The sequence below is a fragment of the Triturus cristatus genome, chromosome 1_2, assembly GCF_964204655.1.
Source record: "Triturus cristatus chromosome 1_2, aTriCri1.1, whole genome shotgun sequence".
In the NCBI taxonomy this organism is placed as follows: Eukaryota; Metazoa; Chordata; class Amphibia; order Caudata; family Salamandridae; genus Triturus; species Triturus cristatus.
In genome coordinates this window covers 1,168,717,879-1,169,006,236 of record NC_140580.1, presented here as the reverse complement: position 1 = coordinate 1,169,006,236, position 288,358 = coordinate 1,168,717,879, and the positions used below count along the sequence as shown (strand labels likewise).

The 288,358-nt window shown below is 50.4% G+C and overlaps 1 protein-coding gene across 3 annotated transcripts; it reads right to left on the bottom strand.

Annotated features, from left to right (window-relative positions):
• Window positions 1–67,680: 67,680 nt before the first annotated feature.
• LOC146868938 (uncharacterized) lies at window positions 67,681–228,903 on the bottom strand. Of its 3 annotated transcripts, none has more exons than XM_085614006.1 (10): window positions 227,864–228,903; window positions 196,692–197,488; window positions 193,013–193,088; window positions 176,708–176,830; window positions 150,464–151,059; window positions 149,402–149,618; window positions 118,218–118,383; window positions 111,462–111,562; window positions 94,437–94,590; window positions 67,681–68,234 (listed from the first exon to the last, which is right to left on the bottom strand). In XM_085614006.1, exons 2-10 carry the CDS (start codon window positions 197,431–197,433, stop codon window positions 68,178–68,180), a joined length of 2,232 nt encoding a protein of 743 aa, XP_085470132.1. In that variant the 5' UTR covers window positions 197,434–197,488; window positions 227,864–228,903; the 3' UTR covers window positions 67,681–68,177. The 3 variants fall into 3 exon arrangements, with proteins under 3 accessions (XP_085470132.1, XP_085470131.1, XP_085470133.1); XM_085614005.1 differs by having other exon boundaries at window positions 94,448–94,590; XM_085614007.1 differs by lacking the exon at window positions 67,681–68,234 and adding an exon at window positions 89,909–92,504.
• Window positions 228,904–288,358: the final 59,455 nt, after the last annotated feature.

The window sequence follows — 288,358 nt, the reverse complement described above, 5'->3', positions numbered from 1 at the left end:
GTATTGCCCAGGGAAGACAGTGACCACAATGCGCTGGAACTGGAATTTGCAAACCCTGGCTTAGTCCCTAAATTGAGACAGAGGGAGTCACTGGAGGCTGGCCTCACACAAAATAGACGTAGAGTAAAGTGGGAGAGATTTATCTCTAACCCAGAGAAGATACCAATGCTCTATGTGAGGGTTGTTCCCATTCTCGAAAAGGTTCACGCACTTAAGGCCTGCGATACAACTCAGAGCGAATATGAACATCTAGGACAGTGCCACAGAGATCTCTCTGAGACAGTATCCGCAATCCTCACTCGTACACCAAAGAGGGTAAATAGCTGCGTTGCTGGACCATCTTGGTACAATAAGACCTGCCGCACTGCCAAATTAAGCTTATTAAATTCTCTTAAATCGGGTATGGGAAAAGAGGTAATTAGAGCCAAGAGAACAGCCTATAATACCCTAACTTGTAATGCAAAAAAAGAATGGGAACAACAAAGATGGGAAACCCTCTCTACATCTCTGGCCAGGGGCGACTCACGCTTATTCTGGCGAACAGTGAATACTGGTTCAATGGAATTGGCTCCTGCATTGGAGCCGAATATCTCATCAAAGTCATGGTCAGACCATTTCCATTCGCTATATCAGCTACCGGACGGGGAACCGGTCACCTCTCATCCTCTTCTGGTTGAAGATCCCATAGTAACGCCTTTGTTTACAGCTAAGGAGGTTAGAGTGGCTATAGTTGGTCTGGCATCAGGTAAGGCTCCTGGCTTGGACGGTCTTCCGGGTGACCTCTTTAAGCAGGAGCCGGATGTCTGGACTCCCTATCTAGTCCTACTGTTTAATTGCATTTTGCGTGGTATGGAGGTTCCTGCTACTTGGCTGGGCGCAGAGATTGTCCCTATTTATAAAAAGGGCTCTCCTCTGCTCCCAGCCAACTACAGACCTATTAGCCTCATAGACGTCCCACAAAAAATTTTTGGTAGACTGATTCTGGACCGACTGCAGGTCTGGATTGAAGACTGCAATATTCTGAGCCCCTTCCAAGCAGGCTTCAGGAGGGGGGTTTCAACGGTGGATCAAATTTTCAGTTTAAACCTTCTCTACTGGAAGTCTGTAACAATTGAGGGGGGCAGTCTATACACCATATTCGTCGACCTGCGAGCGGCATTTGATTTAGTCCCTAGGGACAAACTATGGGCAGTCCTGTCAGCTTTAGGGGCTCCGGTTGACCTGCTTAAAATTTTGAAAAAATTACACCAGAACAACTTTGCAAGGGTAAGGTGTGGTAGAGGAGGCACCCTTTCGGAACCTTTCCCCGTTGACAGGGGGGTTAGACAGGGTTGTGTGCTTGCACCTACCCTTTTCTGCCTCTTTGTCAACGGGGTTTTCAATCACTTAAATGAGATAAGTAATATTGACGCCCCCAGGTTGGCGGGCAGCAGGGTACCAGCAATCATGTTTGCATATGATACCCTGCTGCTCTCCAAATCTCCTATGGGCATACAAAGGGTCCTCGATGGATTTGTTGACTTTTGCAAGTCGCACGGCTTGGAGATCAATACCACAAAAACTAAATATATGATCTTCAACCCGCCCGCCGCAACCCGACCAAGCCCGCGGATAGGGGCTTCTAGTCTTGAGAGGGTATATACCTTTGAATACCTGGGAGTCATTTTTAATCAATCAATGAAGTGGGACTCACACTTGACAAAAGTAAATTTGAAGTTAACCCAGATGACGGGGGCCATCTCTAGGATCTTGAGCGGGCTGAATTATAAACCACTAGGCCCACGCCTGCATATTTATAAAGCTCAGGCTAGGGCGGCCGGATTATATGGGGGTGAAATCTGGGGACATATACCCAAACAGAATCTACAGATTATTGAGAATACCTTCTTGAGGCAGATGACAGCCCTACCACCAAGTACACCATTATTACCCTTAAGATTGGATATGGGCTTAAGACCAATAACGGTGGAACTTGGTCTCAAACCCCTAATGTTCTGGCGCAAACTATGGTGCTCCCCAGAGCTTGAGAATTATAGAATGGAGTTACAAGAGATTCTGCGCCTTATAAGAGCTGACCAAGTACCATGGCTTCTCCACGTCAAACATTCTTGTGAGTTAATAGGAAGACCCGATCTGTGGTCTGACCCAGCTAATGCATGTCGAATGATCTCCCGCAAAACCATTTCTCAGGCCTACTATGAGCACAATCTACGTGTTTCATCCATGAAGGCTAGCGTGGGGTGTTTAACTGAGCATTTTCTGGAATTTAAAGACACATATTACCGGGAATCAGTCCTAGACGATATTGAATCAACGCTAACTAGGAAACTTTACCTACAATGGCGCTATGGCACTTTGCCTCTAGGAGCTCATACTGCCACTTGGTCGCAACCAAATTCAACACCACAATGCCCAGCATGTGGCCACCCATCTGAGTCTGACTTACATATAATTTTCTTTTGCCGAGCCTACCATAGATCAAGGAGATATTGGATCCTTCCACTTATAAAAAATCTGGGCTTTAGGCAGTATATACCAGCCTATAGAATTTTAAAAACTGATCTATCTGCACCCACAGTATTTGCCGTTGCGAAATTTTTAACAGCTATGTGGATAAATCGCTGCATAAAATCTAAACACGGTGATTGAACACTTTTTCCCATTGCTATGCTGTAATTTTTAATTGATGTATTTTAACATGTGGTGCGCAATATGTATTTTATTTTGTATGTTCATCTTACTATATTCTTTTATGGCCCGAGCGGCCGAAATAAAGTTGAAAGTAAGTAAGTAAGTAATAGGCTTAGCAGAACATCAGCAGCAACCAACCAATAATTTGGTGCATGCAAAAATGTATGCATGCATCCTCCATATATGCTTTTTTGAGGACTAAAATAAATGGAAATGCAGACTTAGTGAACGATTGACCCGTCTGGAATAGGTGGGCTAGGTCAGGTGGTACCTCGGTTTAGGATGGTGTTAAATGGTAGCGGCAGTTTCAGTCGATAACCTTTCAAGTATTTGCCCGGCGGTAATCGCCTCTCATACCACTCGATAATTTACCAATAAAAGAGGCAGGCGCCGGAGACTGGAAGGCAGGAAACAAAGTTTTATTCCGTCGGAGCAGAACACATCAGATCAGACAGCAAGGTATCGTCACGAGGTGCTCTAACTGCATCTCTGAGGCCTGGCCTCTTATACACAGGTTTATTGCTTTATTACACATAGTACATTCTTGAGATTCCCTTGATGTATGGGGGAATATCCCCTGAAGCCCCGGTTCAGATCCGATCCCACACATAGATACAGTAGAAGTTCCCACCCCACCCACAGTAGGAGATGGCTATTGCGCAGCAGGGTATTCCGCCAATTCCTGGGGGTGTGTGTGACCGGTCGGGTCTCAGGGAGTAGGGGCTTTGATCTACTGTAATCCCTTTGATGTGGGGTGTTTCCCTTACAGTAGGGGCAATAAACTGCATCCGCAGGGCTAGGTGATGGCCTGGGACCAGTTCAGACAATGGGGCGCAGAGGAAGGGGGTTATCAAAGGAGAGGCATGACCATGTATGGGATGTCGGTCGGATGTGGTTCCGTAGCAGGGTCGCGCAGAAGGAGAGGGTTTATGGCCTGTATGAGAGAGCGGGGGTGGCCAGCGCACGGGGGATGCTCGCAGCGCCAAGGGGAACGCGCTGGCGATTGACAATGAGCGGGGAGAGAGTGGGGTGCCTAAAATGGCGGCCGTGCATTCGCTGTGTGTGGCGCTGGGGAGAGGCAAGATGGCGCAGATAATGTTCAGTTTGCAAGCTAAATTTCCACAGTCCTCCCTTTTAACATATCTCGCCAGCTTGTCTAGTTCGGATTTATCCCCATAATACTACGGACTTCCACCTCATAAAGGGCTTTCATCCGTTCTGTTTCAAAGTTCAAAGTCTTAGGGCAGATGCAGTTCATAAAAAGCGAACATAAAGGTGGCAGACACTGAATCCCCAAACAACATCCACATAGTACCACAATCGGTATTAGGATAAATGAAAACAGCCTCCATCCCCAACTTTTAATAGCGTCCCAAAACCAACTCCCCAGCGACCATTCTTCTTTGCTCTTGATGGACCTCTGTGGACAGTCTGTGGAGGTGTTCAATTGCTTTGTAGACTGAGGGTGAGTTATCTGGTACGTAGGTACAACAGCTGGACCCAATGATGCGGCATGCTCCTCCACGATCTGCCAGAACCACGTCTAGAACGAGGCGGTTCTGAAGGGCCACTAAGCGGACGGCCTGGAGCTCGGCGGTGTTGTTGGCGAGGGCGCCAGCCGTAATGTTCATTGCCGTTTCGACTGCCTGGGTTAAGTGGCGGATGGCACGGCTGTTTGCCATTGGATCCCAGAGTGGAACAAGGCCTTTTACTGCGTCCATGAACTGCGCTCCGGTGGAGTCGGCTTGTACAAGGTCTTTGGCACGTTTCTGTTGGTGATGGTTTGCTGGAGCCACATATGTCGGGGGAAGGACAAAGGCGATGTAGCAGGTGCCTCCCCAACCTTTCGGGAGCCAGGTGTAGGCCTTAGTACCACAGACGAAGTACATATTCGGGGAGGCAACAAAGGAGGGTGGGTCAACTGAGTCCAATGTTCGGGTGATGAGGCAGGAGCTGTGGCCCACCAGCTGTGCCCCCAGGCCTTCGAGGCATACAGATCCAGTGATGTTGATGACGGACAGGGCCACTGTTAGGGTGGCGGCCGTCCGTTTTCGGAGGTAAGAGAAGGTGGGTCTGGCTGGATTGTTGAACACTTGCATTTCAACTCGTTCTTTGGCAGGGATGTCCATGTGAAAGGAAGTGTTCGATCTCAGAGGGCAGAAGAGGGCGAAAGTTCTACCAGTTTTGTTCAGCCAGAACCCATGGTAGAAGTGTGACATGGTTCTGCCGGAAGTGGCATTGTCCTTGTAGCTCTCCTGCAGGAGGATCAGCCAGGCGAGGCAGGAACCATGGACAGAAAAAGGTGAAGGGATGAAAGGGATTGAGTGCCCAGTGGCATGTGGTAGCAATCCACAGATCCAGCAGTTAGTGGCGTTGGTGGCAAGATTGTGTTGGTGGAGCAACTGCACAAAAGAGTTATTCCAGAACTCCTTACGCCTTTCTCGGAGTTGGGGTGAAAGTGAGATCAGATGGTGTTCTTTCGTGGTGGTAGGTTGAACGTTGGTCAGCAATGTCTTATGAGCGGGTGTGTTCTCCTCCATGATCCAGAAGGTGACCATGAGGAGAAGGCAAAAGAGAAGGGTAATGAAAAGTGTAATAGTCTTTAAGCTGTGCATTCGGTCAGTCTTTGGGTTTCTGTAGTGGATCTTCGGACGTCCGGTTGCTTCCATCATCTTCATGTTGGGCGCTTCCATCACCTTCAAGAGACTCGGTAGCGGGCAGAACCACAGACTTTGTTTAGTTTCTCTCCTGGTGGCCTTTGAGGTGGCTAGGCTACTGCTCTGAGATTTCCACTTAGCCTGTGGTCTGCTTAGCCGAAGTTCTCTCCTTTCATCGCAAGTTATACCCTTCTTTGGATGGCACAGTGGGATCGGGATGTTCAATCAATTCAAGTGTCTCTGTATCCGGGCAGCGGCTCAGGGATGGTCGGTCTTTGTCCAGAAGTTCCTCTTGGGCGGTGACGTTGTCCGTGGTTGTCAGGGTCGGTGATACCTTCTTGCAGTGGTGTGCATGCAGCCAATTGCGTTTCCCCTCCACTCGAAGAGCTGTTCGGGTGGTGATCAGGACCTGCAGGGGGCCCGTCCACCGGGGCTCCAGACTCTTGGTGCGCTGGAAGTTACGCACTAAGACGAAGTCACCAGGTTGGATGTCGTGCCCGGGGCCCCTGGAAACATCGGGAATGGCGTGCAGCACCTGCTGATGGATGATAGACAACGTTTTAGTTAGATTGTACAGATAATCAGACATGAGGACGTCCGGGACGTCGTGGATGGATGTCGGTTTTGGTGCAGTCCAAAGGTTCATGGGCCGCCCGAAGACGACCTCGTAGGGGGTTAAGTGGTGTTTGGTGGGGGTGGAACGCATTGATAGCAATGCTAGTGGGAGAGCGTCTGGCCATCTTAGCCCTGTGGTGGCGACTATTTTTGCTATCTTAAGCTTCAATGTGGCATTGTGTCGCTCAACCAGGCCTGCAGATTGGGGATGGAAGACCGCATGGAATTTCTGTTTTACACCCAACCCTTTTAAGATGAGTTGGATAACTTCGGCTACGAAGTGGGGGCCGTTGTCGCTCCACAAAATTCGACAAAGGCCGTATCGGGGGAAGACTTCCTTCAGTAGTACTTTTGCGGTAGTCATAGCAGTGTTGTCATGGGTTGGGTAGGCTTCCACCCACTTGCTGAAGGCACACACAACGACAAGTACATACTTTAAACCTTGGCACCTTTCTAGCTGGACATAGTCCATTTGTAGGACTTCAAAGGGGTGATTGGGGACCCCAAACCCTCCCCGGGGTACAGCAGTTCCTTTCCCAGGGTTGTGTTGGAGGCATACTAGGCATTGTTGGACCAGACGTTTGGCTGAGTCTGGTATTCTGTCGTTGTGCCAGACTTTGGAGATGAGTTCGATCATGGGGGCAGACCCTATGTGTGCGGGGGAGTGTGCCATGGTCAGCATGGGGATCAAGTATGAGTCGGGTAGCAACCATTTGTTCGAGTCTTTAGTTCGCCAACAACCGTCGTCGTCCTTCAATCCCACCCGGGCCCATTCAGTTAATTCGTGTGGTGTGCTGGCTAGTTGGATATCCCTAATTGTTTCCCTAGCATCCTTCCATTTCTCAGTTTGTGACCTGGTCACGTACATACGGGTCGTGGACCTATTCTCGGCTGTGGTTCGGGCAGTGATGTCAGCTAGTGCATTTCCCTGTCCTATAATGTCTGTCACCTTCTTGTGTGCCTGGCATTTGATCACAGCTAACCGTGTGGGGAGGAGGACTGCTTCGGTCAAGGCAGAGACTAGATCTCCATGCAGGATGGGTGTGCCATGAGAAGTCAAGAATCCCCTCTCTTTCCATAAGAGCCCAAAGTGGTGAACTACCCCAAAGGCGTACTGACTGTCTGTGTAAATCAGCGGTCTCCAACCGGTCGATCGCAAGCTACTGGTAGCTCGCCAAGGCCCCGTCAGTAGCTCGCGCTGGTAGCGTCACAATTTAGTAGCCTATTAGCATTGTTATAATATTTCGGCCTTTTTTATGGCGACGTTACCCGCCCTCACCCAAACCAGCTGCTCAAATTGAGTTTAGCTGGGGAGGGGCGGGCCAAAGAGGATTAGGTTGTTCCTCCATTAGCCTCTGCGCAGCCGCCACCTGCCTTTCAAACCCTGGTGGCGCGTTTTTCTTCCTGCGCGTCGAGTGCCGGTGCACAGCAGCAGGCATGGCAGAGCGGGGCGGCCTGTGCTGGAAAGCGTGCAGGTGGCGCAGGCAGTATTAAACTGCTACCGGGCCCTGTGGCGCCTGCCTTGTTCAGCCTGCCACCAGTTCGACCGGAGCAACAGGTAAGCTTAATGAACCCTGCGCAGGCCTGATCAGCTCCACACCCGTAGCGAGCCCCTACCCTGGCCTGTTATTTTTTGTTGAATATTTATATAGCGCGAACTCAACCCGAAGGTATTGGAGCGCTTTACATAGCACCGTATTTACATGATTACACATTCAGGCACGGGGAGATGAAGTGATTTGCCCAGAATCACAGGATGTGGACGCGACCTCGAGGCTCGAACCCTGGTTTCCTGCACCAGAGGCGGCAGCGAGGTGGCTCACTGCAGCCCAGGGACGTTTTAATCTCTGCACGTTTTAACGTTTTTTGTTTTTATTTTACTTAATTTAAGCAGCATTATTTTGTTTTTTCATGTCATTTTTTGTCGCATTTTGGGAGGAAATAGTATTTGAGATGGGTAAAGGAGCGTGCGCTTATTGCTTATGTGAATTATGGGTGAAAACTGGGGATGATTACTTTTTCGTTTTCATGCAATGATTATGAAGCTGAAGTGTTTGCAGTGCACGTAAATAATTTTCAAAGCAGTCTCTTAAATGTTTAAACTTCTAGCTGATCAGGTCACGGGGTTAGAATTACACCTGGTTTTTTGGCGTGTACGTGCTTTAAAATAACGCACAGTAGTGGTTTGAACAAAACGTAATGCTGGCAGCAGGGAATGGAAGTGCACATGATGAGGTTGCCGGTTGCGGCTTTGTAAGTGATTTATGTGTTTATTATACATTTGTTCAGAGATTACGAGGCAAGAAAAGTAACTGTTATCTGAAAAAGAGTGATTTAGTAGCTGGTTGAAAGCGGGACGCAGTAATAGCTGAGAAAACAGTTTTGGGGTTTCCTTTTAATTTAAGCACATGCGAGATTAAGCTGGAGGGATGGGATTAGTTTTTGCTTTTTAGGATTGTTTAAGGATGATTGCCTAAAGAAAAGAATAATGTGTTGAAAGATTAGGGATATATTCTGATCTAGCAGTGCTACAGAAGGGCGCGCAGATGCGTGCCCCCTTGGATACTCATTGCAGTCCAGGGCACATGAAACCATAAAAAAACAGATTAAAACGCTGCCTTGTAATATAGATCCTATCTATGATTCATGATCTTTCTCGTGTTTGAATTGAGCTTCATGTTTGCACACTGCAATAAAACTGAAAACAGTTTGGTTTTCCGCTTCAAGAGCTTAACAATGTTAAATGCAAACCATTAAAATCATATACATACAATTCTTAATTTGCAGAGAAATCCTTCAATTGCATAAAAGAGGATACGTGCTCAAATTACCAGGTTTACCTGAAATGTTATAAAACAGTGTTTCTTATGAGTGTCACTTTCTAAGGCTCACTTAAATAAAACATTAGGCATGCTTGCTGCCGTGTTGACATTCTGTCTCATGGCAGATAATTTGGTGATGCGATGCTTGTCAGAACGTCAAAAAGTGTCCATCACATGGAGGGAAGTTGCATAATGATCCATTATGTACCAAGTGTTCTTGATGCTGGTGGGTGTTCTCTCTGCATCCATTATGTACCAAGTGTGTGTGCTGACAGGGTGTACAATGCACATCATGCAAAAACGTTCCCATTCTCTGCAGTGAGGGTAGCTGGCCAAGTGTGATAATGCACATAACGCAGCTTTGAACAGGGATACTTTTTTTAAATTAGGAAAGTTTTGAATCACAAATAATGTAATTTAAGTAGCACACTAATACAAAGGCTGGAAGAGCAACGTGTAAATGTGTCTTGATAAAAATAAATGTCCATCATCCATTTCCAGAGATGCCAGTGGACACATCACATGGAACTCTCAACCAATCTTGGCTTTCTGCTCAATAGAACATTGCATTGTGGGCCTTGTGTATGTGCTTTTTGGATTGGAATTTTGGGCGCCAAATGTCACAATGCAAAACTTTATCTAAAAGCCTGAACTGTCTGAAGTGTTACAACCGATATTAAGTCACTTGGCTAGGCAGGATATTATTATATTCATGTCAGTACAAATATAAACCTCCTGCCCTCATCAATACACAAACTACACTCAGCGGTTGCGCAGCCAACTGTAGTTCAAACACTGTAGTATCCTTACAACTGGGCGTGGGGGTCTCTCGGAAAAATGCGCGAGTTACTGGGCCTTTAGTAGCTCACGATGAATTTGATTGACCAGAAGTAGCTCTCACTACAGAAAAGGTTGGAGACCCCTGGTGTAAATGTTTGCGGTTGTCCCTGCTGCCAGGATGCAGGCTCGTGTGAGGGCAATTAGTTCCGCCGCTTGCGTGGATCGCTGTGTGATGCGGGCTGTCTCAACAACTGTTCGAGCTGTGGTGACTGCATAGGCAGCTGAGGTGGTACCATCGGGGAGCTTGATGCATGAGCCATCCACCCACAGTTCTCCGTCAGGGTCCGGGAAGGCAGTATCCCGGAGGTCAACCCTACTCTTGGTTTGTTCGTCGGTGAGGGTCACGCAATCATGTATAGGGGATGCATTGGGGTCAGCGTCAGGGAGAGGCAGTAGTGTGGCTGGATTCAGAGTGGTGCATCGTTTTAATGTGATGTGGGGTGCAAGCAGAGTCAGTTCATAACCAGTCAGTCGTGCGCTAGTCAGGTGTTGAGTCTTGGTTTGGTTCAGGAGGGTATCAACAGCATGGGGTACCAATACTGTGAGGGGGTTCGAGAGCACGATCCCCTCACTTTGCCGGATAGAGACAGCAGCGGCGGCTACTGCTCGAAGGCAGGCGGGCAAAGCTCTGGCTACGGGGTCAAGAGTGGCAGAGAAGTAGGCACAAGGGCGTTGCTTAGGGCCTATGGACTGGGTTAGGACAGACAACGCACATCCCTCCCTTTCGTGGGTGTAGAGGAAGAAAGGTTTAGTGTAGTCTGGGGTTCCTAGGACTGGGGCCGAGCAGAGGGCGTCTCGTAATTCTTTGAAGGAGGATTGACATTCGGGTGTCCAGGGGAGGGGGAAGGGGGTATCTTTAGCCAGCAGGGAAAGCAGAGGTTTTACGATAAGACTGAAATTTGGCAACCACTGACGACAAAAGGAGGTGAGGCCCACTAGGGACCGCACTTGCTTCTGAGTTTTGGGAACAGGGGTTTCTAGGATGGTTTGAATTCGGTCAGGGGTAAGTTTCCTCCCGTCTTTGGATAGTAGGTGGCCTAGATACGTTACTTGGGGCTGGCAGAATTGCAATTTCTTTCTGGAGACCTTGTGACCGTTCTCCGCAAGGAAGCGGAGGAGGTGAATGGTGGCTGTGACGGCAAGTGGAGTGGTGTCGGCCGCCAAAAGAATGTCATCGACGTACTGTATCAACGCCACTCCATCGGGTAGTTGGACTGCATCTAGTTGCCTCTTGAGGGCTTGGCTATAAATACTAGGACTCTCTGTGTAGCCTTGGGGTGCCCTGCAGAATCTGTACGAACGGGCTTTTAAAGTGAAGCCGAACAGGTAGCGGCTGTCTGGGTGGATGGGGATGGAAAAGAATGCGTTTTTGAGATCAATAACGGTAAAGATGGTGGCAGTGGATGGAATCAGGGTGAGGATGGTGGTGATGTCTGAGACCACGGGGTACTGGGGTACGACTACTTTGTTAACCTCTCGCAAGTCAACAATGAAACGGTAGGCTTTCTCATCCCCCTCGCCTTGCTTTTTTACAATGGGTAGGATAGGGCTGTTGCAAACATTACTGACTACTTCTTCTACCACTCCTGCCTCGACCAGGGACTCGATGATTTCCACCAATGCCTTCTCGCCTTCGGGTGATATCCGATACTGTGGAAGCTTTGGGAGCACTGCATCCGGTCGGACGGTTATGTGTACCGGGTCGATCACCATGCGCCCTACGTCTGAGTCGGTTTTAGCCCATAGATGTGAAGGTAATGTGTCGAGTAGGGACATATCAGCATCGGTTATAGAGAGCATACGCCGTGTGTGACAGGGTCTGGACAGATCTGGGTTATCGTGTAGGATGACTCGAACTCCGTCTGGGGAGCATCTGATGGTAGCTCGAAAATGTTTTAGCAAATCAAGTCCCATAATAGCATCGGGGGTGTTGGAGGAGAGCAGAAAGGTCGTGTCGGTGGTGTTATCTTCTAAGTCAAAGGGGATTGGTGCTGATAAGGGGTTAGTGGAGGGCGTTCCGTCAAAGCCTATTGAGGTTACGTGTGAGCCAGACAAGGGTGCCCTAGGAATCAGTCGTTTAGATAACGCACTACGTGTCGCCCCAGTATCTACCAGGAATGGAGATTTTGTGCCCAAGACCTTAGCGGTGACGTAAGGACCTTGCTGGTCAACACGGAGTTCGACTGGATCCCTCCCTTGCCCCTGGCGGTCCTATGCGAAGTCATGAGTGCTTTCATAGTCGGACTGCTGACACTGGTTTTGTCGGGGGCGATCAAAGGTGTTTGGTCTGCCTGGCCTGTCGTTGATGGCGTCGTTCGTGTGCCCTCGTCCCTGTCCTCTATTTCTGAGGTCATATGCTGTGTCTCTGGGGTTCCTATTTTTGTTCATTTCCAGAAGGACCGGGCACTGGGATTTCCAGTGTCCAAACCCTCTACAGAACGCACATTGATTCCCATCTAAGTCTCTCCGTCCGTTGTAGGGTGCAGGTGTATGGTCTCTAGGGGGTAGCTTTCTAGGGGCGGTTGGTTGGTAATTCTCTTTTGGGGGTTCCCTTCCTATGGTCACCCCTTGCAACTGTGCTATCATCACCCTCTCCTTTAATTCCTTTTTCTTCTTCTCTGACGCCCTATCGTTCTCGTTCTTCTGGTTTTCGTAGTATTGGGCCATCTGGAGAATTGCTGCGGGTTTGGAGGCTGCCCAACTACTCTCGCTGGTCTGTAGCTTCTGGGAAACTTCTTGTGACAGACCCTTTACATAATTCTGGACAAAGAGGTGGTGTCCGGTTGCGGTGGTCATGTCTTGGCCACTGTAATCGGAAAACACAGTCTCGAATCGGGAGAAGTATTCAGACACATCTTCCTGGGGTTTCTGGCGGCAAGCCGTCACTATCGACCAGTCTACCTTTCTTTCTGGGATTAGAGTCTTCAGCTTTTGTACAATCTTGTCTGGGAGCTCTAAGATGGCTTTCGGGGGTTTCTGTCCTGGTTCTCGCTGTTTATCTATGGTATCGAGTTGTACCCAGGTATATCCGAACGGCTCAGCGTGGTCAACTTTCCGGATTTGTTTCCACACATCAGCCGGCAGGCATAGCCCAAAGAACAAGTCGATATCTGCTAACGTCATTATCGTTGAGCCTAAGGCTGTACCCAATTCCGTGTAGAAGGCAGTCGGGTTCTTTCTTAAGTCGGGTAGAGTCTTTCTAAAAGTCAAAATATCTTGCCGGTCCCACGGCTGATAGACCCAGTTATATACAACCCTTCCCTTTGCATCTTGGTGGTTGATGTCGTCGTGCGTTCCCTGACCCCGTGGGGGGACCCAGTAGGGGGCAGCTTCTTTGATGGGCATCATGGCATCAGCCCTTCCTCCCTGGGGTTTAGTTGCTATGGGGGTTTCTGTTTTGGTGGTCTGTCCATGTTCTTTAAGGTGTCGGTAGACCTCGAGTGTACGAGTGAAGAGGTTCGTTACATCGCCCTCTCTTTCTTCCCCAATGTCCACCTTCCTAGATAGGGCCGCTAAGCCTTCGGGACCTTTATCGTGGTACCTATCCTCATATGCATTCAGGGCGTGATAACAGAGCCGTACGACGAAGTGTCGTCTGCGGCTGTCGGCATACGAGTTATACACGTCTGTTATATACTCCTCACTTTCTTTTCGCTCCACCAGCGTCCCTACTATCTTATCAATTCCTGCTCGTTCATCCTTAGTTAGTCGATTCATTCTGGTGGACTCTTTCTTTCCTATCTCATGGTCATCTAGCGTTGTAGTCGACATTGGGTTCGGTACAAGAGGCTCAGCCGGCGCGGAGGCCGTGAGGGCCGAGGCCCCTGTACTGCTTTCGCTCGTGTTCGGGGGTTGTGGGTGTTGCACTACTGATTGGGAGGGTGCATACGGAGGGGGCATGTAAATGATCGGGGGACCTAACAGTAATTCGTCATTCGTTCGCTGCTTGGAGGACAACTCAGGGTAGAGCAAAGAAGGGGTCCTAACAGCGTACTGGCCTGAGGTTTCGGGCTCCTGTCTTAGTTTAGTTTCCCTTCTCTCCTTTATGTCTTCTTCTAACTTTCTAGCGGCAAGGTGAGCTGCCTTTCGTAATTCCTTTTCTGCTTTTACTTCTTCCCTCTTTTTCCGTTGCGTTGCTTCTTTGCGCCACATGCCTATACTGTCAAGCATAGTAGGCGTCGTCTTATTGCTACGCAGAGCTATTTCTAGCGCTTCTATCTTATGGTCGTCGAAGGATCCCATCAGTGGCCACTGACTCTCGGGGTCCTTCTTTGTATATTTATGCCATAGCTTGGTATAAGCTATGGCGACTAGTCCATATTTAGTGAACATGTCCTTATTAGGGGTGCCTTCCAGTGGAGCCGGATGGTTCACCTCTAATAAGCGGTCCGGGCAGAACCAACTACCAATCAGTGGGGAGAAGATAGGCATGACGGGTTTCAACGGGGACAAAAGTCAGCACTACCTATCTTTTCACTGCTTGCAAAGACTAGACAGAATATCTCTATTCTTCGTTATTTGTAAGCAGAGAATACCTCCAAAGAACCAATATCGAACAACTAGTGTTCGGACAATCAATCAATCAATCAATGGGGAGATAAAGATAGGCACGACGGGTTTCAACGGGGACAAAAGTCTGCGTTACCTACCCTTCACTATTTGCAAAGACTAGACAGAATATTCCTATTCTACGTTATTTGCAAACAGAGAATATCTCAAAAAGCACTATTCTTCAAAACAATCAATGTTCGGACAATCAATCAATGGGGAGATAAAGATAGGCACGACGGGTTTCAACGGGGACAAAAGTCTGCGTTACCTACCCTTCACTATCTGCAAAGGGAGAGAGAGAGTATTTCTACTCCTCCCCGTTTGTAGACAGCGAATATCTCAAAGAGAACAATCAATGAGCAATACTAGTATTCAAACAATCAATCAATTATTTCGCACTTTTGTTGTGTTTCACGACCTTACCCGGACCGCGTGGACAGTTTCTCGTCTTCCGCCTCCAGCGCCCGATCGTCCTCTACTCTCCGTATTTGCCGCGGCACTCCTGATGGTTCCCAGTCAGGACCGTAGATCACTCGAGAGAGGTCTGCTCGGAACCAGTGAAGTTCGGATGATCGGCTGCCAGACGAGGGTCTATTGGGCAGGAGCTCTCCCGATCGTTGCAGTCGTTCACTCTGTCGTCGGGACCTCTCCCACTGGATCCACGTGTCGCTGATGGGCCCCACGTTTGGGACGCCAATTGTTAAATGGTAGCGGCAGTTTCAGTCGATAACCTTTCAAGTATTTGCCCGGCGGTAATCGCCTCTCATACCACTCGATAATTTACCAATAAAAGAGGCAGGCGCCGGAGACTGGAAGGCAGGAAACAAAGTTTTATTCCGTCGGAGCAGAACACATCAGATCAGACAGCAAGGTATCGTCACGAGGTGCTCTAACTGCATCTCTGAGGCCTGGCCTCTTATACACAGGTTTATTGCTTTATTACACATAGTACATTCTTGAGATTCCCTTGATGTATGGGGGAATATCCCCTGAAGCCCCGGTTCAGATCCGATCCCACATATAGATACAGTAGAAGTTCCCACCCCACCCATAGTAGGAGATGGCTATTGCGCAGCAGGGTATTCCGCCAATTCCTGGGGGTGTGTGTGACCGGTCGGGTCTCAGGGAGTAGGGGCTTTGATCTACTGTAATCCCTTTGATGTGGGGTGTTTCCCTTACAGTAGGGGCAATAAACTGCATCCGCAGGGCTAGGTGATGGCCTGGGACCAGTTCAGACAATGGGGCGCAGAGGAAGGGGGTTATCAAAGGAGAGGCATGACCATGTATGGGATGTCGGTCGGATGTGGTTCCGTAGCAGGGTCGCGCAGAAGGAGAGGGTTTATGGCCTGTATGAGAGAGCGGGGGTGGCCAGCGCGCGGGGGATGCTCGCAGCGCCAAGGGGAACGCGCTGGCGATTGACAATGAGCGGGGAGAGAGTGGGGTGCCTAAAATGGCGGCCGTGCATTCGCTGTGTGTGGCGCTGGGGAGAGGCAAGATGGCACAGATAATGTTCAGTTTGCAAGCTAAATTTCCACAGTGGGATTCTGGAATCAGAATGGAACACTGGATTAGGGTTCATAAATAATAACTAGATGGTCTGCGAATCCCGCAATACTACTATTCGATCAGATTAGATAGGTCGATTTTATTGCAATTGTAGTTTCCAAAAATGTTTTTTTGTGCTTTAAAAAAATATTTTATTTGTTTCACACCAATCATCAATGTTTGTCTCTTTCTTTATTATTATATCTTACATGATCAACACCCAGGGGCAAGAAGACGGGGTCAGAGTCGGCGGCAGCAGGACAAGATGCCTCCCAAGGCCAGGACCGCTCCTCTACCGAGTGCTCTGCTGCTGGCCCCAGTAAATCCTCCAGTTGGTAATATTATAATTATATTTCCCTAACTTTTACTGCACCTTATTTTTTCCAAACTATTATTTCCGTTTCCTAATTCTATTTTTTACCAAATCTTCTTCGATCTAGACTATCTGTTTCTAAATTCTTGTTATCCTTGTCTCTAACTTCCTCTGCCCTGACTCTCTGTACTACAATTACTATATTAGTCTGTCTGTAGCTAAGCTTGCCCAGTTGGCCACTCTTTATTTTTATTTAAAAGGTTTTAAAACTTAGATTCGCCAATAGCTCTAGCCACTGAGTCCAGTCCTTTGGGTTGTCCTCTTCTAGTCTTCTTAATCTTGAGGCTTTTTGACAATTCCCACAAACAAAATGCCCAACCAGATATTTTACTATTTTTGATAGGATAGGACATACTGCTACTAGTGTCTACTTTACTCTAGTACCCGATTTGTACTAGTGATGTATATGGCATATGTAATATGTATTTGAACTTTTTTTTCAATCTTGCTTGTGAAAAAGAATAAATAGGGGGAGGTGTACATGACATCTAAAAAATGTGCAGTGTTTTTTCTAGAGGTACCAACCACCAGTGCTGGGGCCAGTGGCGGGGCAGGAAATGCCAGCCAGGAGGGAGCAGTGGATGCGGCAGCTAGCACAGGGGTGGGTGAGCCAGCAGCGGTGGCGGGCGGTGGTAAATTATACTTATATTCCTTACCTATTGCCAATAGTTACACACTTGCTGCAAGGGTGTACACTGTATGTTGAGTAAGACTAAGTTGTTGTGAACAATGGTTGAAGAAGACACCCTTTACTTGGCATTAGAGCAATAGCATTAGTGGCGTGAGTAGTAGTTGAGAAACTAATGGCCTCTTCTAACTGACTTCAACTCAGCTGAGAAAGTTTTATGGAGAAGACTAAGAGTCAAATTGGATGACCTTGATAGAGTGAACGAAAAGGGAAAAAAGGATGGAAGGAGGAAGGACAGGCAAGATGTAATATATATGACTGGCAGAGACGGATATGTGGGATGCATACTTAGGTGGCTGATAGGAATCAGATGCATGGGTGGTTGAAGGATGGGTGGAAGGTGAAAAAAAAGATGCCTGCCTGTGTGGGTGAAAGGATGCATGGGTGGTGGTTTAAGGAAAAATAATAAATGTCTGTTGTTGGTGAAACAAACTACGGTTTGTTGAGAGATTAACAAGAATGATAGCCATGTTTACTTTGAATGGACGGATGCCTGGATGGTATTCATCATAGCATAGGTGGAGACTGTCACTGGATGAAGAGTATTTGAAGAGAATGTAAAAGAAAATAAACCGCACCAGAGTAGCAAAGACAAGGAGAATAGAATGAAGTTGTATTTTTAGAATACTCCCTTGACTCACAATAGTTTACAAGCACAGCATTTATATTGTGTATGTAATGTATGTTGTTGTTATCAAGCGCCTCTCTACGACTCCAAGGCCCACTCCCTACCCATGTTAATTTATTTTCGACTGTGTCAGCCTGCCATGGGTGGCCTGGCCTATCAGCTGCATGATTGGTTACACAATCAATCAAAACAAAGTACCTCATGTGGTCCCATATATAAGCAATGATCATTTGGATCAAATATCATCTGCCTTGTTGTAGTAGTCAGGGCAGGGTGAAAGTGAAATTGTGCAGTTGCCCTTGATGTAACAGAGTATGTCCAGTGCCACCCATTATAAAAAAATAAGATGATTGTGTAGTCATCTTCCCCACCTGCAGACAGTAGTAAATAAAAATAACGTGAGTCTGTAGCACAAGTATGTTTGTCTTGGGCGCAAGCTGACTGAGCTGGCATGCCGGCTACAACAGGGTTACTTAACTTAGCTTAACAAGAGAGAAGAAGAAGACTGGTGTACTCGAGTCTGTAGTGCTAGTATAATGCTTGAAACTCCCACAAATGCTAGAGGCCGAGGAAGTGGGACGATAGATATCACAAATGTTATGTACTGTGCTTGCTAGTGCTACTGTGCCACTATATGTAGAATAAATTTTGTGTTAATGTTATGCTAACAGTATTGGTTACAAACGGACAATAGTCTTTTTTCTTCTTTGATATAGCTACTCCATCCCAACCAAAAAAAGCAAAACCAGACAGGTAGGAGTTGGCAGCCATGGGCAGGCGCCGGAAGCTGGAGGCCATCCGTATGGAATGTCGGCAGCTGGTGGCTCTGGCGGAGCAGGAAGAGGTGGCAGCTGCTGCAGCCTCCTCCAATGCCCCGGCCCCAGCCAGGCCCCTCGAGTGGTACGGCGCCGCTGTCTGGCAGCCACCCGCCACACTTCAGCCAACACTGCTGCCCCCCCCCCGTGGATGCAATTGTTGAGCTTTTAAGCGCCGCATGCTCCTCCGAATGGCACGCCTAGAGGAGCAGGTAAAGGAGGTCCTGGCGATTTACTGGCAACTGCGAGCCCGCCGATAGAGATCTCGTTGGATTGCCCCTTTTTTATTCCTTTTTTTTGTGTTTGGGCATTGGGCGTACGTTGGGGAAAAGTTGGGGTTTATATATTTATGGACAATTTTATTTTTTAATTTAACGGACATTGGTTGGACTCTTTCTTTATCTTTTTGGACATTGGTTGGGGTTAGGGAGGGGATGGGTCAGGTGTTGTGGGATTTTTTACATTAGTTTATTTTGATAGGGGATTAAATTATATCTATACTTAAACTTTACATACCATGTAAATGTTTGGTGGGGGGTTACTCTTTTACATCACATAGTTTCCTTCCTTTGCTGCTGCAGATCTGCAGCCAGTTTTTGATTTAAATAATCTGCTAATTTTGTAACACACGAACAGATGGATGCGGTACCCTCACTGAGTGACTTGTCCTGCTAGTACTGTCAGTCTGTCCTCCTAATCTATGCAGTCTGCAACTGGACTCAAGGGTTTGGGTGTGTGAATTAATGAATTTCCATTATTAATTATGCCTCCCCCAAACTTCTTCTCTTAACTGTGATTGATGTTTAAACTTAGGGACAGCGATGGCTGCATGGTGATGAGGGTTTGGTTTCACAAGATACCATGGTTGTGGTAGTAGTTGTAGACACTGGCAGTAGCATTTACAAAAAAAGAAAATGAGAGTCAGTCGCCTGAGAGAGACTCTGGAAGGAGTAGTAGAGCGAAGTACAGTACAGCACACAAGAAGACTGCCTAACAAGAAATCCTAATAATGATGATTAGCAATGCTAAAGTAAAATAAAACATAATGGTGGTGGGGATAGCCTAGTACAAGTTACAAACTGTAGTTGACTCAAGTCACTCGACACAAGCATAACCTTTAGTGCTGTAAGGAGGAGGATGATGAATATAATCGATGCCGGCAATTAATTATGATGGATTATGTTCCTTTTGAAAACAAATTCACTTGCAAATATACTGAGCATTGGTGGGCAAGCAGTGGAAGATCCTCGCCCTGCCTTGAAATTGAATCGGTTTTGCTTTCACCACATCCGCCCCAGCAAGTGTGTGATCAATTATTGGTGTAAATTTAATTTAGTCACACTTCAATATAAATCTCACAACCCGGGGAAAGAGGTTTAGGGATTGATTAATGGTTGGGAAGGGGTAATTGAGGGAAAGGTTTGACAAAGACAAACACTACACATGGACAACAGCAACTGAACACACACAATCTTGGCAGACTACCATCAAATATCTGTGAGGGAGAAAAAGGAAATGCATGCATGATGATGACTTAATGATGATTAATGATGATAAGTAGGACTTACTAACTAGACTAGTAGACAGTACAGGGCAGCAATATATTATTAATTATTATTATGCAATTTGCCTTGCCTGTCTGCCCTATGAGAGACCCAAATTACATACATTTTATGTTCTGTTGTACTGGGCTTCCTTTTAAAGCTAGCAAAGAAAATATAAAAATAGCTGTAGGGATCAATTATAAGCAAAGAGCAAACATAATAATAACAACACACAGTCGTAATAATTGGAGAGAAAAAATCAACCAAATTATTAAAAGATGATGAATAATACTAAAGTTACTGTATGTTATCCTGATCAAATTGGGGAGTTGCATCTCGGCATTCCTCTTGGTCCTCCCTTTCATGGATGCTGCGTCCGTCAATCTTGGGGGTCACTGCCTGCCTGGCAGATGCGGATTGGTAGGTGAGTGTGAGTTGTTTTTCTCTGTTTAGCACAGAGTAAAGGCCGGCCTGTAAGTGTAGATGGAAAAACAAAAGGGATATTGAAAAATCAAGGAGAAACAAAAGCATAAATTACAGAGGAGTGCAAAAAACACTTTCAGAGGCGACATGGCTAAATCATGCCTACTCTGTTGTCTGTTTCCAGCATTAACCTACAACAACAGCAACAGGTCAGAGCAGGCTCAAGGTGCCCACCCAAAATCCACTTAGCTTAGATTTTGACTGAGACTGAGCCAGAGAGAGCACACATATACAGCAACATAGCATTTTCCAAAGTAAGTAACTAAATCAATGCTTGGCTGTCAGTCATACCACTACTACACTCGTGACTCGACTCCACCACAACACAGACATGTATGTCTGCTGTGGTTGTTGTTCACTTGTTTACCTTTTTATTCCACTTCATGAAACGTCCTGAGCTATCATCTCCAATCCAACTGACTGACTGCGGTGATACTATGTGGGCATCATCATGGTGTTGTCCAACTGAGCCTGTAGTGTACCGAGTGTGTCCAAATTCCATATTCAAAAATGCAAAGGATCAACTCGCAGTAGAAGTACAATTTTGTTATTAAACAACAAGAAAGGAAACATTGACTTGAGTCACTTTTAGTGTGTAAATTAAATACTACATGCACAACAACAACAACACAAACACCAATCACTCAGAGTCAGCGTCCAATGCATGCCATCATTACCTGTTCCTTCTCATCTTAAGTTAAGGGGCAGTCTCTCTCTGCTCAGAAAGGAGGATAGCTAGAGTCATCATGTTCCACTTCTTTTGGAGGGACTTGATGAGGCAACATTTCTTGTACTATTCTCCATCCAATGTCTGGGTGGAGGGAAGTGGATCAATGGATTTAGAGAGAGTCAGGAGGATGGAGCAGGACTCGTATAAGTGGACTTCTTTAATAAATGCACACAGCTGCAACTCCAATATGGCAATAAAAAGAGAAGACTGTGGTGATGGATTTGTTGTGATTCAAACCAGAAAGATAGAGACACACACAAATAATAAAAGTAAATAAGGAAGAAAGAAAGTAACAATTTGAAAGCCTAGTTGTCAGGGAAGTAGAGCTTGTCCTCAAACTCTGGTGGTTCAACCAGAAGTAGGTAACCTAACACACTACTTCCGTCACCTAAGCCGCTGTCCTCATCTTCCTGCTGTGATTCACCTAATTTGTATTCCAGTGGTAAAAAGTGCTGATTCATTTTGATCAAGGTTAATCTCTCCACGTTTTTGGGCAAGAGACTGGTCCTTTTCACTGTTACAATGGCACCAGCAGCACTGACAATACGCTCAGAAGAGACACTTGCAATAGGGCAAGCCAGATAGTTTATCGCCAGCATGCTGAGGGCTGGCCATTGGCGCCTTTTCCCATACCAATGGGTTTTGATCAATGTAGACCTCTGTAGGGTCATCCAGATAGGCCTGGACCATCCGCTCAATGCTTAGGGGTGCTCCGCTTTGCTGGGCCTCTTTTGCCTTTGCATCAGCACTGAACCTAACAAGCCCTTGCTGTAGATACCAATCATGTGCCGATTTTACTGGGGCTGATGATCCTGTTCTTGCTGTTGTTGATAGTGTTGGTGACTGCTGTGAGCCAAACGCACTGCCCTCAGGCTCTGAAGTTGAACTTGACACCAGATGCCCTCCTGCAGCACTTGCTGTGGGTTGGAATAGCAGGCCTTTAATCACCAGCCGTTCTTTTTCCAAGTCACTGGCTACCTCAGCTATCCAAGTTTTGTACTAGGCAACATCGACTTCTGAAAAAGGAATTAATGTCTTTTTGTTCAGTGCTGATTTGTACCGTGGATCCAGAATTGTGGCACAAATGTAATGTTTGTCTGACACAATCTTAGTTTGCACCCATGTATTTTCAGCTAAGCGAAGGACTAAGCTCTCCACCAACTCACATGCTTCCTTTTTTTCCTCTACACCTGCGTACGTTCAGACACCACCCTCAGCTGTCGCTCTAGCATGTGCAGCAATGGTATAGCTTGGCCCATAGTACAGTCCTCCTTGCTGACTTCACCCGTGAAGAGCTAGAAAGGAAGTAGCATCTCTGTCAGGCATTTAACTAGGCCCAATTGGTCCATCTCAACAGTCATGTCTTTCACAGTAGCATCCCCTAGTCTTTGCATGACAGTGTCATTGATTGGTCTGTACTGATCAAACAGACAATCAAGCATGTAATCAGTTGAGTTCCAACGTGTTGGCACCTCCTGGATGAGTGCTAGGACTGGCATTCTATGCTCACGTTGAATGAGCCACAGCTGCTTTCGGGCTTTAAAAGAATGACTGAAATGTGTGCATATTGTTCTGCAGGTGGCCAGTAAGTTGCTGACTCGGTCTTCTTTTTTAAGAAAGTCTTGAACAATGATGTTAAAGCAGTGTGCCAAACACACAAACACAGGACCCTGAAATATCCACGAGTGTGCATGGCCTTAACTACATTACTGCCATTGTCTGTGGCAACAAAACCAATGGTAAGCCCTCTTGAGTGCAGCCATTTAATGACCTTGCTGTTAAACTCTTCCAAAATGTTTGCAGCAGTATGAGATTTCTCCAAGGCGAACATGGATATAGTTGCATGTTTACGAGTGGCATTGAAAATCTCAGCAGTGTCAATAACACCTGCTGCAGATATCTTTTCTCTAACCCCCACAAAAGAGAACCAGTGTGCAGTGATGCACATGTACTCAGTGGCTTGGCAACTGGTCCACATGTCTGTTGTCAGGTGGATATTGTGAGTAGCACTCCGCTGCAAAGCTTGTCCAAGCAATTCCAGAATGTCGTGATGCAGTGCTGGAACAGCAACTCCGGCAAAATAGGACCGGCTGGGAACCTTCCATTTTGGGCAGATGGCTGTAACAAATTCCAGAAAACCCACCCCTTCCACAAAAGAAAAAGGGAGAAGGTCCAATGCTAACATTTTCGCCAGCTTTGCATTGTACAAACGTGCTGTTGGGTGGTTGCATTCGTACTGCCCTCTGACCTAAGCATGCTGAGAATGGTATGCTGGATTTTTTTCCTTTCTGGTGCCGCTGATGCAGGTGACTTCTTGAACCCAGATGTTGATAGGCTCAACGCCCCACTTTTTTTCACTGCGGTACTCTGTTGCCTTGGTGTCTCAGGCTGACTCTTACTACAGTGTCACTGAGATGTTGCTAAGGATGATGATGATGTGGGAGGTAGTGGTACCGCTGCACTGCTGGGGACAGGGCTAGTTTGTGTACCAGAAAAAATGTCTCCCTCTTGTTCACCTTCTACCGCATTCGTATCTTCTTCTACTTCTTAATCCCCACCAACAGCAATGGATGCAGTTTTTTGGCCGCTATGGTGCGCCTCCCACTGGATCAAGTGGTGTTTTTTCAGATGGGTTGTTTGGCCTCCAGTACCATAGTTTGTACCAAGCTTACCCTGACTAACACCTTGTCAACAAATTGAACATATAGCAACGTTCTCCTCCTCACTGCTAACCGAAAAGAAGTCCCAAACTGGGGAGGTAAACTTTCTTGCAATGGTGGATGTGCCACTTGCAATGCCGGATGAACTGGAGGGTGTGCCTGGAATTCGACTCTGTGCAGTACCACTACTACCTACTGAGGTGGTGGTTGTGCTGGATCTAGGTCCCTGCCGGGCATTTGCAAATGCAAACATGGAAGCTGGAGGTGGTGTTGGTGTTACCTGTGTTGGTGGTATCCGTGCCACATCCCTCACAACAATTTGGGATAGGGCAATAATGTTGGTCTCCATCTCCACTGGGGCGGGAGTGATGCTCATGATGACTGGCTCGTCAACATCCTCCTCTTCTACATGTGACTCCATAACTCTAAGGCTTTCTGGAACGTTCCTTTTCCCTAGCCTTATCTCGTGGCGTCTCTCACTCTCAGACTGAGGTGGTGGCTTCCAAGTGGCATCTAGTTCATCAGACGGGGGCTTGAAGAAGAAGTTGATGGACTAACCCTCCGTTTCCTTGCTGGGGATCTGGAAGACAATGGATCTTCTGGAAGAGTGGCTTGCTCTTCTTCTTCCTCTGCAGGAAGCTTGATTTCCTGAACTGCCCCTACTTCGGGAGAAACAACTTCTATTGGGGGGCGGTGGTTGCGGCTGTTGTTGCCCACTTATCTGCTGAGTTTCCTTCTGTGTTGATTGAGTACTACTTTGCGATAAAGATAAGTCGATTTCAACATCACTGCTCGTTGGCATTTTCGCAATTCGACTGGCTGCCTCAGTGACACTCATGGGCTTGGGCCTAGGTTGGTGGGGTGGGCCCACTGATGCGGAGGTGCTGCTCCCAGCTTGCTCCCGGACACCGCTGCTGCAGGCTTAATTTTTTGTTTCCCAAAATAAAATGTTTGGAGGCACACCACTAGTGTTGGTAAGTGCCACTTCCTTCTTTTTGTTCCTTCTTCTCACTGGCAACTTCCTTGGTACTGGAGGACCTGGTAACTTTCTTTGTGGCCATCTTTTTCAGATGTCAGCAGGACGCAGTTGCACAAGTTGCAGAGATGTCTGTGGTCACACGTCATGTGACGTCATGCACAGCAGGACTTCTGTCTGGCAGTACAATGGGTGATAATGATGACACCTCTTCTTAGTTTTTTGTGCCCCTAAAAGCAAAGAAGCCAGAAGAACATCAGTGAAAGGTGGCATTCGTTGTTGTGGTTCAATTACTACAAGTACTAACAAACAAATATAAAATATAACTTAGTGTGTGGTGGTCACACTTGTTAGTGTTATATTATTACATTTTATTAACTCAGTTATTGAAAAAACATAAGTGCAGCTATTTGTGAGACTTTGACAACAAGGGCTTTCATGGTGTACTGTGTACACTTAGAAGGATTTGAAAGAAGAAGAGCAAAAACAAAAATACAAATGGAAGTGGAACCTGTTTGGCATTAATGTACGCATCACGTCAGCTGCAGCTGACAAAGGGGATGGAAGCAGTTAGCCAAAAGGGAATAAAGGAAAGACATGCAGGCCAATATGGCAAAAGCAGCACACTACTAAACTACCACCACAAAATGGCCACCAGCCACATGGTCACTCACAGTCACAACAAGCAGGAGGTCTGGAAAACAATGAACTCAAGCAGGCCAATAATATGGCCAGACAAAGGAGGCATGCTAAACAACACAGCTTTAATGCAAAAATGAAAATCCACAGGGCTAAAAAAGGTTTGCAAGTTACACAACAACCACGCCACACACAAACATCCAACAAATGCACTTATTTAACACACACCAAAAAACTGAAATACCCCCCAAAACACATTTTGCAATTCAATCCAATGCCATCCATGCCCTAAATGATGTTTAAATTCAACACACACCACAGAAACAGTTGTTTCATGCACCCATGAGTTGCTCTGGGCCTACTGGCTGAACGGCCTATTGGCAGACTAGGCCACAAGCTTGCAGGCCTATGGCAAAAGCACACTGGCTGGCCCCACAAAATGTCCGCTAGCCACATGGCCAGGCCACCACCATAACAAGAAAGGGAAGTCAGACAATGCATGCCTATGGCAAAAGCACACTGCCTGGTGGCTTCACAAAATGGCAGCCAGCCACATGGCTAGGACACCACAACAACAAGAAAGGGAAGACAGACAATACAGGCCTATGGCAAAAGCCCACTGCCTGGTGGCTTCACAAAATTGCCGCCAGCCACATGGCCAGGCCACAACAACAAGAAGCATAAGCCAAGAGGAACAAAGGAAAGACATGCAGGCCTATATGGCAAAAGCAGCACACTACTAAACTACCAGCACACAATGGCCACCAGCCACATGGTCATTCACAGTCACAACAAGCAGGAGGCCTGGAAAAGAATTAACTCAAGCAGGCCTATATGGCAAGACAAAGTAGGCATGCTAAACAACACAGCTTTAATGCAAAAATGCAAAAATGAAAATCCACAGGGCTAAAAAAGGTTTGCAAGTTACACAACAACCACACCACACACACAAATCCAACAAAGGCATTTATTTAACATACACCAAAAAAGTGAAATACCACAAAAAAAAAACATTTTGCAATTCAATCCAACTCCATTCATGCCCTAATGATGCTTAAAGTCAACAGACACCACAGAAATAGTTGTTTCATGCACCCATGAATAGCTCTAGGCCTACTGGCTGAAAGGCCGATAGGGGCCAGACTACTGGGCTGGTGAATAAAATAAATATTGCAAATTGATTGCAACAGTTGGAGAAAATGTAGTGAACTTTTCAACATGTTTCCTTTAAAAAAACAAAACGAGTAGAAAAATTACATACAAAGAAAAACAACTAGGCCCCTACTGAAACTGCAGGCCACACACAATAAATTAAAAGAAATCGATGAAAAGTACAAAAAAATGTAGGTGCAATGCCCCAATCAAACTAACAACACCAATTCTCCAACTTACTTGTAAAATCTCAAATCCAAAAGTCCTCAAATCCAATGATATATGATGCATCAATCACAAAGAGTGATCCTTCGAGCTCCAAATCCAAATGAAAAGTGAACAGGACATGGACAAAGCACTGGGAGGAGCCTGATGGACAGGAACAGGAAGTTGGAGACTCTGGGGCACTTGGAACGATGAATGTCAGTTATAGCACCTATGCTCTTTGACCTTTTGAATAGCTCCTTTAAGGCATCTAAGGTCCCTCAACGCTAGAAGCAGGCCACGGTGGTGCCTCTTCTTAAAAATAGTTATTTGGATCCATCTAAGCCTGAACCTTTCAGACCAATATCATTGCTCCCTTTTGTCTCTAAGGCGGCTGAAAAATGGGTCAATTCGCAGCTTTCCATCTTTATTGAAACAAAAGAGCATCTTCTTAGGACTCAGCCGAGCTTTTGCCCCTCTATAGTACAGAGTCGGCATTGCTTCTAGCGTCAGAGTCGATCCGACAAGTGATGGATAGGGTGTGATACAGCAGCAGCCCTGATGTGACACTTGAGTGCAGCTTTCGGCACCGTGTCCCACAACCTTCTGCTTGAACAACTGTGGAGATGCAGTGCTGGGGATACTGCCTTCCAGTGGTTAGCTTCCTTTCTGCAAAATCGATCCTTTCATGTGTCATTAAAACCTTTTCTATCCCAGGTTTTCTCATTGCAGTGGGGGTGCCTCAGCCCTACCGTAATGCAACCTTGAGCCCTACATTATTCAATCTGTGTATGCGCCCCCTGGCTGAGATCGTCGAGCAGTACGGATTCAATGTCATTTCGTACACCGATGATACGCAATTGGTGATCACGCTGTCAGAGAATGAACTGACATTGCTGCACTGCTAAGAGCTAGGCCTGGGCAGTAAACTAAGCTCCGCTCAGTGAGTTTGGAGAGTTTTTCTCACTCTGCGCTCCGCATAGAGCATGGAGTTCTGAAAAACTCTGTAAATAGACGCGGAGCAGAGTTTTTCCTCTCTCGCAGCTCACCAATGCTAAGCTGGTGAGCACAAGCAAGGAACATCCAATGGCAGACCATCTCCTGGTAAGATTTCTCAACGCGGGCAGTCACAGCAGTTCGCTACCGCTCGCGTTGAGAAACCTGCCGCTCGCGTTGACGAAGCTGCCACTCGTGTAGAACATCTACTCGAGTGGCAGAAAGAAGCTGCGCCCTCTTGCACTGCGTGTGGTGCAGTTCGCACTGATTTTACAGTGCGGGACAAATGTCTGGTGCTAAAAATCAGCGCAAGCAGCGCAATTGACCTCACTCAGTCGCTTGTGGAAGTTCATGAAGTGCAGAAGAGTTTATTTGTCACTTTGTGGAGTTCGGCAAAGCCAAACTTCGCAAACTCCACACAGGCCTACTAGGAGCCTGTTTGATGGAGGTGGCTCAATGAATGGACTTCAGATGTCTTAAATTAAATGTTGAAAAAACGGATGTCCTTATCTTGGGAAACCAGCCATCCATTTGGTCCTCTGCCTGGTGGCCAGGCATACTCAGCCCTTTGCCCTCTCCTAAGTCAAAAGTCACGAATCTCAGCATGTGGTTTGATATCAAGCTTTCCTTCGACAGCCAGATCACAGCTCTAGCAGGCAAGTGCTTTGGAATTTTATAAACTCATAGCAAGATTCTTAGATTCCTCCCTGAGGCAGCTAGAAAGTTAGTAGTCCAGGAGTTGGTTATTTCAAGGCTGGACTATTGTAATGTTCTTTATCTGGGAGCTACGCTGTCTCAGTTGATGAGACCTGAGCGGGTACAAAATGCAGCAGCTCATCTGCTATTGCACATCCATGGCGGTCTTCTTTGGGATCTGCTCTTTCAAAATTGCACTGACTACTGCTTGAGAAATGACTTACCTTTGAAGCCATGTGTCACTGCCACAGGATCCTCAGGAATAAGGGTCCCTCTATTTGCACCCTTTTTTAAGCCATTTGTCCCTACTAGAAGGTTAAGATCTGCTGGGTCGCTGCTTGCACCGTCTCTGTTGTTGGAAGGGTGTGGATCGGAGGACGCTCCTGCAGCTTTGTGGGAGCCGAGCGATGGGACTCCCTGCCTCCTCCAGTCAGGCAGGAATCCTCAGGACCACTGACCCGCAAAAACCTAAACACCTGGCTGTTGTGGTCAGCCTGATGGGCCATGTTTTAACTATAGCGTATTTAGCCGGGGGTCTGGGTCACTTTACCGAGCGCTGGGACACTTCGGTGCGAAGTAGACATGTGCTTTATAAGTGATTTTATTATTATTATTATTATTAATAATGCTTTCTCTGCACCTCACTGCTCTGTTTCCGTATCACCTCCCAGTATTTCTCCTCCAACTACTTCACCTCTCTCTAAACCTCCTAGCAACCTTTACTTCGCCTCTCTAGCCTATACCCAAGCTCCCTCCATCTCACGATCACTCCTCTCTATATCTCAAACACATCTCTTTCAACTCATTTCTTTGTCCACCTCACACACTTCTATCACAAATCTCTCACACTATCGCATCTCCACACCACCTATGTCTCTCACACAACCTAACCTCTCAGTGTACCTCACGCCCCTCTGCCACAAATCTCTCACCCTCATGCCCCTCTGCCACAACTCTCTCATCCTCATGCCCCTCTGCCACAACTCTCTCACCCTCACGCCCCTCTACCACAAATCTCTCACCCTCACACCCCTCTACCACAACTCTCTCACCCTCACACCCCTCTACCACAACTCTCTCACCCTCACGTTCCTCTACCACAACTCTCCCACCCTCCCCATACCACAAATCTCTCACCCTCACACCTCTCTACCACAAATCTCTCACCCTCACGCACCTCTACCACAACTCTCTCAACCTCACACCCCTCTACCACAACTCTCTCACCCTCACGCCCCTCTACCACAAATCTCTCACCCTCACGTCCCTCTACCACAACTCTCCCACCCTCCCCATACCACAAATCTCTCACCCTCATGCCTCTCTACCACCAATCTCTCACCCTCACGCCCCTCTACCTCAACTCTCTCACCCTCACACCCCTCTACTACAACTCTCTCACCCTCACGCCCCTCTACCACAAATCTCTCACCCTCACACCCCTCTACCACAACTCTCTCACCCTCACACCCCTCTACCACAAATCTCTCACCCTCACACCCCTCTACCACAACTCTCCCAACCTCACACCCCTCTATCACAAATCTCTCACCCTCACGCCCCTCTGCCACAACTCTCTCACCCTCATGCCCCTCTGCCACAACTCTCTTACCCTCATGCCCCTCTGCCACAACTCTTTCACCCTCACACCCCTCTACCACAACTCTCTCACCCTCACACCCCTCTACCACAACTCTCTCACCCTCACGTTCCTCTACCACAACTCTCCCACCCTCCCTATACCACAAATCTCTCACCCTCACACCTCTCTACCACAAATCTCTCACCCTCACGCACCTCTACCACAACTCTCTCACCCTCACACCCCTCTACCACAACTCTCTCACCCTCACGCCCCTCTACCACAAACCTCTCACCCTCACACCCCTCTACCACAACTCTCCCAACCTCACACCCCTCTGCCACAAATCTCTCACCCTCATGCCCCTCTGCCACAAATCTCTCACCCTCACGCCCCTCTATCACAAATCTCTCACCCTCACACCCCTCTACCACAACTCTCTCACCCTCACGCCCCTCTACCACAAATCTCTCACCCTCACGTCCCTCTACCACAACTCTCCCACCCTCCCCATACCACAAATCTCTCACCCTCACACCTCTCTACCACCAATCTCTCACCTCACGCCCCTCTAGCTCAACTCTCTCACCCTCACACCCCTCTACTACAACTCTCTCACCCTCACACCCCTCTACCACAAATCTCTCACCCTCACACCCCTTTACCACAACTCTCTCACCCTCACACCCCTCTACCACAACTCTCTCACCCTCATGCCCCTCTACCACAAATCTCTCACCCTCACACCCCTCTACCACAACTCTCCCAACCTCACACCCCTCTATCACAAATCTCTCACCCTCACACCCCTCTGCCACAACTCTCTCACCCTCATGCCCCTCTGCCACAACTCTCTCACCCTCATGCCCCTCTGCCACAATTCTCTCACCCTCACACCCCTCTACCACAACTCTCTCACCCTCACACCCCTCTACCACAACTCTCTCACCCTCAAGTTCCTCTACCACAACTCTCCCACCCTCCCCATACCACAAATCTCTCACCCTCACACCTCTCTACCACAAATCTCTCACCCTCACGCACCTCTACCACAACTCTCTCACCCTCACACCCCTCTACCACAACTCTCTCACCCTCACACCCCTCTACCACAAATCTCTCACCCTCACACCCCTCTACCACAACTCTCCCAACCTCACACCCCTCTACCACAAATCTCTCACCCTCATGCCCCTCTGCCACAAATCTCTCACCCTCACGCCCCTCTATCAGAAATCTCTCACCCTCATGCCCCTCTACCACAACTCTCTCACTCTCACACCCCTCTACCACAAGTCAGTCACCCTCACACCCCTCTACCACAAATCTCTCACCCTCATGCCCCTCTACCACAACTCTCACCCTCACGCACATCTACCACAACTCTCTTACCCTCACACCCCTCTACCACAACTGTCTTACCCTCACACCCCTCTTCCACAACTCTCTCACCCTCACACCCCTCTACCACAACTCTCCCACCCTCACGCCCCTCTACCACAAATCTCTCACCCTCATGCCCCCTCTACCACAACTCTCTCAGCCTCACGCCCCTCTACAACTCTCTCACCCTCACGCCCCTCTACCACAACTCTCTCACTCTCACACCCCTCTACCACCAATCTCTTACCCTCACGCCCCTCTACCACAAATCTCTCACCCTCACGCCCCTTTACCACAAATCCCTCCCACTACTGCATCTCCACACCACCTATCTCTCTCACACAACCTAACCTCTCAGTGTACTTACCTTTTTTTGCTACCTCACCTCCACACCAGCCCTTTTCCTTCCACCTCTGTTTCCTCCACTTCCCTCTCCTTTGTCACCATCTCAGCCCTTTCTTGCACTTCTCTTCCTCTCTATTTTCTATCATGACCTTCCCTCTCACTCACTTCTCTATACCTCCTTCTATATTTCAACTAAAGTGCACTCTCTTCCTCTACACCTCTCTTTTTATACGTTTCTCTGCCTCACTTCTCTGACTCAATGTGTAGTGCGGATACTCACTACTATCTCTCTCTGCCTCAGCCTTCCTCTCCACTTCTGTTTCAAACTAATCTTTTTCTCTATCATCTCCATATCTCTGTCATCTCTTTCCCCTAAGTGTTTCATCTTTCTTCCTACACTCCTCATCTCTCTTTCTCTCTTCCTCAGTACTTTCTTTACCTGACCTGTCTTTCTTTACCGTGCTTCTAATTTTACCCCTCCCTACTTCACCACTTTCTCTACCTTGCATCCCTCTTTTCTTTTCTCATAACCTCAGCTCTTTGTCTATGTTTGTCTCATTTCTCTGTTACACTTCCGCTCTTTCACTCATCCCTCATTCTACCGCAGCTCCCTCTTTACTCCTCTGCTTCTCTGCCAGCTCCATCTCTCTACATTTACTTCTACTTATCTGTAGTTCTTCCTCGTTCTCCACTTCCATCTAGAACCCCAGCTCTCTCTGCTCTCTTTCTCTGCTCGCCCATTCTTCTTTCTACCTTCTGTGTCTTCTGGTTACCTCACTTTTCCCTCTTTCCCTTAGGGTTCTCCCCCACCTCCCCATGTCTGTAGTTCGCCTCTTTCTCCACCGCGTCTCCCTCAGTACACTCCTGGCACTTCCTAGTTCTCTTCCTCAGCAGAGCCGGAGGGCAGAGGGTCAGCGCTCATCGAGAGAGGAGAGGAGAAGAGGGTCTCTGCGGAGGAAGGGAACTGAGCAGGACATTGACAGAATGCACCCAATCGAATGGGGAAAACCTCTAGAGTAATGCCCTGAATGTCTCTGCTTCAGTGAGCCTCACAGTTGTGAAGGGGCGTTTCTTTGTGAATGCAGTGTCCGGCAATTAGAGCTCACATTTCAAGTAGTGTGCGCATATGTTATCTATTGATATTATGTACTAGTCTGATCCCCATACACCGTGTCCCCATGCTGTGTCTGTCCTACAATGGGAGGAGCAGGTCCAATAAACACTGAATTCCACGTAAAATACAAGAGGGAACAAGTCGACCTGCAAGTGCGAAAAGAAATGGCTTTATCAATGCTTGTCCAGGCTTTCTCTGGTGCTGTTTGACTTGAGAACTCCGGGCAGCTTGTGCTTTCCAGTGTTTTCAGGCCCCCCTGTTTCTGAAAGTGTAACATATAATTCAATATTATATGACACATTGGGGGCAGGACTTTGATGTATGTGGGGGATAGTTCCAAAGTTGTTTCAAATAAAGGGCCGAAAATATGGCTTATCCCGGACCCTAAAAATCCTTGGGATGATACTGCACTCCCGTTGGCTCTTTGATGTCACTCAGAACCCCTCGGTGAGAACCCCCCCCCCACACCCCCCCCCCCCGTCATTCACAGTCGCCCACATGTATCTTTGTCATCTCACAGAGAGCCAGAAGATGAACCCCAGATTCTGAATCTGGTTATTCTCTGCTACGATGTAGCAACAATGGGAAACAAGGGCTGCTGTGCATGATTACGCCACACCCAGGAATGCCAGGCGGCATTGACAGGGCTTCCAGGGAGCCTGTCTTCATGGCACTGGCTCTCTGCTCTGTTGGACAACAGGGAGCACAGCGTTGTCAAGGAGGGTGAAGGAAAGCACAGAGGGTGGTGTGGGTGGGTGTCAGGATACCAGATTTTATTTTTGTCTATTTAGGTGGAGAGAAGAGAGTGAATACAGAGGGTGGTGAGGGTAGGTGACAGGTTACTAGAAATGTGTTTTTTCGGTCCAGCCTGGGCAGCACATACACTGCTCTGCACAGCATGCTGTATTCAGGTATGGACTAGAAGCTCCGCCCACTCTCCACCCATCTTTTCAATTGGCTCCTGCTTCTGTCCTTTCTAAATGGTTGCTTCTGATTTGTTACTATGCTTGTTAGTCTCACCTTAGTAAGTCTTGTCTGCATTTGTAACCTCCCATGAGGACTGGACTGTTTAGGTCTCGGCTAGCGAAGGCTGCGCTTGCGCAGTCTCGCTCCCGAGATTTAATGACTTGGAAAAGAGGGGCTTGAACCCGCCCCTCTTCTCTCCTCTTCTCCATTGGCTGGCCTCTTAAATGCTGGCCAGCCATTGGAGAAGAGGCTTGTCTCGCAAAACAAGTCCCATCCTTTTCGGATTCGGGGGCGTGTTTTTTCGTTACTTTTCGCTGGGCGTGTTTTTCTCTCCTCCAGCCAATGGCAAGAGGAGAGAAAAAGAAAAACACGCCCCCGAATCCGAAAACACGCCCCCGAATCCGAAAATGCCGCTGCCTTTCTCCGAGGCATTTCTGCTTCACCTCGGAGAAAGGCAGTGGTGTGCTTGTTACATTGGAGGAGGAGACACAGCTCCGCTGCCGTCGTGCCGGACCTCAGCTCAGACCTGTTCCAGTAATCAGGAGAACTCCACGGCACTGCGGCGAGCAGCTTCTCGGGTCGGTCTGGGCACAATTCTGCAAATTCAATGTCCAGGATACCGCTTTCAAACCCTGCCCCCGAAGCTCCCTAAGGTCGCGATCAACTCACGGCAACCATCTGGGAGCAACGGATACCATGGGGAGGAGAGAGAGAGAGGGGGCGTTGTATCCTCAGCTGCACTGGCCCAGTCTGCCGCCTCGAGGGTCCGCGCGGATCGTTCTAGAAATGACACCGCTATCGATGGCCCAAGCAGCGCAGCAACAGGGGGGGAAGTATCCACACCGATGGAGGACGTGTCGTCGTCCCGGAGCAGGTATGGACTCCCTACCTGTTATGCGGCGATGTCGTAGGTGCCCTAGTACCCTACAGGCTACATACTGTGCAGGCAGACACAGGGGATCAGTCCGGTCGGTGAATTTAAACCTCTAGTGTAGGGCCCGAGCCCGGGGCTCAAGTTGATGCGCCAACTGGCCCCCAGGGCTATGCAGCCCGGCATAGTTTCAGACGAGTCCACTGTTATATAGGCCCCTCCCTCAGGCCAGGCCCAGTGTCGCACTGGAGTCTCTCGTGTGTCGGAACTTCGGTCTACGATTCTCCCGGAGCCTCTGAGTTTCTGTGCAGCATTCCGAATATCGGCAGCTAGTACCCTGCTTGTCTGACAGCCATCGGGTCCAGCAGGGACTTTCTGATTTTGCCCAGATCAGTCGCCAGCGACCACCATCTTGCATGTGTGTGTTTTTGTGGGCTGGGGCAATCATGCGGATGGTACATCCGCCTTGCGTAAAGTCACCATGTTAAACGACCTCGCAGTGCTCTTCCGTGTGAAGTTGGTTACCGAGGCTCGTTATTATGCTTAAATCTCTCAAAATGAGCGTTTTAAAAAATCTTTTTGAATTGACATATTGTGCTTTGGTGATTGGCAGTACCGAATTTAGTAGTATTAAAGTAGTAAACACCTCAGTCTCACACATTTCCCCATATCAAGAAAACCCTCGACGGTAGTACTTTATTTTGTGGTGATTTTAAAGGAACCGTCATAGTGGGATTTAATTTTCTTCTCCTTAGACGTGTGGCAGTTGGGCATTTACGTGTTTCGTTATGAGATATTCAATGCCGTTTTAAACCTTTTTTGACGATGGCGGCAATGTTCCGCCTCTCTGAGTTTTTATCTGGTCTGTCCGGTTTGAGGAGCGTGTTTGTAGTCTCCATTTTGGTTACTAGACATTTACAGTTGTAGAAAAATATTATTGTCGGTAGACCAGCAGGCTCACCCCCCGTAAATGGAAATATGTATTTTTGACAGCCCCGTGACCTCCACACGGTCACTATTTTGTCAACGCTGCGCCGACGTCGCCTGAGAAACGCGGCCTACCCGAGGCCTGTACGAAGCTCCGGATCCTCGGACTCGCGTGAGCAGGTCTGCCGGAGGAGGGTTTCGTTTCGAAGCAGGGATTGCCCTCAGCGTTACTACGAGTGTACCGTCTTTCGTAACCGAAATGCCTCTCTGCTTTCGAACCCTGGCGCCATTTGTGACCGAAATTATTATGGAAAATATATTACGTTTTAAATTACTCTTTTTCTGTACAATGTGCATTTTAAATGGGACCCCACCTATCTATACCCGTGTCCTTCATAGGAAGCTATGTTGGTGTCGTTTCTTTATGTAAAGCAATCTTTTTCGATTTATCCGCATTGCTGTTGTCACAATGTCTACCAGGGCTCCTGTAGCAATACGAAAACATATTGCGTTGGTGCTTTGAACTTCACTCTGCAACTGCAGTAATAAAACCGGAGCAGTCCGCAATTAGCATTTCTAATTTTAAATTCAAATATGGTTAACTCCATTTACCAAACCATGTTAAGAGCAGCGTCTGCCCAGTTATTCTAATAAAAACAGGATATATTTTGCTCTCAGATTTAGGATCTGGCTCCCTTCAAATTATACTTCACTTCCTGTTGTAAAAAAAATAATTACTCATGAAATCTTAATCTTCATAGAGCCTGTTGAGGGGTTTGTCAGTTGATCCAGCAAAAAGTAAATATGTGTTAAATTTTGAGGTTACTGTGTGGCTCTATGTGTGTGTGGTGGTGGCTCTGTGTGGGGGTGGCTCTGTGTGTGTGGGGGTGGCTCTGTGTGTGTGGGGGTGGCTCTGTGTGTGGGGGGGGGGTGGCTATGTGTGTGTGTGTGTGGGGGGGGGTGGCTCTGTGTGTGGGTGGCTCTGTGTGTGTGGGGGAGGGTCTGTGTGTGTGTGGGTGGCTCTGTGTGTGGCTCTGTGTGTGTGGGTGGCTTTTTTTGTAGGTGGCTCTATGCGTGGTGGGTCTGTCTGTTTGTGGGTAACTCTGTGTGTGTGTAGGTGGCTCTGTGGGTGGCTCTATTTGTGTGTGGGTTGCTCTATGTGAGTGGCTCTGTGTGGGTGGCTCTGGGTGTGTGGCTCTGTCTGTGGGTGCAAATGCAATAGGTCTCGCATTTGAGAGTGATTAAGCTATTGACATTGTAAATAACAATGCCGTTTCTTTAAATGTTTTAAAAACAAAAACATAAACAAAAAGAATGTCATGAGCAATGCCAATAGCTCTAACTTTAACAATGCCGAGACCATTGCATTGTAAATGCTTGTTACTTATGTTATTACACGGTTTGCTTTATCTAGTCTGTGAGCACTATTTTTTAAAATGTATTTACCCTATTGCAGTCACTACGTGCTTTCCAACTAGGGTGCCCGCTTTGCCTCCAGGTGCCGCAGTACGGTTTCAGCATATCACCCGCTTTTACATTTTATTACAAATAGGGCCAACTTGCACCTTTTCATGTACATTATTTTTTTTATTTGGCAGCGCAGCACATTTTTACTATAGCGTCCAAACACCTTTATTTTCTTCCGAACTTTCCATCTTTTTTAGGTCTTGCGCCTAGCGTTGCAGTGTATAGCACTGCTCGCGCAGAGCGAGACCTCATGTAGGGGCTTCTGAAAGCTGACCACACGCGTGTGGTTTTGTTTTCGTCAGCTGTTATTGGCTTTTGGTTGCGTTTTAAAAAAAAGACTTCACGCCATTGGTGAAAGGCGTGTGCATGTCCCAGCTTCTTTAGGAAGGTAACCGCCCACGTCCCATTAGTGTCTGTTATGCGCAGCAGCGGAATCTGTTTGTAATTATAAACATGTGTTTATAATTAGTGCGCGTTAGCTTTGCTGCCTTGCTCCCTCGCCCAAAGCTCCTCTGTGGTGCGCGCGCACCACTGGTTTCGATTCCGTGCATTTTTGTTTTCTTTCCTCCCCTCCTCACCCCTCATGGGTACACGGGGCTGCCTCCAGACACAGTCCCTTAATCTCCCCTCCGGGCATGGCTGCTTGTCGTTTTTTTACTTTCATAGTGAGCGTATGCGGTTACTATTCGCTTTAAACTATGTATTTGGCTGCTGTTTTCTGGAATTTATGAAAGCGGCAGCTTGGTGAAGAACGGAAACATATCACTGGATTACCAGCGCGCTCCCACTGCCCTGCTCTTCATTTAATTAGGGTCATTTGTACCCGTCTGCCCACCGAGCGTGCAACTGTCTTGACCGAATACTCTCCTCTGCATCAACGGACAAGAGCTGTTTTCCGAGGGTGGGCGCCGCTCACAGGATGTTAACAGATGCGTTTCATCACTGTAGTGCAGCAGTGATTGTTGCAGGGAATAGTTGCAGTGCTGCTGAAGTGGGCAGGACGGTGGTTTATGCGAGGTCATGCTGGCCGTGGTTGGTATTTTCAGCAGTTGCCATAACTCATTTAGATGGACCGCTCAGAGTCTCTCTGAGCTCTGCCCACCACGCAGTATTTCATGCTCATGGGGAATCTGGCATTCAGCCGAAGGAATGCCTTAATAGGCCTTGCGAGATACCTCCTTCACATTTTTCATCACTTGCATTTGCATGACAATGATAAGGTTAGCCGTCCAGCTCCCTGACTGCCTTTAACTGTGAACATCCCTGTTGGAGAAAGTGGCGTGACGCAAAATGATGTGTCCCTCTGCTTAAGAGCTAAACATTGGCCTTGGGCTAGTGACTGGACTCCAATAGCGGTGGGTCCCTCCGCGCTACACCTCTATTTGGAAGCGTAACGTTCCTTGTGGCAGCACTACGCCTCGTCAGGGGCAGTAAGCGCTATACTATCAACATTTTCATGCTTTGTGTCTATTCGAGACGTTTCCCCTTTGTAGAACTAACCAACCGTTAATTTACAGGACTGTTTCCTGGTATCTCGGACTGCAACGTGGGGCTCTTGTGCCACCCTGTATTATATTAATCTCAATCTGTGGTTACTTTTTACCCTCAGTACTACCCACCCCTCTTTTTCTAATGGTTTGATTTTTCTTGGGTATGTTTTTTTTAATGCAGCCACAAACAGTTCCCATTCACTGGAGAACAGTAGGTGCATGACGGTAAACTGCACACTTTGCTCCAAAATGGATATCTTGAAAGCACCCAGACCTTACTATGTGTATTTCGACGTTGCCATCAATTGGTTCACACTGATTTAGTTGCCCAATCCTGTAATCCGAATTCGCCCCTATCCCTCCTTCCATGCCCTAAAAAGAAGGTAGCCATTATGGTATGTTACAGACAGATGAGTGCAAGTGCTTTGAGATTTAGGGGCAGTTAGTTGTATCTGAGCCCAGTGCACCTCTCACCTTAGCAGCCTCTGTCCGGCGCGGCAGCAGTAGGTGGACCTCCGGCTACGCGAACCAGAACAAACAAACACCCAGTGCATATTTAACTTGCTTGCCCAAAAGCCCTGTGTGACTTAATCTCACAAGTCCACGTGTTGCAGTCGTGAGCTTGTTTACCACCCACTGCGTTCCTTGTCTCTTCCCCTTCTTGCACCTAAGAAAGGGGGGGTTTCTAGCAGGTGACGCTCTAGCTGACTGTCAACACCTGACTAGATGTGGCTGCTGTATGTTATAGGCCACCAGTAAATTGTGGTAAGAATTATGATAGATTACTCTGTGCGATAAATAGCCCATCTCTTTCACCTAGTGTCAAAGCAATCTAGTTGCCTCGCAAACCTGCAATCAAGTGAAACAAGCATTTACAATGCAATAGGTCTCACATTTACGAGAGTTTGAGCTATTGACATTGTAAATGACAATGCCTTTTATTTATGTTTTGGTTGTTAAATCACATGTAAAAAGCTTTGTCATTTACAATGCCCATAGCTTAAAGTCTCACAAATGCTAGACCTATTGCATTGCAAATGCTTGTTATATCAGGGCACTGCCTGCTTGCCCCATTAGTCAGGTAAAGGCGGGCCCGTCCCTCCTTTTCCTGTGGTCACTGGTTCCTGTGGAACGTCAGCGCTCTTCCCCGACCCCCAGCACTGGTTCTCCTCCGGCCATGGTTCTGTGAGGGAAAATATGGCGGCGACAGCAGCCATGAGCAGCCTCCCCACACCCACTGCACTGCAGAGCCGCCAACACCCCCATGGGATCAGTCCCCCAACACCACCACCTTGCCTGCATCCGAACCCCTAGGAGCCTCCAGAGCCAGGCCCGGTTCTAGAGGGTGGGCCAGATGGGCCAGGCCCACCCAATGAATACCCTGGCCCACCCACGGCTATTCAGAACTGAAAAACAAGCGTTTTTCACCTTAATGTTTCTCAGGGGCGTGGAGACCCGTGGACTGTCTTTTATCGTTTATTTGAATGATTTACACCATTGACATAGGATGCTTTCAGGCCCAGGGAGAGGTGTGAAGTCAGCAGAGTTTATTAGCTGCCATGATGTACGAATGACCAGCACAGATATCCTGGAAACTGAATAATGATTCTGGGCTTATCGCATCGATTGTTATACTTCAATTTTTTCAAAGTAAAAATACTGCCAAAGTTTTTTAAGAACATGAAAAGCTGTAAAGTGGCTCTGGAGGGCAGCAGAAACATGCCTGCTGCTGCACATGACCAGGAGCGCGCTGCAGTCTTAAAGTTCTGCATCTTAAGGATGTGACAAGCAGCATCCCTCCCCTCCCCCAAAGCCGGAAGCACGTCAAAGAAAGCGAAGTATGCAGCTCTTTGGGTGCTGATTATTGTGATAAAAAGGTCAAATGCGGACAGATGGCACTACCTAAAATGGCAGATTGATTAAATACTTAGTTGTTTTTTGGCCAATACCCACTCACCTCCAGGGCCCACCCATGCGTCCTGGCCCAGAGAAAAAACTCTAGGGCCAGGCCTGCTCCAGACCCAGGGGGTTTCATTTTCGGTCATTTTATTTGGGAACGGATTTTTAACCGGCAGGATATCAGTTCACCCCCTGTAATCTCAGCCACCATGGGAGTCCAGGGCGTCGAGGAATTCATTGAGAAGCGCTGCCCCAGTGCCGTGGTGCCAGGGAAGCTAAAGAAGCTGTCTGGCCCGTGGCATCCCGGTAGGGGGAAGCCAGCAGAGGCCTCCCCAGGCCCCGTTGCGGCTGCTGGTGGATGCCGACAACTGCCCGCACTGGCTCTTCGGCAGCTCCTACACCGACTGGGTGAGCAATGGCCAGTGGAACTACGAGCTAGCCCGCCCCTGCTTCCAGGGTAACATTGAGCTCTGTGTGCTCTTCAGCGGCGCCCTGGAGTAGGGTCGCCCGCACGAGTGGGCCAAGCGGCAGGGCAACAAGCACCAGGCGGTGCAGCAGATCAGCCGCCTGCAAGGGCAGCTGCTGCCCAACATCTGTAGGGCGTGACACACTACATCCGCCTGGTGCTGCTGCGCGTCCGCATCAAGGTAAGCGGAGCCGTGGCCTGCCTGCTCTTCATGTCCAGTTTAGCCTCCTTAGGGCACGTATCCTAGTCTTTTAACTGGCACCCCAACTTTCCACCATCGTGCCCTATTCGTCTGACTCTTTGCATCCCTGCCACTACAGATAACTGGCCTCTCCTCAACGACCCCCATCCCTACTTTCTGTACCTCATAGCATGTGTAATCCAAGCCTCAAAGTACGTCACCATCCCACCTCCGATCTGTCTACCGGCCCTTCCACTATACCATCTCCTCGCAGAGTCACTCCTTTCGTGTCCGACACTCAGGGCTGGACTGGCTGTAGCTGGCACCGGGCGTTTCCCCAATGGGCCACCAGGGTGGGGGCCGTTTTTGTTACCGGAAATATCTGCCCCCTGTAACAAAATCGACCAAAACTGGCCCTTGGAAACAGCTCGGCCGCACCCCCCACACCCCAGGGGGCCGGCCGAGCAGTTGGTCAGGGCCAGTTTCGGTTTCCAGTCCGGCCCAGCCGACACTGCTCCACCGGTCTCTGCCTGTCAGGGCCTCCAGGCCGGGGTGGTCACTGGCTGGTCCCAGAATTCGTGCTGCCTGTTCTCATTACAGATGACTGCAGGGCCATATCCTAACGGTTGAACATTCACAGCTCCAATCTTGCAGGGAGACTGTCTTCAAGCCACACAGGTCTGACGTGACTTCAACTCCTAAGGCTGTGTGTAGGGTGTGCAGGTTCCAAGCACCAGATCATGAAGTAAGTAGGCTGGATGTAGCTTGGCATATTGCAAGCCACCCGAGATGGTGGGTGACCTTTTCTACGCGGCCTCTACTTCGGATTGCCATTAGTTCGCATCTTTAGTACGCAGAAACATTACTTCGCATGGTTTTACCGCGCATGGCAATTACTTCGCAGGCTAACCACATCGTTGTTTTGATTTGGAGGCGCTTCCGTTTCCAAATAACGGCATGCGACTCTGAAGACGCAGGAAGCAGAAGCAGTGGAAGGTGATCCACGAGGAGAGCGAGGTAAGTGGGGCTTTGTGTACGGTTGTGTTTGTGTAGTGTAGAGTAGTGTATTTGGGTGTAGGGTAGTGTCGGGGGTCGTGAAGGGTAGTGTTTGGGAGTAGGGACTGGGCTGGGGTCATGGGAGGGGTGTACAGGGGGTAGTGGTTTACGGTAGTGTTTAGGAGTTTGTGTAGTGTAGGGTAGTGTTTTAGGGTTTAGGGTAGTGTTGGGGTGTCGTGCAGGGTAGTGTAGTGTAGGGAGCGGACTGGGGGAAGGGTGAAGGTCGTGCAGGGGGTAGTGTTTTAGGGTTTAGGGTAGTGGTGTGGTGTTTGTGTAGTGTAGGGTATTGTTTTTGGGGTTAGGGTAGTGTCGGGGGGACATGAAGTGTAGTGTAAGAGTGTAGGGTCCAGGCAGGGGGAAGGGGGAAGGTCGTGTAGGGGTAGTGCATTAGGGTTTAGGGTAGTGTAGTGGTGTTTAAGTAGAGTTAGGTAGTATAGTGTAGTGTAAGCATGATTTGTGTTTAAGTAGTGTAAGGTAGTGTAGTGTAAGCATGATTTTAGTGGAATATCTTTAATTAGCATAAACTATAGTACATTTATAACCATTTGCGTTATAAATGCATGCGCAGTTAAAACTTGCGAAGTAATGGTTTATGCTAAGTAAAAACATCGCACTAAAATCATGCGAAGTAATGGTATGCGAAGTATCGACATACATCCACACGAGATCCAACACCCAAAACAACCAATGTGCAGGCTGTCTGATGTAGAAGACACTGGTGGGGCTTCCAGGCGCCAATCCTCTTCAGAGGCTTCAAAATCTGTTCCTCGGTAATGTTTGTTTCTTTGTGTGATACTGCGAATCTTCTCTGATTCAGCATCAAACTTCCCTTCACGCTAGGGTCTCCTCCGCTCGTCGCCAGTGTTAAAATGAAGGATGATACGTAGAGAGGTCAAGAAGGTAAAGGTGATGGATTTATTCCTCAGGTTACTTCTTCCGTCACAGGTTACAGGGAGATGGTGAGAGTCATCTCCTGCCCACCAGGACCAGCCTCCTCGCTGATCAGCCCTTCCAGTCCAGCGGATCCTCCCTCAAGCACAAACACTCTCAACTTTCCAATGACCTCAGAACTGGCTGAGCAACAAGGCAGAGAACAACAATGGGGAGGATGCATGAACCAACAACTAGATTACAACAGGTGGCGCTGATAAGTGCCGAAGTGCTGGCTCAGCCACCTTCCTCCTGCTGACAAGGCTGCAACCATCTCGGTGATGGTAAACATAGGATGTTAATGGGCGAGAGGCCTGTTAGGAGTGCAAACGCCACAGCTCAGCTTTACACACCGACCCTCCCATCTCTGCCTATCGAGCCAGGGCATCACGCCCCTCCGGACCCTCTCATGGCCATCTTGCCTGCCACCTGTCAAAGGCTGGTCAAACCCCCTGGGCACAACCAGGTATGTTTCTATTGGATTATCACACGTGTCCTCAGACTCCACCCCACCATTGACAGCTTGTCACACCGCCTACATGTCACTCCTTTAGTCCGCTAACTTTCGCATATCCATGCTCTGCTAGTAAAATAGAAACTTGCATAGAGTTTAACTCATCGCTCTCATTGGGTACTCCACTAGCCATGGCCATGCCTCTCAAAGCCAATCTCTCCTCCCTTCAGCGCGCTCGTTCGCGACAGTGTTACCACGAGCACCCTCATGCCTTCTGCAAAGCAGTGTTGTTACTTATGTGAAACTCGCTGTAAAAGTTCAAATATCTAAATGATGTGTGTAAATATTGTATGTTTGTAATGTACAAGGTGCTCTGATCTAGTCGGAGAGTGACGTGGCCACAGTTCATTATTATTTTTGGGTGTGTTAATCTAGTGGGTGTCATGGGGGTAAAACAATACTGCAGCACCTGGGATGTGTTTAGTGAACACAGGGTGGTCCACAGCTTGAAAGGGCACCCTTGATGCTGTGGATGGAGGCGACACCCTGCGGACACTGGCCTGCTCTGTACCACACTCCATATACAGCTGGCCAGCTCAATGTTTCCTTTAACTGTGCTTGTTTTAAGGCATATCTTGCTGTAATGAGGTCTAATCTACCTTTTTACACAAAATGAAAGGGTGGTAATTGACAGCGAAACGATTGAAAACAAAGGCCTGAACCAGTGATTTTGCCCAACTGTACTGAAAATCAATCAGAAAAAAATATAAAAAGTACTTCCCAAAACGCCGCCCCATGGATCCTCCAGCAGGCCATTTGCACGCTGTCCTCACAACTTTGTAGAATCCTTTGCAATCCTGATCCACCGCCATTTTTCATCAGTCAACACAGCAGCATTACCCGACCATGTTTCTTCCAACTTGACTGCTTAACTCTATCAGCTTGTAGGAAGCTGCTGCTGTAGTTTTTTTTTCTCTTTAGTCCAATAGCTTTTATTTATGAGCACTTTGTACTTATGAGCACACTACCTCCAGGCGGGCGGAGCGAGGGGTAGGTCACACGCCAATCTCCGCGTCGGACCCTGTAAGTACCTTAAACCATGATGGCACTGTCTTTATCTTCCAGGTGCATTCACCGGTCTGCCTTGACTTATGTGTTGCAGCTAAAGCCGCAGTTACTACGCGGTTCACTGCCTTGACTTACGGCGCCTCCGTTTTAGCACCAGCCGGGTAAGAAGTATCGCTGCCCTTAGCAGGGCAAAAATATCATCTGGGTGCATGAGTGTCCGATCTTACATGTTGTTGTTGTCTTTCTTGTAATATTACCAGCCACCACTGTGTCACTTGCCTGCTTTGGTATTTGTGGCACATGTCACTAAGGAGCTACGTTAGTGCTCCAAGCTGGTGGTCAAGGGTTCAGCGTACCGAACTGATAGTGAGTTTTCTATGGTTCTTTAGGAAGTACTCACCATGTACAGACCATATACATGCAATATTATCCTGTCTACTCTTTTTTTCCTTCTTTAGATTGAAATGTTGGATCTGAGTAGGGAATGTATCTACAGGTGAGTATGACCTCCTCGTATCCCTAGAGATCACCAGACATGACCTTATCATGTCCAAGCCACACTCCCCGCCCTGGGATCGGGTAGGGACACTTCATTCAGTTGGTCCTGAAGCAACGCCACGGATCCCTCCTGGACCACGCAGGCGTGACACATGTCGACCTTTTGATCACTTACCGAGAGATTGTCCCGTTTCATAGCACTTATGTGACAATCTACATTCGCCCGTGTTTAACCCAGGCAAGGAGACCACTGAATACAATTTAACGGTACCCCATAGATAGTTTTAATACACTTTTCACCACACACACCATTAAATCCCCACACTCATCATTATGGCTGAAAAGAAAAGATCTCTGCTAAAGAGCCCTCTTGTGGGGCCCGTGGGGCGTTGAAGCGCGGGCCCCACGAGGAGCTAAGCCCGATGATGAAGCATGACACCCACATGGGTGCGTGAGGGCTACATCTTCCAATAAAGATCCTTTCACTTTTAATACATTTCATTCAAACTTCTTCAGAGGAACAGCTACCCTCCTTTTGTTTGATATTTGGATTCATGACACCACTTATCACCATTAAAGGTTGAAGTGTTCAGAGCACTATTCAAAGACCCGGAGACATGGTCACCCAATAACTGGCGTCCTTCCTGTTCCATCATGGCCTCCACCTTGGCCTCCTCAGGCCTGGAGAACGTGACCTTCCCTACCCAAGATGGCAGACATGTTGACACCTTACTTCTGGGTCGAGGCTGGCTGACAGTATTTAGGCAGTGCTAGCCATTCCTCCGTGCCCGGACACTGGGAGTCTTGTTGGGGTACTCCACTGTCAGACCAGTTGACACCCCTCTTTGAGCTCGCTTGGTGTTTTAGACCCAGCCTTCGGTTTCCTTGCTATTCTGCTTAAAAGGAGAACTGCTTTCATTCTAAAGTTTCAATCCCAGTTACTTTGGTGAACAGCAGTGGGGGTTTCGAGCAGTTGCAGAGTGTGCAGATATGAGGTGTAGAAGTAAAAGAAATGCCGCCCCACTTGTGAATTATAACATATCATGCTCGGAGCTGCATCTTTAGCGCTGCAGTGCGCCATTATTTTAGCATCCTTTGAAGGAAAGCACTATGACATCATACCTGCTGCGTAAAGGCCATCGAGTGCGTAAACATTATTGGTGTGGTTGCATTTTCATTAACTGTAAGGCTTGCCCAATTTCGAAATATTTCCCACAGTCTGTCTGAACTCAGAAGCCCTGTTTCACAAAAGGCCACTTACATTTCGAGCTGGACTCCTGTCGCACACACCTTGGGGTAGATTTACTAACATTTCATGCAACGCAACTTGCTGCGCTGCATTGGGTGAGAGGAGACATCGGAAATGCCTCATATCTACAAAGACCTGGCTCAGTTCTGCTGCTTCCGTGCACCGCTGCACTGTATGCTGCCGCGCGCCAAGGGACGGACCCTTGCCCCATGATGCACGGGTGCCTATGTTACTAGTAGGATTGTTTAAGTGCAGGAAGGGACGACGTCCTGCATAGAAGCAATCCTGTCAGGTATTTTCCTTTTTCTATGACTGATGTGTGATGTATCATGTATAGCAAAAGAAAGTAACGAGGAGAAATAAAGATATTTCTTCTCATTACACCTGGGTCTGGGAGGCGTACCATTATGACATATTCCCAGGTTTACAACTGATTGAAGGTAAACCAGTGGACCAGTTACAAAGGGGCACCTCATGTCCACCTCTGTAGAACCTGCCTCCAGCAGCTGGAGAATGAAGAGGTCAGGGGGCAGAGGAAGCAGGTATCTGCAGGTAAACCAGTGGACCAGTTACAAAGGGGCACCTCATGTCCACCTCTGTAGAATGAGGAGGTCAGGGGGCAGAGGAAGCAGCTATCTGCAGGTAAACCAGTGGACCAGTTACAAAGGGGCCCCTCATGTCCACCTCTGTAGAATGAGGTGGTCATGGGGCAGAGGGAGCGGCTGTCTGGAGGTTAACCAGTAGACCAGTTACAAAGGGGCACCTCATGTCCACCTCTGTAGAATGAGGCGGTCATGGGGCAGAAGGAGCAGCTGTCTGGAGGTAAACCAGTAAACCAGTGGACCAGTTAAAAAGGGGCACCTCATGTCCACCTCTGTAGAATGAGGCGGTCATGGGGCAGAGGGAGCGGCTGTCTGGAGGTAAACCAGTGGACCAGTTAAAAAGGGGCACCTCGTGTCCACCTCTGTAGAATGAGGCGGTCAGGGGGCAGAAGGAGCGGCTGTCTGGAGGTAAACCAGTGGACCAGTTAAAAAGGGGCATCTCATGTCCATCTCTGTAGGACGAGGCGGTCATGGGGCAGAGGGAGCGACTGTCTGGAGGTAAACCAGTGGACCAGTTAAAAAGGGGCACATCATGTCCACCTCTGTAGAATGAGGCGGTCATGGGGCAGAAGAAGCGGCTGTCTGGAGGTAAACCAGTAGACCAGTTACAAAGGGGCACCTCATGTCCACCTCTGTAGAATGAGGTGGTCATGGGGCAGAGGGAGCGGCTGTCTGGAAGTAAACCAGTAGACCAGTTACAAAGGGGCACCTCATGTCCACCTCTGTAGAATGAGGCGGTCATGGGGCAGAAGGAGTGGCTGTCTGGAGGTAAACCAGTAAACCAGTCGACCAGTTAAAAAGGGGCACCTCATGTCCGCCTCTGTAGAATGAGGTGGTCATGGGGCAGAGGGAGCGGCTGTCTGGCGGTAAACCAATATACCAGTAGACCAGTTACAAAGGGACATCTCATGTCCGCCTCTGTTTCCCTCTCCCTATGTCTAACTATGAGAGTGCACAGATCAGATGGAGCGAGAGTTGCTGCCGAGAAATGACAAGGTCCAGTTGCAACCGGACATGTGTTGTCGATCTGAAGTTAAGTTGTGGGGAGACCCCTGAAACTAGAAACCTTGAACCGGTGTCTGGAGAGCCAGCCCAGAAGACTTGGGCGCGTTTTAAAAAATACTTTTCAGCATGAACATTTCCTGTGACGTAGAATAATCATGGCCAGGGAGCAGAACTATTTCCTGTTTAACTGTATCTTTCCTCAGACATTGTCTTTCTCCAGTACCTTTGGCAGCTTTGCATCTTTCAGTGCCAAAAATGAACGCACTGCTGCCCACCGGAGGCGCTTTTGAGGACAGAACAATTTACTGGAGCTGTAAATACCTCTTTTTACCTAAAGTAACCCCGATTCGTTGGATTGTTATAACCTATGCTCGACATATTACATTGCCTTCCCTTCTTTGCTCTTTTATCATTGGCCCTTTTGCGTTCGCTGTTTTGGTAACTGTAGTGTGGCTTCGCCTAGTCGGAGCCCGCGTTCCACGCACATAGTGCCAATATAGGCCGCCTCACCCCATGAAAAACATAGCATGCACAGTGATAAAATGAACACACGAGACATGTTTGTTGGAAACATTTTGCTGCAGGTTTATTTCATATAGAAATATGCCAATGTGGTGGGTCAAATTACGGGCGATCCAATAGGGGTTTGGCTTCTGCACCCCTATTGTGCTCCTGAAGAGGGTACCCCTATGTACCAGTCAGCCTTCGGATCGCCCTGCAACTCAGCCACAGCTCTGGCTGTGGCAGCCGTAACGTCCAGGCCCCCCCACCAAGGCAGGCAACTTTCTTACTTACAACCTGCTATCTCTAAGGCTTCGCCCAGGTCCAGCAAGACCAGGTCTATGCCCACCTTAGACTGGTGAACACCATCATCCTCCAAATACCCAGTGGCGTTAGAATGTAGGAGTCCATGTCTAATAAAGCCAAAACCCCTCCGCTCCGTGAACTTGTGCCTGGCGCTATTTACCGTTTAACGAGAAAGTTCAATGGCCTCCCCTGACCTGGCCCCATACCAGGCCCTCTGTGGGGTGATCTCTGACCACCATAATTCACATTGCCCAATGTAATTACTAATCTCGCCCATCATGGCCTTCATAGCCTGTAAAAGTGCCCTTCCACCCATGAACGTCAGGTCTTTGCTCCCAAGGTAAATGAGCAAAATGTAGGGGGGGGTCCACCTCCTGTTAGTCTCTGCTGCAGCACCTTGAGCAAGCTGTGCTATTGCATGCCCGGGAACCCCAACCAGGCTATCTGTGTGTGGGTGAACCCATGCCACCAACTCCTGCTTTCTGCCCAGTGCGCCACCCTAGCGATGCCTGATGGTCGATCACCCATACTTCGAAACCTGGCAAAATAAAGAAATGCGCAGTTGCAAACACCATTTAATTTTACATACTCAATACACTCTTGTAAAATCAAGTTCACATAATAACGGACAAATCCCATGGACTGATACTAACACTACAAGATAATGATACCCTTCGATAGCCACTCGGATTTACATTGCGCGCCCCTTTATTTTTCCTTTTGTACCTTTATGGGTGAATGTAGCACTTGTAGCACTGTGACTCCCACCACCCCACCTTCTTTATGCGGTCAGGCGGCAGGCCAGCCTTAAATGCTGAGGTGGCCGCTCCTATCCGGAAGAAATGGCAGGAAAAACGCTTTCCTGGCCCAGAGCTTCCTGACAAATCCAGGCTAGACTTCATGGCCTGCTCAACCTGGAAATTGGTGAGAGGCATGAGATCCGCATGTATTGGGGCGGAAGTAGTCAGAGACCAGTCCCAGAGGGCAGTCCCTCTTGTCACCCTGAGGTTGTAGCATGTTTACTTTCCCCAGCCCAGCCTGGGCAGTTTTGGACCTTCTCACATGAATTCTTAGGGAGTCTCGTATGAGCTGGATGTCCTGTCTGCCTATAACATCCCCAGACCCATCCTTCTTCGATCTGGCCACCAACTCGCTTATTATGAAGGCCCCAAAGAATTCCAAGCTGAATATCGCAGCGAAGAGGCTGTCTTGAAACGCCGAATAAATGGCCCTGTGCACTTCTCTATCATACCCTGTAGCGTGAGGAGTTCAATGGGCGACCTGGAATCCGGTACTCGTGTCTCCCCTCTAGCCCAACCCTTAAGCGCCGCCCTAATAGGGAATGCCTTGGCTGGATCCTGTAGTCCCCTGATTTTGGCATGGTGGCTCACAGTGGCAAGATGGCCAGTGGTCCCGGAGTGGTTCTTGCCCTGGGCCTTGGCCCACAAGACAAATACTTGTGCTCCAGTGTTGTTGCATTCCCACCCCAGGACCCTGCCACCTTGCAGAAAGTGGAGACGCAGGCCTTGTGCCACCTCCTGGTCTCTGGTGCTAGAGATAGTTCGCCCCGTTCCACTAACTGCTATTCCACTGAAGAAGGCGCCAAAGGTGGGTTGGGAAGGGGGTCATCTCCGCTCTCGCTTGCGGTCATTTCTCCCAGAAATGGAGCCACTGAAAACGAGAGAGAGCATCAGCTGCCATGTTCTTGGCCCCTTGGATGTGCCGAGTCCTAAACTCCACATTGCTGTGCAGGCAAGTCCGCACCAATTCTCTCAGTAAGCAGAGCACCATTGGACACTTAGCTGATTGTGCATTTATGGCCAGTACCACTGCCATATTGTCGGTCCAAAACAGAACCCTTCTAGACACCAGGGCCTCTGGCCACAGATGGAGGGCTGCCACTGAGGGGAACAGTTCCAGGACTGTGACGGTAGCTGTGATCTTCTTTTTGCGCCAGGCAGTAGGCCTATCCCTGCACACCACTCGCTCCCCATGCGCCGAAACCTTCCCTGCCTGATGCATCCGTGAACAAGCACAGTTCGGGGAGCCATTGAAATCAGCCAAGAACTAGACCCACATTCTGAGGTCCTGCTTCAGCCCCTTGCTCAGTCTAACTAGGTGGTGTTTCTTTCTTACGTTGGCCGTGGCCATGGCCAGTCTTCTGGCAAAAACCCTCCCCGCTGGGATCACCTCTGACGCAAAATGTAATTTACATAGGATGCTCTGGATGGTGCCCAAGCTTACCTTTTCCTTCCCCAGCATTACCTGGATGTACCTTGCCCACTGGTAATCTAGACACACCCTGCACTGTGTCAAGCTCGATGCTCAGGAATGTCAGGACATGCGCTGGACCCTCGGTTTTCCCTGGTGCCAGAGGGACCCCTAAGTGGCCAGTTAATCCTTGGAAATTCTGCAGTGCCACCCTGCAAACTTGAGTCCCCTCCTCCCCAATGAACAATAAATCATCCAGGTAGTGTGTCACCCCTTTTACACCTTAGGTCTCTTGCAGTGCCCATTGTAAGAACAGCTGAATGCCTTGAAGTAAGCACAAGACACCGCACAACCCATGGGCATGCACCTGTCATAGTAGAACTGTCCATCTAGCTTGAAACCTAGCAGGTGGTGGCTATCAAGGTGGACGGGCAGCAAGCAGAACACCGACTCAATGTCTGCCTCAGCTGACCAGGCTCTTTTTCCCACCCTCCTGACCAATGCCAACTGACACGTCAAATGAGCAATATGACAACGAACAGATTCCCCCCTCCAACCCCTGGTTCACTGAATTCCCCTCGGGGTGTGACAGGGGGTGTACAAATCTAAAGTTCCCTGGCTCTTTCTTAGGGACCAAACCCAGCGGGAAAACAACAAAGCTGTCGAGCGGGGGTGAGGGAATGGCCCTACCACCTTTCCTAATGTCAGTTCTTTCGCGACTTTCTCCTGTACCACTGCTGAAGCCTTCTACAAAACCATTCACCAGCAGTTGTCCATCTTTTGCGTTGGGTTATTGTCTGAGTAGTGGTAGGATATTATGCAAGAGGCCCTTGTCTGCGCGGGCAGTGTCTAGTGAGCTGTCCACATTGTGAGGGATTCCGATGTCTGAGCTGGTGGCCGCTGCATACCAATCTGAGCTATGATGGCCTGGTTAGATAAGGGGGGAGGGTCGATGTTCGCCTGGCGCAACTCAACTGTCCTGCCTCTTGTTGTTTGGCGTGGGGGGCTCACGCGTGCTGTTGCAGGCCGCTGCTAAATGAGGGCCCCACGCTTGTTGCAGCTGTGAGCGAATTTACAGGCTTTACCCCATGAGCAGGACCCAGCGTTAAACAACCTGCAAGTGCCTGTGGGGGAGCTTTTGAACCCCCCTCTGGCCAGCTCCCCCATGCGTGCCTCGAAAGGGCTGCTTGAAGTGGCGTCTCCCAATTGATGATTGCCCATCCTGATTTTTGTTGTGTGATTCCTTCTGCTGCGGGGTAGATTTGCCCATGTGCTCCATCCAGAGCCGGACTTCTTTTTGATCCCAGCCCAGTTCGGGCACATGACCATCTTCTTTCTGAACTCCCTATCATAATTGTACCACCCCATGCCCCCCGACATTAGGGTCTCATTGTGAATGGAATATTGGAGGAGCCGTGGGCTCTGTTCAGGATGTTTTTCCATCACTACAGCTGACAGGATGGAATAAGCCTCTAGCCAGTTTTCTGTTTTTCTCCAGCCATTCTTGATATTTCACCTTCTTGTCTCATCCTTCCCACCCATCTTTCTTGTGTCCATCCCATCCAGACCATGCATAAGTCATGTGAATATATCAACAAATTCCCGTCACCAAATCCCCTCCTTCGCTGCCAATGGGACCTGCCACGCCAGTGAGCAGCGACCAGATACCGCCTGTCCGCTGCCATGGGCGTTACCTTTGGTGGCTCTATCGGTCTATGTGATGGGGTTGTACCTTGTGTATCTACCGGGTGGCCTGCCTCCCTGATCTGTGCTTCAGGTCCCAATTCAACCACCAGTTGGACAAGGGAGGACAAAGAAGTGGGAGGTGGGCTGGTAGGCGCTAGCGAGCTGCTGCTTCCTGTGGAAGTGCCTGTAGCTTGTGTAGCATCCAACTGTCTCTCCACCTGTGTAATTGGTGTTGATGCCTTTTTGAGGGAAACTGTGCCCCGTGTCTGCTCTTCACTGGTCTGACTCCCCCACACATTCACAATTGCATGAGGGCGGGGACCCCAGGCTGGTGAGACGGGATTTGAAGTCCGCCATAAACTCATCATGGTGTCCATCAGTTTACCCATTTTTTCCATGGTCTCTGAGTTTGCTTGTGCTGGGCTAATGGGTGGCAATGCCACGGTCTCTGCCTCACGCTGAATTACCGGTGTTCTAGCCCTTGGCGCGGGGAATTCCTTATTCAGCGGCCTGCAGGCCCTTTTTGGCCTCGAGGGCCAGCGTCCGCGGGGGCGGCTACCCCATGCCGTTTCTGACGAATTCGACCCCTAAATCCGCGGGTTCTCGCACATTCATTAAACCCTCCACCCAATCCAAGCCTTTTGCCTTCCCCATCTGCATGAATGCTGCCCAGTCGGCATCTTGAGATATGCTGGGCTGAGAGTCCCCGACTGTCGCCATCTGTGAAAATAAGGCAGGTGATCCTTGGCTGTCCATACCTCTCCCTCCAATCCTAGCCTCCGGCTTGGCTGGTCCTGCAGGGATAGAGCATTGGGAATGAAAATGGCCCTACACCCCTTTTGGCCGTGGTCATGGGCTGGTCCTATGTTGAATTTCTGCATCCTTTTCCCTAGCTCCTCGTGCCCCCTGCCCTGCGATACCTACTTTCGCGGCGTGAGGCGGCCGTGCTGTGAACCTGGTGTACTGTTCATCTGCACTAATGAATGCGTGACGGTTACTTCGTCAAGCGGAGTTCTGGAGCAATGAAAGGCAAAACATCACAAACTGCAACTCTCAACGTGTGCCCTGGACACACAAAGGCGAACACCTTCTGCTGGCACCCAAAGGAGCCTGCATCCTCATCCACCTGACCCTGCAGGTGCCCTGCTCTTTATCTCAAAGGCAGGCCGGGACCATGGAAGGCCACCCTCCCCGCATTGCGGGACCCGAATTGCTGGAAAGAGGGGAGTCCAAGTCAGGGAGAGGTGTGCCCCGTTCCCGGTGCCTGCCAGGCTGCACTGGGGCAGTGCGTGAGCACTCACCCTGCATTAGGAGGGCCCGGATTGCAGAGGGAGGTAGTCACGAGCCCAGAAGGGGATGCCAAACCCCCGGTGCCCCTACCCCGAGCCTGTGCCACAGCACTGAACATTCGCCCCGCAGACCTCGGGCAGCAGCCGCAACTGTGGCTCAGTGGGGGTGGGGGTAGGGTGAGGGTACACTAGTGTGGGGCACAGCTGACTCACCGCGATGCTACGCAACTCCCAGGAGTTCCGGACCCGTAGAAGGAAATGCGGACCGCGATCTCACGACGACCAGAGGTCGTGGCCTGCTGGACAAAAGCGAAAGGACCAGTGGGCGAGGGCAGGTATAAGTACCTTGCCCCCACCTTCTGCCATGCTGGAAGTGACGCAAAGCCAGTGCCGGACATGGGGACTCCAAGGGGGTCCCCGCCACTAGACCTGATGATATCTGATGTGCCTAATGTGGCACTAGGGCGGCCGCCCTCTTAAGTGGGCACACTGCGTGTGCCACGGGTAGCCCCATAGTACCCCCAGGGGTACCCCGCTGTCCCCCCTCCCCCAAATAGGTTACCCAAATGACACACACAAGACAGTTGGTGTTGGGTAACAATGCTGCAGGTTTATTACATAATTCCAGAATATGTAATGGGTGGGTTATCTTACGGGCGATCCAAGGGCAGGCAACCAACTGGGTCGCCTGCCCGCCTGTTGAGCCGGGCAGCGCGGGAGCGATGCCCGCCGTTGCTGCCCTCCAGGTGATTCTTTCTACGATCACGTGCCGTTGGTAATTCTACTCACGCCCCCCCTCTCGGGGCGGACCATCGCATAGCAAGCCCCCGGTTGTTCAGGCCCACAACCGCCAGCAGGACTAGCGGGGCGCCGACACGGCTTCCGGGACCTCCCTTGAGGCTCCTCGGTTTTGGCTCAGGCCCCCCCTATGGTGCCGCGCAGAGGTACCCTTTGTACCGGCCTGCTTCCAGATCGCCCTGTAACTCCGCCACAGCCCTGGAGGCGGCTCACCGTAGCAGCCAGGGCCCCCCACCAACCCGCTATAGTCTTACCTGCAACCTCTCCTATCTAGGGCTTCCTGCAACTAGCTGGAAGGGAACCATCCTAGCAGAAAGAAGAGTTTGAAATTCTGCCACCTCATGACAGTGTGACAGCGCTAGCGGGACTCAAACCCTGTGAGATCCCTTATGTCCACAGGCCCAAGACTTACCAGTGAGCTATAGCTCCTAGTGTTTTAGATGGCCCCATCTATGTCCCCAAGGGCCAAGACGCTATCCTAACCAGATAGGGTCTGTTGAAATAGAGGACCCGTTGGGCCTGGGGAGATGTGCCAAGAACTATTCGCCCCCCATGCGGGCAGGTTACCCTCTTCACTATTCTGGGCCTGCCCTCTTTGGCTATGAAGGCGAGAAGGGTTTTACTTAACCTTTGGCCAGTCCCCTCTGATTGCTAAACCTGGAGCACAGGAGTGCTCCTGGCTGCCAGCGCGTGACCATGGGCAAGGGGCAACTCTTGCCCTTGCCCACCATCCCTTATTCCTTATGGGAATTATGCCCCTACAGATCCCTCAGTGATGAAACCCCCTAGGTATACCAGCTTCGGGAATCTGTCTGGCTTAAGCATTGCGCGCTGTCAGTAAAGTTCAAGCATTGAGGATTGACTAAGTCCTACTTCTCCCCTCCCATCATGCTCCTCAGTAGGAGGGTGGCGGGGGGGTGCCCCCCCCACAAACCCAGAGCATCCCCAGCGGTGCCAACTTCCTGCTCCGTTGAAGTAGAGATTTAGTGCACCCTGGGCGTGACAAATGTACTATTGACATAATGTCCCCTTGTGTTTGCCCCGCTGACACCCCAGTTATTGGGACAGCAGCACCCTATGTTGGCTGGCAGCACCCCTAGCGTGGTAAACGTGTCCGTAAACCCGGATCCCAGTCTCCCGCAGCTGCAGTACGCGACCAGTGAATCCGGTGGGGGATACCCCCAACCGCAATGGTCCTCTAGACATCCAGAAAAGGCCCTATTTTACCTGGGCCTATCTCCAAATGATGGTGGTTTCACCCAGCTGTAAGGCCAGAGGCCCGCCTATGGAGCCTATTTACTTGTTTTGCTACTCGGCCCCTTTATGGGTAGGCCTCAGAATTAGGGCAACGCGCGTGCTCCCAGGGCACGGAGCTGCTGGAGAGCAGATGCCTGTTACCCACACGCTGATACTTTATCTGTTGCTGACAACAACAACAACGACACACGACCCAAGTCCCCCTTCAGCAAAAAGGTTGGAGACGAGGGACACGTGGTCACGTGTGGTCAGGATCGGACAGCGCGACCCTTGCTGTAAATAGCACTCGACCCGAAGGTATAGCAGCGCTGTGCATGAGCACCATATTTACACCCATATTCGGGCACGGGAGTGAGATCATACGGCGATATTCACTGATTTACCCAGCGTCACACACCCAGCGCGAACTCGATCCGAAGGTATTGGTGCGCAGTTCCTGAGCACCGTATTTACATACATAATCGGGCACGGGGAGATTAAGTGATCTGCCCGGCGTCACAGCGCGACTCGCCCGACGGTATATGGGGCGCAGTCCGTATGCCCCGTATCTACATACGTGTTCGGGCACGGAGTGGGATCATGAGCCGCCAAAACTCGCGACCCTCGGGGGCCCAGGCCCAGCAGCACGCATGCATATCTGGGCATGGGGTGATCAGTGATTTGCCCAGCGTCACAACCACAGCGCGAACTCGATCCGAAGGTAATGGCGCGCAGTTCGTGAGCACCGTATATACATACATCATCGGGCACGTGGATATTAAATTATCTGCCCGGAGTCACAGCGTGACCCGCCCGAAGGTATTGGAGTGCAGTACATGAGCCCCATATTAGCATATCTATTCGGGCACAGTGGATTAGTGATTAGCTCAAACCATAATGCGCGCAAAATTATTAGAGCGCCGGACATGAGCACCGACCAAATTACCCATTCGGGTGCAGGGGGTGTCGTAATGCCCGGAATCACCTGATGCGCGCGAATGTGGGCACGAGCAAATTCTTGTGAATAATACCTGCACTTGTGTCATGTGTCTGAATTATAGGAAGCCAGCCCATACATGTCGCATATTTATCTAGCGTGAACTCGACCCGAAGGTATTGGAGCAAAATCTTGTGCACAATGCCTGCACTTGTATCAAGTGTCTGCCTTATAGGAAGCCAGCAGATACATGTTGCCTATTTGTATAGCGTGAACTCGACGTCAAAGGTCTTGGAGCGCTTTACATGAGCACCGTATTTACATTACACCATGCCGGCACGGGGAGCGTAAGCGATTCGTACCATATAACACGATCCCCGTGCCAAATCACGCGAACACCGCACCAGATTAACCATTGAGGTGCGGGGGGTTTAGTAATGCCTGCAATCGTTGCATATTTATATAGCGCGAATTCGACCGGAAGGTATTGGAGGCCTTTAAATGAGCACCGTGATTACATTACACCTTCAAGCAGGGGGTGCTTAAGAGAATCGTACCATATTACACGCTCCCCGTACCGGATCAAACGAGCACCGCACCAGATTATCCATTGAGGTGCGGGGGGTTTAGTAATGCCCGCAATCGTGTAATTTGAACAATGCATGCACTTGTATCATGTATCTGCCTTATAGGAAGCCAGCAATACATGTTGCATAAATATATAGCGCAAACTCGAACCAAAGGTATTGGAGCGCTTTACATGAGCACCTTATTTACATTACACATTTAAGCACGGGGAGCTTACAAGATTCGTACCAATTATCCATTGAGGTGCGGGGTTCAGTAATGCCCGCAATCGCATAATGCGGACACGACCTCAAGGGGCGGAACCTCACTTCCCTAAACCAGCGTCCAGCTCGCAGTCGTCGGACTACCCCACCTATGCAGGTCACCACGGCTACCACACGCAGCCCACTGCCTGCCACCCCCCGCCCTCAACGGCAGCATAGCCGACGGGAGGGGGGGCGATAACCTTATCCAGGGAGCGCCACAGGGGTTGCACCGCCCGCGATCCGCGGGGACTCAGGCAGCTCCCAGCCTTGCAGTGCTGGTGTATTAGGGCCGTGAACCGACGCTAATCTCCTAACGGCTCCCCCGGCGCAGGGTGTGCGGCTTCTCTGCCGTCGCACCCCCATTCATTTACTTTGCTCGCGATGGCCGCCGCCATTGAGAAGTATGCCCCGCGGGCGAGAGGCCGATGGACACACGATCGATACAGTGTGTAATGAGCGCTCTACCCTACACTGAATCACGCTGCGGCGACGCTTGGGCAGGGGAAGGTTTAGACCTTGCCCGCGAAACCCCCTGAACCCTAGTTCGATGCGGCCGCCAACCTCTATCTCGCTGCGGCCGATGCATGGGCAGGAGGAGGTCTGGAAGGCATTGAAGCGCTTTAACTAGTACAGTGTGTACATTACGCAATCACGCATTCGGTGGCAGCGCATCCATGGCCCAGGACCACGCAGCCCGCCGCATGCCCCCCGCGCCCCCAGCGGCCGCGCACCGGAGGGGGGGGGGCGCAAATGCCTTCTCCCTAAAACAAGCATGAGGAGGCGACCCGGGGGTCGGAATTGCCTTTGCACCTGATAAGGAAAGTGCATCCCCACTTGCCCTTGCTAACCCTGCTATAAAAAAGCGCAAATGGACACCCTTCACTACAACACAACCTCATTTATCAGGCCCAGTTCGCTAACCGGGCACGGGATGTCAGTGTGTGCATCGCCGTGATACCGACCAATCAACCAAGGAGCCATGCGCTGGGGCTCCTCCTGCCAGCTTGCAGGACGTGAACAGACCCACGCAGCCACTGGTGACATCACCGTTGACATCAGAGACACCTACTCGGGGAGAACAGGGTACGCGGCGCAAGGCGTGGGGCGGAGTCAGACCCGCATATGTGGGAGCGCACTGGCTTTGAAGATTTTCGTATTCGGCAGGATCCGAAACTGCGCGGGGAAACCCCAATATATTTCTAGTCTATCGCCTTAACCGCTCGGCCACGACATTAAAACATTAATGCGCACTAACGTATTGGAGCGCCGGACACGAGCGCCGTGCCAAATTCACATTGAGGTGCAGGGGGGTGTCGTAATGTCCGGAATCGTCTAATGCGCGCAAATATGGGCACGAGCGAAATCTTGTGAACAATGCATATGGTGCAGATCAGGGCATATAAATTCTCCCTACTTCCACGGATAGAGTAAATTCACAGTTACACGCACATACACTCACCATACGCTTGGGCCCATTTCACTGACATACACTCAGATTACTCTATCAATGCCAACCATGGAGAAAGAAACCTCTTAAACACCCTGCATCTACAGTAAGGTCGATAAGACCAAATTGACACTGTCTTGAGTCATGATATAAACAATAATAATCACAATAGAGTACTCAATAATTGACAAGAAATAACCACCAACACTGTATTTAAAATAATGGTACTTTATCTAAAATTAGTTCAAAGAAAAATCAATCAAAGCAAAATCATTATTCTCATAGTTACCTATTCTAGCTAAATGTCATAAATAGGTCAGGACAGGTCTCTCAGTAGAAGTCTCCCGAGTCGCCGTCCTCACAGCATCGATCCACACCAACGCAGGTTTGGGAAGAAATGGCCTTAGACCCTCTCTAGGCTAACAATACTTATAGGAAATCTTACAAAATAAAGCAACATAAAATGTTCTGAATATCCGCTGAACCGCTGAGCAGAGCGAGCAGGAAAGGATGTAGCATCGCTACATTTGGAAAAAATCTCCGCTCAGAAAAATCACAAAAATAAAAAGATGGAAGAAGGAAACTCGAGTTTGCAAATGTATCTTTTATAAATGTTCTTCCTCAGAGCCATAGCGAAACCATCACTGTAATCACTAAGTTCATTGTGGCTCTCTTTTCCTCCAAGGTTACTTGGACGATTGCCTGGAGTCGCTGTCATCATGGAAACTCCCAAAACTCCAGCAGAAGCCATAGTCAGGTGACTTTCAACAAGGCCTCTCGTCATCTCGCTTCACTCGAGCACAGGCTGTAAACGGCAGCCATTTTCTCTTAGACCAAAACGTACCATCTTATTTGAAAGAAACACAAACAACGTTACTACATCATCACAATGATTAAACAGTGTTAACCCCACTAATACCCTTATGTGTATGTAATTAACTAGCCATCCGCAACATATTTAAGCATTAGTACACGTTATTTCAAAAGCGTTTTGTGCTTTAAATAAACAGCACTTAGCAACATTCATTTAATTAAACCTGCACATTATTACTAAGCAACATATATGCATTCCCACGTGTAATTTCTCTTGTTAATCGTGTTGGTTAGTCAGAATTTTCACAAAAAACAAATAATTAATGATTACAAATTAGTATTTTAATTCTCGACATATAGACAACTGAAGCTTAAAAACCCGATAAATTTTCAACAGAAAACTCTGCTCCAGCAATCCCCCCTTTGGTGATTCTATCACCAAATAAACAACCCAAAAAATATATATATATTTAGTCCCATTTTAGGAGAAATTGGAAATGTCTTTTTTCTCTTTCACAACACTACACACCAGACTCCCTTTCATCATCCCTCTTCGTTTCCAAGTAAACACTCTCCCTCAATTCTTCTAATTCTATTTCTTGTGGATCTCTTTTTGACCTTTTATTTCTCTTTTCAATATTTCTTTTAATTAATTTCTTTTTCCCTCCCCTGTTTTTACAACACAAACACCCCAATCTTAATAACAATAAAGCAACAATTACACAAGTCAACGGAAACAATATTTTACCTATAATAGTACTACCTATTTTTGCAATAAAATTCTTAACAGCAACTATTTTATTAGCTATTTTAGTCCAGATACTTTCAGCTTCCAGTGGTACTAATTCTTCATGCAAATCAGTAATATTTTTGATATAGACCTTCAGGTCTTTGCTTTCATCAGGAATGTAAGTGCAACAATGTTGAACTTTCAGCATTCCACAGACCCCACCCTCCTTGGCCAATAAAATATCAAGGGCAAGTCGATTTTGCATAGACATGGCACGTACGGCAATCATCTCCGTATTCACCAAAAGAAACCCTCCAGCGGAATTTGTCGATAAGCGATCCACCACTGTTGACAGTTTCCTAATTCCATATGCATTCAAAGAAATTCCCACTGCTGGAATTAAAGCCCCAAAAATATCACCCACAATTTCAGACCAACTTTCTCTCTTAAAACGTGTTAGTAAATTAATATGTTCCACATCCTCTATTCTATCTATATGAAAGATCTTTGGAAAGACCAGGCCCACATAACACGTGCCATACCAATGGTCAGGCAACCTGTAATAAGCCTTGTTCCCACAAACATAATACACTCCTGGGAAAACTGGATCTTCTCCTCCCTTGAAACCCCATCCTGTTGCAATGAAGTATGTATCATGACACTCACTAGTCCCAACAAAATATGTATCATATTGGGATTTCTTTCTTGTAATGCATAGCTTACCCTTCTGTGGTATATCTAGAGCTAAAGTTGGACTAGCCCCATTTCTCAATTCTTTCCCCATCTCAATGTCCCAAATTGTCTCACTCATTTTATATTTCCCTGCCTTTTCATGCATGCTCATTCTCCTTTCCTCCACCATATTTAGGAAAGCCTTCTCCTCTTCTTTCAAACTGCAAGTTAAATTGTTCTTAAAAATGTAATCTAATGTTAATTCTTCTTTTTCAATAAAAATCTCACCAAAAATGTTAGCTTCTTTAGCTGGATTCAGCCCTTTGTTCATAGGCAATTGCCCAAAAATATTATCTTTGTTAGACATCATATAATCTATTTTCCCTAACAAATAAAAAACACTACTCAACACACTACATGAAATTCCATACGTAGCTGGTAAATGGTGATAAGTAACACCCTCTGAAACGGATGCAGGTAACTGCATACATACGTAGCAATCCCTTACTTCCATTGTCTTCACGTATTCATACAACAATTTTGAAAAAACATTACTAGAAAAATCATTAATTGACCTATCTTTATGTATATAAGTATTACTAATTCTAGTTGGAACGAACTTTTGTGAACTTTTCTCTACATTAGTCACATTTTCTGTATGTATCTCAAATGTACCTATTGTAACTCTAAAAGTAACTAATAAAGCTAATACACCCCATAATAGCATTAATAATCCAGTACAGCAGCAGCACATTCTACACCATCTTTTCAAGAAGGCACATCTACTTTGATTATTCTCTATGTTAGCCATTTTACTACTTTGACCGTGTCTTTTGACTCAGCCTCTACTACTCCACCACTGGAATTTCTAAAACTCTGGATTACTTCAAACAATTAATTTTCAGACTTTCTTCTTTTCACTTTTCTCCAAGTGATTTCTTCTGTTCACTCAATTTGGATACTCATCACTCTTCACTTCATCTTCTTCAACATCAAATTGTATTAGATCTCCAACATCATCCTCAGTATCCGATTTTTCTCCAATGTCAGTCAAGATTACTTTCAGGATTTCACCTGTATCTCCCTCAACCACTTCACGTAAGATCTCCTCTGGATTTCCCTGACTTTCTGCCTCTTCACCTTCAGACAGTGCCACGTACGTCCATTCCGGCGACCTATACTTCTGGTTAGGTTTTCTTATCCTTTTGATCTCCTCTGGTTCTTTCGACTCTTTTCGTTTTTCACCTTTTGCTGGATTCTGACTCGATACCTCATTCACTTGTTCAGCTTTCGAGGTATTTGCTCTTGTCAGTCTGTATCTCAGCCTCTTTACTCTGTTGTTCGGCCAAAGATCTCCTCTTACAAACTTTTTTGGTCTTGCTTCTTTATTATTTCTTTCTCCAATCCAAGTTCTCTTTCTCAGAACTCGACCCTCTGATTTCTCATTCTCACTTTCATCCGATTCTGTTTCAAATGCCTCTTGTTCTTCAGCAGTTTTCTTTCGCTCCACAGTCTTTTTCACCACTATTTGAGACTTCCCTATTTCTGTCCCTCCTCGGGTCTCCAACACGCAATCTTCTGGCTGTCTACTTGTCCCTTCACCTAGCTTATCAGGAATGTTCCCTACACCTCCTCGGGGATCTTCCGCAATCTGTCCCTCTCTATCTTCTTCTAACCCTGCTTCTTCAGGTGTAATCTCAAGTGGTTCTTCAACCTCCTCATCTGATTCAGGAGTAGTCTCTGTGGAACTGCTCTTTTCTCTTCTTTCTTCTCCACTGCTTGTTGGAACTTCAGGCTCTCTCACAGAATCTGATCTCCCTTTTGAAACTCTCAATGTTTCTCTTGAAGCTTCTCCTGGAAAGAAAGAATCACCTGACTCTCTTTCTCCTTCAGCTCTTTCAAAATTCTGATTCCTTCTCACTGGTCCTGTTTCTTCATCATCACTGGAATCTGACTCTTCAAAATACTCCTTACCAGTCCCATCTTTTGGGTTTGGAACTCTCAGAGTATGACTTGCATGAACCCAATTTTTCACACCAGCACACTTCACTGCAGTTGTCGTAGTCAGAATAACTTGTCTTGGCCTTCCCCACCTTGGAACCAAGCAATTTCTTCTTCTGTGCACTTTAATCCTCACCCAGTCCCCTGGACTCAGATCATGAGCTTGCTTCTTCTCAAGTGTGGTAGCGTCTTCTCCAACCTGGTGAAACACAGAATGAACTGCGTCAGCCAGGCCTTTACAGTAATCCAAAATCATGTCATCAGTTATTGTCATCAACTTATTGACAGGCACAAATGCATGACGCATTGCACGTCCCATCAAAATCTCGTGTGGACTCAAACCAGTAGTTCTATCTGGAGTAGATCTAATAGTCATTAGCACTAGAGGCAAGACATCAGGCCATTTCATTCCAGTGGCTAAACACATCTTACCAATCCTGTTCTTGATTGTGCCGTTCATCTGCTCCACCACACCAGAAGCCTCTGGTCTGTAAGCACAATGTAACTTCTGCTGTATGCTCAATGCTTCACAAATCAAACTCATGAGCTCATTATAGAAGTGTCCACCTCTATCAGACTCAATCGTTACTGGAAACCCGTACCTAGGAATCAACTCTCTTAACAGTAACTTTGCCACTGTTATTCCATCATTTCTCCTAGTCGGATAGGCCTCCACCCATCTCGAGAACAAACAGACTACCACTAGAACATACCTCAATCTGTTCACTTGTGGCATTTCAATGAAATCAATCTGCATTCTCGTAAAAGGACCACCTTCTCTGCCTATTGTTCCCAGACTCACCACTGTCTTTTTCCCAGTGTTAAATTGCTAGCAAATCAAACATCTTTGACAGATGCTTTCTGCAATCATCCTGAACTTTGCATTGTACCAAGTCTGTTTAAAAGACCTGATCATCGCACCCCTTCCCAAATGTCCCTGGCCATGATACATCCTTGCCATTGTTGACAACATAGAGTTAGGCATGACTGGTCTACCATCTCTATAAACCCAAAGATGATCTGTTTCTCTTGGGGCACAACCTACCTTGATCCAGTCTTTCTTTTCTTCTTTTCCTGCCTCATCCTGCAACTGTTTCACCTCATCCCACGTCTCTAGGACATTAGTAAACATCACAGAACAAAAAGACATTTCCCCTTCTCGTTCCCTATTAATCGAGTGATTATTCTTAGCACAATATTGTGCTATATCGTTCGCGAAGCGATTTCCAAGTGTTACAAAATCATCTCCTTGTCCATGGGCAGCACATTTTACAACTGCTAATTCTTTAGGCAACTGTATCGCCTCAAGTAATTTTCCAATCACTTCAGCATTCTTTATTGGAGTCCCACTCGACGTCAAGAAACCTCTCTGTATCCAAAGCTGGCCAAAATCATGAACTCCAAATCCGTACTGACTATCAGTCATTACAGTCACCCTCAGATCTTTCCCAATTTTGCAAGCTTTCGTCAATGCCACCAATTCAGCAACTTGTGCAGACTTCACTCCTTTCAATGGTGAAGCTTCCATAACTTCTGAAACCTTGCACACTGCATATGCTGCACTTAGCACACCCTCATCATTCCTCAGACATGATCCATCCACAAACAGCACATGATCACTCTCAGGCAATGGAAGATCTCTTATGTCTGGTATCGGTTTTGTACAGTAATCAAGCACATCCAAACAATTGTGATCATCTTCTGTCTTTATACCCACACTTTCATTATCTGGCAATAATGTTGCTGGCTTCACATTCACACATCTCTCCAGAGTCACATTTGATGCTCTCAGAATCACTTTCTCATATTTAGTCAGCCGACTATGTGACATGTACTGAGTTCTGCTTCTCGTCAAAAGAATTGCCACATTATGAGGTACGAATACCCTTACAGGATATCCCATTATGATTCCCTCACTCTGTTCCAGACTTCTGCATGTTGCAGCTACAGATTTCAGACAACCTGGTAAACCCACAGCTACAGGGTCAAGTGTCGATGAGAAGTACGCAATAGGCCTTCTCAGTAATCCATGCTTCTGAATTAACACTGAAAGTGCACATCCATTTCTCTCACTGCAGTCCAACTCAAACTCTTTTTCATAGTCTGGCATACCCAAAGCAGGTGCTTCACACATTCTACTTTTCAATTCCTCAAATGCTGCCATTTGTTCTCCATTCAGTTCCAATGGGTCTTTCACCTCACTTTTTGTCAGCTTAATCAGTGGCTTTGCTATCAGGGAGAAATTACTAATCCACTGACGACAATAGCCCACCATCCCCAGAAACATCCTCACTTCTCTCTGGGTCCTTGGAGCTCTCATTCCCCTGATAATTTTGATCCTGTCATCAGTCACCTTTCTCAGACCCTTTTCAATATTGTGTCCAAGATAATGCACCTCTTTCTTGCAAAATTGCAATTTGGCTGGAGATACCTTTAACCCTCCATCTGCCAGATGATTCAGTAAAGCTATGGTATCTACTTCACAAGCTTCACGTGTCTTTGATGCCACAAGTAGGTCATCAATATACTGCACTAGTACTGAGTTTTCAGGCATGATCAAACTCTCCAATGATTTTTTCAATAACTGATTGAATATCGAAGGACTCTCTGTATATCCCTGTGGGATTCGACACCATGCTAAAATACGCTGGCCAAACCTAAATGCAAAAATCGGCTGGCTGTCATGATGCAATGGAATTGAAAAAAAAGCATGACACAAATCAATCACTGTGTACCACTCAGCATCATGTGGAATCTGATACAAAATCACTGACGGATTTGGCACAATGGGACAACATGCCACCACAATCTTGTTAACTTTTCTCAAATCTTGTACAATCCTGAACTTCCCATTAGGTTTCTTTAACCCCATTATCGGTGAATTACACGGGCTACTCAGTAGTTCTCTCAAAACTCCTTGCTGAATCATTTTCTCAATAATAGGAGTTATTCCTTCAATTATTTCTGGTGTCATTTTGTACTGAGGAATGTTAGGATAAGTAATTCCCTCTTTCACTGAAATTTTCACAGGATCTACATTATTCATCAATCCCACATCTTCTCCAGTAAAATCCCAAACTGTATTTTTCACTGTGTCTCTCAGCTCTTGAGGCAAATCCTCTGGATTAAACACAGCATATGTACCAACCATCTCACTTTCTCTATTATCTAGAGTCATTCGGTACAAAACATCCTCATCTTGTGTTTCAAAAGCTATTCCATCCGGAGTACAAAAAATTGTACAATTCATCTTGCATAGCAGATCCCTGCCTAACAAGTTCACTGGACTAGTGTCACAGACCACAAATCTGTGCATGTCTGAAAATTTCCCTATTTGTACCCTTACTGGTTCAGTAAGACGTGTCTTGATTTGTGTATTGGCTACACCAACTACTTGGATTGCTTCATCCGAGAGAGGAAGATTTCTAATATCTGCTGACCTGACAGTTGATCTCGTCGCACCTGTGTCTACTAAAAAAGTAACACTTTCTTCATTTATTTTCCCATCCACAAATGGTCCTGCCTGGTCTATTTCTAGAGTTGCACCAAGTATGCACTCTTCCTCCTCTCCTCGGCACCGTCAATAATCACCCTCAGACTCACTCCCTTCATTCTTTAACAAATACTGTTGTACCTGGTTAGAACGCCTTGGTTTGTTTACCTGCTCCTCATTGTAGAATCCTGAATCCTGATTGTACTTTTGTGACCCTCTATTCTGCGGCAAGGGCGGTTTTGGCTTTTGGCTCTGCTGTCTCACAACCTTCTGTTGTTGCTGCTGTTGATTATTTCCCTCGTTCTGCACCTGTTGATTTAAGGTTTTACTCTCATTATTCGCTAATGGTGGATTGGTACACTCAGATCTCCAATGTCCCAGTTGGCCACAGTTGTGACATGGGAACTTTTTTTTAGCTTCCTCAAGATTCCCCTTTCCTTTTCCTGCATATCTAGGTCTATTCCCTGCATTATTCCCTGAATTATTTGCCTGTTCCACCAACTGTGCTTCTTGTCTCTCCGCAACCTTCACTTGTGCCCACATTGCCTTTTCTTTCAGCTTTCTCTGTTTTGCTTCAATTTCATCACTGAAGTACTTTGCATGTCTCAGAATCTCATCTATTTTCTTACTCTGCCAGTCCACAACCATGGAGAAAGAAACCTCTTAAACACCCTGCATCTACAGTAAGGTCGATAAGACCAAATTGACACTGTCTTGAGTCATGATATAAACAATAATAATCACAATAGAGTACTCAATAATTGACAAGAAATAACCACCAACACTGTATTTAAAATAATGGTACTTTATCTAAATTAGTTCAAAGAAAAATCAATCAAAGCAAAATCATTATTCTCATAGTTACCTATTCTAGCTAAATGTCATAAATAGGTCAGGACAGGTCTCTCAGTAGAAGTCTCCCGAGTCGCCGTCCTCACAGCATCAATCCTCACCAACGCAGGTTTGGGAAGAAATGGCCTTAGACCCTCTCTAGGCTAACAATACTTATAGGAAATCTTACAAAATAAAGCAACATAAAATGTTTTAGATATCCGCTGAACCGCTGAGCAGAGCGAGCAGGAAAGGATGTAGCATCGCTACATTTGGAAAAAATCTCCGCTCAGAAAAATCACAAAAATAAAAAGACGGAAGAAGGAAACTCGAGTTTGCAAATGTATCTTTTATAAATGTTCTTCCTCAGAGCCATAGCGAAACCATCACTGTAATCACAAAGTTCATTGTGGCTCTCTTTTCCTCCAAGGTTACTTGGACGATTGCCTGGAGTCGCTGTCATCACGGAAACTCTCAAAACTCCAGCAGAAGCCATAGTCAGGTGACTTTCAACAAGGCCTCTCGTCATCTCGCTTCACTCGAGCACAGGCTGTAAACGGCAGCCATTTTCTCTTAGGCCAAAACGTACCATCTTAATTGAAAGAAACACAAACAACGTTACTACATCATCACAATGATTAAACAGTGTTAACCCCACTAATACCCTTATGTGTATGTAATTAACTAGCCATCCGCAACATATTTAAGCATTAGTACACGTTATTTCAAAAGCGTTTTGTGCTTTAAATAAACAGCACTTAGCAACATTCATTTAATTAAACCTGCACATTATTACTAAGCAACATATATGCATTCCCACGTGTAATTTCTCTTGTTAATCGTGTTGGTTAGTCAGAATTTTCACACAAAACAAATAATTAATGATTACAAATTAGTATTTTAATTCTCGACATATAGACAACTGAAGCTTAAAAACCCGATAAATTTTCAACAGAAAACTCTGCTCCAGCACATACACATGTATCATGTATCCGCATTCTTCGGCAGCCAGCAATTACAGCTTGCATCTTTATAGACGGGGCCTCAACAACGCTGACTCATGGTCAAACGGGCTCCTGATACAGGAATCAGGACATCATTACCCACACCTCGCCCATGGCCAGAACCGGAAGATACGGTGCTTTGCTGGACATCCCCACAGTAACTGAAAGACGCAGCAAATTAATTTAAATGGAAATGGTGCCTGCCAGCTGCCGCCTGCATCGCGCTAGAGGCCCAGCCAGGCAGAAAATATCGCGAGGGAGAGGGATGTCTCACGCAGCACGGGAATCGAGCCGCGGAGAACCGCGGTGCGGGCCGCCACCGCGACCCTGGAATCAACCCTGGCGCAGATCCCTATCACAAAGAGGCCTGCAGCCAACAAATCCTGCCCTTTTCTTTGACAAGATGACAGAAGGGTTCTTATTGTGCGTGCTTAAAAAACGCGAAATCGACCCGAAGGTATTGGAGCGCTCTACTGAGGACCTCTCTCCGCAGAGTAGGGGTTATCGCGGAGCGGAGTGGGGTCGGGGGCAGTGGCGCACCGGAGATGGATCAGGAGCAGCGCGGGAGCCGCTGTGCACCTCACTGATTCCTGCCGCGGAGGGGTCTGGGCGCTGTGGGGGCAGTGGCGCACCGGAGACCATGCGCCGGGAGTAGTGTTCGCCTGATGGTGCACGAGCACCGCCCACATAACCTATTCAATTGTAGGGGATGTCGTACTGGCCGGAATCACCGAGGATGGTGGCGTGACCCCACGGCTTGCAGCCCGCGTTCTCGCCATATGGCGGTGATATTAACAAATGCCTGCCATCTGTGTGATAATACGCAAGCGCTGCACTCCCCTTATGGTGCCCCGGCGCACTAATACAGCCGCCCGCTCCCTTCAGCACCAACAAAGACGACGCACGCAATGCCTCTGAGCGGGCGGCCCGCTGCATGCCCCCCCCACGCCCTCAGCGGCAGCGTAGCCGACGGGGGGGGGGGCGATACCCTTTTCATCTAGGCAGCGACCACGCGGCTGGCACCGCCCACGACCCCCGGGGACCCAGGCAGCCCCGTTACCAATCTCACTGCATAATTATATAGCGTGAGCTCGACCCGAAGGTATTGGAGCGCTTTACATGAGTGCCGTATTTACCTTACACATCTAGGCACTGGGCGCTTCGTCCACAAGTACAATATTACAAGATCGAGTGTATTGGAGCAAAACCTGCGAGCAATGCATGCACTGGTATCATGTATCTGCCTATATAGGCAGCACGATTGCCTGTTGGACCCAGGCAGCCCCGTTACCAATCTCATTGCATAATTATATAGCGCGAGCTTGATCCGAAGGTATTGGTGCACTTTACATGAGTGCCGTATTTACCTTACACCTCTAGGCACTGAACGCGTCGTTCACAAGTACAGCAAAACCTGCGAGCAATGCATGCACTGGTATCATGGATCTGCCTATATAGGCAGCCACGATTACCTGTTGCATACTTATGTAACGCGCGATCGACCCGAAGGTATTGGAGCGCTTTACATGAGTGCCCTATTTACGTTATACATCCAGGTACTGGGCGCGTAATTCAAATTACGATAGTACGTGAGCGAGTGAACCAGATAACCCAAGCACCGCCCCCGATTATCCATTGAGGTGCGGGGGGTTTAGACCTGGCCGCAATGCGGACGCGATCCCGCGGGCCGGAACTGATTACCCTAAACTCGCAGGTTACCACGGCTACCCCGTAGCCCCGGTCGCCTCAGCCCCCCACCCCACGACAACGCACGCGCTGCCCACTGCATGCGCCCCCCTCCCGACCCCACCGGCCTCGTAGCCGATGGGAAGGGGCGATAACCTTATATTCCCCTCGGCGCCGCAGATCAGGTGCCGCCCCCCAGACTCGAGGCACGGGGGGGGGCAAATGACTTCACCATAAACCAGGGGGGGGTGCGGGCATTGATCCCGCTGCGAAGCGCGGGGGGGTGAATAATTAGCCCGGGGTGTGGGCATTGATACCGCTGCGAGGCAGGGGGGGTGAACAATTAGCCCGGGATCGCAGGAAGGGAAAATAGCTACAAGGCCGGCCCCATCCAGAGGATTACAGTTAAAAGTGGGAGGGTGCGGGCATTGATCCCGCTACCCTTTCGCGCGATTTATACAAATTTTAGAATGGCGAATACGGGCATCGATCTCGCTACCTCTCGCATGCTAAGCGAGCGCTCGACCATTTGAGCTAAGTATTTGTTATGCTTGCGGTGGCAGGACTCAAACCTCATTCACCGGGCCCAAAGTCGGCTGTTCTTGAGGTTACACCACAGCCTCTCTCGAAAATATAGCCCCAATTATTATTTGTTTTTAATTTCCCTCTTTTGCTTTGCAATTTCTAGAGGTGACGAGGGGTTTAACCTGTTTTGATAGATGGTACTGTGGCTGCCCTGCTCACAATGGCCGCTCCACAACTTTCACCAGTAGCCCTTTCTAATCAGGGACTTGTGGTTTCGCTCTTCCCATTCCCCGCATGCAATGCAACGGTACAACAATATAGAGGAAGAAAACCCGTAACGCGTTAACCCACTGAGCTAGACTACAACGCGCTCAAGTGCTCCCCTGCAGAGAAGCCGGCCCACGGGGAAGCGAATGAACTACTGCAAATACCGCGGTACAACAGGCTCCAGACCCGAGTGACCCGCCCGGTACCCGAGGCCTCCCACCGGGGAGAAATTCTTATTTCTATGTGGACATCGTGGGGCGCCGTGCAGGGTCTTTAGCGCCCCAAACACTCTTGCCCTACGCTCACCTCACAACACGCGGCCCGCCGGCCTCAGCCCTCCGATGTCCACCGCTTTCCCGACGCGCGATCAATGGCGAGGTGGGCGACAAAGAGGTCGCCAGGAGGGTGGGGGAAGGCTAAATAGCCTCCCCCTCACACCAGGGCCAGGAAGTGACACGAATTGCGCGTCACTTCCAGCCAGCCCGAGGAGGGGGGCTCTGGTCTGCGTCCCCGCCCCCCCAGTGGGAGGGGGTGTGGAGGGGTGACCGGTGCCCCGAAGGCACTAAGGCGCCGACCGCCGATTGGCCCCCTGCGGGGGCCGCGGTCAGCGGCATTTCTCTGGGAATGGCCTCGCTGCTGGATCTGAGCTACCAGGAGTGAGTTCCTCCCGCCATCGGGTGCTTGGGCTGTGAGAGCTGTCACAGCTCATGTTAAGAGTAAGCCCCATTGCCTAACTTTACACACCGTCCCCTCCCCAGCCCTTCACATGTTGTCTGTGGTTAAACACTTGTCCCCGATCATCTGCAGATCACACATGTATGCAACATACATGATGCGGCGGCTCATCACTCGCTCATGTAGGTATGATACACACCGTATGGTACTGCAGCAGTGACACACTGTGTGTTGTCTCTTTGTGTTTAAAACTTCTAATAAAAAGTTTCTAAAACTTTCTACTCCGATTTCCTCCAGTCACTGGTCCTGTCATATCTTGTATTGGTGCGTCATGCCAAGCCCTGCGTGCATGCCCTGCCACACACCGCGATGGTGTTTTTCACGACTAAAGTCCGCAGGCAGTGGTGCAACACAAAATGATGGGACCCCTGCAGAATGTGATGAGGGGCCTCTGAGAACTGTATCTCAGAGGTTTTCCTAGGATTAGGGTTGCATCGAAGCCCTGAACTGTGCCCCCTTCACCCCCTACTGCGCTGCAGGGACTGCAGGGGCCTGTGTCACCCCCTGGCCTATCCACATGGAGCCGCTCCATGCGGACAGGGGCGTGACACAGTCCCCTGCAGAGTGGAATGTCCAGTGCAAGTTTTTACGTCTCAGTTTATCACCAAAACGCACCTTTTCGCCAATTTACAAGTCCTGTAGAAGCTGCCTTAAGGCAAGGAGCGCATGCGCGCGTGACTTGCAACAAGAAATCAAGTTCACATCCACAGGGACGGCCCGCGGGAAGGGCTTTCTTAATAATGTCTGCACTGCTGTCACTCTGAGTCTGGCTAGAGAGATCTTCAAGGCTCTACGTGGTTGTTAAAAGGAGGACGACAACACCTTTCACCAACAGTGGAAACCCTTCCAGAAATATATGCAACTAAGGTGAACTCCTGACTTCCTTCGACTGCAACTATTGTAACTTGCGAAACGAACAGGGCACGGATCTGTAAGAATGCTCTTTCATAAATGCATGTTTAGAATATCTGCGGTGAGTCCATACAGTGTCTGCTGTAGTACACACATGAAAAACAAGCATATGAAATGCAATAGGTCTCGCATTTGGGAGAGTTAGAGCTATTGGCATTGTGAATGATAATGTATGTGTTTGCCTTTGGGACCTTGTAAGTGTTTAGCCATGCAGCACATTATCCATAACTTCTGGACCCACCCATAGACAGGGAGGTGCACTGGATACTGGAGCAGACGAAGCGTGCTCAGTGTACTAAGGATGTCACTTTAAAGAGGATGCAATGGCACCAATCCACAGATAGATGTCCCTTCTGAAAGCTGCCAGGGAGACCCTTCGCCACCAGGTGTCCCTTCTGGATTAAGTAAAGCACGCTGCAGTACCACTGCTGGTCCCTAGATGGAGTGTTAAGTGGAACACAGCAACCACAATTCTTTCATATATTTCACCTTTGGATGATGAGAATCAAAAAACATTCATTAAAAGTGGAATAAATGTGAGGCCATCATCTCTCTTCAACACCATCAGCAGCAATATTTACGCTTCTTTTTTGTTAGGGTGCTTCTGTAAGGATGCTACGCAGGAAAACGACCTAGGGGTCAGAAATCACCCCATGGTCTGGTCGAATTATTTATATAATATATGTAAGGAATGTGTTGAGCATTATAAACACAGCCACACTCCTACTGAAGAGAAGTCGGGGTGTTGCAATGTTGAAGCCGTGTCCCTAAACGTCTGTGCCCAGAGTGAGCCTGGGGGGCTGTGAATGGGTAGAACAAACTGAGACTGAGTGCAGCACACTCAACGAGTGTGGCTTAACTGCCTGCTAGTGCCATGCACTGTTCCCTCCTCCGCCCCGGATCTCAAACCGTGGCTCCCGAGGATTGGTGATTGGTTTGCTCGTGGCACCATCTGGACTCTCACCAATCACATTCAGACGGGTAGCCGAACAGCAAACATCCTCTGCAGTTCGCTGGACATCATTGGGCGACTTTAGCCCCAGACACAAAAGAAAGGCTACAAAGGGGTGCGCTATAATGAAATGAAAATTGAAGTATGACTTCCAACTGTGTTGGCCGTATTGAAATGTACAGTAATCTAATAAAACTGAATAATTTATGATATTAAAAAGATAATATAGTGAAGGAGCAGCTAAGATCCAAACGCAGTTAGCATATTTAATATAGGAATAGAAAATACTGAATGGCGACGAGCAGGAAACCATTAAAAAAACGCAGATGCTAAAGCTGAACACACACAGCATGAAAGATATAAGCAGGGTGCTCATGTGCACCAGGAGTCCCACTTGCTACTGTTATCTCAGGAATGCAGGTAGCCAAGTGCTGAGTGTAGGCAAGAAAAACCAAAGTAGTCCTCAGTGCAACACATAAAGATGGAAGGTGTAAGGAGACAGTACTTGGCCAGTGCTCCATGGCGGTAATGCAGAAACACAAAGGGGGGAAAAGAGGAAGGATTGCCAAGTACCAAGCAAGGATTTCTGAAGGACACTGGCGCTAACAAATAAAAAGCAATGCCAAGCAATGGGCGGAGTTTAACTCCACAAACCATTTACAAAAGGTCGCTAAGCCACCTCGCAAGCACTGTCTAGAATCCACCTAAAAACAAAGAGTTTTTAAAGGAATGTTTAATTGTCCGTTCCCAGTCTCTGAACATGTATTTTAAATGTTTCTTGGATGTTTTTGTTTGGCCGTTAATAAAGGCCCACCAGGGTTGAAAAAGACATTCGAGGTACCCTTTTCTTAGCTGAACTCTATGTTTTTTACGGAATTGTCAAATATTTCAACTTTTCACTCAGTCCAGCCTAAAGGTATAGAGGGTGTCTAAGAGACGCAGACTGGGTGTCTCTCCCTAAGCATGTTTGACTAATACCACCCATCCAGTTCTGATCTCCAGGTGACCTTCTTGAGCCTGTATATTCACCACGTGTCAGCATTCCCTGCAGAGTGAACCGGAAGTAATCAACACACGTGCTTTCAAAATGGAGCTTCACATTATTCATGCTTCGGGCGGTAAGGGCGGGGGGGGGCTGCATGTAGGAGAGTAGGATCTGCTTCACATGGGTACCCCCACTTTTTGCTGGTGTTTCACTGTTTTTCGAACTTAATCTGGCTGTGGCCCTGCTAATCAGGACCACAGCCTAGCTGCTTCCTCTCTAAAATGGTTTCCAGGTACATTAGGTACATAACTAATTGGATTCTGGAGTGCCTTATAAGCCCCTAGTATATGGTATACTATGTACCTAGGGCATAGGTACCTCAGAGGCCTAACAGGGGCTGCAGCATGTATTATGCCACCCCTGGGAAGCACTCCAAAATGACACCACAGGTCTGCTACTGCAGCCTAGGTAAGGGTGTGCTTGCACCCCTTACTGTGGTATAGGCTACCTATATCACTACCTTATACAGACACATATAAACCTATAAGCCACTCCTATAGCAGGCCTTGACAATCCTGACGGCAGAGTGCTTGGTTTTATGTGAGAGGGTGCCCAAGCATGAGCTGAGCCCCTCTGCAGCATTCGGAAATACTTCCTTATGGCTGTTCTGTGATACAACCATACCATATACTCTTAAGTGCATTATAACCTCACGGTAAATGCTAACTTTGGGATGGCTGCATCAAAACATGTTGTGTTTGATATCAAACGCTTTAGAGTACTACCCCCCCCCCCCCCCCCCAGTTCTGGCGGCGGGGGTAGCATTCCACCCTTCTAGAGGGAGAGACATGTTCACACTGGCTAAGCCCGGTTAAAACTTTCCAAAGCCCTGGCATCACAAAATGGATGCCACTGCCACAGACACGGGTCAGGCCTCCTGCTGCTGGGGGAAACTCTGGCAGGGGAGGCCTGGACAATAGGTTTCCTGTCACAGGGAGGTGTAACCACCTCCCCAGACAGGCAGATGTGTATTGGGGCAGGGTGGGTGCATTGAGAGAATGCTTTTGAGACACTGCCTGGGGCACACAAGGTGTCCCTGTGCATAGCCCAGTTCAAACCGGTTGCAGGGGCACTCAGCCCCTAGTCTGGTGTGAAACTGGACAAAGGGGAAGCGGTGTAACCACCCCCACCCCAGGTCCACCCATAGGTGGGGCCTTAGAGTTAGTCCATCCCCTAAACTTAGTATAAGTATAGCAATTTAATCCCTAGGACTTTAGATTACCCTGGACGAAACTCTGCAACATATATCCTGGACCTTCGACTTTCTATCACGACTAGAAGACAGAAGAAATCTCCCTTGGGGTCAAGGAGTGACTCCCCTGATTGGCAAGCACCAAAGAAGCAACTGACAGGTCTACAATTCTGAAGCTCCCACCGGACGCCGAAGTCTCTGCATTCCCATAGGTGGATTTCCAGACTTCCCTGAGGCTACCGTGTGCCCACAGCAAAGTTGAGGCCTGTGGCTATCGTGGGTGACGTGGAACCCTGACCCCTGCACACCGTAAACTTTTGCAGCAACACTACCTTCCTGGTCCTCCTCGAAGTTGTGCTTTGGGCTCCGAGTAGCCCCAGCCTTGAGCACCTCCTGCACCGAAGATTGTTGGCCTCCACTCCACGAGTGACCCGTGGGCCAGCTTAAAGTGCGATCGCTCAAGGCTCCTTCGCGATCATTAGCCCATTGGCTACCAGGTCCCCATGAAGGCAACTCCTTTTCTAACTGGGCTTCCCTGGTTGCTCCAGACGTGCCCTGACTTACCCTCTCTGGATGAGTCCCTCAGACCTTGCTGGTCTGCACCACAGTCCTTTCTCTGCATTCCTGTGACTTGCCGTTGCCAAGGCTTGCTGGGTCCTCTCTGGTCGCCGACACCGCAGCACTCGACAGACTTCATGGGACAGCTCGAATCCAGCTCGTGGACTTCGTCGACACTTCCTGGACCTCGTGGCTGAAGAGTCAAGACACCCATCAACTCACCTGAAGCACCCGACATCTGTGGGCATTGGTCCATCCTGCCCTAGGTCACTGGCAAGTGACCCAGACTCTGTCCCCTCTGCTTTCAGGTTCCTTACATCCTAGATCCAGGCTTGGATCTCTCCGGACACTTCTCCTCTTCACGGCAGCAGCAGTTCTTTGCAGGCTTCCATTGAAATCGACGACGCGACCCGACACCAAAAGACACCTATGCACCCGGCTTCCCTGGGTGAGGTAACTCGAGTACTCCGGTGCTCTCATGGATGCCAGCCCTAGAACTTCTTAAGTCCAAAAGGGTTTGGTCCTGACTCGATTAAAAGTGTCCCTAATCTTTAAAATTCCAACGCGACATTGCCCATAGAAGATAATAGGAACCCGCAGTTGTGTTTCCACACTGCATACAGCTCCTGTGGGTCCCCTGTGTCACTACCTTGGGTGGTTCCTTGGGGTCCCGGTGATTCTAGAGGCAATAGGTCTAGTGCCTATTTCAGTCATGGTTCTTATACCACTTTTTTAGTATATGGTTTGGTGCGCCCCTAGGGCCCAAACGTGTATTTGTGCTTTTATTGATGCTTGTTCACTTGTAACTTTAGTACTTCGAACTCCAGTCTCATAGAGAGACTAGAGGGGTGTGTTTAACCTTAAATACATATATTTTGAATATATACCTGGTGTGGTTGTCTTTTCATTTGATCATTCAAGAGATTATAGACTGGTAAAATAAGCTGCTTTACATTCCTTCAAGACTTAGCCTGAAGGCTGCTCTCCATAGCTACCACTAGGATAGCTTTCAATAAAGGTTGTCTTTAACCTATCACCATAAGGGGTTATTTGGACTGATACAGGGTGCCCACTGGAACTAGTGGACAGCATATATCAGGCCACCTTCTCACATTGCTGTGCAGCGTGTGGGATTCCAGCTTGCTATTGTTTTACCAGATAATCTCAATTGAATTGATCAACTGAAAACCACTAAAGGTACCTGGGGTACATATAATATCAAGTTTAGCTACAGTAAGTTCTACTGAACTTAGAGTTGTGTGTCAAGGGATAGCACACCCTTTCTACAACTCAAGAGAGTTTAGTAGGCCACACTAGTGTAGGTAGTGCAATACACCACACCACATTAGTAATGTCTAACCAGGCAGGAACCACTGAGTCCCTACCTGGAACCAGTGAGCCCCTTCCCTATAAATATGAGGATCTCTCCTTTGCTCAGCTTAGGGCCTTATGTACCATTAGGAAGCTGAAGACAGGCAAAAGTCCATCCACCCAGCATCTCATAAAGATACTGAAACTGGATGATATCACAAGTCCTAGTGGGCCTGTAGATGGAGACAGTGTGGGTGGGGCAGCAACTGAGGGTGGGTCCAGGGGTGGAAACTCCCCTGACCCTAACTCTAATGCTGACCAGACTGGTGACAAGGACCAGTCTCTGGTGAACACAGACCATCAGGATGAGGATGAGGATGATGACAACAATGCCACCTCCTTCATTCCTCCAGGTAGGCCTGAACACAGGGCTAGGAGGGATAGATCTCTGTCAAGGGGATCTATCCAGTCTAACTCCTCTATTGGAACCTCTGTTTCTTCTCACAGAGGGAGGGAAACCTCCCAGGAGAGGAGGGAGAGACTGCTGAAGTATGAGCAAGACAAGTTCAACCTCAGAAAGCAGCAGATGGCCTTAGATAGGGAAGCCCTGGAGCTCTACAAAGCTAGTAAAAAGGAGGGACTAGAGTCCCTTGGTGGCAGCAATTTCCCTAGAGATAGGGAGAGGTCTTATGTAGGCCTGGGCGAAGCACTACGCTACGCTCGCGTAGTTTGCGAAGTTCGCGCTACTTCGCGCTACGCGAACTGCACGTAGCACAGTGCGAACACGCGTAGCGTAGTGTTGCGTAGTGCTGCGGTCATTTTTTGCTTGCTCGCGGTCCTCAACGTCAAGTTGGCGACCGCGAGCAAGCAAAATGACATCCTGGCGAGACTTTTTCCTTGTTCGCGATCGCGAGCATGGAAAATAAACCTCCCGGCGAGATTCCCAACGCGAGAAGGTCAGGTTACTCATTGCGAGGGGTCGCGTATGCTCGCGACCGCTCGCGATGAGAAACTACCAGTTCGCGTTGAGAAAGCTGCAGCTCGAGTAAAAATCTACTCGAGCAGCAGAAAACTACAGCTCGCACTGTGCAAGATGCCATTTTCAATGATTGCACAGTGCCGGTTGCTTGTCCGCACTGTGCAATCATTGAAAACAACATCTTGCACAGTGCGAACATGTTACTTCGCAGTTCGCGAAGTGCTACGCGTAGCTCGCGTAGTGCGAACTTCACTTTGCGTAGCTTCGCGAAGTGCTACTTCGCGAACTACGCCCACCCTTATGACCATAGAAACCTAAGTAAGATTGTCCCTCCCTACCAGAGTGGGGGTGGCATCCACAAATGGATAACTGCCTTGGATAGGGCATGTAAAGTACAGAAGCTCCCTCAAGGTCAGTGGGCAGCAATCATATGGCTCTCCTTTGCAGACAAAGGTAGAGACAAGCTCCTCACTGTAAGAGAAGAGGATGCTGATGATTACAAAGTCTTGAAAAGTGCTCTGATAGATAACTACTGAACAATACAGGTTAAAGTTCAGAGATACCCAAAAGGCACAAAATCAATCAGGACTGGGTTGCCTTTGTTGACAGTGCTGCTAAGGCTCTGGAAGGTTGGTTATTGGGCAGGAAAGTGTGTGACTTCAAAGGAGTGTATAATCTGATAACGAGGGAGCAGATTCTTAATAACTGTCAAAATCAGCTGTTGCGCCAGTACCTGGTAGACTCTGATCTGACCTCTCCCAAGAATTGGGAAAAAAGGCAGACAAATGGGTCAGAACCAGGGTGAGGCAGAAAGTACAGAACCAAGGTGGTGACCCTAAGAAGCAAGATTCCAAATATTCTGATAAGGGTGGGACAAGGGTAAAGACCAGAAGTCTTCACAAGGGCCTCAGCAATCTTCTTCGGGGGGTGGGGGGGGGGGGATTTACAGGCTAACAAAGGGAAAGGCCAAAAGAAGCCCTGGTGCAAAATCTGTAAGCAGAAAACTCACTGGACTAGTGACTGCACCAAGGCTGAAGAAAATACTCCAACCACCGCCAATGCCCCTAAGGCACCTGCTCCCCCTAGTGCAGTTACAATTGGTGGTGGGAATACACAGAATAAGGGTGTAGTAGGGTTGACCCTGGGTTCTGAGATGGACTCTGGCCTAGTCAGAGTACCCACTCAGGCTGTGCTTGTCAGTGATGGGGGCATGGATATGTCCCCCTTTGTGAGACCCAGTAACCTGGGCAAATACAGACAGCAGCCTTTAATTAATGGAGTAGAAGCTTGGGCATTCAGGGACACAGGAGAAAGTGTCACAATGGTGACAAAAGATCTTGTGGATCCTGGGCAGATTATACTTGGTGAAATGAACCAAGTGCCCAATGCTAGCAATGTCAGAATATACCATTCTCTGGCAGTTAACTTCTCCTGGGGAGGGGTAACTGGCCTTAAGAAGGTTGTGGTAAGTGCGGACCTACCAGTACAGTGCTTGCTTGGCAATGATCTGGAAACTTCAGCTTGGGCTGAAGTGGAGCTCAGGACACATGCAGAAATGTTAGGGATCGCTGCACATGTCTTTGCTGTGACTAGGTCAAAGGCAAACATGTCAAAAGCTGGACAGGCCCTGGATTCTGGAATAATGGACCAGGTGCTTCACAAGAGGAGGAGCAGTAGGGTTAAGGCAGAGCCTTCCCACCTGTCTCAGGATACTGATCAGTCTCCTCAGGGAGAGATCTTGAGCCTGAAGAAGAAACTGTCCCAGAGGAGCTGAACTTGACCAGGTTGAGTTCTTGGGGACAGGGGGCCCTTCCAGGTCTGATCTGAGCCAGGAGCAGAAAACCTGCCCCTCTCTTGAAACCCTCAGACAGCAAGCTGCTGATGAGGCTGCTGGAAATGCTAGTGGCACCCATAAAGTTTATTGGGATGATGGACTCCTAAACTCAGAGAGTAGAGACCCCAAGCCTGGTGCATCCAGGAGGTTGGTTATACCTCTGAAGTTTAGGGGTTTCCTATTGACACTAGCCCATGATATTCCCCTAGCAGGACACTTAGGCCAGAACAAGACTTGAATTTGAATTTGAATTTGAATTTAAAATTATTTATACAGCGCACGTACACCAGCGGTTTCATGGCGCTACAACTGACAGAGGACTGGGCAAGGGAGCTGGAGCTAAGTAAAAAAAAAAATGAACTGCTAATGAATTAATTGAAGAATTTAGCAAAGAGATTTGCCTTGAGCTGTTTCCGGAAATGCGGGTACAGGGTTGAAGCTCTAAGCTCGAGAGGCAGGGAGTTCCAGAAAATCGGGGCGAGGGTCGCAAATTTCGAGCCTCCCCATTTCTTTCTCCGGAACCATGGGACTGTAAGAAGGGATTGGGTAGATGAACGCAGTTCCCTGGATGGAACATAAGGGATAATCTCAGATGAGATGAAAGCCGGTGCCGTGCCCAGTCGTGCTTGAAAGGTGATGGAAGCAAGCTTAAACTGGACACGAGCACGAACAGGAAGCCAATGTAGGGACTTTAGGAGGGGGGTGATATGGTGGGACTTTGGAAGTTTGAACACCAGGCGCGCCGCCTGGTTTTGGATCTGCTGCCGACGCCGGAGACTATATGCAGGTATACCTGCATATAGGGCGTTGCCATAATCCAGGCGGGATACGACCATGGCCAGGGTGATCAATTTTAAAGCATCAAATGAGAAAAAACGGGACACCTTGCGTATAGTGCGCAGTGAAAGAAAGGAAGAAGAAACCACAGAGCTGACCTGGGAGTGAAGCGTGAGTTGAGAATTGAGCTTAATGCCTAGAGTTTTAACTGAGGTAGAGGGAACAGGTGGGGGACCTAGGGAAGGCGGCCAGAAGAGAGGGGACCAGGGGCTGGATGAACCACCCGTCAACACCAGCTCGGTCTTGTCTGGGTTGAGTTTCAGATGGTTGTGGTTCATCCAGTCCCGGATATGAATCATGATGGTTTGGAAATTAAGAACAGAATCGGGGGAAGAGGAAAGATTGAAGACAAGCTGGAGGTCGTTGGCATAATTAAATACGGCGACCTCCATTTGTTGCAGTGAGAAAATAAGAGGGGAAATATAAAGATTAAATAAAAGGGGGGAAAGGGAGGAGCCTTGGGGGACCCCGCACTGAACATTGCGAAAGTCCGCAGTAAAATCACCCAGGCGAACTGCCTGGGTACGGTCCCTCAGGAAGGAGGATAACCAAACCAACGCAGTGCCCCCGATCACCGCCGCCCTGACACGGGAAAGCAAGATGGAATGATCCACCGTGTCAAAGGCGGCTGAGAGATCGAGGAGGACCAAGGCCTGGGGTTGGTTGGTATCCATTCCCTCCATGAGGTTATCAAGGACCGAGAGAACTACGGACTCTGTAGAGTGTGCGGGGCGGAACCCGGCCTGGCGGGGGGCAAGAGCCCCGTTCTTCTCCACGAAAGAGCTCAGGGCGCAGGTGACGTGGCGCTCGAGTACTTTCGCCAGGAACGGCAGAAGGGAGATGGGGCGAAAATTAGCGGGAACTGAGGGGTCGGTGCCCGTTTTTTTCAAAATGGGGACAATGACTGCGGTTTTAAGTGGGTTAGGTACCACGCCCTGGGAAAGAGAGCTGTTAAGGAGATGAAGCGGGGGGTCTGAACAGCTGGTGAAGATATGACGAAGAATATGAGCCGGGCAGGGATCTAGCGGGGAACCAGATTTGACAAGTGGAATTATGGCAGTCAGAGATTCCTTAGTCAGAGGTGGGAGGGTGGTGAGTTGTCCCTTAGGGGGGGACACTGGGGATCCACAAAAGTAGGGGAAGGAGGGGGGATGATAGCTTTGATGGTGACTATTTTCTGAATGAAAAAGTTATTGAGGGAATGACAGAGTTCCTCAGAAGGGGTGGGCTTAAGAGAGGTTCTGTCCGAAAACGCCAGATTGTGTACAATTGAGAACATTTCCTTCGATTGGTTTTCGGCTGCGAGGATTTTGGAGGAGAAATAGGTGTTTTTTGCCTCCAGGATATCCTTTTTGTATAGGGTCAGAATGTTAATAAACTCCAATCGTAGAGAGGGGCAGTAGTTTCTCCTCCAGGCCCGCTCCGCTCGACGTACCGCCAATTTAGTGGCTTTGAGATCTTCGTTAAACCACTGATTGGCGTCCTTCTCTCGTTTGGTTGAGACCCGTTTCAAGGGGGCGATGGAGTCACAGCCTGAGGAGAGCCATTGTTCAATGGCCGTGACCTGGGAACGGGTGGATAAACCTTGCAGGGAAGGAAGAGAGGTGGTAAGTAGGGAGGATAAACTTTCGGGATCTACTCGTCCCCAGGCACGGACCCAGATGTTTTTGGGGAGTGGGGGCTTGACCGGGGGGTGTATGGGAAGAGCAAAAGAGATCAGGTGATGGTCAGACCATGTACAGGGCGAGATGGTAAGGGACTCTACGGGGCAATTTAGGGACCAAACCTGGTCAAGAATGTGACCTTTGATATGGGTGGGAGAATGAATGTGAGGTATGAAGTTGAGAGAATAAAGGGTATCAGAGAATTCCTTTGAGGATGGGCATTCAGCTGGGTCAGAGGGCCAAAAATTAAAATCACCCAAGAGCAGAATGGAAGAGTTATTAACTGTAACAGTGGCCAGAACTTCCAAAAAGTCAGGGAGAAACAATAAAGGGGATTGAGGGGGGCGATAGATAAGTATGCAGGTGAGAGGGGGCGTGATGGAAGTAGTACGAATAGCTAAATACTCCGTGGTAGCGACATCTGGCAGGGACAGAGTTTGAAAGGGAAGGTCGGTTCGGGCGATGACCGCCACCCCGCCCCCGACTCTACCATTTTGACGGTCTGCACGGAGGGCGTAATATGGAGCTGGTAGGGTGGCCAGTAAGGCAGGGAGGGAGTCATCACAAAACCAAGTTTCCGTTAAAAAAAGAAGGTCAGGGGCATGAAGGTCCAGCAGTACCGAAAGTTCGTGGGCATGGGCTACTGCAGACCGGGTGTTCAAATAGTATGCCGCCAAGGTTTTAGAGGTAGCAGGAAGAACATTACCTCTAGAGGGAAGAGGGAGGGCAAGTTGGGGAAGGGGGATGGCGAGAGGAGCAGGCAGAGACAAGCCAAGAGACGAAATACGAGAGCAGGTAGAGGCTGGTAGCGACCATGGGCCCCGGAGGCAGCGTAATTGGGCGGGGGAATAGATGGTAAGATGAGCAGAGTGACGTGCCCCTAGCCCCGGACAGTCGCGGACGAGCGCAGACGAGCTTGCCTTAAGCGCGCCTTCGGCGCGCCATCGTCGCGCACGCTGCGCTCGTCCGCTGCGCTTCCTGCCAAGGCACATATTTTATATTAGATGGTCCAGGCGTTGGAGGGGGCGTGGCCAACAGAGATGGGCGTGTCTCGTGGCTCACCTCGCCGTCGGGAATGGCGACCAGGAGGTAGGTGTTCGTTGCAGCGTTGGATCCGCTGTTTAGGGAAGAGCGAGGAAGTGCAAAGAGATCAAGTGATTTAAAAGTAACAAAGTATCAAACCAATTTTAAAAATATAGCTTTCGCGCTCCCGGCTTTCCGCCTCAGGAGTCTCTCATCAGTGTCTTGGGACAGAATTGTTCCTCACTTTCATTGGCCACACATGTCTGAAGACACAAAGGAGTTTTGTCGCTCCTGTGTAACCTGCCAAGCCAGTGGCAAAGCAGGTGGCACTACAAAGGCCCCTCCGATACCACTACCTGTGGTGGGGGTTCCCTTTGAGAGGGTTGGGATTGACATTGTTGGTCCCAAGGATCCTCAAACAGCATCTGGGCAAGATGTCTACTGGTAGTAGTGGATCATGCCACCAGGTATCCAGAAGCTATTCCCCTAAGGATCACTACAGCACCTGTAGTGGCAAGAGCTCTCTTGAGTGTGTTCTCAAGAGTAGGTTTTCCAAAGGAGGTAGTATCTGACAGAGATGCAAACGTTATGTTAAGTTACTTAGCTGCAATGTAGAAGGAGTGCGGAGTGAATTACAAATTCATCACACCCTATCACCCACAATGCAATGGTTTAGTTGAAAGGTTCAACAAAACCTTAAAGGGCATGATCAAAGGACTCCCAGAGAAGCTTAGGCGAAAATGGGACCTGCTCTTGCCCTGCCCTTTGTTTGCATATAGGCAGGTGCCTAAGAAGGGGGTTGGCTACAGCCCATTTGAACTTCTGTTTGGTCACCCTGTCAGGGGTCCATTGTGTTTGGTGAAGGAAGGATGGGAGTTACCACTTAAGCCCCCAAAGCAAGACATAGTGGACTATGTACTTGATCTCCACTCCCGGATGGCTGAGTACATGAAAAAGGCAAACAAAAACCTTGAGGCTAGCCAGGAACTGCAAAAAGCCTGGCATGACCAAAAGGCTGTACTGACTGTTTATCAGCCAGGATAGAAAGCATGGGTGTTGGAACCTGTGGCCCCAGCAGCTCTCCAGGGACAAAGTGGAGTGGACCCCACACTATTGTTGAACTGAAAGGGGAGGTTACCTACTTGGTAGACCTTGGAAACCCTAGGAGCCCCCACAGGGTTCTCCATGCCAACAGCCTGAAGTCATATGTGGACAGGGCTGACATGGGCTTGCTCATGGCAATTGATGAGGGAGAGGAGGAAGAGAGTGACCCACTCCCTGACCTCCTCTCACAGAACCCTGATGATGGGTCAGTAGATGGTGTAACCTTGGCAGGCAGCCTCACTGACCAGCAGCAAACTGATTGCAGACAGGTTCTCAATCAGTTCAGACACATGTTTTCACTGACTCCAAGTCAGACTACCTGGTGCACTCATGAAGTGGACACTGGGGTCAGTCTGCCTATTAAAAATAAGATTTATAGGCAACCTGACCATGTCAGGGACTGTATCAGGACAGAAGTCCAGAAAATGTTGGATTTGGGTGTGATTGAACCCTCAGATAGCCCTTGGGCTAGTCCAGTGGTCCTTGTGCCAAAACCTCACACCAGTGGTGGGAAATGAGAGATAAGGTTTTGTGTGGACGACAGGGTTCTCAATGCAGTCGCTAGGACTGATGCCCATCCAATACCAAGGGCAGATGAGCTTATAGATACTTTGGCCTCAGCCAAGTACCTTAGCACATTTGACGTGACAGCTGGCTACTAGCAGATCAGACTAGCTGATGATGCAAAGCCAAAGACAGCATTTTCTACCCCTAGTGGGCACTATCAATTTGTGGTAATGCCCTTTGGTTTGAAGAATGCACCTGCCACTTTCCAAAGGTTGGTGAATACAGTTCTCACAGGCCTGGAAGCCTTTAGTGCAGCATATCTAGATGATATTGCTGTCTTTAGCTCCACCTGGGAGGATCACCTGGTCCACCTAAGGAATGTTTTGGATGCCCTGCAAAAAGCAGGCCTAACTATCAAGGCTACTAAGTGCCAGATAGGGCAGAGTCAGGTTGTGTAAATGGGCCACCTTGTAGGTGGAGGCCAGGTTCAACCATTGCAGAGCAAGAGCCAGACCATAATGGAATGGACTGCTCCAACTACCCAGACTCAGGTGAGAGCCTTCTTAGGCCTGACTGGGTACTATAGGAGATTTTTCAAAGGGTATGGATCAATAGTGACACCCTTGAAAGACTTAAATGCTAAGAAAACGCCCAAAAAGGTTCAGTGGACAGCTAGCTGTCAAAAGGCATTTGATGACCTGAAGCTGGCCATGTGTACTGCTCCCATTCTGCAGAGTCCTGACTACTCCAAAAAGTTCATTGTTCAAACTGATGCATCTTAATTGGGGGTTGGGGCTGTACTGTCACAATTGAATGAAGAAGGTCAGGATCAGCCAGTAGCTTTCATAAGCAGAAGGCTGACCCCTAGCGAGAAACGTTGGTCAGCCATTGAGAGGGAGGCCTTTGCTGTGGTTTGGGCTCTGAAGAAGTTGAGGCCATACTTGTTTGGTAGTCACTTCGTTGTTCAGACAGACCATAAGCCCCTCTTATGGCTAAAACAAATGAAGGGTGAAAACCCCAAACTGCTTAGGTGGTTCATTTCCCTACAGGGGATGGACTTTACAGTGGAACATAGACCTGGGAGTAACCATGCCAATGCAGATGGACTCTCTAGGTATTTCCACTTAGAACATGAAGACTCAACTGGTCAAGGTTAGTTCAAGGTCCCTGCGTTTGCGGGGGGGGGGGTTGTGTAGGAGAGTAGGATCTGCATCACATGGGTACCCCCACTTTTTGCTGGTGTTTCACTGTTTTTCGACCTTTAGTCTGGCTGTGGCCCTGCTAATCAGGACCACAGCCTAGCTGCTTCCTCTCTAAAATAGTTTCCATGTACATTAGGTACATATCTAATTGGATTCTGGAGTGCCTTATAAGCCCCTAGTATATGGTATACTATGTACCTAGGGCATAGGTACCTCAGAGGCCTACCAGGGGTTGCAGAATGTATTATGCCACCCCTGGGAAGCACTCCAAAATGACACCACAGGTCTGCTACTGCAGCCTGGGTAAGGGTGTGCTTGCACCCCTTACTGTGGTATAGGCTACCTATATCCCTACCTTATACAGACACATATAAACCTATAAGCCGCTCCTATAGCAGGCCTTGACAATCCTGAAGACAGAGTGCTTGGTTTTATGTGAGAGGGTGCCCAAGCATGAGCTGAGCCCCTCTGCAGCATTCGGAAATACTTCCTTATGGCTGTTCTGTGATACAGCCATACCATATACTCTTAAGTGCATTATAACCTCGCGGTAAATGCTAACTTTGGGATGCTGCATCAAAACATGTTGTGTTTGGTGTCAAACGCTGTGGAATACTACCCCCCCCCCCCCTGCCAGTCCTGGAGGCGGGGGTAGCATTCCACCCTTCTAGAGGGAGAGACATGTTCACACTGGCTGAGCCCGGTTAAATCTTTCCAAAGCCCCGGCATCACAAAATGGATGCCACTGCCACAGACACGGGTCTGGCCTCCTGCTGCTGGGGGAAACTCCAGCAGGGGAGGCCTGGACAATAGGATTCCTGTCACAGGGAGGTGTAACCACCTCCCCAGACAGGCAGATGTGTATTGGGGCAGGGTGGGTGCATTCAGAGAATGCTTTTGAGACACTGCCTGGGGCACACAAGATGTCCTTGTGCATAGCCCAGTTCAAACCGGTTGCAGGGCACTCAGCCCCTGCTCTGGCATGAAACTGGACAAAGGGGAAGCGGTGTAACCACCCCCACCCCAGGTCCACCCATAGGTGGGGCCTTAGAGTTAGTCCATCCCCTAAACTTAGTATAAGTATAGGAATCCAGTCCCTAGGACTTTAGATTACCCTGGACGAAACTCTGCAACATATATCCTGGACCTTCGTTTTTCTATCACGACTAGAAGACGGAAGAAATCTCCCTTGGGGTCAAGGAGTGACTCCCCAGCTTGGCAGGCACCAAAGAAGCAACTGACCGGTCTGCAATTCTGAAGCTCCCGCCGGACACCGAAGTCTCTGCATCCCCAGAGGTAGATTTCCAGACTTCCTCGAGGCTACCCTGAGTCCACAGCAAAGCTGAGGCCCGTGGCTATCGTGGGTGACGTGAAACTGTGACCCCTGGACACCGTGAACTCTTGCAGCAACACTACCTTCCTGGTCATCCACGAAGTTGTGCTTTGGACTCCGAGTAGCCTCAGTCTTGAGCACCTCCTGCACTGAAGACTGTTGGCCTCCACTCCACATGTGACCCGTGGGCCAGCTTCAAGTGTGCTCGCTCGATGCTCCTTCGCGATCATTAGCCCATTGGCTAGCAGGTCCCCACAAAGGCAACTCCTTTTCTAATTGGGCTTCCCTGGTTGCTCCAGACGTGCCCTGACTTACCTTTACTGGGTGAGTCCCTCAGTCCTTGTTGGTCTGCACCGCAGTCCTTTCTCTGCATTCCTGTGACTTGCTGTTGCCAAGGCTTGTTGGGTCCTTTCTGGTCGCCGACACTGCAGCACTCAACAGACTTCGTGGCACAGCTCGAATCAGGCTCGTGGACTTTGTCGACACCTCCTGGACCTCGAGGCTGAAGAGTCAAGACACCTATCAACTCACCTGAAGCACCCAACATCTGTGGGCATTAGTCCATCCTGCCCTAGGTCACTGGCAAGTGACCCAGACTCTGTCCCCTCTGCTTTCAGGTTCCTTACATCCTAGATCCAGGCTGGGATCTCTCCGGACACTTCTCTTCTTCACGGCAGCAGCAGTTCTTTGCAGGCTTTCATTGAAATCGACGACGCGACCCGACACCAAAAGACACCTATGCACCCGGCTTCCCTGGGTGAGGTAACTCGAGTACTCCGGTGCTCTCGTGGGTGCCAGCCCTAGAACTTCTTAAGTCCAAAAGGGTTTGGTCCTGACTCGATTAGAAGTGTCCATAATCTTTAAAATTCCAACCGCGACATTGCCCATAGAAGATAATAGGAACCCGCGGTTGTGTTTCCACACTGCATACAGCTCCCGTGGGTCCCCTGTGTCACTACCTTCGGTGGTTCCTTGGGGTCCCAGCGATTCTAGAAGCAATAGGCCTAATGCCTATTTCTGTCATGGTTCTTATACCACTTTTTTAGTATATAGTTTGGTGCGCCCCTAGGGCCCAAACGTGTATTTGTGCTTTTACTGATGCTTGATCACTTGTAACTTTAGTACTTCGAACTCCAGTCTCATAAAGAGACTAGAGGGGTGTGTTTAACCTTAAATACATATATTTTGAATATATACCTGGTGTGGTTGTCTTTTCATTTAATCATTCAAGAGATTATAGACTGGTAAAACAAGCTGCTTTACATTCCTTCAAGACTTAGCCTGAAGGCTGCTCTCCATAGCTACCACTAGGATAGCTTTCAATAAAGGTTGTCTTTAACCTATCACCAGAAGGGGTTGTTTGGACTGGTGGAAGGTGCCCACTATAACTAGTGGACAGCATATACCAGGCCACCTTCTCACACTGCAGATACAGCATTATTAAAAACAATCTAGATACTGAATTCTCAAAGAGCCACTTCAAAGGCTAACAGGTCAATCACGCTACTTAATAAGGCTTCCAAAATGTTAAGGTTCATGATCATAAGGTAAGATCTCTTCTTAATTCAATAAAATATTTATTTACAAATACCTCTTCTTAAAAATACATTAACAGCCAATGTATACAGTGATCTATGGACACACTTTGCATAAATCAGAAATGTAATCAGGTTTTCTCGTCTGTGTAGGCCAGCTCTAAGATTATCCATTCTGTAAAAGAAACACTTCTATTGTGAAATATGGTTTGTTTCTGGGAATCACCGACCTCAGCAGCAGAGTTTTTGGGCTGCTTTTGGCCTATATCATGGGAGTGACATGTTGGTGACATGTTGATGCTTTCACTTGCATAGTGAAGCTAGAGAGGGTGTGAGGAAGAGACACAAGACATCATGGGGGTGATATTGTAGGGTGACATGTTCAATGCCTTCACGACTGGTCGGCAGGTGTATGAAGCACAGACAACTCATCATGGGAGTGACATGTTGGTGACATATTGATGCTTTCACTTGCATAGTGAAGGTGGACTGGGTGTGAGGAAGAGACACAAGACATCATGGTGGTGATATTGTAGGGTGACATGTTTAATGCCTTCACGACTGGCCGGCGGGTGTATGAAGCACAGACAACTCATCATGTGGGTGGCATGCTGTGGAGTGACATGTTGATGCCTTCACATGCATAGTGCGATAGATGAGTGTGTGAGTCAGACACAATGCATCAATGGGGAGATATTTTGATGCCTTCACATGCATAGAGTGGCCGGCGAGTGCGTGAGGTGGACAGAAGACATCATGGGGTGATATTAGGGGGTGACATGTCTTCACCCGGTAGGACGGCCAGACAGTGGCGAAGAGAGGGACAATAGACTCATGTCCTTCGGTTTAGTGAGGCCCTGGCCCTTTTATCTACATGTCAGAGGAGGGACTGAGAAGAGAATAGTCTTTGAAAGTCTTCTGTGGTCCAGTTATGCCTTCATAGCATCTACTTCTTCAAGGCGCTTGTCACCCTGGCCTTTTTGTGGCTGTTCATGGCACGGGGTCTCATTCTCCACTGGGTATGATACAGTCGCTGATCCTTTGAGAGACTGGTTCAGCAGCAATGATCTGTCGTGCACCACTGTGGTCCTGAAACTCCCAAGGCGTATGTCCTCCCAGGGACTCATCTGGACAGTCTTTGTACAAGTACATTGGGTCCATTATTCACCCCTTTCTAGCCTGACTCGTTCCACATGTCTCTGGAAAGAGCTGAGGCCTCTCATCTCTCAGGTGGGCAGTTGTGGCTGGAGCTTGAAGCAGGGGTCTTCTCTGTGACCTCCAGAGTTCTGCACTGAGGCTTCCTGTGGGCTCTTCCAAGGTCACTTCCTGACCTCTTCTGTGGGGTGCAGTGAGTGCCCGTAGCTGTGGTGAGGAGTGGCTGATGGGTGCGGTCACTGCTGCCCGCCCTTGGGACAGTCAGTGACACTGGACACTGCTCGCTCTGGGTAGGATCTGGGGGTCTGCAGATATGGCCTCTTCTTTCGGTTCATGCTAGATAAGAGCTGTATATCATGGGTCTCTTTGCTGTGTTCCTGTTCACTGTACACTACCTGGCTTCACGTCTCGGCTCGCGGTAGCCCTCTTCCACGACCACTGGTTCAACCTGGTGCTCCAGCTCTTGAGAGCTCTGGTCCCCCAGCTGCCTGGTTTTCCAGCTTTGATGGCTCTGGTCCCTCAGCCACCTGGTCTTCTAGCTCTTGAGGGCTCTGGTCTCTCAGTCGCCTGGTCCTTCAGTTCTTGAGGGCTCTGGTCCCTCAGCCGCCTGGTCCTCCAGGTCTTGAGGGCTCTGGCCCTCAGCCACCTGGTCTTCTAGCTCTTAAGGGTTCTGATCTCTCAGCTGCCTGATCCTCCTGCTCTTGAGGGCTCTGGTCCCTCAGCCGCCTGGTCCTCCAGGTCTTGAGGGCTCTGGTCCCTCAGCCACCTGGTCGTCCAGGTCTTGAGGGCTCTGGTCCCTCAGCCACCTGGTCTTCCAGCTCCTGAGGGCTCTTGCCCTTCAGCTGCCTGGTGCTCCTGCTCTTGAGGGCTCTGGCCCTTCAGCCGTCTGGTACTCCTGCTCTTGAGGGCTCTGGCCCTTCAGCCACCTGGTACTCCTGCTCTTGAGGGCTCTTGTCCCTCAGCCGCCTGGTCCTTTAGATCTTGAGGACTCTGGTCCCTCAGGCATCTGGTCTCCAGCTCTTGAGGGCTCTGCTCCCTCAACCACCTTGTCATCCATCTCTTGAAGGGCTCTGGTCCTTCAGCCACCTGGTCTTCTAGCTCATGAGGGCTCTGGTCCCTCAGCCGCCTGGTCCTCCAGGTCTTCATGGCTCTGGCCCTTCAGTCGCCTTGTACTCCTGCTCTTGAGGGCTCTGGCCCTTCAGTTGACTTGTACTCCTGCTCTTGAGGGCTCTGGCCCTTCAGTCGCCTTGTACTCCTGCTCTTGAGGGCTCTGGCCCTTCAGCTGCTTTGTACTCCTGCTCTTGAGGGCTCTGGTCCTTCAGCTGCCTGGTCCTCCATGTCTTGAGGGCTCTGGCCCTTCCGCCGCCTGACCCTCTTTTCTGGTTCTCTGTGAGGGGGGCGTGGACTTGTCTGGCCCCCCTCGAAGCTTCCTGCAGTTGCTGGCACTGGTGATGCTGTCCCCTGCGTGGCCTCTCCCTGCAGCATCCTCACCGGCAGGCCTCCTGCAGAAAAAAACAATACCTCCTGTAAGTGCAGACAGCGCCCAGGGCACAGCAGGACAGTGTTCATTGCCGGGTACAGTGTTTCACCCCTCCCTTGCACAGATAACAAGCATGTGCAATGCAATAGGTCTTGCATTACTGAAAGTTTGAGCTATTGGCGTTTCTAATAATAAATAATGCCCTGCCAAAAGGTCGAACGTTCAGTAATACGAATGCAGCAAATGTTTTCTTTTTCTATTTATTCAGAAAGTTTTCAACTGTGTTATGTGTCGTCATTGCACTGGTATAGCGCCTACCACTCCTGATGAAGCGCTGAAGCTCTTTCTGTACATTTCCTGGATGAAAACAGAACACTGGTGTGTCCCTCTCCCTGCATACTGCCTACTGTTCTGATTTCTGCTTAAAAATGGGCTGGGGTTAGACCTAGAATTCAGCTACATTTCAAACAAGCATTGACAAAGTCAACAGCTCTGGCCAATAGGAGGAGTCATGTCACATCACACCGCCCACCACTGCAGATCATCACCAGGAATAGATCACGTGACATCCCACTGCCCACCACTGCAGATCACCATCTCCAAGAGATCAGGTGACATCACACTGTCCACCACTACAGATAACCATCTGGAATTGATCCATAGATCCACTGACATCACACGGTCCACCACTGCTGATTACCATCTAGGAGGGATCATGTGACATCACACTGCCCACCACTGCAGATTGCCAACTGGAATAGATCAAGTGACAGCACTCCACCCACCACTACAGATCACCATCTGGAAGAGATCACGTGACATCACACTGCCCACCACTACAGATTACCATCTGGGAGGGGCACATGGCATCACATTGTCTACCACTGTAGATCACCACCTGGAATAGATTAAGTGACATCACACCACCCACCACTGCAGATCACGATCTGGGAGGGATCACGTGATATCACACCACCCACCACTGCAGACCACCATCCGGAATAGATCAACTGACATCACACTGCCAACCACTGCAGAACACCATCTAGGAAGGATCATGTAGCATCAAACTGCCCACCACTACAGATTACCATCTGGGTGGGGCACATGGCATCACATTGTCTACCACTGTAGATCACCACCTGGAATAGATCAAGTGACATCACACTGCCCACCACTATAGATCACCATCTGAGAGGGACACATGACATCACACTGCCCACCACTGCAGATCACCGTCTAGGTGGGGTCAAGTTACATCACATTGACCCCCACTGCAGATCACTGCATGGAATAGAGCAAGTGACATCACACCACCCACCACTGTAGATCACCATATGGGAGTGGTCACGGGACATCTCAAGGCCCACCACTACAGATCTTCACCTGGAATAGATCATGTGACATCACACAGCCCACCGCTGCAGATCACCACCATCTGGGAGGGGTCATGTGACATCGCACTGCCCTCCACTACAGATCAGTATCTGGGAGAGGTCATATGGCATCACGCCGCCCAGCAACTACAGATCATCATCTGGAATAGATCATGTGACATCACACAGCCCACCGCTTCAGGTCCCCATCTGGGAGGGGTCATGTGACATCACACTGCCCACCGCTTCAGATCCCCATCTGGGAGGGGTCATGTGACATCACACTGGCCACTCCTACAGATCACCATCTGGGAGGGATCCAGTGACGTCACATTGTCCCCCCACTATCAATGACCTTGGATGTCTTACGACTAGGACAGTTGGAGCCCATCAGACCACAGGGGCGATGCGCTCTAGTCTTGCACCCAAGCTGTTGACTGTGGAACCAAAAGACCGGAGCTTTTAGCTTTGTTTTCCACTCGCACACATTTGGTGATCTGTCGTAAACCGCTCTATCCGCCTGGCTCTCAGTTCCATCCTCTGAGAGGCGTATTATGCGCTGTAAGAACAGTTGTTACCTGTGCAGCACCTTTCAGGGTGGTGAAGAGGGCAGCATCTGCCTTCATGAGGTTCTGTTGTCCTGTTTGCTGACTGCGGGGCTCAGTGGTCTCCGCCATGGTGACTTCTGACGTTCTGCATGTCGTAGCGTTATTGGCATCTCCTATGGGCTTCCTGTGAATAGTAGAACACCTTGGATTGAACCACCCATGAAGTACATCCCTGTGAAACCTGAACTTCTGTTAATTGGGTGGGCGGCAATACAAGGGCAGTGCTGAGGTGCCTATGTCTGGCTGGAGCGTGCCTGGAGTTTGACTGGAGTGGCTATCTATCTATCTATCTGTCTATCTGTCTATCTATCTATCTATCTATCTATCTATCTATCTATCTATCTATCTATCTATCTATCTATCTATCTATCTATCTGTCTGTCTGTCTGTCTGTCTGTCTGTCTGTCTGTCTGTCTGTCTGTCTGTCTGTCTGTCTGTCTGTCTGTCTGTCTGTCTGTCTGTCTGTCTGTCTGTCTGTCTGTCTGTCTGTCTGTCTGTCTATCTATCTATCTATCTAGCATTTATAGAGCACATAGCTACCCTTGGGCACCCCAGGGCTAGCAGATTGACACAGACTGACCAGAGAGAGCTAGACAGGGCTGCTGCTGCAAAGCCAGGCCTTTACATTTTTTCGGAAAGGGAGTTCCTTATTGGCTGCGCAAAGTGTAGGGGAGGGAGTTCCAAAGTTTGGCCACATTGTGTCTGAAGGACCGACCTATGATTTTGGCTCTTTTAGGTTCTTGTAGGAACCGCAGCCCGGCGGGCATTGGTGGAACACAAAGTTCTGTTCGGAGTGTAAAGAGAGATCAAGGGTCACGAGATCAGGGGGCCTTTGTCTTGGAGTGCCCTATGAGCCATACAGAGGGCTTTGAGAGAAATTCTCTGGGCTGCTGGTAGCCAGTGGAGGGAGATCAATGCTTGTTGAGTAGACTTGTACCCAGGGATATTAAGCAGAATATGAGCTGTGGAAGTCTGCACCACCTGTCATTTTCTGATTACCATTCATTCATGAATCTTTATTTCGGCAATATTTCAGCCATAAAAGAGCACATAAAATAATATATACAATAAAAATACAGTGATGAAGCAATAACTACAATTTCATAATCAAGTGTAAACCAGGGCTGCTAGCCACTATTAAAATACAGTAGTGCAGCAATAACTACAATTTCATAATCGAGTGTAAACCAGGGCTGCTAGACACTATTTGAAATTATAAAACTCCTTTTGATCCAGATAGCATACAGATACTTCGAGAGTGCAAACACAATATGACATGCAGTATCAGTTTTAAAAATCCTTAATGCATCAGAACATTTCTTGAATCCTAAATTTCTACAGATAGGTACAATCCAATTCTTCCTTGCTCTACTATAGAGAGGACAGAAAAATAGAATATGGCATTCATCCTCATTATTCATACCACAGCCTGGACAATGGGAGGCCCTAGACAGGGACCATTTACTGGTAAGGCACGCTATAGGAAGTGAGCCAAACCTCCATTGTATGTAAAGCTTCCTGGCCATAACAGGGAAAATTACATCCAGATAATCTTCGAATAAGTATACAGATTTAATCTCTAAGAATGATTTTACCATGGTACCATTCTGTGAATCATGCAGCCATACATTAGAGCATCGAGATCTATAGTGCTCTGTAAATAGATTCCCTGAGATCTCACTGCAGGCTGTTACTGGATTCAGCCACATGTCCGCAAGGCCCATTTTCAAGAATTCGTCTTTAATGTAAGAGAGCCATGGAATGTGCACTGCCTTGCCTATACTCAGTATTTTTTGTAATTCAGTTCTGTACTGCAGGAGCTCGGGGGTCAGCCATATCCTCCTCCAAAACCTGAGGGGTTTGATGGCTAGTTCCTCCTGGATGGAAAATATACCCAAATCCCCCATAGTTCCCCACCGTACAATGCTGCCGCTCTAGCCCTCGATTTATAAGTTTCAAGACCAGGGCTAATGGGTTTGTAAGTGGAGGCATTTGTCATTTTTAGTATTCCCCCAGCTATTTGGGTCAATTTGAGTTGTGATTTGGCAAGATGGGGGCCCCAGGAAAGATTTTCACTTAGTGTAACACCTAAGTATTGAAATGTATGAACTCTCTCCAGTGCAACCGAGTCTAGGGTGGGGGGTGGTCTAGTGTGTAGAGAAGGGTTAAAAATCATGTATTTAGTCTTGTCTACATTTATCTGTAGACCATGTTCACAGCAGAAGTTGTTAAAACCTTCCAATATGCGTTGGATCCCCATGGGTGACTTAGATAAAAGCAGGGTGTCGTCAGCGAACATTATAGCCGCGACTTTCTTGCCTGCCAGCCTGGGTGCATCATTATTAGGCACTGCATCCAGGTGAGATATCAACCCATTTACATATAAACAGAACAAGGTAGGGGCCAGGACACACCCTTGCCTGACTCCCTTGCTCACCGTGAACCTAGCGGACAATACACCTCCTCTTGCACACCTGACCTGAGCAAAGTTCTGGGTGTGCAACCTCACCAGTATCCCCAATAGGGAATTGGGAACACCCAGATCTCGTAGGACAGCCCAAAGTTTCCCCCTAGGGACAGTGTCAAACGCAGAGCGTAGATCAACGAACACCATGTAGAGGCTGCCACCCTCTATTACCACAGTCTTCCAGTACAGCATTATTAAACGGAAAATCTGGTCCATGGTGGATGTTTTACTTCTAAAGCCAGCCTGATAAGGCGAAAGGATTTCATTCTCATTGGTCCACTCCTGCAAACTATCTAAAATAAGTCGTGCAAATATTTTTTGGGGGACATCAATGAGACTGATGGGCCTGTAATTAACGGGGAGCAGGGGAGAACCCTTTTTATATATTGGTATAATTTCCGCTCCCAGCCACGAGCCCGGAACCTCTGCACCGTACAAAATGGAGTTGTAAAGTGCGCATAAGTACGGCGCCCATATCTTAGGCTGTTCTTTAAACATATCCCCAGGTAGCTTGTCAATACCTGGTGCTTTGCCCATTGCCAGTTTTCCAAGGGCAATGGAAACATCCTCTACGGAGAATTCCAGATCCTCAGCATCCCCAGAAGGAGGTGCATAGAAGGGCAAGAGATCTAAATCAGAAGTTGCTGCATATAGGGATTTAAAGTAGGATTCCCACACCCCCGCATCTAAATTGACTTCAATTGCATTACGGGGTTCCGCACACCCTGAATTCACAATAGCCCAAAATCTTCGCGCTTCCTTATTGGCAAGTGCAGAGGCTAAGTTCTCCCATCTCTCCCAGTCCCAGTCTATTTTTGCCTATTTTAATACTTCTTTGTAGGCAAGCCTGAGGGAACAGATCATTAGCCTATCACTACCAGTTTTAATGGCATTAATCAAATCGGATTTAGATCTCCTCCATGTGGCGTTATACCAAGACGAGGAGGTGGTCCTGGGTTTCCTGGTGGGAATGATAGGATTGAGAATACCTGCAAGGGTGTCAACCAGATCCTGATGAAGAGTAAGCAGGTTCGCAGAAGTATCCGGGGACAGCCCTTGGGCCCAGATGTCACTTGCCATTTTGAGCAGGGGAAGGATGGATGTGTATAAGCTTGAAAGTGCATCCCTCCTCTCACGCAGAATCGCCCACTTTACACGCCTCCTATTGTTAGTAAGAACCAGGCCTGGGTCAGCGGTCGGTTCCATGTGGGCTTTCAAAAGTTTAGGCCGTTCCATTTTCAACAACAGTGCGTTGTGATCGCTGTCCGTTCTATTCAATACCTCCAGATCCACAATCCTAGACCACATCCTGGTCTGAACCATGACGTAGTCTAAATGGGATTCCTGATCTTTTTTATTGTAAGTACACTTGGAGGGAATATCTGAGGGCATCCGACCATTAACCGCCCTGACTGAATTCTGGAGCGTTAGGGTCATGATCTGCATGGCCAATGGGGTCCAAGCCTTTGCATATATGGACCTGCATTGAGGGATTCCCCTAAACTCGTCTTCATCCAACAATGCCCCCTCATTCAGCCCTTGCAGGGGCTCGTAATGGCAATTAGAATCACCTGCAATCACATAGTGAATGTCTCGATTTAGAGATTCAAGAAAAACTGATAATTCCCCGATGGTGTTAGATTCCTTTGCCAAAGCAGTAGGTCGGGAATATACATTCACTAATGCCAGTTTATATAAATTGGGCCATATCATAAGGACGCATAGAATGTCATCCGAGTTTGTCTGAATCAATTCCACCCTACAACCCAGATGTACACCGACCCACGTTGACAGACCACCAGAAGGGCGGCCCTTACCTCCCCATCGGGCTGAGATATTAAAGGCCACAAACCCAACTCTATGAACCTCCTCCCTAGCCCAAGTCTCCTGCATTAGGATCACATCAGCGGTGTCAACAAAAGAGCCCCATGCTGGACATGCTAGCTTATTTTTCAGACCCGCCACATTCCATGATATTAGATTCATGCGCTGTGGGTGACACGGAGGATATGGTGGGGGATCCAATTGAGAAAGAGAGCCACTCTGCTGGTGAGATTCAGTTGGCCAAATAGGGGCAATACTAGCACTTTCTGGTATAACTGGTGATTGGTGGGGAACGGAAGACAGTGTAGAATACTCTAGGGGGACACTAATGCTAATCCCCACAGAGGTAGAGGGGCTCCCCTGATTGCAGGATGGCAGGATCCTTTCCCTAGTTGACTCGATAGGCTCTGAGCCTATAATGCTACCCCCCAGTGCACCCTGTGTTACATGATTATACCTAGCCAGTCAGTCAACCTGATCAAGACAACTAAACCTATTTGAGCATGGGGGATAGGACCATTTTAAGTCATAGGGGGCTTGCCTTGGTTTCCCACCGCCTCCCCTATGCGAATGCGGGATATAGGTCCAACCATTTTCTTCTGGCCTCAGTTGTCCATTGGGATAGAAGTAGGAGAGGGGACGCACCCCAATTTTTGTGTCTGAACGGGAAGTTTCCCAATTACAGATATAATCTGCTGTCCTAGCGTCCCGGAAATTGACTATGACGCAATCGCCAGTAATGTTTTTAGGGGTGCACCCCACCCAACCCACCCTTCTAACCATAATGATCTCGCAACTAGCATACGGAGGCAAGGGCCTATAGATGCTGAGCCAGTGTATTGCCTTATTTTTCAGGTTGGAAAAATTCTCAGTACTAGGGTCATTAATTTCGGGAACCCCTGTAAGAACAACCAGGTAGGGACTTGCTTCCGGGGGCAGATCTAATCTCGGGGGAGACCTGGAAGCATCTCCCTGAATTCGCTTCCGCTCCATCCTCCCATTATCCCTGTTTTTAACCAGAGAGGCCTCTCCTGTGGTGTTGCTATCTATATGATGGTCGTTGGGGGGCCTAACTTCGTGTTGTACTTGTGGGAGAATATGTGTGGTAACTGGGGCTGCCTGAGGTACAACAGGTGGAATAATGGGTGGCCGAGTGTCTGAACATACAACAAAAGGGTCTGGCACTACCCCCCCAGCCCTGGCAGTACAACCACATTTACAGGAACATGGAGGGAGTGCTTTGTTATTAACACCATCTGTTAAACCCCTTATTTGTTGTTCAAGCTTAGTAAGAAGAGTCACCATGCCATCCAACCTTGATTCCAGAGGTCCCAAGAGGGTACGCAGCAGTAAATCTAATTGTTGCGGTGGTATTGCATCCCCAGCTGGCTGTGGCAGGAAGGTAGAAGAAGCGTGTGCCTGAACAGGGGGATCCCCAAGAGACTTAGAAGGAATAGAGTCTGGAGGTAAGGTACAGCTTCCCTGACCTTCTCTGACCGCTGTATCAGCCTCTGGGACTACGATGGTACCTCGTTTTGCTAGTTTGGCTCCCCCTGGCTTGGTACTAACTTCCCTAGAGGCTTTGGGCTTGGTTTTCGAAATCAACCCTTCATTAATGACCCTTTTTTTACGCAGGATAGGTCCATGTCTAGTCACTGGGGGGGATTCTCGAATTTGTCGTGAGATCATTACCACTCGAGGGATCACTGTAGGAGGTATCATCCACGAATTGGGTGAGAGGTAAAATAGTATTACTAGCACCAATGCCATTAGGGGTGCGCGCAGATGCAAGAAGGCCCAGAGAGGATCTCCTAGCTAGGGCAAGGTCCTGCGAGACTCTGCGCTCCATGAGTACAATACCCTGATCAATCACCGAGTTAGCTCTTACTAAAAAATGATCTAAAGTGCCTGTGAGATTACCGGTGGACACATGGTTCCTGCCCTCTTTAGATGCCATTTCTCAGGTGGGGTAAAACACAATGATTAAATCGTAGTAGTTACGCGTCACTAAATCCTGCAATAGACCAGTGAATTTATAAGAGCAACGGTCAATAACCAATGCAGTCTAATAGCTTAAAATGTACACATACGGCTTAGTCCGCAGATGAAAAAGGGGTGGCCCGGTCCGGTCTCTCACGGTCTCAAACGGGCTACAACGGGCCCGCCCTTGGCCCGGGCTTCGCCCGGGATGTGCCCCGGACGCGTCCCGCGTACGCGTTGTGGTGGAAATAGTTATAGTGGAAAAGGGAGGAGTGGCCGGGAAGAGTCTCCAGCTGCGGCCAATGTCCTGGAAGCAGAGGGGCCGCTGGGACTCGCAGTCCCGGTTACACCGACTGTCAATCCTCGTAGCTCCCACGCCTGTGCCTTTGTCCACAGATACACCTCCAGTGGCGGAAACACCTTTGCACAGCCCGCCGGCCAAGTCGTCGTCTCCGAGCGGCACTATTCTATCTTTGTAACCAGGTAGCACTCAGAGTGCATCAGTTGGAAATCCCTCTCCTACAGCCAATGAGACAGAGTCTGTGCTAACAGGGCTTTCCACTGAAGAAGATTCTGGGCCCATGGGCTCGGGATGACCTGGCAGGGCCTGCTCCTGGAGACATGTCACCTTGGCCCTGGGGCTGCAGCTCTGTGGACTGGGCCGGTGGGGCTGGAGCCCGGGGTGCACTTCTGTGGAAGCCCGTGCCGCTTTATCTGTTGGTATTTTCATGTCTCAGCACGTCCTCTCAGTGTTGCGACCCCCTGCGCAGCCCATCCTGAACGTGGACGAGGCTGTGGGGCCGGGTGGCTCGCAGCCCGGCCAGCCTTCGAGACGTCGTGTGTGGCTGTGTGGCGGACTCGGGAGAGCGCCGCACACTTGCAGCCGGGGAGGCAGGACCGGCCCCTCCCTCCTACAAGGAAGGAACTCGTCGACTTCCAACTTTTCTCCGTCCTGCCTCGGCTCTCGCGGGTCACGGGTCGGATTCAGCCAGACGCTGTCCTTCCATTTGTGAGGTGCTCCCAGGTACAATGAGTTTCCGTAGTCCAGGCGGGAGAGAATGAGTGCCTCGAGCAATCGTTTTTTTGAGGATGAGGGGAACAGATATAGAATGTTTCGCAGCATCCTGGGGGTGCTGTAGCAGGTACTCGCTAGTTTTGTTGCTTGGGTATCCATGGTCAAGGAGTTGCCCAACCATATCCCCAGACTCTTTATAGTATCTTGGGGGTGGGGGGAGTACCCAAGCAGACTGTCCAGCCTAGACTAGAAAGGATGTTGACAGAATTGTCAAGAATCATAAGCTCCATTTTGTTCCCATTTAGTTTGAGGCAGGCGCTGCTCATCCATTTGGCTACTTCCTCTAGGCAAGGGTCTATTGTGGGGGAAAGGTGGTCTTGGTTGTGAGAGAGAGAGAAGAGCAACTGTGTGTCGTCCGCAGATGAGATTATAGAAATCCCAACTGGGAGGACGATATCTGCTAGGGGCGCATGTACAGGTTAAATAGTGTTGGGCTCAGTGATGAGCCCTGAGGTACTCCACAATGAAGCTGAAAGGCATGCGAGGTGCAGCATCCTTCGAAGACCTGGAAGGTCCTGTCCTTCAAGAAGGAGTGGAGACTGGAGAGGGCTCGTCCAGAGACCCCCGCTCTGTATATTCTGTCAATGAGAATCTTGTGGTTTACAGTGTCAAATGCTGCACTTAGATCAAGGAGAATGATGGCTGCTGAGCCTCCCTGGTCCAGCAGCGTTTTAGCTTCCTCCACCACTGCCAGGAGAGCTCTTCCTGTACCATGTTTAGGTCGGAACCCCCTCTGGGTGGGGTGAAGGAGACTGTGGTCTTCTAAAAGTTCTGAGAGGGACTTGTTGACATATTTCTCCGGGACTCTGCTCAGCCGGGGAGCAGCAAGATTGGTCGATAGTTTCTCTGGTCGAAAGGATCTAGGTTGGGTTCTTTGAGTAATGCTTTAACCATGGTGGGTTTTCACACCACGGGTACTGTTCCTTCGGCTAGGGAGAGGTTTAACATTTCTAATAGAGTGGGCAGGATCTAGTCTGCTGCTTTAGCAAGAACGCGTGGCAGAGCCGGGTCCATACGTGATCCTGACTTGACTTTACTGAGGGTGGTAGACAGGTTGTTTAGCGTCATATCAGGAAAAACTGTAAGGGCGATATTCACACGTTCCTGTTAATTCCTAATTAGCAATTTAAGGCATTATGGATAGATATCATGCATTTTTTGGGGGGGAAGAATCTAGCTATGTCATTGCATTAAATATTGAGGGTGAGATAGTTGGACCGTTTGAAGGGGGTTCAGGTAGATTTTTAACAATTTGAAACATTTTGCGTGGTAAATGCAAGGTTGATTTTTTTGTCGTAGTACGTTGCTTGGTCTCTTTTGATTTCGGTGTGGTATTGCCTGATGGTTCCTCAGTATTTTAATTTGCTCATTTCACTGTAATCTTTCCTCCACATCCTCTCAGCTTTTTTGTTCTCTTACATTACCGTCTGGAGGTTGGAGTGTACCGGGGGCAGATTTGTCTTTGATCCACTCAGAGACCTTCCTATTAGCTACAGAAGGGTCGAAGCCCAATTCAGGTCGTGTGTTATTAAGGACCTGTTTCCATGTATCGCCGTGTAGTTTAGCTCAACTGTGATCTTTCCAGGTGGTTGGTGAGGGAGGTAATGGAGTACAAGGAAGGTACTGGATCAAGGGGATCATTAAGTGATCCGAACAGATTACTGGGAACAGATCTTGTACTTTTAGTGCGATTCAAGCGTGACCTTGACATTGGTGGAGTATAGATGGAGCATGGCTCAACGTCAGTGGAGGGTGACTGAAGTACGGCTGGGGCGTGGCTGGAATCTGGCTGGGGTGTGGTTTGAGCATAACATCAGTGAAGAGTGGCTGAAGTCAGTGAGGTGTGGCTAGAGTCTGAAGTGTGGCTGGGGCATGACTGGAATCTCGCCGGTGCATGCCTCGAGCGTCAGTGGAGGGTGGCTGGAATGTGGCTGGGGCGGCTGAAGTGTGGTTGGGGCATGGCTGGAATCTGGCCAGCGCATGTCTCAAGCGTCAGTGGAGGGTTGCTGGAATGTGGCTGGGGTGTGGCTAGAATCTGTCTGGGGCGTGGTTTGAACGTATCATCAGTAAGGTGTGGCTGAAGTCAGTGAAGTGTAGCTGGAGTGGCTGGAATCTGGCCAGATCGTGTTTTGTGCCTAACATCAGTAAAGCATGACTGAAGTCAGTGAAGTGTGGCTGGGGTGTGGCTGGACCATGACTGGGGCATTGCTGGCACATGGCCGGAGCATGCCTCGAGCATCAGTGGAGGGGGGCTGGAATGTGGCTGAGGAGTGCCTGGAGCACTGCTGGAGCATGTCTGCTGCGTGGCTGGAAGGCCACTGCTGTCTTCTCAATGTCAGTGGATGGTGGCTGAAGTTTGGCTGGAGCAGCTGGAATCTGGCCAGATCTTGGTTTGTGGCTAACATCAGTAAAGTGTGGCTCAAGTCAGTGAAGTGTGGCTGGGGTGTGGCTGGATCATGACTGGGGCAATGCTGGCATATTGCTGGAGCATGCCTCGAACGTCAGTGGAGGGTTGCTGAAGTGTGGCTGAAGTGTGACTGGGCATGGCTGGAATCTGGCTCGGGCGTGGTTTGAGTGTAACATCAGTGAAGCATGGCTGAAGTCAGTGAAGTGTGGCTGGAGCGGCTGAAGTGTGGCTGGGTCATGACTGGAATCTCGACGGTGCATGCCTCAAGCGTCAGTGGAGGGTGGCTGGAATGTGGCTGGGGCGGCTGAAGTGTGGCTGGGGCATGGCTGGAAACTGGCCAGCGCATGCCTCAAGCATCAGTGGGGGGTGGCTGGAATGTGGCTGGGGTGTGGCTGGAATCTGGCTGGGGAGTAGTTTGAACGTAGCATCAGTAATGCGTGGCTGAAGTCAGTAAAGTGTTGCTGGAGCGGATGGAATCTGGCCAGATCGTGGTTTGTGACTAAAATCAGAAAAGTGTGGCAGAGGTCAGTGAAGTATGGCTGGGGTGTGGCTGGACCATGACTGGGGCATTGCTGGCATATGGCTGGAGCATGCCTCGAGTGTCAGTGGAGGGTTGCTGAAGTGCGGCTGAAGTGTGGCTGAGCGCGCCTGGAATCTGGCTACGGTGTGGTTTGAGCGTAACATCAGTAATGCGTGGCTGAAGTCAGTGAAGTGTGCCTGGGGTGTGGTTGGGGCATGGCTGGGGCGTTGCTTGCACATGGCCGGAGCATACCTCATGCATCAGTGGAGGGTGGCTGGAATGTGGATGGGGCATGGCTGGAATCTGACTGCAGCGTGGTTGGAGCATAACATCAGTAAAACATGGCTGAAGTCATTGGAGGGCAGCTGAAGTGCGGCTAGGCATGGCTGAAATCTGGCTGGGGTGTGGTTTGAGCATAACATCAGTGAAGCGTGGCTGAAGTCAGTGAGGTGTGGCTAGAGCGGCTGAAGTGTGGCTGGGGCATGACTGGAATCTCGCTGGTGCATGCCTCAAGCGTCAGTGGAGGGTGGCTGGAATGTGGCTGGGGTGGATGAAGTGTGGCTGGGGCATGGCTGGAATCTGGCCAATGCATGTCTCAAGCATCAGTAGAGGGTGGCTGGAATATGGCTGGGGTGTGGCTGGAATGTGGCTGGGGAGTAGTTTGAAGGTAACATCAGTAATGTGTGGCTGAAGTCAGTGAAGTGTGGCTGGGGTGTGGCTGGGTCATGGCTGGGGCGTTTCTGGCACATGGCCAGAGCATGCCTCAAGCATCAGTGGAGGGTGGCTGGAATGTGGCTGGGGTGTGGCTGGACCATTATTGGGGCATTGCTGGCACATGGCCGGAGCATGCCTCGAGCATCAGTGGAGGGGGGCTGGAATGTGGCTGAGGAGTGCCTGGAGCACTGGTGGAGCACGGCTGCTGCATGGCTGGAAGGCCACTGCTGTCTTCTCAATGTCAGTGGAGGGTGGCTGAAGTTTGGCTGGAGCGGCTGGAATCTGGCCAGATCGTGGTTTTTGTCTAACATCAGTAAAGTGTGGCTCAAGTCAGTGAAGTGTGGCTGGGGTGTGGCTGGATAATGACTGGGGCATTGCTGGCATATGGCTGGAGCATGCCTCAAACGTCAGTGGAGGGTTGTTGAAGTGCGGCTGAAGTGTGGCTGGGCGTGGCTGGAATCTGGCTGGGGCGTGGTTTGAGCGTAACATCAGTGAAGCAGGGTATGCTCAGACGTGAGTCCCTTGCTCACTTTGCCACTGGATTCAAGCAAGCCTGGCTGAAGACGGCTGAAATCCCAGAAACCGGTCCTAGGAAGCTTGTTGTCGGTCCAGGGAAGGCACGGCTTGGCAGTACGGGCTGGACTGTTCCCATGAGGCACAGGGTCAGACTGATTTGCATATGGCCATGTCTGAACTGGGGTGGCAGAGTGGGCTAAAGAACGGTGATGGATTAAACCCAGATCAGTTGACTGGGGGTGAGTGCTTGCAATGTTCAACACTCCGTCCATCATCCCCTTTGGTTTTGCTTTGTTTGCCCTAAGTTGGCAGGGTATGCCGAGACGTGGGTTCCTTGCTCACTTTGCCACTGGATTCAAGCAAGCCTGGCTGAAGACGGCTGAAATGCCAGAAACCGGTCCTAGGAAGCTTGTTTCTGGTCCAGGGAAGGCATGGCTTGGCAGTTCGGGCTGGACTGTTCCCATGAGGCACAGGGTCAGACTGATTTGCATATGGCCATGCCTGAACTGGGGTGGCAGAGTGGGCTAAAGAACGGTGATGGATAAAACCCAGATCTGTTGACTGGGTGTGAGTGTTTGATTGGTTCTGATGCTCCGTCCATCACCACCCCCTTTTGTACCACTACATTCATATACCAGCACCATCTTACAGTGAGACATAGTGAAAAGAAAATAGCATAGCATAGAAGGAGACGAGAAAGGATGAGAAAGAAAAGAGGGGAATAGGAAGAAGAGGGAACACGAGGACAGATGTATAAGACCAAAAAGTGAGAGAAGAAAAAAGAAATGGAGAGAAAGGCGAATTTAAAGCAGGGGTCCAGCAGGGGCTAAGGGAGGGAGAACGATGGAAGGCAAGGAGGGCAAAAAGAAAGAGGAGACAGAGAGTGAAAACGACAGCATGGAAAAGAGTGGAGTAGACAGCAAGAGGGGCTAAAAAAAGATGCAAAGAAAACAAGCATTGAAAATGCAATAGGTCTCGCCTTTGATTAAGTTAAAGCCATTTGCTTTGCTAATGGTATTGTATAGCAAATAAATGGCTTTTACTTAATAAAAAGCGAGACCTTTTGCATTTTCAATGCTTGTTCTTTTAGGAAAGAGCAAGGGGGTTGCAAACATCCTGCTTTTGCCAAGGGGTATTTCAGTTGTAGAAGAGAGGCAGCACTATTGCCTTATCCCCTGTGTCACATGCCTTCTGGAGAGAAGATGGAAGCGGAGAGGAGTTCTGTGGACCCAGAAAGGCCAAGCGAAGGGCAGGTTTGTCTCCCCAGAACGATTCATGATGCTCCTGGCTTTCTTTTATTGAGGAACATGTGTCTTTTCACTGAATTGCAGTTCTCGAAATGCATATTTTATGGGCTGTGTTCGATTTGGGCCCTGGGTGTGCTGCTTCGTCCTTGTAAATAAAGCCACACTGGATGTATATAAGCGTTTCTATAAGTTACATGATTTGGCATTTATAATATAATCTGCATCTCACTTGAGATGTGTATTCTCGATACGTTTCATGCTTGGGTGATGTGTTTTGGCGTAGATGCCAGGCAGGAAGTCAGGTCTGATGTGGTCCATATTGTTGGAAATAATGTGCTTTTATTGACATGCTTCAACATTGCCTTTACTATAGCTACAAGGCGATGCAGTTCGCCACACGGCTGCTCTTTACTGTCGAGTGAATAGGGGATGGATTATTTCATATATTGTGGCCTGTGGGGTGATACGCCGACGTTTCCAATTACATGCAGCTAGGAATGGGGCTTCGCTGTATTTAATGTTCAGTGTGTACCGTGCCAATGATACATAAATGGCGGTGACTTTGATCACACTTGGCACGCCTGAAATGCGTAGAAAACACGAGTGCTCAACAGAATGCCACTGTGGCTTGAAGCACACTTGAAGCTTGAACAGCAGTTTTAACGCTTATCAAAATAGGTAAGTGTGCAGAATGCATGTATATATATTTTTTTTCTTTCTAATCGCGGCACCGGTGCTTTACTTTTAACATTAAAAGTAAAGCGCGGTGCCGCGATTATAGCAAAAGTAAAGAAATAGATGTTTGTTTCTATTTCTTTACTTTTGCTATAATCGCGGCACCGGTGCTTTACTTTTAATGTTAAAAGTAAAGCGCGGTGTCGCGATTATAGCAAAAGTAAAGAAATAGATGTTTGTTTCTATTTCTTTACTTTTGCTATAATCGCGGCACCGGCGCTTTACTTTTAATGTTAAAAGTAAAGCGCGGTGTCGCGATTATAGCAAAAGTAAAGAAATAGATGTTTGTTTCTATTTCTTTACTTTTGCTATAATCGCGGCACCGGCGCTTTACTTTTAATGTTAAAAGTAAAGCACCGGTGCCGCGATTAGCAAGCTAAAAATGCTACCGCTGGCCACAGCTTGCAGTGCATGTGCGCGAGTGGTGCGTGCGCAGCAGTAATCACGCCATATGGCGCCTCTTCTGAAGCGCGCGCCTGCGCACAGGCACTAAAAGCTGTAGACGGCGGTAGCATTTTTTAAAGCCCTTACTAAAGTCTCTCCGAGCAGCGCATGCGTGCTGACTCAGCGAGACCTAAAAACAAAATGAAGAAAAGAGAAAAGTAATGACAGTGGCAAGCGTGAGACACTGGGTGAGCAGAGCAGATGAAGAGAGGGGGAGAAACATAATAGTGGATAAGGGTGGAGATCAATAATGTCGGTTTAAATTAGATGCCCGTGAAAAAAGGGTAACCAGGCAGGAAAGCGATAAGAGTGATGTTGTGATGGAGACAATAAGTTAAAGGAAGGGAGAACGGGCATAAAGGACATAAGGAAAATGAGAAAGGTGTTGACGATGGATTGAAGAGAAGAGAGGAGAGGGCGACAGAGGTAGAAGACAGGAGGGAGTGAAGCAAATTGAATATACAAAGAAAGAAGCTGGAGGAGAGAGGGGGTAGGAGGAGAAGGGAGGGGGTAGGAGGAGGAGAGAGGGGGTAGATGGAGGAGGGAAATACGTAGGTGGGTGCAAGCTGTGAGAAGACGAAGGTAGGCGAAGAGAGGATGGGCAGATCACGGAATTATTAAACAAGGAGGCAAAGCAGAGAATGAAGGGGAGAGCAGGTGACAAAGAAAGAGAGGAAGGACGAGAAAGAGAGCTTTGATGTGTAGTGATCGTGTAATGGTATAGTGCCCTTTATTGCACGGTGTCTCCTTACTGCAGTAAGTGAAGGAGTGTGTTTACTTCTTGAGTGATCGGACGGTAAGTCATTCATTTCCGCCTTTACTTGTAAGGGTACATCTTATCATCCGCCAAAAGGTTTAGGGGGCTCCTACACACACAAGACTGACGCCAGTCCCTTTCCTGGCCACGGGTTGGCGCCACACTATGCATAGAGTTAACATAGGGGAAAAAACGTGTTGACCCACAAGTTGGTGCTTATGCTTTTAGAAAATGTTCAAGCAAGAGAACTACCACATGAAAAGAGAATGGCAAAAATACAAGGGGCATAGAACAAAATGTAATTAGGTAGGAAAGGAGAAAGTCATGCTTAAGCCAAGAAATGAAATAAATTAACTTTGGGAAAGGAAATTAGAAGGGGTAGTGATGTTCGTGCGGAGAAAAATCTATAAGGTGTCAGCTGCGCGAGGAACGGAAAACGAATGGGGAGCGGAAAAGAGGAAGGAGAGATGAAAAAGCGGGAAAAGAATGAGGTAAAGTTCTGTCCAAAGAATCGCAAAGACAGTAAGTAGGTGCAGGAGAGAGAGTAAGCCACGTGAGGGGGGATTGAGCAAGTAAGAGCGATGGGGATATAATAAGGAAACCAGGAAGCCAGAGGAAAGGGAGGAGGGCAGAGCCACGAGGGAGCGAGAACACAGTTTTCCCTTATATGGTCTAATCCTTTCTAAGAGTTCAGCGTCAAAGATCCGATCTGAGCAAAAGTAGACAGAAAACATTTTGTTGGTGCCAGCGCTGAAAAGTAGACCCTGGACAACTTTTTCACATCCAATTACTGTGCTCTCGGGAGACTCTGCTTAAAAACACAAGTAAAACTCCCAGTCGCAATTCGAAGAATTACCCTGCATTTGGATCGCACATTAAACAGGAACTGCCTTCTGATAGAATCCCGTAACAGCGTGGCAGTGGAGGAGGCTGAGAGCTGCCCAGAAGGCGTGGGAACGATTCACCCTTGTACCGATGTTATCCGCGATTGATGAAAAGTTAAAAACAAAAAAAAAGGCGTGCAGGCTGCAGCAGTAGGGGCGTCACAGAGGGAGAGAGAGGAAGAGGAGTGCACTATGTCTATGTCATGTCAAACAGAAAGACAGGCAGCAGGCACTCGCACAATGGGGATGAATGCCCAGTGAAAGCAATGAAGGGACGTCAGAGGGAGTGTGCACGCAGTCTGCTCTTTTTCTGAGCACATACTCGTGCTTGTGGTGCGCCCCCTGCTCGCTCCCGCAAGGTGGATGCCGCCACACACACTATGATGTGCTTTGAAAAAGAGCAGAACAATGGCTAAAGGTCCTCCTACGCAGCGCATGTGCGCTGCGTAGGCGAGACCTAAAAAGGCAGCCTTTCACGCCGCACTTAGCGTGAAAGGGGTGGGCAATGGGTGTTGCGGTGGGTATTCCATTGCAACACCCATTTAATTTAATGCGGCCCCATGTTTACAAGGGTGGCGTAAATAGGAGGCAGCAGTAAAATTAAGACCAGGGAAAACCTGGTCTCAACATGGCAAAACGAGGAGATATGCTTGCTTTCTCCTTGTTTTTGCTGTTTCACAATGCAGCACACATAGAAACAGCAAAAGGCTATTTGTGATTGTTTATGTGCAGGAAGGGACACCTTCATGCACATAAACAATCATTCCCTCAATGCAGGCACCCTTGCACTATGGTGCAAGGATGCCTGCGTTGGCGCTAGGCGACTTACCTTAGTGCCAGCGCAGGGAGAAACGCAGGAAAGTGCCTTCATATTGTAAATATGGGGAATCCCTGCGTTTCTATACTGATAGAGTGCAGCATTAGCAATTTTGGAGCTAACCCGGGCTCTGGCACTTACTTGTAAATATACCCCAGAGTGTGTGTGCGTTGTGTGTGTGTGTTGTGTGTGGGTGTGTTGTGTGCATATGTGTGTGCAGGGGGTGTATTGGGTGTGTGTGTTTGTGTGTGTGTGGGTGTGTGTTGTGTGTGTGGGTGTGTGGGTGTGTGTGTGTGGGTGTGTGTGTGTGTGTATTGTGGGTGTGTGTTTGTGTGTGTGGGTGTGTGTTATGTGTGTATGGTGTGTGTTGTGTGGGTGGGTGGGTGTGTGTATTGTGGGTGTGTTTGCGTGTGTGGATGTGTGTTGTGCGTGTGTGGGTGTGTGTGGGTGGGCAGGTGCATGTGTGTTGTGTGAGTGTGTATGTGCATGTTTTATGTGTGTGTGTTGTGTGTGTGTGTGTGTGAGTGTGTCTCTCCTATCCGGTAACATCTCCAGCGGACACACCGGTGAGCAGCAGCGTGATGGAGAGCTCAGCCTACATCTCATACCTGTGGTCCACTGGAGGAGGGCTGGGCACACGTACAAGGTAGTTCTTGGCTCGTCCTTTCTTCATAAACATTGGCATGGCCAGCATGCGTGAGAAAGGGCCCTGTAAAGAGTACAGAGAAAGTGTCAGAGCATGGCACTTCAACACTGTCCATATATCCCACTCCTGCTGGTTGGGCTTCTGACTGCCACCAAAGCGCCACTGCCCGCCACGTCCTGTTGCTGCCAGGTACAAGCCCTGCTATTTCACCACAGTACTGGCCACATCGCTCTACTGCCAGCTCCATGCCCTGCCAGGCCACCACCATGCTAGGCAATCCCGCTCCTACCAGGTACATGCCTTGCTATTTAACCACAGTGCTGGGCAACATCTAGCGACTGCCAGCTCCATGCAGTGCCATGCCACTGCAGTGCTGGCTACCTCCTCCCACAGCCACCTCCATTCCCTGCCATGCCGTTCTGAAGTCTTTTTTCTGTTTTATAACAATGTAATCCTGCATTAATGGCGGCCATCTTGATTAACCGGCAGCCATTTTGCACGCCTATGTTGCTCCTTCTAACTGTCCAGGCCCTCTCCCTTCCCATGTCCCCAGCCTCGCTTTCACTCTTGGGGCTCCAATGAGAATGCAGAATCCAGGTAGCTCAGTAGTGAGGCACCCGCTGGACATTTTAGATTTATTTAAGAAGTTTTGTATAGCGCGAACAAGACCCAGAAGGGTATCAGAGCGCTTCACAATAATGGAAGGGGAACATTGTAGAGGGAGTAAGAGAGGACACCATAATGAACTAATATAAATGTACAAGGATGCGCAACACACATTACTTGGTACGGTAAGGTAGACAATCCTGGCAATTACAGTTGTTAGGTGGAAAAAAAAGGACATTTAGACAGACAAACAATTGTCATTTAAGGCAGGAACTTGTTCATTGGGATTATTTTTACTTCATGTTTGAAAGCAGCCATGTAGGGGATTCTGCAGATTTCCGGAGGGAGCAAGTTCCAGATCTTCGGTGCTGAGCCAGAGAAGGCTCGGAGCCTTGTTCTCTTTTTGTGAAAGGTCTGAGGTTGTAGTAGTAGAGAATTTGCACTTCTTAATGGTCTGCCCCCACCTGATAGTTCTAGTTTTTGAGCCAGGTAGCCAGGAGTTTTGAAGTGAAGGGCTTTGTGCGTCAAACAAGCAATCTTTAGTTGTATTCTTACTTCGTAGGGTAACCACTTTGATCTTAGGGCTGGGGAGATGTGATCAATTCTTTTTGTATCAGTGATCAGTCTGGCAGCTGCATTCAACGAAGCCCTGAGCAGGGCCAAGGTATGTTTGGGGAGGCACAGAACGTCGCGCTACCATAGTCTCGCCTCGGCAGGACAAGTGCTTGAACCACCTGCTTGAAATTCTCTTGAGGGAGGAATGGTTTTAGGTTTTTAAGAAGTCTCATTTGGTAGTTTGCACCCTTACACATCTTACTAATATTTTTCTTCATGTTCAAGTGCAAGTCTAGGGTGATTCCAAGAGATTTAGCTGAGTCGATGATAAGAGGGGAGCAGTTGAAGGTAGTGAGGTGCTTCATCCAGAGGTCAATCTTGGGGGTGTGCTTAGGAGGGGATATGAGAAGGAATTCTGTTTTGGCGGTGTTGAGCAGGAGATGGTTCTCAGTTAGCCAGTTTTGGGTAATCCTCAAGGAGGAATTGAGTGAAATTAGGCCTTCAGAAGAATTGATTTTCAGGTAAAGTTGTGTGTCATCCGCATACATATGAAAAAGAATGTTCATGGATTTTAGAGCGTTCGCTAGCAGTTCCGTGAAAAATATTAAAGAGTATGGGAGAAAGTGAAGATCCTTGCGGGACCCCCATGGAGACTGTAGATGGTTGGGATAGGGTATGGTTCACCTTAACTCTTTGGGATCTATTGTGAAGGAAGGAAGCGAACCATTGCAATGCCAGACCGGAAAGGCCCATCCTGTGTTCCAGAGTGGCTAAGAGGTTATTGTGATTAACCGTGTCGAATGCAGAGGTAAGATCAAGGAGGATTAGTAGGCAGTATTCGTTATGGTCTAATATTTTTAGGATGTCATCCATGATGTGAAGGAGCGCTATTCGGTACTATGACCACTCCTAAAACCAGGCTGATGTTCATCCAAGAGACTGAAAGTCTCAATGTGCGAGCAGAGTTGCGATTGGACACATTTTTCAAGGAGTTTGGTCAGAGTAGGGATGTTGGAGATGGGACGGAAGTTGTTGAGGTCAGATCTGTCCGCATCAGGTTTTTTGAGAACGGGTGAGACCTGAGCTGCTTTTAGACATTCTGGGATCTTGCCTTGAGATAAGGAGGCGTTGACAGTCTTTGTCCAGATGGGGATAAGGACAGTCTTGATTTCTTTGAAGACAGACGGGGGCAATGGGTGGCTGAAGTGATTAGAAGGGTTAATGTTCAGAAGAGTTTTGTAGATGTTGTTTTCACTGAGGGGAGAAAAGGAGCTCCAGGTGGCCATGTTCTTGGTGCTAATACTAGGAGGCTTTATATTCTCAGAGAGGGCAGGATGAGCTGCAGTCTCAGATGATGTAAGTAGGGCCCTCTTAGATTCAAGGTCAAGACTGATGAGTTTAGTTTTTTCCATAAAGAAGATAGCCAGATTGTTGCATGAAGGTGAATTGTCTGCTGATTCAAAGTGATTGGGTGCTGTTGCTGATTGCTGTTTGACAATTTCAAAAAGTTTTTAGGGGCGATTTGAGGCTTGACTAAGTCAGGTTCTGAAGTAATCGCCCTTAGTCGTCTTGATTTGTTTATTGTAGGGGCTCCTAACCGATCTAAGGAATTTTAGATGATACACAGAGGCATTCTTTTGCTGTAGAGGAGCTATTGAATCCATGATACCAGAGATAGTGGACTTATAGACGTCAGTGAGATCATGCACATCAGTCATGTAAATTTGGGAAGACAAGTCAATTTTACATTCGATAGCTAGACTGTCCATGTTAATATTCCTGAGGTCTCTTTTCCGCTGTTTAATTTTCTTTGGTGAGACCCTTTTCCGTAACACCTCCCTGTTGATAAAGAAGAAGATGCTGTAATGGTCGGATCAATCACACGGGGTAATGTCCTCCAATGTGATGGTATTGCCTTTTGAGATAATGAGGTCCAGAATTTCTCTTTCATTGTGAGTTGGTCGGTCACAGAATTGGATAAGGTCCAGATCAGATAAGAATGCGTTAAAGCAGATCACCACTTGGTCATTAGATTTAGCCCAATGAAGGTTGAAATCACCAAGGTAGATTTGTGATACTGATGGGTCCTCATTGGAAGATATCATTTCCATTAGTTGTTTGATGAAGAGGAAGTTATTGCCAGGAGGGTGGTAGAAAGTATGAAGTTTGCATACAGGGATGTGGTTACTAGAGATGTTGAGGCAAAGGTATTCAACTATAGGTGAGGTGGAGGTCTCCATGTGGGAGATAGATAGTGTTTTCCGGTGTGTACAAGCTAGTCCACCACCCTGTTTCGTGGTTCTGTCTAGACGGATTATGTCGTGACTAGGAGGCACTATGAGGTCTAAGATGGGGTGGAGGACGAATTTAGCCATGTTTCCGTGAGGATGATAATATCTAGCTTATTGTTTTGGATGAGGTCGAAGATATCTGAGGCATGTTTGTGTGCTGATCTACAATTGAGTTGTGCACATTTCAGACGTATAGGCATGTGTAATGAAGGAGTCTGAAAGGTCTTTTTCCCCACACTTCTCGTGAGAAAGCTGAGCATCTGCCTACTCCCGGCGTCCGATCCTGTGGCATTCACCTTCCTACAACCGCTTATATGAAGAACGTGTATAAAAGGGGGACACAGCTCTGTCTCTCTGTGGCATAATATTGATATTTTGCTTATTTTTGCACCATAAATATATTTTAGGCTTCCAGTAGGCTCGGGCCTGCTGTTCCCTTACACAGCACCACAGGTTTGGCCACAATACGACTGTGCCATGGGACTTCCACTTCCACACTCTCCCCAGTAGAGTCTACATCCCACCACATACAACTGTGGTCCCACACCAGCCCCAGTAGAGTCTACATCCCACCACTGACAACAGTGGTCCCACACCCTCCCCAGTGGAGCCAACATCCCACCACTGACAGCTGTGGTCCTGTACCCTCCACAGTAGAGTATACATCCTACCACCGACAACTGTGGTCCTGCACCCTCCACAGTAGAGTCTCCATCCCACCACTGACAACTGTGGTCCCACCCCCACCCCAGTGGAATCTACATCCCACCGCTGACAGCTGTGGTCCCACACCCACCCCAGTAGAGTCTACATCCCACCACTGGCAACTGCGGTCCCACACCTGCCCCAGTGGTGTCTACATTCCACCACTGACAACTGTGGTCCCGCACCCACCCCAGTGGAGCCAACATCCCACCACTGACAACTGTGGTCCCACACCCCCCCAAGTGGAGCCAACATACCACAACTGACAACTGTGGTCCCACACCCTCCCCAGTGGAGCCAACATCCCACCACTGACAGCTGTGGTCCTGCACCCTCCACAGTAGAGTCTACATCCCACCACTGACAACTGTGTTCCCACCCCTACCCCAGTGGAATCTACATCCCACCACTGACAGCTGTGGTTCCACACCCACCCCAGTGGAGCCTACATCCCACCACTGACAACTGTGGTCCCACACCCGCCCCAGTGGAGCCTACATCCCACCACTGACAACTGTGGTCCTGCACCCTCCACAGTAGAGTCTACATCCCACCACTGACAACTGTGGTCCTGCACCCTCCACAGTAGAGTCTACATCCCACCACTGACAACTGTGGTCCCACACCCTCCCCAGTGGAGCCAACATCCCACCACTGACAGCTGTGGTCCTGCACCCTCCACAGTAGAGTCTACATCCCACCACTGACAACTGTGTTCCCACCCCTACCCCAGTGGAATCTACATCCCACCACTGACAGCTGTGGTTCCACACCCACCCCAGTGGAGCCTACATCCCACCACTGACAACTGTGGTCCCACACCCGCCCCAGTGGAGCCTACATCCCACCACTGACAACTGTGGTCCTGCACCCTCCACAGTAGAGTCTACATCCCACCACTGACAACTGTGGTCCTGCACCCTCCACAGTAGAGTCTACATCCCACCACTGACAACTGTGGTCCTGCACCCTCCACAGTAGAGTCTACATCCCACCACTGACAACTGTGGTGCGGCACCCTCCACAATAGAGTCTACATCCCACCACTGACAACTGTGGTCCTGCATCCCACAACTTCCAAACATGTGCCTTGCCACCACAGTACTGCTCTCTTAATCCCTTCACTGCCAGTGTGTCCCTACCCCAACACAATGCACATCTTTTCACTTCCAAAGTTCTGCCCACATCCTGAGTCCACATCCCAGTGATGCCAGCTGAGTGCCCTTCCATGATAGTGCTACTCACACCCCACCGCTGCCGGCAGTGCACCCCATCCCAACATAGTGCAGATGTTGTCACTGCCAGAAGTCTGCCCACACTCCAAGTCCACATCCCACGAATGGCACTTCTGTGCCCTGCCCCAACAGTGCTGCCCACATCCTTACACAACCTATGTGCCCCCCCTAACACTGCCAACCACTCCAAGCTGTGCGGCCCATCTCAGTACAGCTCATACCCCACTAATGGTCGCAGTGTGCCCCAACACAGCACAGGCCACGCCTACCCCAGCCAGATGTGTACCCTACCTTGCTACCACAGTGCTATCAACACCCCACCACCACCCACAGAGCACCTTCACCCACCACAGTGCTATCCACACCCCACCACCACCCACCAGGTGCCTTCACCAACCTCACTACTATCCACACCCCACATCCACCCACCGAGCGCCTTCAGCCATCACTGTGCTATCCACACCCCACCACCACCCACCAGGCTCCTTCACCCACCACAGTGTTATCCACACACCACCACCACCCACATAGAGCCTTCAATCACCACAGTGCTATCCACACCCCCCCACCACCCACCGAGCACCTTCACCCACCACTGTGCTAGCCACACACCACCACCACCCACCAGGTGTCTTCACCAACCACAGTGCTATCCACACCCCACCACCACCCACCTAGCACCTTCAACCACCACAGTGCAATCCACACCCCACCACCACCACCAACCAGGTGCCTTCACCCACTACAGAGCTATCCACACACCCCCACCACCCACCAAACGCCTTCACCCACCACAGTGCTATCTACACCACCCACCAGGTGCCCTCACCCACTACAGTGCTATCCACACCCCACCACCACCCACATAGAGCCTTCAATCACCACAGTGCTATCCACACACCCCCACCACCCACCGAGCGCCTTCACCCACCACAGTGCTAGCCACACACCACCACCACACACCAGGTGTCTTCACCAACCACAGTGCTACCCACACCCCACCACCACCCACCTAGCCCCTTCAACCACCACAGTGCAATCCACACCCCACCACCACCCACCAGGAGCCTTCACCCACTACAGAGCTATCCACCCAAACCCACCACTCACTGAACGCCTTCATCCAATACAGTGCTATCCACACACCCCCACCACCAACTGAACGCCTTCACCCACCACAGTGCTATCTACACACCTCCACCACCCACTGAGCGCCTTCACCCACCACAGTGCCCAAGCCAACACGTCCAGGTGTTTGCCTCTCACCTGACACTCATTGCCATCCCACCCCTAGAACACATAGGCTGCCCAACTCACTCTGCCTACCTGCTTTGTGTCTGGTGGGTAGGGCATTCGGCCCAGTGCCAGCTCCTGCCCTGATACAGGCTGGTACCCACCACTGGTGCCATTCCATTGAAGGGAGTGTTCGTGGGCCAGCGGAGGTTTGCCCAAATTGGCCACATGGTCCTGGGCAGTCACAGTCTTCATACTCCTAAAAGAGACAAACTAAGATGGTATGTCTCACAAACACCTGGGCACGCTGACAGTGAGGGTTGTACTAAAGCATAGCAGTGCCATTGTAGGTTCACAGGAAGGAAGTCAACAAGGCACCAATTGGTGATACCCAGATGTGAGTGTGCAAGCCCTCAAGAGCTACAGAGCCATTAAATGTTCCCACATAATAAGTGGGGAGCATGGGCTCCAAGGAGATACTGTGACAGTGGGGGAGTAAGGAGAGGGGAGGACAGAGGGTGATCTCTAGAGATGGAAAGATAGTGATAGATCCCAGGGTGTAAGGGGACTGAAAGCTCCTAAGAGATAAGGTGACAGTGGGAGCTTCCAAAAGATGGGTGATGTGCATATCCTCAGAGAATAGTGGGAACCCTAAGAGATAAGGTGACTGGTTGCTCCCAAGAGGCAAGATGACAGCGGCCTCTCCCAAGAGGTAAGATAACAGCAGCCTCTCCCAAGACGTAAGGTGACAGCGTGCTCTCCCAAGAGGTAAAATGACAGCGGCGTCTCCCAAAGGTAAGGTGACAGAGTGCTCTCCCAAAAGGTAAGGTGACAGCGGGCTCTCCAAAGAGGTAAAATGACAGCGGGCTCTTCCAAGAGATAAGTAGACAGTGGACTCTCCCAAGAGGTGAGATGATAGCGGCTCTCCCAAGAAGTAATGAGACAGCGGGCTCTCCCAAGAGGTAAGGTGACAGCGGCCTCTCCCTAGAGATAAGGTGACAGTGGGATCTCCCAAGAGGTAAAATGACAGCAGCTCTCAAAAGAGGTAAAGTTACAGAGGGCTCTCCCAAGAGGTAAGATTACAGCGGGTTTTCCAAAGAGGTAAGGTGACAGTGGGCTCTCCAAGAGGTAAAGCAACAGCAGGCTCTCCCAAGAGGTAAGGTGAAAGCTGGCTCTCCCAAGAGGTAAGGTGGCAGCGGCTCTGCCAAGAGGTAAAGCGACAGCAGGCTCTCCCAAGAGGTAAGGTGAAAGCTGGCCCTCCCAAGAGGTAAGGTGACAGCGGCCTCTCCCAAGAGGTAAGATGACAGCCTGCTCTCCCAAGAGGTAAGGTGGCAGCTGCCTCTCCCAAGAGGTAAGATGACAGGGGACTCCCAAGAGGTAAAGCGACAGCAGGCTCTCCCAAGAGATAAGGTGAAAGCAGGCTCTCCCAAGAGGTAAGGTGACAACGGCCTCTCCCAAGAGGTAAGAGGACAGCAGTCTCTCCCTAGAGGTAAGGCAACAGCAGCCTCTCCCAAGAGGTAAGGTGACAGTGGCTCTCCCAAGAGGTAGGGTGACAGCGGGCGCTCCCAAGGGGTAAGGTGACAACAGGCTCTCCCAAACGGTAAGGTGACAGCGGGCTCTCCCAAGAGATAAGATGACAGTGGGCTCTCCCAAGAGGTAAGGTGACAGCGGGCTTCACAAGGGGTAAGGTGACAGCGAGCTCTCCCAAAAGGTAAGGTGACAGCAGCCTCTCCCAAGAGGTATAGTGACAGTGGACTCTCCCATGAAGTAAGATGACAGCAGACTCGCCCGAGAGGTAAGGCAACAGCAGGCTCTCCCAAGATGTAAGATGACAGCGTCCTTCCCAAGAGGTAAGGCGACCTCAGGCTCTCCCAAGCGGTTAGGTGACAGTGGTCTCTCCCAAGAGGTAAGATAACAGCAGGATCTCCCAAGGTGTAAGGTGACAGCAGGCTCTCCCAAGAAGTAAGGTGACAGCAGGCTCTCCCAAAAGATAAGGTGACAGCGGGCTTTCCCAAAAGGTAAGGTGAAAGCGGGCTCTTCCAAAAGGTAAGGTGACAGTGGGCTCACCCAAGAGGTAAGGTGACAGCGGGCTCTCCCAAGAGGTATGATGACAGCGGGCTCTCCCAAGAGGTAAGGTGATAGCGGGCTCTCCCAAGAGGCAAGATGACAGTGGGCTTTCCAAGAGGTAAGGCGACAACAGGCTCTCCCAAGTGGTAAGGTGACAGTGGGCTCTCCTAAGAGGTAAGATGACAGTGGGCACTACCAAGAGGTAAGGTGATAGCGAGCTCTCCCAAGAGGTGAGGCGACTGTAGCTCTCCCAAGAAAGAGCGGACTCTCCCAAGAGGTAAGGTGATAGTGCCTCTCCCAAGAGGTAAGGCAACAGCAGGTTGTCCCAAAAGGTAAGTTGACAGCGGCTCTCCCAAGAGGTAAGGTGACAGCAGCTCTCCCAAGAAGTAAGATGACAGCGACCTCTCCCACGAGATAAGGTGACAGCAGTCTCTTCCAAGAGGTATGGTGACAGTGGACTCTCCCATGAAGTAAGATGACAGCAGGCTCGCCTGAGAGGTAAGGCAACAGTAGGCTCTCCCAAGATGTAAGATGACAGCCGCCCTCCCAAGAGGTAAGGCGACAGCAGGCTCTCCCAAGAGGTAGGGCAACAGCAGGCTCTCCCAAGCGGTAAGGTGACAGTGGGCTCTCTCAAGAGGTAAGATGACAGCAGGCTCTCGCAAGAGGGAAGGTAGCAGCGGCCTCTCCCAAGAGGTAAGGTGACAGTGGCTCTACCAAGAAGTAAGGGCACAGGGGATCAACGAAGAAGTAAGGTGACAGCGGCTCTCCTAAGAGGTCAAATGACAACAAGCTCTACCAAGAGCTAAGGTGATAGTGAGGTCTCCCTAGAGGTAAGGTGACAGTGGACTCTCCCAAGAGGTGAGGTGGAAGCGTGCACTCCCAAGAAGTAAGGTGACAGCAGACTCTCCCAAGAGGTAAGGTGACAGTGGGCTCTCCCAAGAGGTAAGATGACAGCAGGCTTTCCCAAAAGGTAAGGTGACAGCAAGCTCTCTCAAGAGGTAAAGTGACAGCAGCTCTTCCAAAAGGAAAGGTGACAGCGGGCTCTCCCAAGAGATAAGATGACAGCTGGCTTCCCAAAGAGGTAAGGCGACAGCGGGCTCTCCCAAGAGGTAATGTGACAGCGGGCTCCCACAAGAGTTAAGGTGACAGTGGGCTCACCCGAGAAGTAAGGTGACAGCTGCCTCTCCCAAGAGGTAAGATGACAAGGGGCTCTCCCAAGAGGTAAGGTGGTAGCAGTCTCTCCCCAGACGTAAGATGACAGCAGGCTCTCCCAAGAGGTAAGGCGACAGCAGACTCTCCCAAAAGGTAAGTGACAGCATGCTCTCGCAAGAGGTAAGGTGAGGGCAGCTCTCCCAAGAAGCAAGGTGACAGCAGGCTCTCCCAAGAGGTAAGGCAACAGGAGGCTCTCCCAAGATATAAGGCAACAGCGGCCTAAAAATAAAATTAGCTACAGCGCTGCTGAGCTGATAGCGCTGCACAAACTGCCCACCAAACGTGAACCCCTCACTTACTCCAGCTTGAGTGCACAGAGGATCTTGGTGCCCAGAGCAGTTTTTCCTGAATTATGTGGCACTCACAGAGTGGTTCTCCCTCAGACTCAAGAGTGCAATGGCACTCGGAAGCTCTCTGTTATATATTTGAACACCCGCTCAATGGTCAAGCACCAGATGGATATTTTTCTGTTGCTTAAATTTGAGCAGCTGGACTTTCTTTTGCTTACTGAAACCTGGCGATCTCAGGAATCATCACCAGATATTCTTGCTGCACTCCCTTTAGATTTCCACCTCATCCAAGCCAACCATCCCCAGGGGAAAGTTGGCGGAGGAGTAGCTATTATTACACGTCACGACTGTAAATATACCACACTAACCTCTCTAGATCTACCTTTAGTCAACAATCTGGTGATAAAACTTGAACTAGAACCGGACATTGCCTCTTTAGTATGTGTCCCGCTCTACAGGCCTCCTCAAAGGATGCCCTCTTTCCCTCACTCTCTGGGTGAACAGGTTGCGCATTTAGTTACTAACTATGGGAAGGTCGAACTTACCGCGCTACTCTCAGAACTAAACCTTGCACAACAAGTTACCACAGCTACTCATATCAAGGGACATATCCTTGACCAGATCTGGACAGTTAACATTACCATGTCCCCTGAATCAGTTTCACCGTGCACATGGTCAGACCACCATATAATCAAATTTATTATCCATGACAATTTTTGATCAAAACACCCTGCCCAGGAGGTGGCACACGTAGAAACTGGAATAAAATCGAGAAACCGTTATTTCTTGATTCACTTGCTAACTCTATCCCCCCGTCAATTCTTCCACCAACTTGGCTGATGTACAGTTAACTAGCTGGTTATTGGCTGCTAGCTACTAGTTTGCACCTCCCAGGAAGATTCATGCCTCTCGTCGCCACGATGCCCAGAAATGGTTTTCTATCGAGTTGAAAAATCCAAAACTAGCCCTACGGCAACTAGAGAGAAAGTGGCGCTACATAAACACCTTGAAAATATATAAAGAATCTATCCTGACTGCCAAGGCAGCATACTTTTCTTCTAAAATTCAGTCCGCAACTAATCGCACGAAAGAGATTTTCTCCATAGTAAATGAGTTGTCTAACCCAGACAGAATTTCCATCAAGCCTGCCCCTTCCCAAACATTTTGCAACTCTTTGAATTCTTTCTTCATTGACAAAATCATAAAAATAAAGTCCAGTATTCCGGTTTGCCAAAATCTGGACTCCAGTTTGCACACCACCCGAAATCATAGCACCTTTATGCAATTCTCTAAAATACATGAGCATACCTTTGCGGATCTCCTTTCTAAAGTCAAATCTGGCTCCCCTACTGACTGCTGCCCTCCTAGTATTTTGAAGGAAATTTTTACTGTCCTCCCTAGTCCTGCCCTCAATCTCTTAAATGAGTCATTGTCCCAGGGCACTGTCCCCGACACTTTTAAGGAGGCAATTGTTATCCCCCTCTTGAAGAAGGTGGATGCGGATCCGCAAATTTTAACGAACTATCGACCAATCTCTCTTCTTCCCTACCTAGCGATGGTTTTGGAAAGCTTATGTCACGAGATGTGTCACCGACTTCCTGGACGAATCTGAATTCCTTGACTCCCACCAAGCGGGGTTCCGCCCGGCTCATTCTACCGAGGCGGTGATCCTCACAGTGTTGGACACTCTCCGCAGCAAGGTCGACGGTGGCTCCTCGCAGGCCCTTGTCCTGCTTGATCTCTCCACGGCCTTTGACATGGTCGACCACAACCTTTTGGGCGACTGGGTGAGGGACGCAGGAATCACGGGACCTGCTCTGGGCTGGATCACCTCCTTTTTGAAAAATCGTTCCCAGGTGGTCTGTACTGCACAGTTTACTGCCCCCAGAATTATAATCTCTTGCGGAGTCCCTCAGGGCTCCTCTCTCTCTCCCCTGTTATTTAATCTTTACCTTCTCCCTCTTGTCCGAGCCCTGAAAGAGCATCAAGTTTGTACATTTAAATATGCTGACGATTTTCAACTCATTTTTTCGATCAGCAACTCTCCGGAGTCGGTCCACGCCTGTCAGTCCACCATGCTGTTCATTAGTCAGTGGATGAACAGCAACCATGTTAAGCTCAATCTGGACAAGACGGAGCTGGTTCTAACTGGTGGTATTTCTAAAAATCCCTGGGCCCCTCACTTCTGGCCCAGGGCATTGGGCCAGTCCCCCTCTCCATCAAGCTCGACTAAGAGCCTTGGGGTAATAATCTATCTATCTAAACGCCTACAGCTGGTTCAAAACCAGGCTGCCCGCCTGATTGCTCATCAACCTAGGCACCTTCATGTCACTCCTCCTCTGAAGAAACTTCATTGGCTTCCGGTGGTCCAGCGCTGTGCCTTTAAGGTTGGGTGCCTTATTTTTAAGTCACTCAATGGGAGAAGCCCTAAATTTGTGAACAACTTGATCAATAAGCACATTCCCACACGCAATCTTTGCTCAGCACACAAGCTACGTTTGACCACTCCCCCCTTTAAACTAAAGCGCACTGGTGGTGCCAGGTTTGCCATTTTGGCCCCCATGTTCTGGAACTCCCTTCCCTCTGAAATACGCCGCTGCACCAATCAACTCAGTTTCAGAAGCCTCCTTAAGACCTGGCTATTCCGTCAGGCCTTTTAATGTGTCTCAGGACTTGGGTATCAATCAAAGTAGCGCCATGAAACCTACCCGGTGTAAGTGTGCTTTATAAATTTACTTTAACATAACATAACATAACATAACAATAGGTAAGACGACAGTGGGCTCTCCCAAGAGGTAAGACGACAGCAGACTCTCCCAAGAGGTAAGGTGACAGCGGCTCTGCCAAGAAGTAAAGTGACAGCGGCTCTACCAAGAAGTAAGGTGACAGCGGCTCTCCCAAGAGGTAAGATGACAGCGAGCTCTCCCAAGAGGTAAGGCAACAATGGACTCTCCCAAGAGGTGAGTTGGCAGCGTGCTCTCTAAACAAGTAAGGTGACAGCAGACTCTCTCAAGAGGTAAGGGATAGCGGGTTCTCCCAAGAGGTAAGGCGACAGCAGGCTCTCCCAAGAGATAAGGTGATAGCGGCCTCTCCCAAGAGATAAGATGACAGCAGGCTCTCCCAAGAGATAAGGCGACAGCAGGATCTCTCAAAAGGTAAGATGACAGCTGCTCTTCCAAGAGGTAAGAGCTGGCGCTCCCAAGAGGTAAGGTGACAGTGGCTGTCCCAAGAGGTATGGCGACAGCAGGCTCTCCCAAGAGGTAAGATGACAGCGGCTCTCCCAAGAGGTAAGGTGACAGCGGCTCACCCAAGAGGTAAGATGATAGCGAGCTCTCCCAAGAGGTATGGCAACAGTGGACTCTCCCAAGAGGTGAGTTGGCAGCGTGCTCTCCCAAGAGGTAAGGTGACAGCAGTCTCTCCCAAGAGGTGAGGTGACAGTGGCCTCTCCCTTGAGGTAAAATGGCAGCAGGCTCTCCCAAGAGGTACGGTGACAGCAGGCTCTTTTAAGAGGTAAGATGACAACGGGTCTCCTAAGAGGTAAGAGCAGGCTCTCCCAAGAGGTAAGGTGACAGTGGCTCTCCCAAGAGGTAAGGTGACAGCAGGCTCTCCCAAAAGGTATGATGACAGCGGCTCTCCCAAGAGGGAAGTTGACTGCAGCTCTCCCGGGCAGTAAGGTCACCGTGGGCACTCCCAATAGATAAGGTGACAGCGGTCGCTTCCAAGAGGTAAGGTGACAGCAGCCTCTCCCATGAAGTAAGATGAGAGCAGGCTCGCCCAAGAGGTAAGGCAACAGCAGGCTCTCCCAAGATGTAAGATGACAACGGCCCTACCAAGAGGTAAGGCGACAGCAGGCTCTGCCAAGAGGTAGGATGACAGCATGCTCTCCCAAGCGGTATGTTGACAGCGGGCTGTCCCAAAAGATAAAGTGACAGCGGGCGCTCCCACGGGTAAGGTGACAGCGGCTCTCCCAAAATGTAAGATGACAGGGGCTCTACCAAGAGGTAAGGTGACATCTGCCTCACCCAAGAGGTAAGAGGACAGTGGGCTCTCCCAAGAGGTAAGGTAATAGCGGCCTCTCCCAAGAAGTAAGATGACAGCAGGCTCTCCCAAGTGATAGGCGACAGCAGGCTCTCCCAAGAGGTAAGGTGACAGCATGCGCTCCCAAGATGTAAGGTGACAGCAGCTCTCCCAAGAGGTAAGATGACAGCGACCACTCCCAAGAGGTAAGATGACAGCAGGCTCTCGCAATAGGTAAGGTGACAGCTGCCTCACAAAAGAGGTAAGGTGACATTGGGCTCTCCCAAGAGGTAAAATGACAGCAGCTCTTCCAAAAGGTAAGGTGGCAGCGGGCTCACTCAAGGGGTAAGATGACAGCAGGCTCTCCAAGAGGGAAGGTACCGGTAGCCTCTCCCAAGAGATAAGGTGGCAGCGGCTCTACCAAGGAGCAAGGTGACAGCGGCCCTCCCAAGAGGTAAGGTGATAGCGGGCTCTTCTAAGAGGTAAAGGGACAGCAGCTCTCCCAAGAGGTAAGGCAACAACGGGCTCTCCCAAGAGGTCAGGTGAGAACGGGCTCTCTCAAGAGGTAAGATGACAACGGGCTCTCCCAAGAGGAAAGGTGACAACGGCCTCTCCCAAGAGGTGAGATGACAGCGGGCTCTCCCAAGAGGGAAGGTGACAGCAGCCTCTCCCAAGAGGTAAGGTGCCAGTGGCTCTACCAAGAAGAAGGGTGACAGTGGCTCTACCAAGAAGTAAGGTGACAGCGGCTCTCCCAAGAGGTAAGGTGACAGCGGGCGCTCCCAAAATGTAAGGTGACAGCAGGCTATCCCAAGAGTTAAGGTGACAGTGGGCTCTCCCAAGAGGTAAAGTTAAAGCGAGGCTCTCCCAAGAGCTGAGGCGACAGTGGGCTCTCCCAAGAGGCAAGATGACAATGGGCTCTCCCAAGAGGTAAGGTGACAGCTGGCTCTCCAAAGAGGTAAGGCGACATCGGGCTCTGCTAAAATGTAAGATGACAGCAGGCTCTCCAAAGAGGTAATGACAGCGAGCTCTCCCAAGAGGAAAGGCTACAGCAGGCTCTCCCAAGAGGTAAGGTGACGGCTGGCTCTCCTAAGAGGTAAGATGACAGCGAGCTCTCCCAAAAGGTAAGGTGACAGTGGGCTCTCCCAAGAGGTAAGGTAAAAGCGGGGCTCTCCCAAGAGGTAAGCTGATAGTAGGCTCTCCCAAGAGTTAAGGTGACAGCGGACTCTCCCAAGAGGTAAGGTGACAGCGGGCTCTCCCAAGAGGTAATGACAGCGGGCTCTCCTAAGCGGTAAGGCAACAACAGGCTCTCCCAAGAGGTAAGGTGGCAGCGGGCTCACCCAAGAGGTAAGATTACAGCGGGATCTCCAAGAGGGAAGGTGACAGCAGCCTCTCCCAAGAGGTAAGGTGGCAGCAGGTCTCTCTACCAAGAAGTAAGGTGACAGCGGCTCTCCCAAGAGGTAAGGTGATAGCGGGCTCTTCTAAGAGGTAAAGTGACAGCAGCTCTTCCAAGAGGTTAGGTGACAACGGGCTCTCCCAAGACGTAAGGTGACAATGGGCTCTCCCAAGAAGTAAGATGACAGCAGGCTCTCCCAAGAGGAAAGTTGACAACGGCCTCTCCCAAGAGGTGAGATGACAGCGGGCTCTCCCAAGAGGGAAGGTGACAGCAGACTCTCCCAAGAGGTAAGGTGCCAGTGGCTCTACCAAGAAGTAAGGTGACAGTGGCTCTATTCCAAGAAGTAAGGTGACAGCGGCTCTCCCAAGAGGTAAGGTGACAGCAGGCTATCCCAAGAGTTAAGGTGACAGTGGGCTCTCCCAAGAGGTAAGATGGCAACAAGCTCTACCAAGAGCTAAGGTGATAGTGAGGTCTCCCAAGAGGTAAGGCGACAATGGACTCTCCCAAGAGGTGAGGTGGAAGCGTGCTCTCCCAAGAAGTAAGATGACAGCAGACTCTCCCAAGAGGTAAGGTGACAGCAGCTCTCCCAAGAGGTATGGTGACAGTGGCGCTCCCAAGAGGTAAGGTAACAGAGGTCTCTCTTAAGGGGTAAGGTGAGAGCAGGCTCTCCCAACAGGTAAGGTGACAGCGGGCTCTCCCAAAAGATAAAGTGACAAAGGGCTCTCCCAAAAGGTAAGGTGACTGTGGGCTCACCCAAGAGGTAAGATGACAGTGGGCTCTCTCAAGAGGTAAGGTGATAACAGGCTCTCCCAAGAGGTATGATGACAGTGGGGTCTCCCAAGAGGTAAGGTGACAGCAAGCTCTCCCAAGCGGTAAGGTGACAATGTGCGCTCCCATGAGGTAAGATGACAGAGGGGTCTCCCAAGAGGTAAGGCGACAGTGGGCTCTCCCAAGAGGTAAGGTGACAAAGGGCTCTCCCAAAAGGTAAGGTGACTGTGGGCTCACCCAAGAGGTAAGATGACAGTGGGCTCTTTCAAGAGGTAAGGTGATAACAGGCTCTCCCAAGAGGTATGATGACAGTGGGGTCTCCCAAGAGGTAAGGTGACAGCAAGCTCTCCCAAGCGGTAAGGTGACAATGTGCGCTCCCAAGAGGTAAGATGACAGAGGGGTCTCCCAAGAGGTAAGGCGACAGTGGACTCTGCCAAGAGGTGAGTTGGCAGCGTGCTCTCCAAAGAAGTAAGGTGACAGATGACTCTCCCAAGAGGTAAGGGACAGCGGGCACTCCCAAGAGGTAAGGCGACAGCAGGCTCTCCCAAGAGATAAGGCGACAGTGGCCTCTCCCAAGAGGTAAGGTGACAGCGACTCTCAGAAGAAGTAGGGTGACAGCAGGCTCTACCAAGAGATAAGGTGACAGTGGTCTCTCCCAAGAGGGAAGGTGGCAGCGACTCTCAAAAGAAGTAGGGTGACAGCAGGCTCTCCCAAGAGATAAGGTGACAGTGGTCTCTCCCAAGAGGGAAGGTGGCAGCAGCCTCTCCCAAGAGGTAAGATGACAGGAGGCTCTACCAAGAGGTAAGGTGATAGTGAGCTCTCCCAAGAGGTAGGGCAACATGTGAGGTGACAGGGGGCTCTCCCAAGAGGTAAAGTAACAGCAGGCTCTCCCAAGAGGTAAGGTGACAGCGGGCGCTCCCAAAATGTAAGGAGACAGCAGACTCTCCCAAGAGATAGGGTAACAGTGGGTTCTCCCAAGAGGTAAGGTTGAAGCGGGCTCTCCGAAGAGGTAAGGCGACAACGGGCTCTCCCAAGAGGTAAGGTGACAGCGGGCTCTCCCAAAAGGTAAGGTGACAGTGAGTTCTCCCAAGAGGTAAGGTGACAGTGGGCTCTCCCAAATGTGTAAGGTGAAAGCAGGGCTCTCCCAAGAGGTAAGGTGAAAGAGATCTCTCGCAAGAGATAAGGTGACAGCGGCTTCTCCCAAAATGTAGGATGACAGCGGGCTTTCCCAAGCGGTAATGACAGTGGGCTCTACCAAGAGGTAAGGCGACAGCAGGCTCTCCCAAGATGTAAGGTGACAGCAGGCTCTCCCAATAGGTAAGATGACAGCGGGCTCTCCAAGAGGGAAGGTGACAGCAGCCTCTCCCAAGAGGTAAGGTGGCAGCGGCTCTACCAAGAAGTAAGGTGACAGCGGCTCTCCCAAGAGGTAAGGTGATAGCTGGCTCTCCCAAGAGGTAAGAGGACAACAGGCTCTCCAAAGAGGAAAGGTGACAACGGCCTGTCCCAAGAGGTGCGATGACAGTGGGCTCTCCCAAGAGGGAAGGTGACAGCAGCCTCTCCCAAGAGGTAAGGTGCCAGTGGCTCTACCAAGAAGTAAGGTGACAGTGGCTCTATTCCAAGAAGTAAGGTGACAGCGGCTCTCCCAAGAGGTAAGGTGACAGCAGGCTATCCCAAGAGTTAAGGTGACAGTGGGCTCTCCCAAGAGGTAAGGTTAAAGCGAGGCTCTCCCTAGAGCTAAGACGACAGTGGGCTCTCCCAAGAGGCAAGATGACAATGGGCTCTCCCAAAAGGTAAGGTGACAGCGGGCTCTCCTAAGAGGTAAGGCAACAGCAGGCTCTCCGAAGAGGTAAGGTGGCAGCGGGCTCTCCCAAGAGGGAAGGTGACAGCAGCCTCTCCCAAGAGGTAAGGTGCCAGTGGCTCTACCAAGAAGTAAGGTGACAGTGGCTCTATTCCAAGAAGTAAGGTGACAGCGGCTCTCCCAAGAGGTAAGGTGACAGCAGGCTATCCCAAGAGTTAAGGTGACAGTGGGCTCTCCCAAGAGGTAAGGTTAAAGCGAGGCTCTCCCTAGAGCTAAGACGACAGTGGGCTCTCCCAAGAGGCAAGATGACAATGGGCTCTCCCAAAAGGTAAGGTGACAGCGGGCTCTCCAAGAGGGAAGGTGACAGCAGCCTCTCCCAAGAGATAAGGTGGCAGCGGCTCTACCAAGGAGCAAGGTGACAGCGGCCCTCCCAAGAGGTAAGGTGATAGCGGGCTCTTCTAAGAGGTAAAGGGACAGCAGCTCTCCCGAGAGGTAAGGCAACAACGGGCTCTCTCAAGAGGTGAGATGACAGCGGGCTCTCCCAAGAGGGAAGGTGACAGCAGCCTCTCCCAAGAGGTAAGGTGCCAGTGGCTCTACCAAGAAGTAAGGTGACAGTGGCTCTACCAAGAAGTAAGGTGACAGCGGCTCTCCCAAGAGGTAAGGTGACAGCGGGCGCTCCCAAAATGTAAGGTGACAGCAGGCTATCCCAAGAGTTAAGGTGACAGTGGGCTCTCCCAAGAGGTAAGGTTAAAGCGAGGCTCTGCCAAGAGCTGAGATGACAGTGGGCTCTCCCAAGAGGCAAGATGACAATGGGCTCTCCCAAGAGGTAAGGTGACAGCTGGCTCTCCAAAGAGGTAAGGCGACATCGGGCTCTGCTAAAATGTAAGATGACAGCAGGCTCTCCCAAGAGGTAATGACAGCGAGGTCTCCCAAGAGGAAAGGCTACAGCAGGCTCTCCCAAGAGGTAAGGTGACAGCTGGCTCTCCTAAGAGGTAAGATGACAGCGAGCTCTCCCAAAAGGTAAGGTGACAGTGGGCTCTCCCTAGAGGTAAGGTAAAAGCGGGGCTCTCCCAAGAGGTAAGCTGATAGTAGGCTCTCCCAAGAGTTAAGGTGACAGCGGACTCTCCCAAGAGGTAAGGTGACAGCGGGCTCTCCCAAGAGGTAAGATTACAGCGGGATCTCCAAGAGGGAAGGTGACAGCAGCCTCTCCCAAGAGGTAAGGTGGCAGCAGGTCGCTCTACCAAGAAGTAAGGTGACAGCGGCTCTCCCAAGAGGTAAGGTGATAGCGGGCTCTTCTAAGAGGTAAAGTGACAGCAGCTCTTCCAAGAGGTTAGGTGACAATGGGCTCTCCCAAGACGTAAGGTGACAATGGGCTCTCCCAAGAGGTAAGATGACAGCAGGTTCTCCCAAGAGGAAAGTTGACAACGTGTTCTCCCAAGAGGTGAGATGACAGCGGGCTCTCCCAAGAGGGAAGGTGACAGCAGACTCTCCCAAGAGGTAAGGTGCCAGTGGCTCTACCAAGAAGTAAGGTGACAGTGGCTCTATTCCAAGAAGTAAGGTGACAGCAGGCCTCCCAAGAGTTAAGGTGACAGTGGGCTCTCCCAAGAGGTAAGGTTAAAGCGAGGCTCTCCCAAGAGCTAAGACGACAGTGGGCTCTCCCAAGAGGCAAGATGACAATGGGCTCTCCCAAAAGGTAAGGTGACAGCGGGCTCTCCTAAGAGGTAAGGCAACAGCAGGCTCTCCGAAGAGGTAAGATGACAGCAGGCTCTCCAAGAGGGAAGGTGACAGCAGCCTCTCCCAAGAGATAAGGTGGCAGCGGCTCTACCAAGGAGCAAGGTGACAGCGGCCCACCCAAGAGGTAAGGTGATAGCGGGCTCTTTTAAGAGGTAAAGGGGCAGCAGCTCTCCCAAGAGGTAAGGCAACAACGGGCTCTCCCAAGAGGTCAGGTGAGAACGGGCTCTCCCAAGAGGTAAGATGACAACGGGCTCTCACAAGAGGAAAGGTGACAACGGCCTCTCCCAAGAGGTGAGATGACAGCGGGCTCTCCCAAGAGGGAAGGTGACAGCAGCCTCTCCCAAGAGGTAAGGTGCCAGTGGCTCTACCAAGAAGTAAGGTGACAGTGGCTCTGCCAAGAAGTAAGGTGACAACGGCTCTCCCAAGAGGTAAGGTGACAGCGGGCGCTCCCAAAATGTAAGGTGACAGCAGGCCAAGAGTTAAGGTGACAGTGGGCTCTCCCAAGAGGTAAGGTTAAAGCGAGGCTCTCCCAAGAGCTGAGATGACAGTGGGCTCTCCCAAGAGGCAAGATGACAATGGGCTCTCCCAAGAGGTAAGGTGACAGCTGGCTCTCCAAAGAGCTAAGCCGACATCGGGCTCTGCTAAAATGTAAGATGACAGCAGGGTCTCCCAAGAGGTAATGACAGCGAGCTCTCCCAAGAGAAAAGGCTACAGCAGGCTCTCCCAAGAGGTAAGGTGACAGCTGGCTCTCCTAAGAGGTAAGATGACAGCGAGCTCTCCCAAGAGGTAAGGTGACAGTGGGCTCTCCCAAGAGGTAAGGTAAAAGCGGGGCTCTCCCAAGAGGTAAGCTGATAGTAGGCTCTCCCAAGAGTTAAGGTGACAGCGGACTCTCCTAAGAGGTAAGGTGACAGCGGGCTCTCCCAAGAGGTAATGACAGCGGGCTCTCCTAAGCAGTAAGGCCACAGCAGGCTCTCCCAAGAGGTAAGGTGGCAGCGGGCTCACCCAAGAGGTAAGATTGCAGTGGGATCTCCAAGAGGGAAGGTGACTGCAGCCTCTCCCAAGAGGTAAGGTGGCAGCAGGTCGCTCTACCAAGAAGTAAGGTGACAGCGGCTCTCCCAAGAGGTAAGGTGATAGCGGGCTCTTCTAAGAGGTAAAGTGACAGCAGCTCTTCCAAGAGGTTAGGTGACAACGGGCTCTCCCAAGACGTAAGGTGACAATGGGCTCTCCCAAGAGGTAAGATGACAGCAGGCTCTCCCAAGAGGAAAGTTGACAACAGCCTCTCCCAAAAGGTGAGATGACAGCGGGCTCTCCCAAGAGGGAAGGTGACAGCAGTCTCTCCCAAGAGGAAAGGTGCCAGTGGCTCTACCAAGAAGTAAGGTGACAGTGGCTCTACCAAGAAGTAAGGTGACAGCGGCTCTCCCAAGAGGTAAGGTGACAGCGGGCGCTCCCAAAATGTAAGGTGACAGCAGGCTATCCCAAGAGTTAAGGTGACAGTGGGCTCTCCCAAGAGGTAAGGTTAAAGCGAGGCTCTCCCAAGAGCTGAGACGACAGTGGGCTCTCCCAAGAGGCAAGATGACAATGGGCTCTCCCAAGAGGTAAGGTGACAGCTGGCTCTCCAAAGAGGTAAGGCGACATCGGGCTCTGCTAAAATGTAAGATGACAGCAGGCTCTCCCAAGAGGTAATGACAGCGAGGTCTCCCAAGAGGAAAGGCTACAGCAGGCTCTCCCAAGAGGTAAGGTGACAGCTGGCTCTCCTAAGAGGTAAGATGACAGCGAGCTCTCCCAAAAGGTAAGGTGACAGTGGGCTCTCCCTAGAGGTAAGGTAAAAGCGGGGCTCTCCCAAGAGGTAAGCTGATAGTAGGCTCTCCCAAGAGTTAAGGTGACAGCGGACTCTCCCAAGAGGTAAGGTGACAGCGGGCTCTCCCAAGAGGTAAGATTACAGCGGGATCTCCAAGAGGGAAGGTGACAGCAGCCTCTCCCAAGAGGTAAGGTGGCAGCAGGTCGCTCTACCAAGAAGTAAGGTGACAGCGGCTCTCCCAAGAGGTAAGGTGATAGCGGGCTCTTCTAAGAGGTAAAGTGACAGCAGCTCTTCCAAGAGGTTAGGTGACAATGGGCTCTCCCAAGACGTAAGGTGACAATGGGCTCTCCCAAGAGGTAAGATGACAGCAGGTTCTCCCAAGAGGAAAGTTGACAACGTGTTCTCCCAAGAGGTGAGATGACAGCGGGCTCTCCCAAGAGGGAAGGTGACAGCAGACTCTCCCAAGAGGTAAGGTGCCAGTGGCTCTACCAAGAAGTAAGGTGACAGTGGCTCTATTCCAAGAAGTAAGGTGACAGCAGGCCTCCCAAGAGTTAAGGTGACAGTGGGCTCTCCCAAGAGGTAAGGTTAAAGCGAGGCTCTCCCAAGAGCTAAGACGACAGTGGGCTCTCCCAAGAGGCAAGATGACAATGGGCTCTCCCAAAAGGTAAGGTGACAGCGGGCTCTCCTAAGAGGTAAGGCAACAGCAGGCTCTCCGAAGAGGTAAGATGACAGCAGGCTCTCCAAGAGGGAAGGTGACAGCAGCCTCTCCCAAGAGATAAGGTGGCAGCGGCTCTACCAAGGAGCAAGGTGACAGCGGCCCACCCAAGAGGTAAGGTGATAGCGGGCTCTTTTAAGAGGTAAAGGGGCAGCAGCTCTCCCAAGAGGTAAGGCAACAACGGGCTCTCCCAAGAGGTCAGGTGAGAACGGGCTCTCCCAAGAGGTAAGATGACAACGGGCTCTCACAAGAGGAAAGGTGACAACGGCCTCTCCCAAGAGGTGAGATGACAGCGGGCTCTCCCAAGAGGGAAGGTGACAGCAGCCTCTCCCAAGAGGTAAGGTGCCAGTGGCTCTACCAAGAAGTAAGGTGACAGTGGCTCTGCCAAGAAGTAAGGTCACAACGGCTCTCCCAAGAGGTAAGGTGACAGCGGGCGCTCCCAAAATGTAAGGTGACAGCAGGCCAAGAGTTAAGGTGACAGTGGGCTCTCCCAAGAGGTAAGGTTAAAGCGAGGCTCTCCCAAGAGCTAAGATGACAGTGGGCTCTCCCAAGAGGCAAGATGACAATGGGCTCTCCCAAGAGGTAAGGTGACAGCTGGCTCTCCAAAGAGCTAAGCCGACATCGGGCTCTGCTAAAATGTAAGATGACAGCAGGGTCTCCCAAGAGGTAATGACAGCGAGCTCTCCCAAGAGAAAAGGCTACAGCAGGCTCTCCCAAGAGGTAAGGTGACAGCTGGCTCTCCTAAGAGGTAAGATGACAGCGAGCTCTCCCAAGAGGTAAGGTGACAGTGGGCTCTCCCAAGAGGTAAGGTAAAAGCGGGGCTCTCCCAAGAGGTAAGCTGATAGTAGGCTCTCCCAAGAGTTAAGGTGACAGCGGACTCTCCTAAGAGGTAAGGTGACAGCGGGCTCTCCCAAGAAGTAATGACAGCGGGCTCTCCTAAGCAGTAAGGCAACAGCAGGCTCTCCCAAGAGGTAAGGTGGCAGCGGGCTCACCCAAGAGGTAAGATTGCAGTGGGATCTCCAAGAGGGAAGGTGACTGCAGCCTCTCCCAAGAGGTAAGGTGGCAGCAGGTCGCTCTACCAAGAAGTAAGGTGACAGCGGCTCTCCCAAGAGGTAAGGTGATAGCGGGCTCTTCTAAGAGGTAAAGTGACAGCAGCTCTTCCAAGAGGTTAGGTGACAACGGGCTCTCCCAAGACGTAAGGTGACAATGGGCTCTCCCAAGAGGTGAGATGACAGCGGGCTCTCCCAAGAGGGAAGGTGACAGCAGTCTCTCCCAAGAGGAAAGGTGCCAGTGGCTCTACCAAGAAGTAAGGTGACAGTGGCTCTACCAAGAAGTAAGGTGACAGCGGCTCTCCCAAGAGGTAAGGTGACAGCGGGCGCTCCCAAAATGTAAGGTGACAGCAGGCTATCCCAAGAGTTAAGGTGACAGTGGGCTCTCCCAAGAGGTAAGGTTAAAGCGAGGCTCTCCCAAGAGCTGAGACGACAGTGGGCTCTCCCAAGAGGCAAGATGACAATGGGCTCTCCCAAGAGGTAAGGTGACAGCTGGCTCTCCAAAGAGGTAAGGCGACATCAGGCTCTGCTAAAATGTAAGATGACAGCAGGCTCTCCCAAGAGGTAATGACAGCGAGCTCTCCCAAGAGGAAAGGCTACAGCAGGCTCTCCCAAGAGGTAAGGTGACAGCTGGCTCTCCTAAGAGGTAAGGTGACAGTGAGCTCTCCCAAAAGGTAAGGTGACAGTGGGCTTACCCAATAGGTAAGGTAAAAGCGGGGCTCTCCCAAGAGGTAAGCTGATAGTAGGCTCTCCCAAGAGTTAAGGTGACAGCGGACTCTCCCAAGAGGTAAGGTGACAGCGGGCTCTCCCAAGAGGTAATGACAGCGGGCTCTCCTAAGCGGTAAGGCAACAGCAGGCTCTCCCAAGAGGTAAGGTGGCAGCGGGCTCACCCAAGAGGTAAGATTACAGTGGGATCTCCAAGAGGGAAGGTGACAGCAGCCTCTCCCAAGAGGTAAGGTGGCAGCAGGTCGCTCTACCAAGAAGTAAGGTGACAGCGGCTCTCCCAAGAGGTAAGGTGATAGCGGGCTCTTCTAAGAGGTAAAGTGACAGCAGCTCTTCCAAGAGGTTAGGTGACAATGGGCTCTCCCAAGACGTAGGGTGACAATGGGCTCTCCCAAGAGATAAGATGACAGCAGGCTCTCCCAAGAGGAAAGTTGACAACGGCCTCTCCCAAGAGGTGAGATGACAGCGGGCTCTCCCAAGAGGGAAGGTGACAGCAGACTCTCCCAAGAGATAAGGTGCCAGTGGCTCTACCAAGAAGTAAGGTGACAGTGGCTCTATTCCAAGAAGTAAGGTGACAGCGGCTCTTCCAAGAGGTAAGGTGACAGCAGGCTATCCCAAGATTTAAGGTGACAGTGGGCTCTCCCAAGAGGTAAGGTTAAAGCGAGGCTCTCCCAAGAGCTAAGACGACAGTGGGCTCTCCCAAGAGGCAAGATGACAATGGGCTCTCCCAAAAGGTAAGGTGACAGCGGGCTCTCCTAAGAGGTAAGGCAACAGCAGGCTCTCTGAAGAGGTAAGGTGGCAGCGAGCTCACCCAAGGGGTAAGATGACAGCAGGCTCTCCAAGAGGGAAGGTGACAGCAGCCTCTCCCAAGAGATAAGGTGGCAGCGGCTCTACCAAGGAGCAAGGTGACAGCGGCCCTCCCAAGAGGTAAGGTGATAGCGGGCTCTTCTAAGAGGTAAAGGGACAGCAGCTCTCCCAAGAGGTAAGGCAACAACGGGCTCTCCCAAGAGGTCAGGTGAGAACGGGCTCTCCCAAGAGGTAAGATGAAAACAGGCTCTCCCAAGAGGAAAGGTGACAACGGCCTCTCCCAAGAGGTGAGATGACAGCGGGCTCTCTCAAGAGGGAAGGTGACAGCAGCCTCTCCCAAGAGGTAAGGTGCCAGTGGCTCTACCAAGAAGTAAAGTGACAGTGGCTCTGCCAAGAAGTAAGGTGACAACGGCTCTCCCAAGAGGTAAGGTGACAGCGGACGCTCCCAAAATGTAAGGTGACAGCAGGCCAAGAGTTAAGGTGACAGTGGGCTCTCCCAAGAGGTAAAGTTAAAGCGAGGCTCTCCCAAGAGCTGAGATGACAGTGGGCTCTCCCAAGAGGCAAGATGACAATGGGCTCTCCCAAGAGGTAAGGTGACAGCTGGCTCTCCAAAGAGCTAAGCCGACATCGGGCTCTGCTAAAATGTAAGATGACAGCAGGCTCTCCCAAGAGGTAATGACAGCGAGCTCTCCCAGGAGAAAAGGCTACAGCAGGCTCTCCCAAGAGGTAAGGTGACAGCTGGCTCTCCTAAGAGGTAAGATGACAGCGAGCTCTCCCAAGAGGTAAGGTGACAGTGGGCTCTCCCAAGAGGTAAGGTAAAAGCGGGGCTCTCCCAAGAGGTAAGCTGATAGTAGGCTCTCCCAAGAGTTAAGGTGACAGCGGACTCTCCCAAGAGGTAAGGTGACAGTGGGCTTTCCCAAGAGGTAATGACAGCGGGCTCTCCTAAGCAGTAAGGCAACAGCAGGCTCTCCCAAGAGGTAAGGTGGCAGCGGGCTCACCCAAGAGGTAAGATTGCAGTGGGATCTCCAAGAGGGAAGGTGACTGCAGCCTCTCCCAAGAGGTAAGGTGGCAGCAGGTCGCTCTACCAAGAAGTAAGGTGACAGCGGCTCTCCCAAGAGGTAAGGTGATAGCGGGCTCTTCTAAGAGGTAAAGTGACAGCAGCTCTTCCAAGAGGTTAGGTGACAACGGGCTCTCCCAAGACGTAAGGTGACAATGGGCTCTCCCAAGAGGTAAGATGACAGCAGGCTCTCCCAAGAGGAAAGTTGACAACGGCCTCTCCCAAGAGGTGAGATGACAGCGGGCTCTCCCAAGAGGGAAGGTGACAGCAGCCTCTCCCAAGAGGAAATGTGCCAGTGGCTCTACCAAGAAGTAAGGTGACAGTGGCTCTACCAAGAAGTAAGGTGACAGCGGCTCTCCCAAGAGGTAAGGTGACAGCGGGCGCTCCCAAAATGTAAGGTGACAGCAGGCTATCCCAAGAGTTAAGGTGACAGTGGGCTCTCCCAAGAGGTAAGGTTAAAGCGAGGCTCTCCCAAGAGCTGAGACGACAGTGGGCTCTCCCAAGAGGCAAGATGACAATGGGCTCTCCCAAGAGGTAAGGTGACAGCTGGCTCTCCAAAGAGGTAAGGCGACATCAGGCTCTGCTAAAATGTAAGATGACAGCAGGCTCTCCCAAGAGGTAATGACAGCGAGCTCTCCCAAGAGGAAAGGCTACAGCAGGCTCTCCCAAGAGGTAAGGTGACAGCTGGCTCTCCTAAGAGGTAAGATGACAGCGAGCTCTCCCAAAAGGTAAGGTGACAGTGGGCTCTCCCAAGAGGTAAGGTAAAAGCGGGGCTCTCCCAAGAGGTAAGCTGATAGTAGGCTCTCCCAAGAGTTAAGGTGACAGCGGACTCTCCCAAGAGGTAAGGTGAAAGCGGGCTCTCCCAAGAGGTAATGACAGCGGGCTCTCCCAAGAGGGAAGGTGACAGCAGCCTCTCCCAAGAGGTAAGGTGCCAGTGGCTCTACCAAGAAGTAAGGTGACAGTGGCTCTACCAAGAAGTAAGGTGACAGCGGCTCTCCCAAGAGGTAAGGTGACAGCGGGCGCTCCCAAAATGTAAGGTGACAGCAGGCTATCCCAAGAGTTAAGGTGACAGTGGGCTCTCCCAAGAGGTAAAGTTAAAGCGAGGCTCTCCCAAGAGCTGAGGCGACAGTGGGCTCTCCCAAGAGGCAAGAAGACAATGGGCTCTCCCAAGAGGTAAGGTGACAGCTGGCTCTCCAAAGAGGTAAGGCGACATCGGGCTCTGCTAAAATGTAAGATGACAGCAGGCTCTCCAAAGAGGTAATGACAGCGAGCTCTCCCAAGAGGAAAGGCTACAGCAGGCTCTCCCAAGAGGTAAGGTGACGGCTGGCTCTCCTAAGAGGTAAGATGACAGCGAGCTCTCCCAAAAGGTAAGGTGACAGTGGGCTCTCCCAAGAGGTAAGGTAAAAGCGGGGCTCTCCCAAGAGGTAAGCTGATAGTAGGCTCTCCCAAGAGTTAAGGTGACAGCGGACTCTCCCAAGAGGTAAGGTGACAGCGGGCTCTCCCAAGAGGTAATGACAGCGGGCTCTCCTAAGCGGTAAGGCAACAACAGGCTCTCCCAAGAGGTAAGGTGGCAGCGGGCTCACCCAAGAGGTAAGATTACAGCGGGATCTCCAAGAGGGAAGGTGACAGCAGCCTCTCCCAAGAGGTAAGGTGGCAGCAGGTCTCTCTACCAAGAAGTAAGGTGACAGCGGCTCTCCCAAGAGGGAAGGTGACAGCAGACTCTCCCAAGAGGTAAGGTGCCAGTGGCTCTACCAAGAAGTAAGGTGACAGTGGCTCTATTCCAAGAAGTAAGGTGACAGCGGCTCTCCCAAGAGGTAAGGTGACAGCAGGCTATCCCAAGAGTTAAGGTGACAGTGGGCTCTCCCAAGAGGTAAGATGGCAACAAGCTCTACCAAGAGCTAAGGTGATAGTGAGGTCTCCCAAGAGGTAAGGCGACAATGGACTCTCCCAAGAGGTGAGGTGGAAGCGTGCTCTCCCAAGAAGTAAGATGACAGCAGACTCTCCCAAGAGGTAAGGTGACAGCAGCTCTCCCAAGAGGTATGGTGACAGTGGCGCTCCCAAGAGGTAAGGTAACAGAGGTCTCTCTTAAGGGGTAAGGTGAGAGCAGGCTCTCCCAACAGGTAAGGTGACAGCGGGCTCTCCCAAAAGATAAAGTGACAAAGGGCTCTCCCAAAAGGTAAGGTGACTGTGGGCTCACCCAAGAGGTAAGATGACAGTGGGCTCTCTCAAGAGGTAAGGTGATAACAGGCTCTCCCAAGAGGTATGATGACAGTGGGGTCTCCCAAGAGGTAAGGTGACAGCAAGCTCTCCCAAGCGGTAAGGTGACAATGTGCGCTCCCAAGAGGTAAGATGACAGAGGGGTCTCCCAAGAGGTAAGGCGACAGTGGGCTCTCCCAAGAGGTAAGGTGACAAAGGGCTCTCCCAAAAGGTAAGGTGACTGTGGGCTCACCCAAGAGGTAAGATGACAGTGGGCTCTCTGAAGAGGTAAGGTGATAACAGGCTCTCCCAAGAGGTATGATGACAGTGGGGTCTCCCAAGAGGTAAGGTGACAGCAAGCTCTCCCAAGCGGTAAGGTGACAATGTGCGCTCCCAAGAGGTAAGATGACAGAGGGGTCTCCCAAGAGGTAAGGCGACAGTGGACTCTCCCAAGAGGTGAGTTGGCAGCGTGCTCTCCAAAGAAGTAAGGTGACAGATGACTCTCCCAAGAGGTAAGGGACAGCGGGCACTCCCAAGAGGTAAGGCGACAGCAGGCTCTCCCAAGAGATAAGGCGACAGTGGCCTCTCCCAAGAGGTAAGGTGACAGCGACTCTCAGAAGAAGTAGGGTGACAGCAGGCTCTACCAAGAGATAAGGTGACAGTGGTCTCTCCCAAGAGGGAAGGTGGCAGCGACTCTCAAAAGAAGTAGGGTGACAGCAGGCTCTCCCAAGAGATAAGGTGACAGTGGTCTCTCCCAAGAGGGAAGGTGGCAGCAGCCTCTCCCAAGAGGTAAGATGACAGGAGGCTCTACCAAGAGGTAAGGTGATAGTGAGCTCTCCCAAGAGGTAGGGCAACATGTGAGGTGACATGGGGCTCTCCCAAGAGGTAAAGTAACAGCAGGCTCTCCCAAGAGGTAAGGTGACAGCGGGCGCTCCCAAAATGTAAGGAGACAGCAGACTCTCCCAAGAGATAGGGTAACAGTGGGTTCTCCCAAGAGGTAAGGTTGAAGCGGGCTCTCCGAAGAGGTAAGGCGACAACAGGCTCTCCCAAGAGGTAAGGTGACAGCGGGCTCTCCCAAAAGGTAAGGTGACAGTGAGTTCTCCCAAGAGGTAAGGTGACAGTGGGCTCTCCCAAATGTGTAAGGTGAAAGCAGGGCTCTCCCAAGAGGTAAGGTGAAAGAGATCTCTCGCAAGAGATAAGGTGACAGCGGCTTCTCCCAAAATGTAGGATGACAGTGGGCTCTACCAAGAGGTAAGGCGACAGCAGGCTCTCCCAAGATGTAAGGTGACAGCGGGCTCTCCCAATAGGTAAGATGACAGCGGGCTCTCCAAGAGGGAAGGTGACAGCAGCCTCTCCCAAGAGGTAAGGTGGCAGCGGCTCTACCAAGAAGTAAGGTGACAGCGGCTCTCCCAAGAGGTAAGGTGATAGCTGGCTCTCCCAAGAGGTAAGAGGACAACAGGCTCTCCAAAGAGGAAAGGTGACAACGGCCTGTCCCAAGAGGTGCGATGACAGTGGGCTCTCCCAAGAGAGAAGGTGACAGCAGCCTCTCCCAAGAGGTAAGGTGCCAGTGGCTCTACCAAGAAGTAAGGTGACAGTGGCTCTATTCCAAGAAGTAAGGTGACAGCGACTCTCCCAAGAGGTAAGGTGACAGCAGGCTATCCCAAGAGTTAAGGTGACAGTGGGCTCTCCCAAGAGGTAAGGTTAAAGCGAGGCTCTCCCTAGAGCTAAGACGACAGTGGGCTCTCCCAAGAGGCAAGATGACAATGGGCTCTCCCAAAAGGTAAGGTGACAGCGGGCTCTCCTAAGAGGTAAGGCAACAGCAGGCTCTCCGAAGAGGTAAGGTGGCAGCGGGCTCACCCAAGGGGTAAGATGACAGCAGGCTCTCGAAGAGGGAAGGTGACAGCAGCCTCTCCCAAGAGATAAGGTGGCAGCGGCTCTACCAAGGAGCAAGGTGACAGCGGCCCTCCCAAGAGGTAAGGTGATAGCGGGCTCTTCTAAGAGGTAAAGGGACAGCAGCTCTCCCGAGAGGTAAGGCAACAACGGGCTCTCTCAAGAGGTGAGATGACAGCGGGCTCTCCCAAGAGGGAAGGTGACAGCAGCCTCTCCCAAGAGGTAAGGTGCCAGTGGCTCTACCAAGAAGTAAGGTGACAGTGGCTCTACCAAGAAGTAAGGTGACAGCGGCTCTCCCAAGAGGTAAGGTGACAGCGGGCGCTCCCAAAATGTAAGGTGACAGCAGGCTATCCCAAGAGTTAAGGTGACAGTGGGCTCTCCCAAGAGGTAAGGTTAAAGCGAGGCTCTGCCAAGAGCTGAGACGACAGTGGGCTCTCCCAAGAGGCAAGATGACAATGGGCTCTCCCAAGAGGTAAGGTGACAGCTGGCTCTCCAAAGAGGTAAGGCGACATCGGGCTCTGCTAAAATGTAAGATGACAGCAGGCTCTCCCAAGAGGTAATGACAGCGAGGTCTCCCAAGAGGAAAGGCTACAGCAGGCTCTCCCAAGAGGTAAGGTGACAGCTGGCTCTCCTAAGAGGTAAGATGACAGCGAGCTCTCCCAAAAGGTAAGGTGACAGTGGGCTCTCCCTAGAGGTAAGGTAAAAGCGGGGCTCTCCCAAGAGGTAAGCTGATAGTAGGCTCTCCCAAGAGTTAAGGTGACAGCGGACTCTCCCAAGAGGTAAGGTGACAGCGGGCTCTCCCAAGAGGTAAGATTACAGCGGGATCTCCAAGAGGGAAGGTGACAGCAGCCTCTCCCAAGAGGTAAGGTGGCAGCAGGTCGCTCTACCAAGAAGTAAGGTGACAGCGGCTCTCCCAAGAGGTAAGGTGATAGCGGGCTCTTCTAAGAGGTAAAGTGACAGCAGCTCTTCCAAGAGGTTAGGTGACAATGGGCTCTCCCAAGACGTAAGGTGACAATGGGCTCTCCCAAGAGGTAAGATGACAGCAGGTTCTCCCAAGAGGAAAGTTGACAACGTGTTCTCCCAAGAGGTGAGATGACAGCGGGCTCTCCCAAGAGGGAAGGTGACAGCAGACTCTCCCAAGAGGTAAGGTGCCAGTGGCTCTACCAAGAAGTAAGGTGACAGTGGCTCTATTCCAAGAAGTAAGGTGACAGCAGGCCTCCCAAGAGTTAAGGTGACAGTGGGCTCTCCCAAGAGGTAAGGTTAAAGCGAGGCTCTCCCAAGAGCTAAGACGACAGTGGGCTCTCCCAAGAGGCAAGATGACAATGGGCTCTCCCAAAAGGTAAGGTGACAGCGGGCTCTCCTAAGAGGTAAGGCAACAGCAGGCTCTCCGAAGAGGTAAGATGACAGCAGGCTCTCCAAGAGGGAAGGTGACAGCAGCCTCTCCCAAGAGATACGGTGGCAGCGGCTCTACAAAGGAGCAAGGTGACAGCGGCCCACCCAAGAGGTAAGGTGATAGCGGGCTCTTTTAAGAGGTAAAGGGGCAGCAGCTCTCCCAAGAGGTAAGGCAACAACGGGCTCTCCCAAGAGGTCAGGTGAGAACGGGCTCTCCCAAGAGGTAAGATGACAACGGGCTCTCACAAGAGGAAAGGTGACAACGGCCTCTCCCAAGAGGTGAGATGACAGCGGGCTCTCCCAAGAGGGAAGGTGACAGCAGCCTCTCCCAAGAGGTAAGGTGCCAGTGGCTCTACCAAGAAGTAAGGTGACAGTGGCTCTGCCAAGAAGTAAGGTGACAACGGCTCTCCCAAGAGGTAAGGTGACAGCGGGCGCTCCCAAAATGTAAGGTGACAGCAGGCCAAGAGTTAAGGTGACAGTGGGCTCTCCCAAGAGGTAAGGTTAAAGCGAGGCTCTCCCAAGAGCTGAGATGACAGTGGGCTCTCCCAAGAGGCAAGATGACAATGGGCTCTCCCAAGAGGTAAGGTGACAGCTGGCTCTCCAAAGAGCTAAGCCGACATCGGGCTCTGCTAAAATGTAAGATGACAGCAGGGTCTCCCAAGAGGTAATGACAGCGAGCTCTCCCAAGAGAAAAGGCTACAGCAGGCTCTCCCAAGAGGTAAGGTGACAGCTGGCTCTCCTAAGAGGTAAGATGACAGCGAGCTCTCCCAAGAGGTAAGGTGACAGTGGGCTCTCCCAAGAGGTAAGGTAAAAGCGGGGCTCTCCCAAGAGGTAAGCTGATAGTAGGCTCTCCCAAGAGTTAAGGTGACAGCGGACTCTCCTAAGAGGTAAGGTGACAGCGGGCTCTCCCAAGAGGTAATGACAGCGGGCTCTCCTAAGCAGTAAGGCAACAGCAGGCTCTCCCAAGAGGTAAGGTGGCAGCGGGCTCACCCAAGAGGTAAGATTGCAGTGGTATCTCCAAGAGGGAAGGTGACTGCAGCCTCTCCCAAGAGGTAAGGTGGCAGCAGGTCGCTCTACCAAGAAGTAAGGTGACAGCGGCTCTCCCAAGAGGTAAGGTGATAGCGGGCTCTTCTAAGAGGTAAAGTGACAGCAGCTCTTCCAAGAGGTTAGGTGACAACGGGCTCTCCCAAGACGTAAGGTGACAATGGGCTCTCCCAAGAGGTAAGATGACAGCAGGCTCTCCCAAGAGGAAAGTTGACAACGGCCTCTCCCAAGAGGTGAGATGACAGCGGGCTCTCCCAAGAGGGAAGGTGACAGCAGCCTCTCCCAAGAGGAAAGGTGCCAGTGGCTCTACCAAGAAGTAAGGTGACAGTGGCTCTACCAAGAAGTAAGGTGACAGCGGCTCTCCCAAGAGGTAAGGTGACAGCGGGCGCTCCCAAAATGTAAGGTGACAGCAGGCTATCCCAAGAGTTAAGGTGACAGTGGGCTCTCCCAAGAGGTAAGGTTAAAGCGAGGCTCTCCCAAGAGCTGAGACGACAGTGGGCTCTCCCAAGAGGCAAGATGACAATGGGCTCTCCCAAGAGGTAAGGTGACAGCTGGCTCTCCAAAGAGGTAAGGCGACATCAGGCTCTGCTAAAATGTAAGATGACAGCAGGCTCTCCCAAGAGGTAATGACAGCGAGCTCTCCCAAGAGGAAAGGCTACAGCAGGCTCTCCCAAGAGGTAAGGTGACAGCTGGCTCTCCTAAGAGGTAAGATGACAGTGAGCTCTCCCAAAAGGTAAGGTGACAGTGGGCTTACCCAATAGGTAAGGTAAAAGCGGGGCTCTCCCAAGAGGTAAGCTGATAGTAGGCTCTCCCAAGAGTTAAGGTGACAGCGGACTCTCCCAAGAGGTAAGGTGACAGCGGGCTCTCCCAAGAGGTAATGACAGCGGGCTCTCCTAAGCGGTAAGGCAACAGCAGGCTCTCCCAAGAGGTAAGGTGGCAGCGGGCTCACCCAAGAGGTAAGATTACAGCGGGATCTCCAAGAGGGAAGGTGACAGCAGCCTCTCCCAAGAGGTAAGGTGGCAGCAGGTCGCTCTACCAAGAAGTAAGGTGACAGCGGCTCTCCCAAGAGGTAAGGTGATAGCGGGCTCTTCTAAGAGGTAAAGTGACAGCAGCTCTTCCAAGAGGTTAGGTGACAATGGGCTCTCCCAAGAGGTAAGGTGACAATGGGCTCTCCCAAGAGATAAGATGACAGCAGGCTCTCCCAAGAGGAAAGTTGACAACGGCCTCTCCCAAGAGGTGAGATGACAGCGGGCTCTCCCAAGAGGGAAGGTGACAGCAGACTCTCCGAAGAGATAAGGTGCCAGTGGCTCTACCAAGAAGTAAGGTGACAGTGGCTCTATTCCAAGAAGTAAGGTGACAGCGGCTCTTCCAAGAGGTAAGGTGACAGCAGGCTATCCCAAGATTTAAGGTGACAGTGGGCTCTCCCAAGAGGTAAGGTTAAAGCGAGGCTCTCCCAAGAGCTAAGACGACAGTGGGCTCTCCCAAGAGGCAAGATGACAATGGGCTCTCCGAAAAGGTAAGGTGACAGCGGGCTCTCCTAAGAGGTAAGGCAACAGCAGGCTCTCTGAAGAGGTAAGTTGGCAGCGAGCTCACCCAAGGGGTAAGATGACAGCAGGCTCTCCAAGAGGGAAGGTGACAGCAGCCTCTCCCAAGAGATAAGGTGGCAGCGGCTCTACCAAGGAGCAAGGTGACAGCGGCCCTCCCAAGAGGTAAGGTGATAGCGGGCTCTTCTAAGAGGTAAAGGGACAGCAGCTCTCCCAAGAGGTAAGGCAACAACGGGCTCTCCCAAGAGGTCAGGTGAGAACGGGCTCTCCTAAGAGGTAAGATGAAAACAGGCTCTCCCAAGAGGAAAGGTGACAACGGCCTCTCCCAAGAGGTGAGATGACAGCGGGCTCTCCCAAGAGGGAAGGTGACAGCAGCCTCTCCCAAGAGGTAAGGTGCCAGTGGCTCTACCAAGAAGTAAAGTGACAGTGGCTCTGCCAAGAAGTAAGGTGACAACGGCTCTCCCAAGAGGTAAGGTGACAGCGGACGCTCCCAAAATGTAAGGTGACAGCAGGCCAAGAGTTAAGGTGACAGTGGGCTCTCCCAAGAGGTAAGGTTAAAGCGAGGCTCTCCCAAGAGCTGAGATGACAGTGGGCTCTCCCAAGAGGCAAGATGACAATGGGCTCTCCCAAGAGGTAAGGTGACAGCTGGCTCTCCAAAGAGCTAAGCCGACATCGGGCTCTGCTAAAATGTAAGATGACAGCAGGCTCTCCCAAGAGGTAATGACAGCGAGCTCTCCCAGGAGAAAAGGCTACAGCAGGCTCTCCCAAGAGGTAAGGTGACAGCTGGCTCTCCTAAGAGGTAAGATGACAGCGAGCTCTCCCAAGAGGTAAGGTGACAGTGGGCTCTCCCAAGAGGTAAGGTAAAAGCGGGGCTCTCCCAAGAGGTAAGCTGATAGTAGGCTCTCCCAAGAGTTAAGGTGGCAGCGGACTCTCCCAAGAGGTAAGGTGACAGTGGGCTCTCCCAAGAGGTAATGACAGCGGGCTCTCCTAAGCAGTAAGGCAACAGCAGGCTCTCCCAAGAGGTAAGGTGGCAGCGGGCTCACCCAAGAGGTAAGATTGCAGTGGGATCTCCAAGAGGGAAGGTGACTGCAGCCTCTCCCAAGAGGTAAGGTGGCAGCAGGTCGCTCTACCAAGAAGTAAGGTGACAGCGGCTCTCCCAAGAGGTAAGGTGATAGCGGGCTCTTCTAAGAGGTAAAGTGACAGCAGCTCTTCCAAGAGGTTAGGTGACAACGGGCTCTCCCAAGACGTAAGGTGACAATGGGCTCTCCCAAGAGGTAAGATGACAGCAGGCTCTCCCAAGAGGAAAGTTGACAACGGCCTCTCCCAAGAGGTGAGATGACAGCGGGCTCTCCCAAGAGGGAAGGTGACAGCAGACTCTCCCAAGAGGTAAGGTGCCAGTGGCTCTACCAAGAAGTAAGGTGACAGCGACTCTTCCAAGAAGTAAGGTGATAGCGGCTCTCCCAGGAGGTAATATGACAGCGGGCTCTACCAAGAGGTAAGGTGATAGCGAGCTCTCACAAGAGGTAAGGCGAAAGTGGACTCTCCCAAGAGGTGAGGTGGCAGCGTGGTCTCCAAAGAAGTAAGGTGATAGCAGACTCTCCCAAGTGGTAAGGTGACAGCGGGCTCTTCCAAGAGGTAAGTCACCAGCAGGCTCTCCCAAGAGGTAAGGCAACAGCGGTCTCTCCCAAGAGGTAAGATGACAGCGGTCTCTTTCAAGAGGTAAGGCAACAGCAGGATCTCTCAAAAGGTAAGATTACAGCTGCTCTCCCAAGAGGTAAGAGCAGGTTCTGCCAAGAGGTAAGGTGACAGTAGCTCTTCCAAGAGGTAAGGAGACAGCAGGCTCTCGCAAGGAGTAAGATGACAGCAACTCTCCAAAGAGGTAAGGTGACAGCGGCTCTCCCAAGAAGTAGGGTGACAGTGGGCTCTCCCAAGAGATGAGGTGACAGCGGTCTCTCCCAAGAGGTAAGTTGACAGCGGCCTCACCTTTGAGGTAAGATGGCAGCAGGCTCTCCCAAGAGGTAAGGTGACAGTAGACTCTTTCAAGAGGTAAGATGACAGTGGCTCTCCCAAGAGGTAAGGTGACAGCGGCTCTCCCAAGAAGTAAGGTGACCGCTGTGCTCTCACAAGTGGGAAGTTGGCAGCTGCTCTCTCAAGAGGTAAGAGCAGGCTCTTCCAAGAGGTAAGGTGACAGTGGCTCTCCCAAGAGGTAAGGCAAAAGCAGGCTCTCCCAAAAGGTAAGGTGACAGCCGCTCTCCCAAGAGGTAAGGTGACAGTGGCCTCTCCCATAAGGTAAGATGACAGCAGGCTCACCCAAGAGGTAAGGCAACAGCAGGCTCTCCCAAGAGGTAAGGTGACAGCGGATCTCCCACGAGGTAAGGTGACAGCGGCTCTCCCAAGAGGTAAGGTGACAGTGGCTCTCCCAAGAGGTAAGGTGACAGCGGCTCTCCCAAGAAGTAAGGTGACCGCTGTGCTCTCACAAGTGGGAAGTTGGCAGCGGCCTCTCCCAAGAGGGAAGGTGACAGCGGCTCTACCAAGAAGTAAGGTGACAGCAGCTCTACCAAGAAATAAGGTGACAGCGGCTCTCCCAAGAGGTAAGATGACAGCGGCCTCTACCAAGAGGTTAGGTGATAGAGAGCTCTCCCAATAGGTAAGGTGACAGTGGACTCACCGAAGAGGTGAGGTGGCAACGCGCTCTCCCAAGAAGTAAGATGACAGCAGGCTCTCCCAAGAGATAAGGCAAGAGCAGCCTCTCCCATGAGGTAAAATGACAGCAGGCTCTCCCAAGAGGTAAGGCAACGGCAGGCTCTCCCAAGAGGTAAGATGGCAGCTGCTCTCTCAAGAGGTAAGAGCAGGCTCTTCCAAGAGGTAAGGTGACAGTGGCTCTCCCAAGAGGTAAGGCAAAAGCAGGCTCTCCCAAAAGGTAAGGTGACAGCCGCTCTCCCAAGAGGTAAGGTGACAGTGGCCTCTCCCATAAGGTAAGATGACAGCAGGCTCACCCAAGAGGTAAGGCAACAGCAGGCTCTCCCAAGTTGTAAGATGACAACAGCCCTCCCAAGAGGTAAGGCGACAGCAGGCTCTCCAAAGAGGTAAGGTGACAGCCGCTCTCCCACGAGGTAAGGTGACAGCGGCTCTCCCAAGAAGTTAGGGGACAGTGGCCTTTCTCAAGAGGTAGGGCAACAGTGGCCTCTCCCAAGAGGTAAGGTGATAGCGGGCTCCCCCAAGAAGTAAGGTGACAGTGAGCTCTCCCAAGAGGTAAGGTGACAGTGGCTCTCCCAAGATGTAAGGTGACAGCGGACTCTCCCAAAAGGTAAAGTGACAGAGGGCTTTCCCAAATGTTAAGGTGACAGCGGCTCTCCCAAGAGGTAAGATGACCTGCGGTCTCTCCCAAGAGGTAAGGGTAAGGGAGGTGCACCTTATCTCAATAAGGTGACAGTGGGTGCTCACAAGCAAAAAGGTGACAGTAGGCTCTCCCAGGTGATAAAGTGACAGTCGGTGCTTTTAAGAGATATGGTCTCAGGGGGCACTCCCAAAAGATACATTTGCAGTAACTGCTGGATTCAGTTCACCTATATTGACATCACATGAAAGTGAATCAGAGGGAAGAAGGATGCAGGTATTGGCCCTCATTAAGAAAAAAATATTTCTGGATAAACGATTTATAGTCCCTTGGTGAAGAATGGGTGGTCTCTGGGTAGTCCATGGGTGGTTCACCATGTACAATGCACTTGCATTGTGTTATTGTACAACATGACTCAACAAACTCATGAAGTAGATGGTCCTCACCTGACAGGAGCATCTGGACCTCCTTCTTGGGTGTGCTTCTCAGCTGTGCTGTCTGGCTTCCATTCATAGAGGCGTTGGCGGTGGGTGGTAGACCTACCCATGTCCTCAGGGCCCTTTGAGAATCCCACTGTGCCCGGGGCTGGGAACCTCTGTATCTGAGTGTGAATTGTCTTCTTCACCTTACTGTAGAGGTAAGAGAGCTCAGACACTTCCTTCACTGCAAAGAACAAATGTGGAGACATCAGCCTGGCACAATGAGTGCACATGCAGTCTATCTAATCCATCAGAAAGGGATAGTACCACAATATTGCCAGACAAGGATATTATGTCCTAAATATTGTTTACAAAAATACTGCCTTCGCCCCCCTGCAATGCACAGTCTTTTCAACAATGATGCCATTTCAAATGTTGCAGTCATGTTATCAATAATGTCATAGAATACATCATGAGTAATGTAATATGTGGGGTAATTAGCTGCGCATGACGAGGGCGTGAGTTATAATTACATTAGGACATGAATTATAGTTACTAGCGATCAATATAACCGGTGAATTTTAATGGTTTTTTTTGTTTTTTATTGTCACTCAGATTTTCACCTATCTATAATGTTATCTTAACTAGGCCTGGGTGGAGTTTGTGGAGTTCTACTCTGCAGAACTCCTTACGTGATCTCCCACACTCTCCTCACGTGTTCTCCCACACACACTGGTCCTCACGTGATCTCCCACACTCACCGGCGTGATCTACCGAACTCACCGGTCCTCACGTGATCTTCCACACTCACCGGTCCTCACGTGATCTCCCACACTCTCCTCATGTGGTCTCCTACACTCACCATCCTACACTCACCGGAACTCACATGATCTCCCACACTCACCAACATGATCTCCCACACTCAGTGGTCCTCACATGATCTCCCACACTCAGCGGTCCTCACGTGATCTCCCATACTCACCGGTCCTCGCGTGATCTCCCACACTCACCGGTCCTTACGTGATCTCGCACACTCTCCTCACATGGTCTCCCAGCCACACTGGTCCTCACGTGATCTCCCACACTCACCGGTCCTCACGTGATCTCCCAGACCACTCACTCCCTTGGAGACCAATTCGCCGCCATTGTCCCAGGACTTCATGGAGAAGTTCATGCTGATGCTGTCTAGAGAGGTTGCATCTCCTCCATGGCGTGGGCTCAAGTGTCGACCTCCCATGCTGATCCCACGCAGGTCTTCTTGGGCAGCGACTGACCTGATGGGATGGTGGCTTGGAGGGGTGTTCATGGCCCTCCTGGCCACAGTGGGACAAAAGGCTGCGGGTTTTGGTGGCTCTGGACACGTGAGCTGTCCAGGCTGCTGAGTCCTTCTCCAGGCTGGTGGGGATGGAGGTCTTTGAGTGGTGGTTTCTTCAGTGGTTCTGGCCTGTAGACTTGATAGGCTGTCAGAGACAAGTGTCCTGGGGCTTGTGTTCTCTCCATCCCTCTTGCCCAGCAGAGTCCGTTCTCGATATCTACTCTCTGCTGCCCGGAAGGACTCATCTGTGAAGCGCACTCTGGGTGGGGGGCTCCGGCGTGCACCCCTCCCTTCCTCCTTGCCCCTGGTTGTGGTGACTGTGGATTCAGAATAAACAGTCACTCTTTCCACTGATTCCAGGACCTGCATCCTGTGGGCGACAGGAAAGACTTCAGTGAGAGGAGAGCAGAGAGGCAGGAATGAGAGACAAAAGGCAGGGCTGAGGAAGACTAACTCAAGGAGTGAGTGAGACAGTACACTCCAGGAGTGAGACAGCACACTCCTGGAGTGAGAAACGGAAGGCAGGGCTGAGAAAGACTCACTCCAAGAGGGAGTGAGACAGTGCACTCCAGGAGTGAACTTGATGTGCATTGATAATTCTGCCACTCTCTCAGAACCAATAAGCCGACTCTCCCCTTCCCTGTGTCTCAGTCTCTAAACACAGCCTGGCACGTGCAAGAGACCAGCAGAGCAGCCACAAGGGTACCATTCCCACCTCCCTCAAGGCTGTGAGGACATCAGCCCCCACTCTGTGCAGTTCATTCACCCAACCCCAGGACCCCCCACTCTCAAGCTACGACTGTGTTGTAAGGACCCACTGCGAGTTCCCCGTTATCACCGCGGGTAGATAGCGCCTGGATTTAACCATACCGGCGCTATCCCCCTGTGATCCCAAGGTATTTCCTGTGGAATGGGGACTAACATGCGAACCCAGTCATACCGGGAGCATAGTGCCAATATAGGCAACTCACCCAACATGAAGAACAGAGCATGCACATCAATAAATAAACACACAAGATAAGTGTGAGAAGGTGGCCTGATATATGCTGTCCCCTAGTTCTAGTGGGCACCTTGTATCAGTCCAAACAACCCCTTATGGTGAATGGTTAAAGACAACCTTTATTGAAAGCTATCCTAGTGGTAGCTATGGAGAGCAGCAAAACACACAAGATGATGGACGGATTGTTGCACATTGGCAAAACATTCACCCCCAGTCAATCCATCCTTATTTTGTTCACCACGCCACCCCAGTTCAGACATGGCCATATGCAAATCAGTCTTGACCCTGTGCCTCATGGGAACAGTCCAGCCCGAACTGCCAAGCCATGTCTTCCCTGGACCAGAATCAAGCATCCTAGGACCGGTTTCTGGCTATCAGCCGTCATCAGCCTGGATAGCTTGACTCCAGTGGCGTAGTGAGCACGGGACCCACGTCTGGGCATACCCATCCCACTTAGGGCGAAAAGCGTTACAACAAACAAATGGTGGACGGAATGCTGACAATGCAGACATTCTCCCCCAGTCAAGAGATCTGGGTTAAATCCATAGTTCTTTTGCCCAGTTCAGACATGGCCATATGCAAATCAGTCTTGACCCTGTGCCTCATGGGAACAGTCCAGCCCGAACTGCCAAGCCATGTCTACCCTGGACCGGAATCAAGCATCCTAGGACCGGTTTCGGGGTTTCACCCCTCTTCAGCCAGGATAGCTTGACTCCAGTGACGTAGTGAGCACGGGACTCACATCTGGGCATACCCTTCCCACATCGGGCGAACAGCAAAACACACAAGATGATGGACGGAATGTTGCACATTGGCAAAACATTCACCCCCAGTCACAGATCTGGGTTTAAAACATCGTTATTTTTCTCACCACGCCACCCCAGTTCAGACATGGCCATATGCAAATCAGTCTTGACCCTGTGCCTCATGGGAACAGTCCAGCCCGAACTGCCAAGCCATGTCTTCCATGGACCAGAATCAAGCATCCTAGGACCAGTTTCGGGGTTTCACCCCTCTTCAGCCAGGATAGCTTGACTCCAGTGATGTAGTGAGCACGGGACCCACGTCTGGGCACCCTTCCCACACAGGGCGAACAGCAAAACAAATAAGATGATGGACGGAATGTTGCACATTGGCAAAACATTCACCCCCAGTCACAGATCTGGATTTAATCCATCGTTATTTTGCTCACCACGCCACCCCAGTTCAGACATGGCCATATGCAAATCAGTCTTGACCCTGTGCCTCATGGGAACAGTCCAGCCCGAACTGCCAGGCCATGTCTTCCCTGGACCAGAATCAAGCATCTAGGACCGGTTTCGGGGTTTCACCCCTCTTCAGTCAGGATAGCTTGACTCCAGTGACTCCAGTGACGTAGTGAGCACGGGTGAGCTATGGAGAGCAACCTTCAGGCTAAGTCTTGAAGGAATGTAGAGCAGCTTGTTTTAATTTAAAGATTAGGGACACTTAGAATCGAGTCAGGACCAAACCCTTTTGGACTTAAGAAGTTCTAGGGCTAGCACCCACGGTAGTACCGGAGTACTCGAGTTACCTCACCCCGGGAAGCCGGGTGCATAGGTGTCTTTTGTTGTCGGGTCGCGTCGTCGATTTCAATGGAAGCCTGCAAAGAACTGCTGCTGCCGTGAAGAGAAGTGTCCGAAGAGATCCAAGCTTGGATCTAGGATGGAAGGAACCTGAAAGCAGAGGGGACAGAGTCTGGGACACTAGCCAGTGACCAAGGGCAAGATGGATCAATGCCCACAGATGTCGGGTGCTTCAGGTGAGTTGATGGGTGTCTTGACTCTTCAGCCGCGAGGTCCAGGAGGTGTCGACGAAGTCATCGAGCCAGATTTGAGCTGTCCCACGAAGTCTGTCGAGTGCTGCGGTGTCGGCGACCAGAATGGACCCAACAGGCCTTGGCAACGGCAAGTCACTGGAATTCAGAGAAAGGTCTGCGGTGCAGACCAGCAAGGTCTGAGGGACTCACCCAGCGAGGCACATCTGGAGCAACCAGGAAAGCCCAATCAGAAAAGGAGTTACCTTTGTGGGGACCTGCTAGCCAACGGGCTAGTGATCACGAAGGAGCCTCGAGCATTCGCACTTGAAGCTGGCCCACGGGTCACTTGTGAAGTGGAGGCCAACAATCTTCGGTGCAGGAGGTGCTCAAGGCTGGGGCTACTCGGAGCCCAAAGCACAACTTCGAGGAGGACCAGGAAGATAGTGTTGCTGCAAAAGTTCACGGTGTCCAGGGGTCACGGTTCCACATCACCCACGATAGCCACGGGCCTCAGCTTTGCTGTGGACTCAGGGTAGCCTCGGGGAAGTCTGGAAATCCACCTCTGGTGATGCAAAGACTTCGGCGTCCAGCGGGAGCTTCAGCGATGCAGACCGGTCAGTTGCTTCTTTGGTGCCTGCCAAGCAGGGGAGTCACTGCTTGACCCCAAGGGAGATTTCTTCAGTCTTCTAGTCAGGATAGAACGTTGAAGGTCCAGGATATATGTTGCAGAGTTTCGTCCAGGGTAATCTAAAGTCCTAGGGACTGGATTCCTATACTTATAGTAAGTTTAGGGGATGGACTAACTCTAAGGCCCCACCTATGGGTGGGTCTGGAAAGAGGGGTGGTTGCACCCATTTCCTTTGTCCAGTTTTGCGCCAGAGCAGGGGCAGGTAGCCCCTGCAACCGGTTTGTACTGGGCTATGCACAGGGACAGCAAACGTGCCCCCAGTGCAGGACTTCAAAGCACCAGAGAGTGCTCCCGCCCAGCCCCAATACACATCTGCCTGTCTGGGGAGGTGGTCATACCTCCCTTCGACAGGAAACCGATTGTCCAGGCCTCCAAGGCCGGAGTTTCAGTCAGCAGCAGGAGACCAGACCCGTGTCTTTGGCAGGGGCATCCATTTTGTGATGCCAGGTCTCAGGAAAGTCCTACCAGGTTTAGCCAGTGTGAACATGTCTCTCCCTCTAGAAGTGTGGAATGATACCCTCACTGCCAGAATTGGTGGAGGGGGGTAGTATTCTAAAGCATTTGACACCAAACACGACATGTTTGGATGCAGCCATTCCAAAGTTAGCATTCACCGCGAGGTTATAATGCACTTAAGAGTATATGGTATGGTCACAGAACAGCCATAAGGAAGTATTTCCGATAGCTGCAGAGGGGCTCAGCTCAGGCTTGGGCACCCTCTCACATAAAACCAAGCACTCTGCCTTCAGGATTGTCAAGGCCTGCCACAGGAGTGGCTTATAGTTTTATATGTGTCTGTATATATGTGTGGATAAAGGTAGCCTATACCACTATAAGAGATGCAAGCACACCCTTACCCAGGCTGCAGTAGCAGACCTGTGGTGCCATTTTGGAGTGCTTCCCAGGGGTGGCATAATATATTCTCCAGCCCCTGGTAGGCTTCTGAGGTACCTATGCCCTAGGTACATAGTATACCATATACTAGGAACTTATAAGGCACTCCAAAATCCAATTAAATATGTACCGAATGTACAAGGAAACCATTTTAGAGAGAAAGCAGCTATGCTGTTATCCTGATTAGCAGGGCCACAGCCAGACAGTGAAACACCAGCAAAAAGTGGGGGTACCCATGTGAAGCAGATCCTACTCTTCTACACAACCCCCCCTCCCCAACGCAGGGACATTAAACTAAACTTGACAAGTTGAGTCTTCATGTTCTAAGTGGAAATACCTAGAGAGTCCATCTGCATTGGCATGGTTACTCCCAGGTCTATGTTCCACTGTAAAGTCCATCCCCTGTAGGGAAATGGACCACCTAAGCAGTTTGGGGTTTTCACCCTTCATTTGTTTTAGCCATAAGAGGGGCTTATGGTCTGTCTGAATAAGGAAGTGAGTACCAAACAAGTATGGCCTCAACTTCTTCAGAGCCTAAACCACAGCAAAGGCCTCCCTCTCAATGGCTGACCAACGTTTCTCTCTAGGGGTCAGCCTTCTGCTTATGAAAGCCACTGGCTGATCCTGACCTTCTTCATTCAATTGTGACAGTACAGCCCCTACCCCCAATTGAGATGCATCTGTTTGAACAATTAACTTCTTGGAGTAGTCAGGAGTCTGCAGAATGGGAGCAGTGCACATGGCCTGCTTCAGGTCATCAAATGCCTTTTGACAGATAGCTGTCCACTGAACCTTTTGGGGCATCTTCTTAGAAGTTGTCATTCAAGGGTGTCACTATTGATCCATACCCTTTGACAAATCTGGCCTAAGAAGGCTCTCACCTGAGTCTGGGTAGTTGGAGCAATCCATTCCATTATGGTTTGGATTTTGCTCTGTAATGGTTGAACCTGGCCTCCACCCACAAGTGGCCCAGGTACACAACCTGACTCTGCCCTATCTGGCACTTGGTGGCCTTGATAGTTAGGCCTGCCTTCTGCAGGGCCTCCAAATCATTTCTCAGGTGGACCAGGTGATCCTCCCAGGAGGAGCTAAAGACAGCAGTATCATCTAGATATGCTGCACTAAAGTCTTCCAGGTCTGTAAGGACTTGATTCACCAACCTTTGGAAAGTGGCAGGTACATTCTTCAAACCAAAGGGCATTACCACAAATTGATAGTGCCCACCAGGGGTAGAAAATGCTGTCTTTGGCTTTGCATCATCAGCTAGTCTGATCTGCCAGTAGCCAGTTGGTAGGTCAAATGTGCTTAGAAACTTGGCTGAGGCCAAAGTATCTGTTAGACCTGGCACCTTGGCGTGAGTTTCCCTTCCACTTTTTGATGGTGTGCCTCGATTGTTTTTCTGGTGTTGTCCGCTCAGGGCGCTGCGCCATGGCTAATCCGTGCCGCAGCGCAAGTGCTCCCTAAGATAAAGTGTTCATCATTGGTATACATGATTGGTTTATTGGATTCACTGTCAGTCCCCAGTAAAGTGCACCCGGAGTGCCAGGGCTTGTGAATGCCAATGCCGCTAGTGGGCTGCAGCGCTGGTTGCGCCACCCACACCAGCGGCCATGTAAAATGTGTCCTGGGTCTGCCACTGCTGACCCCGCGTGCAGTCCCGTACTGTCACGCTAGCTGGGCAAGTGCACACACTTGCCAGCCCCCAGAACCTTCCCTTAGCCTCATGTTAGTCACCCCTATGGTAGGCCCGCGGGCAGGGTGCGTTGTAGGTGTAAGGTAGGACAGGCCCTGGTTGTGAGGCCTGTCCTAATAGTGAATCACCGCCATCTTCGTGGTTCACTATTGCAAGGCTACCTGTTCCCCTTAGGCCAGATGAGCTGCTGGAATTATTACATCCTATAATCCCAGCAGGCTCAGGGAACATGGTAGAGAGATATGTTTAGTATGCCTGAACTCGGAATGATAAAATACTTCTTGTAGTCAAGTTTATTTTACTATCCTGGGTTTGTAAATACGACTTTTTAGAAAGTCCGTATTTACTCGCTTAACCATCTCAGCCCGCCTCTGCTGTGCGTGTATCTGACTGTCTGGGCTATGTGAGTGACAGGGCTGGGGGGATGACAGGTAGCGAATGGCAGGAGAACACCTTGGTGGGAGGTGGGGGTGCCCCTTGGACTCTGAATAGGGCAGTGCTCCACCACCACAAAGCTGGCTCCGCCCCCTGGGGAGCGACTGATGACTCAGCCTGCACCTGGCCCCGGACGGGCGAAGCGCTGTCCACAAGGTGATCCTGAAAGTACTTGTCCCCTGAATGCCAGCTCCACCTCCTGTGGAGCGGCTGATGTGCCTGCCCCTCACACTGAAAGCAGAAGTCAGAGTACCCCCAACAAAGTGCTCAGGACTGAGATCGACTATGCGAAGGCCCCCCTGGCCTGAAAGAACAAAAGAAATGTGGTATAAAAGTAGGAGCCCTGCTCCTTGCAAATCAGAATCCTGTTTACCACAAAGGACCTCTGCCCGACTAGAAGGAGAAGAAGACGCTGGAAGGACTGGCCTGCTGCTTGCCTTGCTGAGAAAGGAGAGGAAAAAGACTTGCTGAAAAGACTTTGCTACTTTGTGCTTGAACATTCTCCAAGGGCTTGATCTGAGCTTGCCCCCTGAACTGAACCCCAGGACTAGTGGGTTCTCTGTGCTTTTGCTCGTCCTCCAAGTCGAGCCGTGTGTGCATCCCGCTGGAAAGAGACTGTGCCCCTCATCGCCCCCTCCTAGGGCCGTGACACTCAGGAGCTTGCCTGCCTCTACCCCGTGAGAGCCCTGCTCCGTCCGGAGCCGCTCTCTATCCCCGGGCTAGGTTGCCTGCACCCCTGTCATCGCCTGCCACTGGAGTGCGCTGAACGCGCTGTCACCCCTCCCGCCGGAATCCGTCCGACGACTGTGATCTACGCCGGGTCAACCAGCTGCACTGACCGTGCCCTGTGACCCCGCTTCGCTATCCCCGGACATCTCAGGCCGTGCCGCCCCCGCTGTGGAGACCCCCCTGCACCGCTGTGCTAAGGGTCGCTGGCCGCGCCTGCCTGCTGCATACACCTGCTGATTGAGGATCCAAAGACACTACCCCGAAGCCGAGAGTCGCTCCGATCTGGGTAAATCTCTCCTCGCAACAGTGCTACAGGAATTTCAGTATCGGGCTCGGGGCCCGCACCGCCTTACTTCCCCGTTAAACCTCACCGCACGCCCGTCTCACCGCCGCTGCCCGGGAGCCACCGGGAGGAGCTGTGCACGGCGCGCGCGCGCCCACGACCGATGTGTGAGCCGCGGTAGGCCGGAACGTAAGTCAAAGACTGGAATCTCCCAAGTGACATTGAAAAGAGACTAAAGAAGCATCCGCTTAAAGAACCGTTTACCTGCTTAACAATCTGGTGGCATAGTAACAACGTTACTGGTCTTGTGATAAATCTGCATAACTATTTTTATATAAAGAACCGTATTTTCACATACCTAAGCCTGGTGTCCGTTTCTGGGGGGATTAATGTATTTACTGTGTGTGTGATTATAATTGCTTAACCAACAACGCCTGGAGAATCGCCTTGGCTGCTCACGCCACGCACCTAGAGGGTGAGCAAGGGTCATTCCCAAGGGGTTATCCTTTGCCCTGACGTGGAGGAGAGGGTCACTGCTTGACACAAGGACATCCTTGCGCCAATCAGAGATCCCCGTCTCTAACATTGTTGGCAGCGGCTGGGATTTCGGATTTGCATTTGTAATTTGCATACAGTGAATTATTAATCACCAGATAGTGAGAGCAGACCAAGTAACGCAGCCACAGGTTTTTTTCATTTTTGAACTGTTGAGACATTGACCATTGCTTCAGCCATGCCTGGCTCACTCCCTGCTGGAAGAGCACTCTCTGTGATTTCTGGAATAGATGAGGTGGATTGGGAGGAACTGGAGGGATACACAGTAGAGGAATTGAAAGGCTACAGTGTAAAACTCCGAGTTCCCCATGCTGGATTCAAGAGGAAGGTCCAGTACACCAAGGCGTTGAGAGCCTGGAAGGAGTCAAGAGACCCACAGAATGCGGGGGATATCGTTCCACCCGACAACCTTGGGGAGCCCAGCAGAGTCCTGTCGCCAGAGGAGCTGGCAGACAGGGCAGCAGACAGGGCTCATGCAATGGAGATGGCAAAGTTGGCAGGACAAATGGAAATGGAAAAGCAGAAGTTGGCCTTGGAGGCACAACAACGCCAAATGGATCATGATATAAGATTGAAGGAGTTGGAGCTGAAGGCGAAAAGTTTGGACACCGCTCCTTCTGGTGGCAGCACTCCACCGGTGCAGGTAGAGTCCAAGGTGTACATCCCCAAAGATGTAGTAAAGGCGTATTTTAGAAAGGATGACATAGGGCAGTGGTTTAGAGCCTATGAGGTGGCCATGTCTTCACACCGGGTCCCTGAGAAAGACTGGGGAGCGGGGTTGTGGGGAAGGTTCCTTGCTGAAGGGCGTGACACACTGTTAGATTTGCCCCTAGAGATCCAGACCTCATACCCCCATATGAAGGAAGCTTTAATGACCAGGTATGGGTTAACTCCTGAGCTCTATAGACAGAGGTTCAGGGAGACTAAGAAGATCCCTGAGAGTACGTATGTGGAGTATGTAACTTTTTTCTGCAGAGCACTGGATGGTTGGGTGAAGGGTAGCAAGGTGAATGATTATCAAGGGCTGCTTGATTTAATTGCATGGGAGCACTTGTCCAGTCAATGTTTTCCTGAGCTACGCCAGCACCTGATTGATAGCAAGCTGTCCAACCCGAGGAAGCTCGCTGAGGAGGCGGACCGCTGGCTCAGCACCAGGGTCCACAAGGGTCAAGTGGGAGACTCCGCCAAAGGTGGGCAGGGTTCCCAGCAGAAGAGTGGGGGGGACAAGGGTAAACAAAAGGGGTTCCAAAAAGGCCCCCAAAGTAATCCCCAAGGGAACCAGCAGAAGGGTTCTCAGCCTCCCCCACCCCCGCAGCAGAACGGGGCCCGACAGGTAGGCCAGTTCCAAAGGGGCCCTTCAATTGTTATAAATGTGGTGAACCGGGTCACATTGCCTCTGATCCTAAATGTCGCCTGTTTGGTAAGACAGCACCCACTGGTGCTCCACCCCGGCAAGTAGCTAATGTTAATTTTGGGGAGGAGGTAGCAGTCCAGGGGGGAGGGGGTCCCGCGCATATGACCCTAGTCTCGCTAGGAGACAGTGAGATGGTCCCGGACACCTACTTACCCTCTAACACTAAGAAATATGGGCAAGTGTTGACCATCAATGGAAAGAAGGTTGAGGCTCTTAGAGATACAGGAGCCAGCGTGACCTCGGTGAGGCAACACCTGGTGTCTCAAGAGCAGGTTGTACCCCATGCCTACTGTAGGGTTGTCAATGCTGACAACATCGAGAGTCGTTGTCGAATGGCTCAAGTTCCCTTTGAGTGGGGGGGGTCTCTGGTACTCTACAAGTCGCTGTGAGAACTGACATGCCTGTAGATTGTCTGCTAGGGAACGACCTGGAGAGCTCCCCTTGGGAAAAGGTGGAGAAGACCACGCATCTGAGGATGGTGGGTCTACCCGACTGGGCGTGCGTGACCACCCGGTCAATGGCAGCCAGTAGGGGTGTCGAAAGGGTCCTGGAGCCTGAGGGAGAGGTCCAGGAACCGGTCTTAGGGAGAAGGCGCAGGAGGCGCGGGAAACCGGCCCCCAAAGTTCCCACGGCCCAGGAGGAAGCGGACCCTGAGGGGGATGCTCTGGAGCCTACCGGGGAACAGATTGCCGAACTGGGAGACCTGCCTGAGCTGACCCATTGGCAGCAAGAAGGAGGCCCTTCCAGGGAGGAATTCTTCAAGGAGCAGAGGGAATGCCCTTCTCTCGTGGGTATGCGGCAACAGGCTGCAGACCAGGCCAAAGGTGTTCAGGCCAAGACACACTACGTGTACTGGGAGAGTGACCTCCTGTATTCAGAGCCTAAGGCTGCTGAACCTGGGTCAGCCCGTGTGCTGGTGGTACCCCAGAAGTTCAGAACCTTCCTACTGGGACTGGCTCACGATGTGCCTTTAGCAGGACATTTGGGGATGGACAAGACCTATGACAGGCTTGTCACCCACTTTTACTGGCCCCAAATGCATAAGAATTCAGATTCCTACTGCAGAACCTGTCAGACTTGCCAGGCAAGTGGTAAGAGCGGAGGGAAGCACAAGGCTCCTCTGCAACCTTTCCCTGTGGTCGGTACGCCATTCCAACGAGTGGGTATTGATATTGTTGGGCCTCTGGACCCCAAGACAGCCCTGGGCAACAGGTTCATCCTGGTCTTGGTGGACCATGCCACCCGGTACCCTGAAGCCATCCCTCTGAGGACAGTGACGGCCCCCGTGGTGGGACGGGCACTGATGGGAATCTTTTCCCGAGTGGGGTTCCCTCTAGAGGTGGTGAGCGACAGGGGGACCAATTTCATATCCACATATATGAAATCCCTGTGGAAGGAGTGTGGGGTAACCTACAAGTTCACCACTCCTTACCGCCCCCAAGGAAATGGGTTGGTTGAGAGATTCAACCGAACCCTCAAAGGCATAATCATGGGCCTAGACGGTCCAATGAGGCGTAAGTGGGACATCCTCTTGCCATGCCTCCTCTTCGCTTACCGAGAGGTGCCACAGAAGTCTTTAGGGTTCAGCCCCTTTGAGCTTCTGTATGGTCACCCGGTAAGAGGACCTCTGAGTTTGGTAAAGGAAGGCTGGGAGCAATCTCCCAGGAAACCTCCCCAGAATGTATATAGTTACATGCTGGCCTTCCGAGACCAGACTAGGCGTTTCAGGCAACTTGCTGAGGCAAATCTGGAAGCCAGCCAGGAAGAGATGAAGCGGTGGTACGACCAGAATGCCACTCTGGTAGAGCTTCAACCTGGACAAAAGGTGTGGGTCTTGGCCCCAGTGGAACCGTGTGCACTTCAGGATAAGTGGACAGGTCCATTTGAGGTTGTGGAGCGCAAAAGTCCAATCACCTACCTGGTGAACATGCAGTCTCCCAGGAACCCTTTGAGGGTCCTACATGTTAACCGCCTTAAGCCCCACTTAGAGAGGACCGAAGTGGGCATGTTGCTGGCCACTGATGACGGAATGGAAGAGGAGACCGAGCCTCTTCCTGACCTCTTAGTGGCCTCTGAGAAAGATGGGTCAGTGGATGGAGTTAACCTCTCACCCTCCCTGACGCCCGAACAACAGGAAGATTGCCGCCAGTTGCTGGGGCAGTTCCCTGACCTGTTCTCCCTGGTTCCTGGTGTCACCGATTGGTGCGTCCATGAGGTGGACACAGGAGACAGCTTACCTGTGAAGCACAAGGCTTACAGAGTAACTGACAGGGTCAGAGCTTGCATCAAGGAGGAGGTCTCCAAGATGCTGGCTTTAGGGGTGATTGAATCCTCCAGCAGTCCTTGGTCCAGCCCCGTGGTCTTGGTCCCCAAAGCTGCTGCGCCGGGAGCCACACCTGAACTCCGGTTCTGTGTGGACTACAGAGGACTCAATTCAGTAACTAAGACTGACGCGCACCCCATCCCCAGAGCTGATGAGCTCATTGATCGGCTAGGGGCTGCCCGGTTCCTCCGCACGTTTGATTTAACGTCTGGGTACTGGCAGATCGCCTTGACCGATGGGGCCAAAGAGAGGTCAGCATTCTCTACACCAGATGGGCACTTCCAGTTCCGCGTGATGCCATTTGGGATGAAGAATGCCCATGCCACCTTTCAGAGGTTGGTCAACCAGGTGTTGGTTGGACTGGACGCGTTCAGTGCCGCCTACCTGGATGACATTGCAGTGTTCAGTGCCACCTGGCCCGACCACCTGCGCCACCTCTGGGAAGTGTTGATGGCGCTGCGCCGAGCAGGCCTCACGATCAAGGCGAGCAAGTGCCAGATCGGGCAGGGTTCCGTGGTGTACTTAGGACACCAAGTGGGGAGTGGTAAGGTGGCACCCTTGCAACCCAAGATTGAGACCATCCTGGCTTGGGAGCCCCCCAAGACACAGACCGCAGTGAGGGCCTTCCTGGGGCTCACTGGGTACTACAGGAGGTTTGTCAAGGGCTATGGAACGATCGTTGCCCCCTTGACAGAGCTGACTTCTAAGAAGCAGCCCAGGAAAGTGATCTGGACTGACACCTGTCAGAAAGCTTTTGACACCCTGAAGACTGCCATGTGCACGGCGCCCGTGCTCTTGGCCCCTGATTTCTCAAAGGAATTCCTAGTCCAGACAGACGCTTCAGAGCATGGTGTGGGGGCTGTTCTCTCACAGATGACTGCGGAGGGCTGGGACCAACCCGTAGCCTTCATCAGTAGGAGGTTACTTCCACGGGAAAGTAGGTGGAGTGCCATTGAGCGAGAAGCATTCGCTGTGGTCTGGGCGCTGAAGAAGCTAAGACCCTACTTGTTTGGGTCTCACTTCCGAGTTCAGACAGACCACAGGCCCCTCAGATGGTTGATGCAAATGAGGGGTGAGAACCCGAAACTGTTGAGGTGGTCCATCTCCCTACAGGGTATGGACTTTACGGTGGAACACCGTCCTGGCACAGATCACGCCAACGCTGACGGTCTCTCCAGGTATTTCCGCCTTAGTGACGAGGAACCCCCTGGGCAAGGGTAGTTCTCCCCACCTTTCAGCTGGAGGGGACACGTGTTAGACCTGGCACCTTGGCGTGAGTTTCCCTTCCACTTTTTGATGGTGTGCCTCGATTGTTTTTCTGGTGTTGTCCGCTCAGGGCGCTGCGCCACGGCTAATCCGTGCCGCAGCGCAAGTGCTCCCTAAGATAAAGTGTTCATCATTGGTATACATGATTGGTTTATTGGATTCACTGTCAGTCCCCAGTAAAGTGCACCCGGAGTGCCAGGGCTTGTGAATGCCAATGCCGCTAGTGGGCTGCAGCGCTGGTTGCGCCACCCACACCAGCGGCCATGTAAAATGTGTCCTGGGTCTGCCACTGCCGACCCCGCGTGCAGTCCCGTACTGTCACGCTAGCTGGGCAAGTGCACACACTTGCCAGCCCCCAGAACCTTCCCTTAGCCTCATGTTAGTCACCCCTATGGTAGGCCCGCGGGCAGGGTGCGTTGTAGGTGTAAGGTAGGACAGGCCCTGGTTGTGAGGCCTGTCCTAATAGTGAATCACCGCCATCTTCGTGGTTCACTATTGCAAGGCTACCTGTTCCCCTTAGGCCAGATGAGCTGCTGGAATTATTACATACTATAATCCCAGCAGGCTCAGGGAACATGGTAGAGAGATATGTTTAGTATGCCTGAACTCGGAATGATAAAATACTTCTTGTAGTCAAGTTTATTTTACTATCCTGGGTTTGTAAATATGACTTTTTAGAAAGTCCGTATTTACTCGCTTAACCATCTCAGCCCGCCTCTGCTGTGCGTGTATCTGACTGTCTGGGCTATGTGAGTGACAGGGCTGGGGGGATGACAGGTAGCGAATGGCAGGAGAGCACCTTGGTGGGAGGTGGGGGTGCCCCTTGGACTCTGAATAGGGCAGTGCTCCACCACCACAAAGCTGGCTCCGCCCCCTGGGGAGCGACTGATGACTCAGCCTGCACCTGGCCCCGGACGGGCGAAGCGCTGTCCACAAGGTGATCCTGAAAGTACTTGTCCCCTGAATGCCGGCTCCACCTCCTGTGGAGCGGCTGATGTGCCTGCCCCTCATACTGAAAGCAGAAGTCAGAGTACCCCCAACAAAGTGCTCAGGACTGAGATCGACTATGCGAAGGCCCCCCTGGCCTGAAAGAACAAAAGAAATGTGGTATAAAAGTAGGAGCCCTGCTCCTTGCAAATCAGAATCCTGTTTACCACAAAGGACCTCTGCCCGACTAGAAGGAGAAGAAGACGCTGGAAGGACTGGCCTGCTGCTTGCCTTGCTGAGAAAGGAGAGGAAAAAGACTTGCTGAAAAGACTTTGCTACTTTGTGCTTGAACATTCTCCAAGGGCTTGATCTGAGCTTGCCCCCTGAACTGAACCCCAGGACTAGTGGGTTCTCTGTGCTTTTGCTCGTCCTCCAAGTCGAGCCGTGTGTGCATCCCGCTGGAAAGAGACTGCGCCCCTCATCGCCCCCTCCTAGGGCCGTGACACTCAGGAGCTTGCCTGCCTCTACCCCGTGAGATCCCCGCTCCGTCCGGAGCCGCTCTCTGTCCCCGGGCTAGGTTGCCTGCACCCCTGTCATCGCCTGCCACTGGAGTGCGCTGAACGCGCTGTCACCCCTCCCGCCGGAATCCGTCCGACGACTGTGATCTACGCCGGGTCAACCAGCTGCACTGACCGTGCCCTGTGACCCCGCTTCGCTATCCCCGGACATCTCAGGCCGCGCCGCCCCCGCTGTGGAGACCCCCCTGCACCGCCGTGCTAAGGGTCGCTGGCCGTGCCTGCCTGCTGCATACACCCGCTGATTGAGGATCCAAAGACACTACCCCGAAGCCGAGAGTCGCTCCGATCTGGGTAACTCTCTCCTCGCAACAGTGCTACAGGAATTTCAGTATCGGGCTCGGGGCCCGCACCGCCTTACTTCCCCGTTAAACCTCACCGCACGCCCGTCTCACCGCCGCTGCCCGGGAGCCACCGGGAGGAGCTGTGCACGGCGCGCGCGCGCCCACGACCGATGTGTGAGCCGCGGTAGTCCGGAACGTAAGTCAAAGACTGGAATCTCCCAAGTGACATTGAAAAGAGACTAAAGAAGCATCCGCTTAAAGAACCGTTTACCTGCTTAACAATCTGGTGGCATAGAAACAACGTTACTGGTCTTGTGATAAATCTGCATAACTATTTTTATATAAAGAACCGTATTTTCACATACCTAAGCCTGGTGTCCGTTTCTGGGGGGATTAATGTATTTACTGTGTGTGTGATTATAATTGCTTAACCAACAACGCCTGGAGAATCGCCTTGGCTGCTCACGCCACGCACCTAGAGGGTGAGCAAGGGTCATTCCCAAGGGGTTATCCTTTGCCCTGACGTGGAGGAGAGGGTCACTGCTTGACACAAGGACATCCTTGCGCCAATCAGAGATCCCCGTCTCTAACAGTATCTATTAGCTCACCTGCCCTGGGGATGGGGTGGGCATCAGTCCTAGTGTCTGCATTGAGACCCCAGTAGTCTACACAAAACCTCATCTCTCTTTTGCCACCAGTGGTGTGAGGTTTAGGTACCAGGACTACTGGGCTAGCCCAAGGGTTAACTGGGGGTTCAATCACACCCAGATCCAACATCTTTTGGACTTCTGTCCTTATACAGTCCCTGACATGGTCAGGTTGCCTGTAGATCTTATTCTTCACAGGTAGACTGTCCCCAGTGTCCACTTCATGAGTGCACCAGGTGGTCTGCCTTGGAGTCAGAGAAAACCTATGTCTAAACCGGCTGAGGAGATTCCTGCAGTCATTTTGCTGCTGGGCAGTGAGGCTGCCTGCCAAGGCTACAGCATCAACTGACCCATCATCAGGGTTCTGAAAAAGCAGGTCAGGGAGTGGGTCACTCTCTTCCTCCTGTCCTTCATCAGTAGCCATGAGCAAGCCCATGTCTGCCCTGTCAACATATGGTTTAAGTCTGTTGACATGAAGTACCCTATGCGGACTCCTAGGGGTTCCAAGGTCTACCAAGTAGGTAACCTCCCCTTTTTTGTTCAACAATTGTATGGGGGCCACTCCATTTGTCCTGGAGGGCTGCTGGGGTCACAGGCTCCAACACCCACACTTTATGCCATGGCTGGTAAACAGTCAGTACAGCCTTTTGGTCATGCCAGGCTTTTTGCAGTCCCTGGCTAGCTTCAAGGTTTTTGTTTGCCTTTTTCATATACTCAGCCATCCTGGAGCGGTGACCAAGTACATAGTCCACTATGACTTGCTTTGGGGGCTTGAGAGGTAACTCCCATCCTTCCTTCACCAAACACAATGGACCCTTGACAGGGTGTCCAAACAAAAGTTCAAATGAGCTGTAGCCAACCCCCATTTGAGGCACCTCCCTGTATGCAAAAAAAAGGCAGGGCAAGAGCAGATCCCATTTTCGCCTAAGCGTCTCTGGGAGTCCTTTGATCATGCCCTTTAAGGTTTTGTTGAATCTCTCAACTAAACCATTGCATTGTGGGTGATAGGGTGTGGTGAACTTGTAGCTCACTCCACACTCCTTCCACATAGCCGTCAAGTAACTAGACATGAAGTTTGCATCCCTGTCAGATACTACCTCCTTAGGAAAGCCTCCCATTAAAAACACAATCAAGAGAGCTCTTGCCACTAGAGGTGCTGTAGTGGTCCTTAGGGGAATTGCTTCTGGATACCTGGTGGCATGATCCACTGCCACCATTATAAACCTGTACCCAGATGCTGTTTGGGGATCCATGGGACCAACAATGTCAATCACTACCCTTTCAAAGGGCACCCCCACCTCAGGTAGTCGTATCAGGGGGGCGTTTGTAGTGCCACCTGCTTTGCCACTGGCTTGGCAGGTTACACAGGAGCAACATGTGGGGCCAGTGAAAGTGAGGAACAATTCTGTCCCAAGTCTTGTTCTGGCCTAGGTGTCCTGCTAGGGGAATATTATGGGCTAGTGTCAATACGAAACCCCTAAACTTCAGAAGTATAACCAACCTCCTGGATGCACCAGGCTTAGGGTCTCTACTCTCTGAGTATAAGAGTCCATCATCCCAATAAACGTTATGGGTGTGACTAGCATTCCCAGCAGCCTCATCAGCAGCTTGCTGTCTGAGGGTTTCAAGAGAGGGGCAGGTTTTCTGCTCCTGGCTCAGATCAGACCTGGAAGGGCCCCCTGTCCCCAAGAACTCAACCTGGTCAGGTTCAAGCTCCTCTGGGACAGTTCCTTCTTCAGGCTCAAGATCATCTCCCTGAGGAGACTGATCAGCATCCTGAGACACGTGGGAAGGCTCTGCCTTAACCCTACTGCTCCTCCTCTTGTGAGGCACCTGGTCCATTATTCCAGAATCCAGGGCCTGTCCAGTTTGAGACATTTTAGCCTGTGACCTAGTCACAGTAAAGGCATGTGCAGGGATCCCTAACATTTCTGCATGTGTCCTGAGCTCCACTTCAGACAAGAACTGTACTGGTAGGTCTGCACTTACCACAACCTTCTTAAGGCCAGTTACCACTCCCCAAGAGAAGTCAACAACTGCCAGAGAATGGTCTGTTCTGACATTGCTAGCATTGGTCACTTGGTACATTTCACCATGTATAATCTGTGCAGGATCCACAAGATCTTTTGTCACCATTGTGACACTTGCTCCTGTGTCCCTGAATGCCCAAGCTTTTACTCCATTAATTAAAGGCTGCTGTCTGTATTTGCCCAAGTTACTGGGACTCACAAAGGGGGACATATCCATGCCCCCATCACTGACAAGCACAGCCTGACTTGGTACTCTGACTAGGCCAGAGTCCATCTCAGAACCCAGGGTCAACCTTACTACACCCTTATTCTGTGTATTCCCACCACCAATTGTAACTGCACTAGGGGGAGCAGGTGCTTTAGGGGCATTGGTGGGGGGCTGGAGTATTTTTTTGGGCCTTGTCACTAGTCCAGTGAGTATTCTGTTTACAGATTTTGCACCAAGGTTTCTTTTGGCCTTTACCCTTTCCTGACTGTGAATCCCCACCTGAAGAAGATTTTTGGGGCCCTTGTGAAGACTTCTGGTCTTCACCCTTGTCCCCACCCTTGTCAGAGTTCTTAGAATCCTGCTTCTTTGGGTCACCACCTTGGTTCTGTACCTTCTGCCTCACCCTGGTTCTGACCCATTTGTCTGCCTTTTTTCCCAATTCTTGGGGAGAGGTCAGATCAGAGTCTACCAGGTACTGGTGCAACAGCTGATTTTGACAGTTATTAAGAATCTGCTCCCTCATTATCAGATTGTACAATCCTTTGAAGTCACACACTTTACTGCCCAATAACCAACCTTCCAGAGCCTTAGCAGCACAATCAACAAAGTCAACCCAGTCTTGATTTTGTGCTTTTTGGGTGTCTCTGAACATTAACCTGTATTGTTCAGTGGTTAGGCAAAACTCATCTATTAGAGCACTTTTCAAGACTTTGTAGTCATCAGCATCCTCTTCTCTTACAGTGAGGAGCTTGTCTCTACCTTTGTCTGCAAAGGAGAGCCATAAGATTTCTGCCCACTGACTTTGAGGGACCTTCTGTACTTTAAAGGCCCTCTCTAAGGCAGTTATCCATTTGTGGATGTCATCCCCACTCTGGTAGGGAGGGACAATCTTACTTAGGTTTCTATGGTCATAAGACCTCTCCCTATCTCTAGGGAAATTGCTGCCACCAAGGGACTCTAGTCCCTCCTTTTTACTAGCTCTGTAGAGCTCTAGGGCTTCCCTATCTAAGGCCATCTGCTTCTTTCTGAGGTTGAACTTGCCTTGCTCATACTTCAACAGTCTCTCTCTCTTCTCCTGGGAGGTTTCCCTCCCTCTGTGAGAAGAGACAGGTGTCCCTATAGAGGAGTTATACTGGATAGATCCCCTTGACAGAGATCTATCCCTTCTAGCCCTGTTGTCAGGCCTACCTGGAGGAATAAAGGAAGTAGCATTATTGTCATCCTCCTCATCCTCATCTAGGAGATATGTGTTCACCAGAGTCTGGTCATTGTCACCAGTCTGGTCAGCATTAGAGGTAGGGTCAGGGGAATTATTACCCCTAGGCCCACCCTCACCTGCTGCCCCACCCACACTATCTACATCATCAGGCCCACTAGGCCCTGTGATATCATCCAGCTTAAGTATCTTTATGAGATGCTGGATGAATGGACTTTTGCCTATCTTCAGCTTCCTAATGGAACATAAGGTCCTAAGCTGAGCAAAGGAGAGTTCCTCATCTTTATAGGGAAGGGGCTCACTGGTTCCTGGTAGGGACCAACTGGTTCCTGGCTGGTTAGACATTACTAATGTGGTGTGGTGTATTGCACTACCTACACTAGTGTGGCCTACTAAACTCTCTTGAGTTGTAGAAAGGGTGTGCTATCCCTTAACACACAACTCTAAGTTCAGTAGAACTTACTGTAGCTAAACTTGATATTATATGTACCTTAGGTACCTTTAGTGGTTTTCAGTTGATCAATTCAATTGAGATGACTGGTAAAACAATAGCAAGCTGGAATCCCACATGCTGCACATCAATGTGAGAAGGTGGCCTGATATATGCTGTCCACTAGTTCTAGTGGGCACCTTGTATCAGTCCAAACAACCCCTTATGGTGAATTGTTAAAGACAACCTTTATTGAAAGCTATCCTAGTGGTAGCTATGGAGAGCAGCCTTCAGGCTAAGTCTTGAAGGAATGTAAAGCAGCTTGTTTTACCAGTCTATAATCTCTTGAATGATCAAATTAAAAGACAACCACACCAGATATATATTCAAAATATATGTATTTTAGATAAAATACACCCCTCTAGTCTTTTTATGAGACTGGAGTTAGAAGTACTTAGTTTGCAAGTCAGCAATTATCAGTAATAGCACAAATACACGTTTGGGCCCTAGGGGCGTACCAAACCATATACCAAAAAAGTGGTATAAGAACCACGACTGAAATAGACACTAGACCTATAGCCTGTAGAATTGCTGGGACCCCAAGGAATCACCCAAGGTAGTGACACAGGGGACCCACGGAGACTGTATGCAGTGTGTAAACACAACCGCGGGTTCCTGTTATCTTCTATGGGCAATGTCGCGGTTGGAAATTTAAAGATTAGGGACACTTAGAATCGAGTCAGGACCAAACCCTTTTGGACTTAAGAAGTTCTAGGGCTAGCACCCACGGGAGCACTGGAGTACTCGAGTTATCTCACCCAGGGAAGCCGGGTGCATAGGTGTCTTTTGGTGTCAGGTCGCGTCATCGATTTCAATGGAAGCCTGCAAAGAACTGGTGCTGCTGTGAAGAGGATAAGTGTCCAAAGAGATGCAAGCCTGGATCTAGGATGTAAGGAACCTGAAAGCAGAGGGGACAGAGTCTGGGTCACTAGCCAGTGTCCAAGGGCAGGATGAACCAATGCCCACAGATGTCGGGTGCTTCAGGTGAGTTGATGGGTGTCTTGACTCTTCAGCCACGAGGTCCAGGAGGTGTCGACGAAGTCCACGAGCTGGATTCCAGCTGTCCCACGAAGTCTGTTGAGTGCTGCGGTGTAGGCGACCAGAATGGACCCAACAATCCTTGGCAACGGCAAGTCGCTGGAATTCAGAGAAAGGACTGCGGTGCAGACCAGCAATGTCTGAGGGACTCACCCAGTGAGGGTAAGTCAGGGCACGTCTGGAGCAATCAGGAAAGCCCAATTAGAAAAGGAGTTGCCTTCGTGGGGACCTGCTAGATAATAGGCTAGTGGTCGCGAAGGAGCCTTGAGCGGTCACACTTGAAGCTGGCCCATGGGTCACTCATGGAGTGGAGGCCAACAATCTTCGGAGCAGGAAGTGCTCAAGGCTGGGGCTACTCGGAGCCCAAAGCACAACTTCGAGGAGGACCAGAAAGATAGTAATGCTGCAAAAGTTCACGGTGTCCAGGGGTCATGGTTCCACATCACCCACGATAGTCATGGGCCTCAGCTTTGCTGTGTACTCAGGGTAGCCTCGGGGAAGTCTGGAAATCCACCTCTGGTGATGCAAACACAGCCGCGGGTTCCCTATTGATTTCAATGGAGCAAGTCGCGGTTGGATTTTTAAAGTTTTAGGATACTTCGAAGAAGTCTACAAGCAAGCCACTTACTAGGTAAGTAATTCGAGGGTCAACACGCACAGGAGCACCAGAGTACACGACTTACCTCACCCAGGGAAGCCGGGTGCATAGGTGTCTTTAGGTGTCGGGTTGCGTCGTCGTTTTCTATGGAAGCCGAAGAAGATTTGCTGCTTGTGAAGACTGGAGAAGTGTCCGGTGGAATCCAAGGCTGGATTCAAGATGAAGAAGACCTGGAAGCAGAAGGGACAGTGTTCACAGTCACTTGCCAGTGACCCGGGGCCAAGAAGATGGATGCCCACGGAAGTCGGGTGATTTCAGGTGATCAAGGGTGTTTTGACTCTTCAGCCACGAGGTCCAGGAGGCATAACCAGGAGCTGGATTCGGAGTGTCCCACAAAGTTTGCAGCTTACTAAGGTGTCGGCAACTGGATTGGAGCCAACAAGCCTTGGCAACAGCAAGTCTCTTGGAAACTGAAGAAAGTCAGCGGTGCAGACCAGCAAGGTCTGAGGGACTCACCCAGCAAGGGTAAGTGAGGGCAGGCTTGGAGCAACCAGAGGAGCCCTTTGGTTTGATGAGAAAGTCTTCAGGGGACCCACAAGCCAACAGGCAGTGATCGCAAAGACACCTCGTGAGGATTCACTTCACAGGAGCCCACAGTCACTCGGGATGAGGTAGGCCTCTGATTTGCAAGGGGAAACCTGCTGGAGGCTTGGACCATACATGGTCCAATGCACATGCTCATAGAATGTCGTGAAGGGGTTGCACTTGACAATAGTGCATGGCACCCGGGTATTGCTGTTCCTCGTTGCTCGTGGGGTCCACTCACCTCAGCTTTGCTGGGGACTCACAATGGCCATCGAGAAGTCAGGAAATCTACTTCTGGGGCTGCAGACACTTCGGACTCCGGCGGGATCAGGAAAGTTTGCAACCGTTGATTCGAGTTTTTGGTGCCTGCCAAGCAGGGGAGTCACTCCTTGACTCCAAGGAAGATTCTTCTGTCTTTCAAAGGTAGTGAAATATCGAAGGTCCAGGATTCTTCTTGTAGAGCGTCGTCCAGGGATATCTAACTTGCAATGGCAAGGTTTCTCTAACTTATACTAAAAGGAAGGGAGGGACTAGCTCTATGACCACTCCTCTGGGAGGGTCAGGGTAGGGGGTGGTTACACCCACTTCCCTTTGTCCAGTTTCATGCCAGAGCAGGGACAGGTAGCCCCTGAACCGGTTTGAGCTGGCATATGCACAGAGGAGCCTACTGCTCCCCCAGTGCAAGACTTCAAAGCACTCTAGGAGTGCACCCACCCAGCCCCAATACACTATATCCTGTCTGGAAGGTGGTTACACCTCCCTGTGACAGGATGCCTATTGTTGGGCCTCCTCCACTGCGAGTTTCGGTCAGCAGCAGAAGGGCAGCCCAGTGTCTGTGCTGGTGGCATTCATTTTGTGATGCCAGGGCTCTTTCAGATTTCTACCGTGTTTCCACAGTGGGTACATGTCGTCCCACCAGTTACTGGTGTGGGGGTATGATTCCAAGTTGTTTGACATCAAACACAACATGTTTTGATGCTCCCCCAGCTGAGGGATGTGGGCAGGAGGGTGGGGGATTGGGCACAGCCCTCGCTCCCCACAGCTTGGGGATGTGGGCAGGAGGGTGGGGGATTGGGCACAGCCCTTACTCCCCCAGGTGAGGGATGTGGGCAGGAGGGTGGGGTACCTGGGTACAGCCCTCACTCCCCCAGCTGAGTGATGTGGGCAGGAGGATGTGGGTTGGGTACAGCCCTTGCTCTACCAGCTGAGGGATGTGGGTAGGATGTTAGGGGGCTTTGGTACAGCCCTTACTCCCCAGCTGAGGGATGTGGGCAGGATGTTGGGGGGCTTGGATACAGCCCTTGCTCCCCCAGATGGGGGATGTGGGCAGGATGTTGGGAGGCTTTGGTACAGCCCCTGCGCTCCCAGCTGAGGGATGTGGGCCGGAGGTTGGGGACTTGGGTACAGCCCTTGCTCACCCAGCTGGTGGATGTGGGCATGATGTTGGGGGGCTTGGGTACAGCCCTTTCTCTCCCAGCTGAGGGATGTGAGCAGGAGGTTGGGGACCTGGGTACAGCCCTTGTTCCACCAGCTGAGGGATATGGGCAGGAGGGTGGGGATTGGGTACAGCCCTTGCTCCCCCAGCTGAGGGGTGTGGGCAGGATGTAGAGGGACTTGGGAACAGCCCTTGCTCTCCCAGCTGAGGGATGTGGGCAGGATCAGGAGGTTGGGGGTATGGGTACAGCCCTTGCACCCCCAGATGAAGGATGTGGGCAGGATGTTGGGGGGCTTGGGTACAGCCCTTGCTCCACCAGTTGAGGGATGTGGGAAAGATGTTGAGGAGCTTGGGTACTGCCCCGCAGGTCCGGAGGGAAGTCTGGTCCGATGTCTCTGGGGCAGAATACTCGAGTCAGGAGTTTGCAGCCCGGATAAATCCAAGGCCGGACACTAGCTACCCTTAACCCTAATAGATGATTTGGGCTCACTTAATCTTCCCCTTCTTAACTCTGCCGCCACCCACACTGTGGGCCATCTCTTGGACCACATCTTTTCTAGTCTTTCCGACCTCTCCGTTTACCCTCCGCTCCAACTCTGTTGGGCTGATCATTATGCAGTACCTTTTAATATCACAGTCCCTTTTTCTCCCTTTACTCGGTCTGCAAGGCAATTTGCTAACAGGCATTGGTGTGAATTGGATATGATTGAACTAAACAAGCTACCTTTACACACCATCCCTACAAACGTTTCCACATCTGACACTGATCAAATCGCTGTACATCAATGGCTTAGAGAGGCCACGGATTCAATTCTGCATCGAACATCTAAAAGACAAGGCAGAATGCACCCCCCTGCCCCTGGTTTAATGAAACCCTCCGCTCAGAAAAAAGGTAGTGAATGAACTTTTTGCAGCTAGGTTGTTCACATCGCCCCCCTCCCTCTCTAAACAACAGTGTGACGAGCTAGCCTCCTTTTTTCTAAGCAAAGTTAAGTCAAATAAGCCCGTTGAAATCAGGGCTTAGCATTACTACAAACATTACTGTTCACCATCAAGTCTGACTTTCCGCTTGATCCCCTTCCCCCATCAAAACTTAGAATGATGGATGAGGCCGCCCTCACATTAATTCTTGATCTCCTCATCTCTTCCTGGAGCACGGGTGATGAACCCCAGAACTGGAAGCATGCCTTGGTACTCCCTCTGCTCAACAAGGATGACTTTGACCCTCATTGTTGGTCAAACTTTAGGCCAATTTCCCTCCTCTCTGTTTTTTCCAAAAATTCTGGAAAAGCATGTAAACACTCAACTCTCTTGCTTCGCCACTACTCGTAATCTACTTCATCCGTCTCAGTCTGGATTTAGGGCAGGCCACAGTACCGAAGCCGCCCTACGAGGAGTCACAGAACTCCTTAGGCAAGAACTTGACTCCGGCAGTACGGCCGCCCTTGTCCTTCTGGATTTAAGTGCGGCTTTTGACACGGTCTCACCCTCCATCCTCCGGGACAGGTTAGAGCCGTCAGGCATGGCTGACCTTGCCTTGAGGTGGCCATCTTCCTTTCTGAAAGATCGAACGTTTCAGGTCTCATCATCAAACTATACATCCAAGACCCTAACACTGACCTCAGGGGTTCGCAGGGATCTATTTTGAGTCCCCTGCTTTTCAACATTTACCTTTGCCCCCTTGATGGAGGGGATTGAAGAGTCTGATCTCACCGTATTCTCTTATGCGGATGATTCCCAGATTATTTTCTCACTTTCTGATGCTCATAATCAAGATCCTTCCCCACTGAGGCGAGGCCTGTCTAATGTCGCCCTCTGGAGGAACAGAAATGCCCTAAAGCTTAATGGCAATAAAACCGCAGTCCTGATTCTGGGAAATAATCCCGATGTTTGGGGAGTTAACCGCTGGCCCGTCTCACTGGGGCCCTTACCCACGCCGGTTAACAAGGTTAAGAATCCCGGCTTCATCATTGATAAGAATCTTTCCCTTAAGCGGCAGGTCTCCCAGCTCACAGCCTCCTGCTTTTCCATTCTTAAATAGCTCAAGAACATCCTCTGGCTGATTCCTCTAAGTGCCCAGAGAACGGTGCTGCAGACCCTGGTAACGTCCAGATTGGACTATGAGAATGTACTGTATCTGGGCGCTGATAAATCCTTGATCCGTCGCTTGTAGATCATTCAGAACGCGGCCGCCCGCCTTCTCTTCCGGCTGCCTAGATATGCTTCCATCTCTCCCTCGCTCCGCAGACTACATTGGCTTCAGGTTGACAAGCGTATTAAATTCATGGCCTTATGCTACGTTTTGAGCTGACATGGACTCGCCCCTTCATACATCCAAGGACTGGTTTCTCCATATGTCCCCACCCGATCGCTCAGATCAGCCAATCTCGCCCTGTTTACCACGTGTAGGTTTCATCGGGCCCGCATTAAGGGGTGTTCCTTCTCCTATTTAGGCCCGAAACTTTAGAACTCTCTTCCTGTAGCTCTCAGGCACTGCAACTCGTTACGTACCTTGCGCAAGGACCTGAAGACTCTGCTCTTCACTTGCCTTGACTGAGTTCTTGTCTTCTGGCATGTTGCTATGCCTCCTTGTCTGTTTTGGCATCTCTGTTTTACTGTCTGCCTTAGTGCTGGGAGACCCTTTCTGGGTAGCTGTGCACTCTTCAAGCTTCATAAATGAATGTCCCTAACCAATGTCACTCTCTCTTTCTCCTCTTCCTCCTGAGTCTCTCTTCCCCATCTCTCTCCCCCTCCCCTGTCACTCAAGCGCTTTCCTTTTACCTTATTTTCACTTTCCCAGGTTCTCTTTCACCTCTCGCTTCACTTTTCCCAGAGTGCACCATTCTCCCAGTGAAGCCCTCCTCCTCTGCTGTAACACCCCCATCCCACTGTTACCGGTGCCCCCATATGTCACTCCCCAGTACTCACTGCAGCCTCTTGCCCAGCGCGTGGTCTGCTTTCAGGGGTCCACCGGAAGCCTTGGGTTTGGTGGAGAACTTCTTGATGATGTCACTTGGTTTTGGGGGTCCCTGTGGGGTCTGCATCTTTGGCCTTCAAGAAAAAAGAGCCCACGTCACTGTTAAGCGTCTGAGAGTCAAAGAATGCCCCATATCTAACCCAGCGTGGTACCCATGATGGAAGTAACGTGGTGCAAGCACCCTGTATTAAGAACCTGTTACATCTGAGTACTCTGACTGCACAGGTCCTCTCAGAGCCTTTGTAGAGAACGATGCGTCCGGCTACCAGAAGAACAGTGTCTGACTGCATTCCATGGCCCAGAAACACTGTCCTTTCGGGCATAATGCAATAGAGGTACAGTGGACCTTGGGTTCAGACAGGCCATCCAGGCCTAATTTCATAGAGATACAGCTAATCTATGGTTCAGACAGACTGTCTCTCAGGCATGTTACCATAGAGATACAGTGCAATAAGGGCTCAGATAGACTGTCCCTCCAGGCATGATACCATAGAGATAAAGTGAATCAAGGGCTCAGATAGACTGTCCCTCCAGGCATGATACCATAGAGATAAAGTGAATGAAGCACGCAGATAGACTTTCCCTCAGGCATGTTGGCATAGAGATACAGTGCATTAAAGGCTGTCCCTCCAGGCATGATATCATAGAGATAGAATGGACCTAGGGTTCATATAGATCACCCAAGGCCTAATATCATAGAGATACGGCCAATGTATGGTTCAGACAGACTGTCTCTCAGGCATGTTACCATAGAGATAAAAGTGAATCAAGGGCTCTGATAGACTGTTCCTCCAGGCATGATACCATAGAGAATCAGTGAATCAATAGCTCAGATAGACTGTCCCTCCAGGCATGATACCATAGAGATACAGAGAATCAAGGGCTCAGAAAGACCGCCCCTCCAGGCATGATACCATAGAGATACAGAGAACCAGGGGCTCAGATAGACTGGCCCTCCAGGCATGATACCATAGAGATACAGTGAATCAAGGGCTCAGATAAACTGTCCCTCCAGGCATGATACCATAGAGATACAGTGAATCAGGGGCTCAGATAGACTGGCCCTCAAGGCATGATACCATAGAGATACAGAGAATCAAGGGCTCAGATAGACTGGCCCTCCGGGCATGATACCATAGAGATACAGTGAATCAAGGGCTCAGATAGACTGTCCCTGCGGCAGGTTACTATCGAGATTCTGAGAATCAGGGGCTCAGAGAGACTGGCCCTCCGGGCATGATACCATAGAGATACAGTGAATCAGGGGCTCAGATAGACTGTCCCTCCAGGCATGATACCATAGAGATACAGCGAATCAAGGGCTCAGATAGACTGTCCCTCCAGGCATGATACCATAGAGCTACAGAAAATCAAGGGCTCAGATAGACTGCACCTCCAGGCATGATACCATAGAGATACAGTGGAACCAGGCATTGACAATCTGCCCCTTCAGGCAAGTAACAACAGAACTATATAAAATCTCAGGCTCTGATAGACTGCTCCGCCACCCATGTTACTTTAAAGATATAGGGAATTCATGGTTAAAACAGACTCCTCCACCAGGCCAGGCACTGTACGGATGTAGGCAAGTCACCAGATACAGAAACCAAAATGCCCAGCAGTTTGTCTGTAAATATTTCCTACCAGAGACAAACTGGCAACACAGGTCCCATGCAGTCCTCCCCTCCGGGACGTTGTATAGATACAGGGAACGCAGGGCAGAGCAGGTCTGAAAATCCCACAAACGAAGTGAGGTGCAGTGCAAACAACCTGTTCTCTCTCAAAACCCACTCATGAAGTGGGGTGCAGTTCCGAACAGCCTGTTCTCTCTCAAAACTAGGGGTGGGCAGAATTTGCTTAGTCGCGCTACGCAAAGCTCCGCGAAACAGTAAAAATCTCTGCGAGCACGCAGAAATTCCGTGAACACGTGGAATTGCTTGTTCGCGATGCTTTTTTCCTGTTCGCGAACACTGTTTGCATATTCGGGGGGAAATATCTTGCAAACACGCATTTTGAGAACGTGAACAAGCAAAAAAAATCTGAGAAGCCACGGAACGCAGAATTTTGGGCAATTCCACGTTCTCCGCGGAACGTGAAATTACCCAAATTCTGCAAATTCCACAAGCAGAACAGAATTTACCACCCAGGCCTACTCAAAACCCACTCATGTGGGCTGCCTGACTTCCACGATGGGGACCCTCCTAAGAGGGCGGCCCCTTTAGTGCCACAAGATGCCCAGACAGCCCAGCGTTGGGCGACCCCTTCGGGGTCCCTCTTGTCATTTCCGGCCCAGGTGGGGAAAGGGGAGAGGTATAAGTTCCTCCCCCGCCCACCTAGCGGCCTCTTTCTCCTCACCCCTGACGACGTTGGTTTTGCGTTGTGACAACCTGGCAGTAGTGGAGGTCATCAACTCCCAGTCAGCGAGTTGCCCTCTGGTTTTGTGTCTCTTGAGGGAGTTGGTGCGGGCGTGTCTGTACAATAACGTTGAATGCAGGGCATGACACATTCAGGAGGTGCAGAACACAGCAGCTGATGCTCTCTCTCGTTTTCAGTGGTGCCAGTTCCGGGAGGCGTGGCTTAGAGCGAGAGAGGAGATGACCCCTATCCCACCACACCTCTGGTTCCTGCTGAAGTGGAAAATCGACTGAGGGGGCTGGGTGAACTGTCCCTAGCACCAAGGACCAGTAAGAGATATAGGTCCTGCGTTGCCAAATTCTGTTCAGTGGTGGGATCCTGGGAGGAAAGTGGGTCATCTCTAGAAAGCAGGGTACAGTATTTCATATTGTGGGTCAAGGACAATGGGAAGAGTCATTCTTGGATTTCAGGCCATCTGGCGGCAATCAGTCACCACACTAGACTAAGGGGCCAGTCCGACCCCACCAAATCCTTCTTGACCAGAGCAGCGTTAAAAGGTTGGGCCAGGAGTGAACCGAGGGCACCAGACAATAGGTCCCCCATAGACTTCAAGACCCTGCAGGGGATGCTGGATGGGGTGCACAAGGCTACCCACTCAGCGTTTGAGGCAGCATTGTTTGCTGCCACCTTCAGCCTTGCTTTCTTCGGGCCCTCAGAATTAGTGAGCTAGTGGCTAGATCTAAGAATGACAGGTCTGGGGTGGCTTTGAAGATACAGGATGCGGTGCTCTCGGGGGCTTCCCTCAAAATAACTCTAAGAAGATCTAAGACGGACCAGTCCGGGGAGGGAAGGGTGTTCTGGCTACACAGTCTGGGTGATGGCAGGTATTGCCCAGTGGGACTGTTCGCCGCCTATCTGGCCCTGCGCCTGCCAGCAGTAGGTTATCTTCTCTTGCATGCAGACGGCACGCCCCTTACGAAGTTCCAGGTGGAACACATAATGCACGCATGCCTAGCGCTGTCAGGCAGCATGGATCTGGGCAAGCGCTTCTGCAGCCACTCTTTCCGCATAGGGGCAGCAACAACAGCATTTAAGGAAGGCTTGCCAGCAGAAGGTATCAAACAAGTGGGGCGGTGGGAATCCCAATGGTTCAAGAGATACATACGGGTATGAGCTCACAAACTTTAATTTTGTTTCAGTCACCGGAGTCCTGGTGACTGGCAGGTGACTGGCATCAGAGTGTTGTGGAGTGTATTTTACTGTTTGCAATTTTGTTGTGCTGTGGTGTTAATGAACGTTTTGCAACATCACATTTCTTTATTTGCCAGGAACAAAGGTCTGGGTGATTGGCCATTCTGGCGTCTTGAGATTGGCACGGTGGGCTGAAAGCAGGAAGTTGAGAAATGGATTTTCCAACACCAAGATAATTTGGCTGGGGCACCCAGGCATGAGGTGGAATGGGTTGTTGGGCAAACTGCAGGAGTGACTGGGGGGGGCACCAGTCCTCCCAACGTTCTAGTTATACATCTGGGGGGGAACGACCTGACTGCCCTGGGGAAGAGGACATTGCTTCAAAACATGAAGACCACAATGTGCAAATTAAGCAACCAGTTGGGGACATGTGAACTTTGGTGGTCTGAGATCACCCCCCGGCTCCTGTGGCATGGAGCTCGGTCAGGGGAGGCGATGGAGGCTGCGCGCAGGAGGGTCAACGGCGCTATGCGTAAATTCACCGAACAGAGGGGATTTGGCTTCTTTAGACATGGGTTGCTGCACGTCAAATCCACAGGGTGTTTCGAGGATGATGGGGTACATCTCTCCAAAATAGGCATAGACTTGTTCTTCCTTGATCTGGGGGAGGCCCTGGAAACAGCAGGATGTAAGTAGGAATGCCGGCCTTGGTGGGGGGCCCTTGCTGTGGCGGTCGCCACACCCAGGGCTGTGGTGGAGTTACAGGGCGATCCAGAGGCAGAAAGGTACTCAGGGGTACCCTCTTCAACAGCACAAAGGGTGCTGAGGCCGAATATCCCCAGGAAGTCTTCGCGGTGGACCCTGAGGTGCGACAGCACCACGTCTGTCCTACGGGTGGTTGGCAACCTGTATTGAGGCGCGCGAATAATGGGGTGGACCGACGGTTCACCGGAGGTGGGAGGGGCTATCCCCTCACCATAACCGCTAAGCACTGATTGGCTAAGGCCACAATGCAAGTTGGCCCATCAGGTGGTGGGCCGCGAGGGGCGGCTTGCCTTTGGATCGCCTGTAAGATAACCCACCATGTTGGCATAGTTGGTATGCTAATAAACCTGCAGCAATTTTCTCCACAAAAACAGTGTCTAGTCTCTTTATTTATTCGCTATGATGCTGCATGAGGGGTGGTGAGTGTTGCCGATATTGGTACTATGAAGCGGGGTGCAGTGCCGACAGGCTGTTCTCTCTCAAAACCCACTCATGAAGCGAGGTGCAGTGCAGACAACCTGTTCTCTCTGAAAGCCCACTCATGAAGTGGGGTGCAGTGCTGACAACCTGTTCTCTCTGAAAGCCCACTCATGAAGTGGGGTGCAGTGCTGACAACCTGCTCTCTCTGAAAGCCCACTCATGAAGTGGGGTGCAGTGCCAACAACCTGCTCTCTTTCAAAGCCAATACATGAAGCAGGGTGAAGTGACGACAATACGTTCTCTCTCAAAACCCACTCACGAAGCGAGGTGTAGTGCTGATAGCCTGTTCTCTCTGAAATCCCCACAAACGGATTGGGGTGCAGTGCCGACAAACTGTTCTCTCTGAAAGCCCACACATGAAGTGGGGTGCAGAGCCAATAGCCTGTTTTCTCTCAAAACCCACTCATGAAGCGTGGTGCAGTGCCGACAACCTGCTCTCTTTTTGAAAACTCACTCATGAAGTGGGGAGCAGTGCCCAAAATCTGTTCTCTCCCAAAACACACTCATGAAGCGAGGTGCAGTATAGACAGACTGTTCTCTCTCAAAACCCACTGTTGAAGCGGGGTGCAGTGCTGACAACCTGCTCTCTCTTTAAAAGCCCACTCATGAAGTGGGGTGCAGTGCTGACAGCCTGTTCTCTCTCAAAACCAACTCATGAAGCGAGGTGAGGTGCTGATAGCCAGTTTGCTCTGAACACCCCACAAACGAAGTTGGGTGCGGTGCCGACAACGTGTTCTCTGTGAAAGCCCACACATGAAGTGGGGTGCAGTGCCGGCAGCCTGTTCTCTCTCAAAACCCACTCATGAAGTGAGAACAGGTTGTCGGCACTGCACCCCACTTCATGTGTGGGCTTTCAGAGAGAACAGGCTGTCTGCAAGCCCATTCATGAAGCGGGGTGCAGCGCCGAGAACAGCCCACACATGAAGTGGGGTACAGTGCCGACAACCTGCTCTCTATCAAAGCCCACACATGAAGTGGGGTGCAGTGCCGACAGCCTGTTCTCTCTGAAAGTCCACACATGAACTGGGGTGCACTGCTGACAACCTGCTCTCTCTTTGAAAACCCATTCATGATGTGGGGTGCTGTGCCGACATACTGTTCTCTCTGAAAGCCCACTCATGAAGTGGGGTGCAGTGCCGACAGCCTGTTCTCTCTGAAAACAAACCCACTCATGAAGTGGGGTGCAGTACAGACAGCCTGTTCTCTATGAAAGCTCACTCCTGAAGGGAGGTGCAGTGCTGACAACCTGTTCTCTTACTGAAAACTCAGTCATGAATTGGGGTGCATTACCTCCAGGCTGTTCTCTCTCTGAAACCCCACTCATGATTAGGGGTGTGGTCCTGACTGCCTGTTCTCTCTGAAAACCAACACATGAAGTGTATTGCAGTGCTTATATCCTGTTCTCTGTGACACCCCACTCATGAAGAGGGGTGCCGTACCAACAGGCTGTTCCCTCTGAAAACCCACTCTCTGAAAGCATTACAAATATCCCATGAACGTGCAGGCCTCTTTGCCGAATCATTTCCTTATCCTCTTTAATGTGGCCCCTCGCACCAACAAATGCGGGTCACAAAACACCCACATGAAGCCCCTTCTCTGGTTTAGGGGCCGGTGTGTTGCACACCTCTGTGATGTACACCTTTATATTGTGCACCTGTGTGATGTACACCCGTGTGTTGTACACCTCTGTGATGTACACTTGTGTTTTGCACACCTGTGTAATGTACACCTGTGTATTGTACAAGTGTGTGATGTACACCAGTGTATTGTACACCTGTGTGTTGTGCACTAGTATGTTGTATACCTGTGTGTTGCCCACCTGTGCGTTGTACACGTATGTGATGTACACAAGTGTGTTGTACACCTGTGTGATGTACACCTATGTGTTGTGCATCTATGCGATGTATACCAGTGTGTTCTACACCTATGTGATAAGCACCAGTGTGTTGTACACCTATGTGATAAGCACCAGTGTGTTGTACACCTGTGTTTTGTACACTAGTGTGTTGTACACCTATGTGATGTACACCTGTGATGTACACCTATGTGTTGTGCATCTATGCGATCTACACAAAGGAAGCACAAGCGATTGCTATAAGATAATTGGCATCAACTGTGAATCATATGCCATACTACTTACTTCTTCTCATTGCTCAAGCTTCGATTTGCTGTATTATTGCTGATTGAGGAATCATGATTCACAGTTTATGCCATTTATCTTATGGAAATCGCTTGTGCTTCCTTTGGTAATTGGAATAGAGGGATATTTTGTTCATTAAATAAAAATGAGTTGTATCGTAATGCTATATAAAGCATATGATTAAGGCTTTTTATCCTGAGAGAGCTCGGCATATATTCCACATTTCGAGGTCTAATTTTTGCCTTATTACCTTGGATTTCTATAACATAGGAGCCCTGACGAAGTTCCCTCTGGCAAAGAATCGGGAACGAAACGCGTTGGCTGTGTGCCAGTTCTGAGAGATTTATTGAATTAAAGGACTTTTAGTATGGAATAACTGATTTATGCTGCTTCATTGACTTCGGAACGTGTGCACCTTCCAATCTCTTGTTCGATCTGTACGTTGTACACCTGTGTGATGTACACCAGTGTGTTGTACATCTGTGCGTTGTACACCTGCTTTTGTACAGGTGTCGGACGCGCTTGAGAAAGGAATGACCCCGGCTTTAAACATAATGGCATCTTTTAATGCTCCTGGCAACCTGTCAACAAATGCTTCTACTGTGACCTTTGCACTTGGAGATGGTAAGATAGTTCTCAAAGGTTGAAACATTTATAACATAAGCTACCAACGTGCCGTTTCCATAACTGAAGCAATCAGATGTCAGTGTAGATTTCCCGATGCTGATGACAGCGTCAGGACAACACTAGCCTCGCTCTCCGAGCCCACTGCACTCCCAGACTCTGCTGGTGTGACGAGCAGTGTGCGACCTACCTTTGCACTCCCAGACTCTGAGGATGGCAGCCTGGGGGCATCAAGGCGCTCCAGGAGCTAGTGTGTTTGCAACTCCAAGCTCAAGATGGATGCTCCGGTTGTTGCCTCCATCGTTGTGAAGTAAGCAAGTGCCGAAGAGCGCCACTCCCCCCCCCGATTCCCCCCCCTCCCCCTTGGGTTCAGGGGTGCTGTCCGAATCCCCCAGCTTCAAGAACTCAATGGTCAAGCAGGCATCATGGCAGACTGTAGGCCACCTACCCCCCCCCCCCCCCCCCCGCCCCCTCCCCCACTTGGGCCGGCAAAGCTTGAAAACTTTGGGCACCGCACCAATCTGCTCCCCTTAGGGGGTGAACCGTGTACCGACAGACCACGATACTACAACAGGTCTCAAGGATGGAGGAGAGGGGCTGCTCACAGCCCGGGACCCGGGTCACGCAGGCGCAGTGCTTAACTCGTGCGTGTTAGCCGGTGCTGAACACCGGCACCTATTTATGACAATCTGCCACATGGTGGCGCTGGCTATATATGTTTGCACAAAGCTTATGAATAACGGAATCAATGCAATGGGTCCAGGCCAGACTTACAGCGCCACGTGACCTGGAGCAGTCAAACTCCTTGGGTGTTGAGCGCAATGCATTCCATTCCGCACTTTTGTTTCTTTCCTCACAGACGGCACTGACACTGGGTGCCTCCTTCGAGTGATCACCTCATGTGTAGAGTACCCCTGGCCCGTCCCCCCGGGGAAATCTAAGGGCCTGGGTATCAGCGGGGGTCCACCGGGATGGGAGACCCCCTCGCACGTTGGCTCCAACAAGTAGGGCAGGGATGGGCTGCCCCAAGAGAAAGAAGAACTGGTGCCAGCGAGGAGGGTGGGTGGGGTAGCCCCCGGGTAGCCCCCAGTGGCAGGAAGGATTTGCACCTACTCACTGCAAGGTACAGGCACTTCAGAGGCGTGTGTTGCACCCCTGGCAGGATGTAGGGGGCAGAGAGGGTCTGTAAAACCTTCCACGGTGCTAAAACCCACTTTAGCATTCCATAAAGGCAACACGAGTGCCACCCACCCGTCCGAGCAGCAGAGGCAGAGGAATGCCACCCACCCATCCGAGCAGCAGGAGCACTGCCAACCACCCGCCCGAGCAGCAGAGGCAGAGGAATGCCACCCACCCATCCGAGCAGCAGGAGCACTGCCAACCACCCGTCCGAGCAGCAGGAGCAAAGGAATGCCACCCACCCGCCCGAGCAGCAGGGGCAGAGAAGTGCCACCCACCCGTCCGAGCAGCAGGAGCAGAGGAATGCCACCCACCCGTCTGAGCAGCATGAGCACTGCCACCCACCCGTCCGCACAACAGGAGCAGAGGAATGCCACCCACCCGCCCAAGCAGCAGGGCCAGAGGAATGCCACCCACCCGTCCGAGCAGCAGAGGCAGAGGAATGCCACCCACCCACCCGAGCAGCAGGGGCAGAGGGATGCCACCCACCCGTCCGAGCAGCAGGGGGAGAGGAATGCCACCCACCTGTCCGAGCAGCAGGAGCAGAGGAATGCCACCCACCCATCCGAGCAGCAGGAGCAGAGAAATGCCACCCACCTGTCCGAGGAGCAGAGGAATGCCACCCACCCATCTGAGCAGCAGGGGCAGAGGAATGCCTCCCACCCGTCCAAGCATTAGAGGCAGAGGAATGCCACCCACCTGTCCGAGCAGCAGGGGCAAAGGAATGACAGCCACAAGTCCGAGCAGCAGGAGCAGAGGAATGCCACCAACTTATCCGAGCAGCAGGGGCAGAGGAATGCCACCCACCCATCCGAGCAGCAGGGGCAGAGGAATGCCATCCACCCGTCCGAGCAGCAGGGGCAGAGGAATGCCACCCACCTGTCTGAGCAGCAGGAGCAGAGGAATGAACCCACCCATATAAACAACAGGGGCAGAGGAATGCCACCCACCCGTCCGAGCAGCAGAGGCAGAGGAATGCCACCCACCCATCCGAGCAGCAGGGGCAGAGGAATGCCACCCACCCGTGCCTTCCCAGACACAAAACACTGAAATAAACTATTGAGTCAGCCAGCATGCCTTCCCAGACACAGAACACTGAAAGGAACTTTGGAGTCAGCCAGCATGCCTTCCCAGGCACAGAAAACTGAAAGGAACTTTGGAGTCAGCCAGCATGCCTTCCCAGACACAGAACACTGAAAGGAAGTCTGGAGTTAGCCAGCATGCCTTCCCAGACAGAAAACACTGAAAGGAACTCTGGAGTCAGCCATTATGCCTTCACAGACACAGAACGCTGAAAGGAACTCTGGAGCCAGCCAGCATGCCTTCCCAGACAGAAAACACTGAAATGAACCCTGGAGTCAGCCAGCATGCCTTCCCAGACACAGAACACTGAAAGGAAGTCTGGAGTCAGCCAGCATGCCTTCCCAGACACAGAACACTGAAAGGAACTCTGGAGTCAGCCAGCATGCCTTAACAGACACAGAACACTGAAGGGTACATGCCTTCCCAGACACAGAACACTGAAAGGAACTCTGGAATCAGCCAGCATGCCTTCCCAGACATAAAACACTGAAATAAACCCTGGAGTCAACAGCATGCCTTCCCAGACACAGAACACTGAAAGGAACTCTGGAGTCAGCCAGCATGCCTTCCCAAACAGAAAACACTGAAATAAACCCTGGAGTCAGCCAATATGCCTTCCCAGGACACAGTACACTGAAATCAACCCTGGAGTCATCAGCATGCCTTCCCAGACACAGAACACTGAAAAGAACTCTGGAATCCGCCAGCATGCCTTCCCAGACAGAAAACACTGGAATAAACCCTGGAGTCAGCCAGCATGCCTTCCCAGACAGAAAACACTGAAATAAACCCTGGAGTCAGCCAGCATGCCTTGCCAGACACAGAACACTGAAAGGAAGTCTGGAGTCAGCCAGCATGCCTTCCCAGAACACAGTACACTGAAATAAACCCTGGAGTCATCAGCATGCCTTCCCAGACAGAAAACACTGAAATAAACCCTGGAGTCATCAGCATGCCTTCCCAGACCCAGTACACTTAAATACACCCTGGAGTCATAAGCATGCCTTCCCAGACAGAAAACACTGAAATAAGCCCTGGAGTAAGCCAGCATGCCTTCCCAGACACAGAACACTGAAAGGAAGTCTGGAGTTAGCCAGCATGCCTTCCCAGACAGAAAACACGGAAAGGAACTCTGGAGTCAGCCATTATGCCTTCACAGACACAGAACGCTGAAAGGAACTCTGGAGCCAGCCAGCATGCCTTCCCAGACAGAAAACACTGAAATGAACCCTGGAGTCAGCCAGCATGCCTTCCCAGACACAGAACACTGAAAGGAAGTCTGGAGTCAGCCAGCATGCCTTCCCAGACACAGAACACTGAAAGGAACTCTGGAGTCAGCCAGCATGCCTTAACAGACACAGAACACTGAAGGGTACATGCCTTCCCAGACACAGAACACTGAAATGAACTCTGGAATCAGCCAGCATGCCTTCCCAGACATAAAACACTGAAATAAACCCTGGAGTCAGCCAGCATGCCTTCCCAAACAGAAAACACTGAAATAAACCCTGGAGTCATCAGCATGCCTTTCCAGACACAGAACACTGAAAGGAACTCTGGAGTCAGCCAGCATGCCTTCCCAAACAGAAAACACTGAAATAAACCCTGGAGTCAGCCAATATGCCTTCCCAGGACACAGTACACTGAAATCAACCCTGGAGTCATCAGCATGCCTTCCCAGACACAGAACACTGAAAAGAACTCTGGAGTCCGCCAGCATGCCTTCCCAGACAGAAAACACTGGAATAAACCCTGGAGTCAGCCAGCATGCCTTCCCAGACAGAAAACACTGAAATAAACCCTGGAGTCAGCCAGCATGCCTTGCCAGACACAGAACACTGAAAGGAAGTCTGGAGTCAGCCAGCATGCCTTCCCAGAACACAGTACACTGAAATAAACCCTGGAGTCATCAGCATGCCTTCCCAGACAGAAAACACTGAAATGAACCCTGGAGTCATCAGCATGCCTTCCCAGACACAGTACACTGAAATACACCCTGGAGTCATAAGCATGCCTTCCCAGACAGAAAACACTGAAATAAGCCCTGGAGTAAGCCAGCCTGCCTTCCCAGACAGAACACTCTGAAATAAACCCTGGAGTCAGCCAGCATGCCTTCCCAGACACAGAACACTGCAATAAACCCTGAAGTCAGCCAGCATGCCTTCCCAGACACAGACCACTGAAAGGTACTCTGGAGACAGCCAGCATGCCTTCCCAGACACAGAACACTGAAATAAACCCTGGGGTCAGCCAGCATGCCTTCCCAGACACAGAACACTGCAATAAACCCTGAAGTCAGCCAGCATGCCTTCCCAGACACAGAACACTGAAAGGTACTCTGGAGACAGCCAGCATGCATTCCCAGACACAGAACACTGAAATAAACCCTGGAGTCAGCCAGCATGCCTTGCCAGGACACAGTGCACTGAAATAAACCCTGGAGTCAGCCAGCATGCCTTCCCAGACACAGAACGCTGAAATGAACTCTGGAGTCAGCCAATATGCCTTCCCAGGACACAGTACACTGAAATCAAACCTGGAGTCATCAGCATGCCTTCCCAGACACAGAACACTGAAAGGAACTCTGGAGTCCGCCAGCATGCCTTCCCAGACAGAAAACACTGAAATAAACCCTGGAGTCAGCCAGCATGCCTTCCCAGATAGAAAACACTGAACTAAACCCTGGAGTCAGCCAGCATGCCTTGCCAGGACACAGTACACTGAAATAAACCCTGGAGTCATCAGCATGCCTTCCCAGACAGAAAACACTGAAATAAACCCTGGAGTCAGCCAGCATGCCTTCCCAGACAGAAAACACTGAAATAAGCCCTGGAGTCAGCCAGCATGCCTTGCCAGACACAGAACACTGAAAGGAACTCTGGAGTCCGCCAGCATGCCTTCCCAGACAGAAAACACTGAAATAAACCCTGGAGTCAGCCAGCATGCCTTCCCAGATAGAAAACACTGAACTAAACCCTGGAGTCAGCCAGCATGCCTTGCCAGGACACAGTACACTGAAATAAACCCTGGAGTCATCAGCATGCCTTCCCAGACAGAAAACACTGAAATAAACCCTGGAGTCAGCCAGCATGCCTTCCCAGACAGAAAACACTGAAATAAGCCCTGGAGTAAGCCAGCCTGCCTTCCTGGATACAGTACACTGAAATAAACCCTGGAGTCAGTAAGCATGCCTTCCCAGACACAGAACACTGCAATAAACCCTGAAGTCAGCCAGCATGCCTTCCCAGACACAGAACACTGAAAAGAACTCTGGAATCCGCCAGCATGCCTTCCCAGACAGAAAACACTGGAATAAACCCTGGAGTCAGCCAGCATGCCTTCCCAGACAGAAAACACTGAAATAAACCCTGGAGTCAGCCAGCATGCCTTGCCAGACACAGAACACTGAAAGGAAGTCTGGAGTCAGCCAGCATGCCTTCCCAGAACACAGTACACTGAAATAAACCCTGGAGTCATCAGCATGCCTTCCCAGACAGAAAACACTGAAATAAACCCTGGAGTCCGCCAGCATGCCTTCCCAGACACAGAACGCTGAAATGAACTCTGGAGTCAGCCAGCATGCCTTCCCAGACAGAAAACACTGAAATAAACCCTGGAGTCAGCCAGCATGCCTTCCCAGGACACAGTACACTGAAATACACCCTGGAGTCATAAGCATGCCTTCCCAGACAGAAAACACTGAAATAAACCCTGGAGTCAGCCAGCATGCCTTCCCAGACAGAAAACACTGAAATAAGCCCTGGAGTAAGCCAGCATGCCTTCCTGGATACAGTACACTGAAATAAACCCTGGAGTCAGTAAGCATGCCTTCCCAGACACAGAACACTGCAATAAACCCTGAAGTCAGCCAGCATGCCTTCCCAGACACAGAACACTGAAAGGTACTCTGGAGACAGCCAGCATGCCTTCCCAGACACAGAACACTGAAATAAACCCTGGAGTCAGCCAGCATGCCTTTGCAGACAGAAAACACTGAAATAAACCATGGAGTCAGCCAGCATGCCTTGCCAGGACACAGTACACTGAAATAAACCCTGGAGTCATCAGCATGCCTTCCCAGACACAGAACACTGAAATAAACCCTGGAGTCAGCCAGCATGCCGTCCCAGACACAGAACAATGAAAGGAACTCTGGAGTCAGCCAGCATGCCTTTGCAGACAGAAAACACTGAAATAAACCATGGAGTCAGCCAGCATGCCTTCCCAGACACAGTACACTGAAATAAACCCTGGAGTCAGTCAGCAAGCCTTCCCAGACACAGAACACTGAAAGGAGCTCTGGAGTCAGCCAGCATGTCTTCCCAGACAGAAAACACTGAAACAAACCCTTGAGTCAGCCAGCATGCCTTCCCAGACACAGAACACTGAAAGGTACTCTGGAGACAGCCAGCATGCCTTCCCAGACACAGAACACTGAAAGGTACTCTGTAGTTAGCCAGCATGCCTTCCCAGACACAGAACACTGAAAGGCACTTGGAGTCAGCCAGCATGCCCTCCCACATACTGTACAGGTAGAGGGACCCAGGGCTCAGCGACAATGCCCTTCCAGTCACTCACTGTACAGGTACAAGGATCCAGGGCTCAGCCACACTGCCCTCCCACACACTATGCAGGCACAGGGACCCAGGGCTCAGCCGCACTGCCCTCCCAACCACCGCAGACAGGAGGAATCCAGGGCTCAGCCGCACTGCCCTCCCAGGCACTCACTGTACAGGTACAAGGATACAGGGCTCAGATGCACTGCCCTCCCACACAGTATACAGGTACAGGGACCTAGGGCTCAGCCACACTGACCTTATAGCCACTGTACAGGTAGAGGGACCCAGGGCTCAGCCGCACTGCCCTCTCAGGCACTGTGCAGGTACAGGGACCCTGGGCTCAGCCGCACTGCCCTCCCAAGCACTCACTGTACAGGGAGAGGGACCCAGGGCTCAGCTGCACTGCCCTCCCAGGCACTCACTGTACAGGTACAGGGACCCAGGGATCAGGCGCACTGCCCTCCCAGACACCCTATAGGTACAGGTGTCGAGGGCTGAGCCACGCTGTCCTTCCACACACTGTACAGGTAGAGGGACCCAGGGCTCAGCCGCACTGCCCTCCCACACACTGTACAGGTAGAGGGACCCAAGGCTCAGCCGCACTGCCCTCCCACACACTGTACAGGTAGAGGGATCCAGAGCTCAGCTGCACTGCCCTCCCAGACACTGTACAGGTAGAGGGACCCAGAGCTCAGCCACACTGCCCTCCCTGACACTGTTCAGATAGAGGGACCCAGGGCTCAGCCGCACTGCCCTCCCAGACACTGTACAGGTAGAGGGACCCAGAGCTCAGCCGCACTGCCCTCCTAGACACTGTACAGATAGAGGAATCCAGTGCTCAGCTGCACTGCCCTCCCTCACACTGTACAGGTAGAAGGACCCAGGGCTCAGCCGCACTGCCCTCCCAGGCACTCACTGTGCAGGTACAGGGACCCCAGGCTCAGCCACACTGCCCTCCCACACACTGTACAGGTAGAGGGACCCAGGGCTCAGCCGCACTGCCCTCCCAGGCACTGAACAGGTAGAGGGACCCAGGGCTCAGCCGCACTGCCCTCCCAGACACTGTACAGGTAGAGGGACCCAGGGCCCAGCCACACTGGCCTCCCACACACTGTACAGGTAGAGGGATCCAGAGCTCAGCCGCTCTGCCCTCCCAGACACTGTACAGGTAGAGGGACCCAGGGCCCAGCCACACTGGCCTCCCACACACTGTACAGGTAGAGGGACCCAGAGCTCAGCCGCACTGCCCTCCTAGACACTGTACAGATAGAGGAATCCAGTGCTCAGCTGCACTGCCCTCCCTCACACTGTACAGGTAGAAGGACCCAGGGCTCAGCCGCACTGCCCTCCCAGGCACTCACTGTGCAGGTACAGGGACCCCAGGCTCAGCCACACTGCCCTCCCACACACTGTACAGGTAGAGGGACCCAGGGCTCAGCCGCACTGCCCTCCCAGGCACTGAACAGGTAGAGGGACCCAGGGCTCAGCCGCACTGCCCTCCCAGACACTGTACAGGTAGAGGGACCCAGGGCCCAGCCACACTGGCCTCCCACACACTGTACAGGTAGAGGGATCCAGAGCTCAGCCGCTCTGCCCTCCCAGACACTGTACAGGTACAGGACCTAGAGCTCAGCCGCACTGCCCTCTCAGACACTGTCCAGGGAATAAAGGGTCACAAGCTGACACATTTATTTCAGTGGGGTATATTTAAACGAAATCAAGAAATCACTTTTTTAACATAGACATGTTCAGGTTTTCATGGGTCCCAAGATGGACCATTCTCCCCCACCCCACCCGCTGCCTCACCCGCTACCCCACCCACGGTCAGTGCAAAGTAGCTCTGGAGATGGGGTGGTCTTTCACCGCCCAGTGTCATGTACCTGAACATCTTGGCCGGAGAGGGGCTGTACAACATGGAGAGTCCATGGCTGCGGCCGCTGTCTGCTGGGGGGCCACCTGGGAGTAAAGAGACGAAAGAGCATTGGAGACAGACAGACGGACAGACAGACAACAGACAGACAGACAGAGATAGATAGATAGATAGATAGATAGATAGATAGATAGATAGATAGATAGATAGATAGATAGATAGATAGATAGATAGATAGATAGATAGATAGATAGATGTGCAAGGGTGACAGGAAGGGGAGGCAGATCAGCTTGCACATGGGGGAGCAATAGATGGAATGAGAAAGGAGGCAGGGAAGGGAGCAAGAGAATCAGAGAAGCAGAGGGTGTGTCAAGGAAAGATGTGTTAGTAAGCAGGCTGTAGCTGTATTTTAGAGCAACAGACACTTGAACATCCTGTGCATTCAGCCTAAAATCTAAACACTGCAGGCTTCGCTAACTTTACTGAACACATCTGAAACAAGCATTGGCATAGCCAAAAGGCCCGCCTCTGCGAGAGCTGTTGGTTCTGTCAATGTGTGTTTTTTAGCCATATTTTAAAGCAGTGCGACAAGTTGACTTGCAATTGAAGAAGAACATGAATTAAAATCTATAATCATGCAATCAGTAAATTAATCCGCCACTAATGAAGTAGGGGACTGGTTTTTATAGCCACTCTCGGTGATCTAGGGGCTGGTTACATTTCACTAGCAGTGCATCTAGTCATGCTATCTAGCTGCAGCTTCATTTAACGGGGATCAGAAACAGTCCCTGCGAACCAGAAGCCCTGGTGGGGGCAGCATGGGTCTGCAGAGCACCTGAGCCCAGACCGGTAATGTCCTTTGAGGGAGTCCAGTCAGAAGAAGAAGGGCAGGCGTGGGGGCGGAGTGGGGGAGTAGGAAAGCCTAGGGATTCAGAGAAACAGCAAACATTGGTGGAGGAAATCCATAATTTGTGGCAAAAGAAAGCAGCGGTGCCAGTTCCTTCCTCGAGGAGGGGGAGGGGTTATATTCAGGTGTGTTCCTGGTTCAAAGGGCAGCTGTGGAATTCAGGCGAGTTAGGGATTTTAAAACAGTGAAAACTTATATTCCACACATACCATTCACGATGATGTGCCTAGAAGTGATTCTGCCATACACAAACACTGGAGACTTCCTTGAATATTTGAACCTCCCAGATGCATGCCTGCGTGCGCTGACACACCAGGCATCAGAGCGGTACCGCATTTGGGACAACCTCTACACCAAGGGCCTTCACCAAGGGCCCACACCAAGGGCCTACACCAAGGGCCTACACCAAGGACCTACACCAACAGCCTACACCAAGCGCCCACACCAAGGGCCTACACCAAGGGCCTATGCCCTTCCCCAAGGGCCTTCACCAAGGGCCTACACCAAGGGCCTACACCAAGGGCCCACACCAAGGGCCTACACCAAGCACCCACACCAAGGGCCTACACCAAGGGCCTACACCAAGGGCCTATGCCCTTCACCAAGGGCCTTCACCAAGGGCCTACACCAAGGGCCTTCACAAAGGAGCTTCACCAAGGACCTTCACTAAGGTCCTTCACCAAGTCCCTTCACCAACAGCCTACACCAAGGACCTTCACCAAGGGCCTTCACCAAGGGCCTCAACCAAGGGCCTACACCAAGGGCCTACACCAACGGCCTTCACCAAGGGCATACACCAAGGGCCTACACTAAGGGCCTACACCAATGGCCTACACCAACGGCCTTCACCAAGGGCATACACCAAGGACCTTCACCAAGGGTCTACACCAAGGAGTAGGCACTATTAGTAGGGGCAATTCATACAAAAAGAATTCTAGACTTTCCATATTTGCATGATTGGTTCATTCATTCTTCTGTTTTTAGGGCTGGCCAACGTGTGAAGGAGGTGTGCAGTCTGCTGGGAGAGCACAGACTTTTACGAAATCGCATGAAATCCCGTTTAATACCAACCCAGGGCCTGCAATGCATAGGGGCACCTTTCAGAAGGCGTCTGAGGTCTTTCTGCCGCATCCAGAAAACAAAGCTAATGACTTCCATCTCTGCTCCTCTGGCCAAGGAAGCCCGTCAGCGAGAGAATGGTTCAGGCCCCAGGGGTTGATGGACTGATCATTGATTATCCCTCCCTTGGCCAGTCACACCTGCATCTGCTAGTAAACTCTCTTTTGGGGTTGGGATCCCAATTAGCACAAATACTAGTAGGAAATCCCGGTGACACCAGAGATCTCCCTCAGTTGCTCCAGCGGTGGCTGAATCAAGAGAAACTAGCCAGAGTTTTCCCAACCCAAAATGTTGACGGCGGATCCCCGAGAAGTGGACTCGGGGCTAAGCTGCGGAGCGGATCAGCGCAGGGGTGTGGTCTGGCATTGCTCCATTATGGAGGGGTCAAACACAAAGTCTAGGTGAGGACAGACAATCGGATGGTTCTAGCATACATCAACCTTCAGGGGGGTCACAAGTACTGACCCTGTTGACCCGTGTGTCCCTGAGACATTCCATCAGATAACACTGAGGTCAGCTTGGAAGCTGAGGTTTTTCCAAGAATGGTTGTTCTTACTTACAGTCAGTCCTGTTGACTGGGACACATATAAGGAACCCGCTGACAAGAGTTCACTTTTATTCTGCTAGAGCACCAGGAGAGAAGGGGTGCACATGCTGTGTCTACAAGATCGAGCTCGGCCTCACCCCATAGTGGCAAAGATTCCACTACATGCCATACCAACAGACTTTTTAGGACACATGTGTCCAGTGGCATAGCAACAATGTCATGGGCCATAATGCATTAGAGGTAAATAGATCTCCTGTCCCTATGCTGGGCAGTAAAAACACACACATGTACCACGTGCCCCCATATTTGGCTCTCAAGTGAGGGAGCCGGACAAGTGTGTGTGATATTGAAGGGAGAGTGCAAACGCGTACCCCTATAAACTATCTCTCTCATTCACCCAGCCCTTTATATGTCCAGGCCATTGTGTATGGGGGTAGTAAAGACAACCATAACTGGAGAGTAGGTGATTGCTCGGACCCTCAGCACTGAGGCAGGAAGAGGCGTGTGGACAGAGGAAGCGGCCTATCATGGCAGAATGGGAACGCCTGATGGACGCCCTTCAGGAACCACAGACCGACTCCACCATTCCAACTGAGCGCGGGCCAGCTGTTATAGTATGGTAACATTGGTCCGGCTGTATGGAACCCTCTTATGCTCTCTGTTCTCACCATCTCCTCCTGCTCTCCAAAAGGGAAGAGTGTGGCGAGCCTAGCGTGGTCATTGATGATGTCATACTTTGGAAGTTGATGCAGGGCCCGCCGCACCAGGGTGGGTATCATGGGGGTCTGCAAACTACAGATGGAAAGTATACGTTGGTTTGTCCTCCATTACCACAGTTAATGTCTGCCATTTAATTGGCTCACTGCTTGAAATGCTTGAAAAGTTGAGGAACGTATGGAACATGTATTTCCTGATTATTCTGAACATGTGTACAATGATATGGAGGCTTATGTTGGTTACCGCTTGCAAAGCTAGTCTACACCAGTTAACAGATGCTTACCTACTCACCGTACTATTGATAATGAAACTCCAAAGAAAGATGCGCTAAAAACAAAACCCCTGCTCCACCAGGTCCTAGCGAGCTGAAGGCCCTTGACTCTGGCACACATACCTTACCTTTCCTCCTGGCCAGTTCTTTGGTTTCAGTTTGTGGCTCCTTCATCAGCCTGCCGGGCTTGTTGGGCAGAAGCTCTTTCATGATGGTGCCAAGGGGGTCTGGACTCCCCGCAGACGTCCTTGTCCATTCGGCCGAGTTACCCTCCTGAGGGTCACTGTAGTTGTGGGTGGGCGGGCCACTGCTGGCAGGTCTTGGCTCTGGATTCTGAACACTGTCGTTGGTCTGGGTCGATGGCTTCAGCTTCGTTTGAGATCCACCCGGATGCTCCCCTTCCTGCTTCTGCTGGTACCGCCTGCTCAGCAGAGCTTCCTGGTTCCGTTCAACCTGTGATCTCAAGTTGGGCAATCGCACCGAGGACACTCCATAGCCGCTGCTGGACTCGCGTGGGTTCCAGGACGGGACGACGATGACACTGTCCTTGATGATGAGAGGCCCCGCGTAATGCTGTCCCTGGCCTGTGCCCTGCACTTGGCCCAACTGAGCTTTCTGGACGTGCACCTTGGACAGGAAGCCATCCTGGGTCCATCTGCTGGGGGACGCACTCTGGGATACAGATGCCGGCAAGGCTGCAGAAGCTGCTGGCCCAACTGGACCCTCCAACTGGGGTAAGCTTGAGGCGGCACTCTTTCCTGTCCCCAAACCAGGTGCCCGGGAGAAGGTGTTGGGATACTTCCGGCGGAGCTCTTCATAAAAACCATCCAAACTCTTCTCCCTGTTGGCGTAGACATCTTCAAGGCGCATTTTGGTCCCTTGGGCCCTCTACTCAGGGCTGCAGCTTCTCGTCTACATCTTCATCCTGTGGGGTGGCAGGGAGATAGATATTAGAAATTAGAGCCATTTGCCACGCATTGTAAGTAGGGCTCCTGCTTTTATGGTATTTCTTTTTTAAAAAAACATTCCGTCTGTATTTAAGCATATTTGTTTTTGTGCCAATTTATTGGTATTTATCCATATTTATTTTACGTTCTGAGAATAAATGGGGTCATAAAATGGTATATTTCCATATTTATTTAACTGATAAACATGTGCTCATACGTTGATGTCCTTCGTGTTTTAGGAAGTTAAGCAGCCAAATATAACAAAACACTTCACTGGGAAGCAAATATAAACAATTATATACAAATATATGCTAACATAGGCCTGTATTTAAGGGAACCTCATCCTCTTTTTAAATCCCCATGTGTCTATATGCTTAGCAGTTGGTCTGGAATTCATGAATGACAACATAGAGAGACACTCATAAGAAGCACAATGTTTTATATTTTTTCGCTTTTAAAAATGAATACAGATAGCAAATAGATTATTTACTGTCTGTATTTATCTGACAAAAATCAGTAAAAATGGAAAACAGGAAGCCTTAATTTTAAGCCAAAGAGTTGATCAGCAATAAGATTTATCTACTCAACACTTATTTACTTCAGAGGACACCATGTGTCTAAGTTTAAACCTGAAGTCTAACTTTACTACTACTAAATTTAGACTTTTGATCTAAGTTAGACTTTTGGTCTAAACTTAGACTTCAGGACTAAATTTAGACTTTTGGTCTAAACTTAGACTTCAGGTCTAAACTTAGACTTCAGGTCTAAACTTAGACTTTTGGTGTGAACTTGGACTTCAGGTCTAAACTTAGACTTCAGGTCTATACCTAGACTTCAGGTCTAAACTTAGACTTCAAGTCTACACTTAGACTTCAGGTCTAAACTTGGACTTCAGGTCTAAACTTGGACTTCAGGTCTAAACTTAGCCTTCAGGCGTAAACTTGGACTTCAGGTCTAAACTTAGACTTCAGGTCTAAACTTAGACTTTTGGTGTGAACTTGGACTTCAGGTCTAAACTTAGACTTCAGGTCTACACCTAGACTTCAGGTCTAAACATAGACTTTTGGTCTAACCTTGGACTTCAGGTCTAAACTTGGACTTCAGGTCTAAACTTAGACTTTTGGTCTAAACTTAGACTTCAGGTCTAAACTTAGACTTCAAGTCTAAACTTAGACTTCAGGTCTAAACTTGGACTTCAGGTCTAAACTTAGACTTCAGGCGTAAACTTGGACTTCAGGTCTAAACTTAGACTTTTGGTCTAAACTAAACTTAGACTTTTGGTCTAAACTAAACTTAGACTTTTGGTCTAAATTTAGACTTAAGGTCTAAACTTAGACTTCAGGGCTAAATTTAGACTTTTGGTCTAAGTTTACCTTTGTGAATCAGGCTCCAAGTTGGTCATAATGTTGCAGATCTACCCAATTTATTCCCCTACATAATTTGTTGTGTTTGGATGTATCTGTCACTTCCTTCACTCTCAGGAAGATATTCTGGTCTCCTTGACTCCAAATGATGTTACTCTGCCACACCAAGACCTCCAGACTGCAGGAAGCCAGGAGCAGGCTGGAGCTGTATTGTCTCTGTGGGATGAGCTGCATGTTTAGGAGATGTTATATGCAGGTGTTGGAAGGAAGGTGTCAGCCGAGAACAGCACATTTCTTATGGTGTCAGGACACTTTGCAGCACAGAGTGACTGGTAGGGTAGGGGTCAGTTGTGGACACTTGTGGACACTCCATCGTGGTCTACAACACATGCTCTTTGGAAGGTTTGGGTCACTTGAAGGTTTGGGTCACTTGAAGGTTTGGGTCACTTGAAGGTTTGGGTCACTTGAAGGTTTGGGTTACTTGAAGGTTTGGGTCACTTGAAGGTTTCGGTCACTTGAAGGTTTGGGTTAATTGAAGGTTTAGGTCACTTGAAGGTTTAGGTCACTTGAAGGTTTGGGTCACTTGAAGGTTTGGGTCACTTGAAGGTTTGGGTCACTTGAAGGTTTAGGTCACTTGAAGGCATAGGTCACTTGAAGGTTTGGGTCACTTGAAGGTTTAGGTCACTTGAAGGTTTGGGTCACTTGAAGGTTTGGGTCACTTCGCAATGGTGGCATGGTCAGATATTGTGATTCCGCCAGTATATAATCGATTCTCGAGAAGCTGTTAGGCTCTTTGTCTGCTCTCATGGAGCAGACAAAAAGCAGGTCCAGCCGTCCATTCATTTCAGCAGCTGTCACCTCTCACCCAGCAGATCAGATATAATCACCTGTGAGTTCAGGAAACATCATGGAGGCGACACCAGCAGGCGATCGCCTTCCATGAATAAATATCTTCTACCATACTAGAGGTGTGTGAAATTATCATTTCAATGGCAAATATTTGCAAACGTTACAAACTTCTGTAAAAAAATACATTTGCTGCACACTTCTTCAGCAACATGAATCTGTAAAAAGATGGATTCCCATCACAGTGGCATTTTCTGAGGCTGGGGAAGAGGAGGGCACTGATGGTCTGGCTTGTGTATCGGTACAACACAGACCAGATGATCCCTGATCAAGGCTCCTGTTGCTGGTCAAAGCTTCCTGGACTTAGTCACATTAACAGGAAGGGGGCACAACCAGCTGTTCCTACACTCAAGATGTCCTGGTTCTGGGCAGGCTTTGGGATCTGTGTGTTAGAAGGGAGGAAGGAAGGGGGAACAGGATCTCTGATGATGCATATTTGGCTGTACCATGGCAGTGATACATCTGAGGGCGTAATAAGACCTAAGGCCTACTCAACTCAAAGAAGTCTCCATTTTAGTGAAAGACACCATTCCCTTCCAATAAGGGCCCGGACATACTCTCTCCATACACAACGCGCAGAGGAAAGACAAGAGCCTGGATTATGAAACATTGATCATATGTTTCCACAAGGACCAGTGGGCTCCTCGCCCAGGGGGCCAATGAAAAGACCTCTGCTCCTGCAGTCGATAACCAGCTGCCTCCAATCTCCAGCCTTCCCATAGCTTTCTGAAGGGTGGTAGCCCAAGTTGATTCCGTCACCGCCTCATGCTTCCATACCCTGCAGATGCTGAGGAAGAGTTTCAAATGGCTCTTAGTCTGCACCCGGAAAACTGTCACCCGTGCCCTGGTACTGAACATGCTGGACTATTGGAACACCCTTTATGCCAGGATCAACACAAAACCTCACCAGAAGGCTGCAGGCCATTCAGAACTCGCCAGTCAGAATCACTCTCAACCTCCCACCCGCTCTCGCAACGCACCACACCTGAAGGAGCTCCACTGGCTCCCCATTCACAAACAAGCTCAATTCAAACTCTCACCCACACTCATATCACACCACACCTGAAGGAGCTCCACTTGCTCCCCATTCACAAACGAGCTCAATTCAAACTCTCACCCACACTCATATCACACCACACCTGAAGGAGCTCCACTGGCTCCCCATTCACAAACGAGCTCAATTCAAACTCTCACCCACACTCATACCGCACCACACCTGGAGGAGCTCCACTGGCTCCCCATTCACTCTCTCCACCTCCCACACCGCACTCACATCACACCACACCTGAAGGAGCTCCATTGGCTCCCCATTCACTCTCTCCACCTCCCACACCACACTTACATCACACCACACCTGAAGGAGCTCCACTGGCTCCCCATTCACTCTCTCCACCTTCCACACCACACTCACATCACACCACACCCGAAGGAGCTCCACTGGATCCCTATTCACAAATGAGCACCATTCAAACTCACCACCCACACTCATATCACATCACACCTGAAGGAGCTCCACTGAGTCCCCATACACAAACAAGCACAATTCAAGCTCACCACCCACACTCATATCACACCACACCGGGAGGAGCTCCACTGGGTCCACATTCACAAACGAGCACCATTCAAACTCACCACCCACACTCATATCACATCACACCTGAAGGAGCTCCACTGAGTCCCCATACACACACAAGCACAATTCAAGCTCACCACCCACACTCATATCACACCACACCTGAAGGAGCTCTACTGGATCCCCATACACAAACGAGCACAATTCAAACTCACCACCCACACTCATATCACACCACACCTGGAGGACCTCCACTGGGCCCCCATACACAAACAAGCACAATTCAAACTCACCACCCACACTCATATCACACCACACCTGAAGGAGCTCCACTGGATCCCCATACACAAACAAGCACAATTCAAGCTCACCACCCACACTCATATCACACCACACCTGAAGGAGCTCCACTGACTCCCCATTAACAAACGACGACAATTCAAACTCACACCCACACTCATGTCACACCACACCTGGAGGAGCTCCACTGACTCCCCATTCACAAACGAGCACCATTCAAACTCCTCACTCACACTTTCAAGGCACGACATAACACTGGCCTAGCACCTGAACAATCGCATCTGCTTTCACCAACCTTACAGACACCTCCGCTTGTCCGGATCTTCCTTGCACAAATAAAACACAGATCCAGCGGTCGAGCCTTCTCGTACATCGCTCCTAAAGCACGAGACAACCTGGTGCTACACATAGGAGCCTCCTCCTCATTTCTTGAATGACGCAAAAAGCTGAAGACCTGTTTTTTGGAGTATTCCCACTAGGCCCTAGGTGTGCCTAGACTCACACCTGCTCAGCGTCAGGATACCCTCCCCGGTGATAGAGCGCTCTGCCTAGCCTCACACCTGCTCAGCGCCGGGATACCCTCCAGGGCGATAGAGCGCTCTGCCTAGACTCACACCTGCTCAGCGCCAGGATACCCTCCCCGGTGATAGAGCGCTCTGCCTAGCCTCACACCTGCTCAGCACCGGGATACCCTCCAGGGCGATAGAGCGCTCTGCCTAGACTCACACCTGCCCAGTGCCAGGATACCCTCCAGGGCGATAGTGCGCTCTGCCTAGCCTCACACCTGCTCAGCGCCGGGATACCCTCCCCGGTGATAGAGCGCTCTGCCTAGACTCACACCTGCCCAGTGCCAGGATACCCTCCCCGGTGATAGTGTGCTCTGCCTAGACTCACACCTGCCCAGTGCCAGGATACCCTCCCCGGCGATAGTGTGCTCTGCCTAGACTCACACCTGCTCAGTGCCAGGATACCCTCCCTGGCGATAGAGCGCTCTGCCTAGCCTCACACCTGCTCAGCGCCAGGATACCCTCCCCGGTGATAGTGCGCTCTGCCTAGACTCACACCTGCCCAGTGCCAGGATACCCTCCCCGGTGATAGAGCGCTCTGCCTAGACTCACGCCTGCCCAGTGCCAGGATACCCTCCCCGGTGATAGAGCGCTCTGCCTAGACTCACACCTGCCCAGTGCCAGGATACCCTCCAGGGCGATAGAGCGCTCTGCCTAGACTCACACCTGCCCAGTGCCAGGATACCCTCCAGGGCGATAGTGCGCTCTGCCTAGACTCACACCTGCTCAGTGCCAGGACACCCTCCCCGGTGATAGTGTGCTCTGCCTAGACTCACACCTGCTCAGCGCCAGGATACCCTCCGGGTGATAGAGCGCTCTGCCTAGACTCACACCTGCTCAGCGCCAGGATACCCTCCGGGTGATAGAGCGCTCTGCCTAGCCTCACACCTGCTCAGCGCCGGGATACCCTCCCCGGTGATAGAGCGCTCTGCCTAGCCTCACACCTGCTCAGCGCCGGGATACCCTCCAGGGTGATAGTGCGCTCTGCCTAGCCTCACACCTGATCAGCGCCAGGATACCCTCCGGGTGATAGAGCGCTCTGCCTAGACTCACACCTGCCCAGTGCCAGGATACCCTCCAGGGCGATAGTGCGCTCTGCCTAGACTCACACCTGCCCAGTGCCAGGATACCCTCCCCGGTGATACTGCGCTCTGCCTAGACTCACACCTGTTCAGCGCCAGGATACCCTCCCCGGCGATAGTGTGCTCTGCCTAGCCTCACACCTGCTCAGCGCCAGGATACCCTCCCGGGCGATAGTGCGCTCTGCCTAGCCTCACACCTGTTCAGCGCCAGGATACCCTCCCCGGTGATAGAGCGCTCTGCCTAGACTCACACCTGCTCAGCGCCAGGATACCCTCCAGGGCGATGGAGCGCTCTGCCTAGACTCACACCTGCCCAGTGCCAGGATACCCTCCAGGGCGATAGTGCGCTCTGCCTAGACTCACACCTGCTCAGTGCCAGGATACCCTCCGGGTGATAGAGCGCTCTGCCTAGACTCACACCTGCTCAGCGCGGGATACCCCCAGGGCGATAGAGCGCTCTGCCTAGACTCACACCTGCTCAGTGGCAGGATACCCTTCAGGGTGACAGATCTGCATAGTATAACATAACATAACTGTGAGACCGGCCTCGTGGCGTGGGCCCTCCCGACCAGCAAAGTACACTACAACCACGCCGAACCTCGTGGACACGGCCTTCCGGCTTCCGTGGACCAACATCCCGAGGGCCGACCAGATCCCCAACACGCATGCCCGGCCGAGGGAGAACGAAACCCCCCCCCCAAACCAGACCGAGAGGCGCCGACTCTGTCACACCTCAGGACTCTTCCCCGAGGGAGGTTTCGATCGGCCACCAGGCCCCCGGTGAGCGGGCGCCTCTCCTGCTGGGCGTCTGGGGTCCCTCCCGGACACATCTGAATAGATCAAGGGGCTGAGCGACAGGAAACCCCGACACATCGCCCCGCAGGCACGAGACCCCTCTCCGCGAGGACTCCGGACTTCAAAGAGGAGGGGGAGTATAACAAGGGGTGCTGAAGGGACGAGGGCAGAGAAGACCTGGACTGACGAGAGCCTGCGGACCTGGTCGCGGCTCGATCGCTCACCGAACAGAAGGAACGCCCCGAACTCTGAACCAACTGAACCCTGCTGACGCCGTCGCGGCTCCCCGAATTCTGAACCATCTGAGCCCTGCTGACGCCGTCGCGGCTCCCCGAACGCAGAACCATCTGAGCCCTGCTGACGCCGTCGCGGCTCCTCGAAGTCTGAACCATCTGAGCCCTGCTGACGCCGTCGCGGCTCCCCGAACGCTGAACCATCTGAGCCCTGCTGACGACGTCGCGGCTCCCTGAACTACGACCCTCCGGTGCCTGCTGAGTGACTCGTGGCCCGCTCCTCCAAGAGAATCGGCAGAGATTGCCGAGAGAAGCAACATCCCCTCAGCTCGAGGATTGAGAGCTGTGCGCCGGATATCTCGCAGAGACACTGATTGAAAGACTGTCCCGCTACCCCTTTTCCCATGATCACAAGATCGCTGCCGCTTGTGGCATTAATTCTGCACCTGCCTGCCGGATCATAAAGATCCCTGACAACTACCAATAAAAGCTTATTGCCTTATAACGAACTACTGTGTGGTGTCCCTCTATCCGAAGAGAGAGTAAGCGCAGTGCGTGCGATCCTAGGTGCGAGACCCTTCCAGGAAGGGCCTCCCTGCTCTTGCTCGGCCTAATTCTGGGAAAGGTGGGCCTCAGGGTGGTCAGGAACCCATTCCGCAGCCTCCCCGGGGAACGCCTTCCAACATTTGGTGGCAGGCGACGGGATCCGAGCCAACACCTGGAGATCGTGCAGTAGACGGCTTACGCACCACCGAGAAGAATGGAAGGAGAAACTTCCCTAGGTGCCGCAGGCACCAACCCAAGCACGGCATTTCAAAAAGACCAGTTAGAATCGTATACTTACCGAGAACTGAAACAATTTTGCAAAGACTTTGGAATCGCTACCACCGGACTAAGCACGAAAGAGGACTTCCAGGGGGCATTAAAAACCTGGGTCGAGGCAGAAACTCCCCGGTCACAAGCAGAAGGAGAGCACCCCAACGAACCACGAAGAAGCCCGGGGAGGAACGGCGCCCCCGAGGGGGGCTTATCCCCAGAGGAACTAGCGGACCGAGAAAGAAGTCGCAACCACGAACTGGAACTAGCAAAGCTAAAAATCGAAGGAGAGATAAAACTGGCTGAGAAAAAACTGGCAGTAGAACAGTTACGCCTACACGGAGAACTAGAGGAAAAGAAACGACAGAGAGAACACGAAGAAAAGAAACTCCAACTAGAGAACGAACGTAGCCTGAAGGAGATCGAGCTCAAGGCCAAGCGGGCGGAGACCCGACCCTCGGAAACGCAACCCATCTCCTCCACCGTGGAACCGAAGGTCCACATCCCCAAGGATGTGGTGAAAGAATATTATAAAAACAACGATATTCAGCAATGGTTCAAGGCCTACGAAGTCGCCATGACCTCCCACCGAGTCCCGCAGAAAGACTGGGGGGCTGGGCTGTGGGGCCGGTTCCTGAGCGAGGGGAGAGATACCCTGCTGGACCTGCCCTCCACCGTGATGAACTCCTACAGTCACATGAAAGAGGCCCTGGTAGCCAGATATGGGCTCACCCCTGAAATGTACCGGCAACGGTTTAGAGACTGCAAAAAGATACCCGGTACCACATGGGTGGAGTACGTGAACTTTTACAGCCGGGCCTTGGACGGATGGATCAAGGGCAGCAAGGTCTCCACCTTTGAGGAGCTGTTCGACCTGATCGCATGGGAACACTTGGCCGTTAATTGCTTCGTAGAGCTGCGCCAGCACCTCCTGGACAGCAAACTCACAGACCCTCGGAAACTGGCCGTCGAGGCTGACGGGTGGGTGAACACCCGGACCTCCCGGGGCCCCGTGGGAGACTACGGTCGCCACAATCAGGGACCCCCCCGCCAGAGGGGCGGAGGGAACCAAGGCCGGCAAAGGGAGCTCCCGGGGGGATCCCCGCTCAGCCCTCCCAGAGGACAATCTCCGCCCTTTCCAGCTCCGCCTCCGGTCAGCACCGGGCCCCCAGGGAGGCCGGGACCCCGAGGGAGAATCACATGCTTCCGCTGCCAGCAGACCGGACACTATGCCAGTGACCCTCAGTGTCCCCTGTACCAGCGAACCACCACCACAACCCCGCCGGCTCGACAGATGGCCTCTGTAGCCCTGGGGGAAGAGATGGAAGACTCCGAAGAATGGGAACCAGCCGCCATGGCCTTGGTCTCCCTAGGGGACCGGGAGATGGTCCCCGGCACGCCCCTGCCCGCCAACACGAAGAAGTACCGACAGCAGGTGACGGTCAACGGTCACCGCATCGAGGGGCTCCGGGACACGGGGGCGAGTGTCACAGCGGTCCACTGTCACCTGATATTCGAGGATCAGATCCTGCCTGACGCCTTTTGCCCCGTCATCTCATCAGACAATTCCGAGAGCCTCTGCCGGATGGCCCTAGTCCCCTTCGAATGGGGGGGAGTCACCGGCAAGTTTAAAGTAGCGGTCCGAACCTCCCAGCCCGTGGACTGCCTCCTGGGCAACGACCTGGAGAACTCCCCGTGGGGACAAGTGGAACGAAGGGCCCACCTCGAGATGATGGGCCTACCCGAGTGGGTATGCGCCACCACGCGCTCGATGACTCTCCGGGCGCCTTCCTCCGAGGGGGGAGAGGCCATGCCCCTGAACACCGCCACCATCCCTGAGAGCCAGGATACACCACCAAAGGCCGACGACCCCCTTCTGGACGAACCAACCTCTCCCGGCGAAGAATCCAGGCCTTCCGACCCCGCAACCCTGACCAAACTCGGGGACTTGCCAGAACTGGCCCCGTGGCCCTGCGAAGGGGGCCCCTTCCGTGAAGAGTTCTGCCAAGAACAATCCACCTGCCTGTCCCTCATTGGACCCCGACAACAGGCCGAGGCCCAAGCAGCAGGCGACCAGACTGGCACCCACTGGGTATACTGGGAGAACGGACTGCTGTACAGTGAACAGAAGTCGGCCGAGTTGGGATCGGCCCGAGTACTAGTAGTACCCCTACGCTTCCGAAGTCTCCTCCTGGGCCTGGCCCATGATGTACCCCTGGCCGGACACTTAGGCCAAGATAAGACATACCAGCGACTCGTCACCCACTTCTACTGGCCCAAGATGCGAGCAAATGTGGAGGCCCACTGCAAGTCCTGCCCCACGTGCCAGGCCAGCGGAAAGAGTGGGGGCAAGCGCAAGGCTCCGCTCCAACCCTTCCCCGTCGTCAGTACCCCTTTTGAGCGGGTAGGAATCGACATTGTCGGACCACTGGACCCTAAGACCGCCCAGGGCCACCGGTTCATCCTCGTCCTGGTGGACCATGCCACCCGTTACCCCGAAGCCATCCCTCTCCGCACCGTAACGGCCCCCGTGGTGGGCCGGGCCTTGATGGGGATCTTCTCCCGCATGGGGTTCCCCCGCGAAGTCGTGAGTGACCGGGGGACGAACTTTATCTCCCGATATATGAAGTCCCTCTGGCAGCAGTGCGGAGTGTCGTACAAATTCACCACCCCGTACCACCCCCAAGGAAACGGCCTAGTCGAGCGCTTTAACAAGACACTGAAAGGGATGATCATGGGCCTCGAGGAACCCCTACGCCGGAGGTGGGACGTCCTCCTCCCATGCCTCCTGTTCGCCTACCGGGAGGTCCCCCAAAAATCCCTGGGGTTCAGCCCATTCGAACTGTTATATGGACACCCCGTCCGAGGACCCCTGAGCCTGGTCAAGGAGGGGTGGGAAGCAACCCCCAGGGGGACCCCTCCAGACGTGTTCCGATACATCCTGGCGCTCCGCAACCAGACCCGAAAATTCAGGGAACTCGCAGAAGCAAACCTCGAGGCCAGTCAAGAAGAGATGAAGCGCTGGTATGACCAGAATGCTACGCTGGTCGAGTTTCAGCCAGGCCAACAAGTCTGGGTCATGGCCCCGGTGAGACCCTGCGCTCTCCAGGATAAATGGACTGGACCCTTCAAGGTGATCGAGCGGAAGAGCCAAGTCACCTATCTCATCGATGTGCAGTCCCCGTGGAACCCCCTCCGGGTTCTCCACGTGAACCGCCTCAAGCCCCACTTTGTGCGGACCGAATTAAGTCTACTCCTGGCCACCGACAATGGGACCGAAGAAGACACGAGCCCCTCCCAGACCCCCTGGGGGCAAAGGAAACCGATGGATCGGTGGAGGGAGTGAGACTGTCGACCGCCCTCACAGCCCAACAGACCGACGACTGCCGCCAGCTACTTGGGCAGTTCGCGGATCTCTTCTCCCTGACCCCCGGGGTCACCAGCTGGTGTGTCCACGACGTGGACACCGGAGACAGCCCGCCAGTGAGACATCGGGCCTACCGGGTCCCTGATCGGGTCCGGACCTGCATCCAGACCGAGGTGGCAAAGATGTTAGACCTTGGGGTGATTGAACCCTCCGACAGCCCCTGGGCCAGCCCGGTAGTCCTGGTTCCGAAGGCGACTACCCCGGGTGTTGCCCCCGAGCTGAGATTCTGCGTGGACTACCGAGGCCTCAATGCGGTCACCCGAGCAGACGCTCACCCTATCCCCCGTGCCGACGAACTCATTGACCGCCTTGGGGCCGCCTGCTACCTCAGCACCTTCGACCTGACCAGTGGGTACTGGCAGATTGCCCTCACCGAGGGAGCCAAGGAGCGCTCCGCCTTCTCCACCCCGGATGGGCACTACCGCTTTAGGGTGATGCCGTTCGGAATGAAAAATGCCCCGGCCACCTTCCAGCGGCTGGTGAACAGGGTCCTGGCCGGACTAGGGGGGGTTCAGCGCAGCATACCTTGACAACATAGCGGTCTTCAGCTCCCAATGGACCGAGCACCTCCAGCACCTCCGTCAAGTCCTGCTGGCTCTACGCCGGGCCGGCCTCACCGTCAAAGCTAGCAAATGTCAAATTGGGCACGGCTCCGTAACTTATCTGGGGCACCAGGTGGGGAGTGGGCAGGTCGCCCCCCTCCAGCCGAAGATCGACGCCATCTTGTCCTGGGAACCCCCTACAACCCAAACGGAAGTCCGAGCCTTCCTGGGCCTCACCGGCTACTACCGAAGGTTCATTAAAAACTATGGCAGCATCGCAGGCCCTCTCACAGAACTAACCTCCAAAAAACACCCCAAGAAAATACACTGGACTCCCGCCTGCCAGAAGGCGTTCGACACCCTAAAGGCCGCAATGTGCGCGGCTCCAGTACTCAAAGCACCCGACTACGCCCAGGAGTTTGTGGTCCAGACGGACGCCTCGGAACACGGCATCGGGGCAGTCCTCTCACAATACGACGACAAAGGCATAGATCAGCCCATAGCCTTCATCAGCCGAAGGTTACTGCCCCGGGAACAGCGGTGGAGCACGATTGAACGTGAGACGTTCGCCGTAGTCTGGGCTCTCAAAAAGCTACGGCCCTACCTGTTCGGAACACACTTCCGAGTGCAAACAGATCATCGACCCCTGCGGTGGTTGATGCAGATGCGAGGGGAAAACCCCAAGCTGCTACGCTGGTCTATCTCTCTCCAGGGGATGGATTTCCCTGTGGAACATCGCCCCGGGACTGACCGCCAACGCGGACGGCCTGTCCCGATTCTTCCGCTTCAGCGAGGACAACTCCCAAGTGGATGGGTAGTTCTCCCCGCCTTTCAGCTGGGGGGGGCACGTGTGAGACCGGCCTCGTGGCGTGGGCCCTCCCGACCAGCAAAGTACACTACAACCACGCCAAACCTCGTGGACACGGCCTTCCGGCTTCCGTGGACCAACATCCCGAGGGCCGACCAGATCCCCAACACGCATGCCCGGCCGAGGGAGAACGAAACCCCCCCCCCAAACCAGACCGAGAGGCGCCGACTCTGTCACACCTCTGGACTCTTCCCCGAGGGAGGTTTCGATCGGCCACCAGGCCCCCGGTGAGCGGGCGCCTCTCCGGCTGGGCGTCTGGGGTCCCTCCCGGACACATCTGAATAGATCAAGGGGCTGAGCGACAGGAAACCCCGACACATCGCCCCCCAGGCACGAGACCCCTCTCCGCGAGGACTCCGGACTTCAAAGAGGAGGGGGAGTATAACAAGGGGTGCTGAAGGAACGAGGGCAGAGAAGACCTGGACTGACGAGAGCCTGCGGACCTGGTCGCGGCTCGATCGCTCACCGAACAGAAGGAACGCCCCGAACTCTGAACCAACTGAGCCCTGCTGACGCCGTCGCGGCTCCCCGAATTCTGAACCATCTGAGCCCTGCTGACGCCGTCGCGGCTCCCCGAACGCTGAACCATCTGAGCCCTGCTGACGCCGTCGCGGCTCCTCGAATTCTGAACCATCTGAGCCCTGCTGACGCCGTCGCGGCTCCCCGAACGCTGAACCATCTGAGCCCTGCTGACGACGTCGCGGCTCACTGAACTACGACCCTCCGGTGCCTGCTGAGTGACTCGCGGCCCGCTACTCCAAGAGAATCGGCAGAGATTGCCGAGAGAAGCAACATCCCCTCAGCTCGAGGATTGAGAGCTGTGCGCCGGATATCTCGCAGATAATTCTGCACCTGCCTGCCGGATCATAAAGATCCCTGACAACTACCGATAAAAGCTTATTGCCTTATAACGAACTACTGTGTGGTGTCCCTCTATCCGAAGAGAGAGTAAGCGCAGCGCGTGCGATCCTAGGTGCGAGACCCTTCCAGGAAGGGCCTCCCTGCTCTTGCTCGGCCTAATTCTGGGAAAGGTGGGCCTCAGGGTGGTCAGGAACCCATTCTGCAGCCTCCCCGGGGAACGCCTTCCAACAATAATATAACATCACATCACATAACATCACATCACATCACATAACCACCCTTGACTAAGAGTGAGGAGAGTGTTAGGGAGTTCCCCAGTTTAGCCGAGTCTAGAACTTTGTAAAAGGGAGCACTCACAGAAAACATGCAGCGAGTTACCAAGTAGGACTGAGACTCGAGTCCATGGGGCACGAAAGATACGAGGTCAGAGAGAAGGCACAAACAGGCGACAGGACACATTCCACAAGGTTCTTTAAACCACAGAGTTTCACAATGTAAGCACCAAGCCCTACATTTCACCAGCTCCTACCACCAGCGGCGGTTTGGACTTGTTCAGACATGCCTCAGACCTGTCTCTGGTCTGTGGAGTGATGAGTCAGTGATACACTTCAGACTCTGGGTGGACTGTGTAAGAAGGGCTCACAATGTAAACATTCTATACCGTCCATCACAGATTAAACTGTCAGTCAGTGTATGAGTGTGCGCATCCACATACATATCAAAAAGAATGGGGGAGGCAGACGTTTTTTTTCAAACTAGGTCCGCCCTCCTTTATCGTGTTACAACTGAAACCCGAGGTGTCGGGTAAAAGGACCTAGTCAAAGGGCAAGGGTAGGGCATCTGATCAGTGGGATCAGGAATTGCCTCCAGGAAAGAAAGATTTCTTTCTTGAGTCGCCTCACTCACCAGGGTCTCCCCACGGTGACATGCCTCATCACAGGGGCCATCCCAGCACTCTACGAACTGGGGCGTGCTGCGACTTGCGGAAAATACGTAGGAGCACTTATGTGGAAGCCTATGTGTAGTGCAAACAAATGTGGTGGAGTGGGCTGCAGTGATTAAAAATACCTTGCTAGTGGGCCAAAATACTTTATTATTGCTCCTAGATCGGTATGTCTAAAATGGGGCGATACCTACGGGTGGCTGTGCGCCATATAAATGTAATAAATACGTGTGTGTATAGATGTGTTAGTCTGGGGTGCAAGCACTCTGCATGTGTATGTATGTGTGTGCAGCTGAGTACGTGTGTATGTGAGCCTGTCTTTGAGCGTCTTCAAGTGTACATGTTTGGGTGGGTGTACATGTGTTTAATTGAGTGTATCTGTTTATGTTTGAGGACGCACACATTTATGCCATCAAGCACACGTGCGTATCAGAGCAGGTCAATTTGTACGTGTGCATGTGACAGTGTTTTCAGTACAAGGCCTGGTACTTTTAAGTGTTTGTTCTTTTAAAACCCTTTGTATGGGGCAGCTTGTATCTTAACAAAGATGGCGAGGACCCTGTTTAGCTCGAAGCCCACCGGACAGTGCAGCTGTCTGGTTGCTTAAGACATATTGGGGACATTCTGAAAGCTTCCCTGGGAATGCATTCCATCCATTGTTTACCATTGGGTTTGTAACTCACATATGCTTGCTTTCTATTTACTGGCCTATTCATTTTTTGGATGTCCAGCAGGGAGTGAAGCCTGTTCACCATCGCTACTTGTATTCTTCTGAGTGCTCGCTTTCTTGTCGCCCACTTCTATGGTGCCTTGATGCACCCCTCTTTCTTGCTGCGCACTTGCACAGTACCTTGATGCACCCCTCTTTCTTGCTGCCACTTGCACAGTACATTGGTGCACCCATCTTTCTTGCTGCCACTTGCACAGTACCTTGATGCACCCCTCTTTCTTGTTGCACACTTGCTCTGTACCTTGATGCACCCCTCTTTCTTGCTGCCACTTGCTCAGTACCTTGATGCACCCATCTTTCTTGCTGCCACTTGCTCAGTACCTTGATGCACCCCTCTTTCTTGCTGCCACTTGCTCCGTACCTTGCTGCACCCCTCTTTCTTGCTGCACACTTGCACAGTACCTTGATGCACCCCTCTTTCTTGCTGCCACTTGCTCCGTACATTGGTGCACCCATCTTTCTTGCTGCCACTTGCACAGTACCTTGATGCACCCCTCTTTCTTGCTGCACACTTGCTCAGTACCTTGATGCACCCCTCTTTCTTGCTGCCACTTGCTCAGTACCTTGATGCACCCCTCTTTCTTGCTGCCACTTGCTCCGTACATTGGTGCACCCATCTTTCTTGCTGCCACTTGCACAGTACCTTGGTGCACCCCTCTTTCTTGCTGCGCACTTGCACAGTACCTTGATGCACCCCTCTTTCTTGCTGCCACTTGCTCTGTACCTTGGTGCACCCCTCTTTCTTGCTGCGCACTTGCACAGTACCTTGATGCACCCCTCTTTCTTTCTGCCACTTACTCCGTACATTGATGCACCCCTCTTTCTTGCTGCCACTTGCTCCTTACATTGGTGCACCCATCTTTCTTGCTGCCACTTGCACAGTACCTTGATGCACGCCTCTTTCTTGCTCCCTGTTGCTCAGTACTTCGGTGCACCCCTCTTTCTTGCTGCCACTTGCTCAGTACCTTGATGCACCCCTCTTTCTTGCTGCCACTTGCTCCGTACATTGGTGCACCCATCTTTCTTGCTGTCACTTGCACAGTACCTTGATGCACGCCTCTTTCTTACTCCCTGTTGCTCAGTACTTCGGTGCACCCCTCTTTCTTGCTGCCACTTGCTCAGTACCTTGGTGAACTCCTCTTTCTTGCCGCTACCTGCTCAGTACCTTGATGCATGCTCTATTTCTGCATACTGTGTGCTTTATGCCATTGCACTAGATATTCTAACTTTCGACTATCGACCAATGTTTTCTCAATCTTTGTATTGTCTATCTCTGTATTCACTGGCGCTGCTGCCTACTCTAACACTGGAAATACTAGAACTGCATGGTCTCTCTCTATGCACTGCACATTCCCGCGCGGCATACTCGTGTACTGTATACTTCATCTCTGTAAGCACTGGTGCTGCTGCCTACTCTAACACTGGACATCCTAGAACTGCATGGTCTCTCTCTATGCACTGCACATTCTAGAACTGCATGTTCCCTCTCTATGCACTGCACATTCTAGAACTGCATGTTCCCTCTCTATGCACTGCACATTCCAGCGCGGCATACTTGTGTACGGTATACTTCATCTCTGTAAGCACTGGTGCTGCTGCCTACTCTAACACTGGACATCCTAGATCTGCATGGTCTCTCTCTATGCACTGCACATTCCAGCGCGGCATACTCGTGTACTGTATACTTCATCTCTGTAAGCACTGGTGCTGCTGCCTATTCTAACACTGGATATCCTAGATCTGCATGGTCTCTCTCTATGCACTGCACATTCCAGCGCGGCATACTCGTGTACTGTATACTTCATCTCTGTAAGCACTGGTGCTGCTGCCTATTCTAACACTGGATATCCTAGAACTGCATGGTCTCTCTCTATGCACTGCACATTCCAGCGCGGCATACTCGTGTACTGTATACTTCATCTCTGTAAGCACTGGTGCTGCTGCCTATTCTAACACTGGATATCCTAGAACTGCATGGTCTCTCTCTATGCACTGCACATTCCAGCGCGGCATACTCGTGTACTGTATACTTCATCTCTGTAAGCACTGGTGCTGCTGCCTATTCTAACACTGGATATCCTAGAACTGCATGGTCTCTCTCTATGCACTGCACATTCCAGTGCGGCATACTCGTGTACTGTATACTTAATCTCTGTAAGCACTGGTGCTGCTGCCTACTCTAACACTGGACATTCTAGAACTGCATGTTCCCTCTCTATGCACTGCACATTCTAGAACTGCATGTTCCCTCTCTATGCACTGCACATTCTAGAACTGCATGTTCCCTCTCTATGCACTGCACATGCTAGCACTGCATACTCATGTACTGTATACTTCATCTCCTTAAGCACTGGTGCTGCTGCCTATTCTAACACTGGACATCCTAGAACTGCATGGTCTCTCTCTATGCACTGCACATGCTAGCGCTGCATACTTGTGTACTGTATACTTCATCTCTGTAAGCACTGGTGCTGCTGCCTACTTTAACACTGGACATTCTAGAACTGCATGTTCCCTCTCTATGCACTGCACATTCTAGAACTGCATTTTCCCTCTCTATGCACTGCACATTCTAGAACTGCATGATCTCTCTTTATGCACTGCACATTTCAGCGCAGCATACCTGTGTACTGTATACTCCACCTCTGTAAACACTGGGACTGCCTACTCTAACACGAGGCATTCTAGAACTGCATGGTCTCTCTCTATGCACTGCATTTTCCAAAATGACATACCTGTGTACTGTATACTCTATTTCTGTAAACACTGGGGCTGTCTACTATAACATAGGACATTCTAGAACTGCATGTTCTCTCTCTATGCACTGCACCTGCTGGCACTGATTACTTGTGTACTGTATACTCCATCTCTGTAAACACTGGGACTGCTTACTCTAACACTGGACATTCTAGAAATGCATGTTCTGTCTCTATGCACTGCACATTCCAACGCTGCATACTTGTGTACTGTATACTGTATCTTTGTAAACACTGGGCCTGCCTACTCTAACACTGGACATTCTAGAACTGCATGGTGTCTCTCTACACAGTGCACATTCCAGCACTGCATACATGTGTACTGTATACTCCATTCCTGTAAACACTGGGACAGCCAACTCTAACACTGGACATTCTAGAACTGCATGGTGTCTCTCTATACACTGCACATTCCAGCACTGCATACCTGTGTACTGTATACTCCATCCCTGTAAACACTGGGACTGCCTACTCTAACACTGGACATTCTAGAACTGCATGATGTCTCTCTATACACTGCACATTCCAGCACTGCATACCTGTGTACTGTATACTCCATCTCTGTAAACACTGGGAATGCCCACTCTAACATTGGACATTCTAGGACTGCATATCCCTCTCTATGCACTGCACATTACAGCGCTGCATGCCCATGCACTGTATACTCTATCTCTGTAAACACTGGGGCTGCCCACTCTATAACTAGACATTCAGGGAACTGAATGTTCTCTCTCTATGCACTGCACATCCCAGCGCTGCATAAACATGTCCTGTATACTCTATCTCTGCATTGTCCATGTCTGCACAAATTGGCACATCCTGCTGTATCCTGTATACTCTATTGTAAGCACAGGCACTGCATACCCTAGTAATGTATACTCAATACCTGCATCCTCCATAGCCGTATGCACAGGACCTGCATATACCAACACTGCATACTCAGACACTTTACAGTCTATACCTTCTCTCTCTGCTATTTTATGTTCTGGCATTGTATGTTCCAGCACCGCTGTTGAGCATATCTCTGCATTGTCTATCTATGTACACACTGGAACTGCACACTCAATCTCTGCAGTAGTCTGTTGACCTATGCACTGGAAATGCATATTCCAGCACTACATATTCTGCATTGTGCCCTCTCGCACTGCATATTCCTACGGAACAGACTCTAGCACTGCATTCTTTGTGTATTGTTTATCTCTGTACACACTAGGACTGCTACTCAATGTCTGCAGTTATTGGTTTGCCTATGCACCATACCTGCATATTCCAGCACTGCATATTCTGCAATGCGTACTCTAGCGCCGCATATTTCAACAGAATAGACCCTAGCACTGTATTCTCTGAGTATTGTTTGTCTCTGTACACACTGGGACTGCACACTCAATGTGCACACTCAATGTCTGCAGTAATCTGTTCACATATGCACCATACCTGCATATTCCAGCATTGGATATTCCACATTGTGCACTCTAGCACTGCACAGACCAACAGAACAAACTCTAGCACAGTATTCTATACATATGCACTATCTATCTCTGTATAGACTGGGGCTGCATACTCCAGCAGAGTGATCTATTTATATGCATTTACCATTGCTGTACACACTGGGACTGAGTATTCTAGCACAGTATTCAGGACAAATGTGTTATCTGTCACTGTACACACTGGGACTGTGTGCTCTAGCACAGTATTCAACACGTATGCGATATCTATCACTGTACACACTGGGACTGCTTACTCTCCCGCAGTATTCAACACAAAGGCATTACTTATCGCCATACACACTGGGAATGCATACTCTAGCGCAGTATTCGACACATTTGCATTACCTATCGCCGTACACAATGGTAATGCATACTGTAGCACTGTATCCGATGCGTATGCATTATCTGTCGCTGTACACACAGGGACTGCGTACTCTAGCACAGTATTCACCAGAGCAGGTGGAAGAGCCATCTCCTACGTCGCTGCCAATTCCTTCAACGAGCTCCCAGTCAACATCAGACACTCCCCTACTCTACACACCTTCAGGAAGAGCCTCAAGATCTGGCTTTTCGGCTGACCCCGGAGCTGCATCCCACCCTCCCCTTCCCCCCAGCGCCTTGAGACCCTCACAGGTGAGTAGCACGCTTTGAAATTACCTGATTGATTGATTGAGTATTCGACAAACATGCATTATCTATTGCCGTACACACTGGGACTGCGTACTCTAGCACAATATTCAACACATACGCGTTATCCATCACTGTACACACTGGGACAGTATACTCTAGCACAGCATTCGACAAATATGCATTGCTTATCGTCATACACACTGGGTCTGCATATTCTAGCACAGTATTCAACACATATGCGTTACCTATCGCTGTACACACTGGGAATGTATACTCTAGCGCAGTATTGAACACATATGCTTTATGTGGAGTCCCCCAGGGATCATCTCTTAGCCCTACCATGTTTAATATCTACATGAGCTCCTTAGCTGAATTGGTGTACCTCTGAGGGATCCAAATTGTCACCTATGCAGATGACACACAGCTTGTGGTGTCTCTAAGCCAGAAAGGAAAACGAAAATCGGGTCTTGTATCTTGTTTCGGAAAGATTTCGGACTGGATGGACAAGTCTTTTTTGAAGCTTAATGGTGCAAAAACGGAACTTATGCTGCTTGGGCATAATGTTCCTTCTAGCATTGAAGCTTCTTGGCCTAGCTGTCTAGGCATGCCACCGACCTGTACCAAAGACTAAGATTAAGAGCTTAGGAGTTTGGCTGGACTGCAAGCTTGATTTGAAAGAACAGGCGTGTAAGGTGGCAGCTAGCTGCTATGGACAGATCAGGATGATAAGGAAGATCATTCCTCTTCTTATTTTGATGCTAGACGGGTGTTAGTCCAGACGCTTATACTTTCGTGTATAGACTATGCAAATGCAGTGTACCTTGGTGCCCCTTTGGGCACTTTTAACAGGTTACAAATTGTTCAGAACTGTGCGGCCCGCCTACTTATGAACACTCCCAAACGTAGTTCAGCTAAACCAGCATTGGCCGCCCTGCACTGGCTCCCGGTTCAGGCCAGGATAGGCTTTAAGGCCCTTTGCATTGCTCACTAGGCCATCGCTGGGAAAGGATCACCTTTGATTCAGTCGCTGGTCCAACTCTATGTTCCCAATAGGATGTTGCGATCTGAGCACACATTTTTGCTTAGAGTGCCTATGATCAAGCGAGCTCGCTCCGGAGGTCGTCTATTTTCGTACAACGTTGCTATGCTATGGAATCGCTTGCCTGAGCACCTTCGCTCGGATTCCAATTACTTTAGTTTTAGGAAACAGTTGAAGACCTTCCTTTTCCGCTGAGTTGTGCCTGCTGAATGAGGTGCCATGAGTAAGCGCTGGGATGCCTTTTGGTAGCCATGTGCTATATAAATGTGTATTCATTCATTCATTCATGTATCTCTGTAAACACTGGGACGCATACTCTAGCACAGTATTCAACACATATGCTCTATCTATCTCTGTACACACTGGGACTGCGTACTCTAGCACAGTATTCAACACATGCTTTATGTTTCTCTGTACACACTGGGACGCGTACTCTAGCACAGTATTTGACACATATGCTTTATGAATCTCTGTACACACTGGGACGCGTACTCTAGCACAGTATTCAACACATGCTTTATGTTTCTCTGTACACACTGGGACGCGTACTCTAGCAGAGTATTTGACACATATGCTTTATGTATCTCTGTACACACTGGGACGCGTACTCTAGCACAGTATTCAACGCATGCTTTATGTATCTCTGTACACACTGGGACGCGTACTCTAGCACAGCATTTGACACATATGCTTTATCTATCTCTGTACACACTGGGACGCGTACTCTAGCCCAGTATTCAACACATATGCTTTATCTATCTCTGTACACACTGGGACTGCGTACTCTAGCACAGTATTCAACACATGCTTTATGTTTCTCTGTACACACTGGGACGCGTACTCTAGCACAGTATTTGACACATATGCTTTATGAATCTCTGTACACACTGGGACGCGTACTCTAGCACAGTATTCAACACATGCTTTATGTTTCTCTGTACACACTGGGACGCGTACTCTAGCAGAGTATTTGACACATATGCTTTATGTATCTCTGTACACACTGGGACGCGTACTCTAGCACAGTATTCAACGCATGCTTTATGTATCTCTGTACACACTGGGACGCGTACTCTAGCACAGCATTTGACACATATGCTTTATCTATCGCTGTACACACTGGGACGCGTACTCTAGCCCAGTATTCAACACATATGCTTTATCTATCTCTGTACACACTGGGACGCGTACTCTAGCCCAGTATTCAACACATATGCTTTATCTATCTCTGTACACACTGGGACTGCGTACTCTAGCACAGTATTCAACACACATGCTTTATGTATCTCTGTACACACTGGGACTGCGTACTCTAGCACAGTATTCAACACACATGCTTTATGTATCTCTGTACACACTGGGACGCGTACTCTAGCACAGTATTTGACACATATGCTTTATCTATCTCTGTACACACTGGGACTGCGTACTCTTGCACAGTATTCGACACATATGCGTTACCTATCTCTGTACACACTGGGACTGCGTACTCTAGCACAGTATTCAACAGTTATGTGATATCTATCACTGTACACATTGGGACGGCGTACTCTAGCACAGTTTTTGACACATGCATTATCTATTGCGGTACACACTGGGACTGCGTACTCTTGCACAGTATTCGACGCATATGCATTACCTATCGCTATACACACTGGGAATGCATACTCTAGCACAGTATTCAACACATATGCTTTATGTATCCCTGTACACACTGGGATGCGTACTCTAGCACAGTATTCGACACATATGTGTTACCTATCGTTGTACACACTGGGACAGCGCGCTGTCCAGTACACACAACCGTGGAAAATATGCTAAAAGTCCTGCACAAAACCGTTGTTGTCCAGAAGTTTAGAGAAAAGTGCACTTTGTCAACAAAGGCAGTGAGTTCCTGAGAGCACAGAGTTATTTAAATCCGTGCGTGGGTCTCTTGAACACATCGCACAGCTGATCCTGATGAAAGTGAAAAAAATACTGGCCAACAGGTTTCTTGACCACAGACTGCAAAGCTCTGGAATCAAATATAGAAAAACATCTGATTCAAATGCAAAGCTACTGAGCAAAGAGTAGAGTTAAATACCCAAGAGCACGCAGCTCCGGACAAAGTGTGCACCATTCTCAAAGCCGGTGCACAGAGATGTGAGCACGTTTGCACACTTGAACACTTTTAACAGATCCGGCAGAGTGTGTTTTGATCAAGGTTTGAAAGTTTCTGTACACACTGTGCAAAGTGTTCGTGAACAAAGTGTGCTAAGTCCGAGAACTAAGAAACAAGGGGCACAACGGTCTCCACTCCTCAGAACAAAGGACTGCGGAGTCCCTCACAACAAGCAGGGACTTCGAGGACAAAGTGTAGAACTTCGGCATCAAAGTGAGTAGGGTTCACGAGCAAAGTGTAGTGTTTTGGTGCATTTTGTATCAGAGTGTACATACACTAGCTACAGGTATCGGTGTAATATACAGTAAAGCAAGGCTGTTCCACTACTCATTCCTTAAAGGTCTAAAAGAAAATGCTGAGTTCTAAAAGAAAGTGCAGAGTTCTAAAGGAAAGTACAACTTTCTTTAAGAGAAAGTGCAAAGGTCTAAAAGAAAGGGTAGCGTTCTAAAAGAAAGTGCAGAGTTCTAAAGGAAAGTGCAGAGTTCTAAAATAAAGTTTGGTGTCCTAAAAGAAAGTGCAGAGGTCTAAAAGAAAGGACAGTGTTCTAAAAGAAAGTGCAGAGTTCTAAAGAAATGTGCAGAAATCTAAAAGAAAGTGCAGAGTTCTAAAAGAAAGCGCAGAGTTCTAAAAGAAAGTGCTGAGTTCTACAGGAAAGTGCAGCATTTTAAAAGAAAGTGTAGTTTTCTGAAGGAAAGTGCAGCATTCTAAAAGAAAGTGCAGGAGTCAAAAGAAATTGCAGCGTCATAAAAGAAAGTGCAGAGTTCTAAAATAAAGTTTGGTGTTCTAAAAGAAAGTGCAGAGGTCTAAAAGAAAGGTCAGAGTTCTAAAAGAAAGTGTGGAGTTCTAAAATATAGTTTGGTGTTCTAAAAGAAAGTGCAGAGGTCTAAAAGAAAGGTCAGAGTTCTAAAAGAAAGTGTGGAGTTCTAAAATATAGTTTGGTGTTCTAAAAGAAAGTGCAGAGGTCTAAAAGAAAGGTCAGAGTTCTAAAAGAAAGTGCAGAATTCTAAAAGAAAGTGGAGTGTTGAAAAAGAAACTGCAGCACCCTAAAAGAAAATGCTGAATTCTAAAGGAAAGTGCAGCATTCTGAAAGAAAGTACAGTGTTCTAAAAGAAAGCCCATGAGTTCTTTGAAAAGCTGCCACACGTTCCTTAAAAAAGTGCACAGTGTTCTGGAAAACAACTGCACAGAGCTTTTGAAGAGGGTGCAGCATCCATGAAAAATGTGCACATCGTTACTAGAGAGAGTGCAGAGTACTTGGATATGGCTTATAGAGTTCTTGGAGAAGTAAAGTACGACTACAGAAAAAAATGCATAGACTTCTACAGGTGTACATAGCTCTTATGAAAGTGCAGAGTTATAGGAGAAGTTGAGCACACCTCTTGAAGAAAGTGCAGAGAGTTCTAAAGGTGTGCAGAGTGATTTAAGAAGATACACACAGTCCTTTAAGAAGGTATACAGAGTTTTTAACACAAGGTGTGCAGAATCCTTTAAGAAGGTACATAGAGTTCTGGAAGAAGGTCTACAGAGTGCACAGAGTTCTGGAAGAAGGTATACACAGTGCACAGAGTTCTGGAAGAAGGTATACAGAGTGCACAGAGTTCTGGAAGGAGGCATTCACAGTGCACAGAGTTCTGGAAGAAGGTATACAGAGTGCACAGAGTTCTCGAAGAAGGCATTCATAGTGCACAGAGTTCTGGAAGAAGGTCTACAGAGTGCACAGAGTTCTGGAAGAAGGCATTCATAGTGCACAGAGTTCTGGAAGAAGGTCTACAGAGTGCACAGAGTTCTGGAAGAAGGCATTCATAGTGCACGGAGTTCTGGAAGAAGGTCTACAGAGTGCACAGAGTTCTGGAAGAAGGTCTACAGAGTGCACAGAGTTCTGGAAGAAGGCATTCACAGTGCACAGAGTTCTGGAAGAAGGTCTACAGAGTGCACAGAGTTCTGGAAGAAGGTCTACAGGGTGCACAGAGTTCTGGAAGAAGGTCTACAGAGTGCACAGAGTTCTGGAAGAAGGTCTACAGAGTGCACAGAGTTCTGGAAGCAGGTATGCAGAGGGCACAGAGTTCTGGAAGAAGGTTTGCAGAGTGCACAGAGTTCTGGAAGAAGGTCTACAGAGTGCACAGAGTTCTGGAAGAAGGTATGCAGAGTGCACAGAGTTCTGGAAGAAGGTATGCAGAGTGCACAGAGTTCTGGAAGAAGGTTTGCAGAGTGCAGAGAGTTCTGGAAGAAGGTATACAGAGTGCACAGAGTTCTGGAAGCATGTATGCAGAGGGCACAGAGTTCTGGAAGAAGGTTTGCAGAGTGCACAGAGTTCTGGAAGAAGGTATTCCAAGGGCACAGAGTTCTGGAAGAAGGTCTACAGAGTGCACAGAGTTCTGGAAGAATGTCTACAGAGTGCACAGCGTTCTGGAAGCAGGTATGCAGAGGACACAGAGTTCTGGAAGAAGGTTTGCAGGGTGCACAGAGTTCTGGAAGAAGGTCTACAGAGTGCACAGAGTTCTGGAAGAAGGTATGCAGAGTGCACAGAGTTCTGGAAGAAGGTTTGCAGAGTGCACAGAGTTCTGGAAGAAGGTATATAGAGTGCACAGAGTTCTGGAAGCATGTATGCAGAGGGCACTGAGTTTTGGAAGAAGGTTTGCAGAGTGCACAGATTTCTGGAAGAAGGTATACAGAGTGCACAGAGTTCTGGAAGCAGGTATGCAGAGGGCACAGAGTTCTGGAAGATGGTATGCAGAGGGCACATAGTTCTGGAAGCAGGTATGCAGAGGGCACAGAGTTCTGGAAGAAGGTATGCAGAGGGCACATAGTTCTGGAAGCAGGTATGCAGAGGGCACAGAGTTCTGGAAGAAGGTATTCCGAGGGCACAGAGTTCTGGAAGCAGGTCTGCAGAGGGCACAGAGTTCTGGAAGCAGGTATGCAGAGGGCACAGAGTTCTGGAAGCAGGTATGCAGATGGCACAGAGATCTGTAAGCAGGTATGCAGAGGGCACAGAGTTCTGGAAGCAGGTATGCAGAGGGCAAAGAGTTCTGGAAGAAGGTATGCAGAGGGCACAGAGTTCTGGAAGCAGGTATGCATAGGGCACAGAGTTCTGGAAGCAGGTATGCAGAGGGCACAGAGTTCTGGAAGCAGGTATGCAGAGTGCACAGAGTTCTGGAAGAAGGTATGCAGAGGGCACAGAGTTCTGGAAGAAGGTATGCAGAGGGCACATAGTTCTGGAAGCAGGTATACAGAGGGCACAGAGTTCTGGAAGCAGGTATGCAGAGGGCACAGAGTTCTGGAATCAGGTATGCATAGGGCACAGAGTTCTGGAAGCAGGTATGCAGAGGGCACAGAGTTCTGGAAGCAGGTATGCAGAGGGCACAGAGTTCTGAAAGCAGGTATGCAGATGGTACAGAGTTCTGGAAGCAGGTATGCAGAGGGCACAGAGTTCTGGAAGCAGGTATGCAGAGGGCACAGAGTTCTGGAAGCAGGTATGCAGAGGGCACAGAATTCTCAAAGCAGGTATGCAGAGGGCACAGAGTTCTGGAAGCAGGTATGCAGAGGGCACAGAGTTCTGGAAGCAGGTATGCAGAGGGCACAGAGTTCTGGAAGAAGGCATACACAGTGCACAGAGTTCTGGAGGATGGTATGCAGAGTGCAGAGAGTTCTGGAAGCAGGTATGCAGATGACACAGAGTTCTGGAAGCAGGTATGCAGAGGGCACAGAGTTCTGGAAGCAGGTATGCAGAGAGCACAGAGTTCTGGAAGCAGGTATGCAGAGTTCACAGAGTTCTGGAAGCAGGTATGCAGAGGGCACAGCGTTCTGTAAGCAGGTATGCAGAGGGCACAGAGTTCTGGAAGCAGGTATACAGAGTGCACAGAGTTCTGGAAGCATGTATGCAGAGGGCACAGAGTCCTGGAAGAAGGTTTGCAGAGTGCACAGAGTTCTGGAAGAAGGTATTCCAAGGGCACAGAGTTCTGGAAGAAGGTCTACAGAGTGCACAGAGTTCTGGAAGAATGTCTACAGAGTGCACAGCGTTCTGGAAGCAGGTATGCAGAGGACACAGAGTTCTGGAAGAAGGTTTGCAGAGTGCACAGAGTTCTGGAAGAAGGTCTACAGAGTGCACAGAGTTCTGGAAGAAGGTATGCAGAGTGCACAGAGTTCTGGAAGAAGGTATGCAGAGTGCACAGAGTTCTGGAAGAAGGTTTGCAGAGTGCACAGAGTTCTGGAAGAAGGTATACAGAGTGCACAGAGTTCTGGAAGCATGTATGCAGAGGGCACTGAGTTCTGGAAGAAGGTTTGCAGAGTGCACAGATTTCTGGAAGAAGGTATACAGAGTGCACAGAGTTCTGGAAGCAGGTATGCAGAGGGCACAGAGTTCTGGAAGATGATATGCAGAGGGCACATAGTTCTGGAAGCAGGTATGCAGAGGGCACAGAGTTCTGGAAGAAGGTTTGCAGAGTGCACAGAGTTCTGGAAGAAGGTATTCCAAGGGCACAGAGTTCTGGAAGAAGGTCTACAGAGTGCACAGAGTTCTGGAAGAATGTCTACAGAGTGCACAGCGTTCTGGAAGCAGGTATGCAGAGGACACAGAGTTCTGGAAGAAGGTTTGCAGAGTGCACAGAGTTCTGGAAGAAGGTCTACAGAGTGCACAGAGTTCTGGAAGAAGGTATGCAGAGTGCACAGAGTTCTGGAAGAAGGTATGCAGAGTGCACAGAGTTCTGGAAGAAGGTTTGCAGAGTGCACAGAGTTCTGGAAGAAGGTATACAGAGTGCACAGAGTTCTGGAAGCATGTATGCAGAGGGCACTGAGTTCTGGAAGAAGGTTTGCAGAGTGCACAGATTTCTGGAAGAAGGTATACAGAGTGCACAGAGTTCTGGAAGCAGGTATGCAGAGGGCACAGAGTTCTGGAAGATGATATGCAGAGGGCACATAGTTCTGGAAGCAGGTATGCAGAGGGCACAGAGTTCTGGAAGAAGGTATGCAGAGGGCACATAGTTCTGGAAGCAGGTATGCAGAGGGCACAGAGTTCTGGAAGAAGGTATTCCGAGGGCACAGAGTTCTGGAAGCAGGTCTGCAGAGGGCACAGAGTTCTGGAAGCAGGTATGCAGAGGGCACAGAGTTCTGGAAGCAGGTATGCAGAGGGCAAAGAGTTCTGGAAGAAGGTATGCAGAGGGCACAGAGTTCTGGAAGCAGGTATGCAGAGGGCATAGAGTTCTGGAAGCAGGTATGCAGAGGGCACAGAGTTCTGGAAGCAGGTATGCAGAGTGCACAGAGTTCTGGAAGAAGGTATGCAGAGGGCACAGAGTTCTGGAAGAAGGTATGCAGAGGGCACAGAGTTCTGGAAGCAGGTATGCAGAGGGCACAGAGTTCTGTAAGCAGGTATACAGAGGGCACAGAGTTCTGGAAGCAGGTATGCAGAGGGCACAGAGATCTGGAATCAGGTATGCATAGGGCACAGAGTTCTGGAAGCAGGTATGCAGAGGGCACAGAGTTCTGGAAGCAGGTATGCAGAGGGCACAGAGTTCTGAAAGCAGGTATGCAGATGGTACAGAGTTCTGGAAGCAGGTATGCAGAGGGCAAAGAGTTCTGGAAGCAGGTATGCAGAGGGCACAGAGTTCTGGAAGCAGGTATGCAGAGGGCACATAGTTCTCAAAGCAGGTATGCAGAGGGCACAGAGTTCTGGAAGCAGGTATGCAGAGGGCACAGAGTTCTGGAAGCAGGTATGCAGATGGCATAGATTTCTGAAAGCAGGTATGCAGAGGGCACAGAGTTCTGGAAGAAGGCATACACAGTGCACAGAGTTCTGGAGGATGGTATGCAGAGTGCAGAGAGTTCTGTAAGCAGGTATGCAGATGGCACAGAGATCTGTAAGCAGGTATGCAGAGGGCACAGAGTTCTGGAAGCAGGTATGCAGAGTGCACAGAGTTCTGGAAGCAGGTATGCAGAGGGCACAGAGTTCTGGAAGCAGGTATGCAGAGGGCACAGAGTTCTGGAAGAAGGCATACACAGTGCACAGAGTTCTGGAGGATGGTATGCAGAGTGCAGAGAGTTCTGGAAGCAGGTATGCAGATGACACAGAGTTCTGGAAGCAGGTATGCAGAGGGCACAGAGTTCTGGAAGCAGGTATGCAGAGAGCACAGAGTTCTGGAAGCAGGTATGCAGAGTTCACAGAGTTCTGGAAGCAGGTATGCAGAGGGCACAGCGTTCTGTTAGCAGGTATGCAGAGGGCACAGAGTTCTGGAAGCAGGTATGCAGATGGCACGGAGTTCTGGAAGCAGGTATGCAGAGGGCACAGAGTTCTGAAAGCAGGTATGCAGAGGGCACAGCGTTCTGGAAGCAGGTATGCAGAGGGCACAGAGTTCTGGAAGCAGGTATGCAGATGGCACAGAGTTCTGGAAGCAGGTATGGAGAGGGCACAGAGTTCTGAAAGCAGGTATGCAGATGGTACAGAGTTCTGGAAGCAGGTATGCAGAGGGCACATAGTTCTGGAAGCAGGTATGCAGAGGGCACAGAGTTCTGGAAGAAGGTATTCCGAGGGCACAGAGTTCTGGAAGCAGGTATGCAGAGGGCACAGAGTTCTGGAAGCAGGTATGCACAGGGCACAGAGTTCTGAAAGCAGGTATGCAGATGGTACAGAGTTCTGGAAGCAGGTATGCAGAGGGCACAGAGTTCTGAAAGCAGGTATGCAGAGGGCACAGAGTTCTGGAAGCAGGTATGCAGAGGGCACAGCGTTCTGGAAGCAGGTATGGAGAGGGCACAGAGTTCTGAAAGCAGGTATGCAGATGGTACAGAGTTCTGGAAGCAGGTATGCAGAGGGCACATAGTTCTGGAAGCAGGTATGCACAGGGCACAGAGTTCTGAAAGCAGGTATGCAGATGGTACAGAGTTCTGGAAGCAGGTATGCAGAGGGCACAGAGTTCTGAAAGCAAGTATGCAGAGGGCACAGAGTTCTGGAAGCAGGTATGCAGAGGGCACAGAGTTCTGAAAGCAGGTATGCAGAGGGCACAGAGTTCTGGAAGCAGGTATGCACAGGGCACAGAGTTCTGAAAGCAGGTATGAAGAGGGCACAGAGTTCTGGAAGCAGGTATGCAGATGGCACAGAGTTCTGAAAGCAGGTATGCAGAGGGCACAGAGTTCTGGAAGAAGGCATACACAGTGCATAGAGTTCTGGAGGATGGTATGCAGAGTGCAGAGAGTTCTGTAAGTCAGGGCAGAGTTCTTACTAACATGCAGCACTTCTTGAACTACGCACACAGCGCTGTGCCAGCCCAGCAGTGCTCAGGGTCACCTACCTTCCTCCTTGGCACCTGCTCCAGAGCCCCCACCGCGGGCACAGAGGGCACCGGGGTCCGAGCCTTGCCCTTTCTCTTGAAACCTTTCATCGTGTCTCCACAGGTGGGGTCCTGTTTCTTGGGTTCCTTGTGTATTCCTGTGCGGTTAAAGACTGTTCTGGGTTGTAGACGTGTGTATTGTGTTTTGTCACGCGAGAGTGCCTTGTGGTGGTGCACTGTGCTATGGGCTGTTGCACTGTCGGGTTTTTTCGGATGTTATTTGCTCTTATGGCAGGTTGTGTTGTGTTACAGGAGCGGTTTGTGTAATATGGTGTTCTACTATGTTTTGACGTGTTGCATTGAGTTTGGGATGGTGCGTTGCGTTGTGTTATGGGATGGTGCGTGGCATTGGGTGGTGGGATCAGGTGCTGGATAATGGTATAAGACAGGATTGTGCTTTGCGTGAAAGGGTGGTATGTGTTGTTGTGGAGATGGTGTGTTGCTTTGTCTTGGGGTGATGTGTGGTATTGTGTTACAGAATTATGTGTTGTGCTGTATTATAGAGCGGTTTGTAGTGTTGTTATGAGATGCTCTGTTGTGTCATGGGATGATGTGATGTTATGGGATGGTGTGTTGTGTCTTGGATTGATGTGTGGTAGTGTTATGAGATATTGTGTTGTATCATGTGATAGTGTGGCGTTGGTATGAAATACTATGTTGTATCATGTGATGTATTGTTTTGTTATGAGATGCTGTCCTGTGTCATGGGAATGTGTGGTGTTGTAGTGAGATGTTGTGTTGTATCATGTGGTGTGGTGTGTTGTTTGGAGCGCTGTGTTGTGTGTTGGGATGCTGTGCTGTGTTATGACATAGTGGCGTGTGTTGTTATGAGCCGCTGTGCATTGTCGTGCGATGGTGGGTTGCCTTGCAGCAGGGAGTGTTGTGTCGCAGTGTGTCCTGTGGTGGTATGTGATGTGATGTCCTGTGTGGATAGGGTGCCAGTGGCGCCCAGGTGCCCGCCGCCCTGCTCCCGGAGCCCTCTCAGGTGAGAGTGGCCCAGTGGCCGGCCTCCGGAGGCCCGGGGTGCGGCTGTTGTGTTGTGTGGTGTGGTGTCATGGTTGCAGGAGGGTTGGGGACAGGAAGCAGTCCAGTATTCCTGCAGGTGCGGCCGCCTGGTCTGGGTCTCTGCCAGCACCACCCCCCCCCCCTCTCCCTCCCCCCCCCCCCCCCCCCCCCCCCTCACCCTCCCATTCCAAACCCTCCCGGCTTCGCGTCTGTAATTACTGTGACTACATCAAACACTTCCAGAAACGGTAACACGCCCTCGTCACATCAGCTGTTCAATGAAGCGCCTCTGACCCTGCGACGAGTCCTTGAAGCGCCTCGAAGCGAGTCACTCGTAGTGACCAATTACAAGCAAAGCAGCCTTCCCTCGGTTATACACCCGGCGGTGTTTGGCGGCAAGGCATGCAGCGCTGCTGAATAACCAACACCAAACCGGTCCCCCCAGCTGGGGCAGGTAACCGGCATTAAATGTGCCCCAAGCACGGTGGCAGCAGTGTAACCTGAGAGACAGCTCTGCTACACCATTGCCTTTCACTGTACCCACTCGGGACTGAAAACCCACTGAGCTATCCTAGTTTGGATGCACGTTCTCTGGGGCCGGGGGACACTTCAAAGTGCAGGGATTGAGCGAGGAGGGAAGAGAGGCGGGAACGAGGAGGCACTCAGGGGCCTAGAAAGGGGTTGTCTCCTTGTGTGTGGCAGGAGAAACCCCAGAGGCTAGCAGGACGCCTTGCTTCACAGGGCAGCACACTTTTTAAAGCAACTCGAGGCAACGTTTTAAAAACAGATCCCACTGTCCTCCGCTAATTGGGCTGCTAACACAGAACAGCTGACAGAAGTTCTTTGTAGACCTCCTGGACCCAGCTGCCGAAGATCACGCATCGAGTGAGCAGCTTGCTTAAGATAAACATTCATATGTACAAGAAATGAAAACTTAAAAATGTCACAACCAACTTCACAATTACAACTCCACTAAAAACTCAGAGACTCATGTATGGATTTTTGGCACCGGGCAGCGCAGCGCAGCGCAGGGCAGCGCAGCGTGCCCTACGCCAAAGTGAAAGTGCAGGAATGCCCCGATTACTTACCGGTAATCTTCATTACTCCGAGTCCTAGTCTTCCTCGCCACAGTATTCACATATGAGCCTCAGGCTCCACACAGAACTCCAAGTAAAATTAAAAGAGCAGCGCTCTAGTCTCCCCTCCCTCCTCCAATATGGCCCCCAGTGTCTTCAGCCAATCCCATAAAGGGATACAGATCAAACATCACGACCTGATACACAAAGCCGCAGACATGAAGCCACCACCAGGGCCGGGAGGGAAGGGAAACTATACTGTGGCGAGGAAGACTAGGACTCGGAGTAATGAAGATTACCGGTAAGTAATCGGGGCATTACCTCCTCGTCCAGTCTTCCTCGCCACAGTATTCACATATGAGCCGATACCAAAGCAATCAGCTTCATGTAAGGAAAAGACCACAGCAAATTGCAGTGAAACTATATTTAATATACAGAGGTACAGCAATCAAAGACAACCTCTCAAGGCATCCCCGCAGTCAGAACAGAAGATGCAAACGAAACAGAACCCCCACCCCCAACCTGGAGGCGGTAATGGGACATGAATGTATAAGGTGAAGACCAAGTAGCAGCCCGGCAAACATCCTCCATGGACACCCCTTTGAAGGAGGCCCAAGACACAGCAACAGAGCGGGTGGAACGCCCCTGAACAGGAAGGGAGGTAACTTCAGAAACCGAAGCATACGCCAACAAAATGGCCTCCTTAATCCAGCGACTGATCGTCGAGAGGGAGGGTTTCAGTCCCTGACGTGACAAACCATAATTGACAAACAAGTTGTCCACTTTGCAAAATGAAGACGTGCTTGACAAATATATCAATAAAGCACGACGAACATCTAAGAGGTGCAACAGGGATTCCTCATCAGAGGAAGGATCATAAATGTCCGGAGGAAAAACAGCCGCGCGCATGCCCACATACAGTGCAAACGAGGTCCGAGACAGATCGGAACATCAAGGAACGTGCAACAAAGAATCAGCACAAGAAATGCGTACGGGATTCACCCGCCCCCACAGCACGCACACGTGGCACCAACAGGAGGTAAGAATGATACCGGCAGCCTCGGGCCCCCAGATCAAACGCATCCGGCCGCGCCATGTCCGCTTAGCAGGACGCGCGGCCGGGAAATGAAACAGACCACGAGGGATCGTCAGTGTCACCTTACGACACAGGCAAAAAAACAAAACGAACGCCACTGAAAGTCCGCTAAAGCAGGACCAGAGGCTCAAAGGCAGTAGCAGGAGGCAAAATACAATACATGAAAAATTAAACAAACGATCGTGTAAAAACACACTACTACCCCCAAACTAGATACCCAAGGATAACGGGACCGCTGAAGCAGGAACCCAGCCCCACTCACCTGACCAACACAGGCAACACAGCACTCGGAGAAGTGCAGAAAAAAAGAACAGGTCGTGATGTTTGATCTGTATCCCTTTATGGGATTGGCTGAAGACACTGGGGGCCATATTGGAGGAGGGAGGGGAGACTAGAGCGCTGCTCTTTTAATTTTACTTGGAGTTCTGTGTGGAGCCTGAGGCTCATATGTGAATACTGTGGCGAGGAAGACTGGACGAGGAGGTAATGCATTATATTAAGTAACATAGTGCATTGCTGTCCTTTGTCCCTGTGCTGGCACCGTTTTGGCTGCCTTGCGCCAACCTACGCACACTTACACCATGGTGCCAGGGTGCCTCCGTTGCAGGCAGGATTGTTTTGGGGCAGGAAAAGACACCTGCCTTCACAGAAACAATCCTAAGAGGCGTTTTCCTCTTTCTATGTCTGTTGGACAAGCTCTTGCGCATGGAACGTCACAAAAAGTGATGTTCCAGCAGCTCAAGGGGCCTTGCTTTGTCGGGTCGGATGTAGCCCCGAAAGGCTCCTGATGCCCATCGGCCTTTCTGTTTGATGCATTCTGCATTCAGGCCGCTGACCGCAGCTATAGGTGTGGCGCCTATACAGCAGGAATGTGGCGCAGATTCTTTTGGTGGAGGCCTGTGCACTAATGGCCATTCTAAGGACTGCTTTACTTTGAAAGCAGCTGAGATATGAGCCCTTCTTGTGGGCTCATAGGGCAGCAGTCGCTGTCCGCTCAGCAGTGCAGGCCTGGCGCCTGCCTCTGTCCTCTTGGTCTCTATTTTTGATCTACGCAAATCTATGGTCATGGCGCTGTCCTCCAGGAGCAGACTTCTCATTTTTAAGCATGCCGGCCCATGGTTGAATCTGGCCGGGCACCAGTTCGCTGACCCTGTATGCCCCGAAGAATCCAAGGGCAGCAGCTCGTGCCCATGAGTGCTGATGGTCTGGGGCGCTTTGAACACTTTTAGCAAAGTGCTGAAACAAACGGGGCGTCTCCCGTCTTGTTGCCGGGCTTGAAGGCGCTCCCATCCTTTCACGACTGCCCTACAGTAGTAAGTACTGGCTGGGTCACTATTACCCGCTACTTCCGTATAGTAAGAAATCGCACTAATGTGATTTGGTGCCCAGGATCTAGTTATATTTTTAGAAAAGGCCCTCGGTATAAACTCCTCCACGTCCTTACTGGACACCTAGCCAAATCCACGGGCGCCGGTTATAGCCTGAAATGTCCCACAGCACTTATGGTACCTGGTCGCTGTCTTGGGGGCTAAAGCATTGCCTGCCAGCGTGCTCCGATCAGGTCCACCAGGGTCCCAAGTTCTTGTGGCAGCACTGTCCCGTCGAGGTCGGTGTGCGGCGCCAACTCCCTGAATCTCTGCCACTGAAAACGAGACACCACATCAGCCACCGCATTTTCAACGCCCGGAATGTGCCAGGCTCCGACCGCAGTATTAGCCCTCAGCTGGCAGCCTACCGAATGCCTCAGCAAGCGGACCCCTATGGGCAATGCACTGTCCCTAAATTCACAGCTTGGACCACCACGTGATTGTCTACCCATGAAGTAATTTGCTTGTTGGCGAGCCGTTCTTCTCGTATAGATAACACGACTATGGTGGGAAAGAGTTCCATTACCGTCAGCTTCTTGGCGATCCCTTTCTCATGCCAACTTGCCGGCCAGCGGGAAGCCGCCCATAGCGAGCCTAAGATGGCCCCCAAGCCGTCACCCCCAGGTGCATCAGTGAACAGTTCCAGCTGCTCTACTGTCAGCCAGGGTTCCTACCAGATCAAGGTCCCATTTACATCGGCGAGGAATGCTGCCTATTGCCAGAGAGCCCCCTTCACCCCTTGCGTTGGTCCGATTCTGTGCTGCTTCTGTGCCAGCCCTCTTGCTAACCATGCCAATCGCCTGCCGAATGACCTCCCTGTTGGCATCACCTGGTTGGTGAAGTTAACCTTGCCTAGTAGGTGTTGAATATCACTCAATGTGGCTTTTTTCTCCCCCAGCAATGTCCTTAACATGTGTTTCAGGTCATCCACCGTTGCTGATTGCAGACTGCACTGGCCCTGCATGGTGTCTAACTCAATGCCCAAGAAGGACAGTTGTGTGCTTGGGCCCTCCGTTTTCTCTTGAGCCAGGGGGCACCCCTAGCTCATCTGCCAATGCCAAAAACTACCACAGGAGACCAACAGCAGAGCCCGGTTTGCCAATGAACAAAAAGTCGTTGAGGTAATGAATCTGTCCCCTTGCTGGGTGACGTCTCCCTGGGCCACTCTAGACAGCTGCTAAAGGCCTCAAAATAGGCACAGGGAATCGCACATCCCACTGGCAGGCACTGATTGTGGTAGTACTCCTCCCCCACATTGAAACCTAGCAAATGATAGCTTTCTGGGTGCAGGGGTAGCAGGCGGAATGCTGATTCGATGTCACCTTAGCAAGCAGGGACCCTTTTCTGCCTGTCCTGATCTGGTCTTTGGTGTCGTCTATAGTGCATAGGATACCGGACAGCTGTGCTGCTCCAGTCTGTCATGGACGGACTCCCCGGCTGGGTGCGACAAGTGGCGAATGAGTCGAACTGCCCGGGCTTCTTCTTGGGTACAAGTCCTAGCGGTGATGTCACAAAATTGCTGCAAGGGGGCTCTGAAAAGGGGCCGGCGACCCTCCCCAGGCAGACCTCTTTGTCCACTGACTTCAGATCTCTGCTAACACGATGAGTTAGAGGGCCTTGGTATGGCATTGTGAGCCCTACCCTGAAACCTTCTGCCAGCAGCTGCCTCTCTTTAGGATAGCTGCTCCACATCCTCAGCGATGCTGCAGTGTTTATGGGTGGGGGTCATTGTGCGCTAGACCAATCACTTGCTTCTGCTGTCTCTATTCCTGTGTTCCTACTTTTGGTTGGAGGTGTTCTTGGCGTCCCCAGGTCCTGTGACCCTCTTGCACTCGATGGCTGGGTGTGCCCCCGCAGTTACTACAGGGGTGCCTAAACGTACAGCACTCCCCCCACTTGCAACCGTCCTTGTCATACCTCCAGCATGTCATGCTGCGGACTTTACCTGATTTCCCATCCGCGTACCCCTTTGGTCTGTTGCTATGAGGAACAACATCCAGCCTCCCTTTCGGACCTGTTACCCAGAAAGGCGTCCCCCTGCTGCTGACTCCCTCGCTGGCAGCCACCATATGCGTCGTCTGTCCCTCCACGTCCTGATGGTCTCAGTCTATGGTGGGTCAGGTTTGCATTTTTACCCAAAAGCTTTCGTCATAGAGGAGCCGAGCATCTCCTTGGTATTTTTGCTGCGCCTCGTGCACTTTCTGTTCATGCAAGAACAGGGCTGCCGCGCTTTGTGGGAACTTCTCTACAAATACGCTAGTTAGTGTTCTAAAAGCATGGAACCAATTCTCAACGTTTCACTCCATCCTCTCCTTCCACCTTTCCCTCTTATCCTCGTCTTTCTTGTCTTGTATTGGCAAGTTTAACCCCGCCTGGCACCTTCTAACAGGGTGAATATGTCCATATATTCTTTGCGCCAGATCCCCTCCTTCACGGCTAGTGGAATGAGGCTGGCCAAGCCCGTCTCCCTGGCTATAACTGGTGGATCCCCTGGTGAAGGTCTTATGTACTCACTAGTGGGTTTACCCCCCCATTGCTGCTCCGCCCCCAACCCAGGACTTTGTGAGATCAGTTGGAGCCCGGGGCTCTGGCTCTCTACTAGTTGTGCCACCCTGGCTGTCCCATGGCTCCATGCCCAACGTTGGCTTGGTGCCCCAAGGTCCCATGCACATCTGCATTCAGTATTCCCACCTGCATGCCATATTCGCAGTCCCCCAGATGTCACCCCGTAGGCACTCAATGCACTGCCTTCATTGGGCTACCCCCTGCCCCAGCTACACTGCACCCCTGTGGCTCACCGTTATCTCCTATTTTGTCCATGTTTTCCTCTGCTACGAGCTTCGTGGCTGCCGCCGGATTGGCTACAGGTGCCTTTCGCACCCTGTGACCGCTCTCTTCCTCGGTCTCAGATGCCCTCTCCAGAGTGGGCAGTTGTGTTGTAGGGCTCATCTGCCCTTGAGCTTGCACCGGCTGCTTCCTCGCATGCCTCTCTGCGGTGGTCGCTGTTCCGGCTGCACGCCTCCCGTTTCGATGACCGGGACGTTGGGCCTACTGGCCCTCCTGCTGCCAGCCCCTGCTTGTTCCCTGGTATTGTCCAGTCGGAGTGCCTCAGGGACTTGCTGGCTGACCCAATCCTTGCCCCGACTGGCCCCCAGGTTCTGTGCTCCCCCCAGCAGCTGCTGCAGGTTGCTGCCCAGCTCTGGTCCCTCATAGCTGGCCAGCTCTGATCCCTCATAGCTGGCCAGCTCTGATCCCTCATAGCTGGCCAGTCTGGTCCCACTTAGCTGTCCAGCTCTGGTCACTCATAGCTGTCCAGCTCTGGTCCCTCATAGCTGTCCAGCTCTGGTCCCTCATGGCTGTCCAGCTCTGGTCCCTCTTAGCTGTCCAGCTCTGGTCCCTCTTAGCTGTCCAGCTCTGGTCCCTCATAGCTGCCCAGCTCTGGTCCCTCTTAGCTGTCCATCTCTGGTCCCTCATAGCTGCTCAGCTCTAGTCCCTCATAGCTGTCCAGCTCTGTTCCCTCATAGCTGCCCAGCTTTGGTCCCTCATAGCTGTCCAGCTCTGGTCCCTCATAGCTGCCCAGCTCTGGTCCCTCATAGCTGCCCAGCTCTGGTCCCTCATAGTTGTCCAGCTCTGGTCCCTCATAGCTGTCCAGCTCTGGTCCCTCATAGCTGGCCAACTCTGGTCCCTCATAGCTGTCCAGCTCTGGTCCCTCATAGCTGTCCAGCTCTGGCCCCTCTTAGCTGGCCAGCTCTGGTCCCTCTTAGCTGGCCAGCTCTGGTCCCTCTTAGTTGTCCAGCTCTGGTCCCTCATAGCTGCCCACCTCTGGTCCCTCATAGCTGCCCAGCTCCGGTCTCTCATAGCTGCCCAGCTCTGGTCCCTCATAGCTGGCCAGCTCCGGTCCCTCACAGCTGGCCAGCTCTGGTCCCTCATAGCTGTCCAGCTCTGGTCCCTCTTAGCTGGCCAGCTCTGGTCCCTCATAGCTGGTCAGCTCTGGTCCCTCATAGCTGTCCAGCTCTGGTCCCTCATAGCTGGCCAGCTCTGGTCCCTCATACCTGTCCTGGCTCTCCGCTTCGCCGGTCGTGCTCTTCCCTTGTCGTCCTCATCTTCGCTTCTGTACCTGGCGGGCATGCGATGCTCTCTCCCACATACCTGCCAAGTTTTCAGATTGCACATGTGTGACATTTCCATTTTTCAGTCTAAATATGAGTGACTTTCTACTACTGCGAGTGACACTTTCTTGCGAGACAAATCAAGTATTAAAGTCACGGTAAAGTGACTAATATCAATTGTGACCCTCTTTTGAGCAATGCAATATCCCAAACACTGCTGCAAAACCGCCGAAGGGGAGAACAAGAGCTGGTTAAGAGACCTGACTTTCAACCACAATACAGAAATCTCTCACTTTCAAAACAGCTTGGCCAAGTTAGAAAAATAGGAATGTTAAAAGACCATTTTTAGGTCTCGTCTAGCGTGGCTGCGCACATGCGCAGCTCGCTCGGCGAGATTTAACGTTTTTGAGTAACTTCAGTAAAGGGCTTTAAGCCCCGCCCCTCTTTTCCATTGGCTGGCGTCACCGTTTATGCTAAACGGTGGCCAGCCATTGGAAAAGATGTTGCAATAAAGATGCAGACTCCAATGCAGGTAAGATCTTCTTTATTCCACCTCCACAGTACACATCCAGCAGCTGCTCTGCTAGATAGAATTCTGTCACCAACCTTCTAAAGCAGACTATCGGCCAACAGAAGGGAAATACCAACAGCGGAAAGGAGAAGGGGGGAAAGAGAAGGGAAGGAAGGTAGGAAGATTCCAAGAGGGGAAAAGAGTAATAGACAAAGGAGGGAAAAGCACGCACCATAAAAGAACATAATTATAACACATCTTCCCCGTAACAGAAGAAGGGAAAAATCAGTAATCGTACAGTAAACTTAACAGGGGTTGTAATTCTGGTAGTAAGAATTAAACACAAGCCAATAAGTATAATAGTCTCTTTCTTGATAACCAAGGTTACATGGTGAAAAAGCAAGAGGAACTAAAGGGATTCTAAACAGGTTCAGAGGAACTTGACAGTCTATCCATGCTCCAGCTTTGTCCATTTTCAAGAGTAACCGTATTCTGCTTTACTTTCACAATTTTCAATGGTTCCATGAATTTGGATTCACTTAACCCACTACGTGTTGGCCTTCTAACCGACACCCAGTCTCCAATTGCCCATTTATTTTCCTTTGTACCATGTTTGATGTCATAGTAACATTTGTATTTATTCTGGTTAGCAACACTTCTTCTGCTTCTTTCTACATCATCCTGCTCCACACTTTCCCCCCCCACCAATCCAATTGGGGAAGAATTTAGTGCCAGGTTTCCTCCCTCTTAGAGACGAAAATGGAGAGGGGCCAGTGATATGATTAGGAGTTGTATGGTATGCCCATAACATTTCTTGTAAAACTTTCTCAACTGGTAATTGGTTATAGCATGCAATTTGAATGTGTTCTTTGACCATTCTGTTGACTCTTTCAACCATGCCGTTTGCTCTAAGCACGCACCGTAAAAGAACATAATTATAACAAAAGAGCTTTCCATGTTGCCTCCCTTTGGCTTTTTCAGACGGCCCGCTTGGACGGGCTTGCCTGCTTCCCGTGGGTCGCTCCCGCCTCCCAGCTGCTCCGCCCACCCGCGCACTTCGCCATATATGGCGACCGTGCGAACGCGCAGCGGTCACGCGCAGCGGGCGCGCCGATTGTGCGCCGAAGGCGCGCCAAAGGCAAGCCCGTCTACGCCCGTCCGCGCCTGGACCGCGCCCAGTGCCAGGACCCCTGGCCCACGAGGACCCCGGCCAACCCGCCTGACGTACACCGCCGCCACCCTCATCGCACTCAACACCGGCCGATTCCCAGGTTGCCACCAAGCCACCCCGAGACGCACCTACGGACCCTTCAGTTGTCACGCCTGCAAGTTCACCTGCATCCGGACCTGCCCCACACCAGCACCCGCCATACCGAACACCAGCAGCAACCACCTCAAGTGCATCCTGCTCAACACCCGCTCCGTCCACAGACACGCCACCGAACTCTGGAACCTCCTAGACGCCACAGCCCCTGACGTTGCCTTCATCACAGAGACCTGGATGAACGCCTCCTCAGCGCCCGACATCGCCATCGCCATCGCCATCCCAGAAGGCTACAAGATCACCCGGAGGGACCGCAACGCCAACCAGGTGGGAGGAGGCATCGCCATCATCCACAAGAACACCATCCGCATCACGACCAGCACCGACAACACCCCACCCTCCGCCGAACACCTGCATTTCCAGATCCACACCGACCCGAAGACCACCCTCAGAGGCACCCTGATCTAACGACCTCCGGGACCACGCACTCAATTCAGCGAGGACATCGCCGACTTCGTCAGCCCGCACGCCCTCCCCTCCGCTGACTACATCCTCCTGGGGGACTTCAACTTCCACCTGGAGAACAACAACGACTGCAACACCAGCACCCTGCTCGACAACCTCGCCAACCTTGGACTCAAGCAGCTGGTGTCCACCCCCACCCACCTCGCCGGACACACACTCGACGCCATCTTCTCATCCAGCAAAGACATCGCCTTCAGCCACGCCACAGAACTCCTCTGGACGGACCACAGATGCATCCACTTCACCTTCAGAAGAACGACGATCCACCACCACCAGCAACAGGTTGCTCGAAGAAGCTGGAACAAGATCACAGCCGACCAGCTCGCCGCTTCCCTGAGCCAGCACCCTCCGGCCAGCTCAGCGAACCCCAGCCAGGCCGCCGACAACCTCTCGAAGTGGATCAGCAAATGCGCAGACGAACTCGCCCCTCTGAGGATCCCGCCCAGCAGACCCGGCAGTAAGAGAGCCCCTTGGTTCACCGACGAACTCAAGAGCTCCAAGAAGAACTGCCGAGCCCTCGAGAAAGCCTGGAGAAAGGAACCCACGCCGGACAACAGGACCACCCTCAAGTTCGCCACCCGGAAACACCACCAACTGATCCGCATCGCCAAGAAAACGGCCTTCAAGAACCGACTGGACAACAACGCTCACAACTGCAAGGAACTCTTCAACATCGTAAAAGAGCTCTCCAACCCCAACGCCGGAAACAACGACATCACCCCATCGCAAGACCTCTGCAACTCCCTCGCCTCCTACTTCCACAACAAGATCGCAGACATACACAACAGCTTCAGCACTCAACCGACGCACGCCACGACCGCAGCAACGCCTCCCGCCACCACCCTCCGCGCCTGGACCCCGGTCAACACCGAAGACACCGTCCACATGATGAACTCCGTCCACTCCGGATCTCCGACCGACCCCTGCCCTCACCACGTCTTCAACAAAGCCGACGCTGTCATCGCACCCCACCTGCGAGACATCATCAACACATCCTTCGACACCGCCACCTTCCCCGAGAGCTGGAAGCACGCCGAACTCAGCGCTCTACTTAAGAAACCTACAGCAGACCCCACCGAACTCAAGAACTACCGCCCCATCTCTCTACTCCCGTTTCCAGCCAAAGTCATCGAGAAGACCGTCAACAAACAGCTGGCCACCTTCCTCGAGACGAATGGATCCCTCGACCCATCGCAGTCTGGATTCCGTGCCAACCACAGCACCGAGACCGCCCTCATCGCCGCCACTGACGACATCCGAGCCCTGATGGACAACGGAGAAACAGCGGCCCTCATCCTCCTAGACCTCTCTGCGGCTTTCGACACGGTCTGCCACCGCACCCTAGTGCAGCGCCTCAGCAACGTCGGAATCCAGGAGAAGGCACTGGATTGGATCGTCTCCTTCCTCAACGGAAGAACACAAAGAGTCCGCCTACCACCGTACAAGTCAGAGGCCACCGAAGTCATCTGCGGCGTCCCTCAAGGATCCTCACTGAGCCCGACTCTCTTCAACGTCTACATGAGTCCCCTCGCGGCCATCGCACGCCAACACAACCTCAACATAATCTCCTACGCCGACGACACCCAGCTGATCCTCTCCCTGACCAACGACCCCGCCGCCGCCAGAGCCAACCTGCACGAAGGGATGAGAGAGGTAGCCGAGTGGATGACGACGAGCCGCCTGAAACTGAACTCAGATAAGACGGAGGTCCTCATCCTGGGCTCCTCGCCCTCCGCCTGGGACGACTCCTATTGGCCCCCCGCCCTGGGCACCGCACCCAAACCGACGGACCACGCTCGCAACCTGGGTTTCATCCTGGACTCCTCCCTCTCCATGACCAGGCAAGTCAACGCCGTCTCCTCGTCGTGCTTCAACATCCTGCGCATGCTTCGGAAGATCTTCTGGTGGATCCCCACAGAGACCAGGAAGACCGTCACCCAGGCCCTCGTCACCAGCCGACTGGACTACGGCAACGCACTCTACGCCGGAACCACCGCCAAGATCCAGAAGAGACTCCAGCGCATCCAGAACGCCTCAGCCAGACTCATCGTCGACATCCCACGACACAGCCACATCTCCGGACACCTAAGAGACCTGCACTGGCTCCCGGTCAACAAGAGAATCACCTTCCGCCTCCTTACCCACGCACACAAAGCTCTCCACGATCAAGGCCCGAGCTACCTCAACAACCGCATCAACTTCTACGCTCCCAAACGCCACCTCCGATCTGCCAGCCACGCCCTCGCCGCCGTCCCACGCATCCGCAGAGCCACTACAGGAGGAAGGTGCTTCTCCTACCTGGCCGCCAAGACCTGGAACTCCCTCTCGGCCGACCTGCGCCTGACCCAAGACCACCTCTCCTTCAGGAAGAAGCTCAAGACCTGGCTGTTCGAGCAGTAGCGACACCCCCCCCCCCCCCCCCCAAGCGCCTTGAGACCCTACGGGTAGGTAGTGCGCTCTATAAATGTCCTGATTGATTATCTTTATGGGGCCATGTGTTTCCTACACATGGCCCCATAAAGACAAGCTCCGGCGCGATCCTCTTTCGCTTTAGGAGCACTTGTTTTCTGCGTTTCCTGGAATTGTGGCTGGGGTTTCGTCAGGAAGCTCGTGCGAGAGGTAGTGGGTGACGCTTTTGTGGGGTTTGGAGATGTTTCTCAGTTGCGCCGAGGATTTGTTGCATTAATAATCGCACAGACTGGCGAGTCAGCAAGTTATGATTTTTTTTTTTATCTGCGGAAATGGTTGTGAATACAGAGAAGACCGTAGTATGGCAAAAACACGGCCTGCCAAGCCTCTTAAACACTATGCACAGTACACACATCTATATAGCATGACACAACACTGACAATTGTGTGTCTTTTACAACACTGATATGTAATTTTGTGGAGACGACAAATGTGCCGCAAATCGGCCTGGTGTGCTCTCATCCTCAACTCAAGTACCAACCTCGTTCTAGTATTTCTATTCCCTGAAATAGATTGAGACACTGGCAGAGCGGCCTTGATTGTTAGTTTATGCCGACAGGCGCATACCAGCACTGTTTGGTGCAAATCGGAACCGGGTGGGGGCAAATGGGCACACAGAAAGAAGCTGGCCATTGTTGCAATTTTACCCAGTTTTGGTGTTTTTTTAAATTTACTTTGTGCAGAGACTTTTAATTTAAATGTCACCCACATATTAGTGAGGTGTGGAAGTTTGCCATTGTTATGTCTGGCTGACTCTCCCGTAACTTAAATTCTCTGTTCACAGAAGGTGCCTACTTTTGGCCCAACATATATTACCTGTTGCTGGCTGTCCTTGGCTGTTGATGGACCTCCACAGGCGTTGCCTCTGGCTGCACGACCGTCCTTGGATGTTCATAGTGTTCACGACCGTCCTTGGATGTTGATAGTCTCCACCTTTGGTTTTGAGTCTGCTCTTCCCTGTTTCGTGTGTGAGACTGTGTGTGCGTGTGAGACTGTGTGTGTGAGACTGTGTGTGAGACTGTGTGTTTGAGACTGTGTGACGGTGTGAGAGAGACTGTGTGACTGTGTGTGAGAGACTGTGTGAGAGACTGTGTGTGTGTGAGACTCTGTGTGTGTCTGAGACTGTAATACTGTGTGTGTGTGAGACTCTGTGTGTGAGACACTGTGTGTGTGTGACACTGTGTGTGTGACACTGTGTGAGACTGTGTGTGTGAGACTGTGTGTGAGACTGTGTGTGTGTGATACTGTGTGTGTGTGAGACTGTGTGAGACTGTGTGTGTGTGAGACTGTGTGTGTGAGACTGTGTGTGAGAGAGACTGTGTGTGTGTGTGAGACTGTGTGTGTGTATGAGACTGTGTGTGTGTGTGTGAGACTGTGTGTGTGAGACTGTGTGAGAGACTGTGTGCATGTGAGAGAGACTGTGTGTGTGACACTGTGTGTGTGACACTGTGTGTGAGACACTGTGTGTGTGAGACTGGGTGTGTGTGAGACTGTGTGTGTGACACTGTGTGTGTGAGACACTGTGTGTGTGTGACACTGTGTGTGTGAGACACTGTCACTCTCTACTACTCTCTACTACTCTCTACTCACTCTCTACTACTCACTCTCTATTACTCACTCTCTACTACTCTATACTACTCACTCTCTACTCACTCTCTACTACTCTCTACTACTCATTCTCTACTACCCTCTACTCTCTACTACTCTCTACTACTCTCTACTCTCTACTACTCTCTACTCACTCTACTACTCTCTATGACTCACTCTATACTACTCACTCTATACTACTCACTACTACTCACTCTACACTACTCTCTACTACTCACTCTCTACTCACTCTCTACTACTCACTCTACTACTCTCTACTACTCACTCTCTACTACTCTACTACTCTCTACTCTCTACTACTCACTCTCTACTACTCTCTACTACTCTCTACTCACTCTCTACTCACTCTCTACTACTCACTCTCTACTACTCATTCTCCACTACTCTCTACTACTCACTCTCTACTACTCACTCTCTACTACTCTCTACTACTCACTCTCTACTACTCTCTACTACTCTACTCTCTACTCACTCTACTACTCTCTACTACTCACTCTCTACTACTCACTCTCTACTACTCTCTACTACTCACTCTCTACTACTCTACTCTCTACTACTCTCTACTCTCTACTAATCACTCTCTACTACTCACTCTCTATTCCTCTCTACTACTGTACTCTACTCATTTTCTACTACTCTCTACTACTCACTCTCTACTACTCACTCTCTACTACTCTACTCTCTACTCACTCTACTACTCTCTACTACTCACTCTCTACTACTCACTCTCTACTACTCTCTACTATTCTCTACTCACTCTCTACTACTCACTCTGCACTACTCTCTACTACTCACTCTCTACTACTCACTCTATACTACTCTCTACTACTCACTCTCTACTACTCTACTCTCTACTCATTCTCTACTACTCTCTACTACTCACTCTTTACTACTCACTATCTACTACTCTCTACTACACTCTACTCACTCTCTACTAATCACTCTCTACTACTCACTCTCTACTACTCTCTACTACTCTCTACTCACTCTCTACTTCTCACTCTCTACTACTCTCTACTAATCACTCTCTACTCCTCACTCTCTACTACTCTCTACTACTCACTCTCTACTACTCTTTAATACTCTCTACTCAATCTTTACTACTCTTTACTACTCTCTACTACTCACTCTCTACTACTCACTCTCTACTACTCTCTACTACTCACTCTACTCTCTACTACTCACTCTCTACTCTCTACCTCTCTCCCTCTTACCTCTGTCTACCTCTCGCGTTACCTCTCGCTCTACATCTCTCTCTGCCTCTCTCTCTACTACTCTCTACTCTCTACCTCTCTACCTCTACCTCTACGCGCACACATGTGCACATATATATATGTATATATATATGCATATGCATTTATATATATATTCACTGAAAAAACCATAGGTTTCACACACGTTATAGTTAGGAATTTAGCATTTAAAAAACCTTGCAAATTCACTTAAAAACCATAGGTTTCACACATGTTATAGTTAGCTGGGCATTTCACTCGTGAAAAACCAATGAAATTCCCCCGTTATAGTTAGTGCAGGCAACTATAACTCACGCGACCGCAATCCTCTGCTGATGACGTCAGATATTACATCACTGATGACATATGTGTCTTCATGAAAAATAAATATTTGTAATATATGTATAGCTAAAGATTAATGGAAGAAGACATGGGTAAATAAGTGTCTAAATACAGTGATGTAATATCTGACGTCATCAGCAGAGGATTGCGGTCGCGTGAGTTATAGTTGCCTGCACTAACTATAACGGGGGAATTTCATTGGTTTTTCACGAGTGAAATGCCCAGCTAACTATAACATGTGTGAAACCTATGGTTTTTTAAGTGAATTTGCAAGGTTTTTTAAATGCTAATTCCTAACTATAACGTGTGTGAAACCTATGGTTTTTTCAGTGAATTTGTACGGTTTTTTAAATGCTAAGTTATGTATTTATTTATTTATTTATTTTTTTAAGGTTTTTCACCGTGCGCGTACCGTGCGCGCACCGTGCGCGCGCTGTGGGCGCTCGGTGCGCATCACGCACCAAGCGCCCACGTTACGTAGTTCGCGGAATTTTTCCGTTTCTACCGTGCGCGTACGCTGCGCGCACTCCGCGATTTTTCATAAAAAATTTAAAATACATTTTTGCCCTTGGGGGTCCTTCTGGGACCCCCTGACCAAGGCTAGGGGGTCAGGAACTGTCCAGCCTGCCCCCTTTACACGTTATCCACCTTTGTTTTTCACCCCCTCAGACTGCGAGAGACAAAATGGCGGCCGACACTTCCTGGTTTCGACCGTTTCGAATGTTTACTAAGATCTAACAACCAATCAGAATCGCGCTCGCGCACGGCGGCGTGCGCGTACGGTAAGCTTACGGTACACGCTCGGAGCGCGCCTATAGATATATATATTGATTTAAATGCTATTTTCTCAGGAAATACTGAACAGATTTACACGAGACCTTCAAAAGGCACATCCCTGACCTGAGGGCTACCTCTCTGCCAAATTTCAAGTAATTCTGTTCAGCAGTTCGGGCTGTAGCTCGGACTAAAGGTCCTATGGAAAAATGCATGGGGAAAACGTGTTTTGGGACCCCCCCTTTTTCTCAGCCCCCGCTTGACGAATCCCCCCGAGACTTTCAGGGAAGGAGCGGAGCGGAGCGCCCCACCTATTTTGAGAATTTCGCGAGGATTCGTCAATCGGCGCCAAAGTTATTCAAAATAGAATGTTGCGGATTTCCTATGGAAACACGGTCCTAACTATAACTATCTACTGGCGACCGCCAGTAGATAATGTATGTGTATATATATATATACATACATGCATATATAAACATATATATACATCTGCATATCTATATAAATACAAATATAAATGCATGCATACATATACATATATGCATACATATGCATGTTATGTACATGCAAGTTTGAAAGACACTAATAAAAGCAAAGCTAAAAAGCCAACTAATTACAAACAGAATTGCTTTAACTTAAACGAGGGCGAGACCTATTGCATTTTCAATGCTCGTTTAAAAATTAGTTACCAGTCCTCCTCAAACAATACAAAATCCTCCCAGTCACTCTTACACACGGCATAAGCTTTTACCAGAAAACAAAAGGCAAAACAAATCTCTCTGTAGTGGCCCTCACTGCAAGTGCTCAGAGGCAAGTCTGCCTGAGCTTTACTCCACAGCGTCCAGGACCCCGGGGTCGGTACCAGGCGGATATGGGAGCAGACGAGGAGTCCATTCTTTCCTCATTCCTGGCTGCTTTTGGGATTGGCAGCCCTCAGCACTGCTGGCTGCGAGGAAAATATCCTGCCAGCACGACCTCGCCATAGTACAGAGCCTTGTGAGGGTTCGTGCAGGACCAGGCGCCAGAGGCACTTGCCCGCAATGCTGAGGAACGGCAGGCGTGGCAAGTAACAGGACCAGGCACCAGAGACACTTGTCCGCAGTGCTGAGGGACGGTGGGCGTGGCAAGTAACAGGACCAGGCACCAGAGACACTTGTCCGCAGTGCTGAGGGACGGGGGGCGTGGCAAGTAACAGGACCAGGACCAGAGACATTTGTCCGCAGTGCTGAGGGACAGCAGGCATGGCAATTAACAGGACCAGGCACCAGAGACACTTGTACGCAGTGCTGAGGGACGGTGGGCGTGGCAAGTAACAGGACCAGGCGCCAAAGACACTTGTCCGCAGTGCTGAGGGACGGGGGGCATGGCAAGTAACAGGACCAGGCACCAGAGACACTTGTCGGCAGTGCTGAGGGACGGGGGGAGTGGCAAGTAACAGGACCAGGCACCAGAGACACTTGTCCGCAGTGCTGAGGGATGGCGGGCGTGGCAAGTAACAGGACCAGGCACCAGAGACACTTGTCCGCAGTGCTGAGGGACGGTGGGCGTGGCAAGTAACAGGACCAGGCACCAGAGACACTTGTCCGCAGTGCTGAGGGACGGTGGGCGTGGCAACTAACAGGACCAGGCACCAGAGACACTTGTCCGCAGTGCTGAGGGACGGGGGGCATGGCAAGTAACAGGACCAGGCACCAGAGACACTTGTCGGCAGTGCTGAGGGACGGGGGGAGTGGCAAGTAACAGGACCAGGCACCAGAGACACTTGTCCGCAGTGCTGAGGGATGGCGGGCGTGGCAAGTAACAGGACCAGGCACCAGAGACACTTGTCCGCAGTGCTGAGGGACGGTGGGCGTGGCAAGTAACAGGACCAGGCACCAGAGACACTTGTCCGCAGTGCTGAGGGACGGTGGGCGTGGCAACTAACAGGACCAGGCACCAGAGACACTTGTCCGCAGTGCTGAGGGATGGCGGGCGTGGCAAGTAACAGGACCAGGCACCAGAGACACTTGTCCGCAGTGCTGAGGGACGGTGGGCGTGGCAACTCACAGGACCAGGCACCAGAGACACTTGTCCGCAGTGCTGAGGGACGGTGGGAGTGGCAAGTAACAGGACCAGGCACCAGAGACACTTGTCCGCAGTGCTGAGGGACGGTGGGCGTGGCAAGTAACAGGACCAGGCACCAGAGACACTTGTCCACAGTGCTGAGGGACGGGGGGCGTGGCAAGTAACAGGACCAGGACCAGAGACATTTGTCCGCAGTGCTGAGGGACAGCAGGCGTGGCAATTAACAGGACCAGGCACCAGAGACACTTGTACGCAGTGCTGAGGGACGGTGGGCGTGGCAAGTAACAGGACCAGGCGCCAAAGACACTTGTCCGCAGTGCTGAGGGACGGGGGGCATGGCAAGTAACAGGACCAGGCACCAGAGACACTTGTCGGCAGTGCTGAGGGACGGGGGGAGTGGCAAGTAACAGGACCAGGCACCAGAGACACTTGTCCGCAGTGCTGAGGGATGGCGGGCGTGGCAAGTAACAGGACCAGGCACCAGAGACATTTATCCGCAGTGATGAGTGATGGCGGGCGTGGCAAGTAACAGGACCAGGAGTCAGAGACACTTGTCCGCAGTGCTGAGGGACGGCGGGTGTGGCAAGTAACAGGACCAGGCGACAGAGACACTCGTCCGCAGTGATGAGGGATGGCGGGCTTGGCAAGTAACAGGACCAGGCGCCAAAGACACTTGTCCGCAGTGATGAGGGATGGCGGGCTTGGCAAGTAACAGGACCAGGCACCAGAGACACTTGTACGCAATGCTGAGGAACGGCAGGCGTGGCAAGTAACAGGACCAGGCGCCAGAGACACTTGTCGGCAGTGCTGAGGGACGGCGGGCGTGGCAAGTAACAGGACCAGGCGCCAGAGACACTTGCCCGCAGTGCTGAGGGACGGCAGGCGTGGCAAGTAACAGGACCAGGCGACAGAGACACTTGTCCGCAGTGCTGAGGGACGGTGGGCATGGCAAGTAACAGGACCAGGCACCAGAGACACTTGTCGGCAGTGCTGAGGGACGGGGGGCGTGGCAAGTAACAGGACCAGGCACCAGAGACACTTGTCCGCAGTGCTGAGGGATGGCAGGCGTGGCAAGTAACAGGACCAGGCACCAGAGACATTTGTCCGCAGTGCTGAGGGACGGCGGGTGTGTCAAGTAACAGGACGAGGCGACAGAGACACTCGTCCGCAGTGATGAGGGATGGCGGGCTTGGCAAGTAACAGGACCAGGCGCCAAAGACACTTGTCCGCAGTGCTGAGGGATGGTGGGCGTGGCAAGTAACAGGACCAGGCACCAGAGACACTCATCGGCAGTGATGAGGGATGGCGGGCATGGCAAGTAACAGGACCAGGCGCCAAAGACACTTGCCCGCAGTGCTGAGGGATGGCGGGCTTGGCAAGTAACAGGACCAGTTACCAGCGGCACTTGTCCGCAGTGCTGAGGGATGGCGGGCGTGGCAAGTAACAGGACCAGTTACCAGCGGCACTTGCCCGCAGTGCTGAGGGATGGCGGGCGTGGCAAGTAACAGGACCAGGCGCCAGAGGCACTTGCCCGCAGTGCTGAGGGATGGCAGGCGTGGCAAGTAACAGGACCAGGCGCCAGAGACACTTGTCCGCAGTGCTGAGGGATGGCAGGCGTGGCAAGTAACAGGACCAGGCACCAGAGACATTTGTCCGCAGTGATGAGTGATGGCGGGCGTGGCAAGTAACAGGACCAGGCGACAGAGACACTCGTCCGCAGTGATGAGGGATGGCGTGCGTGGCAAGTAACAGGACCAGGCACCAGAGACATTTGTCCGCAGTGATGAGTGATGGCGGGCGTGGCAAGTAACAGGACCAGGCGACAGAGACACTCGTCCGCAGTGATGAGTGATGGCGGGCGTGGCAAGTAACAGGACCAGGCGTCAGAGACATTTGTCCGCAGTGATGAGGGATGGTGTGCGTGGCAAGTGAAACAATGATGCTACCTGCCTACGTCTGCACGGGCCACTAGTAGGCACCCGGGATCATCCACATAAGGGGCTGTAGCAGAGACTCGGGCACTGCTGCTTGTGTTTATTTTGAGCAACTCAAAACTTCACAGCAAGGCTTATTACCAAATCCTCTGTATTTTGGAAGACTAGTTCGAGATGGCAGTCACGGTCTGCACTATAGCGGAGCCTAATGCTGTGTTAAGTCCGATTTTAGTGTTTATCAAACTACAGGAGCCAGTTTTCAGAGGGCCATGAGATGCTTGCACTCCTCCTCCCAGGCACAGGCCCTCACCCTACTGTCTGTAAGTTTTGGCCATGCATCGATTCTCATTGGCTGAAACCTTGATGTGCCTCGACATCGAGTTGAACTTGTTAAATGCCTTGGTGGAAGTCTTATTCAATTGCGCCCCGTACATAGTAGTTGGTGTATAAGTATGTAGTGAATAAAAGTAAAAGTAATGTGGCCATAGTGTTTTGAGAACAGAGCAGATCTCGCAGCTGAGCAGCACAGCATGCCTGGCATGAGAGCCTGCCTTTGGGTGGTCTCTAGGGTGCTATACATGCGTTAGTGTAACCCCTGATGCGTGGTACTTGGCAGGACTGCTCCCAGAGCCCCCAGGGTGGGTGCCAGCACTTTGGGTTGAAGGCATCGTGATCTTCCCTTCTCACTCGAAGTGTCTGTCCGCTTTGCACTGTTCCCACCAGGGCTCCCCGCCCGGGTCAGTACTTTGAGTGTGGGGATTCCTTCACTCCACCGCTGGGCTTAGCTCCCAAATGCCCTAGTTCTCAAAAACTAGTTTTGTAAGTAGAAGTGAGGGCAATGTGCTGTTTGTGCTGGTCCTTTAACCAAGAACAGGGAAGCCTCACGATGAATGTACCTGGCCCTTTAGGAGGCCTGAACCTCTACTCAGTGGGGGGCATGGCTAGCCAGCATCCGGTTGCCCTGCTGAGGTAAGCAGAATCCAGGAGCTCCTTGCGATAAGTACTTAGAGGGGGAATCTGGTTTGATGGGTATAAACGCAGATACTATTTTAGGCTGTTGACCTGACATCTCTGTGAGGTGATCGCCATGATACTCTGAGTCTCTGTGCCAGTACGCCGCCCGGCCCCCGGGATGTGGGCTGAATGGCTGTGTGCATTGCTCTAACGATGGGTGTGCTCTGAGATAACATGCGTGTACAGGTTGACTTAATGGATGCCTTATTCATAATTCTGCATTAAAAACATGTTTTAAAAAAAAAAAAAATAGAGGGGGAATCTGCTGGGCAGAGCACGAAGGCCCACACCGCTGCCCACTTCATGCCTCATCCCGCAAACGGACTGATTTCTTTGTGGGCAGCATGCTACTCGCCACGCCACTTCGCACACCAAGCAATCTAATAAAACGTGCTGACACCATTTTAATGAACAGATGGTGAGTCTTTATTTGACACCCACCGGAGAGCCACCACATCGCAGTCCTCACACAGCAGTAACTGCCTGAAGTGCTCCCCAGTGATCTAGTGATCAATCAATCAATCAATCATGACATTTGTAAAGCGCGCTACATACCCGTGAGGGTCTCAAGGCGCTGGGGGAAGGGTGGGGCTGCTACTGTTCGAAGAGCCAGGTCTTGAGAAGTCTCCTGAAGGCAATCAGGTCCTGCGTCTGTCGTAGGTCGGTGGGGAGAGTGTTCCAGGTCTTGGCGGCGAGGTGGAAGAAGGATCTGCCGCCGCCGGTGGATTTCCGGATGCGCGGGACTGTGGCGTGGTTGGCAGAGCGGAGGCTGCGGGTGGGAGTATAGAAGTTGAGTCGGTCGTTGAGGTTTTCTGGTCCGGCGTTATGTAGGGCTTTGTGCGCGTGGATGAGGAGTTTGAAGGTGATCCTCTTATTGATGGGGAGCCAGTGCAGGTCTCTCTGGTGGGGTGTGATGTGGCTGCGTTGGGGGATGTCGAGGATCAGTCGTGCTGAGGCATTCTGGATGCGTTGCAGCCATCTCACGAGCTAACATTCTTCTAGGTGCATCACACTTAAAGGGCAAGATACAACACAATCGTCACAGGCAGCGTGCTCCTGACCACGCTGCTGCCCTCCCTAAGAGCAATCTTCACGGGCAGTGCACTTCTGACTATGCCGCTACCAACTAGATGCCACAATCGTGCAGCACACTCTCCTCATGCTGCTGCCCATGACAAGGCCTCCACAAGCTTCACAGGCAGTGTGATCTCGACCACGTCGCTGCCTGGCTTCCCGCTGCACCAGGGCAGCACACTCCTTGCACGCCGCTGCTCGCCACTACCCCTCCCAATATTCACAGACAGCACTAGGCCTCACAGGCAGCGCATTCCTCCCACCCCGCTGCCCCACTTACAAGCCACTCTAAGCTCCCATCATGCTGTTGTCACACTGCAATCTTCATGGGCAGCGCGCTCCTGTCCATGCCGCTGCCCAACATACCCGCCGCACCAGAGGCATAGCAAGGTCAGGTGGTACCCGGTGGGGAAAATTTCTTGTCACCCACGGCTTGACAAAAGAGCAAAAACGTGTTTAAAACACATATTTTTGCCATTTTGTCACCCCCTCAGTGATGACACCCGGGGCGGTCTGCACCCACCGCACCCCCTTCCTACGGCACTGCGCCGCACACTGTCAGCAGGCTCGCCTCACTCTGCTGCGCACGTTCCCCACAGCCATCTTCCCTGGCAGCGCGAGCTAATGATCCTTCCTGACCTGGCATCGAACCAACGGCAATTCCCAACAAAGGCAAATCCAACAGTGAAGGCACATGCTTTCTTCGGGACCCCATGCCCCTATAGCCCAACGGTGCTCGCAGGGGGCCCCCGCCAATTGGTCCAGCTGCACCTCCCCAGCCCGCGTTCTTTCTTCTTGTTATGCCTGCTTTGGGGAGGTGTAAGCTTTTAGTGCTTCCCCAGGATTACGTGATTAAGTAAATCTGGGGCAGCGTCAAAACCCACGAGGGTTGCGTGGAAAAAGCCGCTGCAACGCCCATGGAGCACCTCCCTGGCGCAGAGTAAGATAACACAGCGTCTGTTTTCCTGGTTTTTGGATTTTTGACCCCAGCCTCACACTAATCTAGCATGTGAGCGAAGGCCTAGGTCTTTCTCTGCGTGCCGGACTCCGGAGTGGCACACCGACTGTGCTCTCTTTAGTGACAGCAGCCTCCTTTCCCTGTCATGGGTACTAGCATGTAGAGTGGAGGCAGCATTCCACGTTTCAATGATCATATAGTTGTGACCAGACCTTGCTATTAGGCGTGTGCAAAGTTTGCATAATTCGCTTTCACATTAATTTGTAAAATTGCTGCAAAATGACATGCAATTATGCGCATGTACGTGTAATTATGCAAAATGCGGATAAATCATTTTGCACTATATTTTAGTGTGAAATACCGTCATGTGTCAATCTTTTGACGCAAGGGCAGATTTCAAGCTAAAAAGGGACCAACAACAAAAGCACAGCGAACAAAAGCCCCTTCTGTCCTGTTGTTCCTGTGTGTTTTCGGGATATTTCTACCCCGAATGGCATATTTGTGGTAAATGTTTACAATAAATAGTTCGTAATTGCTCCAAGTGGTGCAATAGCATAATTTGGGGAATTTTGCGTAATAGGTGTAACACAAAATTCCCAACTTTATGCAAATTACACCACTGTAAATACATTTTCTCTCAGGCCTACTTTTTATCTGGCCCTCTCATGTAGCTACACCCAGATCCGTGCGCTAGCCTCCCGGGATGTGTGTCTGGGTGAATGTATGAGTGTAGCCCGTGTGATACATGCATCATGTCCTTTCAAGGGAACCAAAATGACGGAGGCCTGTAGGTTTCATTTTGGGACCTGCCTAACCTGTACATACGCACAAGATGGAGGTGACGTTATTTTCTCAGACATCTGACCCTGGTACTTTCCCAGACAGTGTAACTATATCACTGACATTCGTGAGTCTAGAGGGAGGAAACCTGGACACTGAAGTGGGGTAAGAGGCGACAGGCTTCCCTTAGGAAAGCAATGAGGTTCTTTTGCCGCAGAGAGCCCCCGACCGACCTTCCTCCGTACGGGTCTCCATTGCAGGGCGAGTGGAAACTTGAGAGATTACCAAGTCCATATCATCACTCCAACCTCAGCGATGAATTCTGAAATGACCCCATCTCAAATACTAGACATAGTAATCAAATTACGACAGAGAGTCAGTTAATCAGAAAGGAGTAAAATACCTTGCAAACTGAGTTAATGCAAGTCGAGAAAACATCAGGGGCCAGGTGTACAAACTTTAGGAATACCCATTTCCTAACTGCGAATAGGAAGTCGGTATTCCTAATGTATAAATGACTTTTATTCCGGAATAGTGATTCCTAGTAGGTCGCAAATCGACCTACCTCATGAATATTAATGAAGCAGGTTCCAATTTTCAACCGTTTAGGAATCGTAGCCATCACAGGGATGGTGGCCACCTGCGGTCTGCATACTGCCATGTCTGTGATTGCATTCAAAAACAAAGAAATGAAACTTAGAAGTTCCATTTTTTAAGAGCTGGCAGGGGTCCGTGGGACCACTGACAACTCTTAGAAAGTATTTTTTTACATTCTCAAAGGAGAAAGGGGCCTATGGGGGGCCTTCCTCTTTGCAAATGGGTTACCGCCACTCTTAAACTGATCGTAAAGTATCACTGGTTTGCAACCGTAATTCGATTGCAAAAGAGCGATATATACTATACAGATTAGGTATTAGAAACGGATGCCCAAAACACACTCCTTCCGAATACCGAATTTCAAATGCAAATTGCGATACAAGAACAAGTAACTGAATTGCATTTTGTACATTTGAAAAAGCATTTTTGTGGGCACGATTCTGCAAATCGGGCCATTTATGGCCGCAAAATGCTTTATACAGATGGCCCTAGGATCATTGTTGAAACCAGAACGCAGATGTCAGTCAGAGCCCATACATTCAAAATCTAAGACTACTAACCCATAGATCTCACTGCCCCAGTACGAGACTCACGTGCATTCATAGCCACTAGCGTCATCTGTAACACCCTTTGCACCTCCAGAGAGATATCCGGTGATCCCAAGAAGTTTGCTTTCTGCCTTAACCAGTGTCAATTGCGTTTTCTTTTTAAACCTATGACATTCTCTGATGCTCAAACTAAAGTGGCCTTTGGCTTTGTTAATGCTGGCAATTGGAGTATTCGATTTAAAGTATTTGGTGTAATTTTCCATTTTATCCCTTGTTGGTTCATCTTGCATGATGGATTTTTTTAACTGTATATAATAATATCTGATGTTTTGCTTGTATGGTCTTTTGACCGAATAAAGTTTGTTCTGAACTGAACTGAATATGATGGCTCTATCAGTCACAACCGTGGGCTTCAGTCACCAAACAGCGATCTATGAGGCACGCAGCAATCGGAACTCATTGGCACTGTTCTTGCTCCCTAATCAATACTAGGATAATGTAAAGTCAAACAGATCTTTTCATGGCACCGTCCAAAGTATACTCAAGAAATCGTATGCGTATGACAACAATGGAGAGCCAACGATTGCCTTAAACCCTTCAGGAACCTTTTTCTTGATCATAGGTATCTGCAAATACTGCACAAACATATGCTTCATGCTGAAATAATGAGAAAAATGATAGATTTGCATTTCGTATAATTATACACAATGTCGTGTCATTTTGCAGAACTTTTGCATGATTATGCGAAAGCAAATTAGACGAATTTCCCACATCACTAATTATGAACCTGTGAATAGCTGGGACTCTGGTCCTAGGAATAGTTAATATGATTTGAGAATCACACCGTTGCCGACCCTCCATCGATCAGTCAGTTGATATCCAGAGTAATCAATCTATACATTCAATTAATGTTGAGGCCTTTCTGATCAAAACATGTCACATGCAATTGAAAAAAAGATTGGTTTAGAGAAAAGGAAGATACAAGTGAGAAATATGAAGAAGGGCTGTGAGATTCACGTCGATGTACACATCTCATCACAAGTTACACAGAAGAAAGTACCCCTTCCCATCATGGCGGTTGTGGAAGCAGGGAGGTTGGCGCACTAGCTGACAGGGATTTAGGGCTAGTCACTTCCTGACTAGAGAGAGAAGTTGTTCTAGGGCAAGGACAGCACAGATACGATAATAAGGAGCGCCTGCGTGGGTTAATCCCTGGCAACAGTGATTGGTGTGTCATCCTTGTACTTTGTTACATTTGAACCTATTTTGCAACCTTATTTATTCTCCCTGGGTGGTGTCCACACTTAGGGTTCGGTATCTTCTCGCTTTTCTTCAAACCGAGGAATCGCCAGGAGCTGCTGCGGTTCCACCAGTAAGCGGTACTGGTTCAGCATCCTTCTGCATGGCTTCATGACTGTAAGACAGATGTGCATCCTGGAATAACTAAAACAAGAGCAGAAGCTAGAAGGCATTTTGGTGGTCAACATTGTCTGCAGATGTGGCACAATATGTACAGACATTCGCTCTTTGTACCCACGTCAGATGTTAACATACAACACCCAAGGATCTCTTAAGACCAGTACCTGTCCCTGCCCGACCATGGCACACAGGGCCTGGTTCACAAACTTCATCTTGTATGTAAATAGCAGTACAGTACTGCTACTTTATGTGCAATGAAATGCAATTCACAGACCTACGGGTGAAAATCTCCACTTCGGCCTCACCTATATCTAGCTGAAGATCCTCACACATGTAAGCTTACTATTTATTAGTAAATGTGGGAGGGACCTGGGGAGAGGATGGGAAATGGGGAATTCTTACTACTAAATCGCAGGGGTTTAGGGAGAGCCACAGAGGGGTTTAGGGATAGACAGACACCTATCCACAAAACAGTAAGCCCATTGCTATTCACAGATGGTACTTGAAAAGTTACTACATCCAAAAATGACCCAAAACAGTAGTAAATGTAATCCAGCTCAGACCGTCCTAGAGCAGGTCCCACACCATAGATGGCCAAATAGTGGTACTGCAACGCCCTCCCATAGAAAATAATGGAAGCAGGGATTTACAGTAGAACCCCATAGGAAATCATGAGAAAACAAATTAGTTTATTTCAACTTTTTAAAAATGTATATGAATGCCATTTAATGTCAAAAATTATATATAAATAAAAACTAAATATTATTTTATGATAAAATATTGAATAACCTTTAATTTAAAAACAGATGTAAATATATTTAAAAGAATAATTACATTTAAATTAATTCTGTACATAACTGTAATTTAAATTCATATATTTATAGTCACAAAATATTTTATTGAAAATTAAGTTAATACTGCTGTGACATGTTAAAAACATGGTATCCTATATTTAAAATAAAGATATAAAATTCATTTACATCAATACTTACCATAAAATATTTTTCACATTTCTTTTAAAATCTTTGGAAGCTTTGAAAATTTTTCTTATGCTTTACCATAGGGAGATCTCTGCCACAATGGTGGAACACTCCACCTACGTGTCAAAAGTAACAAGTAGTAACTGTACACTTGTCAATCTGGCTGAAATCCTTATTTCAGGTGGTGGAGACGCGTAAGTCTAAACTTTGTAGCAAATTTACACTTTGAAATGGAGAGTAGCTAAAAGTAGTAAATACACTACAAAGCGCAAAGATAGATTGACATGTGTAGATTTAAAATTTTCTTTGTGAATAAGTCTCACAGTATTCATGGACTCCCTTGTAGACTTACCCAGGAGTCAAAATGTACCTGTCTTACTTGTAATTGTGGCTTATTTGACTAAGATGGGACATTGTTTTTCCTTACCTGGCTTGCTGAGTCAGTAAAATTCTTTACACATAATATAGAGCATACCAGAAGTTTTGCTAAAAGACAGAGGTTCTTTATACATCTCAAAATCCTGGGCTGCATTATCTCAAGAACTAGACTTGGAAGTTCGTCTGACCACTAGCTATTATCCTCAGTCAGACGGGCAGAGAGAATGATTGAATCAATGTGTTGAATAGAATCTGAGATATCAAATATTATTGCAAGAAGAGGTTTGGAGAACCTACAACAGTAGGAAGCATTCTGCCACAGGAACATCACCCTTTAAGTGTATAGACATCAGCCTAGAATATTACTGCAAGATTTATGTTCATCAGCTTCAGAGAATTCAAAAGCTGGCACAGGAAACTTCAGAGAAAATCAAGGTTAGTTAAAAGTTTTATCCTGACAGAAAAAAACTATTCCCAACAGTAAAAGGTGATGCGTGGTTACTTGGAAAGAATTTACATGAAAAGCAGAGCTTTCATGTTACAACCTAAGTTTGGTGGTCAATTTATGATTTGACAAATTGTGAATCCAACAACTGTGCACTTGAAATTCACGCCATGTTCATGTATTCTTGCTAACTCCCTCTTTTTCAAAGATAAGTCTTGCTCCAAAATCTGTACCTGTTCAGGTGAAGCTGAAAATTAATATGAAATACACAAGATTTTATATGCCTGTATTGTTAGAAAACAATAACAATATTTAGTGATTGGAAGGTTTCCGAGGCAGCGAGGTCAAATTCACTCTATAAATCACGAAACGGAAACACTGTTACACCCCTCCAGAGATCTCCCACCCTGGAGATACCTATCATGTCCCATTTATCAGAGCCACATCCCTGGCCAAATGTGCCCAGTTTTCCTGAGTCCCGACCCATAGTGGTGTTGACTGGGTGATCCTACCCTCCCAGCCCATTGTTTCAAGAGTTGTGTGCCACAGTTTGACCGTAAGAGCCGTGGGTCCCATAAGGGTCATATATCTTGGGGGGGTGTACAAGGCTCATGTGTATTAATGTGGCCGTAACACATAACGGTCCATATTGTGATGTAGCATATTGTTGAAACCAACTTAAATATATAATTATCCATTCAGTGCTATTGCTACTGTGGTTTGCGTGTACTGACTTAAAGATTTCTTTCGACATACCTTGTAGTTTATGGAGCGGACAACTGAGTACTGCAGGTACTACTAGTGGCCGTATTGAGGTTCTTCTCAGCAAGCCAGTGGAGTGGGGTCTTTATTCAAATGTAGCACTCCTCTCACATGGGTGTGCGGATTCAGTGCTTCCTTTTTGTGCTGCGTGTCCTACAGTGGCCCCATGTGTGAGGATTCACTGTTCAACCTGTGGTTGATGGACAGGCGAGGAGGTGACCCCCTTCAAACTTCATGGGTGTGTGATTCTTTCAAGGAAGAACAGGTCAGTGGTGTGTGCAATGTTGGTGCCCCTGGGTTTGAGGCATCACATCAGCGGCACACACTTTACATGAAGGATGCGGCTGGAGTCAAAATGAACAACACTGCCCAGGGTGCCACAAGCCTCTCGGGAGACTCACATTGGTAGCGGACATCTTGGATTCATGGAATATAAGTTTCTCATGTTACAGAGCATCCTTTGCTGGGCAATCAAGATAGTCTGCTGCTGTAGCTGGATTTATGTGGCCAGAGTTGGAACCAAAATGCGAATCCAGAAGATACTGAATATTTTCCAGTATTCAGAGATGTTTTCTGAGATAACATTCACGATCAAGGATTTAGGCTTTAATATTTTCATATTATTTAGGGAGTCACCCTTCAATAGATTATGAACTCTTGCACCACCTACTCAATAAGTGGGGGCAGAAGAACCCTCACTTGTACAGACTGTTTCTGTAGGAGAGTAGGATCTGCTTCTTATAGTTACCCCCACTTTTTGCTGATGTTTCAAGAGTGTTTTTTGACTTTAGTCTGGCTGGGCCCCTGCTAACCAGGGCCCCAGCCTAGCTGCTTCCTCTCTAAAATGATTCCATGTACTTTAGGTACACTCCAGATTGGATTCTGGGGTATCCTTATAAGTCCCTAGTATATTGTGTACCCAGGGCATAGGTACCCCAGGGGCCTACCAGGGGCTGCAGCATGTATTGTGCCACCCCTGGAAAGACACAACAGGACTGCCACAGTAGCCTGTGTAAGGTGGTGCATGCACCCCTTACTGAGATATAGGTTCACTATATCTCTCCATATCTCTGCACATATAAACCTATCAGTCACCCCTATGGCAGGCCTTATCAATCCTGAAGGCAGGGTGCTGGGTTTTATGTGAGAGGATGCCCATGCATGAGCAGAGCCCCTCTGCAGCCTTCGGAACCTTTATTCCTGGGTTGCTTGTGATGCCACCAGACCATATACTCTTAAGTGCATTATAACCTCACGGTAAATGCTAACTTTGGAATGGCTGCATGGAAACATGTCGTGTTTGGTGTCAAACACCTTGGAATCATACTCCCACACCAGTAACTGGTGTGGGAGTATAATCCCACCCTTCTAGAGGAAGAATGACAGAACCGGTATACCCGCTACCAGCTTAACAGAGCCCTGGCATCACACAATAGATGTTGCCAGCCACAGACACGACTCTACCCTCCTGCTGCTGGACGAAACTCCGGCAGGGGAGGCCTGGACAATAGGTTTCATTTCACAGTGAGGTGTGAACACCTCCCAGACAGGCTTTAGTGTATTGGGGCTGGGTGGGTGCACTCCAAGAGTGCTTTGAAGTCTGCACTGGGGGCACATTTGGTGTCCCTGTGCATAGTCCAGCTCAAACCGGTTGCAGGGGCTACCAGTCTCTGCTCTGGTGCGAAACTGGACAAAGGAAATGGGTGTAGCCACCCCTCTTTCCTGACCCTCCCATAGGTGGGTCCCCAGAGTTTGTCCCACCCCCTCCTTGGGTATAAAGTAGGAACACCTGGCTACAGGACTTGAGATATTACCTGGACGAAACTCTGCTACAGAAACCAGTACTTCGACGATCTACATTGAACTAGATGACTGAAGAATCTCCCTTGGAGTAAAGGAGTTACTCCCCTGCTTTGCAGGCACCAATGACGCAACGATCTGCGTGCTCAGCAACTCTGAGGCCTGTATCCCTCGTGGAGACCGTGCAACCCGAAACCCTGGACACCGCGACCATTTGCAGAAGCATCAGCTTTGAGGTGACCTCTGAAACTGAGCTTTGGGTTACTGGTAGCCCTGACCCCGAGCAGCAATTCCACTGAAGATTGCAAGCTTACACTGCACGAGTGTTCCGTGCGCAGGCCCTTTGTGTTTTCTCTCGAGGTCCCTTTGCGATCCCTTGTCCATCGACTTGTGGGTCCCTCAGAAGGGTACTTTAACTTTCCACGGGCTTACCTGGTTGCTCCAGATGTGCCCTGACTCTCCATCGCTTGGGGAGTCCCCAGGACCTTGCTGGTCCGCACCAAAGCATTTTTACTCTTCCTGCGAGGGTTACTATTGCAAAGGCTTGTTGTGTTCAATCCGAGCACCGACACCGCAGCACTTGACATCCTTCGTGGGGCAGCTTTAATCCAGCTCCTGGTTGCCGTCGACGCCTCCTGGTCCTCGTGGCTGCAGAGTCAAGCTTCACCTCTTCGCACCTGAAACATCCGACACTGGTGGGCATTCGTCTATCGTGCCCCTGGTAACTGGCAAGTGACCAAGACTCTGTCCCCTCTGCTTTCAGGCTCTTCACATCATTGATCCAGGCTTGGATCACCCCGGACACTTCTCCTTTCCACGGCAGCAGCACTTTGCAGCACATCGCCATTGAAATCAACGACGATTCTCGACACCATTTGACACCTATGCACCCGGCTTCTCTGGGTGAGGTAACACGAGTACTCCGGTGATCCCGTGGGTGCTGGCCCTAGAACCCTCTAAGTCTAAAGGGGTTTGCTCAAAGTCCCCTCCTAAGTGTCCTTATTCTTTAAAATTCCAACCGCGTCTTTCCTATTGAATTGTACGGCGCTCGCGGCTGTGTTCTCACACTGCACACGTCCCCTGTGGGTCCCCTGTGTCACTGCCTTGAGTGGTTCCTTGGGGTCCCAGCGATTCTACGTGCTCTAGGCACTGTGTCTAGTCAAGTCGTGGTTCTTATACCACTTTCTTACTATATGGTTTGGTCCACCCTGGGGCCCATTGTATAGTGTGCTATTCACTGTCGTTTTAGAAGTGTAATATTGTGTGCCTTGCTCTCTAATCTCATAAAGAGGTTAGTAGAGTGTTTAGAAATAAATACATATATTTTATATATACCTTGTGTGGTTCTCCTTTCATTTAGTTATTCAGGAGGTTATAATCTGGTAAACCAAGCTGCTTTACATTCCTTCAAGACTTAGCCTGAAGGCTGCTCTCCATAGTTACCACTAGGATAGCTTCCAATAAAGTTTGTCTTAAACCTACTCATCTATAAGGGTTGTTTGGACTGGTGCAAGGTGCCCACTTTAATTAGTGGGCAGCATATACCAGGCCAACTTTTCACAGTTTCTACTTTTTTATGGTGTTAAAGTACTGATTGTGGTGGAGAAGGAATTGCTTATTGCCAAGAAGGAAGGTGCATCACTGATATGGATTCATTATGTTACAGCTAATGAACTTGTAATATTTAGGGGGAACAACCTTTACAACGCAACTTTTACAACGCACTACCATTACAACACATTTTTTACAACGCATAATCCATTACAACGCATGATATTACAACGCATGACACTACAACGCATTTTTAAAAACTACCATTACAACGCATTCCATTACAACGCATACTACCATTACAACGCATACCATTACAACGCATAATATTACACTATACTATCCAACACTTACCCTACTGATGCACCCCCTGGAGTTAGAATAGTAATTTTTACCCCTATACTATCCAACACTTACCCTACTGATGCACCCCCTGGAGTTAGAATAGTAATTTTTACCCCTATACTATCCAACACTTACCCTACTGATGCACCCCCTGGAGTTAGAATAGTAATTTTTACCCCTATACTATCCAACACTTACCCTACTGATGCACCCCCTGGAGTTAGAATAGTAATTTTTACCCCTATACTATCCAACACTTACCCTACTGATGCACCCCCTGGAGTTAGAATAGTAATTTTTACCCCTATACTATCCAACACTTACCCTACTGATGCACCCCCTGGAGTTAGAATAGTAATTTTTACCCCTATACTATCCAACACTTTCCCTACTGATGCACCCCCTGGAGTTAGAATAGTAATTTTTACCCCTATACTATCCAACACTTACCCTACTGATGCACCCCCTGGAGTTAGAATAGTAATTTTTACCCCTATACTATCCAACACTTTCCCTACTGTTGCACCCCCTGGAGTTAGAATAGTAATTTTTACCCCTACACTATCCAACACTTACCCTACTGTTGCACCCCCTGGAGTTAGAATAGTAATTTTTACCCCTACACTATCCAACACTTACCCTACTGTTGCACCCCCTGGAGTTAGAATAGTAATTTTTACCCCTACACTATCCAACACTTACCCTACTGTTGCACCCCCTGGAGTTAGAATAGTAATTTTTACCCCTATACTATCTAATACTTACCTTAAATGTAATTTAATATTATGCGTTGTAATGGTATGCGTTGTAAAGGTAGTATGCGTTGTAATGGTAGTGCGTTGTAAAGGTATTTTTTTAAAATGCGTTGTAGTGTCATGCGTTGTAATGTCATGCGTTGTAATGGATTATGCGTTGTAAAAAATGCGTTGCAAGTGCATGCGTTGTAATAGTGTGCGTTGTAACGTCATACATCCAATATTTAGAAATGTTGAGAGCACAGATTTAAGGTACGAATCATTGAAGATACTGAGATCAGGGGCGTAACCTGCTCAATAAGATTGGGGGAGCTTCAGATTTCCCCAAAATCATGCTGGGACATCTTGTTAAAACGAATGTAGCACTTTACAACCTGTGCTTTTCCCACGCGGTAGGTAACAACACGGTCTTTAGAACGACGGCGTTGTTACCACGCGTGGCATTACATCGCAAATCATTTTAACAACTTGCGCTAGGTGGTGCGCTGGATTTAGGAATAATATAAATTATTATTCCTACTCCAGCTAGCGCAACAGCAGGGTAGGTGTTGGATTTAAAATCCAACACATTCCCTGGTGTTGCACGCCACCTAGCGTATGTCGTTGGAACGTCTTGCGATGTAATGCCACGAGTGGTAACAACGTGGTCCTTGTAAACGCTGTTTCCCTGTTAAAACACATTATAGGAGAAGCAGGACATGAGGGGGCTTATGGGGCAGTGGAAAGAGAGAGGAGGGTGGATGGTTAGGGACACAAGTTAAAACACAACACTTTTCAAATTGATCAACATTTTGTAAGGCCTTCAAAACAGACGAGAGAGAGAGTGTGTGAGTGGGTATGCAAAACTCCTAGGAGAAATCCGACACACACTTCGTCATACCCAACTGAAAGCCATTGTACCCAACTATTTACTCCAGAATTCATTTTTTAGAAGGGTGCAACATTCCAAACATCCCCCCTGAAGCTAACTTCCTGACTGAGACATAAACAAATATTAGAGCTCAGGTATTTCCTGGCTTGCATTATACAGGTTGTGTTTGTATTTCAGCTTTAGGATGTCAAGCTATGGAGGGTAAGGAATACAGAAATGATAACAAGGTGTATAATATAAAACATTCGGAGTTGTGTACTAAAATTTAAAAGTTGGAGTACTGAAAGAGTTCAGTCTTCTTTGAGATATTACTGCCTGTGCAGAGCACATTGAGCTCAGCTGTAAGTGCAGGCAGAGTGGAGCTCTCCAGCGCCTCTCCTTTACTGTCTCACTTGTCCCACTCCCCTTCCTCTCGACCTACTGATGATGACCAGCATAGTGTCCCTTGCATGGCTATCAGTTGGTTCAGGGAAGCGGGGAGATTGGCATGGCTGATGGCGGATCTGGAGTCCAGGTCAGTGCGCATCTGATCACACTACACAGAGATCTCCCACCTCTTCCATGACTCACACGGTGAAACCTGGTTCTCCTAGAGTTTTGGACTCACAACGCAGTCACGGCCCATGCAGGTAAGAGTGGTGGGCTGTAAATAAATAATGTATTTCCCTCGTCGTCGTCTGTCGAAATCCCCCCACCGATTTTACCTGCACGGGCAGCGGCTGTCACAATGCCTCAGCCCCTGATGGTGCCTTCACCTCCACCGGCTGTGAAGCCCTCCATGTTCTCAGGCTGCCAGAAGAGGCAGTGGCCGAGTTATCATTTTTATTGACTCCCTCTCAGTCTCCAGGTTGGATCCAGATCATTCACCCCCATTGACTTCCCTGCTGTAAGTTGTCAATCTCAGCTAACTACACGCTCACTTGTTTCCTCACTCAACTCCCCGGGAATCGGCTTGCATTTCAGGTTTTTATTTGACATTCCATTCCACCGGTTTTCCTAACCCCGTTCTGTTGTGTCTTGCTAGGAGTTTTTTAGTACATATGGACTGACCAGCCTTAGAACCCTCCCGCCGCTTGCCTACTGGATCCCTGTTTGGCTCTCTGTTTAGTTCAACTTGTGTTAGCCCAACCCACCGGCTGGTCACACTCTTGACCTGCCTTATTCACACCCCCTTCTGTGTACCTTCTTCCGGTCACACCCCTTCTCTGCGCCTTCTTCCGGTGACATCCCCTTCTGTGTACCGTCTTCCGGTCACACCCCTTCTCTGTACCTTCTTCCGGTCACACCCCCTTCTGTGTACCTTCTTCCGGTCACACCCCTTCTCTGTACCTTCTTCCGGTCACATCCCCTCACACCCCCTTCTCTGTACCTTCTTCCGGGCACACCCCCTTCTGTGTACCTTCTTCCGGTCGCACCCCTTCTCTGTACCTTCTTCCGGTCACACCCCCTCACACCCCCTTCTCTGTACCTTCTTCCGGGCACACCCCCTTCTGTGTACCTTCCTCCGGTCACACCCCTTCTCTGTACCTTCTTCCGGTCACACCCCCTCACACCCCCTTCTGTGTACCTTCTTCCCGCCACACCCCTTTCTCTGTACCTTCTTCCGGTCACACCCCTTCTGTGTATCTTCTTCTGGTCACACCCCTTCTGTGTATCTTCTTCCTGTCACACCCCCTTCTGTGTACCTTCTTCCGGTCACACCCCTTCTGTGTATCTTCTTCCTGTCACACCCCCTTCTCTGTACCTTCTTCCGGTCAAACCCCTTCTGTGTACCTTCGTCCGGTCACACCCCTTCTGTGTATCTTCTTCCTGTCACACCCCCTTCTCTGTACCTTCTTCCAGTCACACCCCTTCTCTGTACCTTCTTCCGGTCACAACCCCTTCTCTGTACCTTTTTCCAGTCACACCCCTTGTGTATCTTCTTCCGGTCACACCCCCTTCTGTGTACCTTCTTCTGGTCACACCTCCTTCTGTGTACCTTCTTCCGGTCACACCCCTTCTGTGTATCTTCTTCTGGTCACACCCCTTCTGTGTATCTTCTTCCTGTCACACCCCCTTCTGTGTACCTTCTTCCGGTCACACCCCTTCTGTGTATCTTCTTCCTGTTACACCCCCTTCTCTGTACCTTCTTCCGGTCACACCCCTTCTGTGTACCTACGTCCGGTCACACCCCTTCTGTGTATCTTCTTCCTGTCACACCCCCTTCTCTGTACCTTCTTCCGGTCACACCCCTTCTCTGTACCTTCTTCCGGTCACACCTCCTTCTGTGTACCTTCTTCCGGTCACACCCCTTCTCTGTATCTTCTTCCAGTCACAGTCCCTCACACCCCTCCTCTTTACCTTCTTCCGGTCACAACCCCTTCTCTGTACCTTCTTCCGGTCACACCCCTTGTGTATCTTCTTCCGGTCACACCCCCTTCTCTGTACCTTCTTCCGGTCACACCCCTTCTGTGCATCTTCTTCCGGTCACACCCCCGTCTGTGTACCTTCTTCCGGTCACACCCCTTCTCTGTACCTTCTTCCGGTCACATCACTACAAGAAGCGCTGCCTCCCCTGCACCCCTGGGTGAATTCTATGTCAGTCCACGGAGGCTCCGATTATGCTTCTCTATTCTTTACTGACATACACAGCAGCCAATAAACAACTTTAAACTGACGTGAACCCGGAAGGACTACCCCCTTCCTGTATATGTACCAATCACAACACAGTCCACGACATAAGAATGTCCGATAATATCTGAACTTCCTCTTTCTTTGCTGCTGCAGCAGCAGATAAGTGCTTTTCCATTACCTTTTATCTATGTGGTAAAGATTGTGGGGAAGTTATTGTACCGATTGTATTACCGCTGGTTTTATGTGTATTCAGGATTGTTTTACTGTTTTGATAGTTCATGGCGCGGCCATTGTAAGGATTTCTGCGGTGTTTTCTTGGCTCCGGTCCCGCAGGGGATTTCGTGTAGTGACGGCGCGCGCTTGGTTGTTTGGCGGCTACGCTCGGTCGCTAGGGGCCGGTGGAGAAGGAGGAGGCAGACACGACACGCTCGTGCTCAGAGAGCGGTCGCGTCGTTGCCCCGGATGCTGTGTGTGTGCGCGAAGAGCCGTTTTTCTCTCAACGAGTTAACGGCCCTTCGCGCATAACGTGCAGAGACTGCATACATCTCTGGCCTCATAAATCTAATGCTGACCGGAGCTGATAAGGGGTTACTCCTTCCACCTTGAACAGTGTTTTCAGAACTTTTAGCTTGGGTTTCGTTTCTGTGAAGTACTTAGGGATAAGTTCTGACAGACCCCTGGGCTGCTCCCCCCCCTTGAATCTCCTCCAGACCTCTCTGCTTGAAGCAATGGCGTACTACGCCGAAGAGGATAATCAGTGGGTAGAGTGTGAAGAATATGAGGAATATGAGGAGCCTGAACAATTGGAGGAGAATTTGGTTGAAGCCCTGGATACCCACGTCCAGGGTTCAGTTAACAAAGCCTTGATAAAAGCTCTGAAGCCTTTTACTAAACCTCTCCACAAGTATGGCAAGAGGAAGATGAAAACTCATCATAGTGGCGCGGAGAGTTCGCAGTCTTCTGCCCAGGTTCTGGCGCGCATGGCCAGAAACGTCATGAAAGACCATGGCTCCATGGCTTCCTATACCACTGACGAATCTTTTCCGTCTACTGCAGACACCTCTGGCTCGGAGGTGAAGTCGGTGAGGCCCAAAAAGAAAACAAAAAAGTCGAAACATACTGCTTATAAGGCAGATGACAGCCAGGCTCCCAAAAATCTATTATTTGATCCCCAGAGCCTTATACACCCTCGGTCCACTGAGTGGGTACCTTGTCCGGAGGTGGCCCATTATGTGGGGGTAAACCTACAACAGGGTTTTGAGAAAGAGGTGCGCGCCACCTTAAGGTCGGAATGCCCGAGACCCTCGCTGACGGGCAAGGTGGCTGACACGCCAGAGTTGGATCCGAACATGGCTACGTTTATGCGAAAATTCGCGAAGCACCCTAAAAAGGGTTTGGATAGAGCCTGGCGGGGTGCCAAGATAAACTGTTGGATGTTTCGGGCCCCCTTACCAAAATATTGGATGCGGCGGTCAACGCCAAGAACCAAAACGTTCCGTTGGACACATCGGACGTTATGGAGTGGGCTCAACGGGCCCTGTGTTTTTTGGGCAATGCCAATGTGGCGCTTTCAACGGAAAGGAGGTGATCCTTCTTAATGCGCATTGACTCTCAACTGGCGGAGATGGCCACGACTGAACCGGGTTCCCTGGCCAATGGTATGCTGTTTGGCGACAAATTTGTCAAAGAAATGGGCAAATACGTGGCCACGTTTTCGGCACTAGATAAGGCGCAGGCAAACATCAAGAAGGTCTTCCACACTGGTGTTTTTGATAGGGCCGGGCACTCCAGAGGTCGAGGGTTCGGCCGAGGTTATAACCAGACCTACCGAGGTGCTGAGCAAAGAGGCAGAGGTGGTCAGAAACCGCAGTTTTACCCCTCCCGCAATCGGGGAGGACGAGGTCGAGGCCACAGAGGAGTCTACAGAGGGCAACAAAATTCTGGAGATGGCTCCTATTCAGGTAAAGATTTTGAATACCACAGAGTGCATGGTGGGAGGTCGTATTGCGTTGTTCCTTCACAGGTGGCAAGAGATTACGTTCGACCCCTGGGTTTTACAAACAGTGCAGGGCTTCCAAATAGAGTTCTACGCCACTCCAAAACAGAGTCAGGTGCCCGGCTCCCTACATTTTTCCCTACTAGAACAGAGTTTCATCGACAGGGAAGTCGAAGCGTTGCTCCAAAAAGGCGCGATTGTGTGGTCTACTCCCCACACTCGGGGTTTTGTAAGCACTATTTTCTTGGTTCCGAAGAAGGACAAAGGGTTTCGCTTGGTGTTGAATCTCAGGGAATTCAACGCATGGGTGGTGTATCGCCACTTCAAAATGGAGGGCATCCATTTACTGCGGGACATCCTTCTAGAACACGATTGGCTAGTTCGCTTAGCCCTGAAGGACGCCTATCTGGCGGTTCCTATATTCCCGCCACACAGACGGTTTCTCCAGTTTCTCTGGTGCGACCAGTGGTTCGAGTTTTCCGCGATGCCCTTTGGTCTGTCTTCCGCCCCTTGGTGTTTCACCAAACTCATGAGACCGGTGATGCAATGGCTGAGAGAACGGGGGGTGCGTCTGATAATTTATCTAGACGACATTTTAATTATGGCACAGTCGAAAGAACTCTTGGTAAGGCACCTTTCTTGGACGATCCGACTGTTGCAGGAACTAGGTTTTCTGCTGAATCTAGAGAAGTCGGTTTTGACCCCATCGCAATCGATGGATTTCTTGGGATTTCAAATCAACTCTCTCACGAGTCAGTTACTGCTTCCTCTGAAGAAGAGAGTGGCAATCAGGAAGGAATTGAGGAGAGCGCTTGCCTCTCCGACAATATCATTACGGACGCTAGCTCGCCTGGTAGGCCTTTTGGCTGCATCCATTCAGGCGATCTTTCCGGGACCATTGCATTACAGGGCACTTCAGAGATTGAAAATTTTGCATTTACGCAAGGGTCTCTCGTATGCGCAACAGATAACCCTTTCTGCAGAGGCTCGTACGGAGATCAATTGGTGGTTAGAGCATATGGATGCCTGGAATGGCAGTGCCATTTTCTCCACCAGCCCGGATGTAGTGATAGAATCAGATGCCAGTCGATGGGGCTGGGGAGCTCGTTGCGGGACCCTGGAGACGTGGGGCCGGTTGTCCCAGGAGGAACTGAAATTGCACATAAATTGCTTAGAACTTCTTGCGGGAGCATTTGCGATTCGTACTCTGGCCCCTCAGAAGGTTTCTTGTTGCATTATCCTCCGCATGGACAATGTGTCCGCGGTGCGATACATAAATCGGCTCGGAGGGACCAGATCTCGCCTCTTGGCGGAGATAGCCAAGGACTTCTGGCATTATTGCCTGGACCATCGTCTGGTGGTGACAGCGAAGTATATTCCCGGGTCATCCAACGTGATTGCCGATTGGAACTCACAACATTTGCGGGACAGCAGCGATTGGAGGCTGCATCCCAGCAGATTCAAGGCGTTGAACCTCAAGTGGGGCCCTTGTGTATTGGACCTGTTTGCGTCCAGACTCAACAGTCAGCTTCCACGGTTCTACAGTTGGCGGCCGGACCCTCTAGCGGTCGGCTCGGACGCCTTTCTTCACTCATGGACGACGGGCATTCTATATGCCTTTCCACCATTTGCCATGATCCCAAGGGTGTTGGCACAACTTCGCAGACAGAAAGCAGAACTTGTTCTGGTTACTCCTTGTTGGAAAGCACAAGCATGGTTCCCAACCGCCATGACATTGGCTTGTGCGCCTCCGGTTCGACTTCGATCATTTCCGGACATTCTCACGGACCCGCAGGGGCTTCGACATCCGTTAGTGTTGCAGGACCAGTTGGTTCTTATAGCCTGGAGACTTTCAGGCGTCGCTGGCAGGTGCTGGGAGTTTCGCAAGACACTCTCTTTTTCTTATCTCAGGCTTGGGCACCCTCCACACACAAACGATACGAATCTGCTTGGAAGCGATGGGTTAGTTGGTGTGGTGAGCGACAGAGTGATACCGTGAGATCCGACATTCATCTGATTGTGAATTTTTTGTCGGAACTAGCCAAATCCGGCTTGGCATACCGGACGGTGAATAACTTTAGATCGGCAATTTCGGCGGGCCATCCGCATGTGGAAGGCAGACCGGTGGGGGAACACCCTTTGGTTTGCAAGGTGGTGCGAGGTATTCGTTTAGTGAATCCTCCTCTGCCTAAGTACACCGTAATTTGGGACGTTTCGGTGGTACTGCGTTTTTTGAGGAACTGGCCGAATAATGAAGCTTTGTCCAGGAAACAATTATCGGCAAAATTGACAGTCTTGCTGTGTCTAATCTCATGTAGACGAGTGTCGGATGTGCGGGCCTTGGATTTGGCAGGTACAGTATTTACTCCTTTGGGAGTTTCCTTTACGATTTCAAGACGTACTAAAATGCATTCTCTGTGTATTACATACCCTGCCTTTCCTCATCACAGCAAATTGTGTGTTGACAAGTGTTTGAAGGTTTATGAGGATTGTACTAGGGAATTTAGATCTGATGTGTCAGGACAATTATTAATTGCTCTTCAGAGACCTTTTCGCCCGGTCACATCTGCAACCCTGGCAGGTGGGTCTCTTGGTTACTGGATCTTGCTGGGGTGGATATTTCCATATTTGGAGCTCATTCTGTTCGAGGAGCTATGGCCTCAAAGTCTTTTGGGGCGGGTTCCCGGTTGCAAGATATCATGACTGTGGCGGATTGGTCGGCTGATTCCACATTCAAAACGTTTTACCATAAACCTATTGTGGATGTATCTTCGATGGTGGTGGATCCACTTTAAACTAGCATAATCGGAGCCTCCGTGGACTGCCATAGAATGAAAAATTGTCTAGCAAGCGCGACAAAGAATTTTCAATTCTATTAAGGACACGGAGGCGAGGATTATCCCACCCAAGCTTTAATATGAACAACAATATTGTGTTACTGCTAAGATGTTGTACCCACCCTGTAATGCTGAAAGTTTAATACAGTGTCATTGTTTCGAATGGAAATTACGATATCAGTTTCCATTTCAGGTGAACAGAACAAACAGTACAAACCCAAATGACGAAATGCACACCATTTAATCCAGTTTTTGGGGTTCACTTTTAAATTCAATCCTTTTGCGTGCAGCCCAAGTTTTGTGGCTATTGCCCTTCAACCACTGGCATGACGAATCAAACAAAAGTGGAGCGACACGGCGCTCCCCTCTCGGACGCACAGCTGAAATCCTTTAACAAAAAGGTAACTTCACTTATCCGTTTTCTTTAGAATATTTATTCACAAAAATATCCAATGCTTTGACGAGTTAAGGTTCGTTTTAACAATCACATGTGGGACGATCAATGTATTTCCAACGTTTCAAATGCTGCAGTTTGCCAATCCAAGCCTTTCATCCTGCAACACGACGGGTACATTTAAAACATCCTCAATCCAATGCATTTCGGGTATCTTTTACCCTTCATCAGGGATACACTGCAAATTTTTTAAAAAACATTGTTACATCATAACAGTCGATAACTCAATTCAATGTACAGGTTACTTCGCAATGCCTTGATCTACATTTACCCATATTTAACGTTTTCCCACTAATCACAAACCATCAGGAACCATGCCGAAACGTACTTCTCCCACCCGGCGGAACACTTATCGATCTAAAACCAACAATGGATTAATCCTGTCGTATTCTACCTCAACGTAGCATCACAATCAATAACTTTTCTCCGTACTTACTCTTACAAATCTTCCCGCCATCTTTCACTCTTTAAGCTACGTGACTCCACCCCCTTATTCCGCCAATCATTTAACTTCCTGATCTTTCGAACTATCCATCCCAGAATGCCTCTTTCTGATGCTTTGTTATTATTTTACTGAATTATGCTTTCATTGGTGGAATTTAGCATAACTCTTTTGTATGTAGGGCGGGGATAACTGATCACTACCACTGTCTACACAGGTGACACTGAGACGCTGACTGTTGCCGTGCATCTTTCCCACTCTTGCCTTTCCCTACGTGTCCCTCTGCACATGGGCCTCCCCAGTGTCCAAAATTCACAATCCTGGCTTTATCTTGGATCAGTCGTTTTCTTTCTCTTCTGCGATTTAAAAAAAAAAAAAAAATCACTTTCTCCAATTACAGCACAAGCAAGTAGAAAATTCGAGCAATTACAATCTATGTAGCAGGATATCACATATATACAGGCTGGAAAAAAATGGTTTGCATACAATTACTACACACCTGGACCGTGTGCCACCTCGCTGTGCTCGTCTCATTTGGGACCCGTCCTGATATAATAACTCTTTTCATCCTGCCACCATATCAAGGGTACCGGGCTCTGAAGTCAAGGATTATTAGGTAAACTCCCCCCCCCCCTCCCCCGCTGACGGGCTGCGACTGCGCTTTTGAAAACCGAAATCTATAAGGCTGCAGCTTAAGCTTAGCTTCGAAGAAACTGGAAGTGGGGTGTCTGTCCTGGTAGATGGGTGGGTGCATCATGAATTGACAACGGGGATCAAACTAGATCCCAAGCTTGGCATTTCTTGTAGTGCACCTACATTAGTAGAGGCCTCCGCTTATGTAGGAGCGCGGTGACGAAGTGTAGAGGCTCCTACAAAGCTTCATGGTAGGAGGCTGTTTGCCGCTTTGAAAGCTTCCAGCAAGAGGTCCCAACTCATCGCGATCGGTTCCTTTCTAAGGCCTCTCTTCTCCTCTCGCCCATAGCTACGCTTTCAGCCAGTCCCCACTTCTTCCGTCCAGCTGAGCAGTGTTGGGGTCACAGGGGATTTGCTTTTACGCCTTCTATATGGACCCAGTAGACATGTATCTGCTGTATGCCACCCCATGTCACCTGCGACGTCCTTTAAAGTAGAACTTACACCACCCCAGTATCTCCCCAAGCTGGGCCGGGACCATAGCATGTGCAACAGATCTGCGTCCTGCTCAGGACATCTAGAACAGAACGGCAAGATAGTAGGAACAAGCATTTGCAATGCAATAGTTCTCGCATTTACACAAGTTTGAGCTATTGGCATTGTAAATAACAATGCATTTTTTATGTTTTGGTTTTTAAAACATAAATAAAAGGCATTGCCATTTACAATGCCAATAGCTTAAACTTGCGTAAATGCAAATGCTTGTTTTTGGTAGGAACGGAGAGATTAAATGATTTGCCCAGAATCACAGGATGCTGAGCCAATGCCGAGACTCGGACCTGGTTCCCCAGTTCCAAAGTCGGCACCTCTGGCCATTAAGCCACATCCTCTCCATTTAACGGATACTCCCTGGGATGGCTCTTCGGCACACACCCCTTCTTCACACCCACCCACCGACTCCACGTAACTGAAACCTACTTCCTAGCCAAGAATGTAAGATTCCATGTGTTCCGTGTGTGCACTGCCCCCCGGGATCTGTGCCGGCCCTGTGGCCAGCTCTGCAGTACCTGCGTCCCCTCCTTGCAGCTCCATTCCTTCACTCCTGGGACTGTCGGGGGATCCCCCAGTACTTCTGCCTACAGAGCGTCTCCAATGAGTACCGAAGAAGTCTGAAAAGAGCCCCCCTCGCCTACTACCCCATGGACAGCGCCGCCTCACCGGCTAACCCTGACCCGTGACCCTACTGCGCCCCCCGCACAAGTTTAATGTCATCCTTAGGTACCCCGTGGACACCCCCCTCCCCACCCCGTCCTGCACACGTTTAATGTAATCACTAGTACCGTACCTCATGGACAACGCCGCCCCATCAGCTCATAGTGACCCGTGACCGTTTGCGGCCCCCTCCAGTCCTGCACATGCTTAATGTGATCCCTAGGTACCTCACCGCCCGGTGGCTCTGGTAGGGTGCTGGCCCCCCAACCCCTGCACAGAATACTCTGTCCCTTCACCGGAGAGGGTCCCCTGTCCCTGTATCACCAAAAGGACCCCAGTCCCCGCATTACCAGAAGAACCCCAGTCTCCGCATTACCAGAAGGACCCCAGTCCCCGCATTACCAGAAGGACCCCAGTCCCCGCATCACTGGAAGGACCCCAGTCCCCACATTACTGTATAGACCCCAGTCCCCGCATTACCAGAAGGACCCCAGTCCCTGCATCACCGGAAGGACCCCAGTCGCTATATCACCAGAGGTGCCCCAGGTCCTTGTATGACTGGAGGTGCCCCAGGTCCTTGCATTACCGGAAGGACCCCAGTCCCTGCATCCACCGGAGGTGTCTTCGCATCGCATCTCTCGGACCCTGGAGCTCCCCCCCCTACACCGCGGGGGCTAATGTTACACCACAGTTCGGACCCTTCGTCGATGAGAAGGGCCCCTTCATTCCCAGGAGCCCGCTCTTTTGTCACCGAGGGGGTTCTAGGGCCCCATTAGAGTCCATACGGTGCAACTAGCGTACATAGTTCCAAAGCTCGAATTAAGCTTGGGTTTGGCCTGGGGTTGGGGGGCCCAGTGCCAACAGGCGGCTGGAGGGCCACTTGATACCAAGTAACCTTGGGATAACAAGACCGCCAGCAGCCATTCCAGAATAAAGCCGTTTTTATTAGTTTTGTGGTCACGTGCATCTGAGGTGAGCCAGGGACCCCACGTTCTTGTTGTACCTGTAGATTAGGGGGTAATGAACCCATGCACAGAGTTTCAGTATCAGTGACGTGCGTCCAAATCACCGAGGACAGATACGGTAACACTGACCCACTGTCCCATCAGAGGGTCGGACAGGGTGCACCGAAGCACGGACCGCGACACTCTCTCAATGGCAACTCGTCCGCCCCCACAAACACCCGGATGCTGGTGTCTTTATAGCTCTGAGAGCTTGAGGCCTGACGTTCCCCATCCCTTACGGACTCCTTGGAACTATTGTTCCGTTCAAGTATTACACCACCCAATGTATATAACCTTTCTGTATTGTTTATTTAAACCGTCTAACCCCTGCTTGCTCGGCAATTCGTAATGACCGTCACACGGACAAGTTGTATATTTACATTCAAGTGACTAAAACAATACGTGTCGAAAATGCTTGCTTTCTGTTGCTTCTCACAGATTACTCTCAGTGACAATTGTATTGGAAGCTTTTTTCAATTTGCGTTTAACCCCTTCAGTGCCACGCCCTTTCCCCGCCCTGTGCCGGGCGTTGCACTAGTGGGTGGGGTTCATGACGAGATAGTCTCGTCATGGGCACAGCGCAACCGTGCTCCATGACGAGACTATCTCGTCATGGGCACTGAAGAGGTTAACATCCCCTTTGTTTGTGAAGCGGAATCATGTTAAGAGCGTGCTCTGCTCGGGTAGGGAGACAGGAGAAAGGGGAAACTGTCGTCATTATGCTACCGCCCTGTCTCCTTTTCAGACGGCCCATCCGGACTGGGTCCTCTGCTTCACGGCTTGTTTATCTAACAGGCACCCTTTAGATAAGAAATTCCTTCAGGACAGCTGTCAAGCTGACGACCCAGTTTGGATGGGCCGTCCAAAAGGGAGACAGGACGGTAACTAAGAAGTATCATTTTCATTGGGAAGCCAGCGTTTAGCATAAACGCTGACGCGACCCTATGAAAATGATGGGCGGGGCTTCAAGCCCCCTTTTCAAATCTCTTTGATCACAAGAGATCTCGCAGAGCGACAGCGCTTTGCGCTGCAATGCCAGGCGAGACCTAAAAATGGTATGTAATCTATGCGGAGTCAGGTACACTCTGCGTCACCATATAATGGATAAATTTGAAACGTGTATTGCAGGATATTTGTTTTAGGTATTCTAAAATTCATTCCCATTCTTTGTCTGTAAATAGCCTGCCTATATCCTGTTCCCATTTAGCACGTGCTGCAGTTAGCAGAGATGCGTGCCCCTATAGAGCCAGCGTATTAGGTGGCTACCCATCCCCATAAGGTATATCAAATGGACCAACTCGTGCATGTTTGGTTCTGCCCCATCTGGTGACCAGTATCTTTTAACAGAATGCGTCAAACTGGCATGGGTCAAGAACAGTACCTCAGGGACCCGCGTTCGTTCATGAAATCTGTGTGTGTGAGTAATAGTTTGTCCACAAATAAGTCCCCAACTGTTGACACTCCAGCCTGTATCCAAGGTTCTAATTTGCAAGTGGTTAGTGTTCCCAAATTGGTGGGAATACCGAAAAGTGGCATATTGGGGTCCTACGCGGGTTATTAGTGTAGGTTAATGCCCGCTTCCAGTATGTAAGTGCAGTGCTAAGAAGTATTCCTGCAGAGTGCGGAATGGGACTACCCGGGGAGAGCAGTTTGTGTAGTGTACCCTGAGCCAGTTACATTCCGAGTAAGCAATTTCCTGCAAATTCCGGCCTGCTAGCCAATAAGAGAGCCACTGCAATCGTGACGATAGACAGCACGCATAAAAGTCCGGGGCCCCCATCCCCCCAGCGTTAGCTGGGAGTTGTAACTTCGCTAAGCTCAATCATCTACGGCCCGTGCCCCATATGATGAGGAGTGTATTCAACCTTGTAAAAACTGCTCCCGGGACTATGATGGTAAGGTTAGTAAAGAAATAGAGTAAACGCGAGAGCATAACCATTTTAGAAATTGCTAATCTCCCTGCTACTGAAAGGGGCAGTGACGTCCAAAACGCGACCTGAGCCCTCAAAGATCTGATCGTCCTATATAAATTCCCTTCTATGAGATCTGTTTTTGTTCTATAAATTTGTATCCCTAGGTATTTGAAGGTGTTATGAGCAATGGTTATATCGCTGTTTCCAAAAGGTATAGTCAGCCCTTCTGTGTTACCGAAAGGGAAGGCGTAGGATTTTTCATAATTTACTGCCAGCACTGCGATGTGTTTGGATTGTGTGAAGGGCTGCGCCGCGGGTTCCAGGCTATTTCGCAGTTTCCTAGTATAAAGGATAATGTCATCCGCGTCTTGTGATACAGCATGATGGGCTCCACTAATATTTATACCCCAACCTGCCGAGGATGCTCGAATTTTATAGGCCAGTGGTTCAAGGGCAAGTGCAAACAATATGGGCGATAGGGGGCATCCCTGCCTAGTGCCCCGTCGTATTTGATATGACTGTAGTACATGCAGCCCCGTGCGTATCCTGACTGTGGGGAGATGATACAATAATTGAATTCAACTAATATAATCATGTGGAATCCCAAATGTTCGCAGTGCGGCCAGCATGTACCCCCAGCCCAACGTGTCAATCGCCTGGGTAATATCTAGCGTGATCCATCCTGCTTCTGGGCTCTGTGCAATGCAGGCAAACGTAACATTGCACAGTCGGCGTATATTCAAAGACGTACTTCGTCGACGAGGCCACATTGGTCAGTATGTACCAGCCTCGGCACAAGGGGTTGAATCGGTTGACTAGTATTTTACTTAGAATCTTATACTCAGTATTTAACAAGGAGAGCGGGCGGTATACGCTGATATTTGAGGGTGATCTCTCCCGGGTTTAGGCTGGGAAGTCATGAGTGCTTGTATTGTGGAGGGGGGCAGGGAGCCTATCTTGTAGGCCTCCGTGTATAACTTCTTCAGATGTGTGGCAAGTTGTTGCATGTAAGTGGCGTAAAACTCCGCAGGGAGTCCATCCAGGTCTGGTGTTTTGGTATTTGGAAGGCTCTTGATCGCAGCCCTTATTTTCGCCAGTGTTATCGGTTTGGCCTGTAGTGTTTTCTTCTCCTCTGACACCAGAGGGAGTTCTATTGTGTCCAGGAAGGCGTCAATCTCGGGGAGTGCAAGCAGTGGTGGCGACGTGTAAAGTGTCTTGTAGTAGTCATAGAAGGCTTTATTAATGGCTCTTTGTGTAATGGCCTTGCTGCGCTGTGGCGACCAAATTTCCATAATGGGCGTGGGGGAGAGGCTTGCCGATGAATCCGAACCAATAGGGTGCCAGGTCTATCTGAGTCTGCGTGCGCTTTGTATAGATAAGAGCAGTGATCTATTATACGGAGCTGGTCCAGCAATTCCGCATATTTCATGCAAGCTTCCTGGAGCTCCAGCTTAGCTGTGGGGTCTCGGGGCGCCCTAGTCTCAAGCACGTGTAATTTACCTTCGATGTCCTGCAGGTCTCGGTGTACCTGTTGTTGGGCACCAGAGGAGGCACTGGCAGTGCCCCTAAGTACCACCTTAAATGCCTCCCATTCCAGACACACCGAAGTCGCCGTGCCAGCATTCTCAGAAAAGTAGTGTGTAATAGTGGACGCTAGTGGTGCCTGAAACACACCATCTTCCAAGTGGCGGGGGTCGAAACGCCATGTCAGGACCGGTGCTGAGATACACCCCCAAGTAAATGTGATCTCCAGTGCACTATGGTCCGAGATTGTTTTGCCCACAAGGGCCGCCCGAGTGGTTTGTGAAAGGAGTGACTGACCCATAGTATATGATCGATTTGTGTATGAAGGTCATGGCGGGCACTGGGGAGGGGGAGGGTGAGGGATAGACTGGCAAGGTTTAGGCTTAATGGAAGTAGGATACCAGCCCACACATACCTGGGGGCGCGTGAGTGCAACATTCAAAAGCGGGCAGCGGGTTTCCCCGCCGGCAGTTCGTCCTTTCTAGTATTGTTTCACTGTACCATACGAATGAGTGATGCCGCCCGGCCTCCGGTATGTGGGCAGTACGGCTGTGTACGTTGCACTACATAACGGTCAAAGGGAAGGCGGGAAACCCGCTTTACCAATATGTGCCCTGATGGTTGAATTATACATTTGGTCCTGCAATAAAAACGGTTTGACAAAAAAAAAAAATGAAGGTCATGGCTGGCGGTATAAAATGAGTATTCTTTCATTCCCTTATTATGGTTATGCCATACGTCCGCCAGGGCTCATCCCCGTGTCCAGTTCTGCAGCGCCTTAGAGTGGCGTATTGATTGGGCCCCGCTTAATGGTGGATGGGATCTGTCCAAAACGGTGTCAGCAATTGCATTAAGGTCGCCACCAAGCATCCAACATATGTTCGTCCAGTCCGCAAGCGCTGCACTAACTCAGGCATAAAAGGGTGCCTGTTCCAAATTGGGAGCATATAAACTACCTAGTACTATCGGGGCACCATCGAGAGTGCCCCGGAGCAGGATGTATCGGCCCTCCTTGTCCATCCATTTCTCTTGCAGTATGAATGGGACTCCAGACCGCAACCAAATGGTCGTTCCCCGCGCATAGGCAGAATAGGCCGTACTATACAACTGCCCTCGCCATTTGTTCTGTAGCTTAGTGCTCTCTGGCTCCGTTAGGTGTGTTTCTTGTAAAAACACTATTTGTGCGTGACGCCAAACTAATTGAGCATGCACTCTATGGCGCTTGTGAGGGGATCACATGCCCCTGATGTTCCATGTTAAACAGTTGTAGTGTTGCAACATACCTGCCCTTGCCATTAAAGTGTATGAAAACGTTCCAATAAACACAGAGTCTCTGTAGGTCATGGCCCGTCAGCATCGCCATTAAACACCCCAATGCACAGTCCAACTGAAGAACTTGGTTCGACCAAACAAACAAGACAACGCTGATAAACACAACAATTCTAAGACTTGCTACTGCATTGGGGGCCATGGCTAAATATGTCATATTTCTTTGGGGAACCTCCCATGCTCCTAAGGATAGTCTCGCTCCAAAAGGGAGGGGTGCCATCCGCGGCCCCCGGGGTCCCCCGGCCTGCGCCCCGCGTTAGAGTTCAAGTCACTTAGGACAGTGAAGAGGGCGAGCATCCACCCCCAGATGTCGGATTCACAGAGGACCTCTGTCATAGGCAGTGGTCATAGAGTGTTTACAAGATAGTCTTACCCCCTGCAATGCGGCAACCAGGCGACGTCTCCCCCATTAGTAATGGTGTTACTTACAAATCGTGCCTCGGGAAGCCCGTTACTTCAATACAGGGTGGTCTATGCAGATGGACCCTGCAAAGGTCAATTTAGCTGAGGAGTTCATTCACTGCATGTGATGACAGTGAGGAAAACAGCTGTGGACTGCGGCCAGACTCAGATTGCGCCGTGTCTCCTGTAGAAGACTTATCGTCCGTGACTCTTCTTGTTTCTCTGAAGGTGGCAGCAGATATGATGGCCCTCCTCTGTTCCTTCAGTGCCTGCTCAGATGTTGGGGTCACATCCTCCTCGTATCACTTGGGTTTAGATCGGTGGCGCTGTGATTGTCGCCTCCTAGGTAGGGACTCCACCGTTTGTCGATGAGCCGAGTTGATAGGTAGATCCGGGAAAGTATGTTCAATCCATTCCTATGCTCCCGTTGGGGTTTCAAAAAAGTAACTTTTTTGTTCATGCATCATTTTTAGTTTCGCCGGATATAAGAGCGCATGCTTCAAATGTATTAGTTGCAGATGTTGCTTGACTCCGTGATATTGCACCCTTTGCTTCTGCCCTTGAAGTGTTCTAATCAGGGAAAAAGGAAATGCATGCATTATCCTTTGTGAATGGTGCTTTTTCCCTCGCCACTTGTAATAGTATTTCGGCTAGACCGTCCTTCCACATCTTCCACCCGTTCTTGTAGAGGTACGAGCTGATGTTGCAGCCTTTCCAAGTCCTTCAAATGCTCTTTCTGCTTTGGAAGCAGTTCCTGCACTGCCGCTTTGTTGGCAGCCACCTATTCTGCGGCTGCCCTGGCGCCCGCAGGGTGCCCTAGAAGGGAGGGCCTCTAGTGCCAGCAAGGCACCAGCCCACCCCTCTTCTCCTAAGTATGGGGACCCCTCGAGGAGGAGTCCCCCTGGTCTGGCAGCCAGGGGCTGCGTCACGCAGGGCGCGTCACTTCCGGGGAGCGAGGAATGGGGGGTATATAGGCCTACCCCACCCTCTGTCCTTCCTCTTTTGCACCCTGGTCACGCCGTCGTCTGGTCGCGCCGAGTTGCTGCCGTTTTGTCCTCTGCTGGACACGCGGTTGTCTTGCGTGGGTCGCCGTTGTGGTGCTTCTTCCCTCTCCCGCTGGACACGATGTGTCTGCAGCACGCCTGGGCCTTCATGTACCCAGCAGCAGGGGGTCATCGTCGTGCGCAGTGAGTTTGGGGGCAGGGAAGAACTTTGGCCTTTGTTGGCAGGGAGGCGGCGCCGTTTTGGGCCCGGGAGCTCATCTCCTGCGGTCCCTGCTTTGGTGTCGGTTTTGGTTGCCCTGGTTTCCGCACACACCCCTCGAGCAGGTTGATTTCTCTGTCAGTGCGCTGGATGGATTGTTTTGGCGTGGCGCTTCCCACATTGCTTTGTGCTGGCGGGCACTGTTGCTTTGAAGAGAAGTGTGGATATGGATGTGGCATACTTGGAGGCACATTTTGTTGATTCCGGCAAATGTGTTTGTTTTGCAGTAATTTCTTCTTTGGCAATGCACTTGGAATGCGTGCAGACGGAGTGCCATTCCAAATGGGCGGGATGTCCAGCTGTTGGAACGCGCCACGAGGCGGCACGGTAGCTTAGGGCGGGTTGGACGGGCGAGTCCAGTTCTGGGCTCCTGTTGAGTGGAGTTCCCTTCGGTTCCCCCTGGTCCCTGTCGAGGCCCGCACACTATCTGCGAGTCGGGTCGTTGGGTGGCAGCGGGTTGGGGGCTGCAGCTCGGTCGTGGTGCTGTCATCGGTGTAGCGCAGGCTTGGTTGCTGGATCGGTGGGGGTTGGGTGTTGCATGCACCGAGGTTGGGGATTTGAAGGGCGGGAGTTGAGTGGCGAGCGTTCCTACCGAGTGCAGTGCATTTCTTGCCTGCTACTGGCGAGCTCGTTCCTGGCCGTCGGCCGCCCTCGAGGACTTGTTGCGGTGCTGTGGGGGAGGGGGCGGTGAGCTTTGCGGTGCTCCCTTTCCGTGGCTGTGTGGCAGATCGGGGCCTCGGCCCACGTGGGCCGGAAGTTGCGTGGTGGGGGGAGGGTAGCGGGCCGCTAGGCTTCTCCTCCGCGGTTTTTCATGCATAGTGCAACATCCAAGGACAGTTGTTGTTTTAAGCTCATGTGTAGTGGGTGGCTTGACGTGGCGGGCGCGTACTGGTGGGGCGCATAAGAGCACAGCAGGAGTGCATGGGGGTGCCTGTGCCCCGAAGGGCCCAAATGCCCGCCTGCACCGGAGTGGGTAGGCTGGTTCCCCCTGCGAAGTGTCTGCATTGTTGGCTATCCCCGTGGCACCACAAGGTAAGGAGCAATTGGATGTTTGTCCATTCGATGGCTAGTTTTGGTTCCTGTAAATTGGTGCAGTCGGTATACCATTTGCTTTGGCTCTATTGTGGGGGGAGGATTCTATGGTCCTACAACTCCTAATTCAGTGGGGTGAATTAGCAGCTACAGTGCTGCGTCAGTGAACAGGGACAGGAGGCGATAGTCTTTCTTTCTCCCCCTTCCTTCCAAACTGCTGAGGATACAACTTCCGCAACCATGGAAGAAACTAGGAGGCATCACAGTGTATCTTGGTAGGAGAACAGAGAATGACCAGGGCCATTGGTATTAGCTGACTTTGCGCAGTGGTATTTTCTACTTAAGTATGTATTTACCCCATAATCCATCCTCTTCTGCATAATCAGTAGATTTAAACAAACATGTTGCATTAGCTGAAACGGATCAAAAGTCATTAAAACACAGCAAGTCGTGCTGCTGCACAGTGAAAGACCCTCCTTAAAGTTGACCGGTCATCTTTCTGTTGCTTATTGCTGTATTTGTGTCAGACTGGTACTAATGAGGGTAAAACGTTTTGTCCTTAAAGTGTTAACATGTATAAAAATAACAAAAATAGAGTTAATACTATCATAAAATGCAGCGTATTTTGCCTTTTCTTTCCGAATATGATGGAAATCCTTGCCACATAATTGTGTCCTCCCCTGCTGCATAATTCCAGTTTCCCTGGGAGTCTGTTTGCTTCCCATTGGGCAGTATATGCCCGGCATCCTATCTTTATTGAGACCCCCACTAGAGCTTAAAAGGAATTGGCAAACTAATTTCTCCTTTTACAGCGCCTCCTGGGAGCTTTTTTGGCAAACATAAAAACTGCCTGGGTATCTCCAATCTCACTCAACTGGAAGTTGCATCTAAACTTTGGCTGTTTCCCTCCTTTAGTAAACATCGAGGTTCTGCTGCTGCACTACTGCCTGGCTTGCTGTCGGTGTCACAGCTACTAGCTTATACTTCCCATTGCCACAGAGCTGGTTGCACAGACATTTTAGCACTATGAACATCTGCGGGATGTGTTGCGCCATCTTGAGAAGTTACCCGGCGAGCTGCAGGCTTGGTCACCGGCACCTGGAATGTTAACAAGGTTAACATGGATGTTAACAAGGAGTCGATCATTTCACCTGTTCTCTTCCCTAGCCATGCTTAAATGCCCTGTTAAGCGAACATAATCCAGCCCTTCTGTGTGCTTAAATTTTCTTTTCGAAAGCATGATGCAAATATTAATGTATAACAGCCGGTTGAGCAGAAACACATCCTGTTGCATCTTGTTAAAGTTTACACGTTGCTTCTGCAGTGAAACAAACTGTGTGGTATGTTGTGTCACATCTGGTCTCGGTACATGGGTAGCATCCGAGTGAGACACCGATAGCAGTCTGATCTCCAGCCTTTTGTGTCTTTGAACTCTCCTGTATTCAGGCAGGCGCCGGCGTGCGAATACAGAAATCAGGTGCTGACATCAGGTCTGTAGCCCTTCACAGACTCGTGTGAACAGCCACACAGCTGGTCTACGATTCACAATTTCACTTATGTGTGAATAGGCACGTTTGTTTCACAACACACGATCTCGTGTATGTGAGCTTGTGTACGTGCTCGTTTGATTTGGCTTGCTGTGCTGCATAGTTATGAGTTGGATATTATGTTGGATTGGGACCAGTTTGGGAACCCACTTGATTCCTTAAAACAGAGGACTTGATCGTTAGAACACAATTTCGTATTTACTAAACAGGTCTATCGAGGAGGTAAAGTGTTTCCAAGCTGTTTAGGAATTACAACTGGCTAGCTGCACTGTTCACCCGTTGCATTGTTCTGTTGAGAATGATGTTTAGGGCAGTGCAGCAACACTGTCATGGTGTCGGCGGGTTAAGTGAAAGCTTTTCAATATTATACACAAGCCACAGTGCTGCCTATTTACCTTAGGCAACCAACAACCTGTGACAAAGCCAAGAACCCAGACATGTGGCAGGTATGATGTCTTGCTTTATCGATGTTCTGGCTTTATCATATACCTGGAATGCAAGGGCAGAAACAGCAGCATACTTGTCGGGCGACACAGCTGCTATGCAAAGAATTCTGCTTGCACGGGTTAGCAATACCCTTTACCCTCGTTTTGGAGGAGAGGAGTTTTTTGCGGTTACTGCCTCCGAGGGGCTTTTGATGTTTAGTTATCGTAGCACAGCAAATGTTGATGGTCGGGTGGGGAAACACAGACATGCCTAATGGTGCCGGGGGGCACAGTGATTGATTACCACCTTCTCTCTGTGGGCAATGCACAGCCTTCTTCAGGATGCGTGGGGGGCTCTGGCGCGTTTCACACGGCATTTTGAAGGTTTGAGGTCAGGAGTGCCTACTCGTGCACAGCAGCACATGCGGTAGTATTAGCAGCTGCCCTTGGTAGAAACTTCTTTGGGGGCCACTGTTTGGAACAGCGTTGAATTTGATACAGTCCAGCTCTTTATGCCCACCTTGGGAAGGTTACTGACAGTGCACGGACACACCCTTCCAATTTCTAAATGAGTTTGCAGACAATATTCAGGGATGGTGTCGTGTTTTCAACACTGCAACACAGCAGCAGCTCACTATTATGACTGAAAATAATTGATGACTCTTCCGCTTAGCATACAGGAGGTTCTTTTTTGAGCAAAAAGAAACCTTTTAGTGATGTTGTAAGTGTGGAACACATGGCCCAAGCAGCGCATGGTGCAGCTTTGCAGATAGGCATACCGGGGTTGGTAATCGGAGTGCTGTGGGTCGGTAGTGCGACCGTTGATGTTAGTTTCACCCCCACAGGTTGAGAGGAATACAAAGAAACTAGTTCTTGGTTTAAAGCATTCAAGAAAGCTAATAAGGGATCATTTTCAACATGCTCTGGTACCCCTAAAGGTGTCAATTGTCCCATGACTTCAGCTTTGCGAGTACAAACTCCTGAGGAGTTGCCTCGGTTCACTGGTCTTCGTTCAATTAACTTTCATGGCTGCAGTTCCAGAGTTTTCATTTTCCGTTCAGGTATAGAACGCCACCAGTTATAGCAAGAGCGTTTGCACCGCGGGGAGCTGTTACAGTCGATATGCCTCTTTCTAAGTCACTTGGCATTCTGTCATGATTATCGAGTTTCAGATAGACGGGACAGGTTGTCTAGTATCGGTTACGTCTCTACAATTCCCCAGATAAACTGCTTCTATGGGTTCGTCTGGCCATGGCTGGGTTTCACACACACTTACCTGTTTTACAGGGTGGTATGGTTGATTTCCGTTGATGGGTGGTGTTGCTTAGTGTAATGGTCCCGCTTGCGCTTGAGCTGGCTATTCATTGAAGGCGTTGTTCAGGGGTGGATCCTTCAGCGGTGCCTTGGTGAGTGACTTGCGCAGGGGGTTGGGTTTGTGGGGCCTTTCCTTTGGAGTCGGGATGTTCGGTGTATACCTCGGTGTCCTGTTTGGCGCCGGGGTGGCGTGCGCCGTGAGAAGTCTATTTCATATTATTGCATTGAGCGAAGATTTCGCTGCTTGGCCAACAAGGTCCTTTGGCCACCAGGAGTTATGCATGTGGCCCTTATCAATGTCTTATTGATGTATGTGCTACTGATGACAAATGGTAAAATGGTTGTCGGTTTCGGCCGGGGCTCGGCAAGTATGGTTTCATCTTTCTCACCTAACACTTGTACATTATCGGCCTAGAAGCCAAGTATACTTCACGGGGCTCTGCTCACACCAAAAAGGACCAAGATCACACTAAGCACAGGAGGAGAGTGCGGTGTCAGTCATATATGGCGAACTATGAGAAATATGCCAGAGGTAGCGTATATGACATCACAGACGTAAGCAGTGATATTATCATGGTTCATCTTTTGTCCCTATAAAGGCAAAAGTTTCGGACAGGCTCTGTTTTGCAAAGAATAGTTATTTTGTCTCCGCATGTGCCTCTTTCACAGTACAGCGAGGTCAATTTTGTCTCCAACGCGGGGATGGTGCGCCACTATTCCGTTTCCAAAGGGCTCCTGCTTTCGGCACCTGGATTACGTGCAGGTGACCTGTCTGGCTGTTGCGGAAGTTGATTAGTGTAATGTCCCATTTGCGTTTGAGCTTGCTATTCATCGAAGGCAGACATTTAATGAATGTTCAAGAGGTTAAGGTGACAGTGCCACCAGTTCAGAATGGAAGCATTTTCAATATGCTACGCAGGGAAGCCAGAATTGTGGCTTCAGTTATCTTATACAACTAACAAGCATTGTTAAAGCCAAGAGTACTGGCGTTTAGTAGGTACTGTGGTTTTGTAGTATATATCCGGAGGCAAGGTCAGAAGCCGCAAAATAACAGTCTGCCTTTGCCACCGGTTAACAGCCCAATGGTGAGAAAGTATAATTTTACACTTACTCAAGGAATTTCAACGCAGAGAGGCACTGCGAAATACTGAGACTGCATTGTGCAATTGGCTACGAGGGCCTTCATGGGGAACACCTGCGGGCACCATATAGAAGCAGGTACCATGTACACTGGGTGGGCATTCCCCTGCAGCCAAGGGCCGGTATCAGGTAGCTTCAGTTAAGACATATTCACCCGCGCTTTAACCAGGGCAGCAGGCGGGTGGCGGTAGTTGTCAGCTAACAAGTGTTCTGTGGCGCAAAAAAGTTTGGTAAACACTGCGTTAGTGCCAATGGCGACAGGGTATTTTCGACCTTTTGGCTTCCCAAAATTCAGGAAAGGGCAGGTATTTCCACACAACCTTCCCCTCTGTTTCCACAGACTTGTCTGCCCCCCCCCTGGGTTATCCTTCTGCGGGCCAGAACCAGACAATAGAAGGGGCATCTTTTGGGACTGGGGTCTCTAACTCATGGATAGTCAAGCGCTGGGGTAGAGGTACCATGAAAGGCATGGTCACTACTTGGGTTGCCCCCAAGTTCTGGGGTCAAACTGGGTGGGAGCATTAAGTCTTCAGTCCTGGGGTGGCATCCAGCAACCATTCAATCCAAGTAAGGGCAGTTAGCGACAGATAAGTATCAGCAAGTGGGTAACATACACTGGTTAGTCAGCGACATCGTGCCCCGGGGGCATGCGTGCTTTACAAATACACAAAGCTGCAACCAGAAGGGTGCCAAGTGGCATAACCAGTAAAAAGGTTTAAGAGGTGTGTCTCTGGCGTTACAGCTGGGTGGAGCCAGGCCCATGTAGAGGTACGCCCGGGGAAAAATGGTGTTCTCCTTTAGGTTCCCATGACCTAGGCGGTGTGTGACATCTCCCACATCAAATGTTAGGCACTAGATTACAGACAGTGCGCCCTGTACCGAATCAGACAGATTCTCTAAGCGGGTATGCCTAGGGGGCTTCACCAGAGGGAGCTGAGCGGTCGCAATTCCTATAAGAAAATGGGATGCAGGGCAGGTGCGGGGGTGCAGCCGTGCTCAATGGTCATACGCCTGTTATGGACATCCCTGTGCGCATTGATTTAGCAAGTAAAGGGATGGTGCCAAGGTCAAGTACTATCCTTCTCGCCCTAATAGCCTAGTTGGCTAGCGGGGATAGGAACGGTCTCCTAACAAGTGAGCTGCTGTCCCAGGGATGGGAGACACAGGTGTCCAGTCACCCATGGTGCTAGAAGGGCGGCAGCCAGTGTGATCAGCAGATAGGTGGGGCATCGTGAGCCAGGGTGTCTGAAGCTATCCCTCCCTGAGTGGGACGGGGCTGAGTCATGTGATGCAGTGGAACTTTGCGGCGTGAGGTTTAGTGCTTGGCACAACTTCACAGGCATTTAGGGCGTTTTTGTTTCTTCAGACACTAGCTGACCCAAGCTAACATCTAGGGCTATGGGGATATAGATGGGGCATCGATAACCAGTAGGGACGTTCTCTTTCATCTAGATTTGCAGGAGGCTCTGGACAGGAGAGTTAGCGGGCAAGACTATAGTTATTTTGGTGGGGGCTCTGGCGGCGACGGTGGCCGCCTCCAGAGCTGTGGCGGAGTTACAGGGCGATCTGGAAGCAAATGGGTACCGAAGGGTACCTCTGCGCGGCACCATAGGGGATGCCAGAGCCCAGGAGCCTCATGGGAGGTTCCTGGAAAACCGTTTCAGCGCCCTGTTTGTCCTTCGGGTGGTTGTGGGCCTGCACAACCGGGGGCTTGCCTTGCTACG

Excerpts from the sequence above, each read along its gene's own strand:
- LOC146868938 (XM_085614005.1), bottom strand. The coding sequence starts at position 197,433 with ATGCGCCTTGAAGATGTCTACGCCAACAGGGAGAAGAGTTTGGATGGT. Across the intron at positions 149,619-150,463 it reads GGGAGATCACGTGAGGACCG|TGAAGGAAGTGTCTGAGCTC; the intron begins GTGAGTGTGGGA and ends TGTTCTTTGCAG. Across the intron at positions 68,235-94,447 it reads CCTCTTCACCACCCTGAAAG|ATGGTACGTTTTGGCCTAAG; the intron begins GTGCTGCACAGG and ends CTTTCAATTAAG.